This window comes from Euwallacea similis, chromosome 33 (genome assembly GCF_039881205.1).
Source record: "Euwallacea similis isolate ESF13 chromosome 33, ESF131.1, whole genome shotgun sequence".
NCBI lineage: Eukaryota > Metazoa > Arthropoda > Insecta > Coleoptera > Curculionidae > Euwallacea > Euwallacea similis.
The window spans coordinates 963,109-1,188,520 of record NC_089641.1 but is presented as its reverse complement, the minus strand read 5'-3'; the positions used below and the strand labels follow the sequence as shown (position 1 = coordinate 1,188,520).

Sequence of the window (225,412 nt, the reverse complement as noted above, 5' to 3'; positions counted from 1 at the left end):
TTCTCTCAAGTGCGGATTAACAGGAACTTCTCATGTTAGAAATCGAGAGTTCTCCTGAGGTAGTTTGATCTTCTGATATCATAACCATTGGCTTTATATTTAGAGACCTCAGACTTTTTTTGCCGAACTCAGAGAGATTCTTGAAGGTGTTCCTCTTCTGGTTCCATTTATTGCGCTGTTAGCTGAGCTCTGATCCTGATAGTTTGCGCACCGATTGCCTTCTGTAGAATACTATGTACATCATATATCCACCATATCTACAGAATTTATCAAAGTTTTTGAAGTTTTTTGCTTCCTAAGCGAGGCAGGTGCAGATATCAAGTTGAAATGTAATACTTTACATGTGACCCCATTTGTCAAGTAAGTTATCAAAGAGTTTTCCGAAGGTATGTAGCGGTAACCCCAAGCTTAAGGTCGATCGCACACCAGAGATGCATGAGAATGCATAAGACATGCAACCTGAGATAGCAGTATGTACTGCATGGAAATATATGCCAGGTCGTACACCAGAGATGCATGGGACCAAAGACATGTAATGCAAGATTTTCGAGAATGCTTCTTGGTGTCCCAACCAACAAATTAGATGTATAAATTCTGAACAATTTAGCTTTTATATTTTATTACTATTTTTTACTGGGGTCAACTAAATTTAAGATATATAAATAGTGTATTGACAACATGGTGTAATTTATGCTATAATAATAGTTCTGTTAGCTAAAATATTTTTTAATATAGTGTTGAGAACGTTTTCACAGAAGAATTATATCATTCTAATGAGGCCAACCTAAAAATCATCGTAAACGTGTGTGTGGCGTCTTTTATAAAATATTAATGCTTACACAACCACGTTGTTTTATTAGGCGCAGTAAGTTTGCTTTGCTTCAATTCACCTTGCGTTATTTATACGATTGCTTTAGAAATTATCATTCAAACACCTTATAAAATTGTTTTATAAATGAAGCAATTTGCAACTATTAAAATGCTTTGATATAACTGGAGATTTCCGAGACAACTCTATAATTATTTCATAAGACCGACAAGAGTGTAATTGTTTGCACTTTTTTTGTAAGCATTAAACAGTAATATAGCGATTATATCAGTTTATAGCTAATAGAAAGGTAGCAATAAAACGTTTCATAAATGCGTATTCATTAATGCAGCCACTTACTACTTTATACAAGGCAAATGTATATGTGTGTGAACAATTGAATCGAGATTGTTCATCTTTACAATAATTCATATCTTATTAATCCCTTATTAATAACATGAGTTTCTCGGTCCTTGTTTTAGTCTAAAATAGTGTTCCCTTTTGCTCCTAAATAATGTGTGAAAAGGTGCAGTGAAATATTCATTTCTAAGAGCGGAAAGAAGTGTGAAACGTAACAACAACAATGCAATACAGATAAAAGGAAAAGGTGGAAAATATTATTTTACTTGAGTGAGATTAAAGATATGCATATGTTGCGCGGTGTTGTATAGTGATGGTAGTAGAACTGCTTATAGAACTATTAGCTTTCATTCAGACACAATTAATCTTATTAATGATGCCTTAAGAGTTGGTGATACAAACTTATAAAATCGCCACATAATTCTAACTAAACAGATTTTTTTTTTTTCAAAAGAACATTGGACATCTTTTTGCAAATATTTTTTTGGATATTCCAAAAAGATTTTTCAAAAAATTTTACAAATCACGTAGTGAAAGGTTTATTGTATTCTCACGCAAGACATAATTTCCAAACTTTTTCCCTTTAAGTCCCTTTAAGTTTCGACTTCCCCGCTTTAGCAAAGCTTAGTACTAACAAAAATTTTAAATTGATGTTTCAGTGAAAGTTCTCTTCAATTAAACTAAGTACGTATTCGCTATTAATGAGAACGTACAAAACATTCCATATGAGCTGTGTCAAGTTGAATGCATGTAATCAAAGTAATTCCAAGACGGAATTTAATAAGATGTCTGACTTTAATAGTAAGATTGATGTTAGCAAAACCTACTTGAAATTGAGCCTTTAAAATTAATGATCCAGTTGTTTACCTAAACTGATTTTTTCTGAAAATGAGGTCAATACATGTCTAAAGAAGAGTTTTCTCAAGGAACTCGGCATCACTGTTCCATGGGACCGAAACCATATAGTTTTATGTCCGTCCGAAAGCGGACGACCACAGATAACATCTCCTGGCTTAAACCCGTATAAATCAGGATTTCCGATAATAAACACTAAATTTTACTCAGGTCGATTAAGATATCCATCCCTACAGTAAACCATGCCGTTACCGACTTAATTTATAAGTAGGTGCTCAAGAACACAGGTGCCAAAGTCGTTAATTGATTCTTTTACCTGGCCGACTCCCATCCCGAAGAGGTACCTCTTTATTTATCAGTTTAGGTAGGAAACTTGCGTACTCATCTAATTTCACTTGGGAATTAAGTGTAACCAGTGATCATGGAACAATAATTATTTCGATTGGCATCCGGCGTTTCGTACTGTTTTTCGATTGTCTCGCACCAGCGGTTGGGAGGCGGTACCAACACCGTTGCGGTACTACTGATTCCCAATAACCAGTCATCGTTGATTGACAATTTATCTGCTGATAATAAGCAGTTCGATCTGTGAAAGGTAGCAGCGAATACCGGTAGTCACAGTAATTAGGGTTTTTTCAATTGGTGTCGATTCGGGCAAGATTACAGGCTCGGATCTGGCAAGTTTGCGTTCGAAAGCGCATTGTTTGAAGTTTGGGAATAAGGTGTTAATGGAAGGAACCCCCGTTTGAGAGCGAATTAAAGTGTGGAACAGAGTGAGAGGGAGAATTAATTTGTTTTGTCAAAACCAAACTAATGCAGATTTCGTATTCGTGTGATTCACACTTGTATCAAAACATTGAATTTTGAAGGATAATTTAAGAGCACAGGTCACAATAACCCATTTCAGAGACCTTTCTCCTATTGGACAACTGTATTTAATGCGCCCAAAATCATGGTTTTCAATCTTGAAGCTATTGGTATTAGTAGAGAAAATACCATGTAACATGCTCAAAATTTAAAATATCCTTTCCTGACTATTGGAGCTTCTAATGTCAGTACTAGTATTAGACTAACAAATTAATAAATAACAAATTCTAGTGCTTATCCTTCTGATTAAAGCGAACCACACCACGTAAGCCTATTGTCTACGGGTGGGAAAATAAGGAACGCGAATTCTTACAGAGATGCCCCGTTTATTATACGACGTGAGAAAGGTTTTACGTTCCATGGGGGATAAATCAATACAGAGCGAGGCACAAAGGATCGCGAATTGCGCTCTCAGCACGAAAATCTGATAACATTTTCGCTACCTTTTTTCTTTTAACCAACCTCGATGACTTATCTACACAAAAACCACAGCTTTGAGCCACTTGCGTTGCCAGAGCTTTCCGCTCTATTTCATCTGTGATAATAACTTTCTTAGTCTAAACAATTTCTTGCCAATTATTCATGCCCGCTACTGTTCACCTGAATTTTTCGCACTTCTTCTTGCAATGATTAATGACGCCGACGTCCATTTGTAATCATTTACCATGCAAATTATGCTAATGGCGGATTGTTATGGGGCTCGAAATATAAATAATTTGATTTGTTTCAACGTTGCCGCTAATGGGACGTTAATTTGCATGTAGTGATCAAATAATTGTAGTCGTAATTTTAATTTTCATGTATATTTTATTTCAGTTCATTGGTGATTTTAATTGACTGAAAGAAATCTCTTTGTGGATGTGTTTTACTGTTTAACTCAAAGCAATACCTATTTAAGAAAACACTGCTGTATGTAGAACTTCTTCATCCTTTTACGTCCATGAGCGAGCAGATGCCATATGAACCTAATCGTTATGTTTTCTTCTAATCTAACCATCTATACGAAGCATCTGAAATAAAGAAAGAATTTATTAAGTTAATAGCAGAGGAGAACGTCCACGAAGTTCCTCTAGGACATAGTCGATTTTCGGTGGTCTTGGTAAGACGATGAACTTCAAGAAGGTTTTGCGTCGACCAACTGAATGCCTTCGATATATGATATTTTGACCATTTTAGAAGAATCAAAGGAGATATCACAGATATCACATTGAATCACTCATTAATGCTCTATTAATAGACCTTCCATTGTATTAGAAGCAGATATTTTTTAATCAAGGTTTTCAAATAACTTGCCTTTAGAAAATCCTTATAGGTACTTGTCACCATCTTTTTACTCCTTATTTTACACTTTTCAGTCTCTTTTTTGCGTCTTTTCTAGTTTCTCTATGTAGATTTTCGATCTCTTTACTGAGTTTCAGATCTTGTAAAAGCTCAGTGACACCCCTGGCATTGTGGTTCAGGTCTCAACCCCCGTTCCTACACCTTTCGACTTCTATCTCTAAATTTTCGTATTTTTTATGCCGTTAACTCTCCGGATTCGAGAATAAAAACAATATATTCAGAAGGTTTTTAAGGTGATCTTATCTTCAACAAAAGATTTGCCATTAAAATTTCTGAATAGCTTGGCAGGATTTTATTTCAAACGAAACGACTTTCAACAACAACCGTTAGTGAGTTAGATTATTAATGGTGCCACCAACTTCTTACCCATAAAAACACACATTATTTTATTCCTACCATCAACACGCCCGCTCAATAAAATCATTAAATTTTAAGACCATCACATTGTGGAGGTTACTAAAACATAAAACAGTCATTTCAATTTAGCTACAGATGCGTAAATCTTGTAGAGATCATTACCATTCTGTTGAATGCTGAAAACCTTTAATTACAATATGACCTTTATATTGTCCATCACTTTTCACTTTAAACCACTTACTCTCAATTACTTGTTTATGACTGGGGTATGGCACCTCACTCCACGTGTTACTTTTCTTTTATAAGTTTAATTCTTTGCTGTAACATCGTTCCACTGTTCTCGGTCATTACCGTTGATTGCTATGCATAACATAATGGATCACCGACTGTTGAAAGAAAACTGGTATCATACCATCCAACTCTCTGGGTGGCCATATTTCTCTGCATCTTCTACCTATTTCACTTATTTGGATGTTACTCTCTACAAACAAGGGATTTCCCTCGGGCATAGGATTTCCCATACTTGAGTGTTCATCGCTCTCTTTATTAGTATTTATAGATAGTACATCGTCATCATTTTGAGAACCTTCTTCAACTATCTCCCCATTCTTAAAATCCAATGAAAAAACTTTTTTTTCTTCATTTTCATGTTTCTCACTACGTCACTTTGTGCTTTTTTTAAAACTCTTTTCATTACTCACTACTTTTCATCATAACCTTGTTCAAGTGCCGTTTTAGGATCTTTTACTGCCTTTATAAAATCTTCAAATTGTCTGGCAGTAACACAAGAACTTTGGTTATAATTATATTGTCATGCAAATCCTCTTCTAGGGGCCAATGGATCGAAGTCCGGATAGCTTTAATCAAGAGAATAACATCCGTGGAAGCGTTAAAACAAAAGTAGAGCATTGGTCAGCTTCGCGGTTTCCATTAAAATTATGTTCTAAGTAGGCCAGGGATCCTTGGGTTTGATTTTTCAACCCTTACCAGCCAGGCAATTTCCGTAGAAATGGACAAATTGATCATTGCTCTCCTTTGAGCGCTGACCAAATTTTTGCATTACTATTCTCATTCTCGCAGATCCCTACAGGGTGGCCCCATTAAGTTCGTATGCCCTCTGCGTGCAGGTTCCATCCAAAGATAGAGCGAATAACTTGAACAGCAAATCTGTTCTCGTCGATTCTCGAATTTTCACATTAAAAAAATAAAATTTATTTATAAGTCCCCATCGTTGGCCTGATTTTCTCAGAGAAACAATGCTTAACAACCCGAATGATTTATCCAAGCATTGCTCAGTGGCATCAAAGCCCACATTAATATTAATATACACGATACAAATACCTTGGACAAGATCCTGTTTTCGGTAAATTTCAAAGTAGGTGAAGCCGCATATACCGAGGACTTCCGTTACAAGGAAATTAAATTCATATATGCAAGCATTATCACTCGGTATGATTAATGTACTTAAAATAGCCGAAGCGGTAAGTGCATAAAGTGCATAAATAAAGAAGACGGACACTTAAGATGTTTGCGTAATGTTCAAGAGGTCGCTCAACAACTTACACAATTTACAGGTCGTATTTTCCACTGGTGATTTGCTTAAATGAAGACGTTGAAAGTTAGACAATGCCTGCTTCAAGCTGACGTTGTTGTGAGGCGGTGGGGTCATGTGGAGGAACTGTTAAACGCTTTATTAGTCCCAATCGAGGGCAACAAAATGTGCAGCATCCCTTGACCACCACTCTCACCCTTTGACAGACTGGTCAGTTTTGTTTGGCACTATAAAGTTCTAATCCCTTTTTGCCCTAAAGTAGCCTTGTATTTCGGGACAGCGGCGTCTCATTAGTAGACTGACAAGGCAGGTGATGCTTCCGGACAAAGAAGACACACGCGACCGAATGTCCGCTCTAATCCCGATTTTCAAGGCAATTTGCAGTTCGGGTCTGGTAAACACGGCAATTTTAATCCGTTAATGGCGATTTCAGATCAAACATGCGAATGGACATTACGCCGGACAATAATTCTTCATGTGACAAAAATCTCGCGGTAATTAGATCATTAAAAGGTGTCCGCTATTAAACCGTAATTATCTGGAATTTTTGTGGCTAAAGCGATTACTTGGGTGCACCATGTTGGATCTCGATCAGGACACAGACGAAAAAATTACCTTTCAGGCTTTATCTGCATCTAATTTGATATAGCGCAGCCGGCAATGCAGAATCTGACAGATACAAAGCGATCTACTTTAGCCGCATCGCTTCAGTATTGATGCTTTTAAACCAGTAGCAGATTCTTCGAGTTGCCCGTAGAGCTAGAAGGAATTTGTTTTTACTAATAAGCCGATCATTACAAAGTTGCAACTGGTCTTTTGATAGAAATAGTCATTAAAATGCGTCCGGGAGACATTAGCGCATGGGAAATTAGATGACTTTCAATTTCTCTTGCAACGGGGGTTTTTATATCTGAATAGCGGCAGAGTATAGAGCAAGATAGAGTAGAATTAGTTCAGCTAAATTACCAGAATTGTTGTTGCTCGTCGCCTTTTCTTGTTACTCCAGCGCCAACTTCAGCCAGTACGGCACTGTCTGGCCTCACATCAAATTGGTGATTTTTGATTCTTACGCGGCGATGACTGTTCATTTTTGAACGAGAACATTTTTGAAAATTTTCTTTTTCACACACACGATTAATGCTTTTTCTTGTCGTTGCTACTGCCACAGTACTAACTAGTGCGCCACTGCTCTCTTGGGTCCCATCACCCAAATCAATTTAAAAATTTTCGCAAATATGGCGGCGGTATTGGACTAAAATCAAGGACAATCACTGCGGCGTAGAAACGCGACTTCTTCCCCGGACTAAAGATGGTCACACGTTAACAAAGTTATTCCAAAATTCGACTTTACATTCATTTCTCTGCTTGACCCTTGCATCTCTCATAGTTTCTGAGATCTCCATGGTAGCACCCGAACTTGTCATTAAATCTTGTGTTCCTTGAAGTATTACAATTGGCTGGTTTTGATCTTGTTCTCGCAGAGATTGCCCCAGTCTTGCTTTAAGATACCTGGGCTTGGACTCATCACTGCGGTTCTTGCAAGTTCTTTGAGATTTAAACATTTCACCATATATCCTCAAATGTTCTGGCAGCTCTTAAAATTTATATGAGGAAGATGTCGACTTTCACTGGGTTATCTAAGAGTTATTATATCTTGGCTTATTAACCCAGGATGGTGGTTAGCCCGGTTTAAGCTTGAACTGTGAATGTGGCCCACCAGACCTGCAGTCAAAAATCAATATGTATTTTTAGCCTCAGGTCATCACAACCGATACCTGGTACAAAGTCATTTTTTTTAGGTATCAACTTAGGTTGTTCTGAGTTATACACTTGAGATCAGAGTCGAATGAAAATGTTTCTGTGATTTGCTCAATAAGAGTTGGTCCTGGTATCCCCTGTTGTAGATCTTAATGTAAGCCACAGATACGGGATTTCACTTTAATTGAGGTATAATTGTTGGTCTTCAAAAATATTGTAAATTTTCTTTCAAATGGGCTCAAAATGAACTTGAGAAAGGATTATAAGTCACATGCATATAAATCAATACGAGATAGCTCGTTGACTTAAACCCTAAGTCTTATAAGCTCTTAACATTGTACTCTTTTTCCTTTCATTTCCTGCGTATGGCATATTAATCCACGGGCATAATCGTCGTAAATTGCAAGTCGACGATAAGTTCTGTACATTAAAACGAATACTGCTAATTATTATAATCTATTAAGAGCGGCTTTATCGGAAACCTGCTACCGATAGCATCAAGGCTGGAAGAACATGCACCTCTACAACTTTTAGATAGATTACAGGAAAAGTTTTTACGCATTTTGCAGTAGTGTTTGGTACATCACCATCATCATCATCGTCAGCAATTCAACGGAATCCATTAATCTTGTTTACATTTCTACTTACACACTTGACCATATATTCAATAAGCTTAGGCCTAAGGCGGTTTTCAACGCATTTAATTGAAATATCTACACCGTGGGCAATGGAGATCCCTTTCAGCAAATGAAGAATGGCCTACACAGGTTACAAGCAATTCTACATAACTAAATGAGCCGCTGACGAAGGATTTTTGGAGTGCGTTAAATAATCTGGTGCGATACAAATGTTGTCTAAAAAAGGTAATTCCTGTGAGTTTCTTATGCGATAATTGGAAGGAATTTCCAAGGAGTTTACACAAATTTGGCGAGTTCGAGTGGGAGTTCCATTCGGTTTAGGGTGAGCTCTATTCGTGCGAACTTTAGGACATAAATCAGCAAATCCAACGCACAAGTAAAGTTTGCATGGAGTAGAAACCCATAAATCTGGGAAGTTCCCGCTCAGTTTCGAATGATTTAGTGATTGTTGTCTTGTCGGCTTGGGGATTGGACGAGTGAAATGGAAAAGCAAATAGGTAGGCAAAGCACGTATGGGAAAATCGAAATTGTCTAAAAATGAATTTGCGGGAATTCAAAAAGGCTTTCTCCATGTTAATTATAAATCTGTTCTCATTATCATCACCAAGTTGCAGAATGTGACTAGTAAAAACCATAACGATGTAACAGACATATTTCCCCCTAATGATGGAGGAATAATTCCAATATTTTCGAAGCATACGAGTGGCCTTTTTATAAGCAGAATGCAGCAGGAAAAATAAATACCTGAAAGTAGAAAACACGGTATCCATCATGCTAATCAGTGGCAGCATCGCTTTACTTTCAAACGACGTAGTGCTATAAATATACGTGAATATTTATAAAATGTCGTTGGAGACGTTTTTCGAAAAATATATGCGTGTATGATCGCCGGATAAACCGGTTGCTTTATGACAGTAAATGTACGAGAGAATTCATCAGATATTGCCCATTATTTTAAGCCATTTTGGAACTGCCTATCGGGTACTTGCCATTGATGGAACATGAGATAGATATCAGTTTTCAAAGATGCAACTTTCGTAATTGGGATTCAGACCCAGTGCAGCACTTTCAGAGGCCCATTCACCACGGTAAAAATCGAGATTGTGAGAGACAATGTGCCTCAAACCCGGAACTTAATTCTGTTTAAGCACCTACGAATCGCACGATTAAGAACCTAAAGCTTTATTACTCTACTGTGAGGTTCAATTTTAATTACTTCGTTTCTTTCTTTTAGCTTCATTTGTTAGATTTTTATTTTTTTCAGCATCACGTTTTACTTTTTACAGACCCGGTCCCCACACCCATTTGATACAATAACGAAAACTAACCGATATATGTATCAGCTGAGATGGAATGATAACTGATTTAAAAACGTGATAAAACAGGTATCAAAATAACTCTGTATCTCCGAAACTAAAAGAGATATTAACTCTCGATTTGCGCAAGGCCCTTCAGTCAATTATTTTGACATGTTTTGCAGCTTCGTCAGACGTCAAGGGCCAAAGGTTGAAAAATGGCAGGAAGCAGGCCTCTCCTCCCTTCGGAGAAACTCAGGCGACTTCAAAAATTTTTGAGGTACTGGTTTTTGTGTCGTTCTGATTAAAAAACTAATTCATCTGTTCGAAGTAGTTCGTCACGCGGATAGCGATTCTCCTTTCGAACACTTTGTGAAACATGGACAGAAAACAGATCAGCCTGTTATAGTTGATTTTAATTCGAATTCGAGCTGGAATTATCGCGAATCTCAGAAACTACAAGAGACATTACAACTAAGTTTGTCCAGTCTTATCGAGGTCGTTGAGACGAGAGTTTTGAGTATCGTCATAGTCACTTTGGTACACAATTTCTCGCGATGTGAAGAAGACTGTGTTGAAAAATTAGCTCCGACCAGTTAGCATGCCCCATATGGACGTTTTCTCAGAAGATATCAGTATATTAGACCCTTAATCTTAGAAACAAGAGGTATTATTATTGAAGGTATTTTTTTAGTTCAAGAGCTAAATTACTTATAAATATGTCCGATACATTATAATATAAAAATTGTAATTCTATACATTGTATACATAATGAATGACTTACTACGAATTATTGAAATTGGTTTTTAAAAGCACCATTGAAATTTTAGTCGGTTGAGGGTATAATAATAATAAAAACTTGCTTGGCAAAAGATTATGTACTGATCATAATTATTGTCATTTGCAACGCAACTTTAAGATCGATGCACATAAAGATAAGGAATAATTATCCTTAATTTCGATCGAATTTCGGCGAAATCGGCTCTAAATTATTATAAAAGACATCTGTTTTCTACAAAAAAAATGCAAGATGTGTATGCAAGGCTTGTCGAAGAGACATTGTAGCAGAACGGATTAAAACGCAGTGGCGGATTCATGATATATCGGCAAGTCGAAGGGGCTTATGAATATTTACAAATAGCCTCTGGTCCCTTCTGGGGAAGTTTAGCTCGGAAAAGCTTTAAAAAATATGTTATTTTTAAAGCAAATGTTACAAAGATACAGCACCGTTGATGAGCCAGAGCAATTTTCGGTAAGAATATAGCAGTGTTTCTGGCAAATTTTAAAGCTGCCGATTTATCTGAAAAGGAAAAATTTCCAAAAATTGAAAATAATTGAAAAATCGTTAATAACGAGCAATATCTATTTGAAAACATTAATTAGGTACAGCTAGATTCTAATCTAATTTGGAAGGAAATTGCTGCGTCTAGTATGCAATTGCCAGCCAGGAGAAAATTTATTCTGAAAAATCTTTTCTCCGTGGGAGTCCATGGCAGAATTATTTGACCATTGCGAGCCCATCTCCCTTGAAATATTATTTCTTTAAGCCTTAATAAGCTCATTACGTAAGCTGGCTCTAAAACAGACAGAGCCTACAATCGACAGTTACATCTTCATAGCCATATTTCAGATATAAAAAGCCCCTTGTATCGTAAAATTTTACGTTCTATGCTCAATAAACTTTTTCTTTCAGTGGTAACATCTTTATAAAGAGCCGTAAAAGCCGAAGTACCCTTTTTCAAACTTAACGCGAAATTACCCACTTCTTTGGTTCAAGATTTTATGGTTTATTCAAATTATTATTAAGGCATGCGTTACGACGTAATACTTTGTGATAGTCATCCTGAGAACATATTAAAGTATTTTTCTAGATTCCTATATTTGCAATTATCCCTGCTTGACTCGGCTTGTTTATTAGCTGCCCATTTTGCACTTAATTACAAAATTTCGCGCCTTGGCATATCCATTAGTAGTTCGCAAAATGCAAATTCGCCACTTTTCCAAGTTCAAGTTACCTGGACTATCTGAACATCAGTATTGTCCTAAAGCAGCCGTTTTTCTTCTTGGGGCTTATTTGAGCCTCGATGGTCTATTCTTCTTTTCCGCGGAAGAAACAAACCGCTTTCTAATTAATTCCTAATTATACGGGATTATTCTTCAGTTTTAGATACGTAGGGGAGAATCGATGAAAGTGGCCAGGGGAACTGCTCCGAGTTAAAACCGTTGTGGAAATCTTTGATCTATTTTTTAATTAATACAACTGTAATATGTAATTCATTGAAATGCCGCAATAGTTAACATGGAGAAAATGTAAGATTTTTGTGTTTTAAAAATATGGCCTTTTTGACCCTTTAACCAGAGCTCCCCTAATCAACCAAATACAAAATTAAAGCCTTAACAATTAAGCGAATTACCATAAGTAATTTATAGGATAGTGTCTTTTGAACTGTGCGTTTTTAATAATAGTAGAACAACTTTATTGCTCCCATATAGTTATTGTTAATAAATTTTCGGGCTGCCCACTGTGAAATAGCGCTTTAGTTTAGATATTTTCCGTTATAAGAGGAAATATGGTTAACTGAGTTTTATTAAGGTATAAATTTCGGCTGCTATGAATTAGTAATATGGGATGAACTAAGTGGGGCGTTTGATATGGCCCCTGCATGAATCTTGAGGGTTATAAAAAGGAAAACTAGTAATTAATTAACAAATAAGTATTCACTTGCAGAGGTTTTCATGCTTCGGGTGAAACATTATATTGCATAACATTATACAAGGAACATTTACGTTAGCTTCTATTAACTGCTAAAAGGACCTGAGAGATAACATACTCCATCCATCATAAAATATTGTCTGGTTCAATTTTACAAGGAAATCTTCCGTGATTGTGAAAGCGCACTCAGCTATCAAGGAATTAACTCATTTTCAAATAAAATTAAGTGAGGAAATCTTATGTGGTGGATTCAATCTTAATAAGCTTTATTGACCATTGGTTAAATAAATTTAGTAAAGAAAACCACATTCACTTTTTAAGAATTATATCCGTTTTCGCAGGTAACTTTGTAAGAAATCTGGCCTGTTTTGCGGGTAAGTAAAACAGATTTGACGAGTAAAATTGGAAAAAACTAAAATTCCTGGAACGCCACTGGAGGTCTTAATTTATCCATACAAGGTTTTGGGGAGCCACTGGAGAATTCAATTTAAAACCAAAAACTACTGAAGGTTTAAAAAATTTCAAATCAAACTGAAGGAGGAACAAATATCCGATTGCCGTGAGGAATTAGATATACCGCTGAAATGCATTTTGTGAGTAATATATTCATTGTTATGAACAAAATCCCTTCTAATTTAACTGAACTTTAAAACGGATTTGATTGAGAAAACCAAAACGACTTTGCTATCATTAAAACTTATTCAAGGATTAAACACATTTCCCATAGAAAATTTAATGCGGATTTTAATCAGTTTTGTGGCGTTAAATCAATTTAAAAAAACTTCTTTAGAAAAAATGAAGCTTATTTAACTGATATTCAAACTTAAATACTTGATCAAACAAATTTAGTCAGGAAGATAGCTAAGTATCATCTTGGATCCCCTACAATTTAATTGAACTCTAGGAGGATCGTTATCGCGAAATTGCAATTCAATCAGCGGTTTTTAATTTTTTACAAATCAAACCGATTTTCAAATGGCATTTAGATTAAGTAAAACTTTTTTATCTGATAACAAAAAGCATAAAAATTACTTAAGCAAATTTAATGAGGCCGTTCAATTCTTAAACTGATTCAACACATACTACGCCACTGCTTTAAGGGCTACATATAAATATTAAGTTAAAATTAGCAGAATTCACGTTTTTGTTTCTTGATGATGAGAGGCGTACTAGCCGATTTTGCTAACTTTAGAGGGCAAATTTTTCAATTTGGGAAAAATTAAGTTTCCAGAAAATTCCGAAGCTCAAACGACGGATGCTACGTCTCTGATTTTCGTTCAAATCTTTAACAGCAATCCTGAATTTCAAAGAGAAAATCTGATATTTATAATATATTAAGATTCCTCACTAAATTTCCGTTGAGAACGGGTTTATTTCTTCAAAAGTAGAAGCACGGTGAATTCAATTAAATAAAACGAATTACCTCCATTGGATTTCATTTCCTTGGGGATTCAACTGTATCTTCAGTCAGTGATCCTGTGCAGGATACTATGCAGGATCACTGGAAGGTGGTGATTTGCTCGCCCTCTTTTGTAAGCAAGTAAGTATTTTTAATCTGTTCAAGCAGTTATCCACCGGTGCCATTTTCCCATGCTTTTCAAATATGTTTGTTGGAATATAACTGATTTTGCACCACTCGAGGCACGAGAACCCAGGGAACAATGTCCCTCTCCCCAATATCTAGATTCTGTAATCTAAAAAATAAAAACAATAGCCGCGTTCTCTCTCGGTTGCTGGAACCCAGATAGTGGTAGGTACCTGTCGGAGCCTGTAACTTTAACGGCGGGTCGTGATATAAATTAATACCTGTTGCATTTATTTAGCAGGGTTACAGTTCACGCAACTAGCGATAAATATCTACCAATTAGCAGTTTATTGGCTTGCTTGCTGGTTAAATTATAAAATGAACAAAAAGCCCAAGAATGTGATGCTTCAGGAATGGTTTGAGAGTTTAATTGAATTCGGCACACGAAACACGTCTGTTCATGAGAAGTACATTGCAGGAAATGTTTTTATTATATGTATAAAATATCCTCGAGTTAAAGTTTCAGAAACTCTTCATAATACCAAAATTTATTGTCGTTTTACTCCAAACTACGTGTTCATAAATTTACATTTATCATTGTAATAGTAGCAACAATTACAATAGAAACGCTAGTTAAGGTTTTTTTTTAACATAAACATGCAATAAAACTGATTTACAATCGAGTGGATTATAAACGCTCTTGCTTGATCGTTAACTAACTCGGCTTCATGAATATTCAAGTCTGAAGAATAACAAAAGAATTCTTCATCTTAATCTAATGAATTTTTCCAAGAGATTCCCTGAAGAAGGTTTATTCAACTAGCATAAGGCCTATTTTCGCTCAGTCCTAGACACTGGTGATACACTTCCTAGTATTGTCTCTATCCATTTCCATATTCTAGTCCATTCGAAACCAGTTCATTCGAGTAAAAATTCATTAAAGAAGAAGTGAACACTAAACTTAACAGAACAAACATATGTATAGTAACTTCAGCATCATTTGAGTATTCGGTTTGGAAATTATTGGTGGACAAGGAGTTTTTCTAAATATTTTTTCCTGTCCTGATGAAACGTATCGTGGCCTGAAATAATGCCCCCTGTGCTACTGTGTCTTCACGTATTAAGCTACAAATTTTACTGTTTGTTCATAATACTTTTGTCGCCCGAAATTTATTGGTTCAGAAGGTTTTTTTAATATGTACGATTTTTTAAATTTATCTTTTTTTTAAGATTGACCACATAGTATATCCTGTCCGAAAATGTGGCTCAACGACACTGCTTGTTTATTAATGCGGCTGCAAAGTATTTACTCCTTCAGAATATCTTAGGGATTATTCTTTTCGAAGATTACTAGGGCTGAAGATTTATTTTAGTGCTATTTTTCCGAAATAAGTTATTTAAAAAAAAAATTCAAAATCTATGTAATAAACGTTTCACCACGCCAGTATGTCTTTACCAATCTGGCAACAAATCATACTACTTCATTCCATTAACATTCACAAAATTCATTGCTGCAGACGGTCTACTTTGACATTTACAATATTTAAAAATTTGTCATTCTTTTCAAATTTCGCTACGCCACTGCTTCTTTAGATATTTAACCGTAAATTTTACTGCTTATATAAAACGTCTGAAGGTTGGAATGACCCAAAATTCATTGGTGTGGGGGGTCTATTTCGGAAATTAAAATTTTTCAAATGAAGGCACCCCGAAGAGCAAATTTCCTGTACACCCTCTAAGAAAAATCCCTCTAAATTACCCAATTCATGCCTAATTCTTATGATTTGACCACCGGTTAGGCCGTTTTTATTCTGTTTATTGTTTTCCACTCGAATCTCCAGATAAGACTAAACACACATTTCTTTAATCCTAAACCCACAAAAGAGGTCTTTATCTAGATCGAATTTGGGCAAGCCCATTAATAAATAATACAATGGAACAAGGCGTATCTGAAAAGTTATGAATAATTTTGCATTTTCAGCTTTTTATTTCGGGAATCCGATGCGCAGCTCTTAATTACTTCATATCTAGTTATGAATTTGACTGAAACATGACGAGATTAATGAGCGAGTACGAGGGACTTCCGTTCCTTTTCACTTTTATATTCAAGTACACACAGGTGTAATCAAGAGTTTTCGAAGAATAATTTAAAAGTGGAATACTCCTATGCATTCAAGGGAAGACTGTTGAAATAAATGCATTTCCCCCTTCTATGAAGGGTCTAAGGTAATCCCCGTCACTTTGATGTTAAACAATCACCGTTAAAGTCGCACAACCGATGATGATCATATCGTCTACTTGAGCAATGAAGAGTCACGTCGCTGCGGGCTGCCATTATTCAAATTGGGCAAACAAACACCTTTCTTCGTGCCATAAGCTTATGCAAAGTGTCGGCGATCTGACGGCGACGCCGGAGCGATTGTCCTCATCTACAAGATATTGTAATTGAATATTAGTTTACAATTCATCAGTCTTTGTTATGATTAAAAATTATCTGAACTCTCCTGAGTACACGAACGTAAACCTCTGATGTACAAGCAGTCGAAACCGATTGCTATAGCCATCAAAGCACAGAACGAAACAAGCAAACCTGAACACAAAGTCATCGATTTCAGATGTTCATTCACATCACCGGACATCGATATGATCAGAAACATTTGGGATCGGCCTGTCGAAACACAGGCTTATCTTGACTGTTTTAAGAGATACAACTTTATAAATTTTAGCGAAGGAAGTACACCGGCGTAAATAACGTAACTTGTTCGTCTCGAATCTTGTCACCTAACTTTGATTGGACGATAAGGCCGAAGTTAGAAATGGCATCAGGTAAAAAAAGAATGCAGAGACAACGGAAATGTACCTAAAAGCAAAATATTTGCTTTCCTTCTGAGGGTAACAACGCACGCAGGAATACGAAGAGGTATTAGTTAAGTGGCAGGAAATGGACCTTCATGCGAGCGGACGGGGTGGACAAAGGGCACGTCTACTTGACTGGACAATTACGTCCGTTTGGCGTCAAAGATAAATAGATATGAAATATGAGGGGTGCCCGTTTAATACGCACCTGTCGATTGACTTCTGCACACCGAGGAAGCTTAAAAAACTTATTTTAAACGTTATTTAAATAACTGGTAGTGCTGCGTGTGGTCGGAGATCTTGCGGTAACCTCTAGTAAAATATGTATCCTTCTACCAAAGGAGAAGATTAGAATCTGTAAAAATTCTCACAGTTCATTGAGAAACCTTTCAGACCGAAATATTTTAGTGCCTTAATTAACGGTGTCGAAAATATAAATGGGTCGAGGAGGTTTGTTTTATGGGGGCATTAGGAAGAGCAGATCCATTCTAGGGTTACGCAAAGGTTATTGCAAAGGTAATTAAACCAATAAACGGAGAGCATAAAAGGGCTTGTCACGAGCCCTCAAATTCCACCTTAAGCCTGTCACAAGTCCGTATCAATCTTGCTTAACGGCCAGGTGCAAGTTTAAAACTGCAGTGATGTAATTTTGCTAATTCGTCAATGAAAAATGACCGTTATTTCGTTCTTAATTTCATCCTTAATTACATTATTAATACATTAAATAAGTAGATATCTACTGGGGTAATTATAAAATTTTTATGCAGATTTTGTTAGTGATGGATAGCTGAATAAAAAGTTATGCCCAGTTTTATATTTATTTGCCCAAGCTGATGTTTATCATTCTGTAAGATTATTTATTACATATGATATTGAGCTGAATTGAATACAGATAAAATTAATTTTTTTTGCATTTCTTTATGAAAGTTTTTCCGCCATCGTACAGATTGTTTTGCGGATGGGTAAATATGATATTACAATTAGTCCCAATTCTTGCCAAAACAAGAAAGTTCAAGTTTAATTTGAAAAAAAAAATGTTTGTTAACATCCTCTATACTTATTTTTTCCTTTGCAGTAAATTTGAAGTTGCTTCATAGTACAAGATGTCGTCTAAGCACATAAGCATTCTAGTCAATGCGAAATCCCATTATCGTTTCAAATTTAGTCATACGAAAGTGCCCTTTGTACACTCACAGAGAGGTCGAAAATACAAATTTCTTAACCCAAAGTAACCTTAAATTGTAAATTACTTATCACAATTTTGGCCTTTTCAGCGCAAGATGGTTCCATTACGAACCCTACAATGGCAAATTTTACGTTTTGTAATTAAGCCATTATTTTCCAAAAGAATGGCGCTAAGAGTTTTTCTCGTATGTGAAGTATGAAGTAAGACTTTTGAATCGGTGAAAGGCATAATTCGATCTTTGTAATTTTTTATATTTCGTAGGGAAGAGCAGGATTTAAATTTTAATCACCCTGTATACTGATAGCTTCGTTGCAAGTCTGAAAACTCACAACGATAAGCTCTTTTAGAGCAATCGAATTTGTAGCCAATCTCAGGCAAGTTTTAAAGAAATGAACTATGTTCACCACTGGCTTACAAAGAATTATGGAAATAAGTTCTAAGAAGAAAATTTCGCTCTACATTAAGCAACTTAATTTGAATTGAAGTGAATTAGTTTTTTAAGAACAGGAAGCTTCTTCCTGTATATTTTTAGTAGCTTGGGAAAAATTCCTTAATAAGCTCCCCTATCAATCAAATCGTGGAGTTGATTTTTTACAATATCAAACTACCCAATATATTTTCATTTCCTTTCTGGTCAAACAATCTGAATTGTCAAAAGTAGTTTTTTCCTATATAGGGTGTCTCTAAAACTTCTGCACAAAATTCTACCACAGATTTCTAAAGCGAAAACATGACGGTTTGATCCAATTTAGCTTAGTTCAAAAGTGGATAGTTTTTAAAATAAGGGACGTTAAAGTGAAGATTAAAAAAAGAAAAAAATGTACTTCGTGTGTAATGCTACTATTTAAACAAAATGTCACATCGAAGGGTTTTTAGGGGTGAAAAATCAAAATTCGTTTATATTTTCGATACACATCGTAGAGGACGCTGTTAGCGCTAGGTAAACTCTTTAGAGGGGCATAAATCTCCCAGTATAAAATTTATTTATGACTAATTTTACGTTTTCTTACAGGTAATAAAATAGGTATCTTCTCTATTTAGGTATAAAAAAGGTGTCTTGGTACAAGTCCCTACGGGCAATCCTTCTTGAGATATTTGAAATTTAAAGTTCGCAGCATGTCTTGAAAAATAACTTTAAAGTTAATATTTATTTGTGCAGTACAGCAAAATAAATAACAAAAAATTAGCATAGCCAAATAAAAACATGAAGATTTAAAAAAGTGACAAGAATTAAAGATGAAATGAATGTTTAGATTTTTTTCGTTTCGACTGTACAAATAAATATGTACTTTTAATTTCCGAATCATCGAATGAACTTTAAACTTTAAATATTTCAAGAAATAATACTCATAGGGACTTGTACCAACATACTTTTTTTCCATGAAACATGTAGGAAAACACAAGTTTAGTCATAAATAAATTTTATGCCGACTGATAAAAAAGTTATGGCCCTTTAAAAAGAGTTCACCTAGCGCTGAGAGCGCCCTCTACAATGTGCATCGAAAATGTAAACGGATTCTGATTTCTCGTCCCTAAAAACCCCCCGATGCAACATTTTGTTTAGATAGTAACATTACAAATGAAGCACACACTTAATTTTTTTCCTTTTTTTAATCTCCACTTTAACGTCCCGTATTTTGAAAACCGTCCACTTTTGAATTAAGGTAAATTGGATTAAATCGTCATGTTTTCGCAAACCTGCGGTAGAATTTTTTTAGAAACGCCCTGTATAAGCAACGAAATTTTAAATATAATTTAAGTCGCGTAAGCTCAAGTATTATTGTACATTACATGGAAGAGAAAAATATCAAACTCAACCACCGGTATGGTAATTAGGCTTTCGTGCAAAGTATGGAAAATTGCGGAAAAGAAATAATTAATTAAGCGGTCATATGTACGAGGAAAATTGTGATTGCCAGTGACCGGTCTTTTAACTACTCCCGAAGGCTAGAAAAATGCCAAAGATCTGTCTCCCTATAATTCAGAATTCCGTAAATTACTATCACTGATAACAATCGCATTCAGAAAGACCATCGCAATTAATCAAATCCGTATGACAAGCTATTAGCCATTTGAATAAATTACGAGTTTTTTTTCTTGTTTCTTAATGCAGTTTAATTTAAGGATTAACAAATAACAAGTTTTTAATAAATTCCCGATGCATTATGGGGGGACATGGCGCAGCACGGTAGGTCTCACTTCAATTTACGTAACATGATGAATGGCTAGTTGTTTCCGTTTCAAAGTTTTATATGAATTACAGGCTTAAGTGATTTTTAATTGCGAACAAAAATATTATATGCTAAGCCAGGGACTATTTTTTTAATTCAATGAATACATCAAAGAGCATGCAAGCTATCACCACTCGGAATTGAACGAGTCACATCGAATTAAGCCATTTATTTGGGAGTTTAATTTGGTAAGGGGAGTTTTGTGCCAGCGTCGAAGGAAGTGCAAATATCTGAAGTCTTAAACACGAAACTTTTCTTTATCAAATTGGTCAGAATTGCGGTGATGATGAAAGGGGTGGTTTCAAAGAAATATCAAACAAGCTATGAGAAACAAGACATGACCTATGAGTGTCATAGCTCATGTTTTATGTCATATGAGTGTCACATAGTCATCTGCATATCTGTTTGATAATTATTGTCACGTTTCTCTGCCTTGCTTAGAACAATTTTTTTCAGTCATTCTTTTTGCTTCATATGGATTTCTGAATGTTTTCCGTACACAACTTTAAATGACTCCTATTTCAAATATCTGAAGCTCCACCCATTTGAGTGTACAACTAAGACTACATAAAAATTTTCCGTATTTATTGGCGCGATTATTCATTAAATTTAATCAGTCGCATGTAAACATCAAGGTAATGGCAGGCCGCTCTGGATCCGCCATGTTCATCGTTAACAACGTCTAACAAGGTGTAAAATTAATCACCTTTGCTTCAATAAAACGCAGAAAGAATTATATAATTGAGCTCGAAACTTTGAGCAGAAAACTTGGGAAGTTTAGCATCGTCTGATAAAAACTTCATTGCAGTCAATGTAAGCAACGTGGACCTTGTAACTTTGTAGTTTCACGAGAATATTTTCAATTGAAGCTTTAAAGGAGTTTCGAGTACTTTTCGAATTGGTAGGAGTAAAAGAATTTCAATTTTCAGTCATGTAACTTTTATTTATAAATTATTACTATATAATAAATTCCAAATGAATTATATACCATACGAAATATCGGTAAAAACATCCTAAAATACATTCAACAAAAAACAGAATTGAAATATTGTTTTAAAGAAGTAATTATCAGGTTTTCTACCGATGAGGGCCATGAGCATGAGCGGACCTCCACAAACCTTTAGCATAAGCGGGTCCAGAAGGTCCAGTGATGGGAGCAGGGACGGTCACTCTATGGGCAAGATGACTGAGACCCCAATGGGAAGCAAAAAAAGCAAATATTAATTACTATCATAAATTGGACAATTTTAATTGTAATTTTTTACTCGTAACCACACCACGGATAGCTGCTACTCCAGTGATGGTAGTGTGTCCTTGAAATGGTCCTACAATGGCAACACTGTACGCGGTGGGACCTAGAATTAAATGAGGTCGATCATCTGTTGAAAAATGTATGTTAAAGTGAAGTCTTACCTACAACAGCGGTATGCTCGGGCACGGGTCCAACAACAAAGATATATCCTTCGTTAAGTTCAACAACAGCGGTTCTTGGTTAAATCACTGAAATTCCATGAGTAACTGGCCCTAATGTTAAATCCTAATTAAAACTTCGCGATTAAGTTTTTTAACCATCATTACCAACTACACTCGCACAATGAGCGACAACCCCATGTCCCCCTCCGTGCCCAACGAGCAATCCACTTAATTATATGCAGGTAACAGAAAGGATAGCAAGAGCTAAAATCTACATACAAAACATTGTTTTAACAATAAAAATCTTAATAGATAGAGAAAAATAATTTCTTACCAAACCGTTCATTCATTCATCGTAGTAGTTGAACTTGACTGTACCATACCTTGACGCACTCGATATACAGGGTTGTCCACTAAGCGCGCGTTAGACGATTACGGTCTTATTTATAGTTTTTTCGAAAATTATTTTCACAGTTATATGTACGACCTTATAAGGTACATTTTAAAAATATTTGCATTTATACAGGGTCTGTCAAAAAAAAAACGACAAAAAATGTTTTTTTTTATATGGAATACCCCAATTATTAATGAATTTTTGGATTCTATTTGTCTCTATTTGTCTGTTTCCATAAATACTTCCATCATATTCACATTATAAATTAGAATTAGGGATGTACCGTCCATGCATAAACTTGTAAGACAAAATTACACAAAAACTATGCAACTTTAGTATATGCAATTAAATGCGAACATGGGTTGTTTTTCGATGTACTTTTATAATACATTAAAATAATAATAGAGTCCCATTTGAAATTTTTAAGTTTTGACCATTTTTTGATGTTCAAGTTGGCTTTATTTTTGTGGACACCCTGTAGAAAGTGTTAAGAAAAGCTTGATACCATACTAAAACACGGACCCTCTCTTGTATTGTGACAAAAAATAGTTCCCAAATATGTTTCCGTTTGTTAACAATTTGCAATTTTGCAAACATCTGTAACTGCCACTTTCAACATTCAATTGCACATATCTTGAAAACTGTTAATTCTAAGAATGTCAACGTGTCAATAAACTTGTATTAAAATTGAACGCAGAATCAAAAAATGCAATAATAATTAGGGTGTTCCATTTAAAAAAACATTTTTTACTGTATCTTTTTCTTAACAGATCCTGTATAAATGCAAATATTTTTAAAGTGTACTTTATAACGTCGTACATATATTAATAACTATGGAAAGAATTTTCGAAAAAAACTATAAATAAGGCCGTAATCGTCCGACGTGCGCTTAGTAGGCAACCCGTATATAGAGCAAAATCGACCTTTGCGTTGGTGTACACGGAATTTAAAATGCAGAAAAAACTGTAATTGTCTTAGTCGAAATAATTACAACACAAAATTAATGGTACTCCATCCGTAGGGCTCGATTGAAGCAAATTTGGAAAAGTGGTTATGCAAGTAAACAAAACATACATACTATTGTACGTAGGTACATGGCAAGGAAAAGTAGCAGTAATGGTACCAGGAAATTTTTCTGCTTTAAGAGGGTATGGTACTTGTGTCTTGAAGATTTAGATAGACCCTCATCTCACTACATTATGAGCGTTAACGTGAGATGGTTCATCTTCAGGTGGTGCAGTCAGTGTAGTGATTTTTGAAGGTTCACCTTTAAAAATCAGGCTTTAGAATTTTAGAAAATTTCAAATCAATTTCTTCCATCTGAATTTTAGGAAATTAATTAGAACATATTTCGAATAACTAGAATTTTTAATTGAATTCGAATATCTACATATGAGAAGTTGCCGATCATCGTCACAGGTCGATAAAACTAATGAGAATTTATTTATTTTATGAAAAACCACAACTTTCAAATTCGTGAATTTAGAGCTCTGAATTTTGATTACGTATACCCACTGAAAATTTGAGTAAAATTCATTAGTTTTGCTGAAACTTAAGTAATCATCGTCGTTTTCTAAAACGGGACTGTCTAAACAAACTATTTATATATTGTTCTTTGTTGGAAAATAATCTCTATTTCTAAGGCATGTGATATCTAGAAGTTCTAAGACAATAAAGACCCTAATTGAACAAATACAAAATTATTGGAAACATATCTGAGCAAACTGAAATGCCTGAAACTGAGAGGCTGAAATGAGTATTAGAGGGCAAATACCCACAAATCCGTTTTACACAGTAACTTCAAAAGTAAATAGCCTGATTGATTGGTAAAGGAGAACATCGAACTCCTTTAAAAATAAATAATTTTCTGAAATTCCCAAATCGATATAAACGGTATTAATTTTACCTTCAAATAATCGAAAAAAATCCTCAAATGAAAAATAACAAGAAAAATCCTTTTCCCATAAGTTCGGTATTGAAATTTTAGACCTAATGCAATAATATATTAAGCTATACAGAGATTTGATTTATCATACACATGCGATTTTCTCAAAAACCAAGAATTTAATTTAAAACATTTTCAAATAATGTTTGTTTGGGGTAAAAGAGCGCTTCTTTGGTATAATTTTTTTTAACTATCATTTAAAAGGTCTTTTCAAGGTTATCCACATTTTTTCTAATGGAAATCGTATATTTTTTTAACAAAAATTGATACATCACTAAAAACTGAAAAACATTTGTTTAAAAAATTTTTCGATTCAAAGCTTTTTTTAGGTAATTTATTCAAAAAAATAACTAAAAATTAAATAAAGCACGAAACAACAAAAAAAAGTTTTCTAATCCAATAAATATTCAAAATTTCTTCAATAAACTTTACAGTACGTTTTTTAAACAATTCATGAACACATAATAATGTTTGAGTACTAATTTCCCAAATAGCTTGCCTAATCCGCTGCTTCATATTTTCTGGGGTTTTTGGAATATGTTTATAAACTTTATCCTTCAAATGTAAAAAAAAAATCTGGAGATGTCAAGTCTGGCGATCTTGTCGGTCAGTTAATATTATTATATAATTGCGTCCAATCCAACGTTCTGGATAATCATAATCAAGAATTTGTCGAACATCCATAAAAAAATGCGCTGGGTAACTGTCGTGTTGAAACCACATGGAACGTCGCAACTCTGAGTTCAACTCTACAAGTAAAACTGACAATTTTTGCCTTAAAAATTGTTGATACTTTTCCCCGTTCAAGAGTCCTTCAATAAAATATGGTCCAATTTTTGCTTCTATGATTCCACACCACACGTTTATAGACCATGGATGCTGATGCTCAACCTGCTTTATGCATTTAGGATTGTCTACAGACCAGTAATGTATATTGTGGCGGTTAATTTGACCCTCATTAGTAAAAGTTGATTCGTCAGAGAACAAAACTGACATAAAAAAAGTTTAAGTTATCAATTATTTGTCATTGACAAAACAGCATACGATTCCGAAAATCTTCGCTGTGTAGTTCCTGATGTAGGGAAATACGATACGGTTTTAATTTATGACGATGCAAAATACGAAAAACACACGCTACTCCTGAATTTGATGTAATTTATCGAATACTGATTTCTGGATTGTAAGCAATAGCAGCCAGGACATTGATTTCATTGCCTTCATTAGTTACGGTGTTTTTACGTTTTTCTTTTCTGTTTATCAACATTCCCAGCTTCTTCAAATTGCCTCACAAGTCTTTTGAATATAAACCTTGATGGCACAACCTTTTTTGGAAATCGTTCAGTGTACATTGTTATTGCTCTTGAAATATCGCGACCACTTTCTCCATAAATAAAGATAATTTCAATTTTTTCTTGTAATGAAAAATGTACCATTTTTCTTTAAACACTTCTTAATCACAAAGAAACCATTCGAAAAACTCCTCTACACCTCTCACCTGCTATGATGATTTGAACATTTTATTTATTTACTAACCCTTATCAATCAAATTTTATATTATCGATTATTTTTTATTGAAAAAATTAGTAAAAAAAAAAACATATAAACCAATTTGTAAATCAATAAACGTTAATAAATAAAATTCTGAACATTTATCGAATTAGAAAACTTTTTTTTGTTATTTCGTGCTTTATTTAATTTTTGGTTACTTCTTTGAATAAACTACTTAAAAAAAGCTTTGAATCAAAAAATTTTTCAAACAAATGTTTTTCAGTTTTTAGTGATATATCAATTTTGGCAAAAAAATATACGGTTTCCATTAGAAAAAATGTGTATGACTTTGAAAAGACCTTCTCAATGACAGTTTTTTGGAAAAAAATTATGTCAAAAGAAGCGCTCCTTTATCCCAAACAAACTTTATTTGAACATTTTTAAAATTAAATTTTTGGTTTTCGAGAAAATCGCATGTGCATGATAAATCGAACACCCTGTATACATTATGCGTAAAAACAGATATAACATTCAGACAAATCCAATTACTGAGGAGAACCTCCTCAAATACTCTCAACGAGAAAACAATTTTCTTCAAAATACATTCAAAGATTAATCCTCAGAAAGACATTATTCCTTTTCGGCGTTTTTATAGGCAGTGTTGGCTATAATCATTGGGATGAGTGGACCCGCAGAGACCCTCAGCGTGGACGGTTCTGGAAGATTCGATGATTATAGGGACAATATCGGGTCACTGGCAAAGTGACTATGTCCCCATTCTACGTGTGGAGCTAGTTTTAACTAGATAATTAATTAATGCATAATTACATTTGTGTATTTAAAGAGAAATTCGTTAGTTTCTCTAAAACTTGCGGGTTGCTGATCACCGCAAGTCTGTAAAATTATACGTCTATTTTCTGAAACTCTTTGAAAGTTATGGAAGAGATTTGCGAATACGTGCCACAATACGAGAAACCTGTTAAGAGATTTAAAAAGAAAATTAAATTTGCATCTTTTAAATCTTTTTTTATTTTGAATCTAGATCTTTGATTTTTCTCTTATCCATAACCGTTTAAGTCTATTAATAATATGAGCAAAAATTATATGTTTCTTAGAAATTTATAGGAAGGCGTTGCTGATCATCGTGGCAAGACGATAAGCATATTAAGAGTTTAACCAACGTGAACTAAACTGCATTTTCTACTACCTACTACCTACAACTACCTTCAATAAATAAAAGAAGAAAATCTTCAAGTCATAAACAAAACGAGAAAAAATCCTTTTCAATCAGTTCTTTATTGAACACAATTCGTCTAATACAATAATATACAAAACTATATACATTATACATATAACAGGTATAATATTCAGACCAACCCAATTACTGGTGAAGACTCTCTGAAATACCCTCAAGGAGGAAACAATTTTCCTCTAAAAAAATATCAGAAGATTATTCACCAAGAAAGCGTTATTTGTTTTGGGTATTTTTATAGGCAGTTTTTTACCAATGATGGCCATAACTATGGACATGGGTGGGTCCCCAGAGACCCTCAGCATGGACGGTTCCGGAAGGTCCACTGATTGTAGCTGGGACGGTGTGGGGTCCGGCAACGGTTACCCCATGAGCAAGATGACCATGTCCCCATTCTACAGCTGGAGCTGGATTAAATTAGAGAATTAATTAATTAATTATTATATTTGTTTATTCAAATTTTTACCGACAACTGCACCATGGTGCGCCACTGGTCCGATAACAGCAGCATGCCCGACATGTGGTCCTACAATAGTAGCTTCATGGGTGGAAGGTCCTTAAATCGTTACATTACAGCAACAGTGAAGTTAAAACAGTAAATAATTATGTTCGTAAAAACTAATAGAACAACGAAGAACAAAAACAAATATAAGTCATAAATAAGTTCCTTGAATGACTAGCAAATAAATTTCCAACCACCAAGGTTACCGGTATCCTCTATGAGAATTGGGTCAACATCCTTACCAATAACGGCGGCATGGTGGGCAACGGGTCCAACAACGGAAGCATGTCCTTCACTTGGTCCTACAATAGAAGCTCCATGTTCTACGGGTCCTACTACGGCGACTCCATGAGTGGATGGTCCTAATTCCAATAAAATCAGTTATTAAGTCCCTTACAGGTAAATTTTAGATACTTACCAACGACGCTAACGTCATGGGAAACAGGTCCAGCCAGGACAGACCCATAGTGAGCAACGGGGGCCACAAAGGCCAGGCCGTGTCCATGTCCCCACCCGTTAGGGACGGCGTAGGCAACCGAGAGAGTGGCAAGGACGATGATCTAGAAAAACGGGAAACTTTCACCATTAATAATTATAATATAATTAAATAATATTATATTATCATTATTTATAATTATATTATAATATAATATATATATATAAGGAATAATAAATTTTAAAAACTTGAATCATCAAAATAGGAAACCCCGATGTTAAAATAAAGGATTTTAACAGTGTCTGCAATAAAAATATTGCACGAGAAGTTTATATAAAAAAACGTTCATAAAGTTTGAATAAATCCTACATATTTTCTCATAACTCTGATGGTTTTTGAGATTATTAATTTAATTAATTTCCATGGATGAATCCTACACTTTTCCTTTCATATATCTCAAAAATTTCTAAACTTACCAAACCGTTCATTTTGATGGATTGTATCTTGTCTGAAGAGCTGGACTTGACTATACCCCAGTGAGGGGCACGCCCCGTATATATACATAAATCGAACTATGACCTTCGATTCGGTATACACGGAATTGAAATTACAAAAAAAATCTAAATTGGTAACAGTACCTATCGGCAGTCAATTACATCATTGAAATAATAATAAGGTACTACGCCCAGTTCCTAGATCGGTACAGCAATCATTTTTGGGGAGAAGGGAGAAGTGAAAAGGAACTTCTTTCATCCGGGATTTCAAGGGTGAGATGGAGGCGTGAATTGAATACAAAATAACTAGTCACCCAATATTGAAGTTTAAAAATGCAATGTAAATGCCAGTTTTTAATTTTTATTTTTTCGCAATAATTACAGTAGATAAGCTATGTTACACTTATCAGTACATAAGCTATCTTATTATGTGTATTATTCTATATCATAGTTGCAGTTGTTTTGTGTCAGTCAACCAAGGTGTAATGTATAGGTAAATATAAAGAAATAGTAATTACGGAAAAAAGCGTAATTGAAAGGTGCGTAAATTCATTGACTAAGTCATATTGATTAAATTTAAAATTTTAAAGCTTGTGGCGACATCTTACAATTGTACTTCCAATGTATTATGAATGTTTTTGTGCTTGTTTTATATTCGTTTCGACGATGAATTAAGTTTTGCAGCATACCGGATAGATGGCGAAAGGTATTTCTTGACAACATGGTAAATAGTAAGTTTTCTAATTCTAACGCTTTACACGATTTTAAATGTATTATAGTTTGATCTTTTAACGCCCGGTTTTAGCAACTTCTGGTAACTTTACCAGTCAGATAGTCTCCATTGAAACGACAAAATTGGAGCAGAGCATTGGTCAATCTCTCCATAAATTAATTTCTATTTATTAAAAAATAAACTTGTAGCCGACAACGCTACCAAGGGTTTATAACACCGGATAACACTTAATTTATAAAGTAAAACGCACTTAACATCTCTTTGTAGCAAGGAAACTTTACTGAAATTTTTTTCCTGAAATTTCCGTGGTCTGTATTATGTTTAATCAAAGCATTTCAAACAATGGAATACGTTCGTTTTCAAGTGAACACTCTTTTTTTGAGAGCAATTTTGAGGAAACACAATTTTCTACTAGTTTTTCAGCCGGAAAGTTCTTAATTTGTTTGAGAAAAACATTGTAAGTTTCATTTGATTGTTTAAACCAAACGCATCGGTTAACTCATTCCAAATTGTATCAGTCTTTTTAAATTACGGCATGGAAGAAAGTGCGCACATATGCATGAAGAAGCCAATAAGTAGAAACACATATTGTCGGGTCACCTAATGTCCTCCTATTTCTAATTGATTTTGTTCGTACCTTTTTATCCATCCGCACTTAATTTTTTCATTTCCGATAAACTTTATTATTCTAAAGTATATGCTACTTCATCGGTTTTTTTAGTGGAACAGTAGTCTTAGATAAATTCGCACTAGGACTCAATAAAAAATCAAAGCTAAACGAAAGGTAAATTTTGTCAAGTATAAATTAAAAATTAAAAAAAAAAAACGCTTGACGAATCTTAAAATTCTCATGTTGCACTAATGGAATTCAACAACATGATCCCTCTAACTCTTCATTATTTCGAGTATCTTATGCCGCTGCTTTTCATTTCGCACAGGAGTTTTAGAGATTTATAATTTATCTTATGAAAAAACGGTGGTAAAATTCAGAGGCGTATCAGCCAGACATTTCGAAAGGGGTACTTAGGCTACGATCACGATGGTACAGAATGCCCACTTATTATCATGTTATTAAAGTTAGGGGAAAATGCAATAATGTGCTTGATTTTTCGGAAACGAGTATTAGGTTGCTTGCTTCGTTAATGAAGAGTGATATTTGAATTTAAAATTTTTTGGTCTTTGATTTTTTTTTTAAGTTTTCGGAAGAGTGAAAATGGTGTCTTGAGGATTTGGTGAATACTTAGAATCCGCGGTCGTTGCCAATTTTCTTCAATGAAGTATAATTCAGCCACATAAAAATAATGATAAAAAAATGATCTTGCACTTGTTACGCCGTTTCTTTTTGAATAGAAAAATGTATAGTTTTAATCTCAGCAATATCATAGGCATTATACCGTGAAAGTATTATTTTCTTTTGTAAAACAACATTCAATAATATTATGAGAATCTAACGTCAACTTCATCGTTGAACCAACAATCTTTCAAACCGACTGATGAATGTCCATGTCATGTAGTATTACTTTAATTCGATTTCAAAATTCTCATTTTCTTACTTTACCTTAAAATTACTTAACACCTAGGTGAGCTAAAACGTATTCGCCTCTAACTACTCCATACCTCATTGATATTTCAGCGGTTCGACACTGCACCGTTGATCTGCTCGTATCATTACCAATAACTTATTGTACGATCGATATTTGCTAATTTTAGAGAATAATAGATGATTAATGAATCCCAAATCGTCTTTAGGTGAACTAAAAGGCTTTTGTTTGCAGGCCAAAGTTTCCTGTTGTAAGAAATCGATTTGTGAAGTCGGATGCTTGTAATAGACATCAGAGGATAACATAAATTTCAGGCAACTTTAAAAGGCGTTTTATCGATGTATCTCAATGATGTTTTAAGTGGCTCGTGTTTTTGTTGCTGATGCTGCAAGTTTTAGAGGTCATTAGGTAAACCCCACAGTAGTCTTTTTCATCGGAAATGACATTGAAACGGAAAAGATCAGGTGTTTATTAATTTTTTCAATTAATTCAGGTCCTCAGTAATTAGCACGAAACTCACGCCAAGGACAGCCTTGGTTATTGTTACATGTACTCCTCATACACCCAAATGTCGTGATGCATTTCAAAGCGCTTCGGACATGCAATAGAGCATTTCAAATATAAATTAGTACCACATATGCCGCTTGGCTAGATTAACGAGATATTAATGTGGAAATATTTTACTATAGAAAGAAGTTTTCAGTTTTGTCCTAATGGGGGAGGAAGAAATTAGACTCAAAGAGATAATAATTCACCACCTGTTTGTATCCAATTTTCCAGAGTTGGACGATTGAAGACGCAGGCGCGACGCCGAATACGGCGCCAAAGACGCCTCGACTCTCTGGATTAACAAGAAGTTCTTCAGGTGTCGAACGACGCGGTTAACACGTTCGGACAAGACCGGACCACGTTCTCCGATTGCGACGACGGAAGGTGATAACAGCTTCTTCGTCCACGATGACACAGTAATTAAACCAATGCTTTCCTTTTTGTTATCAATACGCACCTAGGATGGGTTTTTCTTTCCGCATTAGAGCACTCACACACGTGCCTGTAAATAGGTTTGCTTTAAGGGACATGGTGAGTTATAATTTAACCATTTGCATGTTCAACAACTCGTTAAATTCCCCTGCAACATATTTCGTCACAAAGCGAGGTGTTCCCCAAAGATATATATGTCAACACTATTTTTAGACGTAACAGTCCTACTTCTTTAATTTCGCCCCGACCAATCCTTTGACACACCTTAAAGGTCGCCGTTTAGGGTCTTGGGGATAGAATCGGCTAAATATAGGGCGGATTAGGGAGATCTAGGCCTGATAAGCTGGCCTGATTGCATCACTCTTTATGTTTCTTTGTGAAAGCAAAAAAAGCGTGAGGATTTATTGTCCTTTGCATTAAATGATTTTACCAACTTTTACTAACATCGATATTTGTTGAACATTCTTAAGAAGAAAAGGTAATAAAGTTTTTACTGAAACCGGCGAAATTAAGTTGCAGTATCAAATTGTTATAAAACGAGACGCAAAACTGCATAAACAAATTGTTGGAAAACTCTTGACCTCAATCGGTTCAGATGACGCGTAAAATTTAAAATTTCAAATAGAGTCCATTTCAAAAGTTGGCAATAGAATCATCTAAATACAGGAAGGTTCAGCGAGACCCAAGCCCTAAGTTGACCTAGTTTTACTTGTATTAATAAATAATTCTTTGCTGATACGAAAACCAGATTCGAAATTTCACTTTCTTCACATTGTTCTAAATATTGGAAGTTGAAAGCGGAATTTACGCTCTCAATGATTTAAAATAATTACAATTTCGAACGTCGTGGGATTTAATCATGATAGCAAAACTAATTAGGTTGAACTGAGGTAATTGGGAAAAGGGTTCAATAAGTGTGATAGTAGGATAAGACACACGAAAATTAGCTTTAGAAATTGCGATCTACGTGGAAATTCTTAGCTATATCTAGGGATTTTTTTTTGCATAAGACGTAAGTTTTATCTACAAAGAATGATGGTTCAACAAAAGTACTAATAAAGTGAAGATCTAAGACTAAAAATATTTTTGTATATTTAGTAAGATAAATTATAAGAAAGTATGCATTTTCTGAGGTTTATTTTAATAATTTCAAATATTTTAGATACAATTTTAAAGTATTTGAACGCCATAAAAACCCCATATTTTGATTGATACAAACATTTCGACAAATTTTACAGTTACTTGAAAATAACATAATCTGGACTATTCAACAAACATGCCCGCATGACACATCTCTTTGTTTAAACATCATTTTAAATGACAAAATTTATAAAAAATCTTCTTTCTATAACATAATTGAGATTCAAATGAGTAGTTAAACGTGGTGTTCTAAATCATACAATTATAACTGTGGAAAATTAATACTTTTTATGTTCCTCATTTTGCTTATGGATTTCGAGTGTTAAAGGATTTTTCTCTCTTTTTTAACTGACCCTCTAGAGTATGAGGTTATGACTCTGAAAAATTCAGTGGTACATACTGTTTTTAGGGGAGCTGCAAATTTCTTCAAACTTGTAATAAAAATCGTTGTTCCACTTTCTAGGTCCCTAATTTCAATTATTCAAAGATTTCTTCTGTCGTCTCTAAACGTTGTTAAACGAAATTAAATATCATGTTATTACATTCAGAATTTCAGTGGTATGCCCAGTCTTTAGGGGTGGTCGCAAATTAAATAAGAAATAGTTTTATAAGTTAAATGATACAAAACTCAGGTACGTAGGCATTTACTCAATGAATCCATACTCGCAAAATAACATTGCATGCCTTATTCCTAATGTTTTTTTAAGTAGACAAAAGAAATTCAATAACCACCAATTTGAAAATTGATATTTTTATTATTCACAAAATGAAAAAGAATTTCATTTTTTGAACACTGCACATTTTAATTAATTTATTATACTTTTTTTTACGTCATGTGAAGTAACATTTAAATAACATTTGCTTTATAACATATTAATTACATTATATTCAACTATATATTTTTCTAATTATGTCCGTGCCTATGGATTTTTATGTAAAATGAATGTTAATAAAATATTTGAATTTATTGGGTTGATCAACGAATTAACCAATCCAAATTAATTTTCGACTATCATTTTTTACCATAAATCATGTCAATTTTAATATAACCGCTATATTCGACCGAAAGATTTTGTACATACTTTCAGCTTTAATCTTGCTATTGAACTCTAGTTTCAACTCATTTCACGGCCGTTGACACTACAAATCACTTTTCCAACCTTCTTTATTCACAACAAAACAACACACCTCTAAATTGTGCTTTAGCATGTCGTACAAGTAAATTAAAGATCGTTCCTGGAAATCTGGATTTTAGTGTTGATCGTCTAATCGATTTTCTTAGAACAAACATCGCGTGTTCCTTACGAAACATTGCCAAAAAGAAAAAACCTTATTTCTAATGATCGATTCAACCCATGGCTTGCATTATTAAATGAAAGGAACTCCTCCTTGTTATCCTTTCAGGTCTGATAAGTTTTTGTGTTGTTTGAAAATGCGCGAATTGTTTTTATGTCCAGGAAAGTTAAAACGTAATTTGTAGTTTAGTGGTTATTTACAATTCAAGGGTTAAGGTTATACCCAGCGGTGGGTTGAACTTAATAGTTTTATATAATTAATTCATACATAGACTGGAATTTAGCTTCTAACAGGTGGCACCTAATTTATCGCGTTCACATTTGCATATCACAATTTGACTAATAATATAATAACGATATTTCGATAGTTTCACATTTTGCATGCAACGACGATACCGACTTTAATGTCAAGGCGAGTTTTGCACGAGCTTATCGATTTTATTCTAGAATGAGCAAGTTAATAATAAATAGAACACCTCGCTTTTATTCTATTTAAAATGTGTTGGGGTGAAGCCGAGCACTCAAGTTGGGTGTATTCATATTTTAATGCGTTGCGTATATACAATAATACAACGAAAATTTGTTTAGGCAGTAAGTGCCAGAGACATGTAATATGGGGATGACTTGCTATTCAAAGGTTCCTTCTTGCGCCTCTAAACGTAGTTAAGTGCATTGAACAATTATAATAGTTAAGTAAGAATAGCTGCCAATTACGTACTAGTTGGTCCTTATTTGTATTTTGCTCTCTATCCCACTTTCGATTACTCAAAGAAGACTCTCTTTAAATGTGGTTATTAAATGCAACCAAATGCGAGCTTATTACTTTCAAAATTTCTGTCCCGCATGCTGCTTTTATCTGAAGAGCTGCAAATTATTTATTGTCTTTTGTTAATTAATTTTATATTTTATCAAGAACTTTATCTTTTATTCTCTAATCCACTGTCCGCGCCAGCAATTGAAATTATTGAATCTCTAAATACAGTTTGTCTTTTGTAAGAGGTTTGTGCGTTTTTAATAGGGCAGCTGCAATTCCTCAAAAATTTTAAAAGTATGTGAGTTCTCTAATCCAATTACTGCGCTCCTTATTTATTATTTTATTTTTATATTTATTAATAATTGTATGTATTACACTTTTTGTTTATTTAATCTTTAAATGTAGTTCGATGCATTGAAATGCCAAGTTTTTGCGATTTAAATTTTAATGCTTTAAGAGGCAACTGCAACTTACTTTAAATTTATATTCAACGCGTATTTTTTATTCCTGTTACAATCCTGATTTCGATTATTGAAAGATTTCCTCTTTCTTCTCTAAATATTGTTAAATTCATTGTCAAGTTATTGCGGGCACGTACAGTTGGAGTTATTTCTGTCTAAATTTCTGTGGAAAACTTTTAAGGACAGATCCAACTTCTTACGTATTTTTGGACGTGTTCAAATATTTTCCCTAGTCCACTTTCTACGTTTCTGAACTCGATTATTCAAAGATTTCTTGCCTCTTTCTCACTCCTCCAAATCTAGTCAATATAAATAAAATATTATTTTGTCGCTCTAAAAATTTTAGTGCCACGTGGTTGCATTTATGAGACAACCGCAAAATTCTTTTAACGTTGAACTGAAATTATGTTCTCTATTTCACTTTCTACGTCCCTGACTTCAATTAATCAAATATTTCTTCCGTCTTTTTTAAACCTAAATAAGCACGCCAACGTGTCGCATTACTCCCGGAATTTCAGTGGCGCCTCCAATTCTTAAGGGTAATTACAGCTTAAAATACGACTCAACTTGGGTGTTTTTAATTCACGACTTTATGAATCATAAAGCCCCATTTTGCATATGTTTGGTTTTCAACATAGAGATATGTGAAATTTAATTTCAATCTGAACCAGTGGCGTAGGTCTTTATTAGAATTATCTCGAAATTTAGGAATGCTGAAGTATTAGATAGATTTAAATTCCACCATTAGAACTGCCTGTTTTTGTCGCCTCTGGAGAGTTACAGGGTGTCAAAAACCTTATGTTGATCTTCTGCCCGTGCCAACCCTGCAGACAGAGCACATTGCCTATCCTGACCTAAATTCCTTATTACATGGATTAACATACCTACACGAAAATCAATTATTAACCTACTGAAGCTGCTTTAAATATTCATTATTCTCTGTCTCTTCGCAAATCGTTTGCATGCATAATAAACAAGCAACAATCGTAATAACATAAACGTTTCCTCATTAGTATTACACAATACTTAGAGCTATTTTAACAACGCTTTAACACCCTTTTGAGTGCCGAATTTTCAATCCTTTCTTGAGCGCTATCCGCGTCCAAAGTGGCTGGGTAACTCTTTAACAATCGATTGAAATTCCAGCCATAAATTGTGGATTTATCAATAAAATTATATTCTTTAAGCGGATACGAAGGTGACGAAGAGTCAGGAGCCAGTTCCTGTAGCCTGCAACAATACACCAGCCCTTATAGGGAGATACGAGCCCTTCGATTAGACACAGACCGTTGTGGCCTGCCATGGACTACGGATACTTCCGAGAAGTTTATTGTTTGTGCCTTGCCTGACCATAATTTCAAATTTATTGAAGATTTGAGGATTAGGAAGGATCCTATAACTCGGTAAGTTAAACCCACAGTTGTTCTTCAAATATATTCTAGAAAAATATAATTACCATTGTCGGTTTATTGGCAGGTTCCAAGTAGGGTCATTGTCCGGATTTGTCGTGTTTTCTTAAGACCTTGTAAAATTGGTTATTGACGCCAGTTTCTGAGTAATTACTGATATAGAAAAATACACTGCTTCTAATATTTTATACGTACCTACACATCTAAAAACGCTGGCACTATTCTTGTGGCTCAATGATTCACACATGCGCAACCTCCATTTAAGCGATGTTTGGACATGCACGGTTTATTGATGCCCGTAGTTACGCTAACACTGAAAAGTACAAACTTCTTTCAACATTTTTATTACTGTGAATATCTAAACCTCCTTTCAGATAAAGGTAACCTTTATCAAATTAGGAGATGTTTCATATAGCTGTCTTCGTTCAACTTACTTACCGTTGGTTTCCTCTAACTTGAAAAACCTTTTATCTGCCAGTTAGGTATTAGCGAATTTGTGTATTTCCATGGGAATTATTTTCTTGGTAAAGATGCCAGCATATGGGCATGGTGGCTCGAAGATCACTCACTATGCATTCCAAATTTGAACTATAGATCTTATATAACTTAGGAGAGGCACGATCGAAAACCAATTTAAAATTTTAGCACCTTGTAGGTAAATAACGAATCATTTCCCGACCTATGTTTACAGAGCAATTTTTCTCATTTTTTTTTGCAATATACCGTAGAGTTCCTTAAATAACATTTTACAAGAGTTTGTATACAAGGCGACCAACGATTAAGTTTAAAATTCTAACATAAAGTTCCTATAAAATACAATTGAAAAATAAATGAGAAATAAGGCCAATTATTATTATCTGTTGGCCGTGAGTCGACGAAAGTACCTTTTTTATGTAAATAACTTCATAATATTATGATTACATGCCAAATTTGCACATTTTTAAATATATCAGGAAGTAGAGTGCTATTTTTCTTAATACGTCCCTGAAATGTACACTCTTGCCTAGATTTTCTCTTATCTATTACAATCAAATAATAGCTTATGCTGAAATTCATAAGATTCATAATAATAATATTAATGTAAATGTTTTGAGTGGAGGAATCGTTTCTTAAAAATTTTAAAGCTAATTATGCGTCCATCTTTAATATCTTCTACCTCTAATATAAGGAGTAGTTTCAACGATACAGTCATATCGAAGCGATCCTTTCTCAAAAAGGCTATGTACAATTGTTTTTCTTTTCAACGCCATAACATTCTTTAACAAATTCCCTATAATTTTTGTCTTGGCCCCATGTTTCTATATTTTAAAATAAAACAGTTAAAAGGGGTGCACATTGCCACGTGGTCCTCATACAAATCGTAACGAAGATCATGAAATTCGTCAAGCACAAGTCATTAAATTTGGGTACTACCTAAATAGGGTTTTATTGCCCACCCTTAAATTCGACAAAAGAACCGAGGAAAATTAAATTGAGGTAAATTCTGCAAATTTGGGTACTTTGGGTTCTTACGGTAAAACCTTGTGCAAATTTGAAATGAGGTTTCATAGTCATCCCTTGATTTCAACAAACCATTTTTGTCTTGTCTACTGCCGAGAACGTTTGTAACATACAAGCACGTTTTTCATCCCACAAGATGAACGTTATTAGGCTGAATGGTGTCATTTATGGCAAACATCACGATTTAATGACCAGAAATGGAAGTGTGTTTCTGTGCACAGTGCCTGGATGTCCTGTAAAAGTGATCATATTCTTTGGAAGACACGAGGTGAGGAAGGTCGGGAGACACAACCACAGAAAATGAAGATAGACATGCAATGGTCGAGAAAAGGTACACGATGGTAAACTTTAAGGGGGAAAAGCAGGTGAAAAACGGCAACAGAAAGTGTGATTTTGAAAAAAAGTTGGGCGATTTTGTGCAGAAGTCGCACAATTTTCATTAGAAGCTGCTGGGGACTGATGGATCTAGGAAAATGTTTAGTATGTAAAAAGCCGTTTATTTAAAAATTAAGGTTCAGTATTATTTTCGTAGAAATGTACCTTTGATTTTTGATTTACGTTACTAGTACTCTTAGAAATATTAATAATCTTGTAATTTTAGTATTGTTTACTGAAATAAATAAATTATTAGTTTTTATGTGGAGTAATTCTTTGATATTGACCATAACATTTCCTTTGCCTTCGACACTGACCATTTTTCTCTATTAAGCTAATTGAATAAAGTTGATGGCAATATGTGAGATGCAATGTGTCATGTAGTGGTCAATGCTGATTTCAAAGACAATACTCGTCTTTTAATTATTTTATTGATACCCATAATTAAGGTACAGGGTACGCGAGAATGTGTACACCCCATAAGAGGAAAAAATGTGTTTAATAAAAAGGTACGTAGAATTTTCCTAAAAATTTTATGATGTTAAAAAAAGCAATTGCATATTGTCTTTTGAAAATGTGCCCAAAAATCCCGTTATTTGTTAATATAACACCCCACATATCATAATTTCTATACAGGGTGTATCCTAAACAACTGGCAAAAATTCAAGGAGTGGTTCCTCAGATATTTTTATGAAGAAAAGTTCATATAAACATTTGGGGAAAATGCTTCCTAAAGGAGCTAGGCCCTTTCAAATGGGGCTCCCGGAAGACGGTTTTTCGCCAATATTTTCGAAACCGTCCACACTGAAATTATGAAATTTGGTACATTGCATAAACTTTTGACGCTAAATCAGAATCTGAGTCCAGAATTGTAAAATTTTAATCAGAAATATATCGTACTGGAGGGGTTAGGGGTAAAAATTACCCCATTTTTACTAATAGTAATTTTTTGTCATTTCCATTTTAGAATATAATGCCTGAAGCATATTTACGTAAAAAAGATACTCTTGGTCGATATCGATAGGATCAATCGTTTTCGAGAAAATTGTAAAATGCTTTTGGACAATAATAATATTATGGTACTTTATTAACTAAATACTTTTCCTTATTACATGTAAAGCATCTTTATCTACAAAAACTGTTGAAAATCACCACCACCAGCTAGAATACAGGAATCTAATCTTCTCCTCATTGACTGCCGAGTTCTTTTAAAAATACCAGGGTCGTTTCTTATTACATTACACCCTACAATTATTCAATTTCTCAAAAAATCTTCCACATTTTCCACTGGAGTAACGTAAACTAAGTACTTCAGGTAGGTGGTGGTCATTTCCAACAGTTTTTGTAGATGAGGATGCTTTACATGTAATAGGGAAAAATATTTAGTTAATAAAGTAGCATAACATTATTATTGTAGGAAAACATTGTGCAATTTTCTCGAAAACTATTGGTCCTATCGATATTGACCAAGAGTATCTTTTTTACGTAAACATGCTTCAGACATCATATTGTAAAATGGAAATGACATAAAAATTACTATGAGCAAAAATGGGGTAATTTTTACCCCGAACCCTTCCGGTATGGTATACTTCTGATTAAAATTTTACAATTCTAGACTCAGATTCTGATTCAGCGTCAAAAGTTTATGCAATATACCAAATTTCATAATTTCAGTGTGGACGGTTCCGAAAATATTGGCGAAAAACCGTCTTCCGGGAGCCCCATTTGAAAGGGCCTAGCTCCTTTAGGAAGCATTTTTCCCCAAATGTTTATATGAACTTTTCTTCTTAAAAATATCTGAGGAACTACTCCTTGAATTTTTGCCGCATGTTTAGGAAACACCCTGTATATGAGGCTTTTAATTCAGATTTAAAAAAATATATTTTTATGACATTATTTGTAACAATTTTCACCCAAGCAAAGAATGCCTATTCCATAAGAACAACGTGCTAGATAAAGAACACCGCTGAACCCATGAGAAAATTATGGAACAAAAATTCTCAATTGACTTCCTAAAGTATAGATTTCTAGGCCAATGAAGAATTTACGTTCCATAAATTCACATAGGTTTTACTGTGTTCTTTGTCTTGCAGGTAATTTTTATGGACCAGAAACTTTATTATTTCCGTGAAGACTATTAGAGATAATATAATTAAATCACATACATGTACAGTGTGACTCTAAATTGTCCCCTCCTTTGTTATTATTACTGTTATTATTATTATTATTATTATTATTATTAATTATATTAATTATCTTATTATTTATTTATTATATTATTATATTATTTATTTCCTATAAACAAACAAGGTTTTTTATTGTTTATCTAGTATGAAACTGAATTCGTATTGCATTTTTTACATATATTTTTTTCTATTCATAGCTCTTTCTCTAAAACTAATCGATCGATTTTAAATCGCATTACACTATTAAATGTAGTTTTGAAACGCCTTTAATTTGAGGGGATACTTGACCCGTGCCTCAATTTAAAGAAATCAGCCCTTCCGGTCTACTGGTAATGTAAACTACATTTAGAGGAATAAACAAACGTCAATAGATAGTATTTTTTTGTCCTATTTAATGCTGCTTTTGAATTTTAAGAAAATAATTATTTGTTAATAAGTTTAGGAGGGGGAGGGGGGGGGGGGGGGGGGGGGGTGACAATTTAGAGCCGCGCTGCATATTTGAAACCACAATGATAATGCGGTTTACAGGAACAACAATATTGTAATGGATCTTAAAGCAGCAAACTCACGAACCACTTACGAAGTAATTTATTTCACTGTTTAGTAATAATACACCTTAATCAAGCTATACAATCAAGACTCTCCAACGAAGTGGACATCAACGCGACTATTCGGCCAAAAGAATTTAAACGTTTTACGCAGTTCTTATATACTAAAACCCAGGCCTAAAGTCCAATCCTATAACCCAGAGGCGTGCTACAACTAAAAGATAGTTATCGGCTACACTGCATCTATGAAATGAAGAAATTAGTCATAACGGCAGGCCCCACAAAAAAGGCAGCAAAAAATGTCTTGAGTCCTAATAAACCGCCAGTGGCCCGATATGTTAAAAATGTTAAAATTTCTTATTAATCCTAAACTTCAATGTGCGTTTCATATACATTTTCTGTAATGGAAGGCCCTAATAAATTCCGAACCATTGTTATGGCCATGTTTATCTCTGACCCATTTTTTGCGGGCCTTGCCGTGATGGCTCATTTCTTCATTTTATAGACGCAGTATAGTTTATTATCAATATCTATAAAGCGGAACACTTAGATGAGGAGCAAAATTGTTTTTTATAGGGGCATTGAAGTCAGATTGATATAACAAAAGTTGACCTTGCTTACACTTTAGTTCTTTGAAAAATAAATGGGAGAAATTTTATTACACCAGGTAACTCAAATTTGGGATAATCAGCATGCCGTCTAAACTACTTAGAAAAATGGTAATGGTCATGGGCGTAACATAAGGGCACACTGCAAAATACCGATAGCCCCATTTTCACTAAAACAAAGGCGACTTTCAGTCTTATCTCAAAAAGACGATGTATAGTACTTTTGATACGACACAGGTTTCTAGGTCTTCAAATAAAATATGTCAGTTAACAGCATGCACAATATCTGCAAATCGGTTTAAAGAAACCGAAGAGCAATAAATTCGGACAAATACGAGTCATTAAATTTGGGTACTACCTAACAAGATATTTATAGCCACCCCTTGGTTTGGACCAACCACTCTTGTTTAGTCAGCTTTCGACAACGTCTCTAACAGTCAAGTACTTTCTCCATCTCATAAAATGATAGTTTTTAAATTGAATGGTGTGAGGTATATCAAGCAGAGTTACGTGAAGTCTAATGGGAGAAGTGTGTTTTTGTGCAGTGTGCCTGGATGTTGTGTGAAAATTATCACGTCCGTTAACAGATATGTGATGAAGAAGATCGGAAAACACTACCATAGCACGTTAAGAAAGAGGCGCAATGCTCCAAAAAGGTCCATGATACCAAAATTTAAAAATAAGAAGAATATGCCGAAGGTGCCCAAATTGAAGAAGCCGGAGATAGAAGTGAAGTACGACTGCACACTATGCGAATATGATCGGAAGATGAGCGATTTTGCAAAAAGGTTGTATGATTTTGAAAAGCAGTTGCGCCATTTTGATCAGAAATTGTTTTACGCATTAAATGATCTGTGCGAAAATAAGGAGAAGATTGCAGGAAAATTGGACTATTGAAGCCGGGATAGTGCATAGTTTATATAAAAATATTTATCCAAAGACTATTGTAATTTTGATGAAGTGTTCCTCTGCATTTTTTACATTCCTATTATTCTTGAAAATATTGATAATTTTGTAAGCTTAATATTAATTATTGAAATAAATTAATTATACATTTTTATTTGCAATAAATCTTAGATGTTGACCATGACGTCACATGTTGTCCTTCATTAAGCTTTATTCAATCAACTGGGTGAGAATATGTGAGATCTAATATGGCATGTGATGGTCAATGCTTATTTTGTAGATTATCGTTGTTTTTTAATTTCTTTATCGACACCCTTCGTCAAAGCGTAAAATTGTCCAATACTAGAAAAAGGCTACTTCTTGGCTTATAAGATTTGCTCCAAAACGCTTCTGAAATATCTACAGAATTAGGCGACAGTCGCTTTAAAAATTTCATTAAAATTTTAACCAAGCCTCATTGAATGATTGATGATTGAAAAAAATCTTGCTTTAGACCGCTCCATTAAATCTATAGATAAACCATCAATTCACTAACACTTTTATAAGCCTCTTGACAAAAATCCCTTCAAAATCGTCACTAAATATTGAAGTTTTGTCCCTAAAACTACCTCAGTGATCCAAGGAAATCCTAAAATTTGACTCCAGTCAAGTTAATATGCTAAAAAAGGTTTTCACAACTAAATGAAGCTTAATAGCTCCAAAAAAGTCGTCTATGTAACCTTTATTTATTTTCTAATCAAAAGACCCTTCAGAATTCTAAAAACCTTTTGGGAATCACCAATTTATTAAGCACCTTAGAAAATATTGAAAAAATTTTGGAAAGAATAAAAAAAACATGAAATATTGAATATTTCAATCTTCGTTGCAATTCTTCAAAGAAAAATCTTTAATTTCGAGATCGAAGGACAATGCAGTGCTCTTAAATGAACCAATAAAATTTTAAAAAATACGTTATAATTTTAAAAAATCCCAAAAATGTCGTTAAAATTCGCTTAAAATCGCTTAAAATTTCCTGAACATGATTGAGCAACTCCAAAATTCATATCCGCTTTAAAGACCATCGTAGATCTTGAATAATTATTTTGAAATATTTCTCGCAATTTTTATAGGAACATAAAAATGATCCCAATAACCTATATGAATTTACTGGAATTATTAATTATTAAGAAAAAGGTTTTCCCGAGAAAAAAAGGTTCGATATTATAATAAGAAAAGGAGAAATATAGACAATGGATTACCTACTTTTTTTAACAATTAGTAAATATCTTAAAAAGTCTATCACAGCCCATTTGGGTCCAATTTTTCTTTGAAGGATGTGATTAATAACAAATAGGCCTTAAAATATCAACACTTCAAATCCTGATTTTATTCCATAAGTCACACAATTACTGAGCCAATAAGGCATTCTCTTAATAGATCAAATCAAAGTCCAAGGCAAAAGCTGACTAGCTAGAAACCTGATCTCATTAAAAACAAATCTTTATCGCTAAACCGACATTTAGTATATTCTTTGTTAACTGAAAAGAGCTTACTATTGACCTGAATACCATCACATTTTTGTCCAAAACGTCTTACATTACTCATAGTGATAGTATCTCAATCAGTTCTATATACTTTTATCTACGCACTTTGCCCCATAAAATTAGATTCATATCTATCACTCGTTAGTTTGTTTCTACTGAATGTATTCCATGACAAAGATTAGTTATTAATGGATAGTTTAATACTCGAAGGTTATAAATATCTCTATCACTACTTCAAATCAAATGGGTATATCGTTTGGATATGCGACATTCCAGAATGTCGTGTTAAAGTGACTACTTCTGTGGATAGAATAATGGTAAAGAAAACTGGGAAACATGTGCATGTCCAGATGGGAAGGAGTGCTCCGGGACGATCATTGTTGGCAGACTACAGAAGGAAGAAAGGAAAGGAACTGACTGAAAGGGAGAAAATGTGTAATATCAAAAAGCAAGCGGAAGCTGAAAAAAGAAAGTGCGATTTTAATCGAAAAATGAGGGAAACCATTTTGAGGGTGAATTTTTTGAATCAGATTTGTGACAGTGAGTTTTGTAGAGATAAAGTGAATTAATTACTACTATTTAGTTACCTACATTTTATTTACTAGATTGTCCTGTATTTACATAAATTTTATCCACATTATTTACATAAAATATTCTGAAATAGATTAAATGTACCTATGCTACATTAATGTTTAGTATAGTGCATCCTAAGTATATCAAATCTGCATTTCAATATTGCATAGTGCATTCAATTGTTCGTATCTATGTATCATAATAAAGCAATTTAGTTCTCTTCCACGTGAGTTTATTACTTTACCATTTCCTGATAAAATGTAAGTTCGAATAAAATTCTAAATCAATTAAGAGTAGACGCCCTATTTTACCTATCTATTATATTGATTCAGGAACTAGTAGCCTAAGGAGGAAAAGGTCATTTTATGGCAGGATTAAATCATTAGTTCAACGTGTGATGAATGAATAAATAAAGAAAAAAGTTGTTTAATGTTACAAATTCTTGATTTAATGGTGACTAAAATTTGTATATGTGATTTTAAGAATTAAAGGTAACTTATGCTAAGATCGACAGTCCAATATTAAAATGGAATAAGAATTATGCTTTACATTTAGTTCATGTGTTGGCAAATTCATATTTCAAATGCCTTGATGCCTCACAGAATCCAGAACCCCTTGAACTAAAATGTTTAAATAGTTTCGAAATTTCTGATGGAGTTTCTATTGAAGGTTCCTTAGATAGAAACTCCAGATTGGTTAGGAAAAAATCCTGAGTTCTGACTTTTTTAATTTAATTCGTTTCTTATTCACTGATTGTAATATCAAGTATTCTATTTATTAAGTTTCCCAGGAAACTTCTACAGGAAAAAATTAAGGATATTGAAAATTACTATTAAAATTTAAACATCAATAAATATTTTACAAAAGATATAATCTTCATGTGCCTTTCAGTCTTAAAAGTTATATTATGTTCTTCGACAGATAACCATAAACAGCCGATAAAGATCGATTCTTTACAAGTGACTCAAAAACATGTATAAAAATACTAAAAAAATTGTATTTGTTCTTGTTTTTGTATTAAACTAAAGTTTTCTTTATGCATGTTAACACGGAATTAATTTCTATAAACGTCAATATTAACACACATATTATAACGATCTTTTAAATGTGGATAATAACTTCGCGAATGCTACAATATGAAAATTGTTCAGTTAGAAAGATGGATAAAGAGTTTATTTCATATATAATTAAAGGCAATGAGAGAATAAATAAATATTAATAAATATTGGAATAAAAAATTCCTCTAAGGCAGCAAATTCTTGATTGAATGGTGACTAGAGTATGCATTAGTAATTCTATGAATTACGAACAAGATATAACGAAAATCGCCAGTCCAATGCGAAGATTGAATAAAAATATAAAATATATAAAAATATGCCTATCCTACGATACATGCAAGTATTCCCAACCTTACTTTTACTGTACAAAATCTTTAATCCAAATACAAAAAAAATTTAAACAAAAATAACAACTCTCATTGTCATAAATCTTTAATAAATATAGGAATGTCAAATATCTATGATATCACATCAAATTTTCGTCTATTTCCAGCCTACATAAACTAATCTAGGTCCTTGGGTCCATTTATATATAGACCCTGCATGTGTGTTCCTTTCCCCTTTCTACCATAATAACAAAATCCCAAAAATAGCCTTTATTTTCTATTCAGCTACATTGGTTTAAACCAAATTAGCCTCCATTACTGTGTTTACTCTCTCCCACATTGACGTCAGTACCTATTGGAAATAACGTCATTTGCACCCTACTTACACGGAGGACCAAAAATCAAATCCGTGTATAAAATATGTCTAGGAAGAGCCAGACATAAGAGCTTTTTCAACTTAATAAAATTGGCAAAATACCAACCAAGCACGCAACTTGTGCAAGAAACAAACCAATGAGTCACTATTGCTCCAACCTACGACACCCTACATCCGGACGCCGGGCCCCGGAGTATTTCAATGAACAAGATCATGCGCCTTGACCGGAAAATCTCCCCTTGAAAAGTCCGGTTTTCTCATTAAACCGGCTCCTACGTAGATCCAGGAGCTGGAACGATAAGACATATAGATCTGGCAGTTAATAATATCATAATTTTTGTGAAGTTATCTATTAAAATTTAGGTGAATAGTGCTGAAAGGGCCACAGGACTAAGCAGGTAAGGTATCGTTTCTCGATTTTTATGGTGTTTATTCTAGAAAATGGGGCAAATTTCAAATAATTTAAATAATTGGTGAAAAGACTGAGATGTAATCTATGCACTAAGGGCATAAAATTTACAACCTTTATTCGGCCAATTTATTAAAAGCCTCAATTTAGGGTTATTCTAGGCTGCGGCGTCAGTTTGACGTCAGCGTCTGGAATTTCTGATATCAACAGATTCTGCATTGTTCAACTAATCAGTAGCTCAGTCACTGAGTTTTATCAGCTTTAGTTATGCGATAAAGTTTGCGTTAAGAACTTAAACAATAATAAAATATCATGTTTATACTTTTTCATTATTTTAATGATTACTTGATGAAATTACTTTTTAAAGTATATAAACTTGAAAGAATGACAAGAGAAAAATAATTATCTTTTGAAATCTGGTTTGCTGGTAAGAAAATTTCCACAACTTTAGAACCAGCCTATATATGTATGTATATCAATCGTTTAAAAGGGTAAAACTGTTAATGTTTCCAGGATAAACGAAGCGTCATAGAACAGAATTAAAACTGTCTGAATATGTATCAAAAAGTGATTTTAGTCTTCTTTTATTTATATATAGAATAAAAATTCGAGGTATCCAGTTCTTTTCTTGAAAGTTTGAAATAGCGATTGAAATTTACAAAATGATTATGTTAAACGTTTTTATTAGCAACATACTTGATAATTTAAGCAAAAACAAATTATCGACTGAAAACTACTGATTGAAATTTAAATATTTAATAATGGCTTCGGCAAATATTTTTCTTGGCTTTGAACCTCCGTTGTTCTGATTTACATGCCTCTCAGCCCCTTAAATCAATTTCTTCTCACCTTAACGCAAACGAAAACCTTGAACTCATATAAATTTAATTATGAAATATTTTTTATGGGTTTACCGAATAAATTGCCACTAACTCACCCAATTCCCTTAATAAAGCAGATAGATAACCAAGGCCAAATTGAGACATAAAATAATTTATTACAGCTGTTTGATTCGTTTAGAAAGGAGATATCATATTCATTCACTTTGTATATTGTTAGTGGCAAGTTTTCCGCTTCTCTTGACGCAAAATAATACATTTTGTTTTTCTTTTAACTAATCTTCTAATTACCTTTAAATTTGCTTTTAGGCCTTTTTCTTAGGATTTTCCCATTACTTTGGTTAATATATAATATAAGTCTATTAAGTTGGTTTTAATTATGAACATGTCCACTCTGGTGCCAAGAACACGATTTTAGTCATCCTTTTCACACGCTACAACGATAACAACAGCAGCAACAGTCTCTAAATTTTAAACTAGACTTACTATCAAGACACACGTTGTGTATGGGTCACTTCGAAACATCAAAGCGATTTTGAATAACGGAATATTCATAAATATGAATGAATGTTTATCAAATATCGCGGACGCCGTCATCCGCTCTAGGAGTGAATGTGTTAATAATCAATATTTAACTAAATACGTCTCATTGTAGTTCGGTAATCTGACCCCAATTACCTCACTTCATCACTAGGATGAATAACCGTATTATTTCCAGATAAAACCTTTTTAAAAGTTAATCATTTTTGGGTTAATGTCCCTGGCGCTTGTCCTTTATTATATGGAAAGGCTCCGAATTTCCTAGATCTATTTATTGAGCTGTCTAGTTGGAGGCTCTAAATTTATGGTCTTCCATGCTGACTGCATATTTAAAGAGTCTAAGGAAAATTCAGGATGCATTGACGTGGATTTCTTTGAAAGGGCTTGGAGAGGAAAATGTCTAGTTGGGGTTCAAGATAAATTGGCGTTGAACTATGTATTAAAAATAAATAATAAAAGCGAACTCTGACTGGAAATTGAAGGTAGGAGAATACTGATTGGAATAACTTACAAAAAACTTCTTTGTGAACAATAAATTTCGAGATTTTGTTTTCCTTTCGCCTTTTTACTGTTCACAAAATGACTAATTTGTCTCGTTTCTTAGTTACCAGAACGTGAAAATGTAGGTAAAAAAATTCAGTTAAATTCTGACAAATATTGAAATAGAGTATGTTCAGTTACGTACTGAACAATCGTAATTTCGTTCGATTACTCAGTAAGCGTTCATTCGACCGAACTTTTGTAACATTTTGCAATTCATTTATTTTGTTGATGTTTGCCCATGGCATTTTTCTAGTCTTGGTTCAGGCTTTAATAATTGAAATTTGCCCCTTGTGTACATGGTGTTCCTATATTAAGGTGATAAATACGAAAAAATAAGCTAAAAGTGCTGATGCAAACGTAGATTGAAAGGTTCTTCATTTTTCAGATACAGAGTGTTAAGAAAATTAGTTTAAGAGAATTGTATAGAATTCGCCATATATCATCCATTTCATAATGACATGGAGGTTCGAAACTATTTTATAAAAATCCAAAACTTTACACAACACTTACAATTCGCATCGAATCGAGCGCTTCAAAAAAGTATTAACGTTAACACCCTCTGTATCTCAGAAACGAGTACTTTTTCAATTTGCAATTCTAATAAAATCATTTTTCATATTTTTTGCTTGGATTTCTGGACGCCCTGTATGCCCATTCCTTTGAGAGTAAATTTGAAATTAAGAAGTGTCTGCTGTTATTTTGTATCTTGCCAACAATGCGAGTTTTTAATCCTTCCTCAGCTTGAAACCTTCGCACACGAAGCATGAAACTGCAACTGGTTGTTGTGGAAACTGGGGACAAGTGGAGAAAAGCATTAATCAGGTAAGTGAGATTTTCCCTATACACAGTAGGAACCTATTATGGATAAAACTGGGAGTACACACAAATTTTGTCAATCTGTGTAGATCAGATTGGGTTCAAATAAAATCACTGATAAGAAATCAGGAACTGTAATACTAGCTGTACGTCCCACGTTAGTACCGCTGATACCTTTAGTACTTACCTATACATATCAAAAGCAGGACATACGAGGAGAGTACCTACCTAACGGTATCTGGTATAACGTTCTGGTTTAGTACTACAGTGTTTTTAATATAATATTTGATATAGTGTGTATATATACTTAAGACAATTTTAAATAGTCAATGATGCCTCCTCTAAAGAAATCTGTCAGTGAAAGTGTTATTACCCCTCATATACAGTGTGTAGTGTTTCCGAAATATGGAAGAAGTGTCAGTGAGTGTTTTGAAGACCCAAAAAGGACGTTTTATTCATTTGTTGGAGATGGATTCATATATCATGGGTGAGCGTAACAAATAATAATTATTATCATCATGAAAAAATTTCATGTTTGTTATGTTATTATCTCTCGCTATGACTAAATGGTATAAATCAACAACATAGCATTACTTATTATCGCGTATAAAGAGCTTCTGGAAAAAGCTGTCTTACATATATGTATACATAAGCACAAAGAGGTGTTTGTTTTAAACCTATTAATTATTAAATATTTTAGTCTGGTTTATTAAAGTGTAATCGTGAGCAACAATGGCGAGTAACGTCCAAGAAAAGGACAATTTAATTGGGTAAGTCTTTAAGCAGCACTCTGTTTAAACAGTGTATTCAAATGCTGCAAAACAAGTTTTTATGAGGTGTTAAAATGCCCTGATTAACTAAGAAAAATAACTTTAAATGTGCGAAACAATAGTACGTAATACCATCGAGCTTAATATAAATAAACTACCAGACGTCTGTTTCGTGTCAGATATGCGAAATATGTAGGAATTTGATTCAGCTTTAATATAAATTAATCGAACTGCTTCAATAATGGTACAATCTATTTTTGAAATAAAATAAACTACGTTCATTGATTAAGGAAAAATTGTAATACATACTTTCATGATCCAACTGAATACTAATTAATTTCAAAGGAATGCTTGATGCGTTTAGCACAACGAAATATACTTTACTCGCAGGTTAATACATGTAAACTACATGAATCAGATTCGCTTAAGTGGGTACTTAATCCTTGGAACTACTTAATTCCGGCTTAGGACGTATTTAATAGAATTTCCTACAAAAATTAATGTGTTGATAAAAGAGCCAGACAACCTTGCGAATGGGCTTGAGACTCACATTCGAATTATTCAAATAAGTCTAGATTCAAATTATTGGAACATAATATTCTATTTGTAATACAAAAATTTTGACAAATTTTCAATATCTCCAGAAATCTCTTTGCAATTGCAAAAATTTTAGAAACGTTAATTCTCTAGGGGATTCCGAGACTTTGAGTAGTTCCGGGTTAAATAATATATGAGTTCACAAGTGTTTTATTAGATTACAGATTTATACTCATTGAGCTTTGAAATATATGTATTCATAAATTCTTCTGAATTATACTTGAAGACTTCGAGAGAAAACTAATACGCACACTCTCCTGGTTTCAAAAATGATGCATGTATGAACTTGATATTCAACGACATTTTTCTCTGAGATTTGAATAAAAATTTAGAAACAAACTAAGCAACTAATATTTTAAAGTAACTCCTGTAGTATAATTCGCAACTTTTTTATGAAAAAACAGAGGTGTCGGTACCATGATCAAATGTCTAAAGAAATATAAACATGACTCCAGTCAACAAATTAATTTTTAAACACATTTTATCAGCACTTAATTGCAGTCTACACCACTAATATTTACAGGAACTTAACGCCTGAAGGTTTCTTTACTTTCTCTAGGATGGACAAACATAGTTACGGAAAAAAAAACAGAGGCGTACTTGACTCGAAATAGCTTATCCCAAAGAATCGAATCCGAAACCCAAAGATTCTTTTACTTAACTTGAGATTATCAAGCTGTTTTTCCAGAAATTAGAGATATACTAAATAACATTTTTTAAGGCATCAAAATCTTACGACAGTTCTCTTAAAAACACGCTATTTCTGAACAATGTGTTACATATCTAGATAGACCTACACTACCAGCTTGGCTAGTTTTAAATTCAAAGATACTTCTTCCAAATCTGATATTGTTGGGCCGATTTCCGAATCAAATTAGTTCTAGTACTTAAAAATAAAAAAATTAAAAACAGAATAAAAGATTCACAATTAAAAACGATAATTTGCATTATTCTTAACTTTTAGTTGCTTATTGCTCACTTTTATAAATTAAAATGAATTAGATCGGAAGGGTATTTAGTTTGCTTAGGAATGAATATATTCAGTTATTCAAGAAAAAATCAATCATTAAAATGTAAATCTAATGAAATTTTCATAAATGAGTGCTATTTTTAATGATATTTATTGTCGATGCATTTTATAGAAATTTTCCATAATTTTCTTTACTTAAATTGATTCAATTAAATTTTGTCTTATATTTTTTCGTATCGTGCGATGTCCAGGCTGAAGCTAAATATACACACATTTTACCACAATATTATATCTCGCATTGATATCTAAAGATTATCCAGATTTATTTTTAGGTGAGGAATATCTGGTAAACTTGGGTTTCCACTGATTATATTCGTAAAAAAAATATATCGTATTATAACAAAATCACTAATGATTTTTTATAATAAACTTTACAATAAATAATCACGATTCCTAAGCATTTTGCAAAACCCAAAACGAAATCGATACTTCCTATTTTCTACATAATATTTATTCTGGAATACTATTTATACATACAATATTTATTGCAAAAACGCATTTAAGAACAACTTCAGATAATATTTTTACCGATAACCTTGTAGACTCCATATTGAGGCGAATGTTTATAAATGTATTTCACGCCAACACAATAAAAATATATTTCTCTCTTAATGTTTTATCAGTGTTGTTGTGACGAGACGCAAATAGAAAGAAACAAATGTTAAGTAGCTAAAATTCTTAGTGAACGCAAGGGATTTTAAAAAACAAGGGAGTGGTTCATAACGAAGAAATCCATTGAAAATTTAGTGAAAATCATCGTTTTATTTGTCCTAAGAGCCTCGATCATAAAATAAATTTATACAGGAATCAACATTGCCAGTATGCAATTATATGTATAGATCAAATTAGTCATGGTTTAATACAGGAAATTGAGCTAGCAACAATATTTTAAGATTCCCATGCATAAGCAACCATAATTACCTCCGTTTCTACTGACTCATCAATCAGTATCACTCCCAAAAGCACCTTCCCCATCCTGTGTCATCCCCCATCGAGCAATCATCCCTGTAATCTTTTATGGGGAAAGAATCCGATAGCTGAAACTTATTGTTGCAAAACATCGGTGTAAACGTATGTATATGGAGATATATAGTTTTCGACATACAGAGCGTCAAACTTTCACTTGTCAAATTTGCAATATAGCTTTAGTTCTTGTTATATTTTCTTCAAGGTTTTGATGAAATTTTTCATGCGACAAGATTCGTTTTCTCTGTAATAAACTTTCTTGTGCTACGCCACTGGTTCTTTTTGAAAATATATTGAAAATTTCTCACTTCCTAAAGGCAAATTTTTTACTCCAAGTTCAACCTTCAACTTAATTTAGGAATAGACAGTTATTTACTGATAACGTAGTTTATGCTTTGATAACCGCACCTAAATTATATGAGCACGATGACAAGTGAAGCATGAATGATCCAAATAATTAATATTAAATTGAATTAACACTCTATGTATGAATAATGATTTTTTTAATCAGATTATAACTTTCACCACATCCTTGAAAAACTGCGTTCGAATATTTGTCTTGTATGGTTCAAACTGGAGCAATTTATAACGGAGCTCCCAGAAGACGGCAAATTTTACAATTTCAACAATTCGAATGCTTGAATGACAATAAGTAGATTATTTCAAGGGAAGTATTTGAATGGACAAATTGGAGTTAAATATAACTTAAAAGGAGGATGGAAAAGGAAAAAAAATCCAATATAAGAAACCCTTTATAAGAAAACTTACTGCTTTTAGTGTTAAATCTCTCATTTGACACTGCTGTGCAAATGTTATCAAATTATATTTAGCTTCACTTACCCCGTATCATATCTATATTTGTTTATTATACGTTTTTAGACGAACACGAAAGCTGCTACATTGATCCTATTTCCCTACATACTAAAGTAGGCATGAATCAAGTTGCACATACGTCAATCTTTTATTTTCATCTCAGTGTGTGCAACAGAAAAGAATAGTTATATGTTACGTAGCAAGTACCACTAGTTTTGCGTCATAGGCACAGTGTTGAAAAATCACAGTTTAAAAAGATAAAAATTAAATTTTTAGAGATTAATTTCAATTGTCAGTTTTTAAGTTTTCGTAAGCGTTTAAATAATATCATGCTCCTAAAAAACGAAATTGCATAAAGAAAATGTCTAGAATATTCAAATTTGAGTAGAAATCCTTAAAATAGATTATCACTATGGTTTGCGTTCTATCAGGTGAAATCGCGAATTCAGTCCCATAATACCATAGTACCGGCTGTTGATGAAGTACCACTATCATTTTCTGTGCCATTACAACTGCACAAGTTTCGTAATATGAGTATTTCAAACACGAGTGTTTGTGACAATTTAAGTGAGACCGAATACGGTTATTTAGTGTTGGAGTAATTGGACTTTCTCATTTTCTTCATGGGAACAGGTGGATCGATATACTTATTATCAATGGTTTAAGAGTTACCAAAGGCAAAAACGCTCCTTTATTAAGTTGCTACAAAAAAGCAATAATAAGGGAAAGAGATAATTTTAATAAGTAACTAACTATTAATTAGTGGCCAATCCATTATCACCCATTGATTATATGGGATACTCGGTATAAATGCGTGGATCAGCAACACAAATTTCAACCATTTGTTTTTCGAAAATTTGTTAGCGATCTTCCCAAAGATTTTAAAGATCTTTGTACAGTTACAAACCATATTTTTAGTATTGTGACGATAGTTTTTAAGATTTCAAAGTCTTTTGGAAGATTTCATTTGAGTTTCACGTCAATTTCGAAGATTTGAGGCAATTTTCCCGATATCATATATTCTTTATAGGACGTCGAATTGAATAGATTCTGATATTATGTGAAACTGACCTTCGCTAATGGCTTTGCAAGTTGAATATGCACATTTTCTCACCCTCCATATTATCTGTTTTGATTCGTTCTTCGCATAGCTGATACTTACAGTACGTAATGTTAATTCACAATGCAACTGAACTTTATTGTTGAGTATTATTGAATTTATGAAACACCTTCTATCTTATAGATGGATAAAAGCCTTACTTCCAAATACGACATTGCAAATTTCAGGAGCAAATCAATATTTAAACACTTTGAAATCCTGCATATTACAGTGCCTTCCCCCATGTAAATTACAAAGCGGAAACTTTTGCTTTGAGTGTTTGGCATCAGTAAAACTGGAACAAGGGCTGAATTGAAAGTTCTGAATTTGAAACGAACTCGAAAGCGTGATATAAATATAAAATATGTTCGCCTCTGTGTATAACTGGGGACATATTTTTAACCATAAGTAGGTATCTTCCATGTTATGTTATTTTTAATCGATGAAGCTCACAGAAACCAGAAATAAATACGGAAATAAAAAAGGCTGTAAAAAGGAAACATCTGAAATACGTATATGTATTATTGGATGTTTCGAATTTACGATCAATCACACGATAGATCTCCCTAATAAACTTTTCTATAGCTTTATAATTGTCTTCGAGCACAAAAAAAAATTGAAAAATTATTGTCACTTAATTTGGGGCGCTAAAACTTAACTCTCACATATAAAACACCGTGTATGTTGTATATGTAATAAATTAAAAGACAGATTTTTAAAAATGTTAAAATATTCCATTCACACGTAAATAGATACTTATGTAATTAAAGTTTTAAGATGAAGTATATAATGGTGATGTCAATGTGATTTTGCTACTGGCAAAAAAAATATTCGGCCCGCAATAACATGTATTGGCCTCGTTGACTGTCACCACCTAGCCACCCTGTCCAGCCCGGCCCTGAGGTTAATTTATCTAGAGAAGTAATCGTTTACGAGTAAGGTAAAGATTAATCAGAACACGTTTTCAATATTAATTTTATGGGAGATTTTGAACCTGAATTGAGGCTAAATTGAAAGTCATGAATAAGAAACAAATTTCAGTGGTCATTTAACAGTCCTCAACCTGAGACCACATACTAAACCAAATTGTAGGTCAATCAACATCACCTTCCATTAACGCACAAACTGCGGGAGATGCAATGATGTAATTCAGCAGACCAAAAAATATCGGACGATTCGAAAGTACCATTCGGGTACGGCCTCCTTCGTGGACGAGTTTCAAAACACTGTTGGCGCCCACAAAGTCGCAAAATCCGTGGTAAAATTACCTCACTCAATAAATTGCTCTAGTGATATAGGAGTGAGAATAAGTGATTCACAAGTATTATTTATTCTAATTTTGTGACTAACTACAATATTTTCAATAAGCGCCGGCCAGTTAGTGGCTGCAGTTTCGGACGCTCGGTACTCTCGGTAGTGCGCGTTTCGGACAAACATCATCAGGACCGATAGTTCGGTTCACCATTAGTATTAAGGTGATTAGTGTGCATTGTTTTGTTTTGACGCAACTTAAAGTTGATGTTGCGCGGTGTGAAGGTCGCGAACGTGAACGGCAGTTAAAAATAGTTCCTAGTTCGTAAATGCGCTTAGAGCTGACCTTAATCGTTACTATTATCCTTTAGTTTATTTAGCAGATATCCTAAGAACCACATTTGCTTAGTATAGATTTAGTTAACTAACAGCTATCATATAATGTTAAGGAGCGCTGATGCTTAATCACCGCAAAATTTAGGCCTAAATGCAAAATTGTTGATTGATCTTCGACTAAGTTTAGCGAGAGAATAAAGTCTCTGTTTAAATTAAAATTGAGCTTCGTTCCTCCGTAGCCATGGCGTTGTGCTGCTGCTAAAGTTACGATCAGCTTTTCCACAATTTGACTAAAAATTCCAGTTTTCTTTACCAGAAAGATAATTCCATTGAAATTTTTCGAGTTAATTTCCATAAAAAAAAACAATCTTCCTGGATAAAGTTCTCAGTGCTGTAATCAATTAGTCTCTAACTAGTTAATATTTTGTGCTGGATAGGAAAGCACGAGTAGGTACACTTTAATTCGACAGAACAGATTTTCAAAGGAATCAACATGATAAATTTAACTTAAACATCACCAAAATGATCTAACATGAACTAACGAGAAAGAGTTTAGTTTAGCAAAATTTAAATTCAGGTTTGGCGTGAGGCTTAACACCACTTAAGCAGATTTTAATGGCAGATGTTTGCAGATTTTAAGCAATGTTGTGTGGTTGTTTGTATTTACATGTAAAAAGGGAGAATTTCTCAGAAATTAAGAAACTAAATAGGCAAACTTGGTCGGGATAACATTTTTTTAATCATTTTAATAACTGCACATGTCTGTGACGATCAGAAATTGATTTTCTCTTGTGCTGGAGCAAGGGATATTATTTGCGAAATACCGTTTTTTTTTGGTGCTCACTTTCGCATTTTTGAAAGTGTCTTTAAATGTAGATAAGGTTGTTCAATCACTGCATTCCCAAGACTAACCTAAACTAACCCTCAATGTCAAACAGCACTTTTGGGATTCGAATCAATCGTCGAAAAACATCACTCTTAAAGCTGGAAATAACCTGATATCTCAGTGAAAAATAACTTATGTTGATGACCAAAAATAAACCCAACTAGTGCTGTAACACCTTAAGATAACCGTAAAATAACCATAAACATTAAGTGTGAGATTTGCTCGTAACCAACATTCTCATTAGTACTTGTAACAACCAGATTTATCCTCTGATGTACGTTTTACACCGTGGTTGACCTACACACAGATCCAGTAAAAAAACCGTGACTCACCATAGGTATACATAGAAAAGAAGAAAGTGTGACATGATGATGATGATGATGACAGTGCATTGGCCCCATAATAATGTAACTCAAAGGCTGCAGGGGAAGTTAATCTATTTTGCGCGAATTTTACTCAAATTAGTAACATTTCAATCAAGCACAAGCTGATTCTGTATAAACTCAACCAACAGTTATTTAATGGCTCTCAGTCAAAATGTCACAAATGGGACACATTTTTGTCAATGTGTTCGAACACTTTAATTAAGATTTTGTAGGCAAATTGCAGGTTCTCTTGCCAAAAATCAGAAACTCTCACCGTTTCTAATAAAATTAATTATTGCAATAGATGTCCAGTAAGATCCATTGCGTTTTATTCTTAGAGTTAAAAATTTTGCGGAATCGATGCCAAGTTTCATAACAACCATAACTACCTCCAAGTGCTTTCCATATCTACTTTAAAGATTCCAGGAAAAGTTCAGTTCGATTGAGATGAGATGAAATTGATTCAGGATGTAAATATGCTAACATATGGGCCAAAATTTTATCTTATCGTTAGAATAATAAAGTATAGTAGATATTTACATTTTCCAGTATAATAGTATAAACCGAGACTATACAGCTAAAATTTTATTAGCCGACATTTATGTAAATATTATTTAAGTAGGAACGTGCGAATGCAGCATTAATTAGCATCTAAATTTTTAAGGTCGGTTTAAGTCAGCTGAGAGAACTTAGAAATACCTATCTACCCGCACTAATCACCTTAATTCAGCAATTTATTAATGTCGACAAGATCCGAAAACAAGGAAATTTGTTAGTTCCTACCTTAACGGTGCTTTAGGTGTCGATAACATGATTTAATTTTCGTTAATTGAGATTAAACTATGGCGAGTGCGGCTTCCAGAAAAGTAAACAAGAGATTGAGTTCTGGGGTGAGTCTCGACAATGGTTCAGGTCCTGGAATGGGCTCAGACCGGATAAGGGATGTACCGGTGAAGTTAAATTTAGAAACATTGAAATACATCGATGACGTGCCCGAAGAGAACAATAATAGCGAGAGATTACAGGAAACTGAAGTCGATGGCGAGTAAGTTACTAATAGTGATAGGAAAATTTAAAAGTTCCCGCGAACTGGCCATTGATTTCAAGGCATGGGCCACCAGCTTTATACAGCAGCGTATTGCCGGTGGCCTATAACTCGAGCTACAACTGTACACCGACTATTGACTTATGACAATGTTGATTATTTACAAAGACTTACGTTCGGTTTGCCTACCGGTCAGCGTAAATCTTTGTGTAAACAATAACTATCTCTCTCTGAACTACGTAAATTTCTTTTTATATTTCAGTTGTTTAAGTTTCTTGCCAAAACTGAGCATCAACGAAACATACGCATGGGATGAGAGAAGGGATTATCTGTCTCTTTCTTTCTGTCTCTTCCCTGTTGTTGTCTTCCTTTCCTTGTCAGTGTCAGTCTTCTCGTTTCCTTCGTTCTTGGTGCGTTGTTTGATTGTTTGTGTATTTGGACTATTTTGGTAGCGGATTTTGGTAATTAATTGAGTTTTAAAAGAAGTTAACTATTGCATCTATGTTATTAATTACAACAAAACGAGTTAACACGTAATTACTTAATTTAACTTTAATTTAGTACATCATAACACTAGTTTTAACTTTAACAAATTAACTCCTCAGGTTCATGTTAAAAGTGTGTCACAAGAAGTGGTGGAATACAAGTACGATTGCAGCAGAGTTCCTAATAATCTGATTTAGTCTTCAATTTGTTTTCACAAGAAAAGAAAGTTATCTTCTTGATGAGAGATAGCTACATGATGTTTAGAAATCTAAAAATACCTCAATAATTGAATGGGACCATGACTTTCAATTTTTGATGTGACAATATTTATCACGCCACGCAGAAAGGAAAATCTGTGTCGAACTCTTGTGTACTTAAATAGATTTGATCACTGACCATCCAAGAAGTACATATGAAGATGAATACAAATAGTCGTAGGAAAAATCTGAGAAGTTTAAGGTGTATTATGACTTTGTGCCTGAAGTCCTAATAAGTCTTAAACTTCCAAGAAGTACATAGTTGGATATCAAGTTGAGCAGCTATGATTACCTAGCGCTGTACTTTGGAAGGTGAGTATCTGCCTGATTTAGCATTTTTTTGGGCCATTAGCTCACTGTAATTTTAAACGTTTTTTTAAGGTATAAGCATGTATACATACCTTTACAATTAAAAATTTCCACATATCTTGTGAAATGTATTGTACTTAAAATAACAACTTATTAGGAATCTATCATTTGAGCTATTATTTTACCAGTAGCACCAACCATTTATTCAAGTCCTTGTCAAGTATCAGAAAAAAAGGCCAATAGATCAAAGTCTTCGCAACTACCTAGAAGATAATTTCTATGCAAACTAATAAAGAGCCATTATTTCACTGTTCCTATAGTAATAATCCTCGAGACAAAATTACCCATAGTCCAATGGACTATTAACTAGTACGTTGTTTGATTTTTCGAGAACATACTTTCAAATTTTACATCAATTTTTAAGGGTGTTATTATTGAGAAACATTATAATTGTTCATGTCTGTTCAGCTTTGATTCATATGATCAGTCAACTTTGGACCTACTAGTTAAAACCAGATTTGGCTATATATTTTAATTTTTGACACTTAAGAACAAATTACTGCCTGAATTATTGAAGTTTTGCTTTTAGTTTTACTAAGTTTTATAGGAACCTAAAGTTTTCATTAATTTGAAAATAGGAGAGTTCAAAAAGGTTAATATCTATAGAATTGATGAAATGAGAGAAAACACTAAAATGGTTGGAATTGTTTATTAAAGGTAAAGAATTAAATTGAACTGAAAATACTTGTTCTATTATATTGATATTTTTTTCTACTGATAGTTGTTTTTTATTCTAATATAAATTTTCTTTTATAAGATACCCACTATATTATTAGTACATTCCTCAAGTTTCTTTTAGTTGATTTAAATTATAGAAGTTTTAAAATATTTATCAGTAATAATATCTGATAAATTTTACCCTGCATATCAAAAACGGATCAAAATTAACCGTGAAACAATCACATCATTAAATAAGAAAAGATGCTGTCAGATTTTAGCTATCTATTACTGTTTCGTCTAGACCTTATAAATTAACGGAAAAAGACTATTCATTACAAAGGGGTGTCTAATTTTTATTGCCATAACCAAGTTCCTTTCCCCAGAGGGAATATAATTTTGTAACACTAGATATTTGAAAAATGGAAAAAATAGAAATAAGCTGTTTCAAATTTTGTAAATTTCCTTAAAATTCAGCAGCGGATATTTGATTTACTAGAATTCTCTCTTTGGGATTCTGTTCCTTAGGTATGGCATAGATTTTAATGGAGTAGCGGATTATCGAGGTTGTATGCTTTGTCAATGGGACAGCATGTATTTTATAGGCTTTTTACACCGATATATCTCCCCTAATTTCCGAGATATTCAATCCATATTTTCGCAGTTACGAATCTACATACTTTCCCATTGGATTTCAAATGCATTTGTTGAAAGCGTCAAGCGTATTACTTGGAGAATATGAAGAACCTTTAAATTTACAAAATTTAAGCATGTTTCCTGAAGCATTCAATAATAATCGAATTGTCTGTATTTAGCTTATATATATGCAGACCATATAGGCATATGCTTTATGAGCTCGTTAGGGTCATTTTTAAAGTATCCCCACTTGGTTACAAAACAGCCTATAGTATTTACTGGAATTAGGATTTCTTAGTATTTACTAAAATTTTAAATTTAATCTTAGATATAATCAAATTGAAACTGTGCCTCATAAATCTCAGGACTCACTAAAAATAGAGCTCAATAACACACAGTTACACTAACAATACAATTGTAAATTTCTAATTAAAGCACTTATGTGCACGTTTGTGTGTAGTCTGAGTGATTAGAAATGTGTAGCAAATGCATGGTGCTTTTGAGTTGGACACACTAAATAAATCTTTTGTGTTTATGTTTTTTGATCGGGCTTGTGATTGTGAAGGATACATACCTAGTATTTACGCTTCTAAATTTTTCATTAAAGGAGACTCAGTGATAGTTTCTGTTATGTTGTCAGCCTATATATGTATGTAGTTCTTAGTAATTGAAAGTATCAAAGAGAAAAATAAGTATCCTTTAAGAAGACATATTTTTATATTCGATCACATTTGAGTTCTCCACTACATGAAAATATATTTACCATTTACTAAAAACTCGAACTGAAATCCTTGTGAACGTTTTCACTGCAGCAACAACCCCTATTTGCATGTGAGGCGTTATTCCCAAATAAAATAAAAGAAAAAATACAGCTTAAATATTTAAATAGCGTTGAAATATATTTGGTCATATCACCGGAATTAATGTTACATATTTGTGCGAGCATCACACTGCCGGTACAGAGTTTTCCATCTCAAACTACAACTGTAGTAACCTACGATCCTGGTCAAGGTCTTCGAGTTCTCCTTACAAGGTTGAATGATTGAAATTTTAAATAATTAGCTAATATGTACATTTTTTTTCAATAGTGTAACATGAAGTAATTTTAATAATTATAGTACATTAGTCCTTTTGGATTGCTTACATAATACACATTAGGAGTACCCATTTATCATGTTTCATAAATGTATTGATGGCCGTAATAAATCATTTAATAAGTGCTCTTATCAAGAGTATTAGTAGCATTTGGTTAGCCCACGTTAGCATTTTGTTGAGCAGTTTATTCAACAATCATTTGTTTTACATTAATTCGAACAACAACCATCGTTTAATATCGAACGGACATCAGTTAGGTGAATCCTGAACGGTGTGCTTGACCACTACCAAAATACTAGTGCCATTGTCGAAATCGTCAAGGAAACATCGCTATTAGTTCGGTTTAAAATTAAAAATCTGTTGTTGACCATGCTTAAAAGCTTGGCGATGTAGTAATAGTTTTGACGCAATATCTTTGACTGAAGGCGTGCGAGCCACTAGTTTGTATTCAGCGTGGAAAGCCGGGGGTAATTTGCTTCCTGCTTAAGCCGAAGACGCTCGTAGTGTGTATAATTGATACAAGAAAATGTCGGATAAACCAGTATGCGGATGTGGTAAGGTCTTTGTCGTTTAGCTGATTGATATTGTCGTATTGTTGGCGGTCTGCCAGCAGTTGTGACTTTAGTTATATGCCTTGATGTTCTCCACTTGTTTAAAATCAGATTTCAATGTTAAAACATATCTCGTGTGGAAATTTTGACGTGTCTAGGAACGGTTATTTTGATATTTTCGTCTGAGTAGAATTTACTAATGTCCGAAAACCAATTTTGGAGTTGACATCACTATTAAAATGTTCTTTGATAGGTTCCTCAGGTAGAGTGTGTACTATATTTTTCACTTTTCTTCTTAATGTCTAACTGCGAATAACATTCACCCTTTAGTAAGGGCTCGGGCGAAAGCCTTTCTTGACGTTGCTGTAACTGTTCTTTCTCAGGGTTCAGAACCTAGCAAAAATTATTAGCAAAACAAAAATTTACACTTAAGTAAAATATGTGGAAGTTGAACGTCTAATATGTGTGAAACCCGAAAATTCCTCTTCAATGTCAAATGAATGAAACGTTCATTTGACAATGAAAGAGAATTGAACGTTAGCAATTGAGAAGAGAATTTTAGAGTGTTTCACACATTTTACATATTTACCGTACACACATTGTATTTAGCTGTTTTCGTTTTTTGCGGTGATTTTTCTTTAGGTTTTGAAGATAGCTATAGGTATTCTACCGAAAGTTCACAAGGGTTATCGTCCCATCCCTTAGCAAAAAGTAAATGTTACTCTCAGTTTTGAGTTTTTCTCAATTCCTAAAATGATCAACCCGCCTCAAACGCATAGAACATATTTACACCAGTAAAATGTTTTTTGATCAATTGTTCATGTAGAGTATAAACTGTGATTTTCACATTTCTTCCTATTTAACAATTTGGTTTTTTTAAGTTTATTTTACAATTTAAAAATAATTGCTATTTCAACATATTTTAAATACAATATCGCTCTGATGAATAAAATAAAATTCAAATCGTCCAATCTCAATGTACGCTGCATTCATATCTCTGACGTCAATATTTTTCCTTCAGTCAACTTTAATGTGTGCAATTGAATTCAATTTTGATAATTGATTACGGGTAATTATGATTCTGTTTAAATGGCAATCGACAGAAACTATCTGTAAGCATGGTATCAAAAAGCCAGCCAATATCACTTTAGTGGTATTGATTTCAATGTTAATTCTAATCAAGGTTGGAAAAATTGTTGTATCATCGCGTAGCAAGTTAATGCCCGTTATTTAAATCTCGTTTTAGTTGGAAATTGTCAAAGAAGGTAGCAGTCGTTACTGTAAAGTTCCCTATTAAGTGCACTGCTCCCTTAGCTAATCTAACAAGTGGTTTGCGATGTCTAGGCCTAAGATTAATTTAGTTCCAAGACGGGCGATACATGGCATGTTGCCAGATGCTTTATAATAGGCCTATTGAGAACTCAGCTTATTGAAAGTTTAATGCTTTATCTCCCGCTTTGGTAGTTTGACGGATCAACTGGAATTTGTATTATAATCATATATTTAAGTTAATTACGCCGAAAGCGATAAGTTTAGAATAATTCTAAATGCGTTTAAGCCAGTTCAAGTTAGAAATAAAAACCGGTGATGCAGGGGTAGAAGGTAGGTACACAGACGTCGCGCTGCGCATTTCCTAATTTATGAATTTGTGAAATTGCACATAAGTACAAGTGATTTTTTCCAGTGATTCAACTATTGGAATTTCATCTTTTTTGGAATATGAAAATTAACATTTTCTGTTATTTATTCAGACAGTCAATAAAATACCCACTCATTCGATAACGATGTTTTTCTGGAATAGCGACCGTAATTACTGTGAAGTACTTAACGAGAGTTTATATTATATTTTGATTACTGATGTAGATCCAGCGATAAAAATCTAATTCGTTCTGGCAAAAGTGTTTGTGTTTATCTGAGTCTTGACAATACTTCTGTAAAAGAAAGGAAATTTTTATTGTTAGAATTCTGAGAAATACCTACTAACATGCGATCCTTTTGTGCAGAATGGTCTTGGAGCCCAAATTCGTGGATTATGGCAGCATACATCCCACTCCCGACGGACACCCCCACGGCCATCACGGCGTAAACGGTCCTCGATCGTCGTTGCTGCCACCCCTGGACGACGAGGACGCAGCTGCCAACACCTCTAGTGGCACAAAAATGACTCAAGGTGAGCAGTCGTGATGAGCAGTGAGAATCCAGACAATTCTATCCTGATGATAATTTAAAGAAATGCCGAAGATGATTTAAGCAGAAACCAAATTGCTTGGCTTCTGCTTGAATTATCTTCCAAAGTTTTGAAAATTGTTGCTACTTTTTGAAAAATTGGTCCTTAGTTTGTCATCAAGTTCACTTCTCTCGTAAAATATTTGAAAGAACCTCAATTTGAAACACTTTTCTGTTTTCCATTCGTTCACAAACTTCCAATCACATAGACAACGTGGCGATAAGGATTTTCATTGCATTACTATGATTACGGTCATTTTTGAAGCTTTCACGATATTTAGTATTGTTTATTTATCTCTCTTAAAGATCTAAAGTTCATCTGTTTAATGCAGAAATCTAATGTTTGATTTTATGATGAATTATTAAAATTATTATTGTACAGTGACAATGTTTGTATCGGTGAATTACTGATATTTTGAATCGTATTTACACGATCAACGTGCAAATAAAATTATAATTACTTTGTATGTGTATTTAACGTCCCCCGGTAACTGTCGAACTTAAGTACACATGAAGTTTTCGATTTGATAACCTCAGGAAATACCGCAAACCCACAATATGGAACTAATATTGTACATGTAAAATTGATTGTTATCCACGTTTAAGTCCATTTTCTTTCCTATGTAGTGGCAACATTTAATTTGATAACATTGTCATGTGCTTCATTAATTCCAACAGGTATATTTTATCACTAGCCAAACAAAACGCAGTTCTTTAACATTTCCACGCCGTGAGTTGGCACACACATACTTATTTTCATTTCAGTTTTACGTAAAGTGTTTCTGGTCCTGCATGTGCTTCTACGCGTGTTTTTGAGGTTCAAAAAGGTATACAATGGTATTAGAATTATTATGCAGTCAATTGCTCTCATTTAATTTTCCTGGATCAAAAATATATTTACTTTTCTACGATAACATTATCATTGATGATGTAGTAATTACCTTTGCTGCTCCATCATAAAAAAACAATTTTTTTATTATTTTTCCATCTTCTAAAGTTTGACAGTCGAAATAAAATCTAATTTGAAGAACGATTTCATTACTGCTAATAGATATCTGCGTTTGAATGTTGAAAACTGATGTTTTGCGCTAATTGGTACCGGTGAAAGTACATCGTGTTAGGTGAATCATTGCTCGGCAGTACCAAATAGATATAGTATGTTCTGCAAGGTGGTGATCGGTTTCTGGAGTGAATTTGATGGTAAACAAGGCCAAATGCTTATCCTCAAGTATAATTAAAGGACTGTTATCGTGACCAGTAAAATGTGACATTGAAAAATTATTCATTTTTTAAATTGTTTCATTGAAGTTTTACTCGCTTGCGTCAATCGGTTCAACTTGGTTCGTTGTTTAGGAGATTTATATCAACGTCAACCATTACTACCAAATCCCAAGGGCAACGACCATTGGGCCCATAATGCTCATGGCGCCACTGGAGCCGAGTACTACGCAGATGAGGACGATATAATGGAAAAGGACGCTAGTCGTAACGGTGACATAAAAATCGACATTCCCCCTTCTAGAGAGGAGCCCCGGTTTCCACAGGAACGATGGAAAACCCTTTTAGGTGAGTAGTAAAAACGTACAGTATGGAATGAAATTGAAGATGCAGCATAACTCACAATTTAAGGGGTAAAAGCATGACGAACAGTTTACAATAATTAAATTTAAAAAGAGTTTTAAGAAGGTATTACTTTTAAAAAAAACCGCTTCGACTCATTTGGGTTGCCCCATCTACAGCTAAGTCTACAAGTATGACCTAGGCAAAATATCTCACAAACTGTAGCATCTGTAGAGAAGAAATATTAAATAATGTGAAACTTCCTTCTGTGACTTGAAACCTAAGCATTTTGGGACTGACGTTTATGTAAACTTTTCTCTGTGAGAAATCACATCGCTGTGAGGAATTTACCTTATACTTTTATCATTTAAATTCTGAAACACCCTGTATACAAGATTTAATTTCTATAAACTTTGATGTAAAGATGTTTCCTATCGGGAATTTACCTGCAACATTGGGTGATTACCTCACATTGGTAGCATGACCTAAAAAATTACAGGCAAAAGCAAGGTGTGTTGTCTATTCAACAAGAGCAAATGTATGATATTATCCTATTAAATCTAACGCATTGTTGCCACATTGTAATTTAAAAATTACCTTTATTAGTAACTGATATTTTAAAATTTTCATGTTTTTTAATTCCAGCATTTATCATAATGTGCTTCAACTTCATCTTAACTTTAACATCCCTGAGCCTGGTCCATGATAAGGTCCCCGACAGACTCAAACATGGTCCCCTTCCGGACGTTTTCCTGGCCAATGTGCGACCCTACGACTGGGCGCTTAGCGTCTCCGAATACATAATCATTTTCTGCATAAATTCTTGCATGATTGCAATGATTTTTCATAAGCATAGGTAAGTTTCTGCTCCCAGAAAACGAACCTAGCCTACATTATTTGCTTTGCAGGTTCATAGTCTTCAGGAGGATCTTCCTCATAATGTCGTTGCTCTATATGTACAGGGCGATAACGATGTATGTCACAGTCTTGCCCCTTTCAAGTGAGACGTACGAGTGCTCGCCTAAGTCGAATGCCACTTCTGCTCGACTGATAGTCAAGCGGGTATTGCATTTGATGAGTGGCTTTGGGTTGTCAGTGAATGGAAAGCACACGTTCTGTGGAGATTTTATTTACAGTGGACACACTGTTATTTTAGTGTTTAGTTACCTTGTTGTGTCCGAATGTAAGTATTCTTCTTTTGATTACTTTAACAGTTCTAAATGTTGTGAGTCTAAAACATTTAGGAAAATAATCATATAACTCTCTGTGAATTTAAGAATAAAAGTCTTTAATAGCTAGAAGAATGATAACAGGATTTGGCTACTTTAATAAGGATAAGGATGTATTTCTTGATATTTTTCAGACACGCCCAAGAAATTATATCTTCTGCGGATGGTGCATTGGCTGTACTTTGTACTGGGTGTGATCGGAGTGATAATGCTCCAATTGTCTCACGGCCACTACACCGTGGACGTCATAATTGCATATTATGTTACCACTAGGATATTCTGGATATACCATACTTTAGCTAATAATGCAAATTTAAAAGTAAGTTCACAGTGTTAAATTGCGACAGAGTAATTTTGGGTAGAATTCATAATTAATTTGACATGATTAAATAAATGTGTAATGGCGTATTCAGGCAACCGCTTCAATGTACCAACACGGTACATTGAATGGACGCTTCTAAGTTTCCTTGTTTTAGTATGACGTGTAGTAACATGTTAGAGGCACATGACATTGAGCGGCCATATTGCCGTATTTAGAGCGTACTTTTTGGATGTTCGAATTAGTAATTAGTTTCTTTTGAAATTCCAGCAATTCTCATCAAATAACCTTCTGAGCCGCTCATGGTGGTTTGCCCTTTTTCTCTACTTCGAAGGCAACGTGGGAGGTCCGGTGCCACGGCAATTCGACTGGCCATTGCCGTGGCCTCGCCGGTGGCACTCTAAAGGCAACCGGGATAGTTAGTGCAAGTTCAAATTCGGGTCGAAACTGTTTAAGAAATTTCAACATAAATGTGATAATAAGATAAGTTTAGCGCCTTAAAGTGACTTTCGAGCGACCGTGGTGTTTCCCGCCTTCTGGGGTTACACCTCATAATAAGTAACCTCTATCCTATACAGGCTATGCAGTGTCTTCATTCGTAAGTTAAATTATTATAGTGCGAAACACTCAACTTAAATCAAAATCGTAGCCTAAATGATGATGTTTTTATTTCTGTAATTCCAGCCTTTCCTCAATACTTATATTTAATAAAGGAGGATTTTTATATTTAGTAACTTTTTTAAGGGGCTAGTAAGATAGTTGTGAAGCTATAAACATGTATATTTAGATAAAGAAAGTTATTGATGAATATTACTGATATTGATTGATAGGTTTTTAAAATGGTTTATTATTTAGAAGAATTTATAAATCGCGTGTTTTACAAACAGGTAAGTTGTATAGATTTATTTTCTGGGAGAAATAGTTTAAGTTATGAATCTTTAGCGTTAACATAGAAGTAGGTACAATGAATATGATGTAAGTATTAAAAGTACAGTATAGAAATTTACACTGATTGCAGTTGATTTTTATAAAAATGAGTCTGAATCCAAAATTGAGTGAGTAAGGTTGCCACCTTACAGTGAGTGTCACATCAATATGTTGGCCAATTGCAATTGTCATATTGCGAATACTATAACCGATTTCTTCATAATTTACCATAATTTTAATTGAATTGAGATTAATCTTTTCATTGTACCTACAGTAAAATTATATGTAGGAATCAATCAAGGCTGAAGTTAATAAGGATTTTGTTCTGCTTATGACCTCCCCTGTATGATAACCAAATGAACAAATTTAAGCACCTGACACTTAGCTTCAAATAAGATATTTTTCGAACCAATTTTTATTGTCTAAAGGTGTTTAAAATTGAACACTTACTTGCCTAAAAGTCCCTTATTGTCACCTTACGCAAACCGATTTATATCAAAACTGTGCCAAGGCGCCCATAAGAGGACGTTTTTGTGCACATAATGTATTATTGTTACTACGTATATTTAAGGGAGGAATAATTAATACATTTATAAGACCGTTGTGTACGCATTTCTCTCTCTCTCTCTCTCTCTCTCTAAATATACAGAAATTGCAAAAAGTACCATCTAATATTATAGCTACTTATTATTATTATTATGTCCAATTGGTGATAATTTTGTTCTCAATAAGATAAGTCGGTGTTTTATAGCGAAGCATTACTGAAATTGAAGAGAAACTCCCTACAATAATTTTTTATTCATTGTCTGAGTTGATAGTCAAGTTAATTTTTAAAACTTAACAGCAGTTGATATTCTTATTACTATTTCTATTTGAAATTTAGGTGGAAACGTGGAGATTCCATATTTCTTTATTGACTTTTCTAGAAACATGATATTGTATATTTTTGTGTGTTCAGTGAGTGAATATATTATTTAATTTACTTACCAATGCAGAATATTTTTTAAAATTAGATGAAATTTATTTATATGTACACGTACAGAATCGATAAGGTGAATCTCACAGAAAGTGTTTATTAAGTAATTAAGAATCCACGAAGTGCAGAGTTTGAAAGAGAGCTAATTACTGCGTGCTTTTGCGTGTATGCGCTTAAGAAACAATGTTTTTAAGGCTTTATTTTAAGCAAATAACTATTGTTCCTAGTTGAGAATTAATGCAATAGTATTCACATACAAGTGTTTTTATGTAGCCGAATCAGTGCTGGCGTTAGTGATTTGCTGGAAATGAAGACATATTCCATGGTTTCAGTCCTTTGTTACAATTGTATATTTTAAGACAGTATAAATTTGTTTAAAATTGATAAATTCTAAAAACAAATTGAAAATATAGTTATTTTTTTAAGCGATTGTGTGTATTAGTATTTCAGGTATTTGTTATTTGAAATGTCATAGTCTATATTATTTGAAAATACATACGAAAGTCCAAATCACTCTCATCCTTCCAAACCTATATTGTTCTATTTATTAAAAACCCGACACGGTGACACATCCAAATTTACAATGTATCCCGAATAGAATCTTCATCGTGTCTTACACGATGACCTTCCGTTAAACGAGTAGGATCAGTTTTAGCAGAATGCCAGCAATTATTTAGTACTTCTAACCCTTTTAAATCGTTGGTTGATTCAAATGTATGTGTAGCGTCATCGATGGGTGACTAACGCTCGTCATTATAATGTCGTTTCGTCGTCTGAGAGAGCAATATAGATTTTGGGGAATAGAAGTGATTTGGGCCACAGAATGCTTTTCGGAAGACTATGCCCTATTAGTCCTTTTAATTTCGACGTATCATAATACCGAGTTTTGCCTTAACCATATTAGCTTTTGGAAGATATCAAATATTTCGTTGGTAAACAAGAGAAAGTGAATAAGTCCAAATTTTCGAAAATTTGACTTTTTAGCATCACAATATGTAAAGTGTTATGTAATTTCAAATGAAAAAAATGGTCACGTCCTACTATCAAATTGTAATGTTATTTTCAAAAATTCACAATTGAACAAATCCATATGTTAGAAGAAAGTACAGGAGAAAATGTCTAAGTCCACTTAATGATTTTCCATAATATTGTATTGTGCCGCAAAATTAATGTCGCAGTTAAATATTATTAACGCAATGAGTTAATCATAACTATCAAGCCGGCCATGGTTAAAAAAAAGTAGAATCAGGCAAACATAAACAGTCAGTATAACTTTCGGACGTTTCCATGTTGTTTAATTCATCGTTAAATAATTAAATATCGTTGTTTAAATAATTACATATTAACAATAAAGTTGTCATTAAACTGTAATAATTCATATTAACTTGTTTAAAATTATTATTGTGTGATTGGTAAGTATATAATTCCAAAAAATTTGCTACTAGGTATTGTGGTTAGACTTAAAAAACAAATACGATGCTTTCTTTATTTTAGTGATAAAATGAGTAGTTTTTGTTGCATAGTTTTGTTTTCTATGTTGAATTATAATTTATAATATAGATAGCAAGTTATTCAAATTATTCTGGATAATTATAATTGCATGTCAAACATATACAAGTCTGATATTGACGGAATACGTACAAAAGAAAATAGCTAAGTCCATTATTTGGTCACTTTTTCCTGCATACCAACGCTAGATGAATTTCTTCATAATTTTGTATTCTTCTGTACTTATATTAGAACCCAATTAGATTTCCAACTTTACTTTTAAGACTATTGATTTTATACATCAAATAGAATGTTAAAATGCTAATAACTCGGAAGTATGAAAAATGGACTTGGTTATTTTCTTCTGTATACCAACGATTTAATAACGAGGATCTCAAAATCTAGTTTTTTGATAACAATTGGCAATAAAGCGCGAAAAATTTAGTTGAACGGACATAAGATAGGCGCTGGCGCCGTGAGCTCTAACCTTAAAGTTGGTAAAATTGAGGTTATGTGAAAATTTTATTTTTCATAAAATAATTAATTAAAACTTCCGAAAACAAAACCAGATTATTCCGATTTTACGCCATCTGGGATTAGTTTTCCCGTTTATCTTATGAGTTCCATTAATAAGTAACGATTTCCTCTCACAATTCTATGTAAGACGCCCTATAGGTACCCACAAGTGCAATGTTTTCTATTTGCAAGCAGTCCCATCAACCCACAGGAGTTGAACATGCAATCAGTTGTTTTTTCTTTAATAAAACGGAGAGAAGCCTTATTACAGCGGGTGCGAACGTCCTTAAGGTGTTCCGGCTAATTCCAGATGTGGATCAGAAAACCAGACATGAGAGATATTCAGGTATCTTAAAATAAAAGCCTGTATTACTTTCGTGCGAAGTTATATTTAATGTATAAAGTTTAATCACATTATGCTCACAAATAAGAAGTCCCAAAATCAGGTGGTCGACGTTAAACAAAGAAAAAAAATGCTTTCAGTTAAAATTTCTGAAACAATTCACCCCATCATTTTTAAAGCTTTTTCATACCATCACATAAGAACTCCTTAATGCATAGTGTATATCTTGTATCTGAAAGCTGCCAGGATATTCAACTAATCTGTACGATAATTGAATACATCTCTTTCCAGAATTCTTCCCTCCAAAATCAAAACTCGAATGCATGGCTCAATACCAACTTTTTGGAAACATAATGGCCCTACAGAGTGTAACATTGGCTAACTCTCCACGAGATTCTCTTCTTATAGGTTTTTCTGATGCCAAACTTTCAGTTGTCGAGTATGACCCTGAAAACCACCAGTTAAAAACTTTAAGTTTACATTACTTTGAAGAGGAGGATATGAAAGTATATTTTATTTATTTTATTTTTCTGCAGGGTTCATTTATATTATTTAGGATGGCTGGACCCATTTCCATCATATACCCATAGTGCGTGCAGATCCAGAGAATAGATGTGCAGTTATGACTATATTTGGCAAAAAGTTGGTTATTCTTCCCTTTAAACGGGAAACGTCTATAGATGAAGGTGATTCTGATATAAAGCCTACCTCAAGTTCGGGATTAGGTGGAAAATCTGCAATTTTGGCCTCATATATGATTGAAGTCAAGGATTTCATGGACAAAATAGACAATATTATAGATATACAGTTTTTGCATGGATATTACGAACCTACTTTGCTGATTTTGTATGAGCCACTCAAAACTTTCCCTGGGTAAGTTATACAATTTATAGAAAGTTTATGTGATTTTGCTGTTACACAGGCGAGTAGCAGTGAGAAGAGATACTTGCGCAATGGCTGCAATATCTATAAATCTGCAACAAAAGGTGCATCCAGTGATTTGGAGTGTTTCAAATCTGCCTTTTGACTGCATGAGAGCTGTACCTATTAAAAAACCTATAGGCGGTACTTTGATATTTGCAGTTAACTCTTTGATTTATCTTAATCAGAGTATTCCGCCTTATGCAGTGTCTGTTAACAGTATTGCAGAAACTAGTTCCAGTTTTCCAATGAGTGAGTATAATTACTTCAATCAAAAATAGACTGAACTTGTCCATTTTCAGAGTCTCAGGAAGACTTAAAAATAAGCTTCGATTGCGCGCAAATTGGGTTTTTGGACGACGACACATTGGTTTTATCCCTGAAGGGGGGCGAATTGTTTGTTTTGACTCTTTTAGCAGACAATATGCGTTATGTTAGGAATTTCCACTTTGAAAAGGCAGCTGCCAGTGTTTTGACCACTTGCGTATGTTTTTTTTTCAGAGTTGTAAATTTGACATATTAAGGCATTAAAGCTTTCTAGGTTTGCATCTGCGAGAACAACTTTTTGTTCTTAGGGTCAAGATTAGGCAACTCTTTGTTGCTGCGTTTTACAGAAAAAGCAAACGAAGTTATTACACTTGATGACTCTGAGGAACCTGGGGCCAAAAGAGCACGAGAGAGCAAGGTTGATGATATTGGGGACATAGTTTCGGATTCTTTAACTGATTTCATTGCTAGTGATGTTTTAGGTTCGTTCACTTGACTCAAATTTATCATTCCCCATATTGTTTTATTTTGAAAGACATTAGGGATCCAGAAGAATTAGAGGTTTACGGTAATCAAAAACAGGCGGGTGTCCAAATCTCGAGCTACATTTTCGAAGTTTGTGACTCATTGTTGAATATTGGGCCTTGCGGTCAAATTTCCGTTGGCGAGCCCGCATTTTTAAGTGAAGAGTTCCAAAAAAATCCAGATTTGAATTTGGAACTGGTGACCACATCCGGATTCGGCAAGAATGGAGCTTTATGCGTACTCCAGAGGTCAATAAAGCCGCAAATTGTGACTACATTCACGCTGCCAGGATGCTTTAATATGTGGACTATTAAAAGCGGGGAAGACACGCATTCTTTTTTGATTTTGAGTCAGGAGGAGAGTACAATGGTAAGTTTTGTTGTTCAGTGCGTAGTAAGTGACTTTTCAAGGCGATTCTACTACAGTCGAACTCTGTTTCAAACTTCAGAGTTTCTATGTGTTACTATGGTTTAGAAAACTTATGTAATTTTGTTTGATATTTTCACGGTCTGAAAGATTCTCTACAATTATTAATATAACCATATCAAATAAAACACTTTTTTTCTTCCCTTGAAGGTTTTGCAAACCGGTCAAGAAATCAACGAAATCGATAACACTGGTTTTTCAACACATCAACCTACAGTATTCGCGGGAAATTTAGGCAATAACCGATTTGTAGTTCAAGTAACCACAATATCAGTGCGCTTGCTCCAAGGAGCAGTGCAGCTGCAACACGTCCCTATGGATTTAGGCTCCCCCATAGTGCAGGTGTCTTGGTAAGTCTGAGTAATTTATCTACAGTATTTTAGAGATAAAAGTGTCTTTCAGTGCCGACCCATATATTTCCCTTATGGCCGCTGATGGGCAAGTAATAACTCTTATGTTAAGAGAGGTTCGGGGTTCCGCCAAATTGGTCATCAGTAAATCCACATTGTCAAATGTAAGTAGATATTTAATAAATATTTTCAGAATAACAGTGAAATTTTGCAGAGCCCTATGATCACTACAATCTGCATGTACAAGGACACTTCCGGATTATTCGCCAACAAAATCCCGGACGAGTTCACTCATATACCGCAACATTTCATTGCTGATATGTCAGATTTGACAACTGACACACAGAATGAAGAAGATCTGCTGTATGGCGATAATGACTTCAAAATGCCTTCCCTGAGTGGTGCTACCCCCAAACCTAAAGTATTCTACAACTGGTGGAAGAAGTACATGACGCCGGCTAAGCCTACATATTGGTTGTTTGTTGTGAGGGAAAATTCCAATATGGAGATTTATTCAATTCCGGATTTCAAGCTCAGTTTCTACGTGCAGAATCTGTGTTTCGGCCACAAAGTGTTGATCGACTCTTTAGAGTCAGTTATGCTGAATGTCACGGCACATATCAACGAAACTCAGATTCAGAAAGACTATCAAGTAAAGGAGATTTCAATGGTCAGTTTTTGTTTTACACAACAATTTAAAGAAATACTTCTTTAGCCATAATATTCTATAGTGCGTGTCAGGTTTTTGGAAATTTCGGATTCAAATAAAAACAAAAATATCAAAAGATTAATGCCGCAATCTCAGGGGTATAGAAAATGACAGACATAATGCAATTATATTAGTAGAAAATAACTGTGTGGCAGTTGTGGCGTTTCTTAACCCAATGGAATGGCTTTTTTTCAGTTAATATAACAGTATTGCTGTCATTTTTTCATTTTTAGATTCACTCGCAGTAATTAACATTTAAAATTGCGATTTGAGATTTATTCAAGAGATTTTAAGCAAAGACATTAAAAAAGAAATACAAGGTCATCCTATAAGCGTCAATGCTAATTATGTGTACAAAGGTTTGCTGTGATTTGTATTTGAAGAGTTTTTTTAATTTTTAGGTCGGCATGGGAGCAAACGGATCACGTCCTATTCTTTTTGTCAGATTGGACAAACACCTTTATATATATGAAGTGTTTAGATTCTACAAAGGCAATCTGAAATTGAGATTCAGACGAGTCAAACATGAAATAATGTATCAACCCAATGTAGCTGGAGTAGTTGATACTGAAAATTCCGATTATTTCACATTGCAAGAAAAGATATCTAAAATAAGATATTTCGACAATATTGCGGGTGAGTTGAAAGTTCTAAGGCTCAGAAGTATTTATAATCAAGGAATTATTATTTGATTTTAGGTTATAATGGAGTATTCATCTGTGGCGCAAGTCCATATTGGATTTTTCTTACCAAACGTGGTGAACTAAGATATCATCCCATGATTATAGACGGTGAAGTGATCAATTTCGCCCCATTTAACAATGTAAATTGCCCGGAAGGTTTCTTGTACTTCAACAGAAAGGTGTGTGTACTGTATAAATTTTGATAAAGCCAGTTCTAGAGCGATTTTGTAGTCTGAACTTCGTATCGGAATCTTGCCGACTCACTTAAGCTATGACGCACCGTGGCCTGTGCGAAAAGTACCTCTGAGATGTACACCTCACTTTGTCACATATCATCTAGAGTCAAAAACTTATTGTTTAGTGACCAGTTTATCTGAACCTTCGAATTCCTACTATAGATTCAACGGTGAGGATAAAGAGCTAGCTGTCGAAGACAAACATGAAAGGTATTTGAGAATGAAATGTGAATGTGTTAGCGATTTTCTGTTCAATTTTGCTTAGGTGGTGGAAATCCTTAACATTAATCTAAGATAATGTATTAGGCGGCATTCTTTTGATCTTAGATGTTTAAGCATCACCGTTGGACAAAAAAATTTAACGAAATTTTACAGGTTTCCATACCCCCATCAGGAATCGTTCAGTCTCATGCTGTTTTCACCAGTTTCATGGGACGTGATACCGAATACAAAAATTGATTTAGACGAATGGGAACACATTACTTGTTTGAGGAATGTTTCTCTAGAGTACGAAGGAGCGCGGTCAGGATTGAAAGGTTATATCGCTGTGGGGACCAACTATAATTATGGAGAAGATATTACCTGTAGGGGACGGGTAAGAACCACAGCATGTTGAACATTAAAATTTTCGGCTCCTTTAAGCGTTATTTCCCTGATTTTGTTTGTTTGTTCCACTGAAAAACTGTTTAATAGCGGCAAAATTAAATATGAAAATACTTTCTTTTTTATTTTAAAATAACAGAACTACAAAGGGATCAAAATGACTTTATATTCAAATGTACCCTGTGTTTTTTAAACATAAGAATAGGAAAGCGATTTAGAAAAAATAACCAAACTGCCGAATATACAAAAGCTAACATGAGAAACCGTGTACATTCGAAATTTGCTACTCGTCGCTATAATCTTACAGATCTTAATTGGCGGGTCGTTTGATTTTTCTGCGATGTACTTTCAAATTTTGCTTTCATTTTAATATGCTGCAGTTTTCTATTTTATGTAGAATATTCTTAGAATTGTTAAGTGACTTCGAAAATGCGACGGTTTACATTTTTTGGTCATTTTTACTGTAGCTCTCGTATGTATTATACAAATATTTTAAAAATTCCATCTGTTTGTAAAACATTGTCGAACTTTTTATATAAAATTTACCATATTTTCCTTAAAAAGGTGATACTCACTTTTCAACGGGCTACCCTATTCCAATTGCTAAAAACGATGTGGATGACACCTACCAATCAACAAAACCCTACTACATAGTTTTTAAAATAAGTAGCTTCAGTAATCTCACTTACTGGCCAATTAGAAAACTCCACATATCCAATACTATTAGACAGAAGTAAATTATTAAATTCAGTATTACTCTTAAAATAATTATTAATATTATAGACTGTTTACTAGTTTTTCAAATGTATGCTTTATAAAAAATTTAATGGAAGTCGAACAGTGGATGTTTTCATTGTCGAACAAGTATAAGTAGTCCCACGTTGCGCAAGAAACGCATTATCTTTGTATTCTTCAAAGTTTTCTACAGAGCTCCTTGAGATGTCTCTATTTAAATATTCGATGTATAGTATGTTCATAAGCGGTACGTGGCCTTTTCCACATTTCCGACAATATCGTGTTAAAAAGTGCTATTCCTATTTCGTAAATTATTGCAATATTACCTGTGTTCTTGTATGTGTTGCGTTGATTATGGATCTTCATAATCTAATATCGGCAAAGAAAGTAAATTACAACGAGTTCAGTTATCTCTTATTTCAATTAATTATTTGTTTGGTGGTTGGAATTAAAATTATTTTGATCCAAACCAGAAATTTCCATGAAGTTTTATTAGAAATGTTCAACGAAGAAGAAATCATTTTATCTTCTAAAAATCAAGAAATTCGAACCATACACCGGAGCCTCATAAAACGTTACAAACGAGTTATGTTAATAATTCTTGTACAAGTCGTACTAACGCTTGTTTATGTAGTTTTAATCATGAACTTATTAGAGGGATCACACGATAGATTCGTTACCGAACCCTTTAAGTTTGAAGCACTTTTTGGAGAAATGCATTTCTTAATGAAAATTATAACTACAATTTTTTTAGCCACACCGTATTGTTTACGTTTCATGACGTGTCCTATTATGCACGTAAGTTCACTTATTTATGTAAAAAGTCAACTGAAAATATTGAGCTATAAGTTCAGGAATTTTGGCACGCAAACTAATGATTCCTGAAAATGAATCCTAGAAAACATGAACGAAATTAAACAGAATATTCGGTGTCATCAACATATAATTCAGTAAGTTAATTCTTAAAATGTGCTTCAAAGAAAATGATGCTCCCATTTTTTTTTTTTTAATTCAAGCTCAAACATTATTACGGAAAAGTCTATATAACCTGTATGTTTTTATTTTTTTGAATTGCATTTTTTTTGTCTGTGTTTAGTAAAATTTATGATCTACCATGCTAATGATTAATCGGCCCGTTGGTAATGGTACATCACATTTGTTTTACTAAGCGTCTTTAAATATTTGCAATAATTATCTTATGATATTATATTAATTTACAGATTTGTTCAAAAACTGAATTTGTCTTTTAAGTATATATGGTACTTCTTCTAGAGACTTTTTCCAATTCTGTAATGTTTGCCTTCTCAGCAGGTCAAATATTTTCAGTAAGTATCTACAAAAAAAAAACAATATTATAGCCACACTTATCTAAATCAGTTTCATCCTATCTAGGGAAACAGTACCAGTGATGCCGTGATGTCTATCAATTATTCCTTAATGATGTTGCTAATATTTATGATAATCGGTTGGTATGCCAACGAAATTAAAGTGGAAAGTACCAAGTTAGCTGATGCGATCTATGAATCATGGTGGGGTCAAAAAAATATTTCAATACAACAAATAGTGCATATAATAATTATGAGATCTCAAAAGCCTTTAGTGTTGACTATAACGTTTTTAAAACCTATGACTACTGAAGTAGTTACTTCGGTATGTGTTTTTCGAGATTGATTTAAATTCCTTTAATGTTAAAAAACATCTATTTTCAGGTGATAAATACCGCCTATACGTATTTGTCGATCATGGGCAATCAGTAAATGAACCATTCTATAGCAACTCTTAGAAATAATGGCGATGACACCCACCAATTCATAAAACCTTGCTGCGTGGCTTTTAAAACAAGTATAGTTTCAGCCATGCCATTTACTGATCAATCCGAAAGCTCCATATATCTAGTACCGTTAGCCAGAAATAAATAATTAAGTTCAGTCATGTAATTCAGTATTATTAATATATTAATTAATAATGTTGTAAACTATTTTCTAATTGGTCATTTACACGTATGTCTAATCAAAATTTTATGAGAATCGAACAATAAATTTTCATTGTCCAAAAAGTATAAATAAAACCATGTAGAGCAAAGAACCGCATAGGTAATATATGGCCCTTTACACATTTCTGACAATATCGCGTTAAACAGTGCTATTTATACTACATGAACTATTGCAAATTTTGGCTCTATTTCTAGATCGAGTTTTATAGCCCTTTTCTGCAAATTAAATTCATGTTATTCATTTCACCAATGAAATTCTGTATAAAATGGTGACCTCATGTTATTTCTTATGATTGAAAAGAAAAAGGTTTTTTCCAAGTACTTGATTTCCTGTGACAGTGAATTCTCAATATATTTCTGAATTTTAACGTATTATAATAATTAAAGCTAATTTTTCGTATTTCAGATTTTAATCTACGACGTCATTGAAGTAGTGCCCGAACCAGGTCAGCCCTTAACCAAAAACAAATTCAAAGAAATATACGCCAAAGAACAAAAAGGTCCTGTAACGGCCCTTTCGCAAGTTAAAGGATTTTTAATTTCCGCTGTCGGCCAAAAAGTAATATTTCAGCTTTTTTTTTAATGCCAGTACTACTAATTTTGATACATATTTTTTTAGATTTATATTTGGCAGTTAAAAGACAATGATTTAATAGGAATCGCTTTCATCGACACCCAAGTTTATACCCATCAGATTTTGACTATCAAAAATTTAATATTAATCGCGGACGTTTATCAGTCTATCTCCCTTTTGCGATTTCAGGATGAATACAGGACTTTATCATTAGTATCTAGAGTATGTTATTTATACAGAGCGTACCAGGAAAAAAATTGCTTATGATAGTTGTTTAATCTTTTTGTAATTATTTTTCTGGGACACTCTGTACCCTTTTAATTGGATAATCCTGTAACAAAAATTTGCAGGATTTGAGAGCGTGTGAGGTATACGGCATAGAATACATGATAGATAACTCAAATATAGGATTTTTAATGTCAGACAGGGAAAAGAATGTTACGATTTGTATGTATCAACCCGAAGCCAGAGAATCGTTGGGAGGTATGTAAATATTAAACGTGTTTTTGGAAGGAAAGAAAGCAATTGAAGTCATTATTAAGGGTTAATATTATTATTTTAATTTTGGTAAAACTTGAAGTAGGTCACTAACGTTACCATGCTAATTTGAAATTTTTGGTGATTCTTATTTAGGACTGCGATTGCTGCGTAAAGCAGATTTCCATCTGGGACAGGCCGTTACTACTTTTTTTAGAATAAAGTGTAAATTAGGAGAGTTGGGTGAAGACAAAAAAAATATGAGTGGAGCAGATAGGAGACATATTACAATGTTTGGTAAGCACAAGTGGCTCCATTATGGACTAAACTTATTAATTATGTAATTTCAGCAACTTTGGATGGAGGTTTGGGCTACATTATGCCCGTTCTCGAGAAAACTTACAGACGACTTCTTATGTTGCAAAACGTAATGGTTACCCATGGAGCGCATATTGGCGGTCTGAATCCAAAGGGATTTAGGTTGGATATTAATTTAATATTTAGGATTTTTTTTAAATTATCTGTATTATAGGACATTCAAGAGCTATAGGAAAATGTCGAATCCTGCCAGGAGCATCATCGATGGGGAGCTGGTGTGGAACTTCATGCAGCTTTCTATAACTGAGAAGATTGAGGTATTAGGGAGTCTCTTCAGTGAAGTTATGACGTAAACCATTTCTTAATGCCTTTAGGTATCCAAGAAAATTGGTACTAAATTGGATGAGTTGCAGGATGATTTAAGCGATATCCAGAAGTTAACAAATCATTTCTGAGGTAGTGAATATCTATAAGAAAATGTAAATAGTTAAGGTAATTGATTTTTTTTTATCAAGGTTTGTATTTAATTAAATAGAAGATTTATTTTTTGTAAGAAATAATTTTTACAATTTTTAGCATTTACGCAGAAATAGGTACAATGAATATGAAACAAATTCTATAAATACCTAGATTTATATTAGATTTACAGTTTATTTACACATGTGACGTTCTACGAGTAACAAAAATCAACTATACAGACACGATATAAAATTATATTACACGGAAACACGTAAAGCTTAACACTGACTACACCGTAACAAGTCGAAGTAGAGAAAGACAAATTTAATTTTTTTTAGTTGTAGAGAAATATATAATTTTGATTTGGCTTAAAATAAATACAGAGGACACATTCTACATTTCACAACTATTAATAACGGTTACTAAACATTTCAAAGTAGGTAAACATACAAACCCGTAAATCTTTTTGTCTACTAAACAAACTTTAAAGTGCAATTTTCGTACAGTTAAAACCTCGAAATGCCTTTGCAACTTTGTCACATCAAAACGTTACAACCTAGGGAAAACGGTAAAAAATGAACCACGGTTTACTACTGTTGAGATTTTTTGCATTTTTTCAGTATAAGTCTAGGTAAATAACAGCGATATGTGTTCGATTTCCTCGAAGAGAAACTACGAATGTTCGTTTAGTTAAAGCACGAATTCAAGCGTTTTTTGGCAAAACTTGGCTACATACGAAGTCGAGTATTATATTGCACTAAGTCTTAACGATCGGTGGGTGCGGCAAAATATACATGAATCCTAACGGTTAAATAAGTTTTTGTCAATAAATAAATTCTCTTATGGGACGTTGCACGATAGTTTGCTCCTTGTTAGGGGGATAACAGGAAATAAATATCACAATAACTTGACAGCGTAATTCGAGTTGAAAACACCGGTTTTCTTTGAAAGAAAAATCGCGCAATCCCGGAAAAATTGTTAGAACGAGGTTAAAGACGGTTAAGAGATAACACAATTCGTATCCTTTGCGGGAAGTTCTATGTGTGACAGGTCTTTTTCTATGATTTCATCGTCTTCGATACTGAAAAAAAATATCAAAAAATTTGAAATACTAAAAAAAAGTACGTACGCTTTTTCCTGACTATCCAAGTGATGAACCAATTCATCCCTCTTATTAACAATCTGAACAAGTTCGTCCAAAAGCACCTGTTCTCTTGTCCGTTGCTCTTCAGTCTTCTTCCAATCCTCAATTGAAGCGATCTGTCTTAATTCTTCGTTCAGCATTTTGTAGCGCGTTTCATAGTCGGCTTCTTTCTCCCTGCAAATCAAATTTAATACCGCCAAGAACTGTAGAAGAAAACTTACAAAATATTAAGTTGCATCTGCCTTCTGAGAAGAGCATTCTTTTTATTGACGAACATAAACCATTTCGCCATCAAGGCTTCCTCTTCCCCGTTACTGTTACCCGATTCCATCACCGACCTCAACTGCTTTTCCAGCTGGGCCGCTTGTTCGTCGATGGCACCTTGTTCACGTTCCAAGTCTTCCATTTCTTTGTCTATCCAGGAATGGACGTCAATACCCATCTAATAAGATATTCACTATGAGGAAATTTCCTGGATTGGACTATAATAAACTTACTTCTTTTAAACCTAAATCGTCTGGCAACTTGTCGGGCGTTATTCGATCTGTTCTATCGATGCTATTAGCTGGACTAAATTTCTTTGAATATTCCTCGATTTTACTTATAGGTACTTCTGAGAAAATATTCCCATTCTTTTCGGACCCTAAAAAGCAAAAGTTTTTTCTATATTTTACAATGTTTACCATTTTTGGTAATGTTTTCAATATTTTTAAGATACATATTTTAACGCACTAGAAGACACATAATTTCATTAGCTCCTACTTCTCAGTAATTTTTACCTGTACTACTCTGCCTTTCCAAATGTTCAATTTCTTCGCCTAACCTATCTAATTTCTCCTCAGCTTCCGTGTACGCTTTAATGGATTCCGGACTAACCCTGATGATTTCCGTAGTAGGCCCCGATCCTCTCCTCGCCTCAGCTAGCAATCGCCTCGCTCGTTGGCGAAGCTGACTCTGCCTTTCGTCTTCCATCTGAAAACCACATTTCCTATGATTCTAACACTTAATTTGTCTAAAAAAGTCAACGACAAATCACCACCAAAAACAATAAATTACGTACCTTACTCGGTGATGTGGGAGTGGACCCGTTCTTTTTGACCTGTTCCAGCAGTGCTCGGGCCCTTTCCTGTTGCTCCGAATGTCGCATCAGGATTTGCTGCATAGCACGCGTAAAAAGTTTTAATTCTTTGCCACACCTCAATCAAAACCGATTGTTAGTTACAAGTGATTAAAAAAAAAACCTTTGGGGGAATCTGCATGAACTAATATGATTTGATAAAAATACACCTCGGAATTATGGGAAGAACTTACGAAGTTTGGCTTTGGAAGGTCCGCGAATACATCTTCCTTATCCTTGCTTTCGGTGCTACTTGAAGAACCATTAATGTCGCCATTTACTTTTGTGCTAGTGGGTGAAGCTTCCTCTTCTTCGTCTGATCCGAAAGGGTCGGAAAATTCCCTGCGGGTCATTAAAATAGGCTTTAGGACTTCTTTCTTGTCGTCTTGCTTTTTCGGACATTGAGGTGGCGACTTCTCTTTTGTAGGCGAGGACACCTTGAAATAAAATTAGAAGAATTCATATAAAATAGAACCATTTAAACCCGTTGATTTCAAAATTAAAAATCAATAGTGCTCCACTGCATACCTTGTTTATTAAACCCTTAGATCCCCCAAAGAAGCCCTCTTTAACGGCAGTAGGCGATTGTTCTTTATAGGGCAAAGGTTCTGTAGTAATTTTCAATGGCAAGTTCAACTTAGATGCATCTCCCTTTCCTTCTTCCTTATTAGCAATGTTCATCTCCCTCTCCAAAGACTTGCGTCCTTGCTTTGACTTCCTGAGATTAATAATTTCCTGTCCGAACACTTGTTTCGTGATATCCGTGTCTTTATCGGTGTTAAATTTGCCAATAACATAGTTGCTTTCGTCTGAAGTACGGCCGATTTGCTGGACTTCCAGTTGATGCCCTGTGAAATGGGCTCGAAGTTGGTGTAGATATGTCATTACGGCCAGTTTATCGGGAACTAAAATGGTTGATTTGTATCAGAAATTGGCTGAAAAGCTGAAATCCTATTTGAAGATCTTACCAGCTAACATATGCATGTCCGAAGGTTCGATAACCCTGGGAATTCCCAATTTATCACCCGCATCAAAGGCAGTTTTGCAGTTGGCTTTAATGTCATGAGGTGATAGTGCGTGAAAGTCTCTAAAAAAATTGATTTAGTAAAATATTTAAATATTTTATTCGTAAGTACATTAAATCGGATTTAAAATGGTGGATGAGGGCGCAAAAAGCCATTCCATTCCGCCAACTCGTAGTCAAATTGGTAACTTTGACACCGGGGTAATCTTTCGTCATTTCTTTACACCATTCAAGAAGATCCTGACCTGAAACAAAACAAAATCTAAAAAAACACAAGAACAAGAAAATTTGCCCTTTGGTAACTATGTCGAATCATTATTCAGGACTAGCAAGAGTTCAAAAATTTGCCATCTTTTTTCTCTTAATTTTCTTTAGCTGAAGATCTATTACAATATAACTTTTTTCCTTTTTTGAGAATAACGCTTTGCATAGAAGTAGGAGTTGTCAGTCTCTTTACTAAGGACTCTTACCTGGTGTAGTCGATTTCTGCTGACTCTTGGGCGTCTCAATCAGGTCCTTATTCAACTCCAATGGCGGCAAATTCGTCGCTATCTTCCCTCCTACATTCTCCTCCTTTTTACTGCTATGAGTCATCACATCCGCCTTAGGGATAAAACTGGTAACTTTTGGTAAAGTTGACTTCTCTACTGGCTCCTCTTCCTCCACATCCTCCAATTGCTCCAAGAGTTCGGAACACGTTTCCGAATAAACATCCCTTTCGGGCTCTAGAAAATCCGAAGGTCTGGGTGCCGGCAATGCCTTGACTAATTTCGTTTTGTCCGTTAGAGGTGAGAAGATGGTTTCCACCACTGGGGTCTTGTCGTCTCTCGAAAGAGATTGCACGCTATTTACTGTGACAAAAAAAAGGAAAGAAATGAGCAGATAATTGTGTAACTAGAGGTTGTTGTGCCCATTAAGTATCAGTAACTAGGTTTTCAACACGACTTACAGATTGCCCTAATGTAAACTGTAAAAGGGCAGAAGAAAAAAAATGAGTGTCAGAATACCGACTAGGTGACAGTTGATAATTACTATTTTTTTCTTTATCAATGTAAATACTCAATTTTCATTGATTATAAGTAAGTCGGTTAATAGTACATTGTATCAAAAGTTGCATATTGCGCACCTTCTTAAGGTAATCTTGTTTTCACAACCTTACGGTATGTCAATCCATAATTTCTGCTTAATTTCTATTTACTTTCGCGTAAACCATATTAATTCTTCATCCAACTTTGTGATACTTAGAGTGCACAAGATAATTACTGTAGTTACTAACTGCTCATGGGGGTACTGGCAAAATCAGACCCGCTCAACGAGTTGGTCATCTGCTGCACCACGTGGGTAACTTCGTGTAAACTTTTCTGCATTACATTGTCGTTTTGCGAATAATCGTCGTCGTCAACATCATCCAAAGGCGCTATGTCATCGCTGTTGTTATTGACTGACATTAATGACGCCATTGATTGCATGTCCTCGTCCCTAAAATTGGAAATTTTATTGCAGTGAAAGGCGCAGCCGAGAAGGGCAAGCCCTTACGTCGCCCTTCCTTCCCGTAGGAACACACAGGACAGGGTCAAGTCCAATTTGGCGCCAGTAATTTTTTTTGTAGTCGGCTTGAACATTATCTGGATCTCTACCTGAGAGGACTCCACACTGGCGTATTTGCGCATGTTTAGGTGAGCCGTGGCTAATTGCCTGCGTTTTCCTGCAGTGGGCACCTATATTCAGAAAAATTCTTTATTATTGAAACTACTATTTAAACCAGGACATTTTTAGCCGTAAGATGTACGGTCTCAGACTTAAACTTCATGAGTGTAAGGAACATATCGTGTCAAAAATCACGAATTCAAGTTCATTTAAAAATAGTGTAGTAACCAGACGTCATCACAGACCAAAATAAAAATAAATTCTAATTATTCCTTGAGTGGAAAACAAGTGGGCTGCCTGGCGTTTATTAGAAAACAACGAATTGAACGCCTAGTAATCGTTTGTTGGGTAAACAGGCTGCAAATTAATTAATTATTACTTTAGTCGAGACACGTCAAATATGCTTTATGCGACTTATTCTTAAAAATTATCAGCTTCACGATATAACAAGGAAATACTGAAAAACCTTCTATACAGGGTTATTCACCCAACCCGTTCATTAGAAGTTTACTAGGATCTAAAAGTGATATGAATTTGAAAATTTGGAGTTATGTTAAGTTCGACATATACTTTTTTTTTTAATAGTTTCAACTTGCTGTCACTTCCGGTTTAACCGGAAATAGCTGTAACTTGCTTATTTCAAATGGAACCCCCAGTATATTATTTTATTTTTAGATTCTTCATAATATTTTAAGTACATTTTCTGTATAATGTCCTATACTTAGTTCTTACCGTTTTTGAGATATTTGACCTTGAATTAAAAACGTGCCTCTCTAATGACCAATTTTAAAATCGCATATCTCCGCAGTTATTATAGACATAATCTCCATATTTTGCAGAATGTCAATACATAGTCTTAGGTTCACACTTTCGCTATTTATATGGCTTAGTGTTATGCAGGGTGTCCAAAATTCAGCTCCTAACATTTGCATTTTTGAAGTTGCAAAAGTCGTTTTTTTTTTAAATGGGACACCCTATAACTTTAAGCAGTATCAAGTAGAAAATGTAATTTTCTATCAAACTATATTAGGGTTACCTATAGCTATTCCAAACCTTTTTCGAAATAATTAAGTTTATGTGAAACTAATAGGAGATATTCATTCTGGTAAATTTTTATTATGCGCGTAGTTCGCCGTTGAAAAAGAAATAATGACAGTTAATTGTTAATTATGACAGTTATTATACGTTTTTGTTTTTCGGTGGCTGTTAGTAACAAATTTGGAGTGAAACTTTGAATCAAAATTGAGAATATTAGCGTTTGTGTATTCTTCCATTTTGATTCAAAATTTCACTCCAAATTTGCTACTAACAACCACCGAAAAACAAAAACGTATAATAACTGTCATAATTAACAAATAACTGTCATTATTTCTTTTCCACGGCCAACTACGCGAATAATAAAAAATTACTAGAATGAATATCTCCTATTAGTTTCACATAAACTTAATTATTTCGAAAAAGGTTTGGAATAGGTATAGGTAACCCTAATACAGTTCGATAGAGAATTACATTTTCTACTTGATACTGCTTAAAGTTATAGGGTGTCCCATTTAAAAAAAAAACGACTTTTGCAACTTCAAAAATGCAAATGTTAGGAGCTGAATTTTGGACACCCTGCATAACACTAAGCCATATAAATAGCGAAAGTGTGAACCTAAGACTATGTATTGACATTCTGCAAAATATGGAGATTATGTCTATAATAACTGCGGAGATATGCGATTTTAAAATTGGCCATTACAGAAGCACATTTTTAATTCAATGTCAAATATCTCAAAAACGGTAAGAACTAAGTATAGGACATTATACAGAAAATGTACTTAAAATATTATGAAGAATCTAAAAATAAAATAATATACTGGGGGTTCCATTTGAAATAAGCAAGTTACAGCTATTTCCGGTTAAACCGGAAGTGACAGCAAGTTGAAACTATTTAAAAAAAAAAAGTATATGTCGAAGTTAACATAACTCCAAATTTTCAAATTCATATCATTTTTAGATCCTAGTAAACTTCTAATGAACGGGTTGGGTGAATAACCCTGTATAGTTTAGCAAATTCATACAATAAGTTTGTATAGGGTAAAGTTTGGGTCATTTGAATAGATCGTGGAAGTCCTTAAAGTTTAGATCATTGATGTTTCAGTTTCTCAAAAATCCCAACTTGTATTTTGTCCTCGAAAGGTTTAAGGACGCCAAAGAATTGATAGTCGCGAAATAGTCGAATATTATATTTGAATAATTTTAGGGTGGATTTTGTAGTTATTCAATTATGAATCCTAGTCTTATTGTCAATCTCTTAAGAACTTCTAAACAAATCTCAACCCCTGGCAATCACTTAAAAGTAGCGCTCGATTCGCAGAAAAGCATGATTAGGTTCTTGTATCGTAATGTGGGTCAGTCATGCACCTATAAATATCCACGCCACTCACTTCCTCATAGGAAGACTGAAATAACCAGTTAGTCTCTGCAAATATCTGGACAAATGCCTAAGAATTTTTACTATCATTGAATTCTTTGCTCAAACTTGTTTACATACTTTTAATTACCACTAAGTGTTAGGAAAATCGTTTCCTTGGAAACTACTAAGAAATTCCTAATAATATGTGATTAAAAACCAGCCCAGCGTGTGGTGGATTAAGTGAGAAATGGCTTACATATGCCTATTAGCAGCTGAATAGATTATTTAGGAAGGTTTTAATGAGAAGCGCTACAGAGCAGTTATTGTTTCTGAATATGGACATTTAGCCCATATTCAGAAACAATAACTGCTCTGTATAATATGGGCCAGATGCAATGTAACTACTCAGATGGTTTTCAAGCAAAGTTCCACCTTTTTAAGCATTTTGTTTGCACACGTGTTTGTTGTCCCATAAGAGACTTTCCAACATATGTGCCAATGGCATTGATTTTTAATCGCACATGTAAAATTCCAAAGGTATGATACTTGCAATATAGGACAACTAAACAAATATTTATATAACTTCATATCTCACCGTGTAAAGTCATATTTTCTTAAACTTCACCCGGGCTTATCGCTAAAAGTTTACGCCAGAAAGGAAAACAAACGATAAACTTACATCTTCAATAATAAACGTCCAATCTTTGTCTTCCAGCTCATTAGTTCTGGGGTCCTTGAATAGGGTAATGGCGACTTGGTGGTTCTCTGGAACTGGCCAAACCACCAGACCTTTATAAGGATTTTGCAGAGTTGGTTCCCAGGAAACAGGATTCGAGGTCACTCTTCTTGATCTTCGAGACCATACTAGTGATAAGCGATGAGGTTGCCTAAATGAGAAAATTTATTATAAAACAAAAACTTCTGAAATTAACACATTGAGTAATCAGTAATTTAAAGATAGTTGAAATGAACCACCTGACATAAATGTATCACTTAATAGGATTCATGTCAAATGAACCATCCTATTAGATTATTGATTTCATATGTGAAAAGTTTAATTAGATGCAAATTCTCTATCGGTCAAAAAGACATACCGAAGGACTTACCGACGTATTCACTTTAAATTTAAATTTTTGATATACAGGGTGTTTTTTTTTGTATGCCTACCATTGCTATTTCCGAAACGGTGAGAGTTACAACTTCGATTAAATTAGACTAAATTGGCTCCTTATGGAGCTGATTAAGGAAACCGCTGCAAAGTTGCCACATTTTCAGTAGTTTCTTAGATATTTGAAAAAGTATGAAAATGGTCCAAAACTTCAATCCCTCGTATTTCGTATACTATTTGTGACAGAAAAGAAATTTAAATTACAAAGTTTCACAACTTTTTACTCTCTACAAAACGACATATCGAACGTCATTGTACAACTTTTAGTAACTAAGTAATCGGTATCAACTTCATTATTTTAAATACGGACCTGGACTTTTTATTTCATATTTCGAAAGCGCTTTTTATTCCTGACAGACCCATGTATAATATGTTTACATTTATTAACGTTTCAACCCGCATAATTCATCATCAGACTATTTTTTATTTACCTTGTAACTCTCACCGTTTCGGAGATAGCAATGGTAGGCACACCAAAAAAAAACATCTTGTATATACAGGGTGTCCGTTTTACGAGCTGAACCATGGGGATCTCGGTTATTTGAAGAGATACGAAGTCGGTTAAATTAGGGCAATGTTGGGTGTTTTTGAGCTTTGTAAGATGCCGTTTGAAGAATTACAAAATTCCGATTACTTTCGGAAATACAAGGGAAATACGAACTTTCGAAAAAAGGTTTTTATTTTTTCTGGACTTATTTGAAGAGATAATTGAAAATGGCTGGCACATTGTCGTAGCCACTTTTTCTCCTCTATAACATGGCGGTTCCAAATTTGGAATTCGACGTTTCAATTTTCCGGAACCAACATCTGTTGCCAGAAAAAAGGACAATGATGGACACAGTGATAATTATTTTATTGATAAACGTATTACTATTGCAAAAAAGAATTGTTCCCGTTATGTTATGCTCATACGAATGATTGCTGGAGCCGGACCGACTTGTGATGCCGTTTTGCTTAATAATCATTTCACCGAAAAATAACCAAACAACAACCGCTTTAGATCGGCCGAAATAAATAACCGAACTGAGTTGTTTTAACGCAGTAATAAAAGAAACTTATTTTAAGTATAATGACTTCAAATCTAATTGTCATTAGAGTTGTTTTATTCAACAACATCAACTTTGTTTTTTCTTATGGGCGCCATCTTGGATTTTTACATTTTTAAATTCAGTTTTTTTTCTGGTTACGATGATGCATTACATGTTAAAATTGGGACTTGCAGTTTGGTGGAAATATCAAAAATCCTGTTTCTGCAAAGAGTGCCTTGGAAATAACATTGCTGCTTTTGTTTCGATAAACAAATTTATGATATCATTCCGGCTGAATTTCGCTTAACGTCGCATACGTTTATAAATTTGTTATGATACCATATTAAAATGCTTTTTTCAAGTGAAGAAAAACGAGATATGCTAGAAATTTATTACGCCTCACATAGAAATGTACAAATTACTTCGGAAACATTTCTTCAACGGTATCCAGAAAGACAAGAAACAGCAAAAAATTATTTTATGTCTCTTCATCGAAATTTAGCCGAGTTTAGAGCATTTTCTAAGCCTAGAAAACGAGTTAGTCCACCGAATGAGAATGAAGCGGAAATTTTACTTGCGGTGAGTAAAATGTTAACACCTCCACATAAATTATTAAACGGCAAAGAAATTATTTTTCTATTAGGTTCAAGATAACCCTTTTACATCTACAAGGGCGATAGCAACAGACATTAACATATCTCATCAGGCTGTGTGGAGCCTACTGAACGGCAGGTAGCATTTTGCAGAAACATCTTGTTCTATTTGGAGCAAAATCCCCATTTTCTCTCCAATGTGATCTTCTCTGACGAGTGCAAGATTACTAACACTGACATGTTTTTTTGCTGTTTGTTGTCTTTCTGGATACCGTTGAAGAAATGTTTCCGAAGTAATTTGTACATTTCTATGTGAGGCGTAATAAATTTCTAGCATATCTCGTTTTTCTTCACTTGAAAAAAGCATTTTAATATGGTATCATAACAAATTTATAAACGTATGCGACGTTAAGCGAAATTCAGCCGGAATGATATCATAAATTTGTTTATCGAAACAAAAGCAGCTATGTTATTTCCAAGGCACTCTTTGCAGAAACAGGATTTTTGATATTTCCACCAAACTGCAAGTCCCAATTTTAACATGTAATGCATCATCGTAACCAGAAAAAAAACTGAATTTAAAAATGTAAAAATCCAAGATGGCGCCCATAAGAAAAAACAAAGTTGATGTTGTTGAATAAAACAACTCTAATGACAATTAGATTTGAAGTCATTATACTTAAAATAAGTTTCTTTTATTACTGCGTTAAAACAACTCAGTTCGGTTATTTATTTCGGCCGATCTAAAGCGGTTGTTGTTTGGTTATTTTTCGGTGAAATGATTATTAAGCAAAACGGCATCACAAGTCGGTCCGGCTCCAGCAATCATTCGTATGAGCATAACATAACGGGAACAATTCTTTTTTGCAATAGTAATACGTTTATCAATAAAATAATTATCACTGTGTCCATCATTGTCCTTTTTTCTGGCAACAGATGTTGGTTCCGGAAAATTGAAACGTCGAATTCCAAATTTGGAACCGCCATGTTATAGAGGAGAAAAAGTGGCTACGACAATGTGTCAGCCATTTTCAATTATCTCTTCAAATAAGTCCAGAAAAAATAAAAACCTTTTTTCGAAAGTTCGTATTTCCCTTGTATTTCCGAAAGTAATCGGAATTTTGTAATTCTTCAAACGGCATCTTACAAAGCTCAAAAACACCCAACATTGCCCTAATTTAACCGACTTCGTATCTCTTCAAATAACCGAGATCCCCATGGTTCAGCTCGTAAAACGGACACCCTGTATAATTAATTTAAGTAATAATAATTATTTGCTATACGTTATTAAATGATAAACTTGGTTCAAAAGTCAAGGTAATTCTAAAGAAAGATAGTGCACAATTCCAAATCTTCTCAACGAAACAAATTGGGACTTAGATATTGTACATTTTATACTGGTCATAAATTATAAATTTCGTCGTAAAATTTGAAAATTCAATATCAAAAGAGATTTTGGTATTTGTAAATATCTTTTTAATCACTTTCCTTATCGAAATTTTGCGAATGTTCTCTACAGAGTTATTAGCCAATACTGCCGTGCTTAACAAAAAGGACATAACTCCAATTTCTGTTAATTTTAAGTTATCTATAGGAGCATAATCATAGTATTAGGATGCACCAATACATACTCAGTTGAGTCATTTTTTGGAAAGCTTTTTGGCCAAAAAATGCTTAACAAAAAAAGTCGCATCTCTAATTTTGTATGATTTACTTAGCGAAAAAGACGTATTTTTATTCTTTTAATTTTAGTTGTTGCTGATACAATTTAATTTTAAAGTAGGTATGAAAACTAACTATTTATAGGGTTTCTATAATAATATGAAACTGAAATCGTTCCTTCACTTTCAATAATTTGAGTTAGGATATTTTATAAACTCTTTACTCAATAATTTAACGATTCTTGAAATAAAATATTTTGAACCGAGACATATTTTTATGTTTACAGATTCATTTCATCACCAAGTAGAACTTGAACTGAAAAAAAAAGAAGAAAAAAGTGTACGATTTTGATGAATTTAAGAAGTGCATTAATAACACTTTGAAAACTGAAACTATTAAGCTAACGCTTGAAACGATATACAATTTTAAAGACTTTTCTTCACAATATAAACTAAATTCTTTAACCCCGAGACCATATCTTTCCAATATGGTTAGTTTAAAATTTGAACGCGGAAAACGAACCATACAGTTCAAATACGATTTTAGCGTAGATAATTGTAACGAAATTAATATTCTTATCTCAAAATACCAAGATAATAATCTTATTATCTAATTATCTTTATATACAGGGTGTCCCAGATCAAAGTGCAAATATTTTAACCATAGATTCTACTAATGAAATTAACAAATACGTATTTTTTGTTTTTGTCCAAAAATCTGTCGTTTCAGCTCGAAGGCTCTTTGAATATGGGGCCTTATTTGGATAAAATAATTTATTTTGGAAATACCCTTTAACGGATTATTATGAAATTTGGTGTACCAACATTTTTTAATCATACTAATTCAAAAAAAAAAAATTAAAATTACAACTTTGGCATAACATAGGTATAAGGGCCGGAGTATGAGTATAGGGGCCCCTATTTATTTAACAGTTAAATATTTTAATCAAGCGGATACATTACTTGGTTTTACCTTTCATTTAGAACCTTTTTTGTCTCTTGGTGATTTTTCGTAGAATGTGTCGCTTTCTCGTAGTAGTTATTTTAATGTATTTATTACATATCTTACTCGAGTTACATTGTGTCTGTCTAAAGTTATTTATTTTCATTATTTAAAACAAAATACCATAGAAACAAAGAATGAAATTGTACACTATAAAAATTGTTCAAAGTGACCACCATGTTGTTCAATACATTGATGAAGACGTATCTCCAAGTGATTAACAGCTGCACGTAAAACATGGGATAAAGTTGGGAAAAAATGTTGGTACACCAAATTTCATAATAATCCGTTAAAGGGTATTTCCAAAATAAATTATTTTATCCAAATAAGGCCCCATATTCAAAGAGCCTTCGAGCTGAAACGACAGACTTTTGGACAAAAACAAAAAATGCGTATTTGTTAATTTCATTAGTAGAATCTATGGTTAAAATATTTGCACTATGATCTGGAACACCCTGTATATATATTCCATATTATATATATTATTATCTAACAGGCTCTGAAATTATCTAATTTCAGAATCTGTTAGAAGAAATAAAATGAGGGGTATTTCCATTAAAAGAAAAGAAGGGCTACTAAAAACTTTGACAGAAATTCTTCAAAAAAATAGAATAAAGTTTTGGAAAGAATTAGTTTTTAATATTAATTGTGAAAACACTCCGCTAAATTAAATGTTACTTTTTTTATAGTGTAAATTTTTGTTTTGAATTAAACTTGCTGTATGTAAATTGAACAATTCCATAAAATAAAACATTTTCTCAATTTTAGATGCTTTTACAACGAAATGCATGATTTTCTTTGAATATCTCAGTTTTCAACATAGCATCTCGACTTCGGCTCAGATTGATTTATCAAAAAGATACTTTCTGTGCACAAATTAGATACCAAAGTTTTTGGATCATTTCCGACATATTTTAATTGTGGTTTACTTATTTCTAGAAAAGTATTATGCATCTTAGCATGAGGAGACGTTTGCATTGGAGTCACGACTTATTTGTTAAGCAATTTCTGTTATTTTCTTAACTTAATATGTTGTATGAACTTTAGCGCCATTATAACCGATGTTTATTAACGCATTGCTAGGCGGTATATTACTTTTTACATTAATCTGCAAAATGATTTAATACGGATTCTTGTCACTAGTCTTAAAAATGGTGAACAAAACAAAAACACAAAATCGTTTATATCTCGAAATTAACATTTTTGGAGTTACGTCCTTTTTGCTAAACACGACAGAATAGGTGATGCAATTTGTATATCTACTGCATCTCCAACCATTTCTGAGACCTCAATGAGGCGGTTTCAGTTAAAAATGTTTAAATTATTTAATTTTTAAGCAATAGATATTGCGTTTTCTGTGTTATTTGTTAAAAACAAATATTAATTACAAAAGTTTCAAATTCTCTGCAACCAAACTATACGTATTTGTAATGTATGCACTTGAGATTTTATTAAATAATGGAAAACTATAAAGTTTCCAAAACGATGGTTGTATTGTATTACGTAAGATACTCTAATATAAAGTGGCTCTTATCACACTTTAGATACAAGTAGGTGTTTGCCCAGAACAGGATAGAACAATACAACAAACTTTGAATTTTCAGTTTTTTGGTACCATTATTGCTGCCAATATGTTATTAATTTTATATTTCTCGATTTTCCTGATTCTAATTCTAAACTTCAATAACATCAGCTTATTGGGGCAGGAAACTCCACAACTTCCTGTGGCGTGTGCCTGCCACTCTTCGAATTTACGTCTACTTAATACCGTTCATTTCTGGTGTATTGACGTGCACACATCCTGCATATTAAGTCAAGCTGTTGAATTATTTATGAAGGTGCATAGTGTTGTGGGAAACAAGGTCTGTTTAACTGGGGAAAAATGATTTTTAAAAGCCATTTTGAATTGGTCTTCTGGTAATAACAGATCCTAAAGAAACGTTGAAAAGGTCAAAAAGTTCAAAGATGAAAGAGGGTTTCCCTTTGAACACAAAATGTTCTTAATTCATTATTCGTAATTTGAAATCTTAATACTATTAAAAGTGTATTTGAAGAATTTCAAGATGTGCTTTTCCTACAGTGTTTTCCAAAATGGTTCCTCATGAACTTGAATTACTGAAACTAATATCTCATATCTAGCTAATTTTCAAGTTATTTTTTTTAGCTTTGAGGTGAGATAGTAGATAAGTAATATAAATGAACAAGCATTAGATCTAAAAATGGTCGAATATTCAAGCTGACTCTGTTAAAATCTGTTTATTACTTCCCAGACATTGAGGGATGAAAACATATTACTTCTAAAGAATAAACAGCAAAATCTTTATATTCCCATAAATTTAAACCAGGTGATATTGGCATTAAGAAAACATACGCAGGCTAAAAGTATCTGCTAATATATAGCTATAATTTTTGTATCAATAAGTTCTGGACAAGGTCATAGACATTATCATTTTCTCTTTAGAAGTAGGCAAAAAATGTCTTCTTGGTAATCTGGGCACACAACACGGTTGTTCACAATAGGAATGCAAAGTGCCACTTTATAAAATATTCTCTAAAATATGGCATATATGAAACATTGCCTGCACAGAATATATTTTTTTCTTTTAGATATGTCTACACAATTGACCATATTTCTAAGAAAATATAAGCATAAGCATCATAAACTTAGAAACGTTGAATTCGTTTTGATAATGGTGACGTTTCTTTCATAACTTTCCTAGGGGAGTTTTTTTCCTTCCCGGGAAGTTTCCGATTTTGGAAAGTCTCCGACCCGGAAAGTTCCCGTGTGCCTAACGCTAGAAACTCCTTATAATATACCAACTACCTATCTAATTAATTTATAACCTGTTTATAAGTAATAGAGACAAAAAGCCCGAGGCCTAACACTAGAAAAAATATTGCCTGTAGATTGAGAAATTGATCTATGTAGACTCAATTGAGTTTCATATTCCCTAAATTTCAACTTAATATCTTAAAAATTGTAGAAGTGGCATAGTTCTGTCAGTTTTTTTTTACTCTAGAGGACTTGTAGTTAGTATGTTAATCTCGTTTTTCAGGACACTTTGTATATGTTAAATTAGAGGTTTAAACAACCGGCCAAATTTAAAACCAGGGTATCCAACTGGGCCAGATTGCTTAGGCCCCATATTATACTTTCAGTTTAGCCTCCATCTAAAGTTCATTCAAGATTGTAGTAGATAATCAATGGGGTATATGTTAAATTTAGTGCTTAAAGTTGTGGAGGTTGAATATCCAGGCCTACATCTGATTTTATTCAAATATTTCTTTGACTTCCATTTAAATGTTTTTGAAAGTTACTGGTAACAAAATTTTCCTAGGTAAAGTTCTCAAAGTTATCTTTCTAAAATTGTTATTAATCTAATCACAAGAAGTTCTTGGAATGTTCCTAGCAGATTAAGCAGGAAGTTGTAATTGTAACCACCTATAATCTTATCATCAATTTACAACTAATTGATTACTGTACTTTCTACCTAATTTTCTTTATTAATTGGTGACAAAACTAGGTTATTTTAAGGGTGTTCCAATAGTAATGATATTTAAAAAGTAATGAATAGAACCTCTTTGTTTGCATTTTAGTTTCCATAGGCCAAGTAATGAGCTTAAGAGTAGGGGAGTTTGTTATATTTTTAGAACTCCTCCTTCACAGCATGGGGCCATAAAGTAAAAAATAACACCTGTTAATTTTTTAACCCCTTTAATCAAATAACTGGGTATAATATTGTTCTACTTGCATATAGAAGATAAAAAAATATCATTTGTTCATAGAAAATTGTACAGATCAGGGGGTGAAAGAGGAATTATGCTCTTGACTAAATAAAGGCCCTCTGTTTCTCATTAGGCCTTAAACTTTGGCCATGGGCATAATCTTCTTTGAGCCTTTTCCACATAAATAACAATGATGAAAACAAGGAAATGGGTACAAAATAATTACTTACCACTTTGAGGTAAAATCTACACACAGCTGATGATAGGAGACAGTAAACTGAAACTTGGCAGCTCGCTTATTAACCCGTTGCAGTCGTTTCCACACTGAGCCCATATTTCGGCCCTCTAATCCCACGCAAGACTGCATGGTTAAATGTAACTTTGAGTACAATATAAGGCTACTTGTTTTGTTAGTGGTTTCACTCTAGACTTCTACATAGCCAAATAATGAACGGATAAACCATGCATAAAATAAAAGAAACAGGAAAGCCATATCATATGGTTGTTTATCAGTTCTTTGCAGTCAGGAAGCGGACACAAATATCCTTTGTAAGCGACCACTTATAGGAGCTTGGAATAGATTAGCAAGTCAAGCGAATTGCACTATTTGGGAGTACTTTGACACTAAAAAAAAACACATTTCAATTGAATTGGATCACTTGACAATGGCCTCAAGGATCTGAGCATAAGATACGAAAGGGCAAAGAGACTGCGGGCACAATGTCACATGCATGCACGTACCTTTTACACGAGTTTCTAACTAATTACGCATTTTGGGAAGATGTTTTCTTTGCGTTGTTGTTGATTTTCGAGAGTCAAGGGCCCGTTTGGTGTCACTTATTTATAGAATATTATCCGATTGATGCATTTGGAGATTGGTGAAAAAAAAGTGATGTCAAAGTCAGCGAAAACGTCAGAAGCGCATTGTCTGCAGCGATACCTGTGGCTGAGCAGTGTCAGTAGGCCATGCGGTATGTTGGAAACTGTAGTCGTGGCCTTTGGCAAATGTAAATACGTAGGACGACGTATAGATGGCACCAATGAGAACATTGTTTTTATGGGATTTACCTAAAGTTTAATATTACATTGAGTGTTTCGTTAAGGATAGCAAATGTTGATATCTCAGAAAGTATGAATGATAGAAATTCGAACAAAAAATTTTGTTAAGAAACGTACGGAAAAATACACTTTTACGAACATGTCATCAGAATAAAAATAGTACCTACTGAGTTTAAAAATCGGAGGCTTGTCGGAGAACAGAAAATAAATATATCGATAACAATAAAGTGAATGTATTACTATATTTAAATCTTATATTTCAAAATTATACTATAAATATCAATAAAAGCCTAGATATAATAATAAATGCTAAAATCCAATTTGAATGAGAAAAACTATGATCGTTTATTACTAAAGGCCTATAATAATAATAAATTTAATTTATAAACAGTCTTTGGTTAAACAGTATATTTTAAGGGTAATTTGAAGTAGGTACATTTAGAAAGTGAAATCGTATAGTAACATGTAAAAAGGACATAGGTGAATGAGTGTTTAACAGTCTCTCTTATAACATATCTATATAGGTATATATAGGTATTAGAGAAAAAAATTTTTTTTAATGCATAAACTTCTGATGATTTAAGAAAATCACTTCCATATATTTGAACAATTTTTAGACGAATTTGAATGTATTCGAAACAAACGCAAGATCGCAGTTTCTAGCAGGTTTTCATGTACGTTCGGGAGAATCACTACCAATCACGACGCGCTTTAGGAACCACATAATCATGAATTCTGCCAACTGATATAGATGTTATTCTGCCCCCTTTATTAGTCCACTTTCCTTGTTAAGTACAATGATAAATTTTATTGTATCAAAATATCCGCTTTATTACATAATTTTAGCTCAAGGCTCGAGTTCCATCCTCTTGAAACATCCTTCGGGCAAAGTATTAACAATTTGTTCAATATTATCTACATCAGTTTGCAAAATTCTGATTTGTTCTTTGTAGCTTTCAATTAATTGATTTTGGTTTTTATGCTGTTTCTGTAGTTCCTCTAACCGCTCCTCAAGCCTAGTTTCCTTCAGTCTTTCCTCAGTTATTAATAGCTCTTGTTCCAGTCTATTCAGCTCTTCATCGCTTATATCTGGAGTGTCTTCCAGTTCCACTAAGATGCTTTCTACGTCATTCAAGAGATCAGTTACTCGGGTTTGTACAGCGTCAGTATCTTTTCCTGCACGACCCACCTGAAATAATTTTTTGGAAATTACAAACAATACATGTCTTGTCACCATTTGTGTAGATTATAACATTTCTTCCACTTTTCTAAGAAATCAACAAAATATATTCATATAATTAAGTACCTACCTTTTCTTTGGCGTCATGCACTAAAGTGTTATTACTCCGAGCTTTTTCCCATAAATTTTTCAGTTCCGCCTCAGTATTTAAAACTCTATCGTACATGAATCCAGCCTCATCCCTTAAAAACGTGCTATTAGTATTCAAATCCTCAGCCTCAGATTTAATTTTCTCAGTTTTCATTGAAGCATTCTTAGCCAGATCATTAGCATTTTTAGCTTTTTCAAAGGCGAGATCAGCATTTTCTTGTGCGTCTTCCAAAATCTCTTGCGCCTCGTTTGTTTTCAAATTTGTGTCTTGCAGGATTATTTGAATATTTGATATAGTTTTCAACGATTCTTCTGCCCTTTGTTTGGACTCCTGAGTTTGAGAATCAAATGCTGTTAAAAGTTGAAAGTTTCCTTGGGCTCTTTCGTGGATTTCTTTCCATAATTGTATGGCTTGAGTGGCTTGAGCATTGGAGAAATCCACGTCATTTTTCAAATCTTCTACCTCCTCTTGCTGCTCCAGAGCAGTATCCAGAAGTTCCTGACCTGTGGATTGTTTTTCTTCAATCGTCTCTTTGAGAATCTCAGCATTATGGAATAACTCTTTTGATTTGTTGGCTAATCTACTGGCTTCATCTTTCAAGTCTCCGGAATGAGTCTTGAGTTCTGAGATTTTTACTTGCGGTATTATGAGATGGGTCACTTCATTTAGCAGAGCTAGCGCCTTTTCTTTTACCTTTAAAACAAAAATGTTTATTAATTTTATCATGTTAATAAGTGTACTAATAAGTTACCTCTGCAGCTTCCTCTTGAACATGTTCGGTCCACTCTCTAGTTCGATTTAATTTAAATTCTGCATTAGCTACTTCAGTATTCAGATTCCTGGCAGCATCGCTAATGTTTTGTTGCAGTGCATGAGTACCTTTTATTTGTTCATAAGCCTTAATTGACTTGTTTTTAGCGTCTTTAGCTTGATCCACCAACGCCTCAGCTCTCTCATCTAAAATATCAGCAAGTTCACGAGCTTCCTGAGCTATTCCAGTCATTTTGTCTGATTGCTGGCCTACTGCCTTAGACCTAGAATATTAGCATTGTTCATGAGGAAAATTTATTCAAGGTAAGATATAACCTCTCCAAAGCAGCCTCAAAAGCCTTTTTAGCCTGAAGCTCAAAATTGTCCTCTATTTCGATTAGTCTCTCTTCTACTTCAATCAAAAACTCTTCAGCATGATCCAGGTCATGTTCAGCCTTTTTGGATTTCTCATTGGTAGTGAATACGTTCTCGTATATTTCTTCCAAAGTTCGGCCTACATCTTTTTCCCTCTCGAGCATGTTCAGCACCTCCTAGATCCTTATTATAGAAAAATCATCTTTGAAGCATTAATTGCATACTTACTTCAAAAACACTGTTCTCTCCAGTAGAAGCCTTGACCTGATCGTAAAACTCGTCAATCTCAACCTCCAGTTTCCCTAGTTCATCTGGAAACTCTTCATCATCAATTACAGTGGGCTGATTTTCTACCTCATTGAGAATTTCGTTCAACCTATCAAGTTTACTTGTATGGTTCTTATAGGCATCTTGGACGAGGTTATAACAGTCTGGACAATCTAGATGCAAAAAAATATAAGTCTAGAAGGTTCTAGAAATGTTAGAAATTCACCTATGCATCCTTTTTGCCTGTTATACTTATTTTCTTTGCATCTATCACATTTGCGACCTTCAACGTTATCCAAACAAGGACACTGTCCAGAAGCATCACATTGCAAATCTCTAGATCCAATTCTGTCGCATTCGCACTCTTTGCAACCATCAATTGAGAATCCATATTTTCTGGCCTCACAATGATCACATCTCAACCTTAAATCTCCCAATTATTTTTCTTCAAATTGCATGAATGGAGATATACCCGGTCACTCCAAGTCTGCAGTAGCACTGTCCAGTATAGAGGTCACATGATTGATTGAAAGAACCAATAGGGTCGCAGTTGCAGCTTTGGCAACCTTCACCGCTGAGAATGTTAAAGTAGCCACTTTCACATTTGTCGCAATTGATACTTATGACGTGGTTCTTGCATTGGCAAGCACCTGTGGTTTGGTCACAGATTGGTTCGCCATCCAGATCATCGGTTCCAGGGGAGTAGCACTGGCATTTTTTGCAGTCGCCTTTAGGGAGGACTAAAGCATTTCCGAAGAATCCTGAATGGAAACAAAATATATAAGAAAAAAGCAAGAGACGTAAGCAACAGAAATTAGAAAAGACCGAAGAACTGGGAATTAAAAAAAATATCTGAAATACCAACAGAAAAGTAGGCTGGATAAAAGTATGTCCAGTTAGGACATACCCGATTTTCGCGCTACGCATTGAAATTCCCATAGCAGATTTGCAGGCGAATACGAATGTGACGGACATTAAGAATAGCCCCTTTAGTATACCTCTGTACCGACTAATAAATTAGAATTACCGGTCCTTAAGGATAGAGGAAACTGTAACTCTTTAAATTAAAGGCCTACTTACCAGGCAAACAGGCCTCACACCTCGACCCTCCAGTGTTATAAATGCACCTCAAACACTCTCCAGTGGTAGTATTGCAATTCCCAATAGCATTCAAGTCAATGTTTTGATTACATGCACATTGCTGACAATTGGTGGGTGCCCCAAACTTCCCAGTGGGATCCCCATAAAACCCATCTGAGCACACATCACACTTAAACCCAGAGTACCCTAAAGGGCATTCTGTACACATTGTGATGTTGTCTCCTATCTGGATACAGGCGCCACCGTCTGGACATCCACAAGGCTGGCAATCAGTAGAAGTCCCTAAGGTAATAAAATCACTTAATGACGAATGATGTACATCCTGGACCTACTAACCAGCCAAAGCGTTACCATAAAACCCACGTGTGCACAATTCGCAATTTTCTCCACTGGTATTGTGCTGACAAATACACTTTCCAGTCTCAGAATCGCAAATACTTGCATGATTGTTACAGTCGCATGGAATGCAGTTCATAAACGGGCCCCCCATGGCTGGAATATGCCTGTATCCAGGTTCACATGATTCACAGAACTGCCCAACATATCCTAAAAAAAGCTATCAAGTTTGAAAACTTTTAACCGTTTTTTTTTGGTACCTGCTGGACATGAACATAGCTCGATCCACAAAGCAGCCTTCCCAGCAACTCCCCTGGAAGCAGTTTCTAGTTTGAAGTCATCCAGAAATCCCACTCCCTTCGGGGCGTAGGTGCCCTTGACTTTGATCATAGTCAAGTTGGATAAAAGAGAGATAAATGATCTGGAAGTGAGGCGAGGCTGCCATCCATAGTCTGGATGCTCGTGCAGTCTGAATTTATAGTTCTGGGTCTAAAATTGATATTCTTTAACAATTTTTTTCTACGCAGTATATCGCAAGTATATACGTACCTCAACAGTAGGAACCTTATTACCCTGAGCAAATATGGTGTTTGTTATTGATAAGTTCCCACTCTCTAATATAACATCCGTGGCAGTAGGTACTGCCCGTCCATCTCCTAGTCTTAAGGAAAAATCTAGAAGCTGATTGTAGGCTGTACGTTGATCTCCAAGGAATCTAATGAATTGAAAATTAAGGAAATCTATGTATTAGTCAATTAAGAATTTACCTATCAGGGGCTATCAAATAAACAGACTCATCCCCATCAGATTGCACCCCAATGCTCTGACTAATAGCTTCGTATTTGATTTGATGAGGACGATGGTGCTCATCTTCAGACTTCCATTTTTCCGGGCCTCTTGCAAACGTGGATTCGATAAGATATCGGAAATAACCTGAGGAAGAGATAAAGACACGCTTTAGTGGATTTTAGACCAGTTGGTATATATCTATTCAATCAGGAATGTCCGTGAATGGTCAGGTGGATTATAGTTACAAGACACGTGTTTTAACTATCACGAATGTGGCGGACAGTGACAAACTAGTCTAAGTTTATTCGGTACTTTTTGTGTTAATGGATTTTGTGAAAATAACGAAGTTTTTCTTCTGATTTGATCCTTTTATATATAGGTATAACGTAAATTTTCAGGTAAGTTTTGACTAACCTGGTGCCGATTTGCATTCCGAAGAATGCCCATAGCAAAAACAGGGTGTGCACCCAAATTCGTTATCGCTGTCTAAATTGAAAAATCCAGGTTTGCACTCCTTACACTGCCTCCCTTCCACATTTTCTTTACACTGACATACTCCAGTGCTAGGATTGCATCTTGCAGTATTAAATGCAGATCCAGCTATCCAACATCCACAACTTTTACATCCGGATTTGGAAAAATCGTAATGGTTTTCTGCACATCTGAAAAAAAAACATTTCTTTCTTTTTTTAAATCAGTCGACCAGTCGTCAAATTAAACTTAATACAATAGAATGTAACCAAAAGGTAACCAATTCCCAAGCTTCGGGTTGCATTAAGGTGCCTAATGGTTTAATTCACATAAGCAAACTTTCTATAAATCGAAAGACACGTGGCAACGCTGTTTTAAGCTCGATAATTATTGACATGAAAGTTCATGACATGTTCCTACTAGTTTTATGGGGCGACCATCTTAGATGGAAACAATTGTTAATCACCATGTTGCCATTTACTTTGTATTAGTGAGCTCTTAATGAGCTCAATCATTATGAATCACCTGACGGTGAGTTCAGACTACCTATTAATGTTAATTATGTAAAATGCATTTTGTGGGATAAATTTTTTACAGTAGATGTCGACCCTTTGATAATTTATTAAGTTTATTACTTTTAAGCTAATCGCTATTGATTTGTTTTTTATGGGATAAAGTACACTATCTTAGACATATTTTACATAAAAAATTAATCTCATTTATAGTGATGTTCGGTATTCTAAAATGTCGAGTAAGGAGGTAAAGTTCAAAAAAATTCTCACAGATTATAAGGCGATTGCGACACGCCCGTATATGGGCTGACAATTTGAACACACATGGCGCTAGTCTTAAGACAATAAACCTCGGTATAGGTAACCGTTAATTTACGACCCACGCACCTATCGAAGCTAATTATTGGAGAAAAAGCCGATTGTATTGATTTCATTATAAGTACAACTTATAAGCAATAATTAAATCAAGACGTAACTCTCTTCAAAGTCGCAATTTTTCGTTCGATAGGCAGTTTCGATCGAAAGACTGATGCAAAAGTAAAGATATTTCGTTTCCACTGACGTGAGTCGGATAGAAGCTGGAAATCAGTAGAAATTTGTCAGTCCAAGAAAGGCTCAGTTGTTTAGTAAAATTGGAACTGAACTGTGATCCAAAATCCAAACTCTACATAAAGCTTATTTCGTCACATGTAAATTATCAGGCATTACGCTCAATATTATGTTACTAGATGGGCATTGTAGAAATTTAAGTTGGACCAAAAATTCAAAATTTTCCAGCTTTGGAAATAGAATTCAGAAGAGTAGAATTTCTGCCTCAAACCTGCAAAGTGAGACTTTTTCACTGACTTGAAGAGTCAAGGGCCTTTATCAAAACCTCAAATAACGCCAAATTCTCTTTACAATAATGTACCAGTATGAGTGCCTTGAACCTAAAATTCAGGCAATCCGGAATTTTAATAAAGCATATTTCGTCAATTTTAAAGAAATTCACGTTCAAAAAAAGGACTTTGAAGTTTTCTCGATATTCTTCTCTTAATATGTGTCTCTATTAAATCACACGGTTTATTACATCACTGATTTTAAAGCGAGCAATTCTGGTTTCCTGGGCAGAATGTGTGAAATTCTAAGGAATTAAGTAAAGATCTCTCATCTTATTCTATCATAAATTGGCCAAATTACTCACTTCACGGAAGTGTTCAAAAATTGATTTAAATATGAGTGTGTGATTCCTCAACACAAAATATCAAATACCTGATATTTTAAATTCTGAGCCTGAACTTAAAAGGTCACACTTACCTATCGCACTTCTCCCCAGTCACCCCAATTTTGCACTGACATTTGCCTTCAGAATTACATTGTTGAAATAAAGATCCAACTTCATCGCAGTCACATGCAGTGCAATAACCATCATCCCTCATGTAATAATTCGGTCTACATCTCTCACAATTCGGACCATCCCTGTTAGCTGAACAGTCCAGGCAGTGCCCACCATGTCCAGTGATTTCGTAAAGTTTTATATCGAACATGCACCTCGTAGAATAGCCATTACAGTTGCATTCTGTAACAAAATAAATGCCTTTAGGTCACAATCATCACCTGGGATTTGAGTAATTACAAGCAATTAGGCTTTGCGTGTAAACGATTGGGTTAGCAGATAATTTATCGAGTTGCTAACGAATAGCAATTAATCAAAAAAAGCATGGTTGTTTAAAGAGAACAACATTTAATAACAGATGTTTAACGAAGCCATCGTTTCTAGTTCAAATAAAAGCACATATCTTGTTCGCCTATGTATGTATGATGGCATAATTTTATTCACCTCTCTTATTCCAATATTGAAATTCCATATGCGATGAAATGGTCTCGTTGGAGCCTGCTTTAACATGTATTATTCAGATGCAAATATCGAAGTAAATGGGCATCTTCTGTTTATCGAATCCTCGGCAAATTGATTCTTAATTGAGGTGTACGGCACGTCCCGTACCTCGTTAAAGGGACGTTGAATCCAAGGTTCGAAGAAAAATTTATATTTATGTGGGTGGTGGTTATTTAAAGTATGGAAATTCAGTGATTTTGCATCGGATTTGTCACGGTACAACAACAATAACTCTAATTGAGCTGATTAAATTATCTTCCCATTAGTGATTGATGGAAACTACAGGTGATTCATGATTGGATCCATTATAGGTGTTCCGCAGAATTATTATTTTTTTTTAAATAATTTTTACGTCCATTTATCAAAAACTATTTCTGAATTATAATTAGGGGAACATAATCCCGGGATTCCGATATCCCGGAGAGTGGTCACGAAAATTTGAGGATTATGAAATGTAAATCCTTGAGTTTTCGAGCTTAAAATTTTTTAAACGTTTATCCTGGAATTTTTCGATGAAATTCGGGTTTTGAGCACCGCTAATTGAAATATAGAGTGTTAAAGTATGGAATGTGGCAAATGAGTATATGTATTTCTAAAGTTGTTATATGTAGGTATTATTTTAGAAAATTATATATTTTAGAAAATTTGCATAACATTTCGTTAATTAAAAGCGTATCTTGCGAAGGTTTACATATATACAGGGTGTTTCCTAGACATACGGCGCAAGACAGAATTAACTCCTCTTCTTTTAATATATGAACTTTTTTACTCGAACCGTATAGGAAGTCATTGATAAGTTTGAAATGCAAGAAACTGAAAATTGTCTTTTGCAATGTGAGGACGATGAGTTTTGGAATGGAACGATAATTTGAATCTGTCTTCATATGGGATGTTTGGCAACCTAACAAGGAATTTATTGTTCCTTATGTCGGCCTCATTCCTGAACAGGGAAATTCCGCTCCCTGATTATCAACCAGGGGGCAAATCTTTAGAATTTTCTTACATAAGTAGCTTCCTGCTTTGAATGTTTCAAGCTGTTCAAAGCTGCGAATAAGATTTTCTCTCTTTGCATTGCATGCTCATATGTATGATTTATGCTTCACATACATACATATTTTATGTAATGTTTCGGCTTGGGAACCTTCATTTCCTTGCAGTTGGAGTTATAATATTTAGATATATGAGACATTTTAATAAGCATTCCCTTGCTTTGTAAATCCCATTACTTACTGAACATTTCCTTCTCAAAACACCACACTCTAAAATTAAATTTCATCCTCATTTCCATGGTCTTAAACTTACTTCATTAACCACATATAAAGCCTTGATGGGAACCTGCCTTGTTAACCGGCCACCAGCACATTGTTTCCGAGATTTTTTTCGCGTCACGCAGCTAATGATGCCGATATTTGGAAAGAAGATTCTGCTGACTGACATTTTTTACTCATTTAAGATGTGAATAAAACATGGCATCGGTTTACGGTTTGCTTACGCGAAGCAGCGTCGTTTTATGTCGTGTTTTCTTCCAAGTCAGAACCAATTAACCGCAGTGATACGAGAAAAAATTATAATGGACGCACCGTTATGCAATAAAACTGATGTGTGTCTAGTACTACTTAGTGATGGTCAATGGTGGCAATAAATGAATTTGATACAGCATCAAGAGAGATTCATATCGGGCCACTTTAACTTTTGTCCATTATCTACCATAGATGGTTGTAAACGTAAAAGGCAACGTTTTAATGGAATATTTACACTCTTATACATTTGAAAACCAATAGAGCTTCTTGTGAGAGTTGCTGAGAAGTAGGTACTTACGCGATCCCGTGAACCAAGGCGTTATTCCGTCCCAGTCGGTACCACCGCAGTTCGTTAGAAAAACAGACACTGATAAAACTTTGATCCAAGTAAATTCCATCTCTTTTTAGCAGTCAAAAGAGCAGCATGAGTATGAGCTAAAGGCGAGTTTAGGAAATGTGGTAATAATTGAATTCAAACGAATGAAAGACAAATTGCCCTCATTTCCTGTCTATTCATTCTAATGCATGAAGTTTATCGTATTTATCTACATGTACCTTATGCACCTAAGACTCTTATGTTCAATGGGAAACCTCACCCATTTCTATTATAATACCGAAGAAGATTTGTAACTCTGCCTGTAAGATTAGATTTCAAATCATTTTTACGTGAAGATGATTAGTGTACCTTAGCGGCTTCTCCAAGAGTCATTCATATAGATACCATGTTCATATAGGACCATGAAAACCTCCAGAACTGAGTGTCAATTAATTCAAATATTCCGCAATTTTACCCTCATTTTTGGATTAAAAAATCTTATATAAAAAATATTTCTGATGAAAATAATCAAAGAATATATGGACCATGAAATTCTCAGATTTAATAAATCAAGAGGCTCCATGGTTCCTCAATTTAACCTTTAGATTTGCTTTATTGAATCTTATAAAACTGTACTTTAGTATAGTATAATTTGGTGATTAGTTTCAGATGAATATAAGTAGAGAACAGACATTTCATGAAACTTTAAGAATTGAAAATTGATTGTCGATGATTCCTAAGTTTAATAGCCTCAAGTTCTGCATTAATAAATCGCATAAAACTACACATTTAGCGACATTTTCTCGAGCAATTTCTGTTAAAAAGCTTCTTGGAAACAAATTGAAAATTCATGAACTGTTAAAATCTCAAAACTGAGAGCTAATAGGTTGAGTTGCTCCTCAGTTTAACCCGTAGATTTGCATTAATTACACGGATAACATTATGATTTTTTTAAATCTTATTATTTAGAAACAGTTCAATTTTTGGGAACCATAACGAAAATCTCAGAATTCAGAAATATTTTAGATTTCCTCGAGGACTCGTATAAACAGAAATAAATAAAAGCTGTAAATTTGATAATAATTTCTACAGTGGATTCTGATGAAGTTGAATAGATAATTCAGAATTATGTGGTTTCACGAGCCCTCGGCTAATCTTATATTCAATATAATCTAATTATTTCGAACATAGCTTCTGATGAAAGCCCATGCGAATCTCGAACTGCGGGAATTGTATCACATTCTCCAATTTATATCAATACGTTATTCGCAGTGGAGTAAATTTGAATCTCTTATAAAGCCGCAAATTTGCTTGTTCGAAAACTATGATAATTAAAAAAAACGGTCAAGGATGAAATTAAATATACCTTTTGATATCGATATTGCTCATGTAAAAAACTCAAGGGATGCAAATACTTTTAAGCAAGAAGAAAATCATCTAAATCCCTAATCCCTATTCCCTTATTTCCATTTACTAGGCCTAATAAATCAAAAGCGAGTTGCTTAAAAACTCCCTAACTATAACTCATTTCCTTTGACATATCCAATATCTACAAACACTAAAACGGAGCATCGAAACCAAATCCTCGTTTAATTTTCTGTTGTTCTGACACTAATTCTAATTTATAGGTAATCTTGGACGATGGCAAACCAAATAAAATCGAGAATGAGGCGGGTTTAAATGGAGGACTAAGATTGATAAAGGTGGGTCAATTATGAAGAAACAAGTTACAGTTATATCGTTAAAATCATTATCAATTTATAGTAAATTGCCAGGAGGCAACGAAGTGGGAAATCGTGTGAAATTTTTCACTGAAATAAGGTGGATTGATGTTGCGAATTCTCGAGAATGAGATAAGTTAAAATTCTGATTACATAGAAGGCTCCTTTAAAGCAAGAAACCAAAGGTACAGTAAAATTCCCTAGAAATGTTCAATAAAGAAGAAGGATTACCGATTTGGATAAATTCAGTTTCACTCAACGCTAAACGTAAAATGATGTGTGGTAAAAGACTTAAAATAATTTCGCAAATTTCTTAAAAGTTCTTCCAAGAAAACTCCATAATTTTCAAACCACCTTTGCTCATACAAAAACTACCATCAAAATCTGTTTTAGCACCACAACGATCGATCACATTATCGTCTTGCTCACACACGTTTAAAGTCAGCGATATACGAAGAGGTACCACGGAGTACCACGCGGACAAGGTAAGACACGGACGCGACACCAGATAAGCACTGACTCACCATCGCGGATACCGCAGAGGTGCCCAGCGTCTTCCGTGGGGGCACCAGTATATAGTGCTGCTTTAAATTGGGCCCCTAATGATTTTATTGTGGGCGGATTTAGCGCTGAGTAAATAGTGGAGGGCTGATGGGTTTGTGTAGGTTCGTAAGCGGGGAGAATAAAATATGAGAAAAAGCCTGATTATATGATGTCTGGGTGTTAGAGTTTTAACATTCTGGGGCTTAACAGATACCGAAACAGACAGCATTCACGAGAATCCATTTATTTAAGTCTGGGTACTGAAAAGCGAAATGGTCCGGTTCGGCGACATGCGGTGGTACCGCAAGTGGCAGTAACAATACTGTTTCTGTAAAAGGTAAGGCGGTTCCGTCGCTAATTGCCCCCGTTATCGGGCTATTAATTATTCGAACAATTCCATAAATTCAGAGTATTTTGCATGCTCGACTTGCTTAATTGACGTTTCGGCTATGCGTTACCCTTTTTAGCCATTTAATTGTTTTGGCCTAATGCCAATTAATTTGCGTTTTTAGGAGGTGCAAGGGGATGGAAAAAAAGAGGAGTACTAACTTAAATGGGTATTCGCATAGATATCAATGAGAGAACGTTCTAGATTATTGAGATCATCTGATCGGGTTGATGTAGTTATCAATAGTGAATCGAGCATTTGAATGCAAAATCTAGTACCTTTGCAATTCTTAAAATTCGATGTTTTTAGGTATCGTCATTTTCAAAAATTATTTATTTCATTCTCCCTTTTTCGCCTTGTTTCTCAATTTAAAATTGCACCTAGTAAGCACCTGATTTGACTACATATGTACAAAAATTTTTCACTTTATATGAGAGCGTTAAATTTAGAGCACCCAGTATATACCAAATCATTAGCCTATTAAGAAAAAAATCAAATATGACAAGGATATTTTCGCATTAAGCGCGTTGTTAGCTTGCTTCGTGACTAGATTTACCTTTGCATTCATGAGCGTTTAATATGGTGGCTCTGGCCCATGGGGCGTCGTTGTAAAAGGGCAGACACTCGCCGCAGTCCGGTCCTGCCGTATTATGTTCGCACCTGCAAACCCTGGTTCGCTTTTCTGATTCACCATAACTAGTGACACATTCTGATGCATGTCCATTGCACTTGCAACGAGCCCCTACAGCTATGTCAGCTATGGCATAAAAGTAAGAGCGAAGAACTTGAGGATCGCCGAAAACTTCGTCACCGAAGGTGTTGAGTCGATCGAGGCTGATCATTATTTCTGTAGCTGTCACCCATTCCTGGAAGAGGAAATGAAGGCTAATTACAATGGAGCAAAAGTTATCAAATTGCGAATAGTTAGATTTTGGAATGTGGGAATTGAAATGCTAGAAAACCGTCTAAATGTCGAGTTAGGATCATGAATGATCGAAAGTTAAATCGTATTGACGTCATCCAAAGGGGACGTTTTCTACCCTCTCGATTCAGGTAAAGAGTAATGAAGGTTTTTGAGAAACATCGTTTTTATAGATGTAACGTAAAAATACCTGCGGAATACGTCATTTTGACGTCATTATTGGAAGTTAGAATGACATCAAGGTGACGTAATCAGACTCAGCTCTTTTTGGTCACTTTGACGTCATTTAATTTATTTGTTCAATAGGTTTTTACTTGTAATTCGGTGCTGCTATCAAAATTATAAGCAGACGGCCGTCCTTCCAAAGTACCAAAGGCGACGTTACCGCCGCGTAGCGGTGAAATATCGGAGTACTCCGAAGTACATAAAGCGCGAGTCTCTTCCCCGCGCTTGGTATGGGTCGAATCTGGTAGAGCGTAGGTATCTCGACAGGTGGCGCTGCAAGTTAAATAGTAACATATTATAAAGGCGGATGGTCCATCCTCACGTGAATTGGGATTATTTGAACGGTGAGAAACTTGAAAATGCAAAGTTCTTAATAAACCATGATTATGTTGAAAGCGAGATAACAGGTCAAAGGATGTAGTAGTACCTGTAATATTGGTAGGGAATCCAGTCTCCCTTTTCTTCAGTTTTCTTTGATATATAGAAGCTATCTGGACGTGGTGAATTGAACCATAATCTGACATAAGTGATGTCAAAGGCTTTCCCTAAAAAATGGATTTTTTAAATTTCTCGTCAAGCGTTTAGTTTTAATTTATAGGTAGTTTTTTCATTAGATCTAAAATAAGTTCCATTCAAACTGCTTAAAAATCATTCTTTTGTCCAATGAGAGAACAGACAAAATGTGGGCGACAATGGGCATTAGCCCCACGCTTCCTGATAAATTCTGATTCATTTCTGTCATGGGTCAACAGATAACGGTTTTCAGATAAAACGCAGACGACCTTTCTTTGAAAGGTATTTGAACTTGAATGTACCCTATGATGCCTGATAGCATTATCAAGGATATGATGGCCAGAAACAACAGTTCTCTCCCTCGTATTATTTCACTGAGCTTTCAGGAAAAATATTAAAAGGTAATAGAGTCCCGAGACGTTTCCTTATACAAGCTCAACAAAACGTTTTCATATCCTTTTAAAGAAAGCCAGAGCCATATTAGTAGGATGGCAGCATAAAAGACGAAAAAAGTCGACATTAGGGATGGCTACGGTATATCGATACATTGAATATATCGATCAAACCATATCGAAAAATCTGATCTCCACAGTTATTCAACGAGAATGAAGAATGACGTGGTGCTATCCTTGTGCAGACTGTCGCAGACTTAGGAGAGGCCAAAGAATTCATAGCGGAAACATTTTTTTAAATACAATTCTTTATTTTATTAAAAAATTATTAACAGTATTTTTAATTACTTTAAAATTTTTTTTTTTATTTGGACTTGAGCTTAAAATTTTCATTTAAAGCGGTCAACACACAAACGCTAATTCCAAAAGTAATTTTAGTTCAATTTTTTAATTTATTAAATAAATAATGCTTTCGATATATGGAATTACCGATTATATCAATATTTTTCTTCTGATATATAGCAAATATCGATAACGTGTTCACTGTCATATGATACAATATATCGATACATTTTTCACTTTTTTCATCCCTAGTCGAGATAGAGAAGGTATTGTGCGGTTTATATGGTTGTATGAATTAAGGATTGAGTTTTTATTGTTTTCTCACGATTGCACAAAAGTTCTGAGATCCACTAGGGAATGCTGAAACTCAAATTAATCGCAAACCACTGAAAAACAAATTCTCGAGCAATTTGTCTATTTTTTATAACATATACAAGATAAATGTCTTCAGTGATGATATTTCTTTGAACTTACCAAATTTTAGGGTAAGATTGACTTGATTGGGCCATTGTATCCCCTCCAGCATAGTCTGAGACTGCCACCAAGTGAGATTGTTCACGTTATGGAAATCGGTCAAATATACTGCGTGATAGTCTTCAGGATTGCAAACAGCACATTGAGATTTGCGCACTCCAGAAATTCCAGTTTGGACACAATATTCCTGAGGGCCTTCATCTCCGCAAGTGTTGGTCACCTCCACCAACAGGCCGAACGCTGCGTTTTCGAATTCTGGGATGCACCTCTAAAGAAATTACTTCAAAATTACGGTAAAGTCCCTAAGGCATGCATCAAGTTTCTTGCGTAAATGCGGTTTATTCTTAAAAGCTTTAATTTACATTTATATTAAATTTCTCGGCGTATTGCGTGTGGTCCTCTTAAATTAGCTGCTGTTGAAAGTATTTTGATTTTACCAAAGCATGATTGCTTCAACGGACCGATCTGTGGCACTTATAGTGTGTCCGCAAGAAATAAGCAGGTGCACTCGGCAGAGCTAATCAATGTGTTCGTGAAATTATTGACTAAGTAGAAAAAGATGGCAGCTTTTTGAGTAATTTGGACCTTTAAAAACTCGCAAAGACCTGGACTTTTTTTTCTTTTGAATTCAACTTCTCATCATCTTAACAGTCCTAAAAGGACGAAGGTACGTCACTGAGTTAAGCAGTGAAGTAGTTAAGAGGGACAGGTAGTCGAGTTAGACAGTGTTTCACGGAAATATTCTACTGAACTCTTTAGAGAATATTTCCAATTTTCGTTAGAGTTCGCCCGCGAACTTTCGTCATTTACATCTCTATACATCATACAGTAGTGTTGAGTATCAGTATGAGCCTAGCCTTGTTTGTGAGATTTGAGACTTAAGCTTTGAGTGGTACTCAGTCTCTTACTATATCTCGACAAGAGGGCAATATTAATTAACCGAGCAGACATAGATATATCCGCGATAAACTGACCATTCAGCATTCCCTTGAACGCGCCATGCGGTCTCCTTTTAAGAAATCGCGCCACAGTGCGTTCCATCGAACATGAGTATTACCGATGATTAAGGGGGAATGCAAATGTAAGAACAAGAAACCTTTACCTTTACGACGTGAAATATTGCAAAAAGTATTTCACTCAAAAGTGATTTAGCTGCTTCGCATAGTGGAATAACCGGACATGCATCATCTACCATCAAGAGCGCCAATCGCTAGAGATATACCCAGGAAGTTTCTTCTCAGAGTTGACGTTGAGATATGTCTTCAAATGCGCATTGTTAACATGCTAATTAACATTCCATCAATTATTAAAATGCTGATGGCGCAAGGAAAAGCACGATTTTGCCTCTAAAGACTTCGATCTTTCGTATTCAGATGTTTGATGGTTCCCATTCAAGAAATCACGCTCTTTCATGCACGTCGTGATTTAGGAGTTCAGGTTAACCTGTCTGTTAAGATTTCTGGTCTTTGCTAGTATGGTAATTGATATTGAGGCCAGGTGCATGGGGCATTTCAAGCACTTGTTCGTCAAGTCGGTATTTTGCGTTATCTGGTACAAGGAGGTGTAAATGGTTTTCGTTTCGATTGTAATTATTGGGCACCAATTGGGATTAAAGCTTTAAAAGATAAACGAAGCAAAAATTAACATGTTACTAATGAGATACAAGGACAATTTTAAGGGTGAATTTTGAAAAAGGGGGTCCATGGAATGTGTCCCAAAATAGTACTATAAGACACGTGAGATTAGTGCTTTAGAGAATTTTATAAGAAACTCGAATGTGTTTTGAAAATTGTTTACATTTTCGTCTTATCTCCATTGCATAAAGAATAACAATTTATTAAAATGTGAAAATCTAAAAATCGAATTTTGCCAGCCATGAGAATTAAAATTCTATTCTCCTCCTTATTGGAAACCTTGAAAATCCTAACACGTGCAAACCTAATTTCAGACCCAAGTAAATACGCAAATTTCGTAGTAATTATGATATTCATTTCAGTAAATTTCCAGCAAATATTAACAAAGTTAGGTTCTTCCATATTTTTTAAATTTTTCAAATCTTCATAATCAAAATCTTATCTTTTCGTTTCCTGGAAAACCTTTACATTTCAAACTTTTATAGTCAGACTTTCGGGCAACGAATAACGTAAATTTGACTAATTTACTAATTTAAAATACTACTTTAAGTACATTTTATCAATCAAACTCGGTTTCTTTGAGAATTTTGAAAATGTCACTCTAAGGTTAAATTTGGTTTTTCCAAGGATTTCCCTATCTGATTCTATTCTCGTCCTTCTTGGAAACTTCCAGATTCTAGAGTTGTATAGTCATAATTCCAGGCCAGAAATTCTGTACACTTTACACTTGCGGGATTAACTTAAAACCGTTTTCCAGGACATCGTAATAACTTCCAGACTTTTATAGCCACACTAACAAAATTTAGAGTTCTGAAATTAACGTAACTACATTTTCCAGGGTAGCCTATCAACAATACCACTTAATTTCTTGGGAATTTTGAGAATTTATAAACTTTCTAATCTCCAAATTCAGGTATTAAAATTCCAGAATTTTAGGGCTTAAATATTTAAGTTTTTGGCCGTTGTATACACAAAATGGTGAATTATTCATATTTTAAGAGACATTCGCCGTACCGGAATATTAGGATTTGAAGGGTTTCAGATACAGGGTGCTGAATGTTTCGCGTGTGATTCATACGTACAATGTATGTGACTTGAGAATTTTCAAACTTTTTAATCCCCATCTATTTAAGGTTTTCAAAATTTCAGATTCAAATCAAAGGCCAATAGTGTAGAGAACCACCGTTTAAATAATCAATTTAAAAGTCTTAGACTCAGTTTTAAGTTTTTTGACCTTAAATTTCATTTGTTTAGTTTCAATTATTGTTCTTTCTATTTAAATTTTTTAGTTTAGTTTCGTTTAAAGTGTATGTTTCCACTCAGTGGAATATTAACACGACAATTACGGCTCGCTCTTTCTAATCTCTAGTATGTTTATTCTGCGCAATGACCAAGGCAGAACCAATATTTACCTAGTCATGTAGCAATGTGTACTTTTAAGCCTTCAAGTCACCTACACAGAAAGGCAGTGACATTTTCAAGAAGAGAAGAGCATTAGAAAAGTTAAAATGACTGACTTTCGCACGCCCACAGGGCATGTTATGACTGCCTAAGTTTGTATTGTGTAGATAGTTATCTTGATGGCAAAATTATGATCGTTATCACTGAAAGTTTAAGAGCCAGTAGATTAAACCACTGGCAACATTATATGAGCATCTAAAAGATTATTTCCAGAGAAACTAAGAAAATAGCCCTAATTCGTTATTTCTATCCCTTTGGTAAAGTTATATATACTTTTACGTTACTTAATAAAATAGTGTTTCACCTGAGGTATGTTGAATCTATCATAGCACTTGCTCAACTCCTTTCCCCCTATCACTGGAGTATGATCGAACTCATGCAGTTCAGTGACACTTAAAATTGAAACAAAAGTCCATAACACCCAACATAAAAAATACATCATTATTCCAATGTTATTGCTAATGTACACGTTTCAGCATGATGTGTAGGTAAATTGATGATGGTCAGCACAAATATAAATCAGGCACTGTTGAAATTTGCAATAATTGCTTTGAACTGCAAAATTTTAGTCACAAACAGTCTTCACTGTCACCCATTGGCTTTGGCACAAATCTAAACTTAGCCAACCTTCGAAGGTCCTATTTTTGACTTAAAAGCCCCAAATCGAGACTTGAGCGCGCCGATTTTATTATACCGAGTGTTGCATACCTCGTGAGCCCGCTTTAAACCGGAGACAACTTTAAACTGATCTCTTCAGTTTGCCGGTGCAGCATGTCCAGATGCGATGCAGGCGAGAATGAACGTGAAGATTAGAATGGTACTTTGCGTCTTTTTGGTCCTTTCTGCGGGAAGTACTCTGAGTGCTGTGCAGTGGCGCGCACCTTCATCGCATCTAATGAAGCATGCCGTTAAATAAAACTCCTTAGATCATACGTGTTCATGTAATATTACTTTTTTGCTTTAGTGCGGAATGTCAGCTAACGAATTGTTACGCCGTTGCAAACTCCCCAACGAGTTAAAGAAAACTATAATAAGTCAAATTTTTTTCCATGTTTTTAATTTTAAGCCAGGGCAATGGTCACAAATGGTCAAATCCATGTGCCGCCAGTAATCCAAAATTAAAGTCACATTTGGGAATTATTTCTTCCATATCCATAATCGATCGTTTCCTGATGATAGGGAGTATTTTTGTTATCTATGAGTTAGACGTAGACCTGAATCAAATAATTTTTTTTTTAACTTGGCAGTTTTAATGCAGTTTTAAATATTTTAAATCTTACTTAGTTAGACAATAGCGTACGGTAACCGGGTTTGAAATTATGAGAAGGCACCTTACCCAAACTATACCATAAAAAGAAAAATCTTTGAATTTTTGTAACTACCAACATATACGATCTACGCTTATGATTTTTGTACCAAGCTACCCCGCACGTATTGTGTAAAACCATAAAAATTTACAGTTCATTTAGTAAAAAGGCAGTGGCATACGGTAACCGCATTTGACTACATGAGAAGGCATCATCTTAAAACTTGCTATGCCAATGGTTTTTGGGACTAAACGACCTGCAAGTATTGTGTAACACCAGCAAAATTTATCATTTTTTTGATGAAGTAACAGTGGCGTTTCGTGTTCCAGGTCATGGGAGGGCACCTACGTGAAACTATCTCAATTTCTAGAGAATTTTGTTAACATACAACAAATCTAAAGTAATTTTTTTCCTGTTGCTTTAAAATTCTGAACCACTGTGCATTGCCAAGAAATAAAAATGGAATTGAAAAGTCATAAAGGAAAAGATCAAAATGACCGATAAAGGTGTAATATTGCCCCGCTATCTTTCCTATCATCACGGCCGTTCAGATATCGTTCGTGGTCAGTGTATATCAGATTACGACTTTTGCCCGTATACAGTTTCCCATTACAGTAGCTTACATCACCGATAAAGTAGTAGAATTTCTATTATTCCCAGGATGCCATGAATGATTGAAAAACTAGGCTTTTAGTACGCCACTGTTATCATATTCTAATCTTCAGTTTGGGCATGTGGCATCGACATAATAACGTAATAAGGGTCCTAAAATACAGAGGCCACCAATCATGTAATTAAGCGCGCATCTTTACAATATGCTAAGAAGTTGTAAGCCATTAAACGTGACCATAAGGCATTTGTGTCGGTTGGAAGAATACAAGAGAGTTGGGTAATGGTTTAGAGAACGACCATAAAATTTAATAAGAAAAGCAATGATGATTTTTGGTACGGAAATACATATATGGAAACCTAAATGGTTTTTGATGGAAAATCTGGGATGGTAATCCGCATTCTAGATGCATCTAAAAGCAAGACCTCTTCTGTTTTTGGACATGCAAATTATAGGAAATTAATGGGCTTGCTTTTGGAATAATTTTGCTGTACTGTTGATGGTAATTAATTAGTAAATAGATAGAGGACAAGATTGAGCATAAATAGCAACAAAATAAAGCATACAATTGGAAAAAATAAGTGAAAAATCACATTTGATTTACAAATAAGAGTCAAAGTCTGATTACTTACTAACAACGAATTAGCCGCAAAGCAGATTCGCTAACAAATCCCTATTTTTTAATTGTATTACTTAATTCATATTCATTAATGCGTAAAGGTTAAAAATTCAGAACTTAACCATAAATAAAATTAGCAATTTTAACTAAAATAAATCGCCTATTAAATTAAAGGCTTTTGTGTCACCGTACCAGCATGATGTAGAAAGCTTCTCAGACATGCCAAATTTTCCCTCAGAATGTACGCAAAAATATAGTTCTCACAGTCAATTAATCGATACATGCTGAAAGCAAGAACGTCAATCATTTCTCAGATTTTTGTGCTTTTTGGAAGCTTGAAAAATTATACGCTTAATTGAACTTGCCTGAATGATGTTCAATCTTAATTATACGGACGCTATGCTCGTGATGAGTGAAACTGATAAAATCCCTTACCCACCCTCAATACCTAATTGACACCGGCATCTTTTTAAAGCCTGTGAGGGCACCTGGCTATAACGATATTTTAAGGAAACAAAGAGGTTCTGGTAAGCTTTCTGTATGGTGGAAGTTTTAGCTAAATACGCTTCTAAAGTTTTCGCAACACAGTGAGCCAGATTTGTATTAAAATAAGGTACACAAAGTATCGGATTTGCCTTTGAAAACCTGGACGTTTTAATCCTATCGTTAATTAAAATGTCATAACCACCTTGGGTTTGAATGGTATTTCCTACTGCTATTAGTGGAAGGGTTTGAGCTTTATGAGCCGTTAAAAGAATTAAAAGGGGCACCAGTTTACAAAGTAACAACTTGGAACACAACGTATTATGGGGGAATAAAGTTCCCAAATAACTCAATACTACTTTTGAATTCCAACTATAATGATAAAGTTACGTGTAATCGTATTCTTTTGAAAAATCGCTTAATTTTAGAATCAGAAGTGATTTCTGTAGACAGAATTAAGGTCAACTGATTCGTCAACAAGATTTTTTAAATTACCTTCTGAACTTGTTGTAGGGATAGGTAACTTTCTGTTTGTTTAGAATAATGTTGGCACTTGCACGGGAATATACAACATTCTAAATAAAGTATAAATGTATAATAATAACATTATTACTATTGTTCTTCTTCTTATTATTATTATTATTCTCATTCTTATTATTCTTATTATTATTTTTATTCGTTCAATTTATATCGCAAATTTAGAAGTAATTAGTACTTAAAAAGTACCTTTATTGGATAATTTTTAATGAGTTTATGAGGTAAAATAATAACGTTCCGTCCAAGAAGAGCTGAGTCTGTAATGACAATATCGATGCAGACTAGTAAATTGAGCATGTGTGGAACAATAACAAACAATTTAGTCAAATTTGTTTTAAGTTCGTAAAGTTTTATCATCATTGGGGCGACGATCCGAAAGTTCAATGCCATTGTGATGATTTATTTATCAGTGACATTTAATTAGAATCCTGGTTTCATTACTGCTAAGATATGACAATCATCATATAAAAATATAGGAATTTATTCCAATAAAACAAATAGCTCTTGATATAGTGGTGAATATTATTAACTTGTGCCAGTAACATAGTTTAATTTCATTATTAACATCAAATACGAACAAATAGTAAACTTTCTTATAACAAAAACATGTAAAGCTTTTAATTACTCTTTATATGAAGTACTAGATTCTGTTTGACTCCTGCTGTTGCTTTTTATACTGCCACTCAGTTGCAGTTTATCATCCTCGAGGTTCTCTCCATGACCTTCTGATACAATTTCAGGACTATTCTCTTCTATCTCCATCTCTCCAGTTCCATCAAAATCGTCATCTTCCTCGAAAAAGGGAGCATTTAATATCGTATCCACGCTGTTATCATCTCTTAACTCAGTTTCTTCGGACGTGGATTTATCGTCTGAGTCTTTTTTTGCCTCCTCAATCTGGGAATTGACCAAATTTAAAACTGTTCTCTTGTGCAATTCAGCGTTCTCCAAGTCACTTCCGAAGTGAATTATAATATCTTCATCTATAGCATTTTCTTGCTTCTGCAGAGCACACTTTATTCTTGGTCGGAAGCCTATAGATTCCTGCAATTCATTCAATACAGTTTGTAGCTTTGTAGGTGATTTGATTAACATTGAATCTTCTTCGTCACTTATTGACGTTTGCTCTTTGAAGACAAACTTTCTTTTAGTTGTTTCTCTAATGGTTTCTACTGAAGGTTTGCATTCATCTTTGTCCAGTACATTGTCATCACTCAAGGTTTTGCTAATAGTAATTACAGGAATGTTGTCGGACCAAACGGATGAAGAAGAATCCTGTCTTTGTGCAGGTTGCTCAATTATGGGCTCAACTTTTTCGTCAAACACTCCCAGCTTTTTAGCTTCAATAATTTTCTTCAGAAATGAATTCTCCTTTCTGGAATGTTGTTTGGTAATTTCAGGTTTAGGACTCTTATTTTTGGGTTTAGGGGAAGGGTCTCTGTGTACTGTGACGACTTGCTGCAGAACTGAACTCTCTTTTTCCGCATAATCTGAAAAATAGTATTAATTTGTATGGTGGTAAAGTTTGATTTGGAGTTTACCCCTTTGCTTATTGGGCCTCATCACTGATGATTTGCTCACAACACCACTCTCTGAAGATTCGGTTTTGCTTACTGGTTTGTGCCCTTGGACCGTATCGTAAGGCAAAGATTCATGCTGTTCTGTATCTGTAGCATCTTGCTCTTCATCGGAAAGAGTAGGCTTTCTCAGGGCTTTCTTTATCAATTTGGTAAAAAATACTTTCCCTTTGTTCTCCACTTTGTCTTCGTCTTCTTTCTGGCTTTGAGCTACATCATCAGACTCCTGCCGAGTATCCTCAAAACTGCGAGTGCTGGGGAGATTTTTCAGCACCTTTTTCCACTTATCAAATGGTGTTTGCTCTGTGGATTCCCCAGATCCTCCACGCCTCCTCCTCACTGCTAGTTGGAACATCTTGCGCCTCTCCTCAGTCCTTTCTCTCCTCAATTGAGCCTGAGTATCGTTTTTAAATGTGAGGAGAAATAAAACTTTTTTCCTACCTTCAAGTCGTTGTTAGCCTCCTTTAGAGCTTTTGTCAAAGACACCATGTAATAAATGATGAGTATTAAGAGCAGTAACAGCGGTATGACAATGCTTGGAGAGGCTACATAATCTAAAACTCTACAAAGATCTGTTTTTCATGAAACAGCTGCATGTGAAATAAAATTGTAGAAGAATTACGTGTGCATCGATACGGGTATGTTGGCTTTAATAGTTTTGGTGAAGATATGGAAGATCTTTTGGTACTTCGAGAAAGGCCCACACTGCGGTGAGGGCTTAATCCAGACGATGGCGTACCCTACTGGAAGTACGCAGAGAAAGAGCATTACTAGTAGTAGGGCATAGTAGAAGTTGTTTGATCTGGAATGGACTGAGTATAGTAAACTGAACATATAACTGAGTCTAATGGGGCTACCTGGAAGCTCTGAAAATGATCTCATGAGGGACGTTACAGGTGAGTACTGCCCAGGTGCGTAGGTACATGAGAGCGTACAGTTTAATGACATTCAGCACTACTAGGCCTGGGGAGAAGAACATGCCCATCCATACCATGCCTTGGTTGTTTACTGTGAAAAAAATAAAAATCGTAGAGACGCCGGGGATATCCACTCGATAATCTAGAAAATATATTTACTGGGTAGTTATCAGCTTATCCGTGAGGATAGTGTCGAAATAACATAACTTAACTTGTTAGTTCAATTTTCTAAAAGAAGACGCTTTCTCTAGAAGACTTTCTAGAGACATATTTTAAAATTATCGCGAGTAATACAGGATCGATTATACGAAAATTATATACGAAAGTCACATACCTTTAAATCATCAAAGATATTTTCAAAAATATTCGATTCAATCATGGGTTTTCCGTTGACTGGTGATTTAGGAATATAATTATATTAACCGATTGGCAAGTAACCCGAGATTTTTCATCGAGAATAGAGGATTTCACATCATTAATGTTTTTTTGTCATGAAGGGGAAATGGTGAGGATCTCCAGAAAATCAGTGAAAATAAATTTGTTTATTTTCAAAATTCATTTAGGTTATTCTTTATTGTCTGCTGATTTTCATGAGTGTCTGGGAGTTTTTAAAATACTTTGAATATCTTCTTTAAAATTTTTTTTAGCACTCATATTCCTTAATGCATGGATTTTGCGGATATTTTTGAAGATTTGCAAGAGTGATGCGAAGATTTCTTGAAAATGTTTCATCCACCAGGAATGTAATCCTGTGATTACAGTTCAATTCTGGATAATAAACAAATAAAAAGCAAAAAAAGATTTGAGGTGAACGACCAAACAATGAGTATATGTACACAATTATTATGCAGGCAATACTCTGCTTTATTGACCTTATATGCATTTTTAGTGATAATATTCAAATTGGGGTAGACAAACACACAATATAAAAGGCAAAACATGCGATTTCTACAATATCTAGTTAATACGAGCTCATACATAAAATGAAGAATTGTTGCGGTGCAGTTTCCTTACTTTTCATGCTTTTTAATGGTAAGTTTCGATAATCACAAATTGTTTAACTTTAAATGAAATAATTTTTAGGAGGATTTTCACTTGCACCATTACTAAACTGCCTCCCCAATGAAGAATTACGCTCCTGTCCAATTGGCTGCGAAGAAGCGTGTTTTCAAACCCAAAACTGCGATCTTTCCTGTCAATCTTACTGCTTTTGTAAACCCGGCCTAGTCAGACATAGCTTCACTGGATTATGTGTGGAATCATGGCAATGCTTACACTTACAGGAAGTATTAAACAAATAATTAACCTACCTAAATGTAGAATATTCTCTGCTACCTTGAAGTCCCCATATTGGGGGAATTTCTTCTCCAAATCCCAGCACCAACATCTATTCATAACCCTGACGAAAATGCCCCTGAAAGTGGGGAAATATTAACTTAGGCATTTCGAAACAAGGGATTTTCTGCATCAGAAACTTGGATATTCTTTTAAAAGGGCTCTCGCCTCATGCATAATTCGTTTACTTTAAATTAGAATACCTGAAAAGTTTGCAGCAAGAAAGCTTGAATTTAAATTTGCAATTACGTACCTGAAGAAATCGATCATAAGAATGGACAGTCCGGTCATAATCAAATCCATCACAGTCAACTTAATTAGCTCCTGTCCGAACATAGTTTCCCAGCAGGGGCTGCTGGGTTTAGTTTTCGTGGTGTTATTAAGGGGAGCTGAGTTAGTTGTTGGAACTAGAGTGCTAGGGACAGCCACAGCTACGGAAGCAGGGTTTGCGCAATAGATCTTGCAGTAATTCTCAGTAGTTGAGTCAGTTGTAGGCAGTTCAGTGCTGGTAGAAAGCTCTGAGGCGATGGTGGAAGTAACCTCATCATAGAGAATTCTAAGCTCTGAATCAAACCTGTTATTTGGCTCAAACGTGCTGGTGACATCGAACAGGGACGAAACAGTTGATTTGAAGGTCTCATAATTATCCTCAGTGAGTTCTGAATAATTACTATAAGAAGTTACACTGCTATTTTCTGATGGGGTATATTCAGTTGAGTTAAACCACGTAGAGTTTAAGTAACTTTCAAACATGTCCGTAACGTTCTCTGAGGAAACAATTGATGATAAAGTGGCCTCAAATGTTACAGTGTCATTCTCATCAAAATGTGTCTCAGTGTTGTTGTAATATGTAGAAGGTTCCTTAGATGCATAATAAGAAGGTGTTGAAGGGATAAAGGTGCTATTAATCAAACTGGCCAAGGTACTCAAGGAAGGAGTGACCATGGTAGTCAGGGTGCTGGCCAAGGTTGCTATATGAGCAGAATTAGTTGGGCCGACGATAAAGTTTCCACTGCAAATGCACGGAGCACTTGAAGAACTTGAATCAAAATAGCTGACTGAGGTGGTCCCTTGAGAGTTCGGTGTGGTGTTAAGAGCCACATCAGTAGATTGGTTCCTGTTGTAGGCTTTTAATTGACTATCATAATTCTCTTGCTGCAAAAATGTTTTGCTTTTACAAGAGAAATTCATTCGAACTCATAGTTAATTACCATATCGTTAATTTTATCAAAAAGAGCAAATATGAGCGAGTAGAGATTCAAGAGATTCAGGAACATAATCCTGAAATATTCGCTATTAACCCAATGATTAGCTTTGCTTTTTACGTACCTACCTTGCAAGTTGCAACCTCAGTTGCTTCCTCGGGTGATACTGTTCAGCAAAACCCAGTACCTCAAACAACATAGGAAAAAAGAACGTGATCAGGGTCATGACAACTGTAATTTCATTCCTTCTCCAAACAGTATCGGTTGCTTCGCGTTCTTGAGATCTTCTTACCACTATTATCACAGCGAAAACGGAACAGGCGAGCAGTCCCAGAACTAGAGTGTTTACGAGCACTCGGAAACAGATTACTTTCCAACTGAAACGAAATATAAACACATTAGATCGAGAAATATGCCGAAAAATGTATTCGTTTGTTTTCATTTAATAGTTCTAGTAATATGGTTAGCATATTTTCGTTGGAATCAGAGATGGTTGTTAAGCTTAGGTGATAGTGTTATAGGTCGTTTTAAAGGAGATTTTTATTTGTGTTAAATTGGAGCAATTTTTGTATATGTTCGCGTAATACCTTTCCCAAATAGCAATGAGGACGACTTTAAAACGTTCATGATAAACCTGGAGCAGCAGCTAAGGGGGCAAAAAGCGCTATGTTGGCGAGAGACTTATAATTTTCAGAAAGGTGAAGAAGAAGACAGATTGCAGCGAAAGCTACAGACCAAGACTTAGACCTAGAAACTAATACTACAGACCTCATTGACATGTTGGATGAATTGTTCAAGCCACTGCTGAAAGTATGTCTACAGAAATATATCGAAACGCTTCCATTGGAATAGAGATTTTAGAAGGAGTCATTGATCTACTTAGTACGAAGACTTGGCAGCATCTATAGAAAATCAAAAAATGCTAACTCAGCTTCATGAAATATCATTGCTTGAACGATGGAAAAATGGATAAATGGATAATTGACAAATACATAGTTAACGTGGTCCATTAATACGGCTCTGATAGAAGAATATCCGAAGATTATAGGCTCAAATAACAAAGTGTACAAAACCTCTTGTGACGTACCCCAGGGCTTCCGATTAGACACAAGACCATGGAACCCCCATTATAAGGTGCTACAGAGAAAACAAGAAAGAATCTCTAATGGCTTATGCGGATGACTGAGCTATAATTGAGAACCAAATCTCAGCTAAAACTGGTCGTTGGGTCAAGTCAAAGAAAAGCAAGGCAGATCTGTTTGATCCTAGAACACATGGATCTGAGTGTGGGCATATCCAAAACTGAGCTGGTGGTCCTGATAGAGTTGCGCCCAGTTAGGGAGATTAGATTCAACAGAGAAAAATGAAAAATCTCTCAAAAGCAGTGAAAGTGAGCTATCTCGGAGTTGGACAGGAATATGTGCACGATTGCTCATGTTTAGAAATAGTAAAAAGATGACGTGGAAACATGAACGACCTGACAAGAATTTTACCAAGAATTGAGAGCCCCAGAGATTCAAAGCGACTTGCCTTGGCAAACTGACTACAATCGATACTACGGCAAGAAAGTACAGGAAAATGGCTTATTACAGAAAATACTCTCAGAGTATTATTGAGGTTGGCTTGTGCTTATAAGGATATTTCATCACATTCCTTCAAATATTATTAAAATATTTTGAAAGTGGATGAAGGCAATTCTGGTAAATTCGCCTTAGATGAGTATTATCGGAGTATTATTGACGTTGGTCCATGCTTTAAGAACATTATGGTAAGTATGTAGGTTGGTATAGAGTCAGATGCGTTTCTCAAAATACTATGCAGATTTCATTTTAGAAAGATATATTTTTCAGAATATTGCCGAGAGCAGGGGTCAAATGAGATTTGCCCACATTGGAAATATTTTCTCAAAGTGAAATCCCACTTTATCAGAATGCAACTAAGGATATTTTCCTTCATTTATGTTAAGATTTAAGTTCTAAATATCACTGAGATTAAAATATGAAAGTAAATTAACGTTCACAGTTGTTCACTTGAATAAGAAACTCTCAGAATGTTGTTGAATGTTGGAATGGACAAATAGATCTTATAAATATTGCCTTTTGTAAGTAAGGCCATGCATCAACTAGGCAGAAAAGAAAGCAACTATGTCCGTCCCTAAAATAATTATAAATTACTTTCTTGACTCCCTCTTTTTTTCAGCTTCCTCCAAAAGAGCCTCTTTAAATCCCATCACAATAGAAGCAACTCTATTATGGGCAGTTTCTGCATTTCCCACCATATAGTCCCAAGCAGTGAAAAGTTTCCACGAAAAAATACATTCATCATCTTTTTCGGATCTTTTCGACATCCTGGAGTTCTCAGCCATTCTGTTGATACTCAGAGGTAAAATGAATCCAAAAAAGTATTGAACTCTCACTTTCTTAAGGTGGCAAAGAAGCTGTAGGCGTACACGACAAGTCCTGTGATAAAGTAAGCAAAAGGTACGCGATATCCTCGTCCATGACTGCTGAACATTGAAGAATCATTGTAGTCTCCATCAGAGTACCAGCCATAAAATAGAGCCGAGTATTTGAAAACTCCCTCAAAATCCCACAAAGTGAGGAAGTTGGTGGAGTTGTATTTGTCTGCAGGGGAAACAAACTTGCGCTCTCTAATGGAAAGTGTGTCTGCTTTATTCGATGTGATGATCTAAAAAATACGGTAAACATCAACTTTCGGTTAATGCCCCTAACAAAAAAAATGCATGGTAGTTAAGGCAAACACGAAAATCTGGAACACAATAGTGGCGGACTGGGCCCCCTTATCGCACGTCATTTACGTAGCAGCCAGGATACACACATCCGTAGTGGCTAAACAATAAGCATACAAGCTTTTAGCATTGAAACGGTACTTCCATAACTATATGCTATACTTAGGCACGAATTTATAAGTTTTAGATGCACGTCAATCAACATGGCTTCAGCACATTTAACAAGGCACAGCATGTGGGGTCAAATGGCCGTTTATGCGGGCTTGAAAATCCGGGAGAGAATCATTGAAAAAGTCGTTAGGTGAGTGAGATAATGAGGAAAGGCTTTAACACGTGCGAAGAGTTTGAAAAATTACAGGCCTGGATCCAACATGGCTCCTGTATGAATGGTCTCATATGGAGTGCCCAGATGGAGTCCTGGATTCAGGTGATCCAGATCTTGTAGACGTCATTCATATCGATAGGGGAAAGCTGAGGATGATTCCTCCAGCTGGGCAAATGGATTTTTATCCCAATGGAGGACAACTCGGATGCTAAGCATGCAAGGTCACATTCAATTATTATCTTTGGATTTTATCTTACTAAACTGCCTCAACACCAAATCGAAATAATGAAGCTTTTCGCCTGCCAGCAGGAGATTCCTATTAGTTGTAATGCGGATAAAGTCACTTAGCTACATTCCATCCAGACAATCTTTATGAATGGGTCGAGATCGTGTGTTGAATTCGGAATGAACTCCAGGCTCGACTCGACTCAGATAATGTTCGTTTATGGAGTTTGGCCTTTTGAAAAATCGCTGATAAGAGCGATTGTTGAGTAAATGGCGTCGGTTAATCATTTCCGGGGACTGGGATTGATGCGAAATCTCAGGGACACAAAGATCGTTCGACTATTTGTTTTCGCTAGCAGAGAGAATGTCGAAACGTTGGAGCTTTGCGAATTTAATTTTCGATGTAATTTAATAAAAAAGTAATTACAATAAAAACGTCGGTATTTAGGGATCAAATTATGGTTTGTATGATATGCTCATAAATTGTTTATTATTGTCAATTAACTTATAATCAAATTTATACACTCTGGATTTAATGAGTGCGCTCGTGTTTTTCCCTAGATAGTAGAATGTATTGTAACCAATCACAACATTTTGTGTTTTACACACACCTATTGGATGTTTGTAAATTCGTCTAGTTTTTTCAATTTTTAAACTTCATGTTATTTTATTTGCATACAAATTTCCGTAGATTTTGCTCCAAATTTGAGGATTTACCTATGGGGTAATTATAGTAGATTGTAATTACTTTAAATTATTCTTACTCTTCTTGAATTACTCTTTTTTTCTCTCTGAATATCGTCCACTATTAATTATATCTGCATTTCGTATTTTTGTGTTTATCTAAATTTTTCTTTACTCTAAATTTTTTTTCATGTGAATTAATCTCTGCATCATTGGTGTAATATTTCTTAAAATCTGTGAATTTTTCTGTTTCCGCATTTTTGATACTATTTTGAACGTTCTTAACTATGTTTAATGTCCATCGTTTGTATTATTGCCTCCCCTCTATTGTCCTCGCTACGAATTTTTTCCTTCCTTTGAGATTTCCTTACTTTAAATATTTTCGGAGATTTTTAATCGAGAAGTTTCTATTTCCTTTGAAACTTTGTACTTAAATCCGACCATTTTGAATATTTGTCTTAAATCTAAACCGTGAGCATAAGAAACTCCACGTTATTCCAGGCTTTTTCATACAAAGATTGGATCCATTACCAAGAGCGACGCATTCGAAGCATTCCCTTCTGTCCCATGGGAATTTTGGTCAATAAAACCTTCCCTCCAGGCACCTACTACTGAGAAAGCAACTTGCAGTTTAAGCAATATGTTGAAACTAAAACGACCTTAGAAAATAGCTACTTTTAATCAACTAACATTTCATGAGTTTTTTCTTTTACGCCCATCTTTTTATCTTAATTGAAGGGATTGATTGGGAATGGCATTGTTTTGAAACCTAATCCAACTGGAAAGCAATGAAATTAGCACAAAAAGGCTACGAGAAACACGTGTGCGAAGTCGTTTAATTGACTTCCGCCCCTGGGACCCTCGTTTAATCAAGCGAGGTCCGTCGATGAATGAAAATTGTTTCAGACTCGCTAAAAGTAATGAAATGAGGTGCCATTTGTTGATGGAGAGCTCTCAAAATGAGGGGAAAAAGAGGAAATTTATTGCAAAAAATTTTGATCAACCAAGTATAGGACTTACCTCAGGTATGGTCACAAAAGAAATTATGACAACTGCGATGACAATATTGACCCAGAAGAGCCATCGCAGAAAAATGAAATATGAGGCCACGACCGAACCGAAATGAGATTCAATTTCTTTTATTTTTAGTTCCCAGGGGATGAACCACATGGACATGTTGGTGAGTTCACGTTTCCACTTTTGCCATTTCTGGAAATAATAAAGTTGTGTTAAAGTTTCCATCTTTCTCCGAAAACTACGAAATATGGCGGGTAAATTGTTTTAATACCTACGCAGTTTCCTACGGCTATTACAGTACTATTATTTTTGGGGTCTAGTTACAGAAGAATTTTCAAGTAGAATAAATTGAATTCTAAATGACTTTATGAAGAAAATTTTGTTTTCAGTGGAGTTAAAGTAGATCAATATTTCCTACGTTCGGGGACTTTTAACCGAAAGAGTTTTTACATTTTTCTATCAGAGCTGTCTACGTACCTATAAGAAAACTAAAAGTTCAGATTATTTTTTCTTTAATTATCTGTTAGCAACAATTTTTTCTCTTTTTCAATTTATTTCTCCACGTGTTAATCTTGTTATCATCTTGCAATTTCGCACCATTTGCTTAGCTGTCACCACTTTTTCCTCGATAAAGGTAAAATGGCTTTGTTCCACGTCCCTGGTCAAGAAAGTTTTTAACACAAACAATGGGAATTCTTCAAGAAAACCCTCCGGACAAAAAGGAAATCCGTCGAGGAAATGTTCCGTTAACAGACTGAGGACCATCTATCTTAATAAACGCGAATTTAAAAAGGAAGTAAGAGAATTCGGAGGCGAAATTCCTAGGAAAATGACTTGAGTGTTTAATGAAGGTTTTTGGTCGGACCGTTGCATTGTGCAGGATAATGGAAATGGGTGGAGAGTACGGGATGAAAATGCAGTGGAAATTTAATGATTTTGTAATTTCGACCCGACTGGCAATAATTAAGTAAGACAATTTGTTCTTTGTCGAGTGAATTTTGAGGCTTTTCAATTAAATAATAATCGGGTCGGGAACAAGGGTGTGAAATGAGGCTGAAATTAGATGCAGACTAGAAGTTTGAAGGTCGAAGGGGCACCAAGGGTTTGCAGAGGACGGAATGGTAATTTTTATCGAAGAATTTATTGCAATTCGTGTACTTTATAGTTTTCCGAAGTGAAAAATAGAAAAAAATGAAGAAAGAAAAAAGAAAGAATAGAGTTCCAGAATTTAAATATAATAATATGTGGTAACTAAGAAGTGATAATTCAGTTAAAGTGATAATTGAAATTAGACATAATAAAAAAATATTGAAACTTCACTGGAGAAAAAACTTGTTTCGCCACTGATTCTTAAGTAAAGCAACAGTTGTAATTATCTGCCAAATCCACAAGAAATAAAAATTCGATTGTCTAGAAACCAGAGGCGTGTCAGGTGAGTAAAGCATATGAGTGTTTTGCTCCCGTTATTTGTGTGATATACAATAGGTAGTTCTTGTTAAATTTACAAGCCAACCATTATGTGGGTTGTCACAAAGTCGTTTCTATTATAAAATTAAATTAATAAATGTGAATGTGTTTTGGTAAAAATGTTCCACCTTAAATGAAGGAACATACCTGAAAACCAGCGTCCTAATTAGAATCTTAATTGAGATAAATCCCTCAGGGGTGAAATGTAATCTAAACTAAATAAATAATCTCTGACTTCCTCTCTTGAAAATTTAGAACTTTGTATTTTTACCCAATTTGTCTAATTTTCATATTTTACTCAGTTATCTCGATGCTATTTTCAACATAACACAAAAGTAATTGTATAAAGTTGCAAATCTCGGGAAGAAACGTTGAATTGAAAGAGGCAATTTTACCTTGTTTGTCTTCGAAACTCTCCCTCTGGCCATCCTTTCTAACCCAGTTCCGCAAAACGGTTCTTACACTTCATCGCAAAATTTTAACTTCCACTAATTAGATCGCAATTTAATTCCTCCCTCGCCTTTTTCACGATACGATAATCCCGCACTCTACATTATTTTTCAATTCCATCAGCTAATATAAATAACATCCAACGCAAGGAAAGGAAAACGGACTCATTTTGAAGGTAATTTAAAACCATTTCTGAAAGGCAGCTTGGCGTCTATCTTCAAAACGTCTTTATCTTTAGAATTTTGCGGAGTAAAAGTTTAATTAACTTTTGATAAATTGCTTGGAGTTAATTAAAATCTCATAATGGTAACGTAAGAAACAGGAAATTTACAGGCAAATTACGCAAGGTAGGTATTTTGATATTTCTAGTGTCTGCCTCAAGAGAAATTTATTTGCTCTACCACGACATTCATATATCTAGACGCGACCCTCAATCCTTTAGTAAACCAAGCCCTTTATTTCTAATATTAATGGTGGGAGAGGCTTGGTCGAACACAGCAATTACTGCGTTATGAAAGTCTATCAGTTGGTCAGCAGTCGGCATTTTATTCCAGTTGAATCCTAAACACAACATTTTTAATTTTTTGTTTCAAAAATTCCCACACAGCATCCAAAAATCCCAAAGCGGCCGTGAAAATAACTCATCGGATGTGACCTGGTGCCAGATTTTGGAATGTAACACGATATGACCCGTCAGTGGGAATGGCGTCAAAATAGTTCAATCAACATTATGTAGCATTGGAAGAACGGTCATTTCCAGGCACACTCAAAAGCACGAAAATCGATGTAAAAGTTTTCTAATATCTCGGGAACGACAAGAGAGATAACGTGCTCAGAGCAGGCACCGTATCTGTTGACTAGCGTCAAGCAGTACATCAAAAATCTTGAAATTGTCATGAAAATTGACAAAACCAATTTTTTACCGTTTTGCAAACTTTAAGAGTCGATATCTCGGGGCTCCCAGGCGCAATTGCATTAAAGAAGTAGTATCATATTAATCGCCTGGTTGAATCCTATAAGTGGGCGCTGGACGGAATGCTCTATCTCTTATAGTTCCCAAGATATAAGGTAACGTTTATATTGATTTTTGCGATTTCGAAATAGCCTAAAAATGAAGATTTGTCAAATTATATTTTTAAGGCTTAAGAGCCTCAATGAAGTTATTCAGGGTCAATATATGTAGGTCCATATACAGAGCGTCCCGAAAATGCATGTCAAAAATGGTATCATGAGGTTATTTGAGTCAATGTATTAAGATTTAGTTTAAAAATTATTTGAAAAAAGTATCTCGTTTAGATGCTATTGACGGTTAAAATTCTTGAAAAAAAAACATGTATTTTGCTATAACTAGAGAACGTTTCAATTGATTTCAATGAAATCCACTGTACATTTATTCATTAGTACAGGAATTATTTTCATGCAACATTCATGTCTATTTGCAATGTGCAAGTCATAAGTTTTTAGTCATTTTCATACAAAAATGACCAGGACTTTTCACTGGGTAGCTGCATTACATTGATTTTTTTTCTAATGATACATTAGCCCTTTCTCCAACTTTTCTATATCTTCATTTCTCGTACAATTAACATTTCACGCCTAAGAAAAATATTTTATTTTTTCATGCGGAACACCTATTTGCTATCACTTCGATAATTATCAATACTTGTTGATGTGAAGGCTGATATCACTTATGGTAAATATCATAAAAATTTATCAAAATTTGTTTAAGTATCTTTTGAGACCAATAATGACGTTCTCATGAGGAAATTATCGATATAGTTAAAATTATGGGTTTTTGTGAATATAATCTGACATCTTGTGTTACGGTTATTTTGTTGTTACTTTTTCCATAAATAACATCAACGTTCACATCGACAAGATCGATAATTATCGAAGTGATGGCAAACTGATGTTCTGCATGAAAAAAGAAAATGTTTTTTTCTGCGTGAAATGTTAACTGCACGAAAAATGTCTAAAGGATAAAACAGTTGGAAAATGGGCTAATGTACCATAAAAAAATGAATACGATGCAGCTTGCTACCTAGTGAAAAGTTCTGGTCATTTTTGTACGGAAATGGCTAAAAACTTACTACTTGCACATTGCAAATAGGCATGAACATTACATGAAAATAGTCCCTGTACTAATGACTAAATGCACAATTGGTTTCATTGAAATCCATTGAAGCACTTTCCAAATATAGCAAAAAACATGTTTTTTTTTCAAGAGGTTTAATCGTTAATAGCGTCTAAACGAGATACTTTTTTCAAATAATTTTCGAATCAAATCTTAATACATTGACTTAAATAATCTCATGATATCATTTTTGACATACATTTTCGGGACACCCTGTGTGTGCATTAAAGCGATAAAGAGCGCCTCAAAATGTGAAACTCATTTGTTATGCGTCGGATATATTATTATGTTTATTTAACACAAACGATAATAATTATAATTTACAGTTTGTAACTCATTTTCCGAAATGCATTTAATACATATTACGAATGCACTCATAGTGGGCGAACTTTCAAGCGACATTTTCATTAGTTAATTGGAGTGTAGTTAATTTAACCAAAATTGGAAATTTGCATTAAAAAGACAATAATTTAATTGTATTTTGTAAAACGTGAATTTGAACTAGCCAGAATCAACTAAACCTGGATGCAGTTAAAGTGGGCGAAATTTTATTTCAAATCTCAATTTCATTTATTCATAAATTAAGTGCAGTTAATTTATTAACCAGATTAGAAATTCGCATTTAAATCAATTTAAACTATCTTGCATAAGTTGCAGCGTAGATTAACTAACCTTAATCCCTAATAAACCCTTCAAAATTTACCTTAATCAGAACAATATTCCAACTAGCTAACATGTCTTTAGTTGAATGGCTCTGAGCTAGTCTCTCATGCAGTTGGCCCTCATGCTTCTTAATATAAGCCTTGGCTTGCACTACCAGCTTTAACTTCTTCCTCATGCTCCAAGGTTGCATCTTCACATTGCTGAGAACTTCTTTGTGCAATTTAATGTTCTCAAAAATCTCTTCTTGGGTCACCTCATTTACTGCATTGTCATCTACTGTGATGGCAGTACTGTAGATGAAAGTGATTTGTAAGTTATTAAATTATGGGGTAAAACTTACTCTCCAGAGCTGGTGGTAAAAACCGACGATCTTCGTCTTTCAGGTCCTGGTGTTTCTGCTAAAAAAGGGCTGCTGGGCCTTCGGCTCTGCTTTTTCGATTTTTTGGTCGAAGCCCTCCTTTGAATAATAGCATTCACACTAACTGAATAATCGTCTTCGTCGGAAATGTTGCCATCTTGAATTAAATATGTTATGTATTTCCCACAGGAAGAAGCTTTAATTGGAATTTTAATGAAGGCACACATGCAGGTACTAATTTAAAAATTAGTCGTCGGGCGGATAGTAAAGCAGTTTATCTGTGGCCCCGTAGAGCTTTTAAGCCTCTCAGATATTCCAATTTGCATAATATGTTTTTGTTTCCCTGCGGATCAGCCCTTTTCACGTAAGTGGATCAAAATTAACTGCGCGGAATGGTTTTTGTTCCCGGTTTTTGCCCTTTGAGGGTTACAGACGCTGCCTGTCTTTACGAGATAATTTTGATATTTTACATCCCTTTCTAAGGGGCTCTTTAATGTTCTTAAGGGAAGATTTTAATGCTATTGTTCCCACTTAGAAAGCGGTAAACGTGGGTACCTGCTGATTGCTCTGGTAATTGCACTCTGTCCTGCGGATGGTGTTGGCACGACTGCATTCTTTTTGGGCTGTCTGATCGGTTGGTGAATTTCACCGACAAGCGGTCTATCGACAATTGACGGGACACTGGTTCCTTCTAGAAATTCATACAGGGTGAGTAAAAATAATCATTAGGTAAGTTGAAGGAAGGGGATGTAAAAAGGAACAGGAAATGAAGAAGTATAGAATGGATTATTGGTGGATAATGCTGAGAGGATACTTGAAAAATGAACATAAGAAATGAAAACGTTTAGTCTAACTTGACAGTAAAAATACAGTTTTTAAGGATGAATTGCCTTAAAATTGATCATTTAAAGCATTCTCAAAGTAGTTTAGGGCTATAGCTCCCGACTGCAAAAATGCATGCAAATCTCTTATTTCTTGAGCTGTAAAGAATACGCATCATTTGTCTTAATTTAAGTTATTTCAGTATCGCATATTTCTAAATACAAAGTCAGCTTCAATTATGTCTTGATCTGGTTTCAAACCTGTTCATTTCTCAAAAACCAAAATGCCCCACCTCTCAGGACCTAATGGAATTTCTGGATTAAATTAAAGATAAATAAATGCAAAAGTACAAAAACCTGTTTTACCGGATTTAAGGCCAATTTTTGAAAAGGTTTAAGTCGGCTTTCTGCTTCTCATTTCCAGGATTTTAAATGGAGTTTGAGAAAGTTTCAAATTAATTCCCTAATAATTTCCAATTCAACCCAAAGCTGTTCACGATTTTAAATCGTTTTCGAACAGATTTTAATCCGTTTTCAATCCAATTCTTGAATTACCAGTTTAAACTGGGATTCCTAGATAAAACATATGAAATGGAGGTTCATTTTCAATGTCTTTTTGTCAATTTTGAAGAAATTTAAGCCGGAGTTAGATAAGTTTGAGTACTAACTGAATGATTCAATTTTCAAGTCTCTGAGTATTCAATTTAAATGGAAAATTTCCAGGTTAAATAAAGGCAACCAGCGATCCAATCCATCATCTCTAATAGATTTTAATGCGATCGGCATCTCGTTCTTTTCTCAGAATATCAAAAAGTCAGAAGTTTACATTTACCTATAGCTAAAAAAGTTCGACTTACCTCATCTAGAAATATCTAAAAATGACCTCTACAACACGTTAAACAACTCGGATAGATACATACACGATCACGAACAAACCTCACTACATAGAAAACGACTTTCTTATATCACGGCAGGGGCCAGTTAGAGGGTGTAAATAGTAAATGAAGGGTTATAATTTAATCAGAACCCTGGAAAAGACTTGGAGCACGCATCTTAGGGCCGCACCTGCATTTCTTTCTAATTTCTTTGTTTAGCAACACGTGTGTAGCGCACAAGCCAAATTCCAAAAACTCTAGTCATAATTCGCAATTGTATGACATACACGCATTGTTTTATTACATAATGGATGAGAAAAGTACACCATAAATTAGCCTGATGCACCCTATATCTCTGGGCAATTATGCCGATTTTAATGATGATAAATGGTGGTAACGAATAGTTTCTCTGGATGGGAATTATTGCCCATTGGGTGTCATGATAACCATGAAGCTTGCACAAGTCAGTTATTAATACTAGTAAGTCCCACATATATGCACGATGACCTTCTTGGGAAACATCTATCAAAAATGTCAGGCTTGTCCTTTTTGCGTGGCAATTTAGGGCCAGATTAGACTTTTAGCCTTTTAATTTACCCCGAGCAAATAGCTTTTATCTCGGATGTTTTAATTAGAAGAAGTGTCCATTAGCGCTTAAATTGCTGACCGTTACTACTTGTAGCGACGCTTGTATATGGAACGTGAAAGCTGTTTCTGTTTAGTGTTGCCAGTATAAACTGAGACTAAAAGGGTTGTAAGTCTGCAAAATTTTTAGCCGAGTTTATTTAATATAATACATGGAAATTACAACGCTTTAATCTATTCTTCATGGCACCCAGTACGCGACAAGGTTAACGAAGAATTACTCACCCTTATCTTTGCTTCACGGGTTTTCTTCTTCAAAATTCCATCTAAGTCTAATTTGTTTGAAAACATATAGCTTCCAATAAGGACAATATTATTGAATAAACCAAAACCGCCTTCCTAGAGGCTACAACAAAACTGACCAACGACGATAGGCCATATTCCGCTATATGGGCCTTGGACAACCGAATATTTCCTAGAGGAGTCGTGTATTCCACAGCAAAGAGCAGTAAATAAAAACAAATGGAAAAGCATATGAATTAATTGGGGCACACCCTAGAAACCCCACGATGATTATTATTAATGGAGACCATATAGCGTGCCTGCGAAGAATCTAGAGAAAGCAGAAAGAGCAAATTTATATTTATTGTCACAATGTGCATGATTTTTTATTCATCAGTAATGTTTATGGAATCATTCTCTGGTCATTCAAAAATAGCAAGAAAAAAACCCTCGAAATGTTTGCGTGTATTATTTAATGTGAAATAAACTTAATACCTGATAGAATTTCAGGTCAAATCCTTTTGGTTTGGAAGCCTCCAATCGCAGGATTCCTGCAGGAGCCTCTTTAAACGACCCGGTGCTTATATTTCGCAGTTCGGGATTCCGAGGGATCATAGTAGGGCTTTGCTGCGGATCCATGCGCGTTATATTATTTTATATTACCTAAAAGAGTTTCTATGTAGCTGTAAATTTGTTACTCAAGGAGTCAGGTTTCCTGCACAGAAACTGAGGTGTCCTAACACTGCACAAGGTGTCCAAAGGGATTAAAGAGATACAAATTCATATAAACTACCGGTGTAGACCGGTAAGTTGGAGAAAGTTAAAATTGACACAATGGTGGATATGCCTTGAAAAATTTTACTTATTAAATTATCAGATCATAAATAAATTCATAAGCGAAATAGATATACTTGACAAAATGGTGAATACTACTTCTGAATTTATGGAAATTGTTTACTTTATAAAGAGATTCAAACCTCGTTCATAATAATTGCAAAAACACGCTACAGAATGGTGAAGACTGAGGTTCAAATTGAGTTGAAGCAACTAGTATGAGCAGTACCTACGTGTCGAGAGACGTCCCTCTGTAATAAAATATAGTAAGAATGAGCCGTGCAGTGTAATGAAGATATGTGAGAAAATTGGCAATTCTTAGATAAATTGCTGTAATTTATATCTGTGCAGGAACACTTTAGGAAACTATGACATAGTCAACAGTAAAGTCTATTTTGTTCCTGCAAAAGACGCTTAGCTTAACCTATATATTGAGAAAGTTTGTAAAGGTGTTCGCTGCTTTAATATTATGAAAGAATTCTCCGGTAGTTCAGTTTCAATGTAAAAGATTATTTTTACTATAGTCATATTAGTCGCATATACAGTTGAGGTTTAGTAATTTTCCAAAGATCAACAGCATTTTAGTCTCAAAAAGCTTATTCAAATTCTTAGCAATCAAGACAGTTCAGAATCCATGGTTGTGGTCTTGAGAACAAAGAATATATGTAGGTTATTTAAACATTTTTAATGCTAGTACCACATTTCAATCGCTCTGTTTTTCATCTCATAAACTTTTCAATATTGAAAATCAAGTATAGCAAACATCGAAGCAAAACTTACCAAAAAACTCTCTCCTATCTTCCATTCGCAATATCACTTACCCCCTACACTTTTAATCAACAACAGACCTTGTCACCCATCGAGGTAATAATTTAACAATGGGGATGCACTAATTGCTAATTATTTTCCTAAGGGAAAGCACGGAAAAGCGCAAATTATCCCGAACCAAAACTGTATATGATGAGTTGTTAGCGGGATTACACTAGTTGAGCAAAGAGCCACACCTGTCAGAGAAAAGGGATTTATACCAACCTGGTACAGGTTTTCCCTTATTAATAGCCTGCGATGGGTTTCCCATATATCTCTAGGTCGCTAGTGCTTTATTGAGTCATTTGTATGATGTAGACACCTATACAGAGTAACTAATTTTGGTCAATCAGCGCAAATAGAGGTGATATACTTTTTAATTAATTGGTATTCATGCAAGTTATAAATAAAATTCCGACTCATGGCGCGTTAATCATACAGATTCTAAAAATCCAAGAATGATCCATCTTTCTGGGCTCATTACGCCAGTTTTCCATTAACAAGGACCGCAAGTCGCTCAAAGGCAAAGGGCTTCCCCGGGGATAGGAAACAACCCTGAATGGCAAAAAGATACTTTTAAAGTGATTATTTTTATACGAACAATGCGGTTCGGCCTTTGTATCGTTTGTTGGAGAATACTTTATCAATGGCAAAAAATGGCTTTGTTTCGGCGGATTAATTGAGGACCTTTGAGGGATTGAGTTGCATAAGGAGTATTTTCCTTAAGGACTTGCTTGTTTAAACCGAGGAAAAGTTAAGGTGAAATTAGAGCAGGTAATATGACCTTTGAATTGGCGCTAAGACGTTGAAAGGAATGGAGAAAGGTTTTATCCTCTTGTCAGCTGTAAGGTGGGGCAAATGGAATACACTTTAATTTACTGATAGTACATCGTCAGCCAATAAAGTTTTTTTCCCAATATCATCCCCTTTCGGTAGATTTTTAGGAGCCTTTTAATACATAACGTATGCTGTTTCTCTCTTCGGAACAACGATATCAGATGGATAGCAGTCTTACTGCCGTCCTGATAGCTTCCAAGAATTCGTCTACATTTTTCTTCATTGTCTTGGAAGGTTTCTTTTATATACGCGTTTTCTTACAGAGATATATCAAAATCTAAACATTATTTTTCTCAGTAGAAAATACTACTAATTTAAGTCCTCAAAATTGTTTAATTCCTAAACGAGGATCTTCAAGCTTGGATCCAAGGTAAACCGTCTTCGGTCTTAGGATCAACTGAGGGATCTGGAAATTTAAAAACCTAAAACAGTCCGGAAATTTCATGATTCATAAATACTCAAAGATATAATTTCCTAAAGAGCAGCTTTCATTTTCCCATTGCATTCAACAGGCAAAATCGGAAATAAGAAAGAATCATTCATTTGACATCGTGAGAATTCTATCATAAATTCCTGAAAAATGTGCTACGCCAATGGAGTACTAAATGTTGAGTGCTATTATAAATAGGTTCAGGTTCCCATAAATTTGCTTTACACCAGGCCCATTTACTTTTAGACCCGTCATTGTGAATTAAACAGCTTGGTCAGTTTTAAAGGCCAAAGAGTAGTCCAGTTTTAGTTTTTCAAAAAAATGGTCAAAATTATGAAATTATGGAGTAAAAACTACTTAAAAACGCAAAAATACAGAATTCAAATCAAGGAGTTCTTCATTCTAATTTAATCATAAATAATATGGTCATTAAACTAGTCAACAAATATAATAATATTCAAGGGAGCGAGGAATAACTATAATGAGAAGACTTCAGACTGAGGAAGGAGTTATGTGTCGTAAACAGTTGTAGAACTATAGAAACTGGGACAGTTAAATGAAAACAGGAAAAATCAAAGCTTAATTTTATTGTTAAAAACCGGGTTCCACAATGGGCAATGAACCTTTAAAAAATAACATTGAAGGCTGTGAATACCTAAAAAAATACCTAAAATCTGAGATTGTAAAACTTCATGCAAAAATGACCTAAAATCAGAATATTCTTGACAAAAGACTTTTTAATTTTTTAGCACCAAAAAGCGTTGAAAACTGGTCACACAAACACACACAGTTAACGCAGAACTGCAATGAGCTAACTTGAAAAATAACTGACTAAAACAGAGAATTTCTATTATAATTACTTTATTTTCTTTGTTAAAAAAACTTTACAAAGTTAAATATGTGCTCGAACTTTTGGAAAATAACGTTTTAAAAGATATGAAATCTCCTTCAAAACCCACCTGAGATACCTTTGAGGATTTCATACAGAGTAAGAGCTCTTTGTTATTAAAAACTGTTGTAAATGAGTCAGTTGAATCGTAATGAGTATGATTGTATCACAAACTTCCATTCGGTTACATATTAATTTCAATGTTGAAAATGTAAAATTTTCCTCCCTTTACCGGTTTCTCCCGATTCCTCTGTCTCCTACAAGAGCAGGAAGGAGGAATGGTCAAGTTGAGCATTTTGCATGAAAATTATTTAAGTATTGCAATTATGTTCCTTATATCATATTTATTATTTCTACTTCTACGTAAACGCTAAAAATTCGAGGCTCGAACTATTTTTCACAGAAAATAAATATCCGATCAAGATATTGACTGGTTGTTGCCAAACTACCTCGCACCAATGCCTAGTTATTTCTGGTACCTTTTGATCTTTAAAGTGACTTCGTAGGAAAAATAAAAAGCAACACTTAAGATATGTTTAATGTATATGACACTCAATTGAACAAAGGTCAAAATAAGATTAGTCAGTCAGACGTTTCTCAATTATCGTAAGAATTCTATATGAAAAATAAATAATGGCTAGCACTAACGTAAAATTACCTAACTAAATGTTCCTAGTAAAAACACGTTTAATAATTGGTTCAGCCTTTGAAGACTTCCTAAAACGCATAGTAAAAATAACAATTTTTTTAGACGTAAGGCTAATCCAAATTTCAAGTGTTGATTTAAAATGTAAACGAACAATAAATTTTTAGATATGGTTTTACAGAGATTACACTTTTGCCAAACATAACTCTTTATTCATAACAAGTATCTAAATATGTTTATTTTGAAATAAGTTCTTTCACAAGTTCTAATTGACAGATATATACCCTATTTATTTTGGCGGAAAAGAAGCCTGCATATAACATCTGTGTATAGCAATGAAAACATTGAAGACAGACTTAACGTAGTCTTGCCCTACCCCAAAACATAATTATAATTAATTGAGCTTAATTATAAGATGTTTACTTTGGACTCTAAGTACTCTTTAGCACCAAGATTGAGACGAAGCTGCTCCCCCTTGCTTCCTAAGCTCTAATCAAAAATAGAAGTGAAATTTAGTCGATTAGGCCATTTGAATTAAATTTCCGAAGGATGGATATAAGTAGTTGTACGGCTTAGATGTCTATAATACATGGTTAAACTTTTATTGATTAGGCTAATTGCTCTGTGTCCTGAACGAAATTGATCTACTTCTTACGTCTAAACCTACTGAAAAACTTATCTAAACTTTTCCTTATTTGTCAGAAAGTCGTAACTTTGCCCAGCTTCAGGCCGAGCAGCTTCCGTTGTTTCCTAGCGCTCAGCTTCGAGAGCAGGTTTCGCGTCCCCTCCAATATTTCCTTCTCATCGTCAAATTCTTCTCGATCGTTGTCCTGACAGGACACAAATCCGCTTTCTGGACGGGATATGGATAGCGGCTCCAGAAGCTCAAACCAACGTTCCACTTTCGCCGTAGAGGAGAGCTAATTAAACAGGAATAGAGGGCTTATTGAGGGCAGATTTTAGCATAAAGAGCGTTGTTGCATATAGAATTTTTTGACCTTGGAAATAGTTTTAACACTTACTACCTTGGACCACTGAATATAGAAAATAATATCTAATAATTAACGCCAGCAATCTCAGTTTCCGTGAAATCGCTTTTCTCACAGTGAATTATTCAGCTTCCTAGCAGCAAACTGGGAACAGTAAATATACAAATCCTGGCATCAATCCAGCCCAATGTCATCTCCTGGAAGTGTTATGTTAACGCGAATTTACTAACTATCATACAATTAGACCATGCTCATAGCTGATTAGTGTGGCGCTACATGAAAGGGGCCGAAGTGTCCCTTTGTCCCTTCATGGACTTGTTTCCAGACCTTAATCATATTTTGATAAAATTCTGCATACTAAGCAAACTTTCTTAATTTGAATCTCTCAGCTCAAGAGGTTAATCTTTAATGGATCGTCAGCTAATTATATTTCGACTTTAGGATCTGGATTAGGTCCAAAAACTTTCAGAAAGGAATTAAAAAAAATTGCCCTCGCCTGAGAACTTTTAATTACAACACTGCCGCCTTTCTTGGCTTTAAATTAGCAATTCTCGAGATAATGAACACCTAGTTAATGATAACGTGAAATATTTGATTATTTTCGGTCTCGGTGTGGAAATTTGCGGGGTCTATGGCACATCCGAAGAGGTTCCAGCACTTTATTTTTTAAATTAAAGGAAACTAATACAAATAAGTTTATTTATAAATTTTAAACATCTGAAAATACAAAGCCAACTCAAGAGAAGGATAATATATGTATTTACACATAAACAAATAAATAAATAAAACTCTAATAACCCTAATCACCGAAAACATAAATCATCTACATACTTCCATATTTACAGGCACAAATTGACACTAATATGATAATATACAAACTGTATTTACAAAATATGAAAAACGCGCTTCGAATCTTAAATGCTGTTGGTATCTTACTAAGGATCACATTATTAACGTGCTGATAAGTTTACCAGGAGCATAGCTCTCATCTCAATAATCAACTTAATCGAAATCTAAACCAGAGAAGCCAATTAGGATCGAATTATTCAAGTGCTTTAATTAAGCATTGAGATGGTCAAAGTGGGATGTCATGTATTAGTCAGTTTCTCTATGGGAGTTAACCTCCTGATAAACTTATCAGCACATTATTAATGATGTTGCCCTTTGACGATGAATTTAGTGAAATTTTCAGATAACCTTGTTCAAAACCTGCAACATCAAGTCTGTTCTATTGAGCATATCACCTAACAGAAACTTTATAAATAGGCCCTTAGAAGGTTAAACAAATTAATGTGTTACTAACCTAAATTAGCCAGTAGAAACATCTGGATAAATGAAACAGGCAATATTCGATTCAAAATGAACAAGTAAGGGGTTTGGACACAAATGCATGATAACTGTTGAAATTTTGTTTTTACTGGACAATTTTGACGACATATTCGGTTTTGTCGCCGTGTTTAAGAGGTTGAGAACGTCATGATTTCATCATCGTCATTCAATAAATGTTTTTTAAGTCAAATTCGCGATACATATTGATGTCATTTCTTCCAATTTTGTCTCCATGTTTTTGTCCTCAAGGACGTTACTCTATAAGATAAATTAATATAGTTTCTGGTTATGTATTTTCATGTTCTAGAATCAAAAGACATCACTCATAACAGCCACAATGCATTTTTAAGTCGAATTTCACAGGGATATTAATATCATTTACTTGCCATTTGTATGACCGGATCAAATTCCTTGGCTTCTATGGATCCCCAGATGTGCCTCCAAAATTCTAACATAGAAAAGACATCATTATCACCAGATAGAATTTGATCCGGGATATTGAAGTTATTCTGATGTCATTTTAACATTAGTCATCATAAGCAGATTAAAGTTCGTGGAATCCTGGTTAAAACAAAACTTGTGTCGCCTCTTCCTCAGTTCAAAAACTTGTCATTATGTCTACAAGTATGACCCTCAGATGGCAATGGCCGAATGCAGATTTTAAAAGCCAATTTTTAAATTTTGGCTTTTTTGGGCAGCTTTTCAATCAATTGTGTTAGCTGAGTAAAACCTCTATTTACAGACACCTCGTAACTCCAGGCCCCTTTAAATAACTCTAAATAGGGCTTTTCTAATATTAGGAGCTCTAAATAACGGATCCTCTATAAAACGGATGCGAATACTCTTCTTTTCACCAAGATACCAAAATATGTGTCAAATTACGTCTTAATAGCGGACAGAGTAAAGGACATCTGCTGCTTGGGTGCACTTCTGCACGTGCCGAATTTGAAATTCAGATAAACTTTATCGTTATGTGTTTATGGTCATACCTGCTTGCAGTCTTTACGTATAAATTAGATTTTAAGTGAGCAAATAAAAGTTGAGATTTAAGAAGAGGGATTAGTTGCCACAGTTGCACGTATTTCAGAGGTACATAAAAAAATTAAAAGATATTGAGAATGTTCGGGCAATTTCCGAGCTGAAAAATAATTTCTTGGGCTCTAGTCAGATTAAGAACGCAAAAGATATTTCTCATGCTTTACTTGACACCGAGAGAAATATCTAACACAATAACGACAAAGGCAAAACAGACGATTATTACAGATTATTTCACATTGGTTAGAGGAATCTGGATTTTGAATAATGATTTTATATACTCTAAAAGTGCACATTCTGATACGTATCGAAACATTAAAATAAAATAGAGATCGTGGGAAAAGTCCGTATTATTGGAGCACTTGGTACGCACTAGTGCAACTAGACGAATATGCCATAAATCAACTTTCTCACTTGGAAAAAAACTATACATAAACTATTACGTTAAAAAAACTTTTGTAAACCAAAATTTAATTGAAACCTACCAAATTGGGGACTAAAAAATTATATACCTAGAAGTGTCAGTTTTTAGTTATAAATTAGTGCAGTACTGGCGAACCTAATAGGTAAGTAAACCTTGAAGGATTGAGTATTGAGAAGTGTCCACCTAAATTCGTCCGCATAGATATTACTCTTCAGGCAAACATATTGGGACATTAATAATTTATCGCGAAGGAAAATAAATTAACCAAAGCTAACCTTTTTGTTTGAATTTAGGCAGAATGCTATGACAGCAACTACTATTCATTATAAATCTATCTGATCATCTGTTTCTCTCAATTCAGTGCTATTTCCTCCATCGTGGCAAGAACATCTTCCTCCTATTTGGTGGTATGTCTAGCCCACATCGTCCTTTGCACCTGTGACATCAACTCACTCCTATTAGGTACCCTCTCACTGGTTGATCTCGAAATCCCTGGTCCATTCATCAACCTCAACTCATCACTTATTCTCAAATTAGACAATCTATCAGTCTCCTCATTTGAATTGGAAGGGACCGGTACTATCACCCTCACTCTCCCCTCAGCATCTGTTGTTGTCAACGTACCAACTTGGGATAAAGGCTTGATGAACTGAGGCTCAGTTTGAGGATTCTGGTTCGCATTATGGTTTAGTTGGAGTCTAGTAGAAGGGACTTCTTCAGCCAAATTCAACAGCGAGTGTCTTCGCTGCATGGGTGGGTATTTAGGCTCTTGATTGAGATTTGGTTTGACATTAGGGTACATTTGCCGAGGTTCACTATGTCTGGAAAGATGAGTCCTGTTCTCCACATTAGAGAAACTTCTAGGGAGAGTGGCGTAAGCCCCAAACTGAGGAGAGTAACTGTTGCCCAGCAAGGCTTGTGTCAACAACCCCTGATTAGGGAACGCATAGTTATAGGGTGATTGGGGGTAACTCCCCAGGGCTTGCAATCTCAACAACTCAAGGCTATTATCTATGGGGGGATAGGAGAAGTTAAATATTCCTCCAGCAGGGTTGAATGTGGTCCTCAGAGGGGAGGAGCAGGGTGCAGCCCCTCGGTTCTCGAAAGCTCCTAATGCTTGCAAAATCAGATTGGGGTCGATTTGAGGGGCTCTCTCTGGCTGGAGTTCTTGATGCTGCTAATACAAATGATGATCAGCATGGCGTGAGGCACTAATGGAAACATTAATATATTTACCCAGCAAACATCCAAGTTATTGCTATCCGGTGCTAGAAAGGCAAACACTTGTTATAGCTGCGAATGGCCGAGGCTCCTTGAAATTTCGAAGGATTTCTCTCGAGTTATAAAGCAAAGTCAAACAAAATGGAAGCACAAACAATACAAACGGTGCAGCAGAATCTGGGTTAGGAAGGCGCAACTCCTTTCAGGAGTTTTGTGCATTAGTCGGCGTGTCCCTCGGGATAGAGGGGCCTTTGATACTTTCTGTTTATACGCTGTCTTTTTTAGCAAGGAAATGTAGAGGGAGAGATGATAAAAATACGATTCCTATCTTTAAAAATAAACGCAGAAATGTAAACAATGATGATTAAGGAATAAAAATTTGCGATGATAGATCGCTTGACGCTCTTTTTTTAATTTCCTGGGATTAATAGTTCACACACAAATAGGGGCTGTTGTAAGACTGAAGACGTACACTATTCAGAAATTCAGATATTCAGATTTTTTCAGATTTTTTCAGATTTTTTCAAATTCAGAATAACGTTCACCATTTAGTTAGGGTTCGGACAAACAACGTTGTTCGTGCGAACTAGCCCCATTTTCATAGTCTATCGACTTGGAAGGTCAGACACAGATATCTTCTAGAAAAGCAGCAACAATCAGGTTTAATGTGGATTAAAACAGTTGCTACTGAAATCACAAATAATTAACCTTAACAACCCAGATAGCTTGTCCGCTTAAGCCCCTATCGACCACAGTTCGATGGGCACCTCATGTCGACATTTAATTGGCAAAAATCCGAGCTAACGGCAAATACTACCTTATGTTCTCCCAGAAACAATTTCTAGTATAAATACTTGGCTTATTTATTTTCAAAGGCAATTATAGTTCCGTATATCGATGGTTGAAGATCTCATTTAGTAGATAATATCTAAGCTTGAATAAGTCATTAAAGGCAACTCTATATGCGACAACACTCGTGCAAGGCCAATTATTAGACACTAACTTGACATCATCAAACTAACCTGAGGCATAGTCATGTGAGGAGGGCTAGACTGCTGCTCAGGCTTGTCTCCCCCTTGAAGATGAGCCACAAGGGCAGCTATATGGTCCAAAAGTTCTCTGTTATGTACCAAGAGTTGATGAGTCCTGGCCTGAGCCTCCATTCTTGCAGCCTGATTTAGGACAAGTTACCACAAGGACTATAAAAGGTAACAAATAAATAAACCTGCTCTGCCTGCATTTGTTCCCTGGCCAGCTGCAGCTGCGCCATTGCAGCTTGAGTCTGCTGTCTCTGCTGCTCCAGCTGCTCCCTCAGCAACTGGATCTCGTGATGAGCTGAGAGCGCGCTTCCTGGGGGAGGTAGTGATGGAGCTATGCTTCCGGTGATTGAGTCACTGTTGGGCGACGCATAAGTTTCTGCATGCTGGAAATAAGTTCCTCAATAAAGAAATTAATTGGGAAATGAGCTTCGCTCGAAGCTATTCTAAACTAGACGAGCTTAGTGGTGTCATCGCAATTGCGAATAACTGTCTCGTATAAATTACAATCTGGTTTTAATCTCGTTTTTGTGCGAGACAGCCGGAAGCGCAAAGTTTCGAATAGCTGTTAAGCCGCAGAATAGTGTTGCTTAATTGCATTTTGAGGAGGAAGAGAAATGCCTGAGATTTTAAAAATTTGCGAGGGACAGTGAGTAAAACATAATCATTAAATTAATGACATCTAAATGTGTCCAATTTCAACATGTAATCTAGGACTTTAAAAGTAAATGTTATAAATTTTTAGTTAATTGCCACATCCTTATATACCGTTATGGCGGATTCGCTGTGCAACTAATAAGAGGTTGCTTACATCGAATACTCTTCAGAAGAGCACAAGAACAAAACCACGATTTAAAGGACTTATCGTTGGTAATTCATCCTATGAGGGTTTTTTTTAAATGTGCATAATATTAATGAGAGCAAAACCAAATCGCTGAAACTTAAATGAATATGTGAATACATATTCCACTGTATATATCCTATGTATCTAAAGATTTTTTGAACTTCGGGGAAAAGAAAAACGATAGAAAATTAGAAATGAAGACGAGGAAACGCAGAAAGTATTGAAACATCGAGACCTTCTCAATTTCCTTAAACTGAGCTTCAAAGCTAATTTCATAAAACTAAACGAAATAGCAAGATCGGAAACGAGAATAGGAGCAATTCCTCGAGATCGTTGAAGGATTTACCTTTACATACTCATTTACATAGATGGTTTTTTCTTCTTTAGATATACCTTTTACGCGTCTATGAAAAGGAGCTAGTTGGAGCAAACAATTTCGCATTAAAGATTCCTCAATGAAGCCTCTTTGCTTTTGCCTCAAACTCCTCACTTATGTATGTCTGTCAGGAAGGAACGAAAGGGATCATAGAAGCTCATTCCAGCAATGTGAGTTATGGGCATAAACAGATTAGGCTGACATGAATAATTAAGTGATTTGATGGCATAAACTTGTTATCTATCTTTGGCGAAGTAATCCACTTGACAAATGTTTGCCATGAATAATTTGCAGGAATCACGGGGCAACCCTTCAAGGGGCTTAAGGCAGTTTACGTGTAGGTAGTTTACACACCTGCGGCGTTGAAAATCTTTACACATTTGTTTATGCAAATTTCCTTTGTATGTACTTATAAATTACTCTTAGATGTAGGTAAGTTAAGTTTACTCTGCAAATGCCTTAAAGTAACAGACAGTGCTGATTTTAGCATGGGACCGGATAATTATCGTGTTTTAGAAATAGATTGATTGATCTTATTTTAGAGTCGTTCTAAAGCTGTACAATCAAAGCTTGATCGATTCCCATGCACACAGGGATATCATTTTAATATCCCTTGGCTATTTTATTTGTTTTTCGATTTAATGGTTCACTTATATTGCCTTGGACACCTGCCAGAGAGTGGTCATTAATTTCTCGGGCGAATTTAAGCCGGTCTAGACTAAAAAGTGCTCCGAAGTTTTTATTCCACGCCGCTGGACTGAAATAACGGAATTTCAACGCTTATATGCAAAGTTTTATTTTCCTGCTAAAGTTAAATTAAACATGCTACCATATACTCACCAGGGGTGATTTCTTGGCGCTGCCGCCGTTCGAGGGCGGGGGCGGCAATATGTCCAAGTGAGCAGGAGGTTTGCGACTTCTAATACTGTTATTCAGGTATGAATCCTTGATGCTGGACTCGTCAGGAGGCAGGGAATTCCTGTCGCCATCCGACGTAATATCTGAAGACAAAAAATTGCACGTGTAGTAAACAAAATTCATCCGCGTGCTCTCGAGGAGTAATGCGATTTGCAGAGCGTGCAAAAATGCTTTCATGAATCCGGGAACAAAATTTTTCATCCCTCCGAGCTGCGAGAACCACTTTTTTAATATACTTGAGTAATGTCATTTTTAAAGTGCTCTTTTGTAATGGTGACATTATTCTCCGTGGATGTAAAAGAAAAATTAGAAACAGCGGGGGTTTTATTACTGCCCATGCCGTTTCTGAAATATTTACAACTCGGCGCCAACATGAAGATATAATAGTGACACTTGTATAAATCTTGCTGGGTTACTTACGGGACCTATACAAAGTTTCATATAGTACTTAAACAATACTTATGCTATTAGACTTATGCTACCTTCCTTCGGCAATCAGGCTTATTAATAGATAGCTAAATGTGTATTTAAAACAAGTTTTCGAATTGTGTTCAATTGCTGCTTAACACAAAAGATACAACATAAGCTGAAGGCCAATAGACTTCGCCATCCACTGGAATATTGTATTCGTCCTAGGGATAAAAATCTACTTAATATATACAGGGTAATTCACAACTTATCTATAAAATTTTAGGGGTAGGTGTGTCATGAAAAACTAAGTCGATTTTGTAAGAAAATTTTTTGGAAAATCCTTAAAAATTTTTCGGAGAATTTTGCTAAAGTTTAACCATTGTATAACTGGACGACTTTAATGTTCCCGCTTTTCTGCAGAATCCCTTTTAGGTTCATCAACCTTACATATAATTTATAGTTGGGTCTCCCACGTGTCAATGGTTGGGAGCTGAAGACATGGGTGATTCGACTTAAGGGTACTGTTGTTTCACCCGAAATAAGAGAAGCGAGCTTACATGTGTAAGCAATTTTGGTATCATAAATTGTTGCCGTTAAGACGGATCACCCATGTCTTCAGATTCCAACCATTGACACGTGGGAGACCCAACTATAAATTGTACGTAAGGTTGATGAACCTAAAAGGGATTCTGCAGAAAAACGTAAATATTACAATCGTCCAATTATACAACGGTTAAACTTTAACAATTTTTTCCGCGGAAATTATAAGGATTTCCCAAAAAATTTTCTTACAAAATCGATTTAGTTTTTCATGACACACCTACCCCTAAAATTGTATAAGTAATAGATAATAGTTTTCCTGGGACCAGTTACTTTTTACAGTACTTTTACAGTTTGGTAGAGCGACATTTAAATAGACTTTTCAGATGCTCCAAAAAATACCAAGATTAGTGCGGATAAAAAGATCCTTGCCTCACACACAGATCTTCACCACAATAAGCCCGATTTAGTGGTGGATCTGACCGATCCTAATGAGGAGTATATGTATAACTCTTTTAAACATAAATAACCTCAAGAAACATGAGAGGTTGAAAGAGCTCAGATGCATGGTCAACTCTATAAAGCACTCATACAGAGAATACCCAAAGAGAGATCTGAATTTGGTTGGGTGTTGCAAGATGTACACCAAAGCAATTTGGCGAAAGCAACTTGCCACAGAGGCTTTTACGTGCCTCTCCAAAATACTGCAAGACACTGAGAATTCATTAAATCAAGATGATAACAAACCGCTGCAGCAATAGCGTGGCAACATCAACCACTCACATCCGGATCAGACGTATAAACGAGTGACCTTTGTGTGATTTAAAATGTGATAATTTTTGATAGTGATTTCTAAGAATAAACATATTTAACATGCAGGTTGTGTGGCGCAGATTGTAGTTGTATTAATACCTGCTCGCTGATTTTAATGTGTGTGAAATATTCGTCAGAATGTAGCTCATGTTTATTCAGGTTCATACATGTTTGTATTCTTGTAAATATCGTGCGAATATACAGGACGTCCATTTGCGGGGCTCAACCGTGAGGTCCACTTCCGTAAACGCAAGCATAGGTAAAGAAGTAGTACCCATGTTTATTGAGCGAGCATCGTTCCAAGGCACACACAACGAGGTACCGTTGCTACAACCCTTACCGGTGTGTATGGCATTATTCCCAAAAAACAGTGAGATGCTGGTTCATATGCTTGATGTGTGATTGTATGTATGTTTTCTTACTATGTCCTAGGAACCTGTATGGTTCTCCATGAGGACAACGAAAATCCCTTTTCATGAATAGATCTCGGGATAACACCGGTAGTATTTGAGGCTCTACTCAGCCAGGAGCTGGAGCTTCTTTTTGGAAAGCTGGCTTTTTTGGAAAATCATGACACAATTCGTCTATGCCACTCTATTTGTTAACTCGCGTCTCTACAGGGTGTCCCACCGGGGACCGTCATTAGATGTTTTGGAAAAACTGTGAATGGCAAAGTTACAAAAAGTTAGTTATTTGGTAAGCTATAATGAAAATATGATAGACATATTTACGGAAAAGGAAATACCAACAAACTGCCATTGTTAGGTGACATAAGTCATACATACTTAAATAAAAAGTTACTTATACAACTAATTTAATTATAGCATTATAGCTTAGAATTGGAGATGTACTATCTTTGCATCGATTTATAAAACGAAATTACTCAAAAACATGCAACTTTATTATAGCTAAATTACTAGGTAGGCTAGTGTCGGTAATTAAATCTGAACATAGGTTCTTTTTCAATGTAGTTTCATAATACATCAAAATAATAAAAGGATTCCATTTAAAGTTCTTAAGTTTTGAGCATTTTTTGATGTCCAAGTTGGCACTATTTTTGTGAACACTCTATAGAAAAGATGCAAAACTTGGCAGGAGACTAAAATATGGGCCTTCTACAATTTTGTGGCAAAAAAGAGTTACAAAATACTTTCCCGCTTATTAACAATTTGCAATTTTGCAGACATCTGCATCTGTCACTTTCAGCATTCAATTTATATATCTTGAAAACTATTAGTTCTGAAGAAGCCAACACATGAATAAACTTGTATTAAAATTGAACGTAGAATCCAAAAATGCAATAATACATAAGGTGTTCTATTTAAAATAAGCAAGCACGTATCGACTTCCGGTAAAATCGGAAGTGACGTAATTGAAAATATTTTAGATGAGGTCACCCCAAGGCTCTCGCGAAACTGCTAAATTTTTGTAGGTTTACTATTCATCGTTTTCCCAAAACGTCTAACGGCGGTTCCCGGTGGGACACTCCGTATTTTTGCGTTCATTGCAGTTGATGCCTAATTCACTCCCTGCATAAATCCAGTTCACGTTTCCTCACGGCACTTCTTTAAAATTGAACAGTAACGAACGTTAACGCGACTCTAGATTGACAGCTTGTCTGCGACATGTGGAAAAGCAATATGTCTCCGTCAGCTTAGTTGTAACGTGCATTAACTAATCAACTGATAATGTTCAATGTTCGATGGCGCCATCAATCAACACCTCCAGGATGCTCTCACGGTGAGCGCATTAGCAAATTCAGCGCTTGACAAATCAGATTTGGCCCTGTTGGGATGCATCCGCCAAAAACTGGAAAGATAAACTGAAACGCAAAATGTCTACTTTAAAACTTGGAAAACTCTGAACGATTCGTAGCAATAACTGGAGTGTGAATTTGTAAAATACGTTTGTGTGCACAGTTTGAGTTAGCCAAGCCAGACGCTTCAAAGGAGAAACTTAGAGTTGTTTGTTTGTTTACTTTATTCTGCATTTAGACTCGATGATTTAGGTGGAGACGGTCGGGAATTTTCCTTTTTTCCTTCAATTATTAATTAGTAGCGTTTATTTGCGAGTGCAAATGCTCCTTTATACTCGAAAGAGTTATGAGAACAGAGGTTTATTGCAGCTGTAAAAACTGCGGAACGGATGAATGCACGTTACCACCATTCGACAGTAATATTCGTGAAAACTGAAAACAGAAATGTACGTGATTTTTTATCTTTGCAATATACAAGATAATAAGGGTTCAGTATTCAGGAATATTTCCTGTGAAAGGCGAGGCCCCTTGACAATCAAGAAAAGAACAAATCCCCAACCAGATTTGTTTCTTCTCAGTGGCGGGATAGCAATCCCTTTAATGGCAAAGGGATGTCAATAACTCCTTGTTCAAGATATGCTTTGAGATGCATTTGAAAATTTAAAAAACCGGAGAATTTCATCGTGATTATGAAAAAATATTGCGACACGTTCATCGTGCATGATGTCACCATCATGCACGGTGCTGCACCACCACACTTTAGTTTGGTTGGGTGTCAATTTCTGCCCAACAACTACCCCAAACCGCAGTTGGTTATGTAATACAAATAGTTATTGGAAAGCATTACAATTGAAACACGCCGTATTTCAATTTCGCTGTTAAAATTTTGAATTCGATATTCGAAAAATTCGATAGTCGGTTTAAAATATTCTGAGCGTAAAGTCGTAATTAATTGATTGAACACTTTCAGTTTAATTTCAGTTGGAAAATTAAATGAAGCATTTGCCGTGTTGCATTAAGTCTCCGAATTGCAATATTTTTCCTCTTGCAATAGAGCGAATTTCTCTGGATATCCAAGTAAAAAAAAGGTCGATAACTCAATTCAGATTGTTATATAATGTAAAAAATAAACGGGAAAAATGCTAAGTGATTTTTAACTCGTGTTCTGTGTGAGTGAATTTATCGCAATTATACCATGTTCAGCTTCTCTTGTGAAATAGTTAGAAGAATAGCAGTTCAGAATATAGTGTAGCCTCAACATGTATCAGAATTTGGAATTTCTGAAGGCCTAAGTTGATATTTGCTATTAAACATTTTATGGGTTTTATATGATTTTACATCTTCTTAATTTGAGCAATATGTAACCTCAATCGTCCAAGAATCTGAGTCGAACTACAAATAGCGTTATTCCTGTTTTTCTATTGGAAAATTTGGCTTTGCAAGAATATGATTCTTCCATATAAACGCAATAAATAGTCGTGTTATTTATGAATGGACCCGGACCCTTTTCGCTATAAATCAGAATCCAGGATTGTTCTTCGAAAGGTGTCGGCATTTTAGCTTCATGCGACTGAAAGGGAACGTCAATATTTAAGACGCCCTTTTACCCTTTGTCGATAGAAATCTGTCAGCTCGTTTTTCGTTTTTCCTGAAAACTATTTGTTGTTGCAGGTAATTATACCGCAACAATAACAATCCCAAATAAATAATCCTTCTTTTATCGTTTCAACATTTGAGGAGTATTAAAGGAAAATTAGAGTTTACGGCCACTAAAACTCATATATCGAAATAGTACTGTCTGAATTGAGCGATATTTATCTGGAATCTTATCATCTTGAAGCCGGAAAATTTGGGAATTTGCGGAGACATGTGTAAGATAAGTGTTGGTCTGTGCATGCAGCATTTTTACATGCAGTCTTGGTTATAAAGGCACAAGAATTTGTTTTATTTATGAGACAAATATTCTAGACTCTATTCAGTGAGCTTTACACGTTCCGAGATATTAACGCTTCTAAAATAATCCCCTAGATTTAACGCCACATTTCGGAAATCTCGGAATTTACAACCGGGATTTATGCAAGCGACGGATCTTTTGGCAAATATATCAAAAATACAATGGCATCTGCGCTCTTGTTGAAGCCCTCTTGTAGATTTAATGAACCATCAGCGAAGCCACTGTTTAAGATAAATCTTCAATTCTTTTTCATTAATTTGCCGGAAAATTCTCCACTTTATTTCCTTATCAAATAAGCTTACTTTTTGCCTTTTCCCATCAACAAAAAAAATAAATAAATAAAAAGGCAGATTTATCCCCCCATTTTCGTACACAACCCTTGCATCTTATCTGAAATTTCGATCATCTATCACGTTTCATTCGCGTCAGACACATCCCCTTTTAAAGGAAAATAAAAACCTTATTAATGGCAGTTTCAGCTGCAGACAATATTGAAGCTCAGCTTCAATGACCTTATATTCGAACTTTTTGTTCTAAAGAATATATTACGTTATTTTTACAGTCGCCTGTATAAACGAGAATCGTCTCATTCTTATTCCGAACCGTTTCGGAGCTAACATTGTATAAACAGGGGAAGTCCTCCTTTGCTGGAGGAAGAGGAGTTCTATAGCAGAGGTGTGAAGACGTGCCTGGAAATACTTAACCAATAATATTCAATAAACCTCATACCCGAATATCCCACTTTCACGATCAATTCCTGATTAAAGTTATAAACAAAAACTTTGGAAGGGGCCAATAAATATATCGACAAATCAGCCCGCTTAACGCTAATTATTTTGTATAATCTAAAGCGAAATAGTTGAGAAGGAAGTTTCGAATTTTTAGCGGGTTTTACGACGTTGTCTGCTTCAAATAGACCATTAAACGGCTATAAACGTAAGAAGGCAACATTAAAATTCCCTATTTTCCAGAGATTTTACTACCCTGAAATTGCGATTTTAAGCGGATAATTTACAATCTGAGTGCTTTCCGATAGTTTGATTTTGGTTATTTCTATGAAATATTTGATTGGGTAATCCAACTAAAAATTCACGTTTGTGTAGCTAAGGTGGAACTTGGAGCCCCTTGTAGTTCTTTATTTTAAAGGGCCGAAATATATTTGCCACACTGTAGATATGATACAATAAAAAATTCGAATTTACTCGACTAGCTAACTCGGTTCTGGGTATATTTTAGAAGTTGCTCAAAAATTCTGTGCCTGCAAGAGCACTCCAAATCTATTCGAAGCTTTCTAGAAGTTTCTCGAACGACTAGAGACGTTCTAGAATTTTCTTCTAATGCAGGCGGTAGTAAAAGCTCTCTAAAACGAGTTCCAGCAAAATACTGCAAGGCACTCGAAGTCTACTAAAAACGCCCTAAAGACTTTCTGAAAACTTTTGGAATATCTTAGTCCGACTCAAAAATTTCTAAAAGTTTCTGTCAAACTGGAAATGGAGAAATATAAATGTTTTAATATTAGGGAAACATTTACGTGAGTCTCAAGCCCACAAATTTTCTTGACATTTTTTAACGGGAAAAGTACCTTTTAATTTATTGATAGATATTAGTTCCCAATAGATTTTCCACGCGATTTCTAAATGCATCAAAATTCACGAAAAAACAACAATTTCTGAGTTACAGAACTGGGTACGAATTTCTTATGTCTTTTCGGTAATAAAAGATTTAATACGTAATCAATGATAGAAATTTGAATTTTTTGATATCGCGAGGTATTCAAAGTGTGCGAAACTTGTTTTGCTTATCTAAAAATAGCTTAAAATTTTTCTACTTTATTCTCAAAGTGTCAGAATCTCCACGAATTTTCGTAAATTTCTCAATGAAATTATTTGACGTGAATTAATTAGATTTCCTTCGCAATTCAAGATCATGCCTAAATATACATCGCAGTTGACCAACAGATTTTCTTTGTAATGCATCGAACACATCAAATTATTTTCAATGCTTCACTGTTTTATTAAAATTGGCAAAACATTAAATTGCGTCTAATCGCCGCTTTTCAATAAATTAAATAAAAGCTGTTTCATGTGTTCAGTTTCACTGCCAAAGGTCGCAGGGAAGTTGCAAATTGAAGGCCAGAATTAATATCCCATTTCCAACAAACCCAACAACAAAGGGAACAAAGTTTCATACCACTAATAACATTCCAGCAAATTTAACTTCTGTCTGTTTACAAGCTGTCAACCAGATATAATTCCCTGAATATATTCATACAACTTTGCAACTCCATGAGAACTGACGTTATGATTGCAGGCTTACGTTGTTCTGCCCGGATAATATTAGCTTATCCAGGCGGGAGGTTAAACTTTTAGGTGGGCAGGAGAGCAATCTTACTATACAAAACCGAAAATACTCACGTCATAAAAGATGCCAGAATACATATCAAAATTAATAATTTCAAAGTCACATTTTCTAATGAACTCGATTCCCTAGAAAAATAATCGCGTTACTGGCACTTTACCGGGCTTATGTCATGGGTGCTGCCAATGACGTCATGAATTGAGAGACTCTGATGGTCAGTTGCCAATAATTTGGGAAATGATATTGAAAAAATCAATGGTAAAATTTCTAATGAGGCAGTGAACCATGTAGAAAAATACTCTCTTGAGGAAACTTCTTTTTTTTTTCTACCATATCGGTAAATCAGCAGAAAAGAACCTGCAAACAGTCATCCTAACGTGTTCAACAACTGTCTCAGAAACCTAAATTGTTTTATTACTTTATTACCTCCCAAAATATATTATAAAGGTGTCTAATGTCAGAGTACATCATAAAGTGAGCTTCTCAGAAAATCTAGGAAATATCTTTCATAATCCTCAGATTCACGCCAAAGGGTCAAATTATTAATCGGCTGTTAACTTTAACACTAAGTGAGTTTCTAGGGTATTACGAACCACGTGAATCAAATATTTTCGCCATCACTATTTTCAGATTAATGTCTGTTTTCCAATCTAGAAGTTTCAAGGTAATTTGCGAATTTTCAAAGAGCTCGAGTCTCACTTAAACAGTTCTTCGATATTCTCATTGCTTGATGAACCTGAACTAACTGGAAATAAATGGCCGAAATTTGGTTTTTGCCTTACAAAAGCCGGATTATGAGCTGAATGGAAACGTGGAAAGAGTCCCGTTGGGCAAACCATTAGCCTTCCATTTTAAATCCTTCAATCGATTCGATAAACAGTAAACAGGCTTTGATTAATTATGGCTGGATGAATTTATTCCCCATCCAACATTCAGTCTGTTTCGGACAGCGTTAATTTGTGAATAGATAAATTTTTCATTATCTTTTTTTATCAGCCAATTTCCACTTACCTTTTTTAGGTTTATCACTAGCTACATCACTAAGTCGATCACTGAGGAAGTCTTGCGTTAAAGTGGTGTCTTGCTCGTCATCGAAGTTGTCTTCGGGGGCCCCGATGGACAACTTATGGCACACTTCGAAAGCTTGACCTACTGTTCGGACGATCCGCATCGCCTGACTCTGAAACAAAAGAAACTTTCAATTTAACCCACAACCAAAAAACCATTGACCCTTTAGGATACCTCTAAATCTGTGTTATCAAAGCTAGGAGTCCTCTGTACCCCATTGGTCACCACACTTAAGCCTAAACCTGCAATGCTTTGAATTCCTTTCCCCAAGGTAAACGTGCCGTCATTATTATTCTCTTTTGCAGCTGGTTTTGAATACCTCAGAATCTTCTCGCAGGACTTAAGTGTATTTTGGAAGTTAGCTTGAAGCTTCCCTCGTGTGTCTTCTGCATGTTTCCCATTTGCAGAGCTTCGGCTTTTTAAGTCACCATTCTTGGTTTTATCCTGAGTTGCTGCAGGTTTCTTGAAGTCAACTTCAGGTTCCTTAAAGCTGAGCTTCTTCCTGGGTCGCTCTAAAGCTAAAGCTTCAGCGTCACTCCTTCTGTCCACACTAGGCCTGTCTACACAGACAGTTGCAGGCCTCAATCTGCTAATTGAGTTGAAAACATCGTCATCCAAGTCATTTTCAAAAGAAGAGATTCTGATTTGTGGATAAGAGCCTATAGAGGACTGCTTTTGAAGAGGAATTCTGGGTTGCACAGAGTTATCGTTTTGTTGGGAATGTTTGAAGAAGTAATCTAAAGTGCACTGAGTCATGCTTTTAGCCAATGGTTTGTCTTCTATTTTCTTTTGAGTGAGGTTCAGCAGCTTATTCTTGGCCTTAGAAAGTACATCTACATGCTTCTTCTTCACCTCTGGATCGGCTAAATCTAAACTGGAATGTCTCAGTTTGGTCATTGTTTGATTGTGCCTATTGCTCATTTCTCTTTCAGATTTTCCATTAAAATTGAGCACTTGGACTAAAGTTTATTTCAGCACATATGAAAACCACACAACATTCGCGCATTTCCTCCCCCTAAGAGTGTCAATTTAATTTAAATTTCATCCCCAGTATGAATGTAGGTAGCGTTCCACCTGATGGAAACTATAAGGGGGTAAACACGTTTTTATGCGGGCTTTCTCCCTAGATGTTGTTTCCGAGCCACAAACCAAAGAAAATGGAGAACGAAATGGTTTTGCTGACATGGCTTAAAGTGCCTTAAACTGTGGGGAAATGGGTTTTCTGTGGAATTGTGTTTTTAAAAAGAGAAATGACAGCTCTTAGATGTTAGGATGTAAGAGGGAATTTGGTTTTATTGTTTGGCTTTTAAGCATCTTTTGATGATGTTGAGAGGTAGATATTGAAGATTGTTGTACTAATCTAAATATAAGAGGAACTAAAGGATACCTTAATATTTATTATGGGCATAGAATAATTCTAAAACAAGGCTATATTGTCTTTTTTAACGATTATAATTTGGACAAAGTGTTTTTGCTTCCGCACTTTTATCTCACATCTATTCACCAAAGATTTTCTTAAATTTTATCTCTGGTGCAACCGCTTGTTCTCCTCAATCTCAAATCGTTTGGCAATTATAAACCCCAAAAATGAAAAAAATGTAAAATTTTTGACACTTAATTAAATTTAGAGCAATGGCGCAGGAGGGTCTTATCTAAATCCATCAAAAATAAGTTTTCAAAAATGATACATTACAAAATAATTTCATTAAAAAAAGAACCTTTTGGGTCAATGCGAAAAAATTTGTATGGGACCTATTTTACATTTCATAGAAAGATTCAAAAAATCCAATACATCTAAAGAATTCCGAAGCAAGAGGTTTATCTAAAGATTAAAAATCACTATTTGATCCCAGATCCCTCAAAATCGAATATAGCGAAATGTCTAAGAATGGCAACAATATATCTTTGTGGTTTTGAATAGCTTTTTAAATAACTAATTATGTAACTTGTTAGCAAATGCATAGTTTTGTGCAACGAAAGGGATTCTGCAGGACCAGCGAAGGTAGGTTGATGCGAGTTACACAAAATACCATTTCCTAAAGAGTTCGTTTCATACATGATTTTTTTCCTATTTGCCTGTACAATGAAAGGTTCAGAAGAAGAAAGCTGAGAGTTACTTTCCGTATCTGCATATAACTACAGCACCCATTGTTACTGCTTCGATTTATTAATTAAATTTCGAAGCACTTATTTAATGATTAGTTATGGAATAAAACTCGTTGTTACTATTATCAGTTGAATTCCTTAAGGAAAAGAATTGAAAAATTTTTATTGGCCAAAAAAAGCGGGCAGAATGTCTCTTTATATTAGCTTAAGATTTAGGTCTATGTCCACATAGTAATATCATAATATATCTAGTTCTTGGATTTGTGGCTCGTGAAGAATCTAAATTTCAAACACACGAAATTCGGGATATTTCCAAATTTCAAGATAAAAAACGCTTGCAAAACAAGCACATGTATTTCCGCCTATGACAGATAATTTAAAGTTTAATATTTAATATCCAATGTGGTGTGGGCATATTTGCTGAATCTTGAAACGTCGCCAGAGAGTACGAAAATCATTAAATAATTCAAGTTAAGTATCCCAATGCAAAACAACACGAGTACTATCTATCACCTTTAAGAAGGCAAAACACTAATCACCCGAACAACCTCAACACCATGTAAATCCGTGCGGTACATTGCGGAAGTAACATTAAATGGAGCACTAATGACACTGAAATCGCCGAAATCAACACTAACGGTGAATACCAGCATCAGTTGAAATAATCGCAACGAGCATAACGAGCGAACTGATTAAGCCATCGGATCGGGAAACTGTTTGGAAACAAAAGTTGAGGCGAAAATCGCACCTCTAAACCGAATACACATACTTTCTGGATTATTTATAGGATTTGACGTATTTATGGAATTAGTCCGAATGTTTCGAGCATTAGAAAGGGAACTATTTTATTCGGGTACCTGGGAAGAGAACCTCAGTATAGTGCTGCGTCACCGTCTTTAATCACTGCATGTAAAGTGATGTCTAATCTGACAATGGTGTGTTTTTGCGGCTATAATAACATTAGTTGAATAAATGTGATGAATGTAAACATTAAAATTTCCTAAAATAACATCAAGAGCTATTTTTAAGTCGAACTTTGAACGTGAGGATCTTAAAAACGCTGCGAGTGGATTAAATAAGAGTAATAATTACATGGACTTTTCACAAAATTCGCTCAGCCCCCAATTGATGCAACTTCAATGTATCAGTGAAGTAAGAATCGTAAAATTTTTGAAATTCTTCAGAACATTTCCATTTACAGGAGGTAGATATGTTTTGTCATTTTCCCAGGTTAAAGCGTGGATATCTCGAAAATCGATAAAGCGACTGCGCAGTTATGGCGATTTTGAAAATGCGTATGACTAAGGATAGTTAATCTGCTATCTGAAAGGCCACAAATTCAATTGAAGTTATGTTCTATTCTAACTCAATCTAAGTCCGATAGATGGTCTGAAAAAAGTACCTCCTCGCCTCTATACAGGGTGTTCTTAAATATTACATACATACGAAAGAGAGCTATTTTTTAGCTTATTTCATGACTAAAAGTTCATATAACATCGGTCCGCAAACGCGTTGGTACCTATCTACAGGGTGTTATAATTAAAAAACAAATAGTAAATGCCGTTGATGAGTTACGAAATCGAATATTAAATGTTTTGGAAACCATAAAAAATACTCCGGGGGTATTCGAAAGAGTACAGACATCAATGAGAAGTAGGACGGAGGCAGGTTTAAGGACTGTAAGGGGTCACTTCCAACAGTTGCTGTAACGTAATTTCCTTGTTAACGCTATTATTATTATTAACGTTATTATTTAGGGTTATCTCGGCTTTTTTAACAGATAATTCCAAATAAACGATCAAAATTCTTAAAAATAAAGGTGGACCTATATTAAACAATTGCGTAACCATAATAAATTTTAATTTCATCTGGTGAATAACAAAAATAGTTTTATACCTTTTTTCTCGATAACTTTCGCAAATACGAAAAAACTGCAAGCAATCAAAAAGTTTCTGAACGAAATGAAAAAGTAATTTTGTATTTTAGAATTTACCAGCAGTGCACCGCGAAAAAGTTCAAGGCGAAAAAAGGGAGTATGACCTCTGAAAAAATTGCCTTATATATTGTCAAAAGCATTTGACACATTCAATTATGTAAATTCTACAGCTAGATTCCAAATTTTAGTTAAACATCTTAAAAACTGCAGGAGCTATAAAGAAAAAACTGAAAAATTTCTGAAATTTGAATACCCTGTAGATAGTTCACGAAGCGTTTGCAGACTTATGTTTATATGAACTTTTAGTCATGAAATAAAGTAAAGAATTATCCCCTTCTGTATATATATGATTTTAGGAACACTATAAACATCGAACCTCAATATGTGGGAAATCCCTAGAGGAATTATCTTAAAAATACTGAAATTAATAGCTTAGATAAACTGTAGACGCCTGCACAAACCGGGATGTAATAATCTTTCAGTTTTTCAGATACTTATGTAATATATAATACATATACTGCTAACGCAAAGGCTCCTTCAGTCCACAAATCCGTTTGAAAATCAGACTCTTTGTCAGGGATACAATGAGACACTCAAATTAGTTAATTCCCAAATCGCATTACGAACTCTTTAAGATGCTTTCCTCTACTTATTAATTTAGAGTCTGATTTGAGGATAACTCATAAATATTGGCATTGTCTAGACATCAACTGTAATACAAATCACCAACGCTATTATATCAACAAAATGTTCGAACTATCTGGGAAATTGCGGTTTCAAATAATTATAACAAAGCGGTGTTAATTGCGTCTTCATCCAGACCCAGGCATTTCAAACAAAAATAAATAACTTCACTCAAATCCGTTGGACAAGAGGATGCCAGACACAAATGTAGTTATACGACTTCCTTAATGCGACTATGGAAGTGAGAGATTTAGTGAAGAAATTGCTCAAAAAAGCCCACAAGAGGATGTTAACTCTTTCTTGGTTAAAGAAAATAATCTATGGAAAGCTACTAGGTTGGGGGTCACCAAAAACTCTTCTAAGACTAGCGATTCTGGCGGTAACTGCCGATTAATCAGAGATAGGTCCACAATGATATTAATTAATTGGACGCTTAAGCTTTAACAAAGGCGACAGACATTATGATCAACAGCCTGTTCTAAATTTCCCAACTCAAAGTGAGAAAATGGACAGTTTATTTTTTATTTCTTTAACAGATTTTATGTGTTAACTTCGACCAGGCGATTAATATATAGTAGACATTTTTTCAACCGTATAAATAATCCTCTTGTCTATCATTTTTTAAACACGAATAATTTCCCAACTTTTTTACATTAGAGCCTGTCAAATCAGCAAAGCAAATAATAAACACTGCGGGCAAGTATTTTGCTGGATAATAAACAGATTTTTCCTTGTTTATATACCTACTCGTAACATACATAATATCTGAAATTTATGAGTAATGCCTAGGGACCTAAATTTTTATCTCCCCCCCATATTTTTTTCGGAAAAGTAAATTTGCTTTTAATTTAAAACTTGTTAAAATTGAAAAGATGATCATTTTTCAGGTTTTAAAAATGCCTCCGCTGGTGCAAAATTAATTTACTTAATTAGCGTTTTCTTGGTTTTACCTTGCCAAATAGTTAAATCATCTTCCGAGCCAAAAACCAATTTTTTCCCCCTGCTGCTGTTTATAAATTCTCCATATAACAATTAGTCTTCATTGTTCACCGCCTCTTTTTTTTTAATCGAATAATCCGACCTATCCTCCGACGTAACAATTTTTAATAACCCGCATAAATCTTAATTAATTTTATTGAAAGCAAAATTAATTACTCGGAACTACCATTTTGGCCCTGTTCCACAAAGAACATTGCTAATTCATTTCACGTGGCATTGTTTACCTATCAAATTTTATTAATACCAATATTTTGCGGCTCCAAATTTAAACCCCGAATAATTGCATTGTGTTTATGTATGTCAATAACAATAAAATAAATGCCGATAAAACGAGCCATTTATTTATCATAGGAATAGACTTTTATGGCTTAGATGGGAAAGTGATTATACAGGGTTATTCACCAAAACCGTTCATTAGAAGTTTACTAGGATCTAAAAGTGATACGAATTTGAAAATTTGGAGTTAAGTTTGACATATACTTTTTTTTTTTTAATATTTTCAACTTGCTGTCACTTCCGGTTTAACCGGAAATAGCTGTAACTTGCTTATTTCAAATGGAACCCCCAGTATATTATTTTATTTTTAGATTCGACATAATATTTTAGGTACATTTTCTGTATAATGTCCTATACTTAGTTCTTACCGTTTTTGAGATATTTGACCTTGAATTAAAAATGTGCCTCTGTAATGGCCAATTTTAAAATTGCATATCTCCGCAGTTATAATCTCCATATTTTGCAGAATGTCAATACATAATCTTAGGTTCACACTTTCACTAGTTATATGGCTTAGTATTATACAGGGTGTCCAAAATTCAGCTCTTAATATTTACATTTTTTAAGTTGCAAAAGTCGTTTTTTTTAAATGGGACACCCTATAACTTTAAGCAGTATCAAGTAGAAAATGTAATTCTCTATCGAACTGTATTAGGGTTACCTATACCTATTCCAAATCTTTTTCGAAATAATTAAGTTTATGTGAAACTAATAGGAGATATTCATTCTGGTAAATTTTTATTATGCGCGTAGTTGGCCGTTGAAAAAGAAATAATGATAGTTATTTGTTAATTATGACAGTTATTATACGTTTTTGTTTTTCGGTGGTTCGTCGGTGTATTAGTGGAAGAATACATAAACGCTCATATTCTCAATTTTGATTCAAAGTTTCACTTTAATGTAGAATCTAAAAATAAAATAATATACTGGGGGTTCCATTTGAAATAAGCAAGTTACAGCTATTTCCGGTTAAACCGGAAGTGACAGCAAGTTGAAAATATTAAAAAAAAAAAAGTATATGTCAAACTTAACTCCAAATTTTCAAATTCGTATCACTTTTAGATCCTAGTAAACTTCTAATGAACGGTTTTGGTGAATAACCCTGTATAGAGGATTGGGAAGAAAGTGATGTTCGATACGGAGCAAAGACTGCAATCCAACTCTAAAAGTGCACTACAGACCGCTTATGAGGAACAGGTTCTAAATTTAAAGGAATTATTAGAAAACTTGATAAAGTATGAATGAGAAACTAAATAGAAACCGAACAAATGAAAAGCGAGAGATTGGAAAAACTAGACTGGAAACTTAAGAATAAACAAAACAAAAAAAAACTACGATTAATTTATATCAAACAAATTAAATTGAATTAGAAAACGTGATGAAACAGAGCAGTTAAAAGCGAAACAAACTAAGCCAAAAACAGAGAACAAAATCAAAAACTAACTCCTAGTTTTAAGACGACTACAAACTGTTTATGAACAAACAAAATCGGAAGGTGAACCTTATTATTATCAAATTCTGAGCTACAAATATAAGAAAATTTGTTCAAGTAGTATCAAAGCAAGAAAAAAAGTTAAAAAAAAAACAAATTAGGGAATCATAAATTTAATTTAAAACCACTGTGAAAAAAGTTGAGAATTACTTCAATTAAATTTGATGTATCAGTCTTGGCATGTTTGAACTAGTTCCAACGCTCCGAGGCTCTGTTTTTCACTCCAATTTCGGTGTAGTCTCTTTTTAAAAAACATAACATCGAGTACAATTTCATCCTGTATAAGTTCTAAATTATCTTGTTGCAGACAAGCTTTTTTCCCTTCTCACCTTAGCCACATTTTCCCATCTTTCTTCCGAATTTTTCGACTCACTGCGCTCGTGTTATTCCATCTACTGCAACTATAATTGAAAAGCAGGGAAGATTTAAATTTAAAAGTAGCATTTGTGCATTTATGTTTGGAAACAACTGCGACTAACAGGTGACAAATTTTATGTCCCAAAAACGTCGCAATATTGTTTTCACACTGCTGGTAAAATTAAATATTAGGGAGCTGTTACCAACGTGGATCATTAAAAGGATTTTGCAACGGATTAAAAAAGTCATGATGTTATGGAAATTTTGTCTTAATTAAAGATTACTTCGGAATTACCAACATCATGAATATTTAAGTAATTTACTGATTTCAAAGTGGCCTGCTCCACAATAATTTTTTCCTCAATTTTCACCGTTCTCTCGAATACTGTCCTGAAACAAACGTTTTCCCTATAAAGTTTACAATGAGTAGAGGCAGTTTTAATACATCACTATATGAAAAAAACACTTCAATTTCAGCACAATTTCCGAAAATGGTTAAATTTCACGTCGCATTCGATCCACAAATCACAGATAATATTTGAAACCTGAAACTATGTATCTTCTACAATAGCCTCAAATGGCAAATGCTGATTATGTACAGCAGAATAAATAACAGGGTTTAATTAACCGTGCCCATATAATTGGAACTCAACTACTATTCAGTTTTGGGTTTTTGTCTAGTTTGCCCAGTGGGACATTTTACCTCCAGAGCTGATTATAATGTTTATGCTAATTGGAAACGTGCATGGATTTGCTGAATTCCATTAATGGAATAAGCCCAGATAACAAATTTAAAATTGATTTTGTCCTGGGTTAATCAGCCGAAATTAACTGCTTCGTTCGGGTCAAACAACTGGAAGGTTTTCCTTCTTACTTCATGAAAATTCGTCTTGGCACAATGTCGAAATATTTTTACATTGTGCGTGTTTTAAAGAGATTAATTGGAACGTTGGATGTAAACACCTGCAAAAGCTGACTTATTGCAGATAAGGTTTCTGGATACACTTTTCCCCCTGCCATGTGCCCAGTCATTAATTTCGCAATCCAATTAACTGGATATATCACAGTGCAGGTACTCTCAGTTCAGTTAGTCAAAATATTTAGCTCACTTTGAGTTATATAGAAGAAAAGAAATTACTTACTTCACCCATTCATCTCACAGTTTATTGTTCTGCTTTGAAGGGAGCAATTCATTTTCCTGACAAGACTAATTAAAACTGGAATATTCGTTTCCATATATTGGAGATCCATATATTTCCGAACTCATTCGCTCGAATAACCTTAATTTGAAAATATAAAAAACTCAATCGAGCAAATAGTGCAGGCATTACACCGAATTGAACACTGCCATTATTGGACTGAAATTCCTATTTAGCTCTGTTATTGTGCCCAATAAGCCGACTAATTGGTTTTATTAATTATTTAATATCGCGACGAGTTTCAGGTTGAGTGAGTAGAAATAATGCCTATATGCAACAACAATTTGAATCAACTCTACTAAATAGTTTAAATAAGAGAGAAAAAATCTTTACCGAGTGGAACAGTTTGATATCTAGCTAATTATGAGATATTAAAACTTAAATTCACGTACATTTCCATTATTAATTTATGACCGGCTATTGCAGCTCAGTCTCGCAGGGGCTGGATTTGTAAAATTCACAATTGCGCGTTCAAACCAGTTACGCCACTGAATTTACTTTACATTCAGTTCTGTACGATGACGACGTTTACTTGAAGAGACCAGTTTTATGAAATTTATAACTGCGTGCTCGAGCCAGTTGCGCCATTTCAACATCCTTTTAATTCCGCTACACTGGTTGATGTAAAAAAATATATATTAAAACAATATCCAGAGGCGTGCCAGAGGGAGCCGCACGATTTAAAACAACGTGACTAGCTAAATTTACTTTAGAAAATTTCATCACAGCGTTTTAAATCCAGTTAATGGCGCATTAACCCATCTTGTCCCAAGCATCGAAAAATTAAACAAAACGAATTTTTTGTTTGTAAATATTTATTTTGTTACATTTAAGAATACATTACATATGTCAAAAAAAACTAGAAAAAAATTATGTACAAAAAAAAATACTGGTGCGTAAACGAACCATTGGGAATATATATGAAATACTGTTTTGGGACACATAAGGATACTACTAATAATTTTAACGAAAATTTATACCATAATGTTACAATCTTACACAAAATAACTAAAATTGAATTATTTTGTACATAAAACTTTATTTCATATAAAAAACAGCATAATATTTCATGGTGCATTAACGCACCACTGGTAACAGACGGTCATCAGTAGACCAATAATGTTGAATATGTGGTAATGAATGGTAACCAGAAAAAAGTAAAATTCCTATAAAATTTAAAAATTCGTTTTTTGATAATAAAAATTCATGGTGGTTATTGTCTTGAGCATATTTTACCGAAAAATTTAAAACCAAGTCAATCACTTCATCATCAAAAAACATAAAAAATATTTCAAGGGGAGTTTTCCCCGAGAGCTTATTTTTTAGTTTCTCGCGTGATTGAAATTCATCAGATATAGGTGCGTGAGTATATTCAATTTGACCTTTCCTCCATTTGACTGTAGAAGCAAGCCTTTCATTTGCCGAAAGCAAACGTCTCCTTTTGGACTCCCAAAGTTTCATCATCCGATGAATCCCATTGAGCTTCATTGGTCAACAAAGTACAGGACTGATTCGTACACGACTGATTTGTATATTCCGGTAGATGCAATTCGAAAGTTCCAACTATATCAGTTGGTTCCTCAAACTCTTGTAGATTATTTTCATCGTTTATATTTTCCTCATCGGTCAAAGTATCCACGTCGGGTGGAATATAAACAGCGTCAATATGTTCTGAAAATATTATCTTTTCTTACTTTTAGCTTAAATTCGCAAAAAACTGAATATTACCATATTGCATCTAATACATACATATAAAAATATGTAAATACAAGTAATACTTACGACTTTCATCATTATTCTGCAAATCCGTCACGATCTCCTCCAAGGCTGCTTCTAATTCTTTTTGAGTAAAATACTTCGAAAACGACATATGGATTTTTTTTATTGTAATTAAATATCAAATGAACGGACTACAGCTTATATGGCGCTGAACCGATACAAAAAAAACACTGGATGAATACACGGTCACTCAACAAAACTACACTGTATAGTTACTGAAATTCTAATAGGCACCTGGGTTATAGAGAGATGTGAGTTTTGTTCGCTTAGAGAGACTCAAACCAACTAATTCGTTTTTTCTTCATCGTGAGATCATAGCCACAAAAAAGAGTATTGAGTCAATAAAAATCCAAATGATTTTCTCATGAGGATCAGTTTTCAAACCTATAAATTGATTGGAACTTTATGCCTATATCAACATTATCGGTAATTACCTTATTTAGTCTAAGCAATAATTTGGGTAGATTTTGTGAGTAATGACATTATTTAGTCTGAGCAATAAATTGGGCAGATAGATGGGTTTATTTATTCTAGAATAGTGTTGGGTATTTTCCCAACACAAGAAACAAATAAATACTAAACAATACACTAATCGGCGACTATTCACTCTGAATGCACACACTTTTCGAAAATTGCAATAACTTGATTTTATTTCATAGATAAAACCAGTGGTGCGTTTAGGCACCGGTATTATTTACACAAAATAAGTGATAATTTATATGACAATTCAAATGCACTTTTTCTACTATGTAATCTACATATTATAGACTTATCAAAAATGATTATACTTTGCAAAAATAAATTACCTTACTATATTTGAATCACTTCAACATTTGACACAAAATTATGCAGCGTTTTCCATGACTCTAAGATGTCATAATTTTTTTGTTTTAAAACAAAAATCAACAGTATGTACGATACTAAGTTCTATAATCTAATAGTAATAAAATTTCTAAATAGGTATGAAAGAATATATATTGGATTTAGCAAAAAAAAATCATAAAATGTGTGGTTCGATAATGCACCACTGGGACAAAATGGGTTAATCTACGCCACTAGCTTTATCCGTTTCGAAGATTCCCGAAATTCGACTCTAATTATTATATTAAAAAAAAAACAACTTATAGCGAAATCCAGTGACATGTGAAAAGCCGATTTTAACTGCTCGATGCAAGTTATTTCAACTTTGAACTTTAACTAATTACGCAATATAAGTGTAATCATTAGAAACGCCAAGTTTTGTAATTCAGTTTATCTAAATTTATGAAACTGGGTCTAAAAGCGTTTCCTGGATATTAAAGCATCAACATTTCTTACCTTTTTATGAGCTTTAAATACTGCACATTTGAACACATTGGAAGAACCATCTCTGGCTATGTAACTAAAAATCTTAAGGTCCTGGGAATCGTGGGATACATAGAATATCCTGTAAATTGGATGGTGGAAGAGGAGGGATTTGTCGTCGTTCCAATGTCTTTTCTGCAATTTGAAAACATTAATTCAATAGACAAAAATCATATGAAAAACTTACTTTTTTCTTTTTTCTCAGCGTGACCTTTACTCCTTCTAGTGAGACTTCTATGGTCACTTTTTTTTTCTTGATTCCTTTGGCTTTGAACTCGTACTGAAATTACAGAAAATAATTAATGAGAAGTCTTAGTTATAGTAGAGTTACACCGTTTAGCAGCTTAAATCAAAAACCTTTCAATTACAGAGATTTTTTGATATGACACGTGATCCATCGAATCTCGAAATGTTTCATAGACTCGGGGGATTTTCAAGAGGTATTCGATTTTTTTTCGACTTTTCTGTTTTCAGATTTTCAGAGGTCTTGAATTTGGAAAACCCGAAATTCTTGGTGTTTCTAGAAGGTTCCCTAAGATCTCTGAAGAAATTCCTCCCAAAAAAGAGACAACAGCTCTGTTGCTAGGTTTGTCCAAATTGGTTGAAGTTAGATTTTTTCATCAATTTCCTTCCGAATTGGTTAAAATTTGAAGTAAAACATGAGAAAAAACTGCGCGTTTTCTATTATGAAGTTAGTTGTCACAAAATTTCAATGAATTCGTAGCTGTGGAACATTCGAAAATACTTCCATGACTTTAAAATCCATGCGGACGAAAAGCACACATGCAAGAACCGAAATCAGAACGGAGTTTGGTTGGAGCCACTTTTAAGAAATCAATGAAATTCTAGAGTATACAAGATTCTCTTTGAGATTCACGTTTTTAGGGCACTTTAAACTTCCTGTGTCAGCTTTTGTATTTCTGCGATGTTTTTGGTAGTGTTGTTGGTTGAAATCCAACTTTTCGTCGAAAGAACTTGCAATAATTTAACCACTCCCACTTGATTTTCTCGCTAATAAGATAAATTCGTTGAGCGCATGATAAATGATTCGAAACGGACACCAAATAATTAATTATCTGACTTTCATGATGTTTGTTGGTTCTTGTTGATTAGAATCCTTACCCGAATTCGACGCATGGCAGCAACAATCTCCACCCTGCTGGTAGGTCGTGGTACGTCCAGCATTCCAATCAACTGAAAAAACAATAAAGACCCATCAGAGCTGAGATAAACTCTCATATAATAAAAACAATTTGAGGTATTCAAAATAATGGAGACAAGGCCTTTAATACAAAAGGGACCGGAAAAACCACTTAAAATTCCTCAGCAGTTTATATCCTTCTCCTTATACGGCATAACCTCGTTTTCCTTGCTTCCAGACCTTAATATCAGGGCATTAAGGGCTGAACAAAACCTACACAAATAAAGCTCCCCTAAACTGGCAACATTCCGGAGGTTCGTACGAAGGTAAACAAAACTGGGTTGAAACTAATTTTTGGGGCAAAACTGCAGCTGTAGCTGAGGGGGAAATTTGCATCAAAACATCGCCAAAACTATTCTGACTATGGAAAATTAGCTCATTAACTGTAAAGCAAAACATCGGGCTTAGTTCCTGACTAGCTGCCTGTGCAATAAACTGAAATATTAAATTCTCGTTTAATAACGAGCTGCTGGGAGGTGTGCAGAAAAGTTCGCAAAATGCTGTTATTAAATTTATAGATTTCGAGAATATATTTACGTGCAAGTGATTGAATGGTTGCCAATATTTGTGTAAAGAGTGAATTAATCTAGACTTTGTTAATAAATATTTGCAATGGCAAGATTGATTAGGCTAATTGGTTGCATCTCCCAGTGTAATATCTTATTTCTGTAGGTGGACGCGCTAATTTGCATCCAAACTAAAAGCAATAGCAACGCAATCTTCGATTTCTAAAATTCATTAAAACTAAGGAATAATATCCGAGGTCAAATCGTTTAGCACAAAAGAACAGTGTTCAATTTATTGTACATTAACGGTGTTAATAAAGGCTGGACACCCACAGTACGTAAACTTGAAACAGTAATCTTGAGCTGAAAGTGAAATTTAGTTTAGTAGCCCAAGAAAAAAAACGCTGAAAAGTGGATCAAAACAAAATTAGATTCGCTTTTTCCCAGTAACAATGACCGTCTAGACTGGTTTTATTATATTTACGCAATGGCGCATCGCACAATTTGCCCATTACTGAATGAAATTTTGGTCGTTGGTGAGTTTAAAGATCGAAATTATGGATTTTTGACAAAAAGGTGGATGCAAAGTGAGAAGTTGCATTACCAGTGACCGCGGAACTAGGATTGTGTCTACGTACTAGCTCGTATAAGTCCTTAAAAAAATTAATTATGGAATTGTCCCTTGCAATTATTGGTTCAACTATTGAGCCGTATGGACTAGAATAAAATCAAAGATATTGAAGCTTTTAAAATGACAAAATTTGATTCATCTTCAAGGTCCTAATCATGCCATTTTGGATTCAAAATTCGATCCTGTTGCTTGTGACTTCCAGAATCTTTGACCGGTTTGCGTTCATCTCATTCACCAAAACTCTTCAAAAACTCGAGCTATAGCCTCTTAACTGACCCAGTTGGACCCGAAATAAACTTCTCTAGAGCCACTTAAAGTTTCCAACTAAAAATCTAGTTTGATAAGTTTCTTTTAGCGCCGCGATGTTAAGTTTAAAATACATATCATCAGGAAAGGAAATGACGGATGTTTACACCATCTATGACAAATTCCATTAAATACGTTACTCAAAGTTTAAATTCTAATTTACATGCAAACTTCGATCTCCTCGTTGTTGCCGCATGTTGCCTCCACCAAGGCATACATTATTTATAATGTGTTTACCTTTTAAGCGTGAATTATCGACATCCGAAGGGGCTGATTATACTTTTATGACATGGTATGGCTAAAGACTGGCATTAATTAGAAAATAAAAATTTTTCTGAATTTTTGAAATATTACAAAGAATATTCTAGACAGAATGGTGAATGCATAAGTGAGAAAAGTTACTCTTCCACTGCGCTGCCATCTACCAATGAATTGATATATTATCTTAGATTCGTCTGGATCTCATAAACTGGATAGTTATGAAAAATAGATACTTTTTTGTCTTATAAAGGCATCAGAACATGTTGCTCATTTAGAATTACTACGAATAAAAGCAGAAAGGACCCTAAAATGACTGTTTTGACTGCAAATAAACGTTTACAATGAGGTGATTCACGGTGATTTATCCGAATAGTTGTTTCCCATTGTGGTGGTTTACTTGGCCGTAAACTAATTTGAATGAAAGCAAGATGAAATTCAATACAAATTGTGTTAGCGCTGAAGTTCGTGTTTCACATACGAGTGCATTGACCGATTACACATATGACGTTGCGATGAGTATCATTGTCGTGGAACCAACGGTGCTACCAACAGACGAGGTGGCCGAGTGGTTAAGGCGTTGGACTGCTAATCCAATGGGCTCTGCCCGCGTGGGTTCGAATCCCATCCTCGTCGGAAATTTCTTTTGTCTCCCATTTCTGTTGAAAATAGAGAATTTACCATGGAGTGTTTTCTTCACATATTTTTTCTCAGAATTTTGGGAACTGTAATTACCATAGTTCGGTGTTTGTTCATATAAATTGTATCGGTATATCAATTATAAGAACCCATTGATACGCTTAAAACCCAATGGACAAATTCCCAAATCTAGATCACATAAAATCCTCTAAAAAGTTCAAAAATTATATAATTTAAATTTCATTTGATTCAATTGATACAACTGAAAACTTCTAAAATCGCTGAGAATTTGGATCTTACCAACTAAAGTATAGTCCTAGAGACACCTCAAAATAAAAAGCTCATACTGTTATTATTTGGAATGTTTTAATAATCCGAAAAAGAGAAGGATAGGTATCAATTTTCAGATGTTCCTTGGGGAAAAACAAGAGAATAAATTACTCAGTAGTTCTTCCATTTTCTCTCCTAAAAAATGAAAACTATGAAACTTTATGCAACAAGAACTCTTATTTTTGAAATGAAGAAAACTTTTGATAATAAAGGGGCATCAAATCATGGAGTTTTGCGGCTCTAGAATGCTTAAAAAACCATTGGAACATTTCGTTCAGTTTATCAATCACTCTTATGAAGTTATTAAGTCGAATTTTAAAATGATTTCACTGAGTTGTGCAGGATTTACAAAACCTTGGAACTCCAAGGATTTAAGCTTCTGAGATCTTACTAAGGAACATTTCGTTCAGAGTATCGCACTCTTGGTCAGTTCTAAAATCGAAGTTTATAGTTATTTTATCGAGTTTTCCAAGATTAAAAAAGATTGGTATTTTGACAAAAAAACCTACAAATGAATTACTATTTAGCAGAGTTCGTGTCGAACACTGAAGTCAGTTTACACTGTAAAATATTGAAAAAGCTTGGAATTTTGATTAACAGCTCCTAGTTTTATGCTTCTAAAACCCTATAAAACGTAAGAAATATCTTCCAGTTTGTGATTAAAAAGTTTGTAACTCCGATCAAAGCTCAATGTTCTATGTTTTTAAAATGCGAAAGAAACATTTTCCATTTTGTATCTCACTACTAGACCGAAATTAAAGCTGTATTGCTGAGGGTTGCAATGGTGGTAAGCTACGAATTCAGATCCAAATCTCGATGTTTTGGGCCACCGGAAATCTAAAATAAATCGGTAAGCTCATTAGAGTCGCGGTAAAATGTTCGAAACTTAAAACTGCGGTAATTCCACAAAAAAAAAGTAAATTATTATCGATTTATGAGTTGCTATTAAGCTGTTTTGCAAAGTTAAATAGATCGAATTTCTAACACATGATTGTGGAAATCTTCAAATCAATGGAAATTATTCCTATTTATGAATTAGCATTGGGACTTGCCCTGAATTCAAAATTAAAAACCTCAAATTTTTAATCAAAAACTTACGCTTCTGAATCAGTATTTATAAAATTAGATTTTCGGTGAGATTTACTAAAATTGGGCTTTCCTTCCTTCCTTCGATCTTCTACTCGAAAAATTTATAAATTTAAACTTTATGACTTTATAAGAATTTTGTAGTCCAATTGAGGAAGAAATTGAAACTTCACATAATATCTTCTTAGTCTATCTAAATTGAGAGCTTTCGGGATGCCCCGCCTCTATTTTAATTAACATCTATGATAAACGTACAAACCGATATTTTAAAAAATGAAACTCTGACGGTCAAGGATCAAGAAGAAATCTTATTAATCTCCGAAGACAAACAAATAAACCATACACAATTGAGTAATGAGGTTCTGTTTCTCACACGGAGAAAGCCTTAATTAACGAACGGGTACCGGGAATTCACCAGTTTCATTTTCCTCTAATTCTAAACAAATATGCAAATTGGAACTTGAATAAGAATAAATGAATAAGATCAACTGTGAATTGCTTAGTTGTCATAGAACGACAAGAAAAATTATTAAAAATATTCCATATATTCCTTGTCGACATGCGATGAAAAATGGCGCTCATCTTCAGATTTTCCTGGAAGACTCTACCACAAAAAAATTTAAAGGAAATACGCCCGCTGGTTTCTTATTAGTTTTAAAGATTCCCCTTTCCACTAGAGAATCTTTGAAGCAACGCTTCATTACCGTATTACTTTCAGAAGACCTATTACAACAGACACTTGAAACCAAGTGTTATGCCTGTCAGCAACTGAAAGAAAACTTATTCTACATCAATCTTGCCAATAATTATTACTTAGTGACATAGGTACTACTGCTAGTTAATGGAAATAAGCTATTTTCGATTATCCAGAAAGAACGTAAACCATTTGCATATGGCATTGCTAAAACTGACCTGCGGCTAACTTCTAAAATATATCGAGAATCTATTTAAAACCGTGACAAAACTGATTATCATGACATTCTAACTTGAGACTCATCAAGGTGTCGTTAGACACAGTCCTTGAATTAATGATTTTGAAAACAAAGGTCAGTAATTTACGTTATCGAAGACCATGTATTTGGTCGAATCTCATTGTTGTCGAATCACAGTAAAAACATCTACGTAAAAATTCGAAGTGGCAAATTGGGCACAAGACCGCCGCTACAGCACACAGTATACAGGGGGCTACATGAAAAACAAGTAAAGCTAGGAAATCGTTATTTGTCAACCGATTTTCCAAATTAAAAAACTAAATAAAACTGTTGAGAGTTCTCTGTATTCTGACAGAAAAAAATTGTTTAAATCAATTTTTTTGTCAAAAAAACGGATGTAAATTTTTTCTTCAAACGCCAACTATGTTTTTTTATATTTTTTTATAATTGCCTGTATTTTTTCGAAAACATCAATAAACATTTTTTCTAACTGTCTCCAATAATTTATCAAAGACATTTAAAATATTAAATATTTTATTTTTATAAAATTTGTTCAAAATGTCCACCATTTTGTTGAGCACAAGCGACACCTTTCGAAAACGCAGAAAGTTGTATTAATAAGAAAATTAGGGATACTTTCAACATATCAGTTAATTCTTGACATTACTGACTTTATTTGACGCCGAGTTTAACACTTAATTGTTTAACCATTTTTAAATGTCACATAAATCTACTGGATTAAAATTCGTTGATATGATGCCATTCAGAATACAAAGAACTCTCGACAATTTGATTTAGTTTTTTAATTTTGAAAATACGTTGACAAATAACCGATTCAAAGCTTTGTCCGTTTTTCGTGCAGCTCTCTGTATACTTTAAAGGTACCCAGAAAGACACAAAGCCAAACCCATGATGATGAAATATATAACTTTCAGAGAAACAAAGCGGGTACACCGAGTGATTCTCAGGAATTCAATTCTTGGGTGGTGTCCCATTAGCCTTAAGGTTAGTTTACGTAAGAATTCAGCCAAACTGAAATCCATTTTCCGATTATCTGTGAGTTTGCATGAGAAATGACGCATATCCGGAAATGAATAATGGTTATTGCACTTAGACATGCATCTTCGAGGATGGTGCCCAAGAGTGAGTGATACGGAACTCTTGTTTTAAATCGAATTCAGAGTTCAACAATCCGGTAATGGCCTTAAAGTTTGTTTCTCTGTTATCTTATCACGGTTATGAAACTTTTATTATGGGTATGAATCTAAAAGCTTATTGGTTGGGTAAACCGTAGGAATATTGCGGTTCATGTTGTCTTTGCATTAGAGAAAAGCCAACATTCCAATTTCATTCAATTTATCTAGGCATACGGTGCAAAAGAAAATCCATTGAGATTTAGGTTCTGATATTGGATGCTCGATATTTGATCGGAAATGTAAGCCTGTTATGGACTAATATCGCGACAGAAGTTTGGGAGGTGCAGTTTTAGAGCCTTAATTAAATATCGCCTATGAAGCCCTCCAGCGCAGGATGCGCAAAATTTGAGACGGAATATCGGGAAGGCTAAATTGCAAAAACAACTTCTTTATTAGTTTTTTTTAGGAAAATTCTCATATAGAAAAAGGCTAAATGCTAGAAAGTTGAAATTGCCAATAATGGTGAAACTAAGGATAAAGGGGTCTTGATGCAAAGCAAGCAAATTTGTGTGGGTCTAGATCTGCGTCTAATAGTTCTCTGCATATAGTACGTCATTGATACTTTACAATTTTTTAGAAATCAGAAATTTTCAAAAATTGTTTCCCTTATTTATTGTTTATTTACTCCTCGTTGTTAAGTACCTCAAATTTGTATTCCGTTCGTACACTCAGTATGCAAAAAAATCATTGGCGTGTCAGGGTATTTTAGGATCCAATAAATTTTGCAAAATAATATCTCTTGCATTTGCTTTTTTTGACCCCTGTTCATTCTTATTTGAAAACTGTATTCTCTACGCCCCTGTGTTTTTAGTGGACGAAACTGATCGATTATTGGATTACGGACAATGTAATAGGCGGTAGATCATTGACATATCTCCACAATGCTCTAGGACCGGCAATTTTTAGAAATTTCTTATTTTGCCTGTTTCTCAATTTCCTCGCTCTTCTCTATGTAATACTAGCTTTGGGCTTTGCCTAGAGAATAATATTCATTTCAAATTATAGGAAAATTTATAATATTCGTCTGCACAAAATCATTGGCGTATCATAGAATATCCCATTAGAGGGTTAGGCATTATCGTTTTTAAATCTTAGATTGCTCGTTCCCTTTTTTTGGATAAGTTTCACTAACCTGGTATGCCCTGAAATAACTTCATCTATATTGAAAGGAGGTTATGGACAACCAAAGTTCCACTGGCTTGAAGGAATTTTATGTTTGTAAGTTGGGCTCTCATGAACTATCTAATATTTTACACGACACAAAGTAAACGAAATAGGAAGGCAAAGGGTCCTCTTCGTAATTGAAGGAGGAAATTTGCCTATTTCCTTCTTCCATTACCAGGTATTTCAAGAGACCTTTAAACTCTCGAGAAATTCGTAATCGTTGTAGGTATACCCGAAAAGCAAAACGTACTTACTTTAAACCGAATTATTAATGTTTCAAAAGAAGGGATTGCTCTTATTTTCAGCCCCTTGCCCAAAGGGCATACATTTCCAGGGGAACAGATGTTTCGGATCGACTAGAGTATTTTACATGAAAGAAGCCCTAAATTAATGTTTTAAAGCAGTGGCACTAATTCTTTTTGGGAAATTTATGGATGGAATGGTTAATAGTCTGAAAATATTTTTTAATTGATTCATCCAAAATAAGAACGTAATACCGCCAAAAACAATTTTTGCTTGAATAAATATCCCTAGTGGCTCATTTATTTCTTGATAGCGTCCAAAAACCCTCTTTGCTATCAATTAGAAAATGAAATATTGGGAACCTAAAAATACACTCTTTCGAGTTGAAATACAAATCAGTCGACTGTTGGGAGCGAAACTTAAAAAAATATTTATCTTCCAAAGCAGAAATATCTATATTTTATAGGAGGCATTAACAAATTAATATTTTGGCACCAAATAAACTTTAACAATGAAACTTATAGCTTACCTACAATCTGGGCCTCGCTTTAAATACACTAAAGGTGCCAACGAGTTTCCACTGAAAGATCAGTAACGAATTTGAGTTTGTACAGATAGAATTAAAAAAATACGTCAAAAAATGAGTTTGCACAGGAAGAGACAAAAAATCCAAATATTTACTCATAAATTATAAAATTCAAAAGAAAATAAAGGATATCTAGTGGTTTGTTTAGAGCCTCAAATTTCATGGCTTCTTACACACTTCAACATCGAATTGATACAACAAAAACAAAACAAACACAGCTTCGAAAAAGTGTTTATTTTGGACCAGAAATTGGAGGCGTCACATTTATTTTGGGAATTAGCGGCATCATGTGTGTAGTGACGTCATATTGATACAGGTGAACGCCGTTTTATTTTTGAGAACGTCCAGATTTATTGGTTTTTGGTCGGTACAGACGAGAAACATGGTAAATATTAGCGCTGGAACAAAGCTGTCGATTTATTGAAGGCAGATTTTCGATTATCCCAAACAGAATTGCATCCCTAATCCAATGAAAATTTGTGCCTCATAATTGCGCAACCAAAATAAATTATTGTTTTGGTTTATTGTTGCAGTAAATTTTCGGAAATTGGAATGGTATTTTTAGCCCAGAAATTCCTCATAAATATTTTTCATGATAATTGACCCACATGAGTGCTACCCATCGATGACTTTAGACGCCATTTAAGAGATGTTATAGGGGAGATCTAAATTCATTTTACGATAAAGCAGCGTATAATATTCGGTAATTTATGGGGTCATAAAGCACATTAATGAGTCCTGAATAATTTCTCATTCACTACCTCGTATTGCGTATAATGTGCATTAAGCAATCGTTAAGCTCTTTGGATCACGTCATTATCGCTCAAATTTGCTTTAATGTTCTTCACTAAAGTTGACTCTTGGCCACCAAGACTAACTTCGTGTTTTTCAATTAAAATCAGGATAATTAAAAATGTAAAAATAGAACTTTCAAATCGATTCAATGCGAAAAAAGACTGTTACAAGTAAGTATTACAATCCCTAAAATGGAATACCAGCGTGTCTGTATTTTCATCATCTGATGAGTTTTTTGCGATGAATGAACTAGTCCGCTGAAGAAAAACATCCTGTCTAGATCTGCGGACTAAGGCACACACTGTTTTTTTTTTGGGCCGTTGAAAATCTTGTCGAATTTAACTAAGACTATTTCCCTCTCTTGTTCACAATTCTGGTATCTGCTGTTAAATTTGCGAGAGCCATAAATAAAAAAATCCTAATCAGCTTTACAATTCTTGAACGATGCTATCTTCTCTAGAGTATGTCATCTATGCACTGAAAGGCCTTAAGCATGTCCTGAAAAACTATTACCTGTACGATTGCGAGATTTTCGAAATTTCTTACGGTCCTTACATATTGATCATGTCTATATTGCAAAATAATCAACATGACTTCTTATGAATTAACTCGAAAAGAATGCGAAGGTCGTTGCAAGATAGTAGTTCGTTTACTGCATAAGTGAATGAGCTAATCCTGCATAGGATTTTTACGTACTGTCTCTGTTTAAAACGCAGCTGCAAAACTGACGGTAACTGACAATTTTTCGAATCATCGAGTGTCACGATCTGAACGAATGAAGGCGAGAGTTATTCCATGAATAATAAACAAGCTCCGCCGTAGGAGATTGTTTGTTGCGAGCATGGTCGCGATTTGTTTGATCTTCAGATTTCGCTCAAGAACTTTTAAGATGGCATAAAAGTAATGAACCTTAAACTTCCCTTTAATCTAATAGTGAACCAGTTTGAAAACATAATTCAAACTACTACGTCCGCGAATTGAATTTCCCTTTGCCTTAGATTCGGTGCAAGAGTTTATGGTAATGACTGAACGTGCAAATCATTCCGGTGAGTTATTGGGACGACTATTTCAATTTCCAACTCCTCAGAGCAAGGCAATTTGTCGGAAAGTTGGAGTGGATTGGGCAGCCGTATATTCCTTCCTCAGTTCATTTCCAGTCTCATCTGGTATAACTAAGAAAAAATGTTGGGGAAACTTTTTCCACGTCTTGTCCAATGTGTGCATCTATTGCAGTATACATTGTTTTCTCAGCTATTTGCATAGCACCATCAATCAAGATATAATGTCTTCTTATAGCCCATGACTGAGGTGATTATATTATGGACGAGTGTGTTCAATTAACAACGTTTAATGCATCTATAATCAAAACAGTTCTAATCGGGACGTAGGCGACAGGCGCGACTCGTTGCAAGCTATATGATCGTTGATTTCTCTGAAAATAACTGCTTACATACTGTCTGTTAAATATTTGACCAAGAATTGGGGCCTTGTAACTGTTTTCCTATTGTTCAGAGTTTGTCTGAAATTCGTAAAATTTCTAGCAAAATTCAAGCCGAAGAAAGTCGCAGGAAGAAAGATCGCTTAAATCACTATTTGTGTAATCTTAGAGTGATAAGTCGGAATCAAATTTAGTATTACATGCTCCCTTTGATTTAACATGATTTGATTAGTCTACAGTTTTTTTACTGTTGCCACCAAATCTGGTTGGATGATAAAATTTTGAAACATTTTCAGGTCATTTAACTTGCGAAATGTGGAATACCTATTAGAGGCGATTTCCAGAATTCCTGACCCTGGATAATCTCGAGGTTACGTCTGTTAGGTATCTGTTTCTTTCTTTTGGATAAGTTCTGTGCTGTTTCTCTATGAATACCCTCTAACTTTCGCGTAAATCACAGGCCGCTTGAGTCATGCCTAAAAATTCAGTCGGTTTCGAGTTTTCCAACATTTGCTTAATGTCTATTTTGCTTTCTCTTATAATGTCTTCTTTTGATTTATGGTGTGCGGTACTACCCTATCCTATAATGAATCGCCGTTTACGTTTCATGTGTCATTAGAGTACTCTCGGGGCATAATTGAGAAAAATCAGTGGCGTAGCAGTTTCTAAAGGTGGTATGACTTTTCCAAATTTATTTTAAAATTTAGTTGACTTTCCATTAAAGTGTCCCTCGTTAAGCACCACCATATCGTTCCATTAATCACCCTGTAAGCTTCGTATAAGGCTCAGAATTTGAAACAAGAAAAATCTTGAACTAACCCGAATGTACAAAAAAACTGAGGCAGAAAAATTATCTCCAAAACGCCTTTGTTTCACAACTTTTCCAAGGGATCCATTAAAGGATTCCATTAAAACCGAAAACTTTCCTACTAAAAGTTTTGCCCAAACCATTTCTTTCACTAAACACTCTCAAATCATCAATTGTTCACATCAATCAAGTATCCCTGGACTACGTCCATCAAGTTCCATTCATATCTAAACAATTCAGTGTTAAATAGCTGAAAATTCGGGGTGTAGCAGCTAAATATTTCATTAAGCTCCCTTTGGATCTTACATATTTAATGTAATGGTCCAATTTCCGCTCACTCCCCCACATTATACCCTTTGTTTTAATCATGTGTATGAGCTTATAGATCAGCTAATAACTGCCTGTAGTTATTTGTTGAAGTTCTATTCATTATAGATGCCGTCCACTAATATTAAATTAAAACGCATCACTGAGATGCATTGAAATTTGCTCTAACAACACTGGACGGATTCTAAAAATATCAATTTAACCAACCCATTGTAAAGCAACAGGTAAAAATAGAAATAGACCGAGAAGGTACCTTCCATCTGCCATTCTTAAATGGTCCTTGATCTTGGGAAACATATGAGGACCGTGAACCCACTTGCCTTGAACATGTTTCAGCTGCAATGCAGGTAGGTAGTAGGTACTGCAAGTAGGTACTCACCTTGGCTTGAAAAGTGATGCCATGATGGAATGCTTCCTCGGGATGCAATGGTATCCTAGTATCATAGTCGTCATTTTGCACTAGGTCGTACTGCCTCTTCGAAGGCATTTTTGCACTTAATCCGCACTACACTTTTACATTTCAACTACAAGGCGATTAAGTCAAATCTGATAATAAAAGAAAATACTGAATGGATTTCCGTTTTTGGCACAGATTTTCCTGGTTTCTCGTAAACCAGGTGTTTTGATTGCAATCGTACTTTATCTTTCGCGATAACAACTTCCTCTCAATAATTAACTTCGAAAACTGACACAAATATTTTTTAATGAGAGATTTTCTTGCCTAAACTCGAGTTAGCCTCCGCGACCACCGGACTGGTATCCCATATACCAAGTTATCGGCACCACCAGCGACTTCCTCGTTAGTACCACCGACTCGCGCCGTTGACTAAATTATACCGAGTCGACTAAAAACGTGCTTTTGTTGTCTTCCATTATGTATTTGTCCTAGTGGTTATCTCTTCGTGCAGTGGGGGTCTAGTGATTCATTCTCCTTCGCTGCACATGCACCTGGAACAAAGATAGATGCTGCTTAGTGCACTCTGCGTTTAGAACTGCTACATTTACTAAAAAAACTTCGTACAACGCACACTCTGCCCATCTGGCTTATGGTATTACACAAAAGCCCCAGCTGCTGGTACCACACCTGAATTGTTTGAACAATAGACAAGGGTTTGTTTGTATTTGATGAAACACAGAAAGCAGGATTGCAGGAAAAGGGTTTTTAAAGGTCGAGCAGCTGCGTGTTACATGGCAAAAAGTATGTGAAAAGAGACTTTTCCCACAGTTATCGTCGATTGAATGATTCGAAACAGTTAGTCATGGTCATATGGTTGTTGTAGGCAGCTGGGTAATTGAGATATTTAATGCAGGAAATGTATTACACCGAGTGTGCCAATAACAACGATTAATTAACCAAAGAAGAAAGAAACTGTTGTCCAAAGATGACGGACATAGAAGCATGCATATGGGATTAATGTTACGGTCATGAATGACTACCAATAAAGGAGACTTTCGTTTTAATTCTGGGCATATTTGGGGCGAAAATGCCAGGACGGTCTTCCAAATTCGTTTCAGAATTCTAGAAGACAATCCAAACAAACTCATATCAAATTAACGCATAAGAAAATAATTTTTTTGCTACTATTTTTGGAATCGTTACCACTGTGTTGCAAAATGGCATGGAGCCTTCACACCAGTTTCAAATCTGACTCAATGTGCTAAAAAGCATGTGTGGCACATTTTATGGTAAAAATTTGATACAGTTCTTTTATCATTCATATGTAAATAAGTATCTTGAAAACGATATAAAGTAAAGCGGAGCAATGAAATATTCCTAGAATTTCGGGACAAATCTAAAATATTTGTAGGCATACAGAGTACGGCAAATTTTTTGACCAGCCAATAAATATTTGAGACACCCTGTATATTTCAAATAATTTTGGCTTTTTTAATAAACGAAAAATACATCATTCGTCTTTTCAACTTATGAAGGTCATGTGACAACTCATTTCCAAAGAAACAAAGTTCACTTAAATCGTACGACACCGAAAAGAAATTGTCATGAGACTTCGCTGGCATTTCCCTCGCGAACGGACGTTTCCAGTTTCGTTTCCAGTTACACTTCTTTTTCAGGAAACTACCCCATGAGACCAGAATAAATCGTACTTTATTTCCTTTTTATTTATGATCAGCTTTTGGAATGCACCAGGGCAAACTCTCAACAGAAACGCGATATCTTATAGGGAACATCCGTCTTACAGCTAAACGAAGAAATCTCATTCAGTTGATTACGTAAGAGACGCTCCTGATTGGTTCCATACAGTGCCCGTGCAAGGTGCATCTCGGGTGCATTGCACCCGAATTGGCAGAACCACTGTCATTATTTTAATAATAAAAACAAGTCCGGCTCGGTAGACCAGAAAGACGACCTCTTTCATTGTCCATCGATGCGTTCTGAAGGTGGATGATTTTGTATTTCGAAATACAGAAAATGGCAACAAGGCGACACTCATTTGTCAATGAGGCCATATGGGCCAATTTGCCCCAACCAAGTTGCCAGACTGTGATTAATTTCCGCAAAACCTGTTTTGTTGTGCATATTTTATGACCCTATTTACGCTTCTTGACACTTAACTCAAGCTAATTTTTCCTGTGTGATATTTAACGCCCCTGACACAAGCTACTATGAAATAAATGTATACTCGGTTAGCTCTCATAAAACAATTTCTAGAATTTCCTGTAATACCTCAGAGACAAAGCTGGGCCCATTTGTAATGTACTGTTTTATACCCTGTGACTTACGTATATTACAACCACTATCCTGCTAAGTTCATTTGAATGTTTTTGAATAGAATGCACGCAAATTTGCATTTAATGCGGCAAGTCTGAGTTATGAAATAAATTCGAATTAACAAGGGTTTTGGAATTTCACAAGAAGATAAAGTGCGGCAGTGAATCCTCAATTTCATAGGTGTCAACTCAAAGCCTTGAAAACGCGATTATATGACCGCGAGTAATTGACAATTTAGCAATCTTTTAGTACTATAGAGGAACCTAATCAATTCTGATTAAGCTTAGGAAATTGGATTTTACGCCGCATACCATCAGACCGCGAACTGCAAGAAGGTAATAGATATAGGTAATAATTGCTATAGGAAAGCTAGGAAACTGCCAACAAAGGTATCATCATTCATTACAAACGACATAATGGAATCAGCAATGGAACTTTACAACAAAAAACAATTTGCATTTTACGGTAAAACACATTAGCATATAGCCTAAAGAGGACTATTGTGCTATCATGTTGGGTTTGCAAATACAAAGGATCCATGAATTTGCTGAAACAGTGTAAACTAGGGAAGTTGGGTCTAAACGAGTATCGTTTGTTTATGATTACATGGGTTCTTTTTTTGCTTCCAAAGTTACATGGGAGACATTGAAATTCAGAATTAGAGATTTTGATTTAAACGATTAAAGAGACCAGGCGAGTTGGCTTACAGGCTTGCAGGACATTTTTCCTTGTCTAGACCCACATGAGTCGCTTTGATAAGAATTTTTCATCCGGGGATGTACTTGACTTACCTCAAAAGTTCGACTTCGCCTGCTTCAATTCGACATCCCCCAATTTTGCTTTAATAGTAATTTTTATAGAATCGCACTATAAGTTAGTTTCGAATTTCCTTTTCACATGGTGATGCTCCTCCTCTATCTAAAAAGCGAAAAGTCATAAGTCGATTCACTCGACTTCAGCCTGTTTAAATTCAAGTCCTGAAAGTTCAAGTTCGAGTCCCCTTCCCCTTCCGAGCTTCGCAAGCAATTTTAAGGAATGTACTTAATCTACCCAAAAGTTAAAAGTTCGTTGTTCAGGTTAGCGATCAGGAGTCCTCACAGGTCATGCAAACCGATCAAGCATATGTATCTCCTGGGACTGGAGCCGCTCTGGAAACGCTCCAGTATGGAAGAAACAGACTTATTATATCACTTTTCAGGGGGGTGTAATAGGTCGGTACGTTTTAGACACAGAATTTTCGGGATCCCCCTTTCGCTGGAAGAAACTTCTGTCATTTGAATGTGATAAGGTACTCTCCTTCAGTAAGAGGAGGGTCCGTCTTGTGGAGCGAGACCTATGTGGACTAAAAAAAGTTTAATTCAGGTTAGGCCATTACTCTATTCACCCATTCAAAAGAAGGGAGTAGATATATACCCACTACCATACTACTATTGTATATTCCCCCTGCTATACAATTCGCTACTACTCTGACCATTCCGGTCTATCAGAGTATCAAAAGCGACGCTTTTAAGGAAAATTGCTAAAAATCTTAATTTTTGTGTTTGTTATTTCTAAGCTTTCATGTGCCGCAAATTTAAAAAAATAATGATTTTTAATTATTGGAATTTCAAGCATTTCTGTAGTTGTTCTATCCTATTTCGACATTTGGTCTTTGCTCTTTCAACCTGAGCTAAATCACCCTTTCTACGTAACTTTCTAAAGACATAAATCGCCTCTAGAACGGATTATGAAGTATTTGGACCCCTACCTGGAACGAAAAATCTGATCTTATTTGTTCTCCGGCAGGACACTTCACTTCTGGATATCCTGACTCACACTGGATATAATAGCATATAAAACTATAAAAACTGAGTAAATGTATCTAAAATCTCAGAGAGTGGAAGTGACATGCCAAAGGAGGACCACAGAAATGCGGTTAAAAGATTTAAAGGAGTCGAAGAACGGTAAGTAATTATGTGGATGTCGGGAAAACGTTAAAGGTATTTCTGCAAAGAGTGAAGCGTTCAAGTAAAAAATTATTATTTTTTAGATTTTGACAAATAAAACGACACTTTTGTCATCGTAATCAGTAATGAAACTAATTTCGTTACGTAACTGGTTACACAATGAGCGCAGGTGCGTTTATTTCATAACTCAATGGACCAATAGGCCCAATGACAATGGTCACTGTAGTTCTACGGATGCAGGGCGTAGCTTCAATCTACCGGTTGGTCCATTTAACTTGACAAATCGGAATATCTCGAAAATTACGCATCGGATTGAAAAAAATTTCAAATGAGTTTTGTTTGTTTCGAAAGGGCCCACTGAATGACACCGGCCATGACTCCCCAATCCTACCACCTGGGGGTGGGGCGGGCGTAACTTTGAAATCTTAAATGGCAACCCCCATTTTTTATTACAGATTCAAATTCTACAACGAAAATTACGTGAGGTTTGTCTGAAACTTTTTTTTCAATTCGTGACAGATGACGCTATAATCGGAAAAATATGTTTTATCCTAATTTCGGAAGAAAGTATTGTGTCTTTTGTTTTTTAAATGTAAATTTTTCTTTTTTTGGTCCATTCGATAGAATTTAAAGAAAGAAAACCGTTTGTGAAAAAAATAATTTCACTTATTATTAAATTTATAAATAAACTTTTAAATTAAATTTTAATTCTAATCAACACAACAAACTAAACATTAAATTTTATATCGTTTGCAAAGACAGTGAAAAAAATGGTAAACTTTTTATTGATGATATTTTTATCAAGGTACTGCCAATAAATAAAACAAAAAACCTGTTTTACTTTTTATTAATAAATTTAATAATAAGTGAAATAAATTTTTTTTTCACAGACGGTTTTCTTTCTTTAAACTCTATCGAATGATCCAAAAAAGAACAAGTTTCCATTTAAAAAACGAAAGACACGATACTTTTCTCCTGAATCAGGATAAAACATATTTTTCCGATTATAGCGCCATCTGTCGCGATTCAAAAAAAAAGTTTCAGACAAAACCCATGTAATTTTCGTCATAAAATTCGACTCCGCAATAAAAAATGAAGGTTGCAATTTAAAATTTCAGTTACCCCTACCCCACCCCCAGGTGGTAGTCATGGTTGGTGTCATTCAGTGGGCCCTTTTGAAAGAAAAAAATCTCATTTGGAACTTTTTTTAATCCGATGCGTAATTTTCGAGATATTCCGATTTGTCAAGTTAAATGGACCACCCGGTATATTTTATAGATTTCTTCATCGTAGAGCAAAAGTAGAGAAAATCGCGTATGAGATTCATTATGAAATGCTATTTAGTGGCTTATTTGAGTCTCTTTTAAAATTCTTTTCCGTTCTCTATTTTTTTATCAAATCTTTCATATTTACTTGTATCTTGTCTTTTCTAATCTTTTCTCTATGACTTGGATATCTTGAACTTGGATGGTTTTAGAAGATGAATTAAAGTTAAACATATTTTAATATTTTGTTATTCGACTTTAATTCAGGTTAGGCCTGACTGAGAGGTGAACCTCAACCAGAACAGCCAATCAAAATCAATTTCCCTCAAGGCAGACAGGAAAAGAAAGATTGAAAAAAGGTAATGTACTAGAAGTGAAATAAAATAAATTTCGCACAGATCCAAGAACTCCATTTTACCCATTGATCCGACTGCATTCAACCTTTATTTTATTTCTTTGGAGATACCATAAAAGCTATAAATTCGCAGTAAATTAGCCCAGAATTGTCTCTACTTTTAATCAGTAATTCTTCCGCCTCTGATCTTTCTTGTAAGCTGATCTTAGATTGTAGCTGAAATCGTCTGAAGAGGTTTCATGGGTTTGAATGGGTTTCAAGGGAATCTGATCGAATTAAAGACGATGAAAGCGTTTGGACAACATTGAAGCTGAGGGTTATAAACTAGCAAATAAATCGGGATTTGTTGTCAAGGAAATACTGAAATTTAATCAGATTTTTATCATCAGTTAAAGTCTGCTGACAAGTACATGAAAATAGAAAAAGCGATTTCAATAAAGTATTGAGTCCTGAAAAAATGATCGATTTGCCAAGTGTTTGTGACAACTCACACAAATGGAAATCCGTGTAACAAATATTTCTCCTATTCGAAGAATGAACGGCCCGGGACCATATGTTACTCTTTGGCTCTGTAATAACTCTTAATGGAAGCATATTCTACACTGAATCTTTTAAATGAATATAATAGCTTCCTCACGTCCTGGGGCTTAGTTTATAATGTATATACTATTTGCAATTTAAAACGTTATTAAACCAACACCTACCGAGGAAATGGGCTTTGCTGGCCGTTAAAGATTCAGAACACCTCAATTCATTCTCGTTTTAAACGTTTCAATTATTTATCTTGTCGGTAATTAATGATTAAATATTTGCAGACTCCAGGCATGCACTTAATAACAATACTTGGATCGTTTACCTACATTTAGTTACAGATTGGGATCTCTGGAAGGTGAAATGTTACATTACTGAATGACGATTATATTGGATTTTCAACATAAAATGAACATCGCAATGTAATGCCAACGCAAACAAATCAACTGTCATCGAATTTCGGATCACGTCAAACTGTTTTGCATCAGCGTTAAAAACTATTTATATTTTCACGTTTATTGCTAATTAGTAGTACATCAAAAAACAATATGATACTTTTATTATTTCTCGTGGTTAAAACAGCTGTTTTGGGCCAAAAATAAACAGGATAAAGTCGCTTTATTCTTGTCTATTTATAATATCTTGAACAACTGTTGTAAATCTCAACACTAACTTTTAATATCAAAAACTGAATTGATGAACATTTTTCGAAACCTGGCAACGTGGCCTCGTGAGATCTATGGCGACCGAATTGCGATGTCCTTGTCGCACTCATTTGACAGCTTAATATATCAACCATGTGCTTTAGACAAATGATTGTCTCCTTGTTGCCATTTTCTCAGCAGTAACTGACCTTAAGAAATTTGGTTCCAATATCCAAAAGGTGACAGGGGTGTAAATCCATCAGTTTTTACATATTTTAAGTACAATAATTTAAAATACAATATGTATTCCTAATGTGGCGCCTATAATTACGAAAATGTAAAGTTAATGTGGCATATTCCATTATCCGGATACCTACAGAAATGTTCGGCATTTTGCCAGTTTTAAAAAATATTCTAATTTCTCATAATATTATGTAAATTTGCCTCTTTGACCAAATCTATATCTCTTACCGTATTCAACATCCCCATACTTAGATGCTAATTTGTGGCATCAATATAGAGATTCTTTGGTAGACATGTTAGTTGAGATTAGCATTAAATCCGCGAGGGTATACCAGTATTCTTGCCCATTTGTAAACTGAATATTCACGTTGGTTCTGGTTAAATTGAGAATTTGTGGTGAAATTAGAGAAGTTCAGGAAAAATTAATGATGATGAAATGAAGAAATTGTGAAGTTCAGAAAAAATTAAGCAATTTCCAGAAAATCGATAATAGCATAATAAATAAACTAGTAAGATAACTTAAGCAGTAGAAAGCGAGGGCGAAGACAGAATCGCATATGTTACTAGTACGAATTCTATTTCTTTCAACACTCAAAGGACATGTGGCAAGAAAAAAAATTCGTGCCTGACATCAGTACATTTCGGAAAGAAATTCTAATGTAAAAATGCTAATTGATATTAATAAACAGAGAACGGGAATAAATAAATAACCAGAATGTCAAACAAATTCGTTTACGATAATAGTATAATTTTTGAGCGAACGAAGCTAATTACAAACTAGTATTTCCCATCTAGTAGTCCTGTTAGAGATTGTAAACTATGAGTTCGGAAAGAGAAATAGCAAAGGAAGGAGGTTTAAAAATTCGTTTATGATAATAGTGTAATTTCGGAAAGAGGATTGCAAAGCTGGAAACTTCATTCGGGGCTAAAGGTGAGGAGGCTGATTTGGTAGGAAGCAAGGTGAAAAAGTTAAGGATGATATTAGTATAATTTCAGGAAAAATTCGTACGTTTTTTTGGAAAATTTACGAAGTCTGGCAACCTAGCGCTCGTCAAATTTGCGGTTGCTCGATTAATACCAAGAGCAATTAATATTGCCTGATTGCCATTTACTCAGTTTTAGTGTTTCGAGCAACTTGATCCTTACAGTGATGTGTATGTTATAAACCCTTGACAGATTAATAAGTTTTAATACTCTATTCAAGTCTACCTTCTGGGGTGTGAGAACTATCGAAGGTGCCGCAAACTTCAACGATTAATTACGGCGAAATTACTGCCCATTTAAGCCAAACAGTTCCATGGAGCTCCCTAATAATAAGATTACAATGTAAACTTGCATAATGAATATACCAAACGGCCGCAAATAGGGCTTTCAATTTATCACCCTTCCTGAAACTGAACCTTTAGTGCGGGCTTACGGAAGCAGATTTGCCAGTTTCAAACTAAGGATCGCGTCGTATCGGCATAAAACACGAATTTTCCATTAACCGCCAACCGCACCATTAATCTGGGCCCAGATTTATCCCATCGAACTATCGCTTCACCAACATAACAGATAAAACCCGAGTTTAGCTGAATTATGGCGGTTATTTCTTGAAGGGCCGATACCTTTGGGATGACTTTCAATGGGATATCAAATCGCACTCGTATAAGGGCTTGCAGAAGCTTAATGAGGTTGCTGAGGTAACGAAAGTCTGCTGGTGACCTGAAGCTGTCGTCACCGCTTCTTAAGCCAGAAGTAACCCCGGAAATAATCGGTTGCCACAAACAGACCGCGTAACAAGTGTATTTGAACTATTAGGCCGTTGAAGTACCTCAGTTTCTAAAGCCTTCAACCCGACGAGCTTTGTTGGGCAATTGTCTTTTAACGTTATGTAAATCTTATCTTAATTACCGAGATTTTGCCTAAAAAATCTAAAATCCTCGTCAAGGGTCCCTGGAAGTAAACATGGTGATTGATATTAATGTAGAATACCCCTCTAAGGGTGTCAAGGATTCCCATATGGAGCTCCTCGCCGTAGTTTCCTTTTAACGGTATTCACCTTTATGACTTTCCCAGTATAATATCGTTGGAAAACTCGAGCTTACTTAACTAGACACATCATAATTATGCGACATAAGCAAGTTGCAGGAAATCGATTGTTTCCTGCCTCGGTTCTTAATATTCATGGTGCAAAACCCAATGAAAAATTTAAATATTCATTATAGTTTGTTGACTTGCAGGAATAAGCTAGATGTGATGTATGAAGAGCCATTAAAATGGCCGTCGTTCATGTATTTATATTGTGTCGATGTCGGAATTGTAATAAGTAATTGGTGATCTTGTCTCAATGGATTCTCGTCTCGTCTTATGTCAGGCACGTTTCATCAAATTATTTAATTCTTCAACCGACCGAAACTGAGCAATGATGACAACATTTGAAGCAGAAATTCGAGGACAGGAGATGTCCGAGGATACAAGATGGCCTAGAAAAACTTGAGAAAAAATATACGCAGTGAGTGAAATAGCTTGACGCGTCATAATGAAGACTAATTTTCCGGAAAATTAAATTTTTAAAAAATTTAGGTATACAAAACGACGTAAAGAAACGTCGGTGAAAATATGCGCAGTGAGCAAAATAGTTTGATGAAAAAGAATGAGATAAAAATGCTAGTAAATTCTAGAAAATATTAGAGAATCCTCAGCCATCCGTAAATTAGCTATTTCTAGGCAAGCAAACACCTAAAGAGGTAAATTGAAGCAGAAATCTGAGGATACAATAAAACGCAGAAAAATTTGGGAAAAATAGACGGAATCATAGCTTGATAAACTAAAATATAGCTACATATTTTAGAGAAAATTATGGTTTTCCCCCTTATCAATGAGCCATGAATCCCCTATTTAAAATTTCGGAATAAATATTTAAGGAATCAATCTGAAACAGAAATCTAAAGCTGCAAGATATCATAGACTTGGACAAATAAAAATTTTAGATAAAAAAACTGGAAAATTCAGATTTCACCCTCTTCAGCCGCCTAGTTCTCCTATTTCAAATTTTCGAACAAACATCTGAAGTGGTGAATAAACACAGAAGTCTGAGGCTGCAAGCTAAGCCATACAAGCCGTACCTTTAGGATCACCATTCAATTTTTAGAGGTTTATTTAACCAAAATTTCGGTGCTCCATTAATGGAGCGTTTAACGCGTATTTTGAAAATATCTAAATTTTGAACGTTTCAACGAATACAGTAAAGAAGGTAATGAAATTTCCACCAACTAATAACCCCATTTACATTCCATGTCGGACAAATCCGAGGACAAAACACCCAACTCCAGCACTTTTCTAGATATTTTATGGCGAGAGCTGTCGTGCATGGAAACACGCTCTCCTGCTTGCAAACGACACCAAAAACGTGTTCAGCCGTCGATTGCAGGACTCGAAACTCAACTTCTTGAGCGAATAAAAGACTCAAATGTTCTGTTTTTCTCACGTTGGTTATTAATGCCGAGGCGAACTCGAACTTCAAACTTCTAAATTGACTAATTTGGTTCGAAAGTTCCCTTAAAAATAAATCAGGGCTAAAGCACGGCAGACTGGCAATAAAATTCGTAGCATTTGTTGTGTCTGCGATATGGAAAATGTTGCCTGGTGTAATAAGATTTTTGAACCTACCCATAAAGTCGAAAGTGAACGATGTGGAATATTGTTATTCTGAACGAAAATTTCGCATTTCAATGAGCTCCACGAACATAAAAGACGGTTTAGTGGAGTGTGCCATATAATTGGAAATCGCGAGATTTTGTTCATACGAAAGGGAGAAAATTGCAAAAAGCTGATTCGTATCAAATAAATATCTTATTAATCGACAAAGCTTTAAAAGGGAATATGGCACAGTTCTGTTCTTTGAACAGGAGCATGGAAGGATGTGGAGAAGAGGATGCACCTTTATGTTGCCAGACGTTTCCCGGACGCGCTTCTCTCAATAACATATTTGAGTGAAAACGACATCCAAATTATCGTTCTTTTATTTCCCAAAACAAGGTGTTACATAAAGAAAATTTAAGTTTACAGATACAGTCCCAAAGCGTTAATTTCCCGAGCTACAATATACGAAAATCCGCCAGCGGCGGTCATAAAAACACTTGAGTGAGAAATTGGAGGTTTTCTCGACTTTCTTTATTGTCTTTTTCGGTTCTGTATCCGTGTTTCCCTATTATCGCCCTCCGGGTACCGAAAGTTAGTTTTTTGTGCAGCAATTGGGCCAAATTTATTGTATGCCATAAAATAGGAGTTGGAAATTGGCTGTCTCCACCGATACCTTTATCTCGGATACGTTTGGATAGCATCAATGTTATTGACCATTTTTTTTGGAGTCCACGGTTCCCCACTTCAACCGCTACGACCGCAAATCCGGATATTCCCATGAAAATTTCAAATTCGGTACTCTGCCAGGGTAAGCGTGACTCAAAATGACGCTTCTTCATTACTCGTTAACGGTATTTCCATTTTTTTTTGTACTGCGTAATTTTAAACCAAACAAGCTGAATAGATACAGTTAATTTTTCAGCTTTGACACATACAAAACTATCACATTTTACTTCCTTCTCGATATAATTACTGTTTTATTACGCTGGGGAATTTTTTCACGTCTCGTTGCCCGAGGGCGCGCATCACTGATGTTCAAGTTCATTATCGCCGCTATTCCGGACCAAATTGCCTCAATTAGATTCGTAAAATGGCTTTGTCGCTGCCCAATTATGAAAAATGGCAATTACATTCTTTTTTGATAAATGGCGTTTTTTGTTTATTGATTAAGAGTAGAGCAAAGGCCTCTTAAAGCGCCCATTGCTAGAAGGCAGTAAGTAATCTGTACTTAGCAGCCACTCGATCATCACAGCAATAGGAATTTGTTCAGCTCTGAACAAATAATGTGGTTTTAGTCATGTACGTACATTCACCAGTCAGAATTATTAATAGGACATTTCTCAGCAACGCCCTTTTGTAGAAAGGATGCTGACCTGCAACCTGCTCAAGAACACTTTTATACCACAGGTACAAGAAAAAGTACCGCAAATGTCCGAATTTGATGTTCTTCTGGGCTAATTAAACAGTCCGGCGTGCTAAGGAGATAAATGATAGAAAACCGCAAATTTATTAATTGCTCCAAAAGGAGAATATTAATGAAAGGTATTAATGAAGTTTTATGGGCAGCGACTAACAAAAAAGGTAATTTTTTTTGTTTCAGGAGAGATGCTATTTCGTCAAACGTTCTTCCGTTAATGACCCCTAATTTGGAGAATTCAAAACTGTTGTCTTTGTTAGAATTCCTCACTTTTTTGAAATGTCCTACATTAAAATGTGTCGAAAATCTATTTTTCTATAAAAAAAAAACTTATTTTTGGCAGATTCATTTTGGCAAACTTTCCTTGCAAAACTAGTCAATACAATTGGATATGGTAAAGTCGCATAAATGAGCCACTGTACACTCTATAAACGTCTCTACATTGCGTTGAACATAAAATTGTTCCAAAATCTATTTTCTTAAAAAACATATTTTTGACAGGTTTAATTTGAAAGTTCACTATTTCAAACATTTCTTCTGAATTTTTTTTTTGGGGGGGGAGGGGGGGGGGGGAAGATGTATAAATAAATCATCAAGTACCCCATCCACATAGATGTTCCGGCATAAAAAAAAACATAATCCATTTCGTTATATAAAAATCTATTTTTTTAAGTTCACGAAAATTTACTAGTGAAAGTCAAATGCATTGTTTCTTTTGAATTTGTAGAGCAAAGTTTTACGCAGTTAATTTTATGTGTAAAGGTACTGCTGTAGCCTCTATAGGGATCCCTGCATTAATTTGAATATGAAACTTTCTTAAGCTTATTTTTATTAAAAAAAATACCTATATGGCATATTTGTTTTGAAAATTCGCCAAGGGAAAACTGTCGTTTCTACTGAAATTTTAGGATTAGGTAAAACGTAGTCGTATGAATGGAGGTACCTAATGGATTCAGTTTTCCTAGTCATCTATGTCATTATGCATGTGTATTTTTATTTATAATAGATATACGAATATTAAGAAATAATGTTAACAGTGGGGTAAATTTTCCATTATTTTTGTTCCTTATATTCTTGTACAAACGGTCAGTAGCTCACTACAAAATAAAATAAGTTTTGGGTGACTAACTTTCGAAAAAGTCTAGAAGAAAAGCTAAAATTATTTTTTTTAAGTTTCAAAAGTCTCAAGAAATAATTGAAATAATTTGTTGTTTGTTGTCAGATAAAGATTGTGCCGTATAAAGGTGTCAAATTCGCGTCAATATTCGTATATACATATAACGACAAACACAAACACTGAATGTGCCAATGTTTTCATACTTTTCAGTCCTTTTCCAATATTTCAGAAAGTGAAGAGAAATATATTCTTGGCACAAGTAACATGGGAAACCCATATAAACAGCAAGAATTACGAGCCCTCTTACCCGTACTTTCAAACTCCAGATTATAAAACGTTTTAAGTTGATGATTGTTTGCGGAAGACAGAGGATAAACGGTCCAATAAAAGGCTCTGTCATATTTACGACTATTAGAGCTTCCCTGTTTCCATTATGTTCCATTCCGTGTACGAGTCGGGAACTGAGTTTAACAGCCAATATTTTGGAATAACAGGAAACAGCCAAGCAGAAGCAAATTGGACTTGATTAAAGGGACCAGTGAACCTTAAGATAAAGCTCTTTTTGTTAAAGAACTCATTTTTTTGTACTGAATTTGCATTTATTTATCACGTTTATCTTCTTTTTCTTGGGCGTTCTCTTTACACACTCTGTTAGATAAGGCCTTTCCTAAAAAGGCCCACTTACAATTTGTAATCAGCGGTATTGCCAATAACTGTATCTGTAGTATTAATTTATAACTGCCATATATTGCACTTTGTGACTCGCATTCGGTATTAAATTATGCAATTCCTTTATGCCGTGGAAGTTTGCTTAATAAAGCAGTTTCCGAGATAACCGTAAACCATATCAGCGTTAGATTGTTGTGACGTCTCACCTAGAGTTTGCCTGTAACTCTTCAGCGTATTGTCGGGTGGTTTCATGCTTATATTTATTAGATTCCATGTCTCCACTGCCACATTTACCCTTATCTCCGATTTTCCCGGAAGACTCATCTCCAGCAAAAGGGAAAAATAAGATTAATGATCCAGGACCGAATCAAATGAATTTTCAATGTGGCTCTAATAAATTAAGCTTCTCTGCAATGGACAGGTTCCAACTAATGTTATGTCCGCATCTAAATAAAAACTTCTTAAGATTAATGTTGCATAGATTTTGGAAAGTAGAGTAATGGAAATGTAGGTGCCACTTAGTTCGTGCTATTATTATAGGCCTCTCCTGAATTGTTTTTTTGTGACAAAAAGGCGGTTTAAGTTGCAATGCGGTAGAAGCTAATTTACTCTGAGCCCACTGCAAATATTCCATAAATGCCCATTAATGGTGGTTCACTTCGATTGGCCCGGAGCGATGAAAACCATAACAAACAACCTATGATTTTCGTAGCAGGAACGTCACGATTAAGAGGAATATTATGCCATATTATCACGAATTTACGCTAGTTTTAGTCTCAATTTTCAATTTAAAAAGACACAAAAAAGTCTCGTTGAATTTGTCATATCGTGTCCGGGAGTTGGAGGAGACCAAATCTACACAATGGTACACGAAATCTTATAGGATACAATAGCTGCAAGAATACAATAGCTGCAAGTTATTGGAACTTTATTATAATCTTACATAAAAGTAATATACTCAGTTTAAAATCTTGGTTGATGGTCCTCATAATGTCAGCTTTGAAGAGCTAAAATACTTCGAGGAAGTGTTAAAGAGATGTTTAAGGAACAGAAATTTTCATCTTCATATTAAGAATTTTTCCTAAGAAATTCAATTCTGTTGTAACTTCCTTAGAGAATTTCCACATCTTTTAAGAAGCCTTATAAAACTTTCTAACATATTTTCCTTGAATGACGTTAATATTTTAAAAATACTTGGTATTCCTGTGACTGAGTAAGCGAAATTGTCATACAACTTAGACAAGATTAAGGAAACTCAAATCTCAAAAGCATTGTAAAATCATTAAAAAAGTTTATTTAAAATTCATAGATATCTATGCATATGGAGGGGATTAGTTTTTGGGTTGTTATGGATACTTATGAGTGGTGATGATTATGGGAAATTTGACGTCCTACAATATTGTTCTTAACAAACTTATTATAAAAATTGATCCTCTATAAAGGACTTTTTTCCAGAGTTAAATTTTGTGTGCGCTCCTGGTTTTCAGGGAAATAACACTGAGTTTTCCCATTCAGAAATCTTATCTAAGGGTATACATACTCTGCTTCAATGTTTTATGTTAAATCATAATGAAAACATTTTTGCTTTAGAAATCATTTTTTTTTTCTAGTCATAGGCATAACACATTTTTCTTTATTATAAATATTTTTGATTTTCCACAGCAATAACAAATAATTTGTTTTCTGTACGGTTTTTTCACTCGTGTGAACAGATACGCCCCTGCTTTAAAAAAAATAAAGCTCAAGTTTCCTGTTCGTATATTTTTTTCTGCGTGTTTTTCTTTTCTTATGGACCATTTCTAGTTTAAATATCTTTTAATTAAAAAGAATGCAATAATTTGTGTTACTCTTATGCTCCATCTCAATTTTCGTTTTCCTTCACTTTCCTTTTCTTTCTCAAAATGTACATTGTACGTATTTGTCTTTGGTCCTAGTTTTAGTTTTGCCGTTTCATTGACCTATTAGTTTCGGTTTTTTTTTTTACTTAATTCAGACTGTTAAAGTTAATTCAATTAAATGTAGTCTAATTTATACATGAAATAAGTATGAATATTCCTTGAAGCTCGATGATGTAACTTATAATACAAAAGCTAGCGCCCAACCCATTGTGGGTTGCTCGATAATCTGATCCGTAGTTTTCGATTTTTGTGCTATAAAACAAACTGATTTCGGTTCGCTTCGATTGAAAAATGCCAATTTTACTTCCAACTCGAATCGAATAGATTTTTTCGTTTGCATTTTCCGTAACAGGAATTGGTTCACTCAATTTCCGGAAAATTCGGTCTGGCTTCTTTTCTCTTGTTTACTTTTCGTTACATCCTTCATTTGCAGTTAACGCAAACATTTCGTTTCCCTGTTTATGCTACGAAGCTTTGTGGTGACAATTTCTTATTCTGTGTAGACGAGAGGAAAACATGAGTTCTTTATGTTCCAAAAACCAAACATCTCCGTAGAGTAATTATACCTCAATTACATTTATTCGGCAAGAAAAACTTTTTCGCACTTTTACTGACGTCCAGAATCCACTTGAACGATGCCAGCTGCTCTAGAATTAACATAAACTAGTTTAATGGCAGTTTTCCGAAAGAACCTGACTCATTGACCAGAGGACACGTGGCCCAGTAAAACTCGTATCCTGTGAAATAAATTTGCATACAGTTTAAGGATTTACATAGGAAATGCGGGGATTATTGCTCCCCGGATTTCTTTACTTGCAGTATTACTTAAGATTTGGCTATTATGGACGAAAACCTTTTATGGTGCCCGAATGCAGAAATTAGATTGTTCGGATTATTTTAGAAAGTCCTAATTGATGTGTTTGAATCACCCTGCAATAGAAACAATGAGTAAACAGTGAGTGCTTTCAATTGCAAGTTTTTACCATTAACATAAACGTAATTAATATATGTAATCTTGCTAATGTAAGATTAATGACCAGAGGATGGGATTTCTCCAAGTTATTCCAATTACATATTATTACACCAAGTTCAGGATTAGTTTGTATTTAGTTATTTTTTTGTATTTTAATTGAGCTTAAAAACAGCAAATTGACGATTTCTTCAAGGTTACATTGCGGATCGTTATCTTCTGTAAGTAATTAATGATCTTGGAACGCTCTAAACCTCTCGAATAGGGATTTTTTCACTGGTAGCAAAAATAGATGAAAGGAAAGATATTTTTGAAAAAGCTTCATCAAAGCTCGTTCCTTATAGAGAGAAAAACTAGCGCTCTCTTGTTTTGAGTGAGATGAGAATAACTTTGGTTATTTACCGTTTTGGATTCGCCAGAATTTTTAATAAGCGATACTAATATTCGGCGATATGAAGTTATCAAACTGGCCTTAACTAACGTGAACTTTCATAATCTTAGATTTTCTTGAACTGGCCGGAAATGGGAGTTAATTTCTGTATTTTGGAATAACCAGAACTCGCAAGTAATTGACAGTAATTTTCAACATTTCGAAGCCGAACCGCCGAACCGAATCTAAATTGACCTTAACTGCGAGCAAATTTCAGAATTCTTGCCACGCTAGAACTGATCTAGAATTAGAGTAATTTGAAGTATTTTGGCTCAACCAGAATTCATAGCGAATGGAAGTAATTTCAACAAGCAATTTTGGAAATTCAGCATTTTAAAGGAGAGCAGTTTTCACAAATGTTGACTTGCTGGAACGGTTTTGGAATAAGAATAACTTTCAGTTTTTTTGGATAGAATTCGCAATAAAGGACGGCGATATTAAAAATTTTGGCTCAACCCAAAGTAACATTAAATCACAGCAACTTTGAATGAAGAATAAAAAGACATGTTAATCCTTTTGTCTGAGGTGCTTGAAGACGCTAGCAATGAAAAATCGATGACATTTCAAAGTTAAAATCTAAACCCATAAGTTCTGAACTTCACCCTTTAGGCGACAGCCAACGTCAGCGACTAACCCGGATTCTCATCTCCAATCCTTTAAAGCAGTATTTTGACTCATGCCTGTTATGATATCAAGAAGCATAAGCTCATCAGACACCATAACTTTCTCCTATTAAACCGAACAAAAAGCTATTACACCTAACATCAAACATAGTACCACAGTCGAGTAGGCAGTACCAACCTAAGGCGGTGCATGAAACCTGCACTTGAAAATGTCGTAATTGTAGCTGACTGGTGCATCGAACCATCTTCTACTCTCGAATACCTGCGCGCCAAAGGCGGTACCAGTGCTCTAACGAAGTCTCAATTATAGAGAGCGCTCTAATTTTTCGCGAAACATTCACTCACAAGGACATACATCCATTCATACTAGAACGAAAATTTAAAATTTAAATGTTATCGAGGAGGATTCGAGCTTTGAGGGTCTTATAGAGATTGCACAAATGTGTGTTAAACCTGTTATAGTCAAAATCTAAATCTTGGATGTTACTGGCTATCTGGTTCGTTCAACCTGGGATAAAAACCATTCTTGAAAAATGGTGGTCAAGGCCGCTGCTCGTCTAACAAGAACGAGAGGAGACTACAAAAAAACGAACTAATACTAGATTAACCCTGCAGCTTTCGATTTTGTCTCATAAAAGTTGGATAAAAAGGCTCTTGCGCAGCCTCTGCTCAAACGCAGATTACGTAATAAGTAGAAAATGCCGACATTTCAGCTAATAGCGAAGGTTTTCTTTCATTGGCCTACTCAATGGACCGACAATATCAAAGAATCTTAATATATAGGATAAATGTTATTAATTTCTCAACAACAGCTGTAGGTAATATTCACCAAGAAACCATGCAAATAAGTTCATATTGCGACATTTATTATATCGTTGTATAATGTGCTACTTCGGCCTTAAAAAACGGTCAATAACTCCATTCTTATCTTTCTGTGGAATTCTCCTTTGATACAAGAAATTCAATAGAATCATGCACACACATGACGAGATTTTCTATTTCCATTAACGGTAAAGCGGAAACCGAAACTTATAAGCCTCTGAATGGGTCTATGATTTGTGGCTTAAGCCTTTTGAATAGGGTTTGAATGTGAATGGTGTATAGGTATGTAAATTTTTCTAAGGAACGTTATTTCCCTACTGATAGCTATGTAAGATTCATACGAGTAGACTACCATGGAAGGTAAAATTTGACATTTATTGTGGGTAGGTACATTGTGTGTAGGTAAGTGGTAATGAAGGGCATTATTACACGGATATTTAAATCTCGCTGCATTGAATGGTTTGCATTAGATTACCATACTAAGAGATCTGTACTAATTTTTAATTTAGAATCAAGTGTTTAACATCTCAGAAATTGACTATTTTGGTCCAGTTCTATTGGACTTCTCTCAGTGTATTATAAGGAAAACGATATTCAATAATGCTTCTTAAAAGTGCTATTCAGAGTATTGCAGGCTATAAATTTCATCATTAGAAAATAGTAAATATGTACTAATTCTTTCTATGGTCATCTGGCGGAAAGAAATAGAGATTCGGTTAAATGGGGAAAAAGTAGCACAATTTAGGAAATAATGGAATGGTGAAAATCGAAGAAATCTCTCTATTTTAGTTGAAGTAAATTTGCTCTCTGCCGATCGACATCAGTTTCCTTTACAACAGAAATATCGAAAACTTAAAAGCAGTTTATCAGACAAACAACAATGGGTTATAGACACCATATTTTCTACCCGATGTAACATACACCATCAAGCGTGTAAGTAGCAATTTATGTATAAAATAGACCACTTTTAATTGGATTAACTCAAAACGAAAGGAGTTGGCCAAATAACATAACTAAAACTGAGATTACAAGAAAACAGGATAAACTACAACGAAGAGAAGTAATATGGAGAAAAAGAAACATTAGGCTGAAACATCAGAGCAAACCAAATAATTCCATTCTCTTTGGGAATGCAAAGAATATCTTGAATAACAAATAATCTAGAGAAATCACTTTCTCAAGAAACATCTCAACAACGTTTTTATAAAACATTTTGTTTCAAAAATGCAAAAATTTCTCCTTCTAAAATTCCTTCTCTACGCCACTGTGCTTAGCATGTCGTTGTAATGTACCCCAGGTTACGCCTATGCGTTTTCCTCTTACATGAAAACCTAAAGGCAATGTTACAACATAAATAAAATGTAGTTTTATTTAGAAACACAATTTCTTTGTCTGATATAGCTAAATAATCAAAAATGTAATTAACTAAGTCCAAAGGTCTCAGTACTGTTTAAAGTTCAAACCACCTTCATCAATGTACTTTAACGAAGTCCATATGTGTATCATATGTAAATAAGGGAAGTCTACATATAGAGGGGAGAACCAGTAGAAAAGTTCTCAACACATCTTCTCAGACATTTACACTTACGCCAAAGGGTCTTCGCTCCTCACTTTCGCTCTTGTATTATCGAGAAGTTAATAAAGTGTTACATTTTTAACTCGGGTATAGTTATTCCAACCCGGCACACTACATTATGAAATGCGCTAGAAATAAGATTTATGAAAAAATCAGCGTTATTTTCTTGCGAATTGGAGGCTTACACTTGGGTGGAAAAATTGCTCAGATATTAGCGTTTGGAAAAAAATTATGAATATTGTCGCATAAGTGCGCTATCATCATTTATCTATCAGATTAGTAACCTGAACTAACCTAAAGCACAAAATTTCGGAAGGTTCTGTTTGAAAAATTCTCCGCCACTGTACATATAAAAAAATGAGGTCCTAATAAGGTTTATGAATAGAAAAAAAATCCGTTTTATTTCCCTATGAACCATAGACGTGCACATAGGTAAAACTTGCTCGGATATACTGAAGCACAATTAATGGTTAAAAAAATGAAAAAAACGAAATAATAAATTATGTTTAAAATAAATTTTCCCTCATATTGTCATTCATCGGTTCGCAGGCGGAAATTGTAACTCCCCCAGTAACTATCCTCCAATGGCCCTTCTACCCACGTTTTCTAAAATTATTGAGAAAGTTGGTTAAACGGAGAATGATGTCGTTTCTTGTTCCGAATGGCACATTGTTGGAGAAGCAGTTTGAATTCCACCCGTCAAAAAGCACTAATGATGCCACATTTGCATTTTCGGAACAGCTATATTTGAAATTGAATGACGGCAAACCGGCTCCGGCAGTTTTTGTCTTTTCAAAGGCTTTTAATTGTGTGAGTCATGGCATCCTCCAGGGTTAGATTTGCGAGTGGATGAGACTCCAAATTTTCACCATAATGTGGATAAGCTGAATAGAAAATTGGCGCCTGTTTCAGTCTATGTCTGTTTTACAAAAGAGAGCCTACCCCATATGTATCTTTAAAACGATTCTGGAAAAACTGGGAATTTTGAATTGTCGATTTTATTATTTTTCCAAATGTTGCTATAACTGCTAATAAGTAGGAGTACACTAAAACTACTTTTTTCTAGCAAATTTTGATTCATTTTAACTAGACAAAAATTATTTTACTCGATGATGTTATCATTTTGAATATACCAGCATCATTGAACGGCAAGTTCAATGATGCTGGTATCGTAAATTGATGAAATTTTTTTTGCGGCTTTTTATGAATTTTTGAATTTTGAAAGTCGCAGCGGTTTCAGGTTTTGTAAAATCAACTTTGCTACGTAGGCGCACCGTGTAGTGGTAATGCTTTTTTAAAAATTAGATTTTGAAATAATACGTATGACCCACTTTTCATTATAATAAAAATGCAACTGTATGTCCCGGAATTTTCAAAAGTGTTTCGGATTTATCGATTTCCGGAATAAAATTTCGATTGTGTAAGTATAATAAAATTTCTAATATCCTTTTAAGTGCACTTTTCTTGCTTTCTTAAGAACGTAAAAATTGGAAACGTGATCAACAAAGAGAAATTTCACTTCAATTCCATCTCTTTCCAACAGAACCCGCCCCTGATTTTTCAAGAAGTTAAACGCAACTGTTGCCAGCAATTGTAGCATTTGAAAAATCATCTTGAAAGGTCATTCATCAACTACAATCCATTTTTCCCGTTTTTTGAGCGTCCAAGCACAATTGAGAAGAATCCAGATGTAATAATTCCACTACAGTCTACAGCACATCAGAGAGATTTAATAAGAACCTTTCTGGTCGTCCTCAAATGATATTGATGACGATCAATTTTGGGAAAATAATCATAAATCGGTCTAAAAAAATCCTGGTAAAAAAGTTCGTTCAATAGATCGATAAGTATCATATTGTTGATGTTATCTCCCGAAAAGAGGAAACAACGGCCGAAAACTTCAATCCGCGTTAATGGAGTTTTCAGCACAGCAGTATTCATTTAGTATCGAAATTTCAATGCTTATTTAGGAATATTTACATATAACGCACTTTTTCCCGAATGTTGGTAGATTTGAATATGCAAATGGTCTTCATGTCTGTCAAAACGTTCGTATCGTTGATTTTATGTTCATACCAAAGGGAACCCAGTCAGTCACGATAAGTGGATTTTACATTTTTGGCCCTATTTACACCAAAAACCCCGTTTCGACGATTATCTCCCAAGAACAATAACACAATCGAACATAAAATTAATTCGATAAAGGAAATTTATTGCTCAAATCGAACCCATAAGGCCCCGATGCTCCCTTAGGCAGATAGTAATTATAACCGCATAGGAAAGGACTATACGTCTAGCTCCCTGTGGTAATGAAACCCTGTACACTTGATCTTGTATACGTGATCATTAATCTCCTATAGATTATCTAGCCTGTATAATTTGCGATCAGTTTTTGCCGATATCGCATTAATAATTTATCGAACAGATATCAAAAGATATAATAGTTACGGCAGGGACTTCGTAGTATCTAGGTAGGTAAGAGTTTTTAGGCGCGTGTTTGAGTTCATATGAAAGTAGCATTTTCTGAGAAAAAGGTGGTTTTCACTAATGCGATTTGAGGTCACTATGAAAAAGCGTAAATAATAAGATGTCAAATAATCGGCGAGGAAACTGAACAGATACGCCAGTCGGCTAATGCAATCAATTTAAAAATAAGTTAGCCTCATTGTCTTACTACAACTTTTCAATTCGTTGGGAACCGAAATAGATCAATTTCCTGGCCAATTGGTTTTATTTATTGGGACATTTGCTTGTCCTGAAACGCGGCAATAAATTTATGACATCAGCTTTGAAGCTCAAAATTGCAATTTTTTCTAAAACTCAAAGAGGCGTAGGTGCGTTGAAATGCATCGCAGAAACATACTTAAAAATAGCAATGATAGTTTTTACCTTTGGTCAAGTTTTAAAAAAAAATTAAAAACAGTCAAAATCACCCACTAAAAGTCCACTTTCCGGACCCTTCGCACCAAAATAATTGCAGGAACTTAGAAATAACCCAAGTTTCATTTATTAAGAGCCGAATTTATTGTTCATTTGCCTCTATTTTTGGCTCTGTTTTGCGAAGTTATGAGGAGAGGAGCGTGTTATATGCGGGAGGAACCGGTTCGTAGGACCGGACGAAACCGGCGTTCAAAACGAACTCCTGATTGCTGCTTTGCTGCCAAGTTTTCAAGTCCTCATTCAAACAGGTTTGCTGGCTGTGGTTTTCTGGCGGGAAGATCGAGTGCTGACACCTGCCCACATTAAGCTTAACTGGTTTCGGTAGAAGCGGTTAGAAGGTATCAGTAGCGACATCGTACGAGGAAGGTGTTAAATTGCAGGCGGATTCAGGCAGAATGTTGCGGGATCAATTTCACTTCCATTATGGGTACGGTTATTTATTCAAACCTAGAGAAGGTAAGACGTATGAGTAGTGACATCGGACAGTGAACCAATGAAATGGGGACAAAGTGAAGCAGAATGTTGGGAGATCAACTCAGTTTCGGTTTAGGTGTGCCTCTTTGGCTAAAGATGGCAACACTAAATGGTTAAATTAGACAATAGTTTAATTATTTAAGATTGCGACTTTGCTGCCGAGAGTGGCAGGTCTTGAATTTCTTTTAATTTTTATTCAAACAGATCTATAATTAGGTTTTTTGAGTTGCTGTAGTTTTCTCGTGACAAAATTGAGTGCTGACACCTGCCAACATTGAATTAAACTGGTTTCTGGCAGAAGTATTTCGGTAGATGGTGCCAGTGGCGTCATCGTACGATGAAGCAGAGAAATTCTCGCAATTTGAAGCAGAATGCTGCAAAGCTATTATTGTGCTTGGCTTATGGTGGTGCTCTTATTCCAGAGATGAAAGCACTCGTCCTAATTTAAAGGATTTAGCGATATAGTATGGGAGACGAATCTAAGAAATTTTAACAAATAATTCATGGTTCAAATTTCATTAATTAGAGTTTAAAATATAAAAAGCATTGAAATAAAATCATTAGAAAACATTCCCTACCATTTTTCTTTAAAAAGCTCAACATTTCAAAGTTTCAAGAATTCGGGATTTTTTTTCATTTGATCAATTCCAAGATTTTTGGAAAATGTCCTATTTTTGATTACAAAGTTCTACCTAAAGAAACCTTGAAAATAATAGGAATTTCGGTTAATAATGTCGATTTTGCTAACAGATGGTGTTACTGATTCATTTGTTAATATAAATTAACGATATTGATAACATCTTGAAAGGTAAACATACCGCATTCAAAGTCGGTCGTGGTTAATTGCCAGTGTACAATAAACATAGTTTTCATAGCTTTGAATATGGCCACTTTCGTACCAGGAAATGAAATTTTGCAGGGAAGTTTAATAACCTTCTTTCATTTGAAAAAAACGGCTGCCGAAAGTTATTGATTGTTACTTGAAGCATATGGTGAACATGCTTTATCCCAAAAAAGTTATGACCGATGGTTCAACCGTTTTAAAAGTGGCGATTTTGATATGAAAGACAGGGAACAACCAGGACAGCCTAAGAAATTTGAAAATGCATATTTGCAAAAATTATTGAATGAAGACCCCACTCAAGCGTTGAAACAATTGGCAGAAACCTTGAATGCTGCCCATTCCACCATTTCCGAACGTCTACATATCTTGGGAAAAATTCAGAAGAAAAGAAAATGCATGTCATATAAATTAAAAGAACGAGACATTTAAAGGCGAAAAACCATTTGTGAAGTTTTACTTATCAGGCAGAAACGAAAGGGTTTTTTTGCATCGAGTTATCATAAGTGATAAGAAATGGATTTATTTTGATAATCCAAAACGCAAAAAATCATGGGTAGATCCAGGCCAACTATCAACATCGCAACCAATACGCAATGTCCATGGAAAGAAGGTCTTACTGTGTATTTGGTGGGATAATAGGGGAGTTGTGTTTTACGAATTGTTGAAACCTTGATCTTGTATGCGTGATCGATACCGATGACATATACAAGATCGTGATCAGTGAAACGATTACTGGCGATCAATACTGAAAACAATTGATAAACTTAAACCGAACATTGAAGGAAAAAAGACTTAAACATGCCCAAACACAAGATAGAGATTTTTCAACAGGATAATGCTCGGCCTCATGTTGAAAAATCGATTAAAAAATATTTGGAAAACGTTAAATGGGACGTCTTATCCCACCCGCCATACTCCCCGGATTTAACCTCTTCAGACTTCTATTTATTCCGATCAATGTAACACGCACTTACAGAACAACACTTCCATTCTTACGTAGAAATAAAAAGTTGGCTTGATAATTGGTTGGCCTCAAGAAACAAAACATTCTTTTGGCACGGAACCCATTTTTTGACAGAAAGATGGGAAAAAATCATAGCTAACGATGACCAATATTTTGATTATTAACATAATTGAATTTGTTATAGAAATAAACGTTTAAATTTGACAAAAAAATCGACATTATTAACCGAAACACCTATTAGTTTAATGAAATGGTACATAAAGGGACGACTTTTTTCTCTTTCAATTTCTTCCCACTTTCAATATGACACTTCTTTTGACAAAACTTAAAATTATGAGATTTCAGTAGCCACGAAATTCACTGGAATATTTCATTTTTTAGAACCTCTAAGAATTTTCACAATTTTGAGTTAAAAGCGACGACCTTTTCTTTGATGTTTTAAATTTTTTATTTCCTTTCAGTATGACGTCGGATTTTTTTCGTAGTGCTGCTATTTTACTTCACGTTTATGTTCTGTTCTGCCTATTTTTACTAACACGTTTTTCAATTTTCCAAAATTATTTCTTTCATTTATACTTTTTTGACTCTTGACTTTTAAATGCGTCCACGTTTCTAGTTTAGTTTAGTTAAACGTAAAATTTTGACCAAACTTGTAGGCTGGCCCTTGCTTAAATAATTGTGATTTATAGGCCATTGCCCTTACCTGGTTTCAAAAGCGGGCGTTTCAAATACCAAAGACTAATATAATCGGGGGTGGCCCTAGGAACTAAAGTCAGGGGCCGGACTTTTGGGCACAGCACCGAATTGCCCAGATATAGGTCCGCTACTGATCACGTATTAAATTTTAAAATTTGAGAAAGCAGGTGATAAAAATATTCTCTTAGTAAAAAATGACATGTTTAAACCGTAAAAATTCATTCAATAGTAATGTTTAACCTTTTTTTTGTAAGTATCGGCGTTTAATGGAATTTTCCTATATTGAAATGTTATCTTTCCAGCGTTAATTTAAATTTCCTATAAAATTTGCATCGTTCATATTACAAATTGAAACCTTGTTCCACTTAACAAATACAATTTAACGCGATAAAACGTCAGTATGCAAACTGCTCCATGGTGGATGAATCCATTAAATATTTATTTTTTGAGTTATAGCGGCCAGTTGAATCTAATCAGAATAGCAAATTTTAAAGTTTTTACTTTAAAACTCACGGATCTACGCGGATTATCATTGTTTATGAATTTATGAATAATGTCTATGATAATTAGCAAAAAAATTTCAATTTTCCTGACGTTGCAAGAAAACTTTCACAATTTTACAACGAACAATAAAAATTACAACCCACTATTAGCTTTGCAAATAAAAGCAATTGTAGCATCATCATCATCATCAAATTGAATCGTCACCTCGGAAAAATTAATCACATAACTCGGATAGGATTTACGACCCAAATCCAGTTTATGGTTTTATAGTGCGAAATCTGAAAATTTTGAAAAAAGAAGTAAATAAAAATGTATTTGACTTGTGTAAATATAATAATCGTGTGTGTTCTCAGACAATCCCGTGGCTTTATTGTAAATTTAACTATAAGGCTAAATAGAGTAAACATTTTTTAACATCTTAAGGACGAGCTGGAAGCATATATTCAGACAAAAATAAAAACTTTTGATTGAATAAGCCGGTCGTAAATCCTTGTCGACAAACAAAAACTTTGAAAAGTTACGCGATTTTCAGAATTTTTCCATTGTCAAGTTTTGGAGAATTCCTGCAATATACCACCAGACTAATCCCGAGGCTTCTCACGTCAATTATATAGCACCAAACACACGTTCTTGAACCACAAATCGTGTCCTTAGCCAATTTTAATTAGTGACCATCCTCCAATTATTTAATGGATGGCATGTTAGTATCAATGAAATGGCACATATAATTACAGGAAAAAGGACCACTTTTGGTCAACACCAAAATCGTCATTGCGTGATTCGTTTGAAAACTATAAAAATCCGCAAGGTCAGTGGTGTTGTGGGAATTCGGTGATACAGAAATCGGATTGGGTTACATTTTACCATTGAATGTTGTTCCTTGCTCAATTAATCTGTCGTTTGTGCATTGGCGTGCTAGTGGGAACAATGGGACTATTAAGAAGGACGAACTTATCCTGCGTGTCTTATTAGAAGTGATAATGATTGCACTGGATTAGCTTATATGAAGGCATATAACCTTCTCTTGGTATGCGAATTCTTAATTAAAACACGTATAAAGAGATGAGGACTTAGGCTCACAAACTCGTAAGCTCCCAGCATGAAAAGATTAACAATTCTGAAGATAATTTCAAGAGAAGAACTAGGACATGCGAACCTAATTTATACACTTGTTACTTCCACAAAACGTGTAATGCAAATAAATCTTCATAATGAAGACTCCCATAACTCAAGATATTCACAAGGAGTTTTAAGTTGAAGCGCATTAAACTTTATTTGAAGACAGTCCATGGAAAAAAATTACAAACTCTTGAATAACTCCGTGGAAGATTTAGAAGAATCTCATATTCAGATTGGATGGTGGTCATCATTGCTTGAAAATTATGTCACACCTCTTTGAACTAGGAAGAGAAAGGTAGAAAAACTCTGATAAGTATATGTCGGAATAATATTAGGGACATTCTCCATAGTTAATAAATGTTGATTTATTAACAAAATATAGAAAGGCAAACTAACGAATTTACTAGTGCTCGACAGCACTTCTGCCTTTCTATATTCGACTTCCCAATTTCTCCCCTTCTCTTTCCTTTTCGGTTCGGGGGAGGTACTCCATTTCAAAAGGGGTTCCTCGACACTTAGCCACTTATTGGCAGTGGTAGGAGTAACCTCATTCGACAGTACTACATCCTGAGATAGCCCTGTTAGTTTACTTGTCACTATCTTATTACTAACTTCAATACCATAATTCTAAAAACTTATGAACTACTAAATCTCCGATACACAAGGTGTTTCCTAAGTACGGTCAAGACACAATTTCTTGTGGTATTTGAAGGAAACAAGCTCCTACAAATATGTGGCCCGAAACACTTAGATTCCTGTATACAGAGTGTTGAAAATTAAAAAAAATATATATTATTTTTTTAAATAAATTTGGAACCGTTAATGCTAGGTCGAAACTGATTATTTCCATGATTGTTGTTTGTAGTTTTCGGCCATTTTTCTAATGATAGGTATTGAGCAAAAAAATCCAAGAAACTTTTCTTGGTGTAAAATTTTACCAGAATTCGAAAATTAAAAAAATGTTAAAACATCCGTTGACGTTCTACATTTTATGACGAAAACGTCGACTAACTCGCGCCTATCTGCGCCAATGGCAGCAAGTAAAAACTGATTTTGCATTAAAAATTCAGCTCTCTACCAACGTACAATAATTGTAAAGTATTAAAGACCTAGCATTGACAGTTTCAAACTTATTTCAAATAATAATTTATATTTTTAATTTCAACGCCATGTATCTCGCAGCCTAAGCGTTTCCCGTCTCATATTTACAGGAACTTTTTTTCCTTTAAATACCATAAGAAATTCTGTCCTGAAGTTACGGACCGTACTTAGGAAACACCTTGTATATTTGAAATTAAAAGAAAATAGTTAATGTTAAATCATTATCTGAATCTGTTCCATGTCACTCAAATGGTGATTACAAGAAAGCCCTGGCTGCAAGTTCGAGTCAGAAAAACATTCAGTTATAGAAGAAATATTTTACAAACCTAAAAAACTATGGGCTAAAGTGTATGTTTTTATTTTTTCCGAAACTTAATATCTGCCCGTGATGAATGATATTCATCCTTCCCATTCAGCATGATTAAATGATAGTTTTTGCCCAATTACACCGGTTCGTTATGGTAGAGTGTGCACACGGAAGTCTCACAATCCATGAAAACGCAAATGGTGGGAGATAAACAAATAATTGACTAATGACTATTTTTTTATCTCATTTATCATCATGAATTTTACTGAAATTATCGAAATTGTTTATACATTCGCTCTTAAATAAATTTACTCATTCTAATGTAAGTATAAGACAACAGTGATTGTTATTGCAATGTTTATACCTTTTCCAAAATTAAATCCGCAAATAATTACACAAGCGATAAAGAAAGAATTGTACTTGAAACTTTGAATGCAAATAATTTCAGTTTAATTTGCATTACCGACATCCCTGTTATCACGAAATTCTGTTTATGCAGCCCTTGGCCCACTGCCAGTGTAAGCCATCTTTGTTTGATTTCATTGTAAAGACAAAGGAGTAAATAGGTCAATGTTTTTTCATGGTTTTTCCAGAAGATATGACGAAGAACAAGCCAGTTTTCCTGCTGCAAATTAGTATTTTGGGGTGATAAAATTGTCATACAAAATAGATAGTATATTTGCATGCACTTGGCCCACAATAATGTCAAAAGATTAAATTTATGGCCCCGGCATTGCATTACAGCACACATAATATTTACAGTACATCACAAACTCAAAATTCCTCCCTCTTCGGTGTTAGTGAATTGGTATTGTGTTCGAATTTTAATACGTTACAGCCTTGATTTATTACTTAAATCATCACAAAATCATGTGTCGCTATATCTATCAAACGAGGAGCATAATATAGTCTTAAATCAGATTTGGCGCCTCTGATTAACTTTTTTTGTGACGCAGATGAATGCGGTAAGTTATTTGTTAAGCGATAAATTGGCAAATATGTGAATAATCAAAATATTCACGTTATTTTCAGGTATATTTTAACCACTTAAATCGAAAGTGCTGCATTGAACCTTGAATCGCGTGTACGTTATTTTGGCAGTTTCCCTCTTCTAGAACGCTAGGGTGGGATGAGGACTTCTTTATTACTCTTTGCCGAAAGTTGCATTGAAGGTCAGAAGTTTTTTCGAAAAGGCGAAGGAAAGCCTACAAATTTCCGCTCTAATCTACATATGGTGGGAGCACTCTGCTATCGGATGCCTCTTAAACAAAAGGAGAATGAGATCCCCTGAGTTTATTCACACACTCATGAATCATCGTTAGTGTAGTCAAAAGGCCTCCAATTTGTTTCAGAATTACAGTCAAAAATTAAGTAACTGTAATTTCATTCTAATCGTGACTCGTTTTCTTCGCCTGCAACTTCTCCTCTGCATGATACTGCGTGACGAAAAAAAACAAAAAATATTGCTTCGACCAAAACAATGAAAAAAAAACGATTTATGATTAGCCCAAAAAAACTAAATACTAAAAAAATGAATCAATTCACAATTTACGGTGGCTTTTTCCACACATTAAATCAGGCATTTTGCCAATTTGACTAAGGCAATAAAATCATAGAATCTCAGAGGTCTCCTGGGAAAGTTATCCCTCATGAGGTGCTGATAGAAAAACCTTATGGCTTATATGGTATTTTCCCTCTTTTTCCGCTTACAATTTCTGGTAGTTCATAAAACACAAAATGGAATGAATGGGTTTGTCGCAGTCCCAAGTCTGATTGAGAAAATATTAGCCACAGCTCCCGTTTGTCGGCATTCTTTGCTAATTTTACACTTACCGCTAATGAGGAGTGTAAATGCTGTAAATAGACCATTTAGTTTTGTATTTGTTAGCTTATTCAGCTTCGAAGCGAGTGTGAATTCACTAATGGTGATCGGTTGATGGCTCAGTTGCAGAGAAGGTAAGATTACTCATAAGATATTTGATAGAAGTGCATAATGAATTTGGTCCTTGTAACACCATGTTTGGTGAAAGTACTCCAAAAATGAAGGAAAAGTACGTAAAGAAATCGATAACTTCAAATATTGTTTAAATACAAAAAATTAGCGTCTATTCTCATACAAATTTGGTATGTAAATATTGATTTGATCTGGTAATTTCACAGCTCAATCAACTTGATAAACTTTACGCAAATATTCGTAAGAGTGAGCTGGAAGTGATCAAAGACTCGTCTTATATTAGAAGCGTCTTTAACTATTTAGTTTCCCAGATCTGGAGAACTTAAAAATATTTAAGAGCGTTAAGGACTTGCGAATATATTTAATCTTTAGTAGATGCGCACTGTTGCGTCATCATGAAACCCATTAACTTGCACTCTTCAGATTCCAAGCTAATTGTGAGTGTTTCACTGGACTGAATGGACATATGTACTTCAAATTATGTCTGCGACTAGAATTTCGAAGGCGAATTATTTATTTCATTTATGAGGAGGAAATTCTTGGACACCATTTTTCTAAATTTCAAAGTGGCTCGAAGAAGCTCAGAGTTAGAAGTATTTACACTGGGTCCTACGCTCATGGAGAACAAATTCTAACAATAGGCATACTTCGAGGGGACCTTTGGTCTCGATTTAGGTGCAAAAATGTAGAAATCGGACCTGAAAAGAAACTTCGTATGTGCTAATAGGACATAGTTTTCTTGATTTTAATTCTTCTCAAATTCCATTTACTACTACCTTGTACTGGTAATATTGCAAAAAAATAAAGAGGTGCGTAAAGTTCTTCATTACGAACCCTCTATGGTACGACCCTGATTCTTGCAACGTCGTCTCAAAATTGAACGCATTTGTAGAACATTCTATAAGTGTTCGAAAAGTAGGAGTCTTTCACGATTCTCAAAGTCATCACAAATCAACATTGTTCAGATTTTTGGTTTTCATTCCAAACGGATCTTTGTACGAACCTGATTCTTGCAAAATCTATCGTTTAAAACTCTATGAGTTTTTACAGCCTACGAAAGACAGTGCCGGATCCCATGTAAAAGTTCTAGAACTGTAATCTACATTTCATCCATGCTTTTGAGGCTTCAATTCGTTATGTTCTGGTCCACAAATGGAAGAAATCTCTGAAAGAAATAATTCCAGAATCTTCATTTCCAAGGTTTGAATTTTTGAAGCCAGTGTTCTTTAAATATGTCCTCTTTCCATGTCCTGGAAATGTCTCCAACCTACTTTAATCGAATTTGCACACAACGATTAGCAAGATAAATAAAGAAATAGCAATTCTCTGCAAGTGAAGTATCGTCACTTGAATATTCCTAGAGCCAATTCTGATGGAACTAGAGATGTACAGATGTTACCATTACATGGAATTAGTAGCTGCCTTCTTCTGCCTCCAATATTATCTAAATAATGTTTATTTTTGTCAACATTTCGTGACGTTTTCTCATATCTTCTAATCGAAGTTTCCAGCCTGCAATTAACAAATTCAACAACTTTGCTCCCTCAGACCAATCTTTATCTCTCTCCAGATATCCTTAACATAACAGATATTGCGGAATAGCAGATTTCCTAGCTCTTTGCGGCACTATTTGAAGAGGAATCCTCATCTCGAGGGGACTAAAATTCCCAAGAGGACTAAATCATCTAGGAAATTGCTATTCCAAATATCCTTCATTGTAACAGTCAATAGTTAACAGATAACAATAGCATACCTGTACATATTTATATTTTTTGTTCCGAAGTGCCAAGTCCACCTTAAAGCTATAGGGCAGTACCTTCTGTGGTTCGAAAGGAGACGTTTGTGTACTAACAATGTGTCCCTAAAATCTTGTGTTATTAGTGATATGTTGCCAAAGGGAACTAAATAGTGAAAACTGATCACCGGTGTAAATTTTGATATAACCTGACAGCAGGAGTAGCCAAAATCAGACAAAATACAGGTCAGTTTCCCTATATACCCATACAGTGCTCTGATACAACTTACTCAAGATATTGGCGCAGATATGACTGATATTTAAAATCAATGTAAATAGAAGTAAGAACCTTTTTATACCGGCCTCGTCAAACCAATAAAAAAATAAAACAAGATATTCTTATCATTCGGAGGAATTACCATAAAATGGTACTACCGTCAATCACGTTGTACAGCCTCGGAAAATGCCCACAAAATATTTCAATATTTACCGTACATTATGGAAATTAGACGTGCTGAGCCAGACAAATAAATCGAATTACTCAGAAGTGGATATTTTTCTCACACAGATGTCTATTTGCTCACTATTAACGCAAATTACAATCCATATAATCAGTAAATTCCACGAAGCATTGGATTTACGAGAAGATACGTTTAACATAAATAAAACAGAACTACCCTCCCTAAAACCAAGACATCCTTAATAGGCATTAAAGGCAATTATACAATAAATACATCTTTTTTTGCATTTGTGTCTGGTGTAAATCTTAAGAGGTTTGCCCATGCAAACTTGATTGAGCTCGATTGCACCAGAATGATCTGGTTGATTACAAATTTCCAGAACTTCTGAAAAATAATTAAACTTAATTAGGATGGCCATATATAGCCTTTTCAAGCAAGCCCCAGTGTTTGTTTAAAACACATTTAGCGTTAATTCTGTTTTAGCTTTCGCGGGGATTTGCGAAATTAAATATTTAAGCTGTGACCGCAGAACGCGTCCAAATGACTCTAATTTTGACCACACAATTATCTTATTCTGGTCATTTAAGCGGGAATTCCTCAGGCGCTTCTATTGATCTGCGAATTCATGATTTCCGACTTTTACAGAGTTTTTCGAATTTATGTGCTTATAAATTATTAGAACCCTAAAATATTTTAAAATATTAAATCGAAGAAATAATACGGCATTGATCCATCTAATCCATGGATAATTATTAATCCAATTCAATAATAAAACCTATTACGTCTTATTCGAATGTTTGTCGCCAAAAACTAAATCCGAAGGTATTAATTGGACTTAAGAGTAATTACGGGTATTACTGGGAATGTTCTGATTGCAAATGCAGACAGGTATATAAAGCACATCTCAGGTCTGGATTAGGTAACATGGATTAACGGAAAATTGTAACAGGATGGTGTAGATTTCGTCAAAATTGAGGAATTTATATGCGTTTGGCAAATGATAAATTGATGTGTGTGAATCAAAATTTTATGTTTCATATGTACTTGCGAAATTTTTCATAATATGATTTATTATCGGCTTGTTGAACATAGTTAAAATCGGGCTACAGTGACTCAATTAAAAGCCATTAAAAATACTTTTTGTGCCCGAAGTGTGGCTGTATGGGCTAATAACAGGTTAAACTCGGTTAATTCAAACTAACCTAATCCGTGTACTGGCAAGAACTTTGCCAAGAACTGAATGAGAACCTATAGGGAGGGTTTGCTAAATCGTTGGTAACAAGCTGCAAGTAAGAGCACGCAGAGCGTTAAACAACTTCAAAATCCACATATTGTTTCCGGCAAAAAACATTGAATTGACCAAATCAGCGATCCCTGAAGAGAACATCCCAGCATTTAATTTCGAAGAACTAACTGCCCCTGAAATGAAGCTAAAAAACACTAAAATCAGATTGTACAGTTGCTGAGTCAAATGTCTTCTTGGACTTCTGGATTGGCTGTATCGAGAAATGGGAACTCCAAGAAATCTGGAAAAGAGCTAAACTGCTTTTGACAGAGAAACCCCAAAAGCAAACATAACAAGCAAACAATATCCTAGAGACAAACCTGCCTTATCGATTCAATGAAGAAGCTTTTTGGAACTTTGCGCTCAATAGCCGGCTACATAAGAAAATTCAGAAAATAAGCCTGCTCAATGCTCAGTGAAACACAGTGCGGCTTCCGAAAAGGCAGATCCATCGTGGATGCTATGTGCAAAGTCTAAACCCAAAAACTGACCAATATTCTGTTTTAAAGCCAACATTTACCTGCATGATATCCCCTTGGTAAAGCTGTCACGTGTATGATCTATTGCCCCTTAATTCAGTATCATGGAAGACGATTATGGTAGTGCTGAAGAAAGAAAAAGTTGAATAATATAAATTAAGCTTCAGATGAAGTGAGGCAACCAAAAACTTACCTAACTTTGCCTAGCTATAATGTCGACATTCCTTTAGCGATGTTGGATTTTCAACCAAACATAGAAAGCATCATTTTTGGTTTATGAGTCATTAGACTTAAAAAAAAAAACTCGTGTCATATTGCGACATATCGGTTTGCTCATCTCAAAAAATTCTACTCGTTACATAAAATTAGGCATTTCCTAACTGATAGGTAATTTATTACAAAACTGCCTATTAAAAAAAGTTGAGAAGCTTTAATGTGAATGTTTGATTGAATAAAATGTTTTAATTATTACTTTGCTCCTAATTATTATTGAACTTATCGATTTTTCAGCTCGTCGTAAAGGAAAATTTTGGGTTTTAATCCTGAAAGTTATTGTTTATATGAAACTGTGCGTATTTAAACTCTACATGAAAAAAACGAATGTTACATATTTATCAAAAATCAGATAACTAGGTCATAGAGTAGCGAATTTTAAATAACAATTGTTACATAGATATATAAACATATTTCATCACAGAAATTCTTTTGGTCTCATATATTCATCTTCCTCGAGAGAAAAAAATGTTTTGTATTCCCCAAGTTTTGAACCATCAAAATCTTGTATACTTGGATTCGTGTTTAAAAATATAACCGAATATTGTATATCCCATATAAAAAAAGCGCAATTTATTGTTATATCTCGAACCCGAAGAAACTTACGATTTTACTTTTCTTTGAAATGGATTTTTTTCAAAAAAATGCTCTAACAAAGTATCAATCATTTTTCGATTCTATCGTGATCTCCTACGAATAGTACGTTTCTACAGCCCCTCGTAGTGAAAGAACTACAAAAGAAATGCGGTTTGCACTAATAATTTTTTATTGAAAATCGAGCTCTAAAAACGTAGATTAGTTTTTTGCACTTCGAAAACTAAAGTCCACTGTGGGAAGAGCTTAAATTGGATCATTTACTCCCGAAGGAGTAAACAATTGTTTACTCCCTCTAACATAATCATTCATTCACATAACCAAATAAAAGATCAAAACGACGAAAGTGTTTTTGTACACATACTTTTGTACAATTTTAAAAGTTTAAACTACTGATGCTACTATAAAAGTTCTATTGAAGATGTCTTTTACTCTTTTAAAGTGTTTAAAAGGAATCGTATGCGGCGTCAGTATTTAATATAAAAATATGACATTTTTAAACAATTTAAACGGTTTTAGCACAAAACGGTTTACGTTTAAAATTTTCACACTTCACAGATTTTCACTTTTCTTATGCACAGTGGCGTAGTAAGTGGGGAAATAAAGTTATCTTGACTCACAATGAAATTTACGAGAATTCATGACGATCTTCAAATTGAAGACTGTAATCCCATGTGGTGTTTATGAAGTTCTTTAATAAGGGAAATTTATCATAACATGTCCACTCGAGTTCTAAAGTCGAAGATCAGTAAAGGGAGCTAGAATTTGACTCACTGCGACACTATATAGTAATTTTAAAATATCCGTTTTCTAAAATTTTTTAAAGGTCTGAAGACAAATCTCACAGTTTGACAACACTGTTCATTTTCAGAGCTGCATTTGGAAGATCATATTTTAAACTCTATTTGAGGAGATTTTCACTTATAGTTAATGTAGTAAAAAGAAATATAACTTTAATTCTACGTCTCAGCGTCTGCTAATCAATGCACCAAAACAGTTACATCCTGACTGAGTTTGACTGCACTACAATCTGAAACAACCTGCATGATTGTTTAAAATATGTATAAAATTAACAAACAAAAATTTGTTATTTTAATCATATTTGGTGTTAAATGCAAGAACACGTACTTTTTGGAACATAATTCTGGACCTTTCAGCAGCGCTCATCAGCAAACTTGGCAGCGATTGAGCAATTAATTGCACGCAATAAATCAAAAACAGTAATCCTGGTCGTTTCAGTAATTCTAGGGACTTAGTCTTAAACAAACGCAACCACTCTTATCTCCCGAGGATCATCCTCAAAGTTCTTATCTCCCGCTGAGAGCTTTCCTTTAACGTCACCTCCTGCGGCACGTGAACCGGCCGTCTAAAAGCTTCTCTTGCAGGACCGAACCACCACTCTCTCGGTTAGTACCCGTCCAACGTCTGCTCGTACTACATACCAGTACTTCTGCCAACAGAGAGAGACAATATACCAATCACATAGCTGCAGACAGTACCCTTCTATAGCAAAATATACAGGTACACAAATTCGTGCGCGAACGATAGTTTCGTGGACTTTTCGGATCGCAAACTGGGTCCTCAGGCGGATCTAGGTCTGGAAATCGCGGCGGCCCTCCCAGGAGGTAGTGGTTGTGAATTGGGAGTATTTAGTGGTTGTCGGGACGCTTTGAACGAAAAGTTCAGCAAATCGAGGTGTCCCAGGAGGAAAAAGGGCCTGAAGAGAAGTTAGAGCTGTGAGAAGCTCCAAGAGGTTTTTCCATTTTTAGGTGAGTCAAGAGGAGGGAGATGTGATGAGCGATTTATTTGGAGAGTCTAGGTGTGGTCCCTATTATTAGAGATAATTTAGAGTCGTCTTGTAGTTAACGTTGGCTTCGCCTCCCAAAGCCTCTACAGAGCGTAAAATAGCACGTTGTTCTGCACAAATTAAGACGTTTGTTCCAAAAATTAAAGCGTTGCTAAATCAGCAATAAATTAATTTAAAAGAAAAGCAAGGATAAAATTTTCCAAATAAACGAAAATTTGGTTTTTGAGTTTTGTATATCTATGCTTGAGGAATTTGATGCACCTCAAACTTAATCCTGACATGAAGATGTGATTCATAATAATTTGTCTTAATTTATTGATTATAATTAACTATAATTTCCAATTGAAAATAACCGAAAATAACTCGAATTCTTGGAATAAATTTTTTTAGAAAACAATTTCATGCGGACAGAAGATTTATTTTCTACAAGAAACATGCAAACTAACACAAGTTTGGAATTTTTAGCATTTACGCAGAAGTAGGTACGATGAATATGAAGTAATAATATTACAAAATGGAAATTTACAAGGAAATCTGCTTTTGTAGAATATGTTAGCTTTTTCAAATTTGAATCTTTCCTTAATTTCTTCAATTATTTGCTTTATTTTGTAACAATTTTTGCTCATTCCATTATATATCTATGAAACATCAAATTAAATATATTTTGAAGAAAAAAAAATTATTTCAGGTCTAAAATTTTTGAAACTTTCCATAGACCGATAAATTGCAACAAAAATTCCGCTCAGGCCAAGTCCAAGTTAGTTTAAGTTTGCTTGGATACCATTAGTGATTTCAGCCATAATTTATGTGGTAATTTGTGAAACTAATTACCGTAATTTAACAGTAACATATCATTTTCTATTTACCATTTATTAGGACTTTAAATAGGGGTTGCTCTTTGCTCGCATCCAACATAAAGATGGTACATGATCGAAGACGTCTTTGTGTGGATTCGTACTCTTCGATATTCACCTGATACACAAAAAACTTAATTTCGACTTTCGGAAAAATTAACAATAAAATCAAAACTTGCTCATTCATTTCAATTTATAGTTAACCCTCTGAAGTTCTAGACTTAAAGGCACAAGCGGATGAAGGCCTCAACACTGAGCGATAGCTACAGTGGCGAAGATATTCTATAAATTGAAAGTAACGACACAATTAAAAACAATAATTAACTATTACTTATTTTAATAAATAAACAGTCATCATTGTCATTATCACTATCATTATCATTATCTCCTATTATTTTCCTTATCCTTATATCATTATAATTTGGATATATATGGCGATAATTGTAAGTACGCATTTTATAGTTTCTACGTTGACATCATGCAATTAAAGAAATGGTTAGTCTTCCTGTTCTACTGGTTATTGGTATTGCTACTTGCATCCACATCACACAATCATCACATACAATCGATCTATTTTTTTTTTAATTGCACAATTCAACGTCCACATAATATATCCTGTCGCCTTTTGAAATGGATCTCGTTATGTCTTTGGAGATCTGTCTATGACATTTTTAGCATATCTTCTCTATAAGTGCAAACGGGAGATAGATGGAAGAAAAATGAGTATGTCGGGGCTATCAGGATTTATATAATATATGAACAGAAAATACATTATACATTTCGTTACATCACTCTGTGCCCTGTACTTACCTCGTATTTCTTCCTCTTTTTAACTGGAGTATTCTCAAAATTTTCTAGGCTCGTATATGAGGTTAAATCTTGGATTTTTTAACCCAAACTCCTACAGATGTTAATTCCAAGTACTGAAATGACTTTTTTGAAAATTATTTTTTTACTTTCCTTAAGCTACCGATGTATCAGAAGGAAAAGTTCAGTTCAGGCCTATAGAACTTAGCCTAAGATTTCTGCAGAGTTTCCTGAAGCACTCCATACATTCAGATTTTTTTTTTCAAAATTACAGCAGGTATATACAGTTAAATTCAGAATTTTTTTTTCTAAAAGTTCCCACACGGGATTCCGCTCAATCCCACGTTTGATTCTCTTATGGAACTGACCAGTTTAGCTGGATATTAGCGAGT

General features: G+C 34.6%; 7 protein-coding genes, 1 long non-coding RNA gene and 1 other non-coding gene across 28 annotated transcripts; 3 read left to right on the top strand and 6 right to left on the bottom strand.

The window, feature by feature from the left end:
• Positions 1 to 26,862: 26,862 nt before the first annotated feature.
• LOC136418163 (uncharacterized) lies at positions 26,863 to 28,318 on the bottom strand. The gene is made up of 5 exons (XM_066404127.1): positions 28,249 to 28,318; positions 27,755 to 27,896; positions 27,579 to 27,698; positions 27,301 to 27,390; positions 26,863 to 27,241 (listed from the first exon to the last, which is right to left on the bottom strand). The coding sequence occupies exons 1-5, from the start codon at positions 28,258 to 28,260 to the stop codon at positions 27,084 to 27,086; spliced, it is 522 nt and encodes a 173-aa protein (XP_066260224.1). The 5' UTR covers positions 28,261 to 28,318; the 3' UTR covers positions 26,863 to 27,083.
• A 3,062-nt stretch (positions 28,319 to 31,380) lies between these two features.
• LOC136418248 (phosphatidylcholine:ceramide cholinephosphotransferase 2-like) lies at positions 31,381 to 70,581 on the top strand. 10 transcript variants are annotated; one of them, XM_066404261.1, is made up of 8 exons: positions 31,381 to 31,505; positions 36,359 to 36,574; positions 64,919 to 65,085; positions 66,495 to 66,707; positions 67,347 to 67,557; positions 67,610 to 67,884; positions 68,065 to 68,249; positions 68,520 to 70,581. In XM_066404261.1, the coding sequence occupies exons 1-8, from the start codon at positions 31,498 to 31,500 to the stop codon at positions 68,670 to 68,672; spliced, it is 1,428 nt and encodes a 475-aa protein (XP_066260358.1). In that variant the 5' UTR covers positions 31,381 to 31,497; the 3' UTR covers positions 68,673 to 70,581. The 10 variants fall into 10 exon arrangements, with proteins under 10 accessions (XP_066260358.1, XP_066260363.1, XP_066260362.1 ...); XM_066404264.1 differs by lacking the exons at positions 31,381 to 31,505; positions 36,359 to 36,574 and adding exons at positions 56,183 to 56,456; positions 58,584 to 58,864; XM_066404270.1 differs by lacking the exons at positions 31,381 to 31,505; positions 36,359 to 36,574 and adding exons at positions 59,263 to 59,325; positions 59,733 to 59,919.
• Positions 70,582 to 72,223: 1,642 nt separating this feature from the next.
• CPSF1 (cleavage and polyadenylation specificity factor subunit 1) lies at positions 72,224 to 86,688 on the top strand. Of its 2 annotated transcripts, XM_066404220.1 has the most exons (22): positions 72,224 to 72,502; positions 72,791 to 73,005; positions 73,056 to 73,372; positions 73,422 to 73,672; positions 73,723 to 73,904; positions 73,962 to 74,169; positions 74,223 to 74,581; positions 74,789 to 74,988; positions 75,041 to 75,152; positions 75,203 to 75,658; positions 76,099 to 76,333; positions 76,396 to 76,559; positions 76,612 to 76,826; positions 76,992 to 77,211; positions 80,354 to 80,506; positions 80,567 to 80,743; positions 80,872 to 81,004; positions 81,155 to 81,295; positions 81,349 to 81,478; positions 81,531 to 81,633; positions 81,691 to 81,808; positions 86,564 to 86,688. In XM_066404220.1, the coding sequence occupies exons 1-21, from the start codon at positions 72,331 to 72,333 to the stop codon at positions 81,769 to 81,771; spliced, it is 4,224 nt and encodes a 1,407-aa protein (XP_066260317.1). In that variant the 5' UTR covers positions 72,224 to 72,330; the 3' UTR covers positions 81,772 to 81,808; positions 86,564 to 86,688. The 2 variants fall into 2 exon arrangements, with proteins under 2 accessions (XP_066260317.1, XP_066260316.1); XM_066404219.1 differs by lacking the exon at positions 86,564 to 86,688 and having other exon boundaries at positions 81,691 to 81,866.
• On the bottom strand, positions 81,931 to 99,179 carry Ehbp1 (Eps15 homology domain containing protein-binding protein 1). 3 transcript variants are annotated; one of them, XM_066404221.1, is made up of 16 exons: positions 99,026 to 99,179; positions 98,515 to 98,908; positions 89,785 to 89,992; positions 86,597 to 86,778; positions 86,337 to 86,539; positions 85,531 to 85,911; positions 85,173 to 85,305; positions 85,005 to 85,123; positions 84,565 to 84,941; positions 84,231 to 84,473; positions 83,980 to 84,075; positions 83,699 to 83,891; positions 83,417 to 83,562; positions 83,141 to 83,361; positions 82,905 to 83,093; positions 81,931 to 82,856 (listed from the first exon to the last, which is right to left on the bottom strand). In XM_066404221.1, the coding sequence occupies exons 2-16, from the start codon at positions 98,649 to 98,651 to the stop codon at positions 82,775 to 82,777; spliced, it is 2,910 nt and encodes a 969-aa protein (XP_066260318.1). In that variant the 5' UTR covers positions 98,652 to 98,908; positions 99,026 to 99,179; the 3' UTR covers positions 81,931 to 82,774. The 3 variants fall into 3 exon arrangements, with proteins under 3 accessions (XP_066260318.1, XP_066260319.1, XP_066260320.1); XM_066404222.1 differs by having other exon boundaries at positions 98,515 to 98,645; positions 99,026 to 99,170; XM_066404223.1 differs by lacking the exon at positions 83,980 to 84,075.
• Positions 99,180 to 100,111: 932 nt separating this feature from the next.
• Positions 100,112 to 118,395, bottom strand: LanB2 (laminin subunit gamma-1). Of its 2 annotated transcripts, XM_066404084.1 has the most exons (19): positions 117,907 to 118,395; positions 114,508 to 114,775; positions 113,214 to 113,331; positions 112,876 to 113,059; positions 112,196 to 112,505; positions 106,572 to 106,833; positions 104,707 to 104,954; positions 104,271 to 104,436; positions 104,053 to 104,218; positions 103,764 to 103,992; positions 103,504 to 103,713; positions 103,147 to 103,449; positions 102,539 to 102,827; positions 102,293 to 102,489; positions 102,028 to 102,239; positions 101,761 to 101,975; positions 101,426 to 101,708; positions 100,654 to 101,367; positions 100,112 to 100,532 (listed from the first exon to the last, which is right to left on the bottom strand). In XM_066404084.1, exons 1-19 carry the CDS (start codon positions 118,042 to 118,044, stop codon positions 100,191 to 100,193), a joined length of 4,854 nt encoding a protein of 1,617 aa, XP_066260181.1. In that variant the 5' UTR covers positions 118,045 to 118,395; the 3' UTR covers positions 100,112 to 100,190. The 2 variants fall into 2 exon arrangements, with proteins under 2 accessions (XP_066260181.1, XP_066260182.1); XM_066404085.1 differs by lacking the exons at positions 112,196 to 112,505; positions 112,876 to 113,059; positions 113,214 to 113,331; positions 114,508 to 114,775; positions 117,907 to 118,395 and adding an exon at positions 108,970 to 109,228.
• A 3,237-nt stretch (positions 118,396 to 121,632) lies between these two features.
• Positions 121,633 to 136,944, bottom strand: Tmc (Transmembrane channel-like). Its single transcript, XM_066404101.1, has 15 exons — positions 136,820 to 136,944; positions 136,247 to 136,421; positions 135,947 to 136,196; positions 131,196 to 131,384; positions 128,609 to 128,880; positions 128,367 to 128,558; positions 126,321 to 126,569; positions 126,199 to 126,268; positions 125,241 to 126,142; positions 124,963 to 125,066; positions 123,593 to 123,743; positions 123,358 to 123,537; positions 123,177 to 123,297; positions 122,700 to 123,129; positions 121,633 to 122,648 (listed from the first exon to the last, which is right to left on the bottom strand). Exons 1-15 carry the CDS (start codon positions 136,875 to 136,877, stop codon positions 121,780 to 121,782), a joined length of 4,212 nt encoding a protein of 1,403 aa, XP_066260198.1. The 5' UTR covers positions 136,878 to 136,944; the 3' UTR covers positions 121,633 to 121,779.
• A 2,116-nt stretch (positions 136,945 to 139,060) lies between these two features.
• LOC136418259 (uncharacterized) lies at positions 139,061 to 140,630 on the bottom strand. Its single transcript, XR_010752901.1, has 3 exons — positions 140,442 to 140,630; positions 139,323 to 139,490; positions 139,061 to 139,100 (listed from the first exon to the last, which is right to left on the bottom strand). It is a non-coding gene; the product is annotated as an uncharacterized lncRNA (long non-coding RNA).
• A 2,514-nt stretch (positions 140,631 to 143,144) lies between these two features.
• Positions 143,145 to 208,960, bottom strand: LOC136418243 (carboxyl-terminal PDZ ligand of neuronal nitric oxide synthase protein). Of its 7 annotated transcripts, none has more exons than XM_066404248.1 (10): positions 208,712 to 208,960; positions 185,341 to 185,909; positions 173,638 to 173,709; positions 172,703 to 172,795; positions 172,489 to 172,650; positions 160,287 to 160,455; positions 151,366 to 151,526; positions 149,494 to 149,691; positions 149,291 to 149,440; positions 144,942 to 148,224 (listed from the first exon to the last, which is right to left on the bottom strand). In XM_066404248.1, the coding sequence occupies exons 2-10, from the start codon at positions 185,446 to 185,448 to the stop codon at positions 147,445 to 147,447; spliced, it is 1,893 nt and encodes a 630-aa protein (XP_066260345.1). In that variant the 5' UTR covers positions 185,449 to 185,909; positions 208,712 to 208,960; the 3' UTR covers positions 144,942 to 147,444. The 7 variants fall into 7 exon arrangements, with proteins under 7 accessions (XP_066260347.1, XP_066260345.1, XP_066260346.1 ...); XM_066404249.1 differs by lacking the exon at positions 208,712 to 208,960 and adding an exon at positions 185,983 to 186,099; XM_066404245.1 differs by lacking the exons at positions 172,489 to 172,650; positions 172,703 to 172,795; positions 173,638 to 173,709; positions 185,341 to 185,909; positions 208,712 to 208,960 and adding exons at positions 160,518 to 161,427; positions 162,963 to 163,188.
• TRNAS-GCU (transfer RNA serine (anticodon GCU)) lies at positions 175,972 to 176,053 on the top strand. The gene has a single exon. It is a non-coding gene; the product is annotated as a tRNA-Ser (tRNA).
• Positions 208,961 to 225,412: the final 16,452 nt, after the last annotated feature.

Coding starts and splice junctions, on each gene's coding strand:
- LOC136418163 (XM_066404127.1), bottom strand. Junction 27,699..27,754: donor CCATGACGTTAGCGTCGTTG/GTAAGTATCTAA, acceptor TATTGGAATTAG/GACCATCCACTCATGGAGTC. Junction 27,391..27,578: donor CCACCATGCCGCCGTTATTG/GTAAGGATGTTG, acceptor TAACGATTTAAG/GACCTTCCACCCATGAAGCT.
- LOC136418248 (XM_066404261.1), top strand. Junction 67,558..67,609: donor ATGATTTTTCATAAGCATAG/GTAAGTTTCTGC, acceptor TTTGCTTTGCAG/GTTCATAGTCTTCAGGAGGA. Junction 67,885..68,064: donor TTACCTTGTTGTGTCCGAAT/GTAAGTATTCTT, acceptor GATATTTTTCAG/ACACGCCCAAGAAATTATAT.
- CPSF1 (XM_066404220.1), top strand. CDS start 72,331: ATGTTTTCTATTTGCAAGCAGTCCCATCAACCCACAGGAGTTGAACAT. Junction 74,989..75,040: donor CCCATAGTGCAGGTGTCTTG/GTAAGTCTGAGT, acceptor AGTGTCTTTCAG/TGCCGACCCATATATTTCCC. Junction 76,334..76,395: donor ATATTTCGACAATATTGCGG/GTGAGTTGAAAG, acceptor ATTTGATTTTAG/GTTATAATGGAGTATTCATC.
- Ehbp1 (XM_066404221.1), bottom strand. CDS start 98,651: ATGCAGTCTTGCGTGGGATTAGAGGGCCGAAATATGGGCTCAGTGTGG. Junction 85,124..85,172: donor CATTTTAAATCCGATTTAAT/GTACTTACGAAT, acceptor CAATTTTTTTAG/AGACTTTCACGCACTATCAC. Junction 83,094..83,140: donor CAGATGCAACTTAATATTTT/GTAAGTTTTCTT, acceptor TTTGATTTGCAG/GGAGAAAGAAGCCGACTATG.
- LanB2 (XM_066404084.1), bottom strand. CDS start 118,044: ATGATGTATTTTTTATGTTGGGTGTTATGGACTTTTGTTTCAATTTTA. Junction 104,219..104,270: donor TATTTGATAGCCCCTGATAG/GTAAATTCTTAA, acceptor TCAATTCATTAG/ATTCCTTGGAGATCAACGTA. Junction 102,828..103,146: donor GTGTGAGGCCTGTTTGCCTG/GTAAGTAGGCCT, acceptor GTTTCCATTCAG/GATTCTTCGGAAATGCTTTA.
- Tmc (XM_066404101.1), bottom strand. CDS start 136,877: ATGCAGTCGTGCCAACACCATCCGCAGGACAGAGTGCAATTACCAGAG. Junction 136,197..136,246: donor TTTACCACCAGCTCTGGAGA/GTAAGTTTTACC, acceptor TTTCATCTACAG/TACTGCCATCACAGTAGATG. Junction 126,570..128,366: donor AAAAAGAGGGAGTCAAGAAA/GTAATTTATAAT, acceptor ATTTCGTTTCAG/TTGGAAAGTAATCTGTTTCC.
- LOC136418243 (XM_066404245.1), bottom strand. CDS start 161,264: ATGAGCAATAGGCACAATCAAACAATGACCAAACTGAGACATTCCAGT. Junction 149,441..149,493: donor AACAAATGCAGGCAGAGCAG/GTTTATTTATTT, acceptor GTCCTAAATCAG/GCTGCAAGAATGGAGGCTCA. Junction 148,225..149,290: donor CTCACATGACTATGCCTCAG/GTTAGTTTGATG, acceptor CATTTGTATTAG/CAGCATCAAGAACTCCAGCC.